This window comes from Amblyomma mixtum, chromosome 2 (genome assembly GCF_055824585.1).
Source record: "Amblyomma mixtum isolate Tamu chromosome 2, ASM5582458v1, whole genome shotgun sequence".
NCBI classification, from domain to species: Eukaryota; Metazoa; Arthropoda; class Arachnida; order Ixodida; family Ixodidae; genus Amblyomma; species Amblyomma mixtum.
In genome coordinates, this window is record NC_143013.1 from 135,642,776 (window position 1) to 135,922,213 (window position 279,438).

General features: G+C 47.8%; 5 protein-coding genes and 2 long non-coding RNA genes across 8 annotated transcripts; 5 read left to right on the plus strand and 2 right to left on the minus strand.

Moving 5' to 3' along the window:
- Nucleotides 1–1,364: 1,364 nt before the first annotated feature.
- LOC149361013 (uncharacterized) lies at nucleotides 1,365–8,774 on the plus strand. Its single transcript, XR_016288370.1, has 3 exons — nucleotides 1,365–1,713; nucleotides 6,802–6,982; nucleotides 8,650–8,774. It is a non-coding gene; the product is annotated as an uncharacterized LOC149361013 (long non-coding RNA).
- A 15,242-nt stretch (nucleotides 8,775–24,016) lies between these two features.
- On the plus strand, nucleotides 24,017–26,677 carry LOC149361014 (uncharacterized). Its single transcript, XM_089569440.1, has 2 exons — nucleotides 24,017–24,049; nucleotides 25,989–26,677. The coding sequence occupies exons 1-2, from the start codon at nucleotides 24,038–24,040 to the stop codon at nucleotides 26,463–26,465; spliced, it is 489 nt and encodes a 162-aa protein (XP_089425566.1). The 5' UTR covers nucleotides 24,017–24,037; the 3' UTR covers nucleotides 26,466–26,677.
- A 13,177-nt stretch (nucleotides 26,678–39,854) lies between these two features.
- LOC149361015 (uncharacterized) lies at nucleotides 39,855–42,568 on the plus strand. 2 transcript variants are annotated; one of them, XM_089569441.1, is made up of 3 exons: nucleotides 39,855–39,866; nucleotides 42,026–42,119; nucleotides 42,168–42,568. In XM_089569441.1, the coding sequence occupies exons 1-3, from the start codon at nucleotides 39,855–39,857 to the stop codon at nucleotides 42,566–42,568; spliced, it is 507 nt and encodes a 168-aa protein (XP_089425567.1). The 2 variants fall into 2 exon arrangements, with proteins under 2 accessions (XP_089425567.1, XP_089425568.1); XM_089569442.1 differs by having other exon boundaries at nucleotides 42,026–42,095.
- A 13,397-nt stretch (nucleotides 42,569–55,965) lies between these two features.
- On the plus strand, nucleotides 55,966–60,725 carry LOC149361016 (uncharacterized). Its single transcript, XM_089569443.1, has 2 exons — nucleotides 55,966–55,977; nucleotides 60,243–60,725. Exons 1-2 carry the CDS (start codon nucleotides 55,966–55,968, stop codon nucleotides 60,723–60,725), a joined length of 495 nt encoding a protein of 164 aa, XP_089425569.1.
- Nucleotides 60,726–95,253: 34,528 nt separating this feature from the next.
- Nucleotides 95,254–98,155, plus strand: LOC149361017 (uncharacterized). The gene is made up of 2 exons (XM_089569444.1): nucleotides 95,254–95,265; nucleotides 97,676–98,155. Exons 1-2 carry the CDS (start codon nucleotides 95,254–95,256, stop codon nucleotides 98,153–98,155), a joined length of 492 nt encoding a protein of 163 aa, XP_089425570.1.
- A 2,904-nt stretch (nucleotides 98,156–101,059) lies between these two features.
- On the minus strand, nucleotides 101,060–226,852 carry LOC149361018 (neprilysin-1-like). The gene is made up of 23 exons (XM_089567975.1): nucleotides 226,761–226,852; nucleotides 226,576–226,682; nucleotides 211,843–211,953; nucleotides 205,397–205,489; nucleotides 188,681–188,932; nucleotides 174,658–174,831; nucleotides 173,086–173,175; nucleotides 172,300–172,517; nucleotides 161,911–162,078; nucleotides 159,828–159,911; nucleotides 158,340–158,467; nucleotides 141,267–141,498; nucleotides 138,308–138,406; nucleotides 134,722–134,799; nucleotides 132,304–132,407; nucleotides 129,011–129,069; nucleotides 125,776–125,827; nucleotides 124,643–124,710; nucleotides 118,892–119,028; nucleotides 117,094–117,159; nucleotides 110,245–110,343; nucleotides 107,753–107,829; nucleotides 101,060–101,190 (listed from the first exon to the last, which is right to left on the minus strand). Exons 1-23 carry the CDS (start codon nucleotides 226,850–226,852, stop codon nucleotides 101,079–101,081), a joined length of 2,700 nt encoding a protein of 899 aa, XP_089424101.1. The 3' UTR covers nucleotides 101,060–101,078.
- A 29,522-nt stretch (nucleotides 226,853–256,374) lies between these two features.
- On the minus strand, nucleotides 256,375–260,834 carry LOC149361019 (uncharacterized). The gene is made up of 3 exons (XR_016288894.1): nucleotides 260,753–260,834; nucleotides 259,927–260,065; nucleotides 256,375–256,686 (listed from the first exon to the last, which is right to left on the minus strand). It is a non-coding gene; the product is annotated as an uncharacterized LOC149361019 (long non-coding RNA).
- Between the last annotated feature and the right edge of the window lie 18,604 nt (nucleotides 260,835–279,438).

Sequence of the window (279,438 nt, forward strand, 5' to 3'; positions counted from 1 at the left end):
ACACTTTATGCTACTCCACGTGGGAGCGCCCAATTTAAACCCTCGCACTACCCTCCTACTCGAGCGACCAGCAATGGCTGATCGCACGGGACTGAAAACCCCGCGCGAAAAGGGCCGCACCGCTTCGCGCTCTGAGTAAATTCTGTGTAACGTGTGCAGGCTTACAGCTTCGAGAACTCAAGTTGCTTCGTTCCTCAGCGACTGTACATGCGAAATTTCAGGCAAGGCAATATTAATTTTTATTCATGTTCGGCGGCCGATACTATAAAGAGAAGTATAGAGAAACAAAACAAGTAACAGCGGCCCGCTGTACTCAACTGCGGTAACAAGGGTTTTGCATGAGGAAGGTGCACAGCAGTTGGAGCACTATAAGCCCTCATTCTTGACTTGTTACATTTTTCACTAGTACTGAGCCACAGAGGAGCTTCCAGTATGAAAGCTAGGGTGAGAGCAGCCCCCACTTTAGCACCGCTAAAGCACAGGCGCAGTACCTCTTCCGCATCTTCACTTGCATCTCCTTCAACGCAAACACGGTACGAAGCTGTGGCGAGGGAAAACGTGGTGATAGCTGTATTTTCTATCTTCCCGTAATGCAATGACTAAGGAATCCTGGAATAAAGTGTTGGGTTTTAACGTAGTCATACGGAGTAGACGCACGAAAGCATGTGTTCATTCTTCGCCTTTTCTTACTGCCATCAGCGGACGTGAGGCCGAGCCGAGGACCGCGTAAGGCAGAGGCAAAAATCAATCAAGGAAGCACACAAAAAGACTACGGTAGCGCGACTGTCGGCGGGGCTCGCTCGAGCAAAGAGCGTGCAAAGGTGTCCAATGACATGATATAAACACACACAAAACAGAGGCGATGCTGCAGCGCGGCCGTGAAAGTTTCGCGCGTCACGCTAGAGCGGCGTGCGAACGCTCGTGTTCCCCAGGTACACACACGTACACTAAATCGCATGAGCCAAGCTGTGTAGAGTACGCTAAGCCACACAATATGCGAAAATAAAAGCCGAAACTAGTAGCGTTTGGCAACATCATCATCATTCCTTATTCTGCGACGCAGTTACGGGGAGCTGAGTTATAGCCTTAGAACTAGGCAGACAGTGCAGCCGTGCAGCGGCTGCGGCTTTCCTGGCCCCAGATGCGTCGCCTGTAGCTTCCCGGCATGCTGCCCGGTTTTCCAAGCTTTCGTTCGCAGCGCCGCCAGAAACAGATGGTTGTGAGTAGTCGCATTTTTTCACCTCAATCATTCCAATTTGCTGTCTTTGTAATTGAAACAAAATATTTTGTCGTTTAATGCAACAAGTTTGTGGTAAAAAGGGCTTTATCAATTCTTTTTTTTAACGCGTGTATAGTTAGGCGACATTAGCGCCATCTTTCCGTTCGCTGGCGGCGGATTGCGAGTCTCATGTTGGCCGCGCGCTACACTACCTTTTTTAGGACGCTGAAACGACTCTTTGTTGACAGGGTGCGACGGTTGTGAAGTTGTGGGTGCGTTTCTTCAGTTTGTTTGTGTTAAATGTGCGGCCTCGTTAGTGTTGTGGTAGTGTGACTGAACTCGGAAGGTGACAGATGGCTCCAGTGCTGCGGAAGACGTTCTTACGCGCACGCAGTGCTCAAAAACTACTCTGACGTACTGCACGCAACCACGCCGAGAGCGGCCGGCGCCCGATGCCCGATAGAAGAAACGGCTTGCCGTGAACGTTGACAAATGTAAGTACAGAACTCGAAAGTGACTTCTGCGATGTGTCGGGGGTATGATTGAGGGCTGCGAATGCATTTGGGTTGGTCTTCACGTCTTGTTCGCAGTGAGGTGCAAAATGCGGGCACCCCGCGATCCTTTGCAGAGAGAAGGTGTTCTGACCAGGGTGTCGAACCGGAATTTTTTCGGGTTCGGTTCAGGTTCGGGTTCACGCATTTTGGGTTCAGCTCCGGTTCAGCTCCGACTATGTACATAGTCGTGGAGGAATTTTGTGCTGACACACTCGATTTCCTAAATATTCGTTTTTCCTTAGAATACCTGTACGGCTTCTCCAGAAGGCAGATGACAAAGGTTCTGATCAGTCGACCTTACGTGTTAGGACATGCCTTCGAGCCAAGCGGATGTTTGTGCCATTATCAGTGAATTGCTACATCTGCAAGCAAGGAGGAACTATTGAACAACGAAATTATTTGTGACGCTATGTTCGATTGAGACATAGCTCACCTCATCAGTCTCTTAAAAAGGACATTGAGGTCATGCCTTAAACTATAAGATTTGTGCCAGTAATAAAGAACACCGGAATTCCATGTGAACTTTTCCTGTTAAGACTGCTTAGCGTGTGAAGAAGGCGCATGATTGATAGACACGCACAATCACCACTTTCGGCGAGGACACTGTTCAGAGAACAGTTCATTTTAGCTGAGAACGTATATGCTGCGAAAGTTCAACCTCCTGACTGATTGCCCTTTCTTGACATGTGCGCCTTCAGGAATTTTTATGTGCGGGCAGAGCAAGGGAGTGATAGTGGCATTAGGCCGTATGCCGAGGCCGCGGAATTCGATCCAGTCAAGTAAGGCAAGACGAGGTCAGGGAGGTTCCTGATATTCCATGCGGCAACAATAAAAAGAATCTTCGAAGATGGCCGAGTAGCCTAATAAGACATCAGTAAACGAAGCTTCTCTGTTGCGCCCGCCGCCACTGGCTTGATTCCCACTCAGGGTTAGAGTATTTTAGTTGGTTTCTTTACTGCGTTAGCAGCTGTCTCCTTTCTCAAAAATTCAAAAATTGCCGTAGTGCGCGCGCACGTGTGTGTGTGTGTGCGCGTGCGCGCGCGCGTGTGTGTGTGTGTGTGTGTGTGTGTGTGTGTGTGTGCGCGTGTGTGCGTGCGTGCGTGCGTGCGCGTGTGTGTGCGTGTGCGTGTGTGTGTGCGTGTGTGTGTGTGTGTGTGTGTGCGTGCGTGCGTGCGTGCGTGCGTGCGTGCGTGCGCTTAAGCATGTGTATGCACAGGCGTGCACATTTCGGTCGGCGCACATCCGGGCACTCACTGGCAATAAAATGACAGACGGTTGCAATTGTCGGTATTGCGAACTTTAAGCGCAACTCATCGCAAGCTGTACCCCGCCGCGGTGGCTCAGTGGCTACGGCACTCGGCTGCTGGCCCGAAAGACGCGGGTTCGATCCCGGCCGCGGCGGCTGAATTTCGATGAAGGCGAAATTCTAGAGGCCCGTGTGCTGTGCGATGTCAGTGCACGTTAAAGAACCCCAGGTGGTCGAAATTTCCGGAGCCCTTCACTACGGCGTCCCTCATAGCCTCAGTTGCTTTGGGACGTTAAACCCCAATAAAACCAAACCAAAATCATCGCAAGCTGCCTGGCATGTGGCGTATTATGCTGCTAGCCAATCTTGGGGTGTTCCCGTGGCATCCACCTTCTAGGTGGCGTTTAATTCGCTCTGCTACTTGGACAACCGGTCACGCCGGCTACGCCAACTATGACGCGGAACGCGGGTACGGGCGCATAAGAGCTGCGGTCTAAAATGGCCCATCTACCTGCAGGCGATCTACCTGAGGTGGAATGCTGTGAATGCTGCACGTGTGCCGTCGCAAAGCGTTCCACAAAAGAACGCGAAAACGCTAGCGAATCTTGACGCCGCGATGCAAAAAATGCAAAAACTTGTTTTTGAGTCTTCGCGGTGGTGAGCGGCGAGGTTCCAAGTTGGAAATTTTCGCTGTGACGGGCCGCTCAGTCGCCCATTCGCTTGCATGTGAACCAACGTTAAGCCTCTCGCCTCAGACAGAAACAGCCCGATGCGAAGGTCTTGCACAGCTTCCGTCCGCACCGTTTGGCTAAGTTTTTTATGTGGCACTCTCGGTAAAAGAAGACGCATTACGTTCGCTACTATTGACGAGGGTAGAGCTGGGGAACACTCTCATGGTTCGGTTGCACTACACGTAAGTGCCCCCGAAAGCTAAAAAGATTAGACAGTCGTCGCCGCAGCGCGGAAGTAGCGGACACCTTAAATTTCCTCACTGAGCGCTTTTCTTTAGACTACCTGTATAGCCTCTCCAGAAGGCAGACGACTCATGTACTTATAGGGTATTTGGTTCCTGTACTGTTGTATCGGCAGCCTTTTCTGGAGTTCCTTAACAGCGAATGTACATTTATTTCTTCTGCTGCAAAAACGTTCTTCTCTGAACTTCACACACCGACGTTGCCTGTCAATGCATTATTACTTCATGCTGAGGAGATGTTTGTGTCATGGACGGTAAATTTCCGCCTGCGCAATGCGCCAAAGACCATTGACCATTGTTTTATTCTGTGCAATGATGCTACGCTCTTCTGGGACATAATTACGGCGAATGTACACTTGATTAGTACCCGTTTTTGGCCAGTGGAGAAAAACTGTGTTGTGTCGTGTGATCTATTTATGTTTCTGTGACTGTTTAGTCTCCAGAGCCGTGTGATGGACCGCCGCCGAAAAACCGCGGTCATCGAAATCTTTGTTCCGTGAGCAGTGCGCTTTTGTGAGGGGAGTATATGTTGCCCTAGAAAAGCAGCCTTGCTGGCTCCCCTATCTAGATCCATGGGTGTGCCTCTCAGGCTTCTGATGTTTAGGGAGGTGGGGATTTGCAGGGGTATGGTGGGCTCGTATTACACAGCCTGGTGTTTTGTGGCATGGACTTACTGCGATTTTCCTTTTCGGCACTGTTTCCATGCAGTAAAGAAATAATCGTCGCCGTAGCTCAGTTGGTAGAGCACCAGTCGCAAAATTCGGAGGTCAAGGGTTCTGATCTTATTGGGGGCATGTGTTTTTTTTCAGTTTAATCAATTATCGTTAAAAATAATTACTCTTTAAGCTCCTATTGATGGACACCACAAATTACTTTTAAAAAAGTACATCCCCTATGCTCTTTGGTTTCGGTTATTGTTGGCTTCCCTCATGAGCGGCAGAGAGAGGCAGATATAAGCCGCCCGTCAGAGAATTCAAGATACAGTAGTCTGAGAACAGCGTGACGAATCTGCCTGCTAGCGATTGACATTTTTTTTTATATGAGCACAACAATTTCAATGCATCGACATAACAGAAAATCACTTCATCGCAGTAACATTTCATTTAAGTAGCACCTTTCTAGGCGTTTTTCACATCTCAGCGAACGCATGTATTTCCGCATTGCCTCTTTGTGTAATCACTTTTTTTTCCTAAGTATCGTAACGCTGCTACATTCCCACCTTTCATTGCCTATATCCGTCGCGTGCAACAAAGAATGTTCGGATTCTTTAAAAAGAAAACACATATGTATATTTCTTTGCTTTGCAATAATAGTATTATGTTTGTTCTAACGCGTCAAAGCGGCGCGGAGACTATCAGGAACGCTGTAGGGGAGGACTCCAGATTAGCGTAGACCAGCTGGGGTTACTCAGAGTGCACTCACGTTGCACAGCTCACAGGCATTTTTCTATTTCGTCGCAATCAAAATGCGACCTCGCCACCTGTATCAAACCCGCGACCTTGGCATTAGCAGCCGAGCACCACAGCCACTGAGCCATCGTGAGGGGTCTTATTCATTATCTGCTATGTGAGACAAGGAATGCCTCAGAAAGTAAATGTTGCACAACGTGATTGGGTCATTGCGCCTATGCTTCACATATTTATGGTACTTCACACAAAGAAAAAGAAAACCATTCTCACTCAGTGCCTTACGAGTTAAAGCAGTGCTAACAATTCGATTAAAGCTGTACGTAAGCATGTGAAAGGGAGATACTATAAAATCCAACATTTCACGTAAATCTGGCCTAAAATACTTTAGAATTACCAAAAGCACATTGCGGAAACGCCAATTAGCTTTTTTCCTAGCCACGAGAGTTCTTTCAGTTTTATTGTTGACATGGATGCCATTTCGACTGGATGCCATTTTCGCACTCCATAGCGCCGACAGCTTTCCCTGGGTAAATCTACGCGCTGGCATATGCCATTTGGTCTGAAAAAAAAAAAGTATGCCGTGTTGCGCAAAGTGTGCTGCTGAACCGAGTCCCGAACCGGTTCGGAGCGGTTCCTTTGAATCGTTCCGGTTCGGGTTCAGTTCCAAGATGGCGAAAAAAATTTGGGTTCGGTTCCGGTTTCGGGTTCAGGTTCGGTTCCGGTTCGACACCCTGGTTCTGACACGCTCGCTTGCCAACTATGCAACTTTTAACCCGCCGCCTCACGCTCTTTGCGTCAGCTCCTCGGCGCAGGAGTTATGTGATAGAATTTGGTTGCACGCCGAGAACTATGGGGTGCTGCTTGATTCGTTATTCCGACTGAACAGGAGCAGCGTGTGAAAAGGAGACCATAAGAACGAAAAGTGCTTGTAGCGGCGTGCGTCTTTTGATTCGGCTGCCTGAGTGTTTACTGGATAAGGAGCATTGCCCGTTCTACGTCGCAGTCACATCAAGTGCTGTGTTTCTTGATAGTTCTGGTCAACGAAACGACGATTAAAAATAGCAGAACCATTCCATTGCAGTGCAGCTGAGGTAATCGCACAATGGAAGGTTTGTTGTCATTTTATTTTTTTACGTTCACTACGTTTATGTCATTCCCCCATTTTCAGTCTGAAGCGATAAAAGTATAACGTGATTCGCGAATAATAGTTTTAAGAAAAGTATGACAAGCTTTGTAAACCATTTTTTTGCTAACTATTGGAGGCATAGGTAATTAATCATTAGCCTCCACTCATGAACACATTGGACTGAACAGCTAGAGGTTGTAATGGGATGTGGCTTCTGTGATGATGTTTATGAAAGCATGGCTCTAATGCAACCTTTCTTCAAATGCACCCGCAGTCAAGCCCTGTACAGGTGCTCCACCGGTATCATCACGCTACTTTTGCACCAGCTTTCATCTGTCATCGAGCCAATGCTACCTCAACCAGAGGCAGATGACATCAAGACCTGCTGGTTCAGCCTATCAGCCATTGACACTGGATATCAAGCATGTGCCACTTGTAAAAGGATAGGTAGACAAGTGGGTATATTTTCCTTGTCTTTTTTAGCCTGCCAAAAATCTTCTGGTCCAGGCTCCCTCTCTTTTTCGTTTTTTTTTCTTTTAAAAGACGACCAAGAGAAAGGGAAAAGATATTGCGGGCATCATGAAAGCACTCCCCTAGTCAAGTGCATTGTGTTATAGTGTGAAATGCTTTTTATAGTTTTTTCCCTCATGCCTCTCGTGCTTGGAAATCTTGACCACAGTATAGAGCAAATTAAAACAATTATCTGCTTCATGACCTTTATACAGCAGTCTAAAAGCAGCAAATAAATTTTATAGGTTTACTTCAGCAGTACCTACCTCTTACAAGGTATGGCATGTTTGAAGTGAACCAGTGATGTGATAGGCATGGCCTAACGGGCAATGCATAATTGAATATTGCCGTTCAAGTGGAGCACTCTGCTTTAGAAGCATAGGTGTTGCTAGCATCAATAATTGATACCTTACCAGGTTATCCTTGCATTACGTGAAACCCTGTAAAGCTTATATTTTAGCTGTACAGAAGAAAGGCATTTATTCGATATGTCATGAGCATTGCTGAGGTTTTCTTTCACACTCCCTTTGTCACAACTGACTGCACTGTACAGTTGAAATGCATTTGGAATTGAGTATTGGTGCATTGTTATTTTTATTCATGCCGACGTTCAGTTACTGATTGCATTACACTAGCTGAGCCTAAGTCAACAAATATTGCTGTGACCTTAACAAGACCCCTGGCTTTACTTGAACCGATGCATTTGATGTTGCCTTTCTCTCGTGCCATCAAGGTTTGTAATAAGCTGTGTAAATAACTTAATTTACTTTCTCGAGGTATTTATTGCTGCAATTAGTGACAGGTAATTTCCTAAAGAACAACCTAAGTACACATTTTTATCTTCTTTGGAACACTTGTTTGCTTGTTTCCCTTGTATTCTTAACTTAAACAGATGTGAGCAGGCCTCAGCACTGGAGGGATGTGCTGCGGGACAAATAAAAAACTACCAGTCCAGCTGCTCCCTTAGGGGCACGTTTCTGAGGCTTTTATCGCTTGTAGTTCTATGCAGCTTTACTTACAAGTATTGTATCTGACGCAGTGTGTGCCTTAATATTTTGATTCATTTGCTTTAGAGTGTGCCACTCTTGCCCTGACGAACGTGCTCACCTCTGTACTCTTTGTTCATACATTTTCCGCTAACACCTGGTATAGCTCCAAATGATACATTATCTACAGCAACATGTGCATTATATTGCAATGTCCTTGAGCCATCACTTTTGAAAACAAAAGCTGCCTGAATTTTTGTGCAGACAAATCAGAAACACAAAATTTTCATATTTGATGGCCTGCATGTTATCTTCATATGACTGGAATGGCTTTGTGGTAGCCTAATTAGGTGTAACACGTTAATGTCTGTTCCTGTGAATATCATTCAGTCTTCGAATGTGGGGGCAGAATTGAACACAACAGCATGTTATAGCTTTTTCTTGTTCAAGGACGCATTACATTTAGTTCTAGTCTTGTGACTGCTGCTTATGCTATTACTCAGCAGCCTTATCAAACTCACTCGGAGTGCTGCATTTTAGTGCACATTTAACTGATTGTTGCTTCTCCGTGTTTGATTCTATTAGAAGTTACTATAACTGTATACTTTGAATGTTTTCTTGTGCAGTTCTCTTGCTGCTCCATTCTGCCATGGAGGAGGCTACCTGTTTGTGCACACGTCTCATCACTAGGACGCTACCTCTTCCGCTGGTGATGCAGACAAGTAACGACAGGGTTAATTGGAGAGGCATGGGAGAGGCTTTTGCCCTACAGTGGGCATAGTCAGGCTGATGATGATGATGAACAACAAGCAGGCTGCCTGATATTGAGGACAAGTGTCAGGATAGTGCACCAACAAAGTCGCTTAAGCATTTCCGTGCTGATGCATTTTTATTAAAATCAGCTCATAGCTTGATATCTACATCCATGGGGACATTTAGCATATGTTTGGCATCTGTTTGACTTTTATTTCACTAGTGTTTGCAGCCTTTAATGTTGGTCTTAAGACAGTGTAAGCAATGTTTCACTGTGTGGGATTTTTTAGCTGTTTTGGAGAGATGTGTGTGTATGCATGCAGTTTTTTTCCACGGGTTTGTTATGTGGCTCATGGAACCTTCATGTTACAGAAGAAATTATTTCATTTCTGTGTTCTACAGGAAAGTGAGCAGTATTTATATGCACCAGGTGTTTCAGGGAAGAATAAGTAGTTTTCAAAAATATGGCTTTTGCTGCATAATATTACCAGTGTTAGCAGACACCAAAAATCCGGTGAGGTGTATTTAGTAAGCTGGTTAACTAACTTTTTAACTAACACATGTTTGCAACTGGTTGCAGTTAGAGACTTTTAGCCAGTTGTTCATAGTAGCCATATCAGTTTTTGGTATGTACAAAACATGATTACTTTCGCCGCTGTGGCTCGACAAAATTTGGCTGCATCGTGCGAAAATACATGCGCTTTTGAAAGCACACAGGGAAAGAAACCCCTCCAGTGCATGTAACTGCTACAAATCTCTAATGGCTACTAGATGCCTAACTCTGATAGTGAAGGAATCATATTCTTAGCAGTAAGAAACACACATACCACCAAGACACACACACACAGGACCCCCGCTAGACTTCAACTATCTTTACTGGACACTTGTACGACATAAATATGTATCACTGAGCACACACATTTGCCTCGTCATCCGCAACAGGTCTAACTACGCCCTGCCCTCTCCTGCAAGGCATACGGTTGCGCCGATAAACAATCTCTTTTTCTGCCAACGCCAGGGAGGGAGTGCTTACACACGTCACCCGCCTCTTGGATACGAAAGACTTCGACAATTTCTCTTTCTTTTTTCTCGGCTCCCAGGCCTTTCGTATTCAAGAGGCGGTGACATGTGTGTAAGCACTCCTTCCGTGGCATTGGCAGAAAAAGGGATTGTTTATCGGCACAACCCTATGCCTTGGAGGAGAGGGGAGGGCGTAGTTAGACCTGTTGCTGATGACGAGGCACCTGCGTGTGCTCAGTGATACATATTTATGTCATACAAGTGTCCACTAAAGATAGCTGAAGTCTAGTGGGTGTCCTGTGTGTGTGTGTCTTGGTGTTGTGTGTGTTCTTACCACTAAGAATATTGTCACGACCAGAGGAGCCGTGAAGGTAGACGTCGGAAAGAACCCAAGACCGGGAGCCTTCTTTTAATTATGGAGCCAGCTTCCACGACGCACAACAGAACAGCGCGCCACGAGAGCCCACCGCCGCTTCGTCGTCGTCTTCGACTCAGCGCGGAGGCCGCGCGGCGCGTTAGGCGCGTGGCATTATTCCCCCTGAGGTGAACTATACAGTGCGCGCTAGATGACATGCAGGGAGAGTCAAGTTCACACGTGGGGTAAGGGGAAAAGGTACGAAACAGCGTGAACACAGCGCTCAGTCACGCGAAAAGTAAGGCTTTAAGCGCACTACATGCACGATTTCAGGCCGTTGACGCTGAGGGCCGGAGACCACAGTTCCATGGGGGACAACTTCGTAGTTGACGCTGTTCAGGCGGCGCAGGACTCTGTACGGGCCAAAATACCTATTTAAAAGCTTTTCGCACAATCCCTTGCGGCGCACTGGTGTCCACACCCACACGTGGTCGCCCGGCTCGTAGTGCACGTCCCTGTGCCGAAGGTTATAGTGTCGGGCATCGGCGGATTGCTGGTCCTTGATGTGCAAGCGGGCCAGCTGACGGGCCTGCTCTGCTTGCTCCACGAAGTGGCCAGCTTCAGGGGGAAGCTCTGCGTCGCCGTACGGCAGCATGGCGTCGAGCATCATGCGGACCTCTCTGCCATACACGAGACGGAACGGGGTGAACTGGGTGGTTTCCTGCGTCGCGGTATTATATGCGAAGGTGACGTACGGCAAGACCTCATCCCAGGTTTTGTGTTCAACGTCGACGTACATCGAGATCATGTCCGCCAATGTTTTGTTGAGCCGTTCCGTTAGACCATTGGTTTGGGGATGATACGCTGTTGTTGGTCGATGAGCAGAATGGCTGAGCGCTAAGATGTCACGTAGGAGTCGGGCTGTAAACGCCTTGCCTCGGTCAGTAATGATGGCCGATGGGGCGCCGTGTCTAAGCACGATGTCGTGCATAAAGAAGTGGGCAACTTCGGCGGCAGTACCTCGCGCAAGGGCCTTCGTTTCAGCGTAGCGGGTCAAGTAGTCTGTGGCGACTACGATCCACTTGTGGCCGGAAGACGAGAGAGGAAATGGCCCCAGAAGGTCCATGCCGACTTTGTCGAATGGTATTTGTGGCGGCTCGATGCACTGAAGCAGTCCAGGAGGCTTGAGCGCGGGTTTTTTTCGCCGCTGGCATTGCCGGCATGTCCGGACATAATGCTTGACACTTGAAGTTAGGTTGGGCCAGTAATAGTTCTGCCGGATTCGGGATAAGGTGCGGGTAACTCCAAGGTGGCCGGAAGTCGGTTCATCATGGCAGGCAAGGAGGACTTCATCCCGCAGATCAGACGGTATGACGAGCAGGTAAGTTGTCGGACTTGAAGTAGAGTTTTTTTTATAAAGCATCCCTCTCCGCAGGCAGAACGACGATAGTCCACGAGCTAGGTGTCGTGGTATTTCAGGGCACCCACCTTCGAGATGTTCGATGAGCAGACGGAGCTCGGCGTCGGCACGCTGTCTGGAAACGAGCTCAGATGTGCTGACCGCTCCAAGGAAGCTATCATCGTCGGTGGTGTCTTGCGGAGGAGGTTCGACGGGAGCGCGTGACAAGGTATCAGCGTCGGTGTGTTTCCGGCCTGACTTGTAGGTGACGGTGAAATCGAATTCCTGCAGGCGTAATGCCCAACGTGCTAGGCGGCCGCAAGGGTCCTTTAAATTTTTCAGCCAGCACAGCGAGTGGTGGTCGGTGACGATACGAAACGGTCTGCCGTAGAGGTATGGGCGGAACTTGGCGGCGGCCCAGACTACCGCTAAACATTCTTTTTCCGTGGTAGAGTAGTTCAACTCAGCACGCGACAGTGCGCGGCTGGCGTAGGCAATTACTTTGTCGACACCGTTTTGCCGCTGAACTAGAACGGCGCCAAGACCGACGTTGCTCGCATCCGTGTGCACCTCCGTATCGGCATCTTCGTCGAAATGTGCCAGGATGGGCGGTGATTGGAGTAGGCGTCGTAACTCGTCGAAGGCAGTCTGTTGTTCGTTGCCCCAGGAAAATGACGTGTCATCACGGGTTAGGAGCGTCAGAGGGCTGGCGAGCTGGGCGAAGTTTCTAATGAAGCGGCGATAATAGGAGCACAGGCCCAGGAAACGTCGGACTGCTTTTTTGTGGGACGGGACCGGAAAGGCAGCAACGGCAGCAAGCTTCTCTGGGTCAGCGCGGATTCCGTCAGCACTAATGACGTGCCCGAGGAACTTCAATTCGGTGAACCCAAAGTGGCATTTTTCTGGTTTTAGGGAGAGGTTGGCGGATCGAACGGCTTTGAGGACAGTCCTAAGGCGATGCAGATGTTCCGTGAACGTTGCGGAAAAAATGATGACATCGTCAAGATAAACAAGACAGGTCTGCCACTTCAAACCGGTGAGAACGGTGTCCATCATTCTTTGGAACGTGGCAGGAGCACAGCAGAGCCCGAATGGGAGGACGCGAAATTCATACAGCCCGTCCGGTGTAATGAAGGCGGTTTTCTCACGGTCCCTCTCATCAACTTCTATCTGCCAATAACCACTTCTGAGGTCGACCGAAGAGAAGTACTTGGCTTGACGAAGTCGGTCGAGGGAGTCGTCGATACGCGGGAGCGGGTACACGTCTTTCTTGGTCACACTGTTCAGCTTCCTGTAGTCGACGCAGAACCGTAGTGTCCCGTCTTTCTTTTTCACGAGGACGACAGGAGACGACCACGGACTGCTTGACGGTTGGATGACGCCGTCTGTGAGCATCTCTTCGACCTGTGTTTGAATAGCATCTCGCTCACGAGGGGACACACGATAGGGCTGCTGATGGATGGGTCGGGCTCCTTCATGCGTGATAGTGCGGTGTTTAACTATCGACGTTTGGCGCACTTTGGACGACGACGTGAAACATGCACCAAACTCCCGCAAGAGGTCCTGGAGTTGCCTCTTTTCAGTGGGTGGAAGGCCAGGATTTATGTCTACGCTGGTGACCGCTTCGGCGTCAGCTCCAGGTGTGTCCTCCGCACAAGCAAAGCATTCGGCCACTTCCTGAACATGGTCGACGTAAGCGATGGCTGTGCCACGGAAGAGATGTCGATGTTCATTGCAGAAGTTGGTGACAAGGACCTCTGTACAACCGTCATGAAAGGATCCAAGGCCCCGTGCCACCGCAACGCCCTTAGTGAGTACGAGGGAGACATTAGGCTCGACAACCCGGAGTCCCCTATGTGGCTCGTCGCAGGTAACTCTCGTGAGAATGCTGGCACGTGGTGGCACCGTAACGTTATCGTCGGCGACTCGCAGGGCGGACCGAGAACCCTGGTGCGCAGGTTCTTCTGTGGCCATTGCGGTAGAAAACGTCACCAAGCGGTTCGGGAGGTCTATGATCGCACCGTGCTCGCGAAGAAAGTCGATGCCAAGGATGACATCGCGAGAACATTCGCGGAGAACGAGAAAAGTGGCAACGAATGTGCAGCCTCGAACCGTAACCCGGGCCGCACACATGCCGAGTGGTGCGACAAGATGTCCGCCTGCCGTGCGTATGTCGGGACCGTCCCAGGGTGTCGTCACTTTTTTCAGGGCCGTCGCAAGCCGTCCGCTAAGGATAGAGTAATCTGCGCCCGTATCAACCAACGCGCTGACCTCCTTTGTGTCGACGAGAACAGGGATATCCAAGGAGACCCTGCCTTCAGCACGGCCCGTCGATGCCTGTTGTGGAGGATTCAGTCGGTGCGGCGGCGGAACCTGGTCGGCGACTGGGGTAGCGCTGTCGGAGCGATTCAAGCGGCGCGTCGGGGGAAACTGTTCGGCGATGCGGCGTTCGGCGTCGGGGCGATTCAGTTGCTGCGGCGGTGGAAGCTTTGCGTCGGAACGGCGTTCGGCGGCCTCGCCTCCAAAGGCCGCCGGAGCTAGTTTTCCCGACGAGGGCTCGAGGAACCACGTTGTCCTGAGGCGAAACGGGACCCAGAGGGCGAAGACCGGCGTGGAGAGGGCGATCGCGACTCGCGGCGCGGAGGAGATGGTGAACTACGCTGGCGGGTGACATACTCGGCGATGTCTTGAGGGCGTTCTCCAGGGCGTGGACGGGGGCTGTCGACAGAAAAACCGCGTAGACCCATTTCGCGATAGGGGCACCGCCGGTAGAGATGGCCGGCCTCACCACAGTGGTAGCAGAGCGGGCGTTGATCCGGAGTGCGCCAGAGGTCAGTCTTCCGCGGTGCCTGGCGCCGATCCGCCCAGTAAGGAGTCGGCTGGGCAGAGTGCACCGTGACCAATGGTGCGGTGTAAGGCGAAGGCCCAGGAGATGGGGCCGCGCGGCGCACGACATCCGCGTACGTGACTGGCTGGACAGGAGTCGGGTACGGCGCGGGATCGTATGGGGTCGGTTGCGGCGCCGGCACAGCTGCAGCGTCTTGTGCCCTGAGTGCCTGTCGGACTTCCTCGCGGATGACGCTGGTGACGGAATCGACGCGAGGGGCAAAGGTGGCTTGAAGGTGCTGCAGCTCCTCGCGGACCACGGAACGAATGAGTTCGCGAAGGGAGTCCGCATTCGTCCTGGGTTCATGGTCGAACCGGTCCAACGTTGATAGAGTCGACGTTTGGCGCAGTTGCCGGTCGTACTGATAGGATCTTTGCTGCAGCAATTTCTCCATGTGCACGGCGTCCGCCAGGAATTCCGCGACGGTGTTGGGCGGGTTCCGCACGAGGCCGGAAGAGCTGGTCTTTGACGCCGCGCATCAGGTGCCGAAGCTTTTTTTCTTCAGGCATGGCCGGATCGGCGCGATGGCAAAGACGCTTCACATCCTCGACGTACATGGCAACACCCTCACTGGGAAGCTGAATTCGAGAGGACAGTGCACGCTCTGCGCTCTCCCGGCGGTCGCTGTTGGCGTACGTACTCAGGAGCTGACGTCGAAAGTCCGGCCACGTAGAGAAAGTAGTCTCATGGTTTTCGAACCACGTTCGTGCAGTCTTCAAGGCTGAAGTAAACGTTACGCAGCTTTGTAGCGTCGTCCCAGCAGTTAAAGGTCGCGACCCGTTCGTAGTGAGCCAACCAGTCTTCGGCATCTTCAAACAGGTCGCCGTGAAAGGGCTTAGGCGTGCGTGGAGTCTGAAGGGTGAGATAGGTGGGGCTGGCTGCAGGGACAGTCGTAGGCAGGGCTGGCAGTGGCGTCGCCATGAGTGGAGTGGTAGTTGAAGGCGCGCTCACAATAGGAAGGGCCTCGGGGGACAGGCCGCGGATCCTCCGGCTGGCACGATGGACAGGGGTGGTCACAAGAGGCGGACGCGTCGAGTCGTCCTCAGGAGTAGGGAGCATCGGCCGCACCTCCACCAGTGTCACGACCAGAGGAGCCGTGAAGGTAGACGTCGGAAAGAACCCAAGACCGGGAGCCTTCTTTTAATTATGGAGCCAGCTTCCACGACACACAACAGAACAGCGCGCCACGAGAGCCCACCGCCGCTTCGTCGTCGTCTTCGACTCAGCGCGGAGGCCGCGCGGCGCGTTAGGCGCGTGGCAATATGATTCCTTCAAGCTGTTACCAACTAGGCCAACTTAATGTTTTAACGAAGTTTCTGATAGTGAAAAGGTTCATTAATAAATATTAGCTAACCAGCTTACTACGTAAGACTCTTCACATGTTTTCTGGTGCCTGCCAACACTGGTAATACTGACATTGGTGAAAACAGCGCGAAAGAAGAAGCCCAAAGGCGAAACGAGGAAGTGACAGGAAAGAGCGCTGACTCAACACTGGCGCTACACAGGACCCTATACAAATTCCTTTCTTCTGTATGTACACCTCATTGTCAAACTCGACCACAGTAGCACTAAGGTAGAATTCCAACAAAGAAAGAAAACTCTCCATTTAAATACCCCCTGAATTTTGAAACAACAAACCTCTCTTTTCAATGCAAGACTGAACAGCTGAGAACAACTCTTTGTGTGGAATGGAATAGAAAAGGTCCTTGGCATCTACCGAAAACACACTTCCAATGCCTTTGCAGGATTGAAAGAAAGCAATAATTTCTGTCGAGTTCTTCGTACAGAAGGGATCATCAACGACAAGCGAGTTTAAATGCCTTAACAGGTATTGGCTAATAAGCCTTTGGTAAGTGTAGCGCTCACTAACAATACACCGGAACGAAACCTCCTCTTTGTGAGTCTTTGCAGTAAAAAACATGCTGAGAGTCTTTTCTTTGCACTTACTTATAGTATTTGCCAACTGCTCCAATTCCAAGTTCTTGCAGAGGGCGACAGCTCACGATTTCACTTAAAGTGAAATCGCGAGCTGTTGCCCTCTGCAAGAACTTGGAATTGGAGCGATTTCACTGTAAAGTGAAATCGCGAGCTGTCGCCCTCTGCAAGAACTTGGAATTGGAGCAGTTGGCAAATACTATAAGTAAGTGCAAAGAAAAGACTCTCAGCATGTTTTTCACTGCAAAGACTCACAAAGAGGAGGTTCCGTTCCGGTGTATTGTTAGTGAGCGCTACACTTACCAAAGGCTTATTAGCCAATACCTGTTAAGGCATTTAAACTCGCTTGTCGTTGATGATCCCTTCTGTACGAAGAACTCGACGGAAATTATTGCTTTCTTTCAATCCTGCAAAGGCATTGGAAGTGTATTTTCGGTAGATGCCAAGGACCTTTTCTATTGCATTCCACACAAAGAGTTGTTCTCAGCTGTTCAGTCTTGCATTGAAAAGAGAGGTGTGTTGTTTCAAAATTCAGGGGGTATTTCAATGGAGAGTTTTCTTTCTTTGTTGGAATTCTACCTTAGTGCTACTGTGGTCGAGTTTGACAATGAGGTGTACATACAGAAGAAAGGAATTTGTATAGGGTCCTGTGTAGCGCCAGTGTTGAGTCAGCGCTCTTTCCTGTCACTTCCTCGTTTCGCCTTCCGGCTTCTTCTTTCGCGCTGTTTTCACCAATGTCAGAATGGACCAACTAACCCAGCAAAAAGTTCTGCTGGTAATACTATGCTGAAAAAGCCATACATTCATCTCAAAATACCTGTTTTTTGAAAATTACTTAGTCTTCCCGAAAATTACTTAGTCTTCCCTGAAACACCTCGTATATATGTAAGAAAAACCTAACGGGATTTAATTGACGACGTTTTGGTTGGAGGGCCAGCCGTTTTCAAGTGTACTACAGCATTTGAAGCACACAGCTTTTGTTTCGAATGCTATACTATACTCGAAAAAGGCTGGTCCTCCAGCCGAAACATTGTGAATTAAAACCTGTTATGTTTTTCAATTTCTGTGTGTCAGTCATTGTTACTAAGAGGGAACTGAGGGGAAGTGTGCTGAAGGCAATATTCTGTTCCTCTATTGTTCTCCATAAAATATTTTGATGCATCATGCATGTGTTGTAGCGCATATGTACACTTGTGCACAATAAATGTAATAATTTGCATTTTGCTTCTATTATTCTTTAAGCACTCCAGGATAGTGTTCACAAAATGATTTTGAAGTGATAAAACTATGTTGGTAAAAGTGTTATACTCTGTAGTTAACACACACTTTTCCAAAAGTTGATGTAGGAATTATACTTTCTTCGTACTTGAGTCTTTTGAATAACGGTGGCCAATTGTCAGAAGACCGTTGATAGGGTGTTGGTAGACATTGTTGGTATGTGGTTGATAAGAAGTGTAAAGACTTTCTATGTACTTGAGTCTCTTGGATAACGGTGGCCAGTTGTCGGAAGACCGTTGATAGGGTGTTGGTAGACATTGTCGGTATGTGGTTGATAAGAAGTGTAAAGACTTTCTATATACTTGAGTCTTTTGGATAACGGCGGCCAATTGTCGGAAGACCGTTAATAGGGTGTTGGTTGACATTTTCGGTAAGGGGTCAGTAGGAAGTGTATATAAACTCGATAAGGGGATGATAGGAAGTATAAAGACTTTCTATGTACTTGACTCTTTTGGATATCGGTGGCCAATTGTCGGAAGACGGTTGATAGGTTGTTACTACAATGTACAAAAGCGTTTAAAAGACTTTCTATTCAATGTTGATAGGTTCTATTAACAATTGTCGAAAGACTTTCTAAAGAATGTTACTAAAAATTTTTGTAAGGGATTGCCGCATTTGCAACACCGGAAGGCGGACTTGCAACACCAGCACTATAACCATAGCGCCAGCAATTGTTACACTGCAGTGGCTTAAACGGAAGGGGATCGACACAGAAGAATAAGGGCCATGCTTTTATTTCTGACGGGCAGGCAGTAACCGCAAAAGTGGTAATAACCGATTCAGTTCGCACCCGCGCATGGTTCACATTCCTCACATCACATCAATATACAGCAACAGCCCGTGCCGCGGGGAGAAGTTCGAGGTTCTCAACCGGAGACAAACAAGAGTCGACACCACGGACTAGTCCGTTTGTGCAGGCCGGAAGGGAAGGAATGAAGCTGCTAACCAGAATAGACTCAAAATAAGAGCACTTTAGGAGATCCTTTACGCAGGAGATCTGGTGAACGGCACAGTATCCCGCCGCGTCCAAACTGCCTTACCTCAGAAATTTTGTCATAAAGGGAAGTAGCTGCCTGGATAGCATTTCGAACAGTCCTTGGGTTGTTCATTTTGATGGCACCATCATCATTTGGCACCAGCTACTTGAGCGTTGAAAAGCCTCCGGAGGCATCTCACGAGGCGATAGGGAAGCCTAAAAGGGGGAGCTCCCCAGGCCGGGAGACTGCGTAGACATTAACTCGGTTTAACGAACTGCGTGCGCTATCCACAGAAAAGAAAAGGCGCAAAGGCGCAGGGGGAAAGCAAAAAACGGTCCACCAACCCAATGCTTAGCCGATCCACACCCGCTTCAGGCAGGTCAGAAGAGCGCGGGCCTCCAGGGGTGCCGGTACGCCGTTGCTTGAGTTCGCATTGAAAGGACTGGCCCCTGAGGAACACTCGCTCGCAGTGATGATGATGATGATGTCCTCAGGCTTAATGTAGCGGCATAGTATCGGGGCCCAGAACCACATCGTAGCCTGTGCCATTCTGTCATAGGCTACAACAACAACATCGTTCTCTTTGCCTCACTTCGTTCTCTTCGCGTTCCACGAAGGAGCGGAGCGTGTGGTGAAGGAATATTTTTTTTTATTCGAGAAGTCTGCCATGAGGCATAAGTTGAGAAAAGGGGGAGTGGAATGTAGGTCACAGAAAGTTAAAAGAAGGAGTGTAGACCAGTTTCGGCGAGGTACTCGCATAGGCTGCTGGTGAAGTGATTGTCCATAGTCAACTTCACATAGTCCCCGTCGCGTTTCCACCACAGGCCGACCTCCCTGAGGAGCCGTTTTCTAATAGGGGCCGTCGCTGGGCAAGTCCACAACAGGTGCCGCACATCACAAATGTCCGGTGCAGCGCCGCAGTGAGGGCACCTGTCAGTTGCTGGCAGATATTTATCACCCCACCGATAACGGACAGATGGGGTCGGGGCCGCCCCTGCCCGAATCCGGCGCACTGATACCTCCTCCTGCCGAGTAAGACTACGGGGGAGAGGGTGCGAACATGGAGGAATTAGAGCGCGTGTTCGCTGGCGCAGAGCTTGTGAATCGGAGACATGGGACAGGAACGGATCTGGGGGAAGAGGGGAAGGTGGCGGGTCGTCTGATGTGTCAATGTGAGTCATAGCATCTGCTTGAATGTTATGTGGATCGTGAGCATGACCGCGAATCCAGTGTATGCGTACAGGACATGGGTATTTTGCGCAGAGTAGGTGAATTGATTGTGTAATCCGGAATGTGCATCGAACAGCCTTAAGCTGTTTAAGGGCGGGGAGGGAGTCAGTATAAATATGAACTACATTGAATGTGGTAACGTGCGGAAGGAAAGCAATGGCATTATAAATGGCCTGAAGTTCCAATGCCAGGGGGGTACATGTATCTGCGGTGTACGTCGCACGAGAGTTGAGATGCGGATGGGAGGGACTATATACAGAAGTAACTCCCCGCTCTGCAGTATGTGATGCATCGGTGTACAATATGCACCCTTCAGGCAGATGCGCGGCTGATACCGACGTGGAAACAGTGGGGCGATTGTCTGTGAGCTGACAATACGACCACGGAGGGGGCGTCTTTAAACGATGAAGTTGCAGAGACTGTTTGCGAGCTCTGTTTGACACCCGCTGGTCGATGAGTTCACTGAGAGTATTAATTTGGGCGAACTCCTGAAGCACGGGTATGGGTGTCAAACGAGGCAAAAATGTTATGGCGCGCATAGCCTCACGATTGATAGCTTCAAGGGAGTCCCACTGTCTGCGGGTGAGACGTTGAAATTGTGCCTGATATATTATCCGTGGCCGAAGGATAGAGCGCACAAGCTGGCGGGCCGTATGAGCACGTGCGCCACCAGATCGCATAGCTATGCGACGAATCAGACCTATAATAGCGTGAGCTGATTTACGTGTGGCTGTCAGCCAAGGGGTGCCAGTCCCAGAGGTATGAAGGAGGAGGCCAAGAATACGAACAGTTTCTACATGAGGAATCGGAGAACTATCTACTGTAAAGTTTAAAGGGGCAGCTTTCCGTAAGCCGGCTTTGGTACCAATGCGAATGAAACATGACTTAGTAGGCGAGAGGGTTAGACCCAGAGGTGGGAGGCGAGATGTCAAGACATCTAGAGCATGTTGGAGGGCCGACTGATGGATAGACGCATCTGGGTGACAGCACCACAAGGTTATGTCATCGGCGTACGCAAGCACACGGATAGAAGGGATGGTCTCTAGGGTTCTAACAAGAGGAATAAAAGCCACATTGAATAATGTGGGGGCGAGAACGGAGCCCTGGGGCACTCCTCTATTGGAAGTGAAGTTACGAAAGGGCTTTCCATGGACCCGTACACTGAAGGTTCGATTTGATAAAAAGGCGTGAATGGATAGGAGAAACCAGTGAGGGAGACCAAGAGTTTGAAGGGAGGCAAGAATGGCAGAGTGAAGGATGTTATCATATGCCTTTGTTATGTCTGTCGCGATCACCGTTCGAACGAGGTGACTCTGCGGAGAGTGGTGAAGCACGTCAGTAGCCAAAGTAGCAAGACCATCCTCCGTTCCAATTCGGGGACGGAAACCTATTTGGGAATCTGGGTAACAATCGTGTGATTCTAGCCACCACGACAAGCGCGCGGCGAGAATGCTTTCGTAAAGCTTGCAGATGGTAGGCGTGAGAGAAATTGGACGAAGGGCCGAGAGAGATACTGGAGGCTGACCTGACTTTGGTATTGGGACCACAATAGAATGCTTCCACTCTCCAGGCATGACACCAGAACGCCACACTTGGTTGAAAGTATCCAGTAGGGTTTTCAAAGCAGACCCATCCAAGTTACGGAATAAAGAGTTTGGTATGCCGTCGTGCCCGGGAGAAGTGGTAGTTTTAAGGCGTTCAGTGGAGGCTAGCAATTCTGCCATGGTTAAATCAGAAGTAACCTCATCGGAAGGCTCTGTAACCGATAAGACTGGAGGAGATGTAGGGGTGCAGTCATGGTATGGAAAAAACTGACGGGCCGCTTGTTGCGCAAATGTATCTTCGACCACATTCAGCGCGAGGCGAATGCTTTCAGTGTAATCTACAACCTGAGAAGGGCGCTCCATGGCGTGAAACACTCTCCAAAGATGTCGATTGCTCTGCGTAGAGGACAGGCGGGCACACCATGCAGCCCAGCGTTTCCTGCCTAGTTGCTTTGCATAACGCCGCGCCCGGGCGGTAGCTCGGTGAAGAGAGGGAAGAGCCAAGGGGTCCTCAGGGTTGCGAGAAGCATAATGATCGGCCTGGCGACGAAGAGCCCACAGATTCAGGAGGTGTATGTCCTGGTTTGGGTTCACCTTCATTTACAGTACTGGTAATAGTATGAGTTGCGAGAACATCAGAGAGGGTAGACACTGCTGAAGACGGGTTGAATGTAGATAAACGATTGTCAGCGTGTACAGAGTCCCATGATGTTTGCGTACGCTGCGGCGTACTTTCCGTAGACGCGAAGGAGTGAGGGAGATAAAAATAGGGCAGTGATCACACCCCAAGAATCTGATTCAACATCCCAACGAGGGTTACCGGGCCCTAACCACCAAGTCAAGTCAGGTGAATACGGGCCACCTCTTGGGCGGGTAGAGGTATTCGGGGGGTTTAAAAGTTGAAAGGAATTATCTAAAAAGCTGCCTTGGATGTGCGCACCCCTTGAGGAATCTGCTGGGTAACCCCACGAAGTGTGTGCGCCGTTGAAGTCTCCACCAACTAGAATAGGAACACCCGGGTTGGTACAACGAAGGAAACGTACCCATCCAAGATTGGGAGATGCGGAGCTAGGACGGCCATAAAAAGAAACTAGAATAAGAGGGGTGCGTGCTGGTTTAACAAGAAGGGCGACCTCCTCTTGACGTGTGTTGCACCACCGTGAAAGGTGCAATATCATTCTTTTCGGTTAGGCGAATAACTACTTGCTTTCGTCTCAGTATGGATTTCGAAGTGGTTTGTACACTGTTTCACAGCTTATTAAAACGGTTCATGATTTCTGTTTAGCCTTGGATGCCCGCGAATAAATTGACCTCATCTGCATAGGTTTTGATAAGGCATTCGATAAAGTCCCGCATAGTAAATTGCTTTTGAAACTTCGGAACGCAAGCTTTGATCCTAAAATTATTAGCGGGTTTGCACCCTATTTGAGTGGTCGTGCACAATTCGTCCTCATTGCTTTGCCTGGGGTTCTACAGGAGTCATTGTTGGTACCATTACTGTGTTTGATCTATATCAATCATATTCCTACTGTTGAATGCCCTGCAGTCACTGCATCGCCTGTGAGTTAAACAATGGCCGACGATTGTTTAATTCACTCCAGAAGGGCCGTTACACGTGATCAGGGTAAAATCATCCGATGCCTGCAAGTCTTATGTGCATTGAGTGGCGGATGGAAATTAATTACTCAAAATCGGTGTTTGCTCTTATTACAAGAAAATAAACTGCGGTTACCTTTGACTATAAGACTGGTGAAAACTCTTTCTCGAATGTGCGTAGCCTTAAGTGTTTAGGAATGTTTATTCAGCATGACCAGTGCTGGCGCACCCTTGTGGAGGAGGTCTGCTCTAGAGCGTATCGAAAACAGATATTTGCTGAAAAAAATGCCACATGTACTAAAGAATTTGAAGCTAATTGCGTACAAGACATTCATTTGCCCTGTTTTGGAGTATGCCTCCTTTGTTTGGAGTCCCCACCACTCCAGGTTGCCGAAATTTCCGGAGACTTTCATTGCGGCATCCCTTATAGCCTGAGTCGCTTTGTGTCGTTAAACCCCCATAAACCTAAAACAAATTGACTTAGGAGACAAACTCGAACAAATTCAGAAAACCGCAGTGCATTTTTTTTTTGTTCGCGTTATAGGAGAACCAATACTGTATCAGACACATTGAAATGTTGCGGTCTGGAACTGCTAGAAGGCGACGAGAAAAACAACGACTGAAATTTCTTTTTTCAGATAAATAGGAATGTTAATATAGCTCACTAAAGTTCTTTTACTTCATTCACAATGACTACTGTTCTCACAAAGTTGATGGTAGGCGCCACGAATATCGCTTCTCCAGTGGCGCATTCAAAGCCCTCGCGAATTTGAGCCTGGTTCGCGAACGATAAGAGCCCCAGCGTAACCACTTTCGGTGACGCAGAAATCTTCCGCGCGAGTGTCACTCTCTTCCGCCATCACAGCACAGATGTAAGATCTCCTTGTGGCGACCGAAACTGCGTCGCGTCGTCGTACGTGACATGCCTGCTTTCTTCCTCGTGCCTCCGATACTGCGCCACATCGGTTGGTATATAAGAGACGGCGCCGGGCACGTTCCTCCACACTTCAGCTGCGCACTGCTACAGCGAAGCATCTACGATGAACGCTCTGGTGAGAACTTTGGGGAACGGGACGAAAATTCGGCGAATGTTTCTTGCTGTAGTGTAGTGTTTCTAGTTTTCAGGGTAGGCAGCTTGTAAAAAGGTACCTTGTGTCTCTTCTAACAAATCAGTGCAGCAATTGTTTGCGGCGAAGCAACCTCGAGGCAGAATTTAAGCAGCTGTAACCGATGGTTTTCCCTTCTCTAAGGTCTGTCGTAATAGCTTATAAGTGTAAACTAATTTCCACTTGCTGATCGCTAAGAGTTTTGTCCAGGTGGGCAGGTTCCGGGCATTCTCTAAGGATGTGTATGTACAGAGCGGAGGCGCGGTTAGAGTGCGCCTGGCCCTCTTGCTCAGTCACCGATTTCAGGGCTCGGTACGGTGTGAGTGTCGGGATTTTTGTGCATCTTGTCGTGTAATGTATGCAGCGCCCTGCCCGCAAACCTGGAAAGTGAACAGTAGCTCGTGAGCATGATCAGGCTGCCTCTGTGCTGGTTTCAATAAAACGTTTACTGGATTTTAGGCTGCTTTTTACGATACTTTGCCGCCGAAAAGTAAGAGTCGTTTTATTACTTGACACTATGGCAGGAGACTGGGCTACATGGCGACTACAATAATGTACGTCTTCACGTGATGGACGGCCACCCATAATGTACTCACGCCCTACTTCGACTGTAAAAAGTGCAATTTCTTTACCTTCGAGTAAAAAACACGCCCCTTCCTGTTGAGGCGCAGTCTGGTCATGATGATAGCAAATTCCAGCAGGCACAACTTTCTTAACGCAAAAACAACGACAGAAAGGGTGCCGCGATGCCGCGTGCCTCTGGATTGCCCAAGGTCAAGACTCGTATATCTACGCGACGAACAGAGCCAAAAAAATGTTTCCTGTTTCAGCTGTCGTAACAACATCTTTCGGTTGCGCTTCGCGTTTAGTGCTTTGAGTTGTGCTTGAGAAAATTATTAGTTCTGCTCTTTTCAGGCAGCATTATGAACCGCTACGCCAGTTCTGGACGTGCGGGTTCAAGATAAAAGTTGTGGACTGTGCTCGAGTAAAGAAACCGAAAGCGGGTTCAAGGGTACATTTACTTTTATTTAGAAATAGAGTCGAATCAGGAAAAGTACCAATTTCATCACTGCAGTTTTCGTGCTGTTTTAAACGCTTCAAATTTTTTCCGCATCTTTTACCTAGCGCAATCCCCCCCCCCCCCCCCCCCCCCCCTACAAAATTTAAGACGAACTTTTCGACAAAAAATACGCTCATTATGCGAGTAAACGCGGTAAGACGGTGCTCTCATTATAAAGGATATAAAAGAAAAGGGAGACGGCTCTAAGCCTGTATACGAGTTCTGGTGTCTTCGTTCCCACTGCACTGTTCGCCTCCCCCCTAATATTAGGACTGTTTTTAAGAATCCCAGTCTCTCAGGAAGCGTCCTTCAAGCATGTCAGTGTTCGTGAACTCGGCCAGGGCCAGACGAATGAAATTTTCAGCATGATCGCGTAGACGATTTTGTGCTTTGCCTCTTACGCTCATTTCGTCCATGCTGACGGGTTTTGTAGCGATAGCTCTTGCTGGTTCTGCCCTTATCCAGCCGCAGGCGTGCTTCTTTATCGGCGCCAATATGCTCTTGTTCTGGCACAGCTGGGCAGCGACCCGTTAGAAGCTCCTCTGGAGAACTGCCAACTATAGCAAGGTGCGGAACGCGAGCGTTAATAACGACAAGGTCCAGAAGCCCGCATAACACGGCAAAAGCACCCAACCATTGTAACTTCGCACCTTAAGTAGCCATCAATCCCCACTTCAAGAAATATTTCCAGAGAGTTATAGGCACTCGTGAGCATCCAGGACACAACGTGCCGAATAGTTGGCGACATAAAGGAACGGAGCTCAGTCTGGTAACAGGCTCTTATTTAGCCAAGAATCATTTGCGCTCTCTCGACCTTTTCTGCAGACCACTTCTGTCGTCCTCTGCGCCGCCCTGGCCGCGGTCATGTGCGATCCTAAGGTCTTGGGATACGGTGGCTATGGCGGAGGCTATGGCGGAGGCTACGGAGGAGGCTATGGCGGGGGATACGGAGGAGGCTATGGCGGAGGATACGGCGTCGGCAGCAGTGTTGCCCTCCTGCGAGGAGGCCCCGGTCTCTACAAGGCTGTGCCCGGCCCAGTGTTCCTGGTCAAGACCATCCACCAGGTGAACAAGCTGAGCGGAGGAGGAGCCCTGGTCGCCCACTCCGGCCTGGGAGGAGGATACGGCGGCGGCTACGGAGGCGTTGGAATCGGTGGTTTCGGTGGCGGCCTTGGATACGGCGGCCTTGGATACGGTGGACTTGGATATGGTGGCCTTGGATATGGTGGCCTTGGATATGGTGGCCTCGGATACGGTGGCCTCGGATACGGTGGTCTGGGATACGGCGGCAAGAAGTATTAAGCAGTTGTGAAGTGTTTCAAAGCGCAACCGGATTCTTTTGAAGAAAGAAGACTAGTCGGCGTGAACAGAATACTTACCCGTCTGGGAAGAAACTCCAGGCCAAAGAGAAAAGGAACCTTGAGAAATGCAGCAGTACGGTACAGAGACAGCGGTACATCAAGAACGCCCTCCTTTACATCAAGAGAACAATAAAATGCTATTTATTTCAAAAGCATCACCGACTTCAGTTCTCTACCTTAGCACTGTAATGCACAGCGTGTACGCTAATATTTTGCAGCTTACGGCGAAAACGCCTGGAACAAAACGCCAGTTGAAGTGGGAAGTTGTGGTGACGCAGTAATACGTATTGCGAGCAGAAGGATCTTGCGGGATGGCGGTGGACGGAGAAATTATATATAATAATAATATATAAGATATATTATATATAATTATATATATAATTATATATAATAACTATAATTATATATATATATATAATAAATTATATATAATAAGGGAGTAATTACTTCCTTATTAAAAATCTACTCCCCCTTGGGGGTTTCCCCTAAAACATTTGTCCAACACTGTTCCCACTTCGAGTTACTGATCAATTCGCTCTCGCCCTACCATAAGCTTGCCGTCCCGGTTAGCTCAATTGGTAGAGCGACTGCTCCGGTGAAGCGGTGGTCCCGGGTTCGAACCCCGGACCAGGATGAATTTTTCTTTAACTGCGAAGTTTCTGAGAAAGCTGTTTTGAGAATAGCTTTCCTTTGTAACCGTATGGCTGCGCTCGGGTGGATGTCAATGAGTAATTACTCCCTTATTAAAAATCTACTCCACCTGGGGGCTTCCCCTAAAACATTTGGCCAGAAATGATATATAAGCGCCATCATGTAAACCAGTCGCTTGAAATACCTAAAGGCAAAAGGCACGATTGGGGTCGTGCATAGTCCGCCCTCTGGCATCAATGCCAGACTGCTGAGTCTGGAGGTAGCGTTAAAATAAGTTTCTTCTTTAGAACACTCATCCCATAAACTTTCACTTCCGACGGTGCATCTCACTTGTAGGCTACAAGGTGCATCTCGATTGTGGATGAACGATGTAAACGAAAATGCTAAAGGCCCTCTTAAGCCGCACTGCGCTGCTGTACGATTTGAATAGCACTGAACTGGCAGAAATATCATAGTATCGTTATTTAGGCCTACTCATAACCTCGTCGTTATCGTTGCAACCGCACATTGATTCAATAATTTGCAACGTTAACCGCTTGCTCGGATATCTACGCCGCAATTCCAGCAAGGCCTCGGTTTCATTAAATATGTTCCTGCATAAGGCACTTGTATGATCCAAACTAGAATATGCCGCTTCCATATGTGACCCTAACCAAGCTAATGTCATTCTCCTGAACTTGTCCAGAACGACGCGGCTCGTTTCATTCTATCCATCATCGCACTTCAAGCTTAACAAGTATGAAGAACAGTCTTTTATTACCCTGTTTTTCCCTTCGTAGAAATGTCTTTCGATTACGGGGCCGCCGCGGTGGCTGAGTGGTTGTGGCGCTCGGCTGCTGACCCAAAAAACGCGGGTTCGATCCCGGCCGCGGCGCTAGAATTTCGATGCAGGCGAATTTCTAGAGACCGTGAACTGTGCGATGTCAGTGCATGTTAAGGAACAGCAGGTGGTCAAAATTTCCAGAGCTCTTCAGTACGGTGTCCCCCATAGCTTGAGTCGCTTGGGGACGTTAGGTCCCTATAAACCAAACAATAAACCATCTTTAGGTTAGGCCTCTTTTACAAAGTATACCATCATTCAAGTGCCTGTAAATGTTGTGAATTTGTGTGTGTTTATATGCTTGTATTTTGTTTTGTCCCACCCTGCTATGATCTGTACAAGATCGCAGTATATATAAATAAATAAAAAAAAACTTTAAGAAAGCAGCTCATTCTAGAACCATCTTATCGCTGATCACCAGAAGACCAGACACCAGGTTGTGTACATTCGTTGTTACACATGCACATTCTTTTACTCATCTTTACCACATAGATACATGCGGCGACTGGAATCAAGCACACGCGTGCACGCATGGGCTAGCCAATACTGGCTCGGGTTGGATTAGCCAATAATGGCCCGTTTAAGATTAGCCAACATTGGCCTTATACGGGCTAGCAATATCGGCCCGGTATGAACCACCCAATATTGGTCCGGCATGAGCTAGTCAGAATTGGCCCGGTATGGACTAGACAATACAAAATATAGAGCATATATAGAGCGGAAACCGAAAGTTCATAGAGTGGAAACCGAAAGTTCAGTTTCCACTTCAGTTCCGGTGGTTCGACTTGGCTTCGTGGGCTTCGACTACCCTATCCCAGGTAGCACATGACAGCGGGCCAATATTGGAATACTGTTGGCAAAGCATGGCCCTAAGTAGGCCCAGGGTTCCCAATGAGTTTCCAATATGGACTGAACCACTCACTGCCGCATCCAATGATGGCCCTGGTTGTCAATCGCTTTCCCAATACTGGCTGTGCCATTCCAAAATCCTGGCTATCGTGCGCCAGGTTAGCCAGAATTTTCGCACTCTTTGCCATTGTCGGTTGTGCCATCTTAAAATCATGGATATCACGGGCCATGTTAGCCAGAGTTCCTCCACTGCTCGCCAGATTTTGCTATGCTATTTAAGAAAACTGTCTATTTTATTTATTTATTTATTCATTCAATGTACCTAGAGCGCCCTGAGAGGCATTATTGTAGAGGAGGGGGGTAAGTACATTAACAGTAAAATTCAATACAGCAAAATAGAACACAACAGAAAAAAGAAGCTACAGATAAATGCTAAGAACTTCCAATAAAGACAACAGCGTTCTGATTGCACCCGAGACGCCTTCAACAAAAATTGTCAACAGGCGCCTTCAATAAAAATCAAATAAGTTTCATTTAATAAATTTTTGGAATAAAAAAATCACTTTTTTTATTCGCTCTATGAATTCACTGCCGCAGTGCGGCAGCTGGTGTCTGCTTCATGGAGATCGCGATAAAAACGTAATAGATTAGTGTAAGTGCATTCGCTAAAGCGAAATTGTGCGCAGTTTTGGCAACGTCCAGAGACGAAGCAGTCGCCTCGTAATTTCGAATTATGCGTTGTATATTAGGCGGGTGCTTCTAAACGCACGCGGACACGTGCTAAGCGATTCCTACGCTTCCCTACGTCGTGCCCTGTGATTGCGCCTTCCCCGTGTTTTCTGATTTGCTATTTCCTTCCTTTTCTGCAAATCGTAGTGTTGGAAATTGTTGTTTTTGTCCATTTTATTCTTCTGTTGCGTAATTTGCATCGGGGCTATATAGCTCTTGCTCACGTCTTTGCATATTTACTCACAAGTTTTTTTTCTTTCGAACATCACCTTTATTGATGAAAACCATCGCAAGTAGTTACGAACCACAATTCAACATGCCTTTGTTTGTTTTTGCTTTTTTTGCGCGAAACTTCCACACCAACAAAGAATTTAAGGATTCTTCGACGACCAGCGAATAAATCGACTGACAACTGGCGTTAGACGAATTTTAACCTAGCTTGTTTGGCGCATGTACGGTACATGACACTATGAAAGAGCGGGCATTCTGCTTGGATGTTTTTTTGCTTTATATTTTTGTTATTATGTGGTAACATTTTAAGCCATCCTGAACTAACAGAAGCCACATCCTACGGGCCCGCAAAATACGCGAGTGGCGAAATCCATTTTGAAGCTCCAAGTTTTTCACTTCAAAGTTTTCAAGCTTTTGCTGCGGCTTTGCAACAATACTATGACGCTTCTGTGTTTCCAATCCACTTGTTTCTTGTAGATATTGCCTTTTGTACTGCCGGTGACCATGTGACTCATTCTTGGAATATTCCAAATCATTTTCACATGTTTTGGCCCCCTTCCCTCTCTCTCTCAAGTCCAATATCTCCCCACCTGTTCTCCCGGCCGCGCTCTTTTCCAGGTAGCGGGCTAACCCCCCATCCCGCGAAGGGCTATTTTTTATTTTTGTGTGTCACTATCTCGAAGCTGTTTTCCCTCGCGCGCAGCTACGCGCTTCGCCGTTCGTGCATCCTTCCACGATCTCCCTTTCTCCACCTTTCAGCTCGAGGACTTTTCTCGGAACCACAAAACCTGTATAAAGGAAAATGACTCTATCCCCTCCAGCCAACCGCCCCCCACCATCGTCTCCCTTGCTCGTCTTGGAAATGCGCGACGCATCACAATAAGACATCCTTGACGGCACGGCGGAGCCCAACCACGTGCACAACCAACGCGACGAAAATGCATGCACACTCGAGCTAGCATGCGAAAAGCCACACTCATATATTAGGAGAGCTCCGACGCTGTTCGTACCGCCTGCAAGATCTTATTTGTAAGTACTAAAACTCTTTTATCTTGATATACGTCTGAAAGTTAAAGTGGTTTTTGTAGTAAATGTTGCTTTGACTACACGCGCCTTTATTTTTTCGGCAGGAAAAGAGAGCGAGCCAAAAAGCACGAGGACGACTTCTGTGTACCCACTCTCATTGCGAAATGGCTTGCTTGCCGTCGTGCGCAGTGGAATTGTGGCCGAATGGTGAAAATTTAATTTTTCGTCTTTGGTGAGATGAACTCACAAAACATTCACTACTTTGGCTAACAGCGGGTTTGAACTCATATGACCTGAGGTAGGATGAATTCGGGAATATGTCCTTTACCGCTTATGTACGACGGAAATCAGAATGGCTTAATTAATGTTCCACTGCAGACCAGTTGGTAAGAATATGTGTAATACTTCCGTACTGTTTCTTTTTGCCTTCTACACTTGCAGACGCAATAGAAAATCCGCAATTTCTAGTTAAAGCTTTTGCCCAAGTTCTCTCGCAATGAAAAAGGGCATTACTCTGGACTATCAGACTAGTATTTTTGTGTGGTTTTCAAGTCGCAGTTTCGAATCCAATTATAGCATGCATGCAAGAGACTAAGGTAAAACAAAGGTGGCCTGAGTTTCTTGCGTTCAGCGTATTTCGCAAAAAATCGAAAGCGTATTTTGCGCGAAGCGTATTTTGCGTATTTTGCGAAAGCGCTCGTGTGTGCCGTGTCTCCCTTCATGTCCTTGTCTTAGTGCTCGCTGTTCCGGTGAAAATGAGTTACCAACTTGCCCAAGCATGTGTTTTAAAGAAAAAAAATGTATTTTTAACCCCATTAAAAAAACTAATCAAAAATGTTGTTTTGACGTCCATGTGGAAGAGACGCTACAACCTGTGCATATTTACTTCAATAAAAAATTAGCTCTCAATTTAGATACGAGTTATGATATTAAAACAAAATAATACATTAATATGTTTTCAATATCACATTAATTTGCTTATCTCGCATTGAATATATTTACTGGAAGTGCGACACGACGCATTAAACTAAATTAAACCATTTGGTATAATGCAAGTTTAGTAAATTAAATTCCACTTTGTGCAACTAATGTGGTGCTGGTTCTTAAGCATAAATTAAAAATTATCTTGCAAAATATGTTGCTAGTGTCTTCACGCAGATTCTGTTTCACAAAATTCGGTGTTACTTAATCATTTTTGTTTTTGTTCTGTGATGCCCATAATTCAACTTACCATGACATCATGAATCTCTTTGCAGGCTTGGCGCTTCGTGAGGCCATCGTGCAAGAGTTGGACGAGGAATCTGTTTGAATGCAGTCCATCAGCCCTCTCGCAAGTGGATTGCAACGATTACTTTGGATATGGCTGATCAGTTCACAGGAGGACAGCTCCGTTGAGCACTTTATGGATGCCTTAACCGTGCCACAGCAGCTTGCCCAGCTGCGTTGTCCAACCTGATCGGCACGCACCAAACTTGAAAATAAATTGTTTTCTCATAAATGCTGCGCTGCTTAGTTGTACACGGACAAAGAAACTGGACAAACGCTGAGGTTAAGCGCAATCTACCAACTGAAGTTTTATTCCTTGGAATAGGAAACACAGCAAACAAGGAAACAATTGGTGTTGCTGAAACTTGCTTAAGAATACTTAAGAATACATCAAGAGCTTTCGCCTCCGAAGCAAAGTGATGGAAAGAAGCCTTTCGCGGTCCTCCCTTATGTGCATGGCATTTCGCATCGACTGAAGAAGATTGGGCAGAGGTTTGATGTGAACGTTCTTTTCAGCTCCTTTAAAGTTTAAAGGCATCTGCAAAAAAGTTAACCAGGAAGGATCTGCAGTTGAGAAAAGTGCGTGCGGCGTTAAGCATGTTTCGCCCTTTGTTCCATGCTCTAAGGGGGTAGTTTATAAAATTCCCCTAGCTTGCGGGAAGTGCTACGTGGGGCAAACTGGGCGATGCCTTAATGAAAGGCTTTTGGAGCACAGGAGGAAATGTCGCTCCCTGCAGGGTGCAGAAAACTTGGCGAACCATTGCCTGAAACACGAGTGCAGCCCATATTTCCAAAACACGGTTATTTTGGCGCGGGCATCAGAAAAGAAAAAAGCGCGAGGTAATTGAGGCCTTTCGGATGGTTTCTGGCAAAGAAGGCGATTACGTTAGCGCCCCTTCCGTAGCCCTTTCCCGCAGGGAAATAGATATGTTACGGAGGGACAAAAGACTTGCATGAGGATCACCCGCGCATGTCTGGTAGATGGGTGGATGCCAATGAGTAATTATTCCCCCCTTATTATATATATATATATATATATATATATATATATATATATATATATATATATATATATATATATATATATATAAGAAGGGGTCAGAACTTTGCAATTATCTTCATTTAATACCAACAGTTTCGAACCGAGGACCGTCCTTCATCAGGGTATACACATGAATGAACAAAATTACTCATTTTCTAGGCACCGTACGAAAAAGGGAGAGGTGAAACCACTCTCTCTCCCGTTAGAGGAAAGAGACCCAAAGTCAGTATAAGACGCGAGTGCTCCAGTCCATTTAAGGGGAAGAGGGGGAGGGTTGCGAAGGCCAGGGAAGGGGAAAAACATTGACACATAAAATATAAAAATAAAGGAAGCAAAAGTAACATTGAGGAATAAAAATGGGAAGGCAACGGCAGAGGCTTGAATAACAGAGCTATAGAAAGAGATAGGGAGGGAACTAGTTGCTTCTCAGAAGGCGCCAGCAAGAATGTTTTGAGAGAAGCTCCCTTCGGTATGGGTGATGAGCCCAGGAGAGAGAATAAAAACAATACTCTAACAAGAAATGTACAAAGCAAACCCACAAAGAAAACAGAAAAACGAAACGCATAACAAAAAAGAAAGAAACAAGCGCACGCATGCCTATGTACAGTACACGACAGAACGAACCGCTCCCCAGCGGTGCAGGTGTTCAAGACCGCTGTAACGTTAGTTATGAGTAGAGACCGGATTTTAGGCAAATGCCTATTTTTTTTTCAACGCTTCGTAGGCGCACTATTTTTACATATGAGCACGAATTAGGTGTTGACAACATGTTTAATACTCTTTTTATAGTGCCTATAAATGCCTATTTTGGTGTCAGTGCCTATAAATTCCTATTTCCACGTCGGTGCCTAAAAATGCCATATTTTACAGAAAAGGGCCCTGAAATACGCTTTGGTTTTGCTTTCACATTCTGTTTGCTTTCGAATCCATTTCGGTTTTGAGTAGAACACACACGTGGCAACATTAGAGGACCTCGTCAGTTGGCTGTGGTGAACACTGCACCTACGCCGGCTGCGTACACAATACCAACCACGTCAGCCGAAAATTTCGAAGCAACCTTTTTCCTATTTTCTGCCATTTTATCGTGGCAGCTTGTTGATGACTTTGGCTTTTAAAGTGGTAGTTGACCAGATGGCACCACAAATGACAACATATTTGTTAACGTTGAAGCATCGTGTATGCCTGCAATAAATAAGTTCAAATCCTGTGGGAGCGAAAACTGAACTCATTTGTCAGATGCTTTGAATTGACAATGTTTCTATCAAATTCTAAATACATGGCCTCCTGTTAAGGTGTTCATTGTTTCTACTTTTGTACACGACAAGCGAATTGTTTATTTCGAGGTATACCAAAGTGTTTTAAAAGGGTTGGTAACCGTCCCTTTTGGTCTGCTGAAGCATGTGTATTGTACGAAAAGTTGCGTTACAGCCTTAAAAAAAACGGCTTCTAATGTTCGTACCTTGCTTAAGGTCCCAAACCATTCTTGCTGTGTTTTTCTTTTATTCTACGGCAGATATTGCGCGCTGAAGTTCGGAAGTGTGTGCACTTTTGATAAAGTTTATAGTGCCTATTTTTCTCCGTTAGGTGTCTAAAATGGAATTTTAGCCGCCTATTTATGGCGCCTAAAACGTGCTGTTTAGTGCCTAAAAATCCGGCCTCTAGTTATGAGTCAGGCCACAACATTTAGAGCTCTTTAAGACAACCCAGTGACCGGCCACGGCGGAAGCGCGGCGCCGCGGTCGAGGGAGGCAGGGCGGCCGGTCAGACGCCGTGCGGGAACCCGATCCCGCAGCCTAGTGCCGCGGCGTCCGTCCCACAGTAGGCCATTCCCTTCGTGCTTTTCGTCGCGAAGGCATTCGAGTACAAACTGGTTCTTCAAAAGGAGGGGCCGAAAGGACGGGTGAGAAAGAACCTAAAGAGTAAATACATTTAGAAAATAAAAAATAAGAATGATAATGGGGACGTGGGACCCCGGAGTGTGCAGGCTTCATGGAAGAGGAGGGATTCAAGACGTTCAAATTGTTCTAGCTGAGCTGGTAGAGCATCGGATACGAAATTCAGATACCACCGGCGGCGTGTCGTTGTTCTTTCTTCTACATTACAACTAGGGCCCGGAACTTTGGGCTTTTGCCTAAACATGCCTATAAATGCCTAAACGGGGGATTTTTGCACTTGCCTGCCTTTTTTTCATTGTTTAGGTAATACTACCTATTTAATCACACGTGTTCCCTATATATGCCTAAATCCGGCATTTCGGTCCTCGGTGCTGTTCTTCAATTTTGAGGCATCGTAAGTATGGCGAAAGGCGCGCGCCGATGTACGCACAAACGGCACGCGTCTCGGCAAACGTTTTTCTCGAATTGTAACTGGCGCAACCAAAAAAGTTATATAACCTCCTCGAGTGTAACCCTACACCCGACCAGCGCTGTCCAGCCGGGGACCGTCACCTCAACGTGATCCGTCCAGGCGGGGACCGTCGCCACAACGTGCGCAGGACTCTCACCTTCGCGCGCTCACTGCTCGCTCGTCGCTCGGTCGACTATCGACTGCCTGCCCCTCCGCAGAGAATGGTCACTTATTTGCCTGCCGCTTCTGGAACACGCGACACTGGCTTTAGCGGGCTCACAACCTTTGCTTCGTCAGCGCTCTCAATTTCATTTCGTGTTGACAAGTCTGACATGCCGAAAGAAAAGGCATCGAGAGGCGCTCGTAGCAGGCAGTGGGTTTCGCAATATGGAGGTGTTTTTTCAACTGATGGAACTGTACTTTTCTGCAAAGCGTGCGAAACATCAGTATCAAGTGAGAAGCGTTGCCATGTAGAGCAACACGTCGCTACCAACAAGCATATTGCAAACCAGAAGCGAACGAAAGAGGGGACTTCGCAGTTCCTACTGGTGGTGGCTTCCAGCGGCAGTTCGACAGCAAAGAAATCGTCATTTGCGAAAGAGTTGTGTGAAGCATTTTTGGCGGCAGATATTGTGTTGTGGAAACTGACCAACAGTGATCTTCGGAGCTTTCTGGTATAGTACACCAAGAGCATGTCGCCGAATGTGTCCGGCTCTCTTTTTCCCAAGTGGCCGCATTAGAATCTAGCGCAAAACAGGTGCTTCTTAAATCTCCGTCAAGAATTGCTTTTTTCTGTGCCGCTGCACCGAACATTCATCTGCCGCCAAAGCCTGTTTAGACTCGATGGGGAGTATGAATAAACGCAGCAGTATATTATGCATGGCACTTTGAAGTGCTCAAATCTGTCTTTTGAAGAAATCAAGGATGACGCTACGTGTGTGATCCAACCAATAGCTATGTTCGAAGAAGCGACTTTGGAAAGAGACATGACATACATCAGTGCAAACTTTTCAACGTTGACGGAAAAGATGACAAAGTTCGAAAAAGCTGGACTCTCCATAGATGAATCATTCAAGGCAGTCGAAGAAGTACAAGCAGCACTTTGGGGACTGGAACAAAAAGGCGCTACTGCTTCTACGAAGATGCAACAGTTGGTAGCAAAAACAAAATAGAGGCCTAGAAACATGTTCGCAAATCACAGACCTTATACGCGTAGACGATATGGCCAGATCACCTGAAGCCCTGAGCCCCCATGAACTCCCATGTAGAAAGAAGCTTTTCAATGTACAAAGCTACGCTTAGCGAAATCCGACAGAGCTTCAAGTTCGAAAACCTGAGACGTGCTTTATAGCGGCATGCTTTAATTGAGGACTGCGTAAGCTCCGTGCGTGACTGACAAATCTTGTACTAATAAATAAAGAGTACTATTCAAAGCGCCTTTTTTCGCTTTATAGCGCCTATTTCAGTATTTTTTAGAGCCTAGGTGCCTGCCTATTTCGCGGTTCTTTAGTGCCTAAATTTCCGGGCCCTATTTATAACAAGTGACCTCTCAGGCTTTAATAATTCAATCTTTAATTTGCAATTGAGAACATCAGAAATTAGAGAAGAAAGAAATATGCCCCTGCTCTCCTTTGTTTCGGTCATTGTCGGTTTCCTTCATATGCATGTAATGCGAGGAATACGTAGCCGTGACCGCTGTGGGTTCTCGGAAAGCTTGCTCTTTGGCCGCTTAGCAGTGTGTCAAAGATTTTCCATTTAGCAGGCTTTAGCTTCTTACATCATACAGCGTATTCATTCGACTCGAACCCCCCCCCCCCCCCCGCCCTCCCCCCGCCGCGGTGGCTCAGTGGTTACGGCTCTCGGCTGCTGACCCGAAAGACGCGGGTTTGATCCCGGTCGCGGCGGCCGAATTTCGATGAAGGCAAAATTCTAGAGGCCCGTGTACTGTGCGATATCAGTGCACGTTAAAGAACCCCAGGTTGTCGAAATTTCTGGAGCCCTTCACTACGGCGTCCCTCATAGCCTGAGTTGCTTTGGGACGCTAAACCCCCAATAACTCAATAAATCGACTCGAACCCGGCGCCCACCACGGCATTCGGAGTGCTCTGTAACTACGATGCACTTTAAGAAAGCTTGTTGTGCACTATGTTTTTTTTTTCGGCGAATGTACTAAAATTAAACATTATTCACTAACGATTATTCCGCGTTTCAGACTCGGCTCTCTCCACTTAGCCACCCAGGGCATCTGGTAGTGTATAAGGCTAGTTGATGGTGAGACGTAGCAAGGAGTGCACGACGCGATGGGCACCTGTCTCGCTCTTGCGTACTGTGTCCCTCTCTTGCGTAATTGCAAAATTTTTAGGGTTTTGTCACTGACAGTGTTATCACTTCCATGCGTTTTAGAGCTCGTCTGCATTTTGTTTGCTGCAGTCTGACAGGAAAAGCTAAACTTCTCAGGTTACTTCCCTTGGATATCCGTGTCGAGCAAAATCAGAGAACATGATTCGGCAACAGGTAGGTCATTCCATATATGTTAGCCGTTGTCCCTTGAGGCGCTATGTATTCAACTTCGTAAATTTAGACCTGGAAGGAAGGGAAGGGAAAACTTTATTTTATTCTAGTTCTTTTTCCTGCGGTTTGGGGGCATCTGCAGAGACGTTTTCTCCTTGATTCTATCCCCAGGAGTCTTTTCTGTCGAAGTCGTCCGCCTCTAATCAATGGTCGGTTGCCCTCAGTCCAGGGCTCCGCTGGCCACTGCCGCCCGTTGAGCTCGCTGTACCAGACCTTGTTGGTCTTCACAGCGGTCGCTGGACAGCAGAGTCTCCCATTTCTCCGAACTCGGGTTTTGTATTTTGGGGACCACGTCTATGTTTTGGCAGGCTCATGTGATGTGATAGAGAGAGGGTTTTTTGTCGCACCAGGGACATTTATCCGCGTATATCGTAGGGTGCATTTTGTTTAGTATATGTAGGTTTGGGAAAGAGCCTGTTTGTAATTGTCTCCAAGTGACAGCTTCCTCTCTGCTGAGAGATTTGTGCGGCGGGGGATATCGCATTCTTCTGCCTCTGTAGTTTTGTGGTATGGCCGAGTATTCCCTGGGTGCTGGCGCGAGTTCCGCGGGCTCGTCGGATGCTCGGAAAGTAATGTATCCTCGAACTATCCTGTCGGCCTCTTGGTTCCCTGCCACCCCCGTGTGCCCCGGTACCCACACAATTTTGTGTGGGATCTTGTCGTTTTGTTCTTCCTGGATTTTAATTCTGTCGCTCGCTGCGAGGATTATACGGAGCGCGTGACGATCTATACTGCAATTCATGTAATTTCGGCAGGCTGTTTGAGAGTCCGTGAGTATTGTTAGCGACCGCCCGGTTCTATAGCCCTCCGCCACCGCTAGAGCAACGGCTACTTCCTCGGACTCTGCAGCTGTGCAGCCTCGAAGAGACGCGCTGGTCATTTCGCGTAAAGACCTGGAAGTATTTTTCAGCGGGTGCTGCACGTAATAAAGGTTTCTTTGTTTCGGCAAGCTATCATACCGTAAATATGGGGCTGTGTTATGCGAACGACTGAAAGCAGTATATCAGATTGTTAAAAACGGAGCTTGGTACAAAGTCCCCCGCCATATTCATGAAGACAGACTTTTCCACTGCAAAAATATGAGCCTTTTCTTTCTGAACTTCTAAGGCCATATGTATCTTCAAAGTAGAATGTGATTCCACTGTCACTTGGGAGCTCGTCAAAGCCCGCGTTACGACGTTAATATTTCTACCCTCTGTGACGGTTTGTACAAAATTTGTGCATGCGTGTAACAAAAAAAAACCTTTGCTTTTCTGGGTTGAAAGCTGGCCAGCGCGAGGCAGGAGCATTTAATGGGTGAAATCTTTGTTTTCAGTTGAAATAACGGTCGGTGCTTAAAGGCGTAAACGTAGCCATAAGGCAACGCATGCTTCAGAACTGGCCCTTTCTATCGCTGTGTTCACTAGCAGTGCTCGGTGGAAGTTATCGGAATATGCCCGAAAGCGTCCCTAACAAAAATAGCGTTTTCCGTTCTGGGTGAAAATATAGCCCTCCTGTACTTAAAGCGTCGTGCGCGTAACACTGAGAGCCCCGAGCGTAACCCGTTTTGGACGACTGCCTGCGAATCTCGGCACGCGACATCGCCACGTTGAGGAAGAAATCTTCCGCGCGAGTCTCGCTTCTGTCCGCCGCCCCAGAGCAGATGCAAGATGTCCGGAACGGCACTGCGCCGCGCCGTTGTACGTGACCTGCACGACCTCTTCCTCCGGTACTGCACCACCTCGGCTGGTATATAAGCCACGACGCCGGGGATGCGACTCCACACTTCAGCTGCGTCCTGCTACAGAGAAGCATCCACGATGAACGCACTGGTGAGGACTTTGGGAAGCGGGAAAAAATTCGCCGAATAATTTTAAGGCGGAAGCCTTTAATGCCTCATCGTTGTAAGCAGAAGTTGTCGACAGAAATGTCACGCTTTTCAATTGGTCGGAATTGTTTGGTTTAGGTTTATTGGGGTTTAACGTCCCAAAGCGACTCAGGCTATCAGGGATGCCGTGGTGAAGGGTCCTGAAATTTCGACCACCTGGGGTTCTTTAACGTGCACTGACATCGCACAGCACACGGGCCTCTAGAATTTCGCCTTCATCGAAATTCAGCCGCCGCGGCCGGGATCGAACCCGCGTCTCTCGGGTCAGCAGCCGAGCACCGTAACCGCTGAGCCACCGCGGCGGAGCCAATTGGTCGAAATGGTCGTGACGTCACAGTGAACGAATTCCAAACGGGGCCAATTGTGCTTTGGCTAGTAACCATGCAACCAACTAAAGGTATCGTATAATGATGCTCCAAGTAAGTGGGAATGAGTGTTGTTCATTGCTTAATTAACCAATTAGCCTAATTTACGTTTCTAGTCAGACCAGATAAATAAATAAAACCGAATAGGATACTGGTCGAGTTAGGGGTCGAAGCAGGGTCTCCGGACTGCGAGACGAGCATGCTAACCACTCCGCTATGCCAGCTCGATGGTTTGGAATGAACAAAGGCGCGTCTAGTCAATACGGTGTCTTCGTTCACTGCCATCCGCCTCCCTTCGCTTACGGTGAGGTTCAGGTGTCCACCGAGATATGCGAGACTGATACATTTGCTTTCCTGAAACACCAATTTACCGACGAGCAATGGGCAGAGCCGAACGGGCGATGGCGTTCTGTGGACTCCCTGGCAGCATTGCAAGACGCTGTGCGTCCTACTCTTAGAGGCGAAGCTTATCGTCTTAACCACACATCAGTGACACGAGCAGCAACACTGCGCTTTAGGTGAACTTTAGGTGAACAAAGTGCCCTCCTGAATTTTTTCGTTGCTTCGAATGAATTTTTCACAATGCTCAGCACCGAGACACCCTGATGATGATGAACTATAGTGTTTGTTCAGGATGAGACAATCACGAGATAGCCTTGTTGCGCTTTAGAGCGAAGCTTAGGGCCCTCTCCCATCATACATGTCGGCCTATAAGGCAGAGTACTCTTTCATTACCTGTGGCTCTTCTAATGGGCATAACCCCTTCAGAGAAGTAAATTGCTACTACACACATAGTTACCTTTTCGTTTGAGAAAGCTAAAGAACATTTCGATTCTCAGCGTCATCAAAAAGAAAGAATGACTGCTTATGACAGAAATTCTTGCTCGTATACAGGGGTCTCACCAAACCGCTTGCGCTTAATTTGGCTTTTGAAAAACTCCTGCGGTAAAGAAGGAAAGGTTCTAGCAGTACCTCTTCACATGTCTACCAAATAATGATGAATTTTTGTGATACAAGGTCATCTGTGACCAAAGAGTGTCATGGCAGAAGGCATTTGGCGTCTGTTCAAGGTAGGGTCGAAGACTTATTGCACGAAAATTTTATCCCAAGGGGCCGACCACCAGGCAAGAGAAACTTTGAGCCCAATTTATCACCGGTGGGCATCCGGCGGCACTGGTGATCCATAGCTGCACCTTCCGCCTGCATCGCGGACGCTGGAAGCATTAGGCCACAGCTACGGCTATTGCTACAAAATACTCTCCATGGAGTGCGCGCTGCTCATGCCGATAGATTCCTTCGAGATCGAGTGTCCGAAATAGTTTTCAATATGAGCTTATGGACTTTGTTTTCAACATCGTTGGAACTAGTGCTCCTTAAATTCTTCCTCGTAATGATATTTTCTCTTCAACAATCCTGGCAGAGATTGTGTAAATATAGTACAAGTAGCTTTACGCACTGGCACGTACGTAAAAACTTTCTTTTGGCAGCTATTTCTCATCAAAAAAAAACATCGTAAATGAAGAGGTTAGGTAATGCTCGATTAAATTCGCAGCTTTGAATTTTTTTCTCTACATATTAGAACGGCTAATTGAAAATGCATTTCGAAGGAGTGTTTAGCAATCGCTCTCGGCGCAGTGAGAGAAATCGTGAGCGGTTAGCCGAAACAAAAAGTCAAGTACACTCTTCTCAGATTATAGGAACATGCATTGTCATTCGCCTTCTCATGGCTTTCTTGCAGACCACTGCCTTCGTGCTCTGCGCCGCCCTGGCCGCCGTTATGTGCGATCCTAAGGTCTTGGGATACGGAGGCGGCTATGGTGGCTACGGTTTCGGCTACGGCGGAGGGTATGGCGGAGGCTATGGCGGAGGCTACGGCGGAGGCTATGGTGGAGGCTACGGCGGAGGCTATGGCGGAGGCTACGGCGGAGGCTACGGCGTCGGCAGCAGTGTTGCCCTCCTGCGAGGAGGCCCCGGTCTCTACAAGGCTGTGCCCGGCCCAGTGTTCCTGGTCAAGACCATCCACCAGGTGAACAAGCTGAGCGGAGGAGGAGCCCTGGTCGCCCACTCCGGCCTGGGAGGAGGATACGGCGGCGGCTACGGAGGAGGCCTTGGGTACGGCGGAGGATTCGGTGGTTTTGGCGGTGGCCTTGGATATGGTGGTCTTGGATACGGCGGTCTTGGATATGGTGGACTTGGATACGGCGGCTTTGGATACGGTGGTCTCGGCTACGGCGGCCTGGGATACGGGGGCATCGGATATGGATACGGCAAGAAGTATTAGGTGGCTCTTCTAAGCGAGAAATTGAGGCTGCGGTGTTTTTTAAATAGGAAAGCCTAGTCGACAAAATGACAAAACACTGGGGCAAAGACCCAGTCAAGAGACTGAAGCAAGACCAAAGGATACTACCACCTCATTGGACGCAAGCGTGACCCACGTCAGTAGTGACGCTTTGTTGCGATCCCTATGGAGAATAAAAGCTTGTTTATTTTCCAACGTACAACTTTCTTTGACCCTTCTGTCCACCAATGCTAGTCACTACAACTCGCTTTGTGCTCGTTTTCGGTAACTCTAAGCGATGTTGTATATATTCGTCAAAAATATCAAGGAAAACTAAAAACACCGCCAAGCGTCTCAAAGCGCAAATGACTCGGTGCGAGAACTAATGCCTATAGAGGCTCAGATGCGCATCCTGGTACCTTCAGATGCACAATTATAGTCACGTGAATCGGCCGGCGAGACTCGGTGATACCTTCAGGCAGGTGTTGAAGCTCCCTGGGTAAAACGAGACGTGCGTTATTCGCACCGTCTAAGACTATGTGGATGCAGCGTGGTGCCAGGATTCTAACCCTGCACTTCTTGAATGTGAGGCGACGCGCTCTGGCGCCACTCCATCAGCGCAATGATTCGAGCGAGGTGCCCAGTAAGCAAAACCCTCTTTTTTCTCGTTCTTAGCAAAAGGTATTCTTATAAAATCTACCAGACGTGAAAATCATGCCCCTCGTGTATAAGGGTGCATTTCTGCTGTCTTCCCACAGATGGAGCCATCATACCAATTCGTCTGTTGAAGCACGGCGAGCATCGAGTAAGAAATCTTTCGAGGCGAAACGATTCCAAGAGGTGCGCAGCCACAGTCTTCAGTTGTTTTCACAGTGTGGCACGAGCGGAGGAGTTGCAACGACAGCGGAGTTGGCACGAGCGGAGGAAATGGACTTGAAAGCTTCAAGGGCGTCCGTAGAACTTTTTCCATAGGAGGGGAGCTGGGGTGCACCCGATGTCCGGTGATAAGGGCGGGGGTAGGTTAGCACCAAAAAGGAACTAGCGCATAAATAATATCCGTGAATCCAGGGGGGGGGGGGGGGGGGGGGGGCAACCGCTCCCCTTGCCCCCCCTTCCGGACGCCCATGAAGCTTACAACTGAGTTACAGGCCACTACTATCAAAAACATTTTCTTAAAAATCCGCGAAACCGCGATTGATAATAGCAGGCAAAAAATCAAAACAAAAGGATCATTTTGTGAATAAAAAAGCGGAAAAAGAGATATTTGATCGGAAACACTCAGCGACGACTCAAGAGGCAATGGCCCTACATCTTTTTTCACCTAGACAAGGATGATCTATCTTAAATGAGAAGTGAACGCGAACCAAGCACTTGTCAAAAAACATGGCGTTTGAAAACCTCCTCTGTTTCTTCATCGAAGAGCGACTGCGGGTGAGTTGCAGTTTGGCATTTAAGCCCAAGTAGAGTCGACCGACGGGTTAATGTAAGGGTTCTGAGGGAGCGATTAACATTCCCCTGCGTCTGCTAAGTGCCATGGCTCAAGCGGCAGCCTTCTGCGCAGGTTGGGCTCGGTATTCAGCACAATAGTTCAAGGACAATCCTCTAGCGATGAAAAAAAACGATACAAAAAAATTTCAGGACGAATATGATGCTCCCTCATGCAACACCAGCTATGCAACTTACTCCACCAATCCCTTGATAATTATCCCCAAATATTATGGCACCGCCTACTGACCATTACCCTATTTGCTCCCCCGCATCCACCCGGGACCTACAACCCCTCCTACAACCCCCCCCCCCCCCGCTACTCTTTCCCACACTCTCCTTGAATGCAGGGCAGCCCTCCCCCAAGGGGCTCGGAGCTCCTGACCACTTGAGAGGGATGGGAGATCCTACTGCGCTCGACGGACCCGGCCAGGCAGAAGATCGTCGCTGACCAGGCCGCCCACGTCATGGAACTCCATGAACTCATGAACAGATAGTGCAGTGGGATCGTGCGGAGACCGATGGACCTAGGTCTCCCAAATTCCTTGGTCATTCAAGTTATTTCTCTCGAAGTTTCAGCCCAGCCCTATTGGTGATTTGATTTTGCGACGTATTGAGGCAAATAATTTAAGGCGCCTGTAGGTATGTGCCGTTACAAAGCACTTTATTTTTCACACACTCTTTCAAGTCGCACTCCACTGCCAGTCTTTGATTGTCATGAAAATGGCTTTGTAATCGGCGAAATGCTGCCCCAATGCCTGGTTCATAAAGAGGCTGTTTATACTAGGAAGACAACACTTCAAATGGTGTGACCGATTGGAAAATATATCGGATGCAGCAGATTTCGCAGCACCGCCCTCCAACAGAGCGGAGCGCTGCGCAACTGCGAGCAGGCAGAGCGTGGGTGTTCATGCCGCCGCGAACAAACCTCCCCTCCCCTCGCAACCCTACCTCCGCATACGCAAAGGTGATGGACGACGAAAAATCAGTGCAATTCACTACGGCGCGCCGTTGCGACCGGCGTCGAAACGTCCGATCGCATCTCGTCGCCAGCGTCCAACCTGCTATACGTCAACGACGCGCGGGAAACGCAACGACGGTAAGCAGCAGCCAATGCGACCGCGGAGAGCGGCAGCGTCTTGATGACGTCGGGCGCGCTTCTCGGAGCGGAACGCCGACGTCAGGAAAACACGCCAGTATTGTTTGTTCACGCTCATAAACAGGCCTGGAATAGATAAACGTCAAAAATGCATACGGTCTGAGGAACGCTGGCTAAAACCGAGTTGCTGGTAGAAGTGATAACTGCGATGCAAGCAAATCTCATCCCATACGAGCTTTGGTGCTGTTGCTTCTTGTGTGTTTCCCTGGCGTCTGCTAGCTCCGCTGCTCAAGGAGCAGCGGAAATATAACATATCTTTGTTATGGGACGGGTCCAGAGTAAAGGGGTGACGAGTATAGTACCTTTCTTTGAGGGTTGGCTAGTTCCGAAGCGCCCTCAGCTGCGGCATCGATGCGAAAACAGACCAGGGCAGCTAAGGAGCAGCTAAGTTCGTCACCCGGCGTTCCTGCAGCAGGCATCGTTGCCGAAAGCTCGACTCTTGCGCAGGCATGCTGTCGTTGCACGAATATAGGAGCCAGTCTTTGAGGTAGCGTGGCTGCTTTTTAGCGATAGCGTGTAAAGCTCAATCGGTCGAAAAGCCATCGACGTCGTAGTAGTTGTAGTTGTCGGCACTGCGCGTGGGAAATATCCTGGGGCTTGCTAAAAATCAGAGCTCACGCACACTCAATGAATACAAAAAAAAAAACGAAAATCCATGCCTGGAATCCAATCAGGGGCTTTGGCGTTCGAGACAGGGACGCTTCAAATTCGCCACGACGGCTTTTTTTTATTTCATGTAAATAGTACCGAAAAAAAATCTAAGCATGCTTACGCCACAAAACACCAGGCCACCATACCCCCGTATGACGCCATCTTCCAAAACATCAAAAGTCTGGGAGGCACACTCGTGCATCTAGATAGGCGGCTGTTGCTGAGCAGCATATACCTCCTGAACCAAAGTGCATTGTTCACGAAACAAAGATTTCGGCTCGGCGATTCGGCGTGGCGGTGCGTCATGCGGCTCTATCCAACAACATAAATAGATCACATGGCACAACACAATTTTTCTCCACAGGCAAGAAACGGATACTGTAGGGTGTGATGTCAATGTCCTTCTTAACTGCTTGTTGCAAAATGTCAGAAAAAAATACAGCATCCATGCAGAGAACAAAACTATGGCCAATTGTCTCTGGTGTACTGGTGAATTGCCCCCTCTGCAGTGCACCGCCACGACGGCTCGACGTTGAACCATGAAGACACGTCTAGTGAATGCGAGGGTTTCTTTCTTTCACTCTCCTCCTTTATCCCTTCAATTACGGCGCGGCTCAAGTGTCCACCGAGATATACGAGACAGTTACTGTGTCATTTCCTTTCCTCAAAAACCAATTCGAAGGCGTCGCGCAGAACGGGGGATGGCGTCCCGTGGACTCCCTGGGAGCGCTGGAACACGCCGTCGCGTTCCACTCGTAATCGGATATAGTAAGGTAAATCGACGAAAAAAAAACGATTTTTTAATTGCATTACTAAAAAAAAACTTTGAGATAACTGCGGCAACCTGCACTAGAGCAATGCGAAAGCAAAACGTCCAAATACTATGATGACGTCCATGGCTGTTTGGACGTCCGTGTACTATATCGACGTCCGTGGCTAGTTTGGCTTCTAAGTGTATTTTTCGCGCTTTTTGGTGTTGATTTAATTAACCAATTATACCTCATCAATAAAATTTTTCCCACTAAAACATTTTATTATACACTATCTGTCACAACCACACTTTACCATATTTATCAACAGAGAACGACGTAATCGTGCCGTTCAAATTACGGACACTTTTTGCTGGTGCGACAGAGCCGTATAATGCTCTCGCATTAATAATACAGGCTGTGCGGTGCAACGCCGTGCAGTGACGAGGGCGCAGGAACGCTCAAAGCCATATAAAAAAGCCGTCGAAAACCGCGCCACCTGGTATTTATAAATGACGGACGGGAGAGTTTGTTTACATGTTGTTTTTCATCATTTCTTCTATGTGCATGCATTTTTGCAATATATATGACTAAATCAATTAAATGTATCGAATTTCAAGCTATGTTCCCAATTTGTAGTTCCAAATTTTAATATCAGGGCTGCCTTCGTAGCGCATTTAAACCACATAATGCAATGGCCAAAGCCCAGTAGGTGGTAGAGGACAACATTGATAACGAACACTTTATCCTTATTTATACTGGTCTCAATAATGCGCTGAATGAGAGGAGCCGGAATCTTGAGAGACAGAAGTGGGTATGCGGAGGCTTAGAGAGGTCTCTGAGAGGGTGCATGTGACCATATGCACAATCCCAGAGGTCCAGAGGCAGTTTAGCGGGATGCAAAATAAGGTCGTTGTGGCTAACTGTGTCATTAGGGTAATGAGCAGACGACTTGGATACGGCGTAATGGACGTTATCAGGGACGTGTACGAGGCCAGCATGAAACTTATACTTTTATGAAACTTATACTTTTGGAGGGGGCGTCGCCCCCTCCAAAAGACTGAAATTTTACATAGGACAACGATTCTGAGCACCTTTTCCCAATGAAAAAATTTCAAAAAATATACGTTTAAAATGTGACTGCCCCCTCCGTAAATCCACCCTTTGTAGCATGGCAACATCGCATGTGTTTCACATCCACAGATCTAGTATTGTGCCCAACAAACACAAAACCTCCTTAAAATCTCCCAAAAATGACCCATCGGGACATCTGGAATCTCCCCAGGAGGAGCTCATTTTTCCCGAACACATCTAAAAAACGTCCCCACAACTAGCAATGTCCAAAAAGTTGTGCGTCCCATGGAAAGCCCCAAAAGGTTAATGCTCGATTTCTCGGCTCTGGTTCACTAAAATTACTCCTCCTTTTTCATGCAGCCTGCAGGCATCCAAGCGCACATATGTGCCAAATTTCAGGTGCATACTTACGTTACAGGCGGTTTAATACACCTTTCCACTCGTGTGAATGCGTGCTGGCTCGGCCGTTCTGCACTTATCCGTTTACGAGAAATGTCCTACCATTTTGCACACAAAGCAAATATCAACTCAAAAAGTCACCGATTTGGCCCATATAAGAGCAAATAGCAGCGCCATACAGAAGTAATTTCAGTTTACTAGCTGTGCTCTTAGCACGAATTGCATCCTGTCGTCCATGCCGGCCACCGCACCATACACCACCACAATCAAAATGCATTCATGTTTCAGTCAAAGAAAAACAATACAGACCGAATTGAAAGTTCGTGCCGAACAAAACTTACGTTCAACGGCGCAAATCTGAATGAATACAAACAGCAGACGCAAACGTATGCACCATTTAATACACAGTGTACATAACACTACGGCGCCATGCATATAATGATGGCCACTTTTTTCTCCAGCCCTGAGAAATCTGCAATATGAAGCAAGTAAAACAGAATACAGGCTGAAAGTTGATGCACCTCAAACGAGCATTCTAAGGGCTACAAAAGCAGATATGCACACGCAAAAGCAAATGTATGTAAAGAGCAACTTCGGTGACAAAAGAAAAGGCGAGATGGGCGTACGCTGCAGACACGCAGTTTCAGGTCACGGATTTTCTTCAAGTTGAAACCCCCCTCACGCTTAGAGACTCGGAGCAAGCTTCAGCGACGTGTTATCAAACGAGAGAAAATAAATATTAGTTCTACTAGGCGAAAATAAAAAAAAAGTGCGAAAAGGGCCTGCAGTATGCTTAAATAAATAAATTAATTAATTAAATAATTAATTAAAATAAACCAACATACCTTGACGACGTTGCCTACGGAAACCCAGAGATGAAATACAAGGCTGCAACCGCTGAAACCATAAATTAAACGCAGGCTTCTGTCCTGCGCCTTCTCACAGCACAGCGAGCGCTCAAACATACGCGTTACACCCCATAATATATATGACCGTAGCTTTTCAGACTTCTAGAAGTTTAGGAGTCCCCAGTGGCTGCAGTATAAGTTTCATGGTGTTGTGCCTCATTTCAATGCTGTGTTTCATATTTAATGTGCAAAGCTGCAGCTGTACGCTCCGCTTTTCTCTACTTGGTGAAATACTAGCTTGTAATGTCATCGCATAGTAGCACACCTTACTTGTCATCGACAATACAGGCAATGAAAGTCAATCTGTTGTACGTAATGAATGCATCAAATTATTTTTCTTCAACATAACCACAGGCTCTTTTGCTGGGCTAGTTAGTGCGACATTGTGTTTAGGAAAGTAAAAACAGCATAAATTTTACACAAATCACACAGAAAGATGGACAGGACGGGCGCTGTCCGTCTTTCTGTGTGGTTTGTGTAAAATTTAGAGCTGTTTTTACTTTCCTGTGCACAATAACCACCACAGGCATCAATGAAATTCAGCGCACATGTGCATCTTCATTTCACTACGCACTTTTTACGACAAATAACACTATCACAGGACATGGGCACAATACACACATCTGAGAAAAGGCCTCCAAATTCAGTTAGAGCTTCGCCTTTTTCGCACTTCTTGACCATGACATCAGCTAGAAAAGCAGTTGCATACCTGCTACAGGAAACCGGTCTAAACATAGCGCGCGACCAAAAGCACAGAATTAGCCACGATATTGATACATGCATTCGAACAGACAGAAGTAGTGCATGCACTAGAAGAGAAAGAAGTTAGTTGGCTCTCGCTAGCGCGCTCCCACCACTGAGGGACCGCCGCAGTTTTTTCGTCTCTGCTCCGGTGTTCCATTTCGCGTTGCACGCTACAATATGAACGAATACACTTGAGCCCGGCACGTCCCAGAGGCAAATAGCTCGCTAGACACTTCAAACGTCACAAGCTGGCAAATAGCTCGCTAGACGCTTCAAACGTCACAAGCTTCAAACGGACATGTAACAAAGTCTCTGTATACTAAGAGCAAAGTGAGCGCAGCTGCTTCCTTTACAATATCGCTCTCCGCCCATGGCATGGCCCCTGCCGCTCAAACAAACGCAATCGTCGAAAAACGAAAATGACAGTTATACCGACGTCAGTGACAATCGCTGGAGCGTTGCAAGAACACGCATGGGTAGCAACGAGCTATCACTGCCGATGTAAACGGGAGCGCGAATGGCACACACACACTGCACGTACAGGACGCGAAACGTCCGCACAATGCGCCGACGACCGCTCTAGCGCACGCGTATTGAATCTGGTGAACAAACAGCGCGAATGCAGCGGCGGTCTGCCGACGGCTCCGAGCAGTGACGCAGTAAACGAAATGCCCGTGCGATCGTGGTCGCCGAGCACGTTGAAATCAATGCACACAACACCGACAGTTTTGCAGCGAATTCCACCTGAGATATGAGTGAACGGCGCCAACGTCAGCCTGTGAGCACGATCAAAAACAAACTTGAGCAGTTGAGGAAAGCACGCCTACGCCGCGCACCGCAAATGCTACGCCGCGGCCGTCTGGTATCGCCCGGCTTGTAAACAGCAACTACAACGCCGTTGCTAAGCTGGCGGAGCAAGATGGCCTCCCAATCGAGAAAAAACCACGTGATTTCCTCCACGCTTTTCTCCCAGGGTGTTGTATGGAAAAAGCCTCTGCTCTTTTTTTCCTTCCTCCAAGGGTTCAATCCACGAACGGGCTGATACTAAATTCTGTGCCTAGGTAAAGGATACGCAAGCGTCAAAAAACGCGTACGCATCCAAAAGTAAAGGTAGACATCGAAGCCTTGGCCCGTATTCTCGTTACATGAAAAACATTACCCAGAAGCAAGGTAAGACGAGAGAAGCTACGGGCCAAGCGCTAACTTTCAACTAAGTCTTTATCGCCGATCCGCAGCTTGTATACACAGACACATTGAATCTGCAAAAGGAAACAGGTACGCTGCAGTTGTCATCATTTTTTTTTGTGCGGTCTCCTTTCCTATTGCATTTATCTTTATCTATATCTCCGGATCCAAAGTAGGGTATTTCTCTCTTAGAGGCGTCCCTTATAGGGCCTGCTTATTCAGACCTGAATGTATTACGGAACGCAGTCACGTTCTCCTCGCCGATACCCTTTCTTCAAATAAGGAGGCTCGTCTGAACAGTTTCTGGATGTTTGACTCGTGATGCGAGTGACCAGAATAAATAACGGGAAATTGCAACAAACAGCGCGAAAATCACAAATACGGAAAGAAAGGGCACTACGATGGCTGGTAATGGTAAATAGTGTTAATATTGTAATTATTAATGATTTCCCTTGAAGTGAAAGAAGCTCGTTAGGAGAGCTGCCCCACATAGACAAATGAGCTAAGCTGAAAGGAGGAACAGAATTCTGATTATTTTATTCGCTATGCGTAATTGGCTCTACGACCGCCAAGGCCCCGTTATCTCCCTGACATTGGTCAGCTGGCAGTAAGGATGACAAGAAGAAAATAGAATCGAATGAACGGAACACTTACATAACGCTGGCCCTTGTCACACATCTGCCACTACGGCGCTTTGTACGCTATTGCGTACATACCTCTTGAAAATAAATAGCGGATGTCACCCACTGCAAGACAAGTTAACCAGTTTTAACAAGGTGCCCGCAGACTATTCATGAGGAAAGAAATATTCTTGGAAAGAAATGGTGAGCTACACTTGCAGGTAATGTGGGGTCACAATAGCCTGTCAACGGAATAAATTAAAAGCATGATTTTAACATATCTCCCACTAAGCAAACTTGCGGACATATGTTCCAGTCCCGTTAAACCACCAATGTGACTTTAAAGGCTTAAGCTTGATTATTACGAGTACTGGTTACTTTTATTGCGCATTCAAAGATTTTGGGCCCTTTCTGTCTTAGTTCAGAGCTTACTTGTTATTAGTAGAGTCGGTGACAGATATGCGCGTCGGGGACACGAAAGAACCGCACACGACAAAACAGCATGCGTCAAAACAGCGCACAAAAAACAGTACATCGACAAAAAAAAAAAGAAGCAGCAGAAATACAGCACAACAACAAAACAGCACAGGGGAAAACAGCACGCTGGACGAAACAGCACAGCGAAAAACAGCCGGACGACAAAGCAGCGCAGCGCAGTAAGTTGCGGCCCTGCGGGAGGGATGACCTATCCTAGCCATAACTGCAAACAGTAAAGCACAACACATACGGCAGCGACCTTTGGAGTTAGCGATTACTCGCTTCGCTGATTCAGTAAGGAACAGGGCAGGCTCATTTTTCCCGGCGCTGTTTTGACGCTGTGCTGTTTTGTGCACTGTTTGGACGCATGCTATTTTGTCGTGTGCTGTTCTTTCATGGCGCCATCCCCTAGCAAGCTGATGTGATAAGCTTCGAGAATTTCGTGCTCAACCTCGCTCTTGCCTCTACCAGGAAGACTAACATTGGAAAACAGCGGGTAGCAGCCGCAATCCGGGCAGTGGCGAGGAAGGTTTGCACCTCAGTAGGGATCAAAGAGTTGTGGCGCTCTTGCTGCCTCTCACTGAAACATAGGCCCGTTTGGTCAATTTAAAAATTTTCAAGAGTGAGCGGAAACTTGTGCACCACACCTGTTGTCGCGTAATGCAACAGTTTTCATGCTGCGTCGTACACACAGGAGGTCTAATTCTGGAACACTCAACGCGTGAAAAAGGCTTGAAAATTTGAATGGGGGAAAAAGGCGAAATTAACTTCTTTCCTCCCAGAAACTTTTTTTTTTATTTTGTGGGAAACCCTGTGCACATATGGCATCACTTCAAAATTTTTCCGTTCCGATCTTCTTGAGCTAGCCATTTTCACATCTCATCTGTTAATCTTTTGCAGCACTGTTTCTGCCACCGTGTTCAGAAGTGCTTTTGGAAAACCGGAGGCTCCCAAACGCTCGAATTGGATGTCAGAACTTGATTTTGTGCTCTGGTGGTAACTGTTTAGCAGCGCATAACGAAATCAGTTCATAGCAATCCCTCTTTTGAAGACTTTAGAGTGAGCAGGATAGCGCCTTCTTACGTCTAAGTAAAAAGCACCAGTATTAGCCACGGTCAGGAAAAGTGAGTTCTAAAAATCTAATCGAGTGGTTAGGGGGCAGTTTATGGGTGAAGCAACGAGAAGTCGAGCAAGCTTTAAAGGATCTTCAAACCTGGTCTACAACCGCATGCAGGAAGTCATCCTGGGAAAGATTTCAAATAGTAAAAAATCATCAACATACCAGAAAATTTTGCACACATGTTTGTGAAGAAGACAGCCCTGAAGAGAGCCCCAACACATATTTCTTGTATTCCGTATAAAAAGGGCGTTTATAAAATCTACAATGGTGGATGAAAGACCTTTCTAAGAAGACATCAACACAGACGCCACATGCATTGAACAGAACGGCAATCAATCAGTTAACGCACTGCAATTAACGCCGCCGCGGTGGCTCAGTGGTTATGGCGCTCGGCTGCTGGCCCCAAAGACGCGGGTCCGATCCCGGCCGCGGCGGCTAGAATTTCTTTGGAGGAGAATTTCTAGAGGCCCGTGTACTGTGCGATGTCAGTGCACGTTAAAGAACCCCAGGTGGTCGAAATTTCCGGAGCCCTTCACTACGGCGTCTCTCATAGCCTCAGTTGCTTTGGGACGTTAAACCCCATAAACCAAACCAAACCAAACTGCAATTAACAGTTTGCCATGAGGGACGCTGTAAAACAAGCCTTCAATGTCGACAGAAAACGCACCATTAGCTCCAGGGATCCGTTGCCCTGCACTTCAACTACTGCAGCTGCGCTGTAAACACAGTAGGCGTCTTCCACATTCAGGGACTGCCAATTTCGCTGCAAATACTGCCCTACTAACTTCTGCCATCCTCCGTCACAATGGCTCTCGAAGGACTACCTGTCGCGTGGGATTTTGCACAATTTTTCTCTCCGAAAAGCCACAAGCCAAGACAGATTGCCCTTTGAGAATAGCGCCCTGGTTATCTCCCAACCATTCTTGTTTCTGTGTCTTGGTTGCTGTGCTGTGCATGCTGGGCTGGTCCTGCTGTGAGACGGACATGTTTCAATAAAGCGCAGGTTTTTTCCCCTCTTGGGGTCTTGCGTATGATTTAGCTACCACTTACATTTCAATGCGCCCAAATGATCAAAGCGCCTGAAAAACAACGGCACCTTTCAGGCATTCAAGTACAACTGCCTGTTGTGTTCAACAGGCTCCCTCCTTCGTGCTGACAAAACAAAAAAGAATGACATGGCCCCTGTTGACTGCCCAGGATACAACCAGCTTAAGCTGTCAGTTTTTCCGGCTCTCTATTTTGTCTAGCAAGCGTTCTCTGCATAAAACTTGGTTTGGTTTATGGGGTTTAACGTCCCAAAGCGACTAAGGCTATGAGAGACGCCGTAGTAGAGGGATCCGGAAATTTCACCACCTGGGGTTCTTTTACGTGCACTGACATCGCACAGTACACGGGTCTCTAGAATTTTCTCCTCCAAAGAAATTCAGCCGCCGCGGCCGGGATTGAACCCGCGTCTTTCGGGTCAGCAGCCCAGCACCATAACCACTGAGCCACCGCGGCTTTTTTTTTTTTTATTGCATGGAAGAACTTCAGCAAAAAGGGGGAAAACTTCAATCAAACTGGTTCGCGTCTCAAGTTACCGGGCTGCTTAATACGAGCCCGCCATAGCCCTAACTCAATACTGCATCCCCATCAAAACGTTGCATAAAACTTACCTCGTGTTGATTATAAGCATGCAGTTGAAGAAGAGGACTTCTCTCGCCGTTATTTTTTGCTCTCTTCGTCTTTTCCAATGAGGAATCATGGTCTTCTGCCCGGCAAGATAGGTGGCGGGCTGGAGGTACGCAGTTTTTTGAACTGCATATACTTGTGCTGCGTCGAGACTAAGCTGCGATTACTCAACTGTTCTAACAGCGGCCGCTGGCAGAAGCTTCTTGGGCCGCCGCGTTAAGAGGACAGCATTTTATGAGCCTAGAGAGGCACCAGGTTCATAGCGCTCCTTATCTTGGGACACAGAGCGTGGCCCAATACCACGGAGTCAAATTGCTCCGTTACGTGTAGCAAGAGCGGAAACGCTTGCTACTCGAAATTCCACACAACAGGTAGTGACGTTCAAACGCTGCGTTTAGAACTATAAACTCTCCCCTTCGCACGATTAAAAACGTGCTACACGGGAACTATCCCCAAGAAGAGCTCCAGGCCAGCATCTCCTTTCTTTCTACGTTTAGCGTAGACGCTACGTTTGTACACGCTACGTACCGGAACAATACACCTATTAATTTGCGAAGTGCGTTGTCATTTCACCAGCGAAAAATTTGGCGCATCCCGGCCAATTCCAGGCTTGCCATATATCTGCTGGAGATCGCATCAACACCCTGGTCTAAAAAAAATTATTATTAATTTCCTTTTACGACGCAGGAAATGTTTCTAAACTGCCACTCTCGTTCCCAGCCTATTCATGACACGAAGACATGGGCACCGAAATTCATCGCACGGAGATCTCAGGATATCCTGCGAGTGAACTACCTAGTTTTGTAAGCAAAGCAATGTCCGCGTTGTTGATCTGCTGTCTTCCTTTCAGCCTCGACGCACGCGCAACACTGCTCCACGCCCAGCCGCGACGCATCTCGGCTCAAGTCACTTCCATTTGTCGCAGCGGAAACGATGGGAGACCGCCCTGCAGAGATCGGACGCCCTTTCGGGAAATAGAAGGCTGCCCAAAAACACATCGGCCCACGTAGCCGGCCGCGTCGCGTGGTCGTCGTACGTGACCCAAGCGGCCTCTTCCTCGTGTTTCCGATACTGCGCCACCTCGGCCGGTATATAAGCGACGGCACTCGCCATGTCGCTGCACACTTCAGCTGCGGACTCTACAGCGAAGCATCTACAATGAACGCTCTGGTGAGGACTTGCGCGACATCGGGTTAAATTTCACTTCTTTTTAAAAGGGTCCATAATGGTTAATGAAATACTATCGCAAAGAATTAACACAACCTGGAAAGGGAAAATATGGGTCCAGACGTAGCTCACTGAAAACCCTCTTTTACAGATTGGACTTAATATATGCTACCGTCGTCTACAGCTGGTCTAGCCGGATCACTTTTATGCTGTTCGCTGCTGTGTAGAGTATCTGCTGAGAGGTCCGGACGGCTTCAGTTGCGGTTTGCCGTTGATAGATACCCTCCTTTTAAGTTGTTCTGAAATGCAAAAACTACACCGGGCTAGCATGTACGTAAAGTGCAATGCTGCCAAAACTAAAACTATGCAGGGCGATTGGACAGCAGTGGAGCATGACCCGTCACTACGGAACGAAACGCTGAATGAACATAAGTCATGTTATTCACACTTTTCACAACGTACTTCCCTTGATTGATTGATCCTGGTCCACTTTAAACCGGTTAATAACGGAAGTAAAAGTTGAGAAACTTTCGGCCTAAGGTTTAAATTCTAAACGGCTGCATGTGCTCTTACCTTGGTGAAGGTCTTCTCGGTAGTTGGTGTTGTTACGGCTTGTTTCTTTACAGCGGAATGTGTAAGGGCAATCAGAAGCCACGGGTCTTAGGCATGAAGTCAGCTCACGCGCCAACCCACTCTCCGTCGTCTTCATCAAGAGCCCTGAGAGTAAATTAATCGTTTGTGGCTCACTGCACGCACTTAACACATCCCCGCAGTTAAAGCATATTCCCAATGCATACCATGTACGCGTGATTGAGTTCGAATGGCAGGGCTTGAGACGTGTAACGTGCACAATCTCAGAGGATGGCGTAGCGAACGAGGAATTTGGATGCAGCGGTCCGACCTCGTAAAGGGCCGTCTGTCACCGGTCGCAATGGTGGTAAGGGCCCGTGTAACTCGACAGAAGTTTTAACGCAAGTTCACATGGAGGGAGGAGAGAGCAAGAGAAAGAAGAGGCGCCCTGGAGGGAAGTGGACATCGCTGAGTCAATGGAAGTAACAGCGTTTTGGGAAGCCATGACAGGCGGAGAGCCTGGTTCGAGCCATATCCCGGACTTCGTCAGCGCGGCTAGTTCCATCCGGAGTGAAAGTACATGTGGAGTCGGCTGCAGGTAGTAAGCACTCAAAGGGCGGAAAACAGGTATGGGCCAAAAACGAGGTAGAAAGGAGAACGCTGAGGAGTACCAAAGCTACAAGAGTTGTAGGTGAAGGCGGCAAATGGTAGGCTAATATCCCAATCCTCGTGCCGGACATTATGTTCATTATTTACATCTTCAAATATTTTTTATGTATTTTGTGAACCGTCAAACTAATACTTCAGTACGAAAGTTTTAGCCGCCGTACGTGAATCGCCCCTTTCCTGCCGTCTGAATCTTCGAGCTTCATCATCATCAATCTGACAACACCCACTGAAGTGCAACGGCCTCTCCCATGCCTCTCCCGATTAACCCTGTCCTTTGCCAACTGCGGCCAACGTGTCCCGGCAAACTTCTCATCTCATCCACCCACCTAACTTTCTGCCGCCCCCTGCTGCGCATACCTTCTCTTGAAATTCACTCCGTTACCCTTTAGTACCAGCGGTTATCTCCACGAGCTTACTTATCAAGTTTCAAAAACCTCACTTTGCGAAATTTGAAGTTGTGGCTTCTTATTGAAGCCAGAAATCTTCTATGAACAACAAAGCCACTGTGCATTACTATGTCTCGCAAAGCGCAGATGACCTCGTTATACTATTCCATGCAAGACTGGTTGTATCTGAGCTGGTTGGTACATAGCTTGAGCGGCGTCAGCACGGTAATAGACACAAACATTTGAGCATTGTGCTTTGTCTTCCAGGTGTTTGTGTCTATTCCCGTGCTGACGCCGCTCAAACTATTTATTGAATACCTCCCAATGCCGCACAGGCACTTAAATGGGGAGTGGGCAAAGAATTACAAGAAATGAAAGTGCTAGTTACAGACAAGATTGTTCCTATTTCTACAATGCTAGGTATGTTTCATAAAGTTATATGCTTGCTGAAGAAATTATTGCACTGTAAATTGTTTTTGGTCACACAATGCAAGCGAAAGCTTTGCCAAAACATGCTGTTAGAAACTGATACAATTTTGGCTTGTACGATCGTTTCATTCTTGGCATGCATGCCAGGAGAAGAAATTAATGAGAGAAAGAAGACGTCTTAAATAATAGGATGTCAGCTTTGAGAGGATGACCGGTATAATACGCTAGGTAATGTGCTATTTGGATCAATTCATTTCATAATGTGGACTTGTATAGCTTGTGGTGTGAGGCTAGGCGAAAAATTATTCTCCAGAATGTTAATAACTGGAGACCAAAGTTATTTTTCATCACCATTATACTTGGTTCTCGATTATAGTTAGAATGAAGCGAAAAGAATTATTCCATACAAGTTCAAGTGATGTTATTAAACGTCAAGGTCAGGGGACAATATTGCTTTACAAGGCTACAACTCAGGGCAGATTTGTATTTCATAAATCAATAATTTGAGAGCCGACTGTGCACAAGAAAGCGACAGCCCTAATATCCAAACATCCTGTTAGCGTTGTTAACTGCATAATTCATTTTCAGCTTCCAAATTAGATAAGGCGTAACCTGAATGCCAATGTGTTAACAAGGATCGACACTTTCAAGTGCAATGTCATTTAGGCAGTATGACTTAGAGGTAGAGCATCCGCTTCGCTTGGAAGAGGGCCGAGGTTTGAATCCCGGTGCCGCGCAGTTCTCCGCCTGCTTTAAGAAAAGCTCCGCGTGTCGATTGAATTGCACGACCAGGCCTTGGGTGAGGCCTGATGTCGGTGACCAGAGCCCACAACGCATTAACTCACCAGGACAGGATTTGGCAACACTGGTATACTGGTGGCCTGGTGTACTTGTGTAGTACTTGGCCACAATCTCCTATATAAACAAATAAATTAACCCTGGGCTCTCAATCCACAGCAGCTGCGGAGCGACTGACCGAGGCGGCGGTAACATCTGTGACGCAGCGGAGGTTGCTAAGAATCTCTGGCTCCAGACAGGCTGCCATTGGAAATTGAACCTGGCAACGTTTAACGCGAAAACCTTATCCAGTGAGGCAAGCTTAGCTGTGCTGTTGGAGGAATTAGCCGGTATTAAATGGGATGTCATAGGGATTAGAGAGGTTCGCACTTTTCTTTTCCTCCTCTTCCCTTTCCCCTGCGTGGAGTAGCAGGCCAGGGCCATGTTACCACCGGCCCACCTCTCCACCTTTTCCTCATTAAAATTCCTTTCTCTAGAAGGACAGATACAGAAGGACTTATACAGTGTTAAATGGCGGCCACGTACTATGCTATCGTGGATTAGCAGAAAGACGAGAACTAGGTGCGCGATTTCTCGTCAACCAGGATATACCTGGCAACATAGAGGATTTATATAGTATTAACGAGAGGGTGGCAGCTATTGTAATTTGGATTACAGTAGGCTTAATTAGGAAGTACAAACTGAAAGTAGTACAGGTATACGCGCCTACATTTAGCTAGGATGAGTAGATCGTAGAAAGCTTCCATGACGACATGGAATCGGCAATAAGCAAAGTACAGTAAACTTTACTGATGGGTGACCCCAACGCCAAAGTAGGGAAGGAAAAGGCCGGAGACCAGGCAGTAGGCGACTATGGCATAGGCTTTAGGAATACCAGGGGGGGGGGGGGGAGTTATTAGCAGACTTCGTTGAGAGAAATAATTCACAGATCATGAATACCTTCTTCCGCAAACGAGAAATGGAAGTGCGAGGGCCTAATGGTGAAACTAAAAATGAAGCAGAGCTCATACTTTGGGCTGCAAACAGGATCCCTGAGTTGGACAGGTGCAGCAGTACTGTGGGTCAAAAAATGATGCCCAGAAAACCAAATTAATCTTTAACAGTCTCGCAAGAGAACACCAGTTTACAATTGATAGCGAGGGGCTGGAAGTGGTAAAGGAATACGTTTACTTATGGCAAGTAGTGAGCGCAGATCCGGATAACCAGAGTTTCGCAGCGAATATTCGCCCCATGGAGGTTTGCCTTAAAATTCGCCGCGCTTCTCAACCATACATAAGGAGGCAGACCATGTAGAGCGGCACACCTACTGTTATAAGTATGCTTGCGGTGTAAAAATGCCTCCAGATAAAAGAACGTTGTCTATGACGATCTGTCACCAACTGTCACTCATGGTTTCTCGTCACGTTTCTTCCATAGTCCACCGCCGTTGTCCTCTGCGCCGCTCTGGCCGCGGTCATGTGCGATCCCAAGGTCTTGGGATACGGCGGCTACGGTGGATACGGTTACGGCGGAGGGTACGGTGGAGGCTACGGAGGAGGCTATGGCGGGGGATACGGCGGAGGCTATGGCGGAGGATACGGCGTCGGCAGCAGTGTTGCCCTCCTGCGAGGAGGCCCCGGTCTCTACAAGGCTGTGCCCGGCCCAGTGTTCCTGGTCAAGACCATCCACCAGGTGAACAAGCTGAGCGGAGGAGGAGCCCTGGTCGCCCACTCTGGCCTGGGAGGAGGATACGGCGGCGGCTACGGAGGAGGCCTTGGGTACGGAGGAGGATATGGTGGTCTTGGATATGGTGGTCTTGGATACGGCGGTCTCGGCTACGGCGGCCTGGGATATGGTGGTCTTGGATATGGTGGTCTTGGCTATGGAGGCATCGGATACGGCTACGGAAAGAAGTATTAAGGTGGAATTCGGGTTGAATGTGCACAGCAGACATCATCTGAAGAACCAACACTGGTCGTGGTAGGGAATACAGCGCCAACGGGGACTCGCTGCAGAATACCACATGCAAGAGTGAGACACGGCCAAATGGCAATTTCTGTTGTTCAAAATTACAATAAAATTTTATTTATTTCCACAATGTCTAAGCGCTGCGCCGGTGGTTTCATGAATGGCAACACCGTAATGTGCATGCGGCCAGACATCTGACTTGGGCTGCTACTTCCGCTAAAGGAGCCCCAAAATTTGAGATTTTAAATTTTTTTTTCTATTTTGCAGATCATGCGCAATCACAGCCAGTTTTGTGGAAGCGACGCTCACAAAAACATTAAGCGGTGTAAAGTGTCCTGTTTGGCATCCAAAAACTGGGCGGCGTAGACGTAGCATCGAAAGAACGTTTATTCCTGCTACTTAGCAGGAAGCCAACAGGTTACATACTGAGCGCGGGGGGCCCCACGCGAGCAATGTTTTAAAGCCAGCATGGACTAGCCGATAAGAGATATCCGAGCAGTTAGCATGCACAGGCAGTACGCGATAACAACACGCGTGCTTGGTTTCGCGCGCACACAACATAAAGAGCCCCAGAAAATACTTTGTCTTATGAACGGTTAAGAGCGCTGATCCGGAAAAGTTACGCGTACATTTCAAAAGTAAAATCTTGACTCGCAGGCCAGACACTGTCTCCGACACATGGCGATTTCCCTGCTGTCGCGTCGTATAAGCTACGTTCGACTTGTTAACGAAAGAATACCGAACGAAAATTTCTTCTCGTTTACTTCGGGTTCGGCTTAGGTGCAAGATTCCGTTCTTGTTTGAAGACGTTAATATAAGCTCCGTTTGAACCATTAATAACGCCGTTGTGTAAACATTTTCCTCTACAGCCGGTTAAAGAAGTCGAGATCTTATTAGAAACAGGCAATCCTATTCCTAGAGGAAAAGTGCGCGCACGGGGTGTCCCACGTTCAATTGGCCTAAAATTTTATAGCAGAGACTTCTAATGAGATATCATAATATCAGCGTTTAGCAGAACAGCTGGTAATGCTCGTTTCCTCATTGAACGCCGCTGTTTTCACGTAATCACATGGCCACGCACCGAGCACGTCTGATGCAGTACTTCTGAGAGATTCTCAGAATTATGTCCTCTTCACTCAAGTGGCCCCTCCAACGCCTCTGCTCGGTTCCTAGAATCATGACGTCATCACCCACTTCACGACTTCTTCGACGCCTCTGATTCGTCCTCAGAATTCGCGGTATCATCCCGTCACTTATGCGGCGTCCAGACTGCTGCATTTGTTTCGAATATTCTGACGTTTTTGGTCAACACTGTCGACGTTATGAGATGCTGAAACTAAACTGAGTGTTAGAGGCCGGGTAAATAAAAATAACAGAGCTGTTCACTGGCAGCTAGCCTTCTTCATCTTCAACCTATCCACACCTGCACGCATGTATTCTACTACTTAGAGTGCACAAAACCAAGCACTCTAATTCGCCTCAAATCTTTTAATTGTGCACTGGCTTGAGCCCACTTGATTGTATGCGTAAATAAGGCGCCGAAGTACATTTCCCTTTTTATTTAAGGTTCCTGTTTTTCAATACCACTCTGTAAACAGGCTGGCTGTCGGTGAAGGACCACCTTAACTGCAGATAGGAAGCAGGTATATATCGAAAAAGGGGAGTGACGTTATAAGTCATGGTGTTCGGTTGCTGGCAGCGTGAAGTCAGAGTGACTCAACTCTACTACACATTCTGCACTTTGAAACGCCCTAGGAGTCAGCCTTTTTCCGTGAGAGAAAGGATCTGTTCGAGTCGTGAAAATTCACTACAAGTCCGTAGTATAATAAGGCGGTGGTGACAAGGTGTTGCAACTCCAATCTGCTCAATTCTGCAACAGAGTTTGAATAAGAGACTTCTGCCAGAACCGAAGTAGATCGAAAGTACATAGGGCAATAAAATGGAAAGGAGAAGTATAGGTAAAAGTAAATTGAGCGCACACCGCCACATAGAACGTCTATGAACGGACCTGAAGGGCGCTCTATTTCAAGCATGCATGCTCCCGGTTAGAGCTCTCTGTACCAAGCATACTACACTCAAAAAATGAAAAAAAAAATTGGCAGGAGATTATCATGCCGGAAATGTGAAATTTGAGAGCAGCTCTTCAGGGCTGGCTGGAGGCTTGTTACGGTGCTAGCCACACTCCGGGATCTTCCCGTGGTAGCCACCTTCCAGCTGGAGTTCCGCTTTTCAACTTGGACAGCCGGTTACGCCCACAATAGCGACGGCTACGACGACTACGACGCGGGAGCCAGGAGCGAGCGCATAAGAGCTGCGCTCTAAAAAAAAAAAACTACGAGCTAAGAGGGTAGCAAGTAAAACTTTATTCTTCAAAACATGCCACTAGTCCCTAAGTTCGCACGCGGCACGTCTCTTGCCACAAATGCGTGCCGTGAGCAAACTCAGCGGACTAACTGCTGAGAAAGAGTCTAACTGGGGGACGAACCGCAACCTAGCGGCACGCGAAAATCGCGCGAGAAGACCTCGACCGTAATTGTACTCTATTTCTCGAATCTCAGGATGTCCTTTAAAGCCAGAGTACCGCCACTGTCCGTGCCGAAGCGGACAGTGGTTTCGGGAACCAGTCAGTCAGCAAGAGGACTAGCCTCTCTCCCTTTTAAGTCCTTTTTTTCTTCTTAATGATTTCTGTGAGAAGACGCGCGTACAAATGGCCCAAGGTCATCAGCAAGACGAAGCTTGGAATTTCTAAATAACGAAAACGGTAGAGAACATGCGTGAAGGCATCGTCACTTCCAAAGCTCTCGCACGCTGGAGCGTCAGTAGTCGTGGTCAAATTTAAAAAGCCATTTGCGAAGCCGACGTCAAGCCATAGGATCGACAACAGATTCTTACTGCCGCGCGACAGGACTAGTGGCAGCGTAGAATAGGACCGGAAGTAAAATTTCGAACCAAGAGGACCGACTCAGAAACATGTATGGAAAGTGAAAGACGAACCCCCGACAATTATAGATTAGCAAATAATTTTTATTTTACATTACTCGAAATGTATTTGGAAGCGGCAGAAAGGAGCACTAACCTTAGTACTGCAACTACCCTACCCTCAACCAAAAGAAAAAAATATGAAACACCAGAAACTTGCGGGACACTTTGCGCACTCTAATAGGCGATTGCGATAGCATCACAGATCCCCGCCGTTACTACTTAGATGTTGTGGTGCGATTTTTCACGTGTTTCAAGGTTGCTCCTGAGACCTCGCACACTCGTCAGCACTCAAGCGGTCCACTTCGATCACACAGCTGAGTCAGCAGACGCGGTAACAAGGTCGTGTGACCTCTCAGTCCGATGTGCTGTTTGCCTCGTGCCGCTGCGCGTAAGTTCTGATTACGTCAAAACGTCACGGGACACCTGACGACCAATCATCTATTTAATCACCACCTGCCACGATGGACAGCTTGCTCAAAATCAGGGTGACCGGTTTCCGCCTGCCAAGGTGGGTAGACTGTGATGCGTATGGCAGACATTCCTCCTGACTGTTGTTTGTTTCGAGGCTTTAGGGCGCTCCTATTTACTTGTCTTCGTGCTACGTTCCAGTAAAGACAGTAATTGAGCATATCCAGTACGTAATGCTGGATCATGACATCCTACGGCCGTCCTCGCCACTGCAGATTCTTTGCCGCGTGGCATCTTAAACACAGTGACGATGGCGTGAAGTTTGATGTGAAACCACAACCAACATGTCGCTGCCGTACGTACAACTGGATGCAGCCGTCAAGCGATTGCAATTTCCCGTCAGCAGTTTGAAAGGGCCATTTGAATGATAGAGTTGAGTTTTTTTCTTCTCGCTGTGTTAATCGCTTTCGTAAGCCATTTATGTGTTATTTATTGCGTTAAACTTTAACGCCATGCCGGCGTGATTTACTTTGGCGGAACAGTTCGGAGAAGTGCCGGTGTCGTCTAGCAGGACCAGATATGCGCGCTCACCATCCGTGGACACAACTGCCGGGTGGTACCCTGCCAACGCCGCATTTAATCCGGTTAACCCTGGACTCAAGAAATTAGTGAACCAGACCGTGTCTTTTTTGAGGCAGGTCAAAGCGGAAAGTGTCTTCCCCTCTGCTCAAATAATGCTAGCATAGAAAACTAATGTACCATACCAAAGTTCGTCTCTGCCCAATGAAGTGCGTGTTGTGGTATACAAGCTCAGCGGCGTCGCCTTAGAAAAATAGTGGAGGGAAATCATAGCACAAGTGTGGCGAACTGGGCTTGTTGGTGAAGGTTCATGCTTGAAACAGCGCCAAAGGCGGGACATAAGAAGGAGTGAATACTACCGCTGACAGACAACTGGCGGATTTTTATTCCAGGAAGCACAGGAATGTATATATGTTCAATAAGATGAATAAAAAATACAAAAACATCACAGTTATAAGCAGGAATTGGTGCACAACGCAGCATTTTAAGTAAAATGCACGTGTCCGGCCGGGCTGCTAATAGGGTCTCAAGGGAACGACCGGAAACTACAAAAGCTGCAAAATATAACAACAGAAACAACATAACAAGGGTAAAAAGTTTCGCAACAAGAAATGTGTATGAGAGAGCTTCATGAGGCGAAATTCACCCGCTGGTAGCCAGTCCAGCCAGTCATACTTAATTTGCCTGTCTGACACCTGTACAACTGTGTCACTTCTGTGACACAGGCAGTGGCGCGCACATTGGTGAAAAGGCAAAGAAAAAAACTAAAGTGCCGTAAGCGTGCGCAATAACTGTATCAAGCCTGTGAGCGGGGTACAAGGTAAACGCACGCCAAAACGTGAGGAAATCACTAAACCCGGGGTTATGTGGTTGCATGGCAGTCCCGTGTTTTTCAACAATCCACGCTTCTTTTATGTATCGTTTTCTTCGGTTCTACGCATTTCTGTACACAATCGAAACATTTCACAAAGTGTGGCGCTCATCTATTGCAAACCCACCATAACTTTGAAAGCGCGTAGAGGCGCCGCCGGCTGCCGATCCACACTAGTTGGTTTATGGTTGGTTTATGGGGTTTAACGTCCCAAAGCGACTAAGGCTATGAGAGACGCCGTAGTGGAGGGCTCCGGAAATTTCGACCACCTGGGGTTCTTTAACGTGCACTGACATCGCACAGTACACGGGCCTCTAGAATTTCTCCTACAAAGAAATTCCAGGCGCCGCGGCCGGGATCGAACCCGCGTCTTTCAGGTCAGCAGCCGAGCACCATAACCACTGAGCCACCGCGACGGCTATCCACACTAGTGAAGCGACGGCACCGCCACCTATAGGTCGCGACGAATAGGTATGAAGCATTCGAGTACTCCAACAATTTGCTTTCTTGTGTCTGTAGTAACTTGTGCACAATCAACTTGTAAGCTCTGTTATTATTTTTCTCAAAATGCAATTTTATTATTTTCTGTGTAACGCCAAGAATAATAACATTACTCTCAGAGTAGGTTTTCTTTTGAGTACCGCAGCGGTGGCCAAGTGGTCTGAGCATCCGCCTCGCATGCGGGAGTTGCGGGGTTCGATTCCCAGTGCCGCTGGGTACCCACCGGTGATACAACGCGTACAAGATTCCTCTGGCCTGGTGCGAACAAGATGTGCTAAAAATGCATTTAAAACATAGTTATTTTATTAGTTTAATATTTATTTCGCATTTTTTGTCCCTGTACTTAAACTGCAATACGAATGCTTTCTAAGTATACTACGAATAATATTTTGAATGTTCTTTAAAATAAGTAAAAAGTACATTTTTGCAAGCCTAGAATATTTATAATCCATAAAAATATCCTAAAATTATACATTAAATACATTAGATTAAATTAGAAATACACTAAAATATATAATAAATACATTGAAAATATATTCACTTCCGCTTAAAAAACGTAACATTCTGGTTGGCTCCACAGAGTGAGACGGGTTAATGCTTCAACTGCCGAACAAATTGTCCCGGCTATAAGGACCCAATACATGAGTACGCGCGTACTCATCCATCACGAGGTGTATAACATTATAAGGTCACGCGACGCAATGGGAACGGCAGAGACACCTACACGCAACAAATGACAACAGTGACGCAGCAAACAAGAACTTCTCAAAGTGCCATACTTGGCTTGCCTTATGTATACCCACCGAGAGCGACGCACTGTCTTGCCCGGTGAGGCGTTTTTTGCGCAAAGACTGTGGGCCTTCGAATTACCGCATAAGTTCCGTATTGGTCGCGTTCGAATATGGGGGCGATCTAGAATCGAATTGCTAGTCTAAACTTGCATCAGATATAGGTCAGGAGTCGAACTATCAACCAGCAGATACACGGGCGTCTGAGGGAGCCGGTCGGCCTTGCCAGTCGCGGTCCTTTTCACTGGCATATTCGGGCCCGGAAGACCCAAGGTGCCATTGCCGGTATAATGCTATCAAGTTCTCCGCTAGTAGTGTAAATAAGTGGTGATTACCTTCTTGCTAGAAGTTACCATAAATGAAAGGACGACAGAAAAGGGAGAGTTTTCACCGTTCCCTGAAAAGTCATTTCAAGTCCTAGATTGTTCCACAGTAGCTTGAAGTGTAATGCAAATATGTTTACGCGGACTGCCCATTTGTTAGAATTTAACTATACTTTAGACGAATTAATTGCGAATTTACGAAAGTTCACTTTAAATACATTGCCAACACCAAAATGCGATTTCCCGGAACTCAATTTTGAGCATTAGATTATTCGCCGGCAGCTTCAGGTGTGCTGCAAATATGCCAATGCGGACTGCAATTTTCTAGAATTTAAGTATTCTTTGGACGAATTAATTCTGTATTTACGGAAGTACACTTCAAATACATCGAGAGCACGCAAATGCCATTTCCCAAAGCGCGATTTCGAGCACTCGACTGTTCAACGGCAGCTAGAAGTGTGCTGCCAATATGTTTAAAAGAACTGCCCGTTTGTTAGAATTGATGTTACTTTGGATGAATTAATTTCATATTTACGAAAGCACACCTTTAAAACATTCACAAGATGCTAAAACTGCATACATATTTCTTCACGTATTTGAAAACTGCTGGAAGTATGTTTTAAACGAGGGATTTCTGGCATATTTCAAGAATATATTTCAAACACCAAGCATGAAATTTCACGAACGTATTTCCTACGTATTTTTAGTGAATTCATGAATACGAAATATGTTTAACATACAATTTAAAAAGCCCACCGTATATTCCAAACGTATTAGTTTTCGTTAAGGGCGGCTTAATCAGGGCGAAATGCTTGAGAAATGGGTCTTTGACCCCACCTCGACCAATACCAAAATACCTTGTGCCATGGCGCTCTTTGGTCCCAGATGCCCTCGCGCCATAAAAATTCGCTATCAGTCAGATTTTCTCTTCGAACTTCACTGATTCACACCAGGACGTACAGGATTATTGAGATCTATTGAACCTTTTTCATGTTGTGACTTGTTACCTGAACGTCCATGCTTTTGCAATGTTTTCAGTTTTCTTGAGACAATTCCCGGCTTCACATCTCATACTCTTTATTCTAGTTCATTGCACAGCTAATAGGCAGAAGTGCGCAAATTCCAAAGCGTGACAGTGTGCATTAGATTCTGTATACAAGTTATAAATGTTAGTCTGAGAGCAAATTTTGCACTTTTTATAGGAAGGTGTTAGGATTAAAGAATATTTTACCGACGATTTATACCCGCTGATGATAATACCATGGTATGTCTAACATTTCAAAACAGTGAAATAAATTTTGTTCCATAAAATAAAAATTTTTCCTTCAAGAGTCGTGTCATAACTTAATTTAACGACCAGCGGTTATCCTGCCTTCGCATTACATGCCCTGCCCAAGTCCATTTCACCTTCTTGATTTCTACTAGAAAGCCATTAACCCGCATTTGCTCTCTCACCCACTATGCTCGTTTCTCGTACCTTAACCTTGCACAGATCATTTTTTTTTCATAGCTAGCTGATTTTTCCTCAATTTAAGTTGAACCGTTTTCGTTAGCCTTCGCGTTTCTGCCCCATGGGAAAGTTTATTATTGGTTCTATCTATTTGTCCTCTGGATAAATAATGCCCATGAGGAACTTTTAACATTACTGAAAAAATAATAAGATATGCGCTCTTGAGGGCAAACTGCCAATGACCTTTCATACTGCCCCGCAGGGCCATCTGCTACATGCAGACGATGTTAAGTTGCGACACCACGGGTTCCTGAGCATCCGCAGGGACATCCCCACAGGAGGAGGAAGCTGAGCAGTGCGTCACCATGGACCCGAGCACCCGCGCTCAGCTGTGCGAGGTATCGCCGTGTCCGGGGAAAAGGGGATCCTGGTGGTTGAGCCAATGCCGAGCGTTTGGACCTTTAAGGCCCCCCGGGGGAAGCATGCACATCACTTTGGCCCCAGCTTTCCGTTGACAGCACCTCCGACCTGACCCGATCGGGGGAAATCGGCAGTCGCCTTATCCTATCCTCCCCTCTATCTTTCACTTTCCTATGTCTTTCTTACCACTCTCTTATATCCTCCTCTCTTCTCAGTTTTTTTTTGTTTCACTTTTCATAGGCGGCTTGGGCTAGCCTTGTGTGGCCAGCTAACCTGTGTTACGCCATCATTTGTTACAGTTGCGGTGTAAAGCTGGCGAGGGCAGGCCTTGCTTGCAACTTCCTGTCCCGTCCCCATGTTGGGCTCCATGGTGGGCGGCTGCCACCGCAGCCGAATAACAATCTTTTTTTATGGGTTCCTTTTCTCCAACAAATGATCGCCCTCAGATACGAGGGCACTAACTGTGAAGGGAACCACCCCGCGTATTCTAGGTCATACCTATCCTAGAAGAAAGAGAAAGAAATAATAGCCATTAACACCAAAGAAAGCACAACATTCCAGGTAGCACAGGAAAGACTTGCGCATACCCAAGGAACATTCTTGTTCACAGTAAAAACAAGTTTCACCGATGTGGTGCGACGGGGCCGGGCACCACACCAGGCTTCGGCAGCTGCCCAGGCCACACTCAGTGAGCCTGAGGTAGGGCCATCCGGGCCCCGGGCAGACGCAGCGAAGGCTGGCATGCCAGCCTCGAAAAATGGCCCGCCGGCCTCTGGGTCGGCCGCCCGCAAGACTTCCCCCAGTCGGCAGAGGCCTACCACGTTACACCCGGGGGCTCTCCGCGGCGCTCCAGAGCCTCCAGTGAGGCGATGGACGTAACTCCGAGCTCACCTCCGCCGCAGTGGCAGAGGAGCGCTCTCGAACGAAAAAAGGGAAAAATCTCAATGACTGGCCCTAAAGAAATAGGGTCCTAAGTTTTCAAAATACATCCCAAAAAAATCATAATGGCATTCCTAATACACTGGAATTGAAGGGGATTATTTAATAACTTAAATAATATCAAAGACATCTTAGACACATTCTCACCTGTGGTCTCATGAGTGCAGGAAAGAAACTTAGGTCCTCAACACACAAAGGTACTCAAGAAACAAAGTCTTTCGCCGCGACCGAGAGAAGGCAAGCCGGCTCTCATGTGCCGTTGCCATCATAGTAAAAAATGATGTCCTAGCTCGTGAGGTTACACTAAAAATTAAATTTGAAGCTGTAGCGACTACACTGCTCACACACAACAATGACAGTGTGTTCTATATATCTTTATCCGCACTTAACAGTGACAATACATAAATTAGATCTTTTAGAGGAGCTACCAGAGCCTCATCTGGTAGTTGGCGATTTTAACGGGGTAGTGAAAAAACGAACACGCGAGGTCAGAGTATAGAAGATATTATTCTGAGCAATAATATTTGTGTGTTGAACTCCTGTAAAACCACATACTGCATCCTATCCACAGCGAAAATGAGCTGTCTAGATTTGTCTTTTACCTCTCCCTCTGTTTTTAGCGATTTTAAATAGCATGTAACTGACAATCCTTATGGCAGCGATCACTTCCTCATAATAATTAGTTTAGTATCTGCACCGCAAGCCATCCCAACACAACCATGACGTTGGAAGCTTCTTTCATCCGACTGGCAACTTTTTAGAGCAGAAGCCACATTAGAAAAGATAGTTTTCGGAAACCTTGACACCAATGAGAACAATGAAAAATTCACAAATTGTATCTTACCTGCCACACATTTAGCTATTTCCAAGTATTCTAGAATGATGGGACAAAATCACAAAGTGTGGTGGACACAAGATTGAAAGGATGCAATAAAGCGACAAAGTAAAGCCTGAGGTATCTTTTGCAGGTACCCCACACAAGCGAAGCTCATAAATTTTAAAATGGCACGAGCTAAAGCTCGGTACGTCCGTCGTAGTGCCAAGAAAGCATCATGGCAGAGTTACGTCTCTTCTATATACAGTCAAATCGCATAAAAAAAATTTAGGAGCAGGTAAGAAAATTATATGGCGACTTCTCATCATTCACAATTCCACTTTTGACGCCATCTAGTACCCAAACAAGTATAAGGGAAAAGGCAGATATATTAGGGGAGCACTTCAAAGCAGTTTCTAGTTCGTCACACTATACCCAGTCATTTCGAAAGCGCAAAAATGTAGCCGAAAAGAAAAGACTCCTAATAAGTGGCGGTACTAACCAACAATACAATAGATTAATTACCCTCCAAGAAATCAGTACAGCACTGTGTGCCAGTACAAAAACTGCTCCAGGACCCGACCAAATACACTATGAAATGCTGGAAAATCTTTCCCAGCCTTCCGTAGAGGCACTTATAAGATTCTTTAACAAAATTTGGTTATCGGGGAAACTACCCGAAGCCTGGAAAAAGCTGTTATAGTACCATTTCTTAAACATGGGAAACCTCCAACCTCTCCTAGCAGTTGTAGACCCATGGCCCGAATCAGTTGCCTCGCTAAACCCTTTGAAAGTGTCATTAATATAAGTTTAACTTTTGTCCTTCAATCCTGTAACACCCATCAGTGTGGTTTAAAAAAAAAATGTTCCACTACTGATCACTTAGTTCGTCTTGAAAATACTATCCGAGAAGCTTTTGTTCACAAACAACGCTGTCTTCCTGTAGTTTCCGATTTGGAGAAAGCATATGACACAACGTCGAGGTTGGGATTTTCAAGTCCATGCCGAGCCTGGCATCCAACGCAGAATGTTGAACTGCCTAAAAGACTTCTTATCTAACCGCTTTTTTCATGTACACCTAGGTTCAACCCTTTCGAAGAATTTCGTCGAGGAGAATGACATACCTCAGGCGTGTATTTTAAGCACCACGCTCTCTATTGTAAAAATGAACTTTCTAAGTAAAATAATCCCAGGATCCGTTAATTATTCAGTGTATGTAGATGAACTCCAGATAGTCTGCACATCCTCCAACATATCAACATGAGAAAGACGAATACAGTTAACAGTAAATAAACTGGCAACATGGGCAGACAGAAATGGCTTCCGGTTTTCACAAAAGAAAACAGTGGTCATTTTTTTCTGACTCAAACGAGTTTCACAGGACAGACCCCATCCTAACCTGAACGAAATAGAGCTACCCGTAAAAAGTGAACATAAATTCCCAGGCATAACATTTGACAGAAACCTAACTATCGTGCCTCACATAGGTGCATTAAAAAAGGAAGCCTCTCGGACCCTTAATATACATAAACTACTCTCCCTAAAAAACTGGGGTTCCGATAGGACCTGCCTTTTACAAATTTATCGCTCTATAGTGCGCTCTTCTCTGGATTATGGATGTATGGTATATGGGTCAGTGAGACCATCGTACCTGAAACGACTGGACCCAGTACATAATTTAGGTTTGAGTCTTTCCAGTGGTGCATACAGGACGTCGCCCACAAGCAGACTTTGTGTAGAAACTAATGAACCATCACTTACAGACATAAGAACAACGCTCACGTGTTCATACATTTTAAAAATCCGTTCACTGCCTAAACACACCTGCCACCAAATAGCCACAATGTACCCATCAAGAACACTTTTTAACAACAAACCGCAGTCTACTACGCCGCTCCTCTTGCGTTTTGAAGAGATATGAGAAAACCTCGACGTACTAGTCACATTACCTGGCATTGCTCCAAGACGAGATCCATTACCTCCATGGGACCGTTTTCGTTCAATCTGCGATTTCACACTCACACAGTTCCGTAAAAAAACAAACTTTACAGCAGCATATAATAAACGAATTTCTTGCAATCGTGGAAAAATACAGTACTTTCAAACCTTTTTATTACAGATGGCTCAAAAACAGATGTCTACATTGGAAGCGCAGTGGTACAAGAGAATTGGAATGAAATGGTAAGGCTTCAGCAATGTGCATCAGTCAAATATTACGCCGTCTTTGCAGCCACTCAGCAAATAGTAAACGAGAAACTCACAAACAGTATTATTTACACAAACTCCCTGAGTTTACTTACTGCTCTCCACTTAGAATTGCAATCACTTCTAAACTTGGTGACATTATAATACCACTGTAATAGCCACAGGTCAAGGACAAAACATAAAACTCTGCTGGGTACCAAGTCATAACGGAATTAAAGGCAGCAAGAGAGCAAACTTTTGCGCTGCTCAAGCTCGTGACAAGCAAATCAGGAAAGCAAATATACCGTTTAAAGATTTAATAGACTTAGTTCATCGTAACATGAGACAAAAAGGGCAGTCCGTGTGGAACAATTAAGCAAATGACAAATTACACTTAGTAAAGCCGGTTTTAGGTGAATGGAAGTCCTGCACCCACTAGGAACATTTCAAAGAAGTGAATATTTGTTGTCTTCGAATGGGGCAGACACACCTCACGCATAATTTCTTACTAACAAAACAAGACAAGCCCCAATGTGAGTTATGCGAAGGAGAACTAACAATAAACCATGTGTTATTTTCATGCAGAAAATTCGAAACACTGAGGAAGGAGCATTTCACAGTTTTTTATAATGAACACATACCATAACATCCAAGTTTGCTCTTAGGTGAACATGCTCTTGTCGACATTGCGCAGGTTTCTAAGTTTTTAAACATTGTGGGTGTTTTAAACAAATTGTAGACGCAATAAGATATGGTCAGTTTTTAAAAAACCAGATTTTTTAAACCACACCTCGGCCAATCTCTCGTCCTGAAAAGAAGGCTGAGGTCTTTACTTGAATGTTTTGAGCCTCGACGTCCTTGCCTAGCCAAGGATGGTACAGAGGTTACCCACTTTCTTTAAAGCTTTTACTGGCGGCCATTTTTTAAATATCATCCTGTTGACATCACTAGGTAGTGAAAATAATGTTTTAGGCCCTCTATACCACCGACCACTTCATTTTTATAAAATTCTGCAAAAAACTTTCCTATACCTTCTGCTTGGCGCATGATGGCCTTAGTTGCCTATGTGCCATTAAACGCAACACACACACTTTTATACTGCAGCTACGTGTAGACTGAGATCGTCGTGTTTTTTTTACGCTCACGATATCAAAGCTTGCCTGTTTCCTCATCCGTATTTCCCTGGCCGTCAGCATTTTATTGAACCGGCTTCGCGAGCGGGCATCGTCAGGTCTAGACGCTGCAAACGCTGACGTCCGCAATCACGATGACTACTTTTTGTGAACAGAGAAACTTTACCCGACCTATTTTTACAATACCTTCACGTCACATTGGGAGAGGCACTGGCATGAGTGGGCTTTAAAGCACATCCTACTCCAGAGGGAATGCCTCCGTGCATATAGGTCAGACGATCTGCGTGTATCTGCACCCCGTTAGCTGTGACACTATTGCTGCTCCACACGCGTTCACAGCTGCGGACGGCGCGATCTCAACTTACCTTTCACCTAACATCTAACAGTGCAGTGTGCCAGGGTGGTGACTGCGACTGCGACATGTATTTATCAACAACTATTCCTGTAAGAAAGCTTTTCTCCACTTCATCACCATCGAGCAGCTAACGTGTAACGTCACTTTTGTGAGCGCCAAATAGGCGACGCGATCATCACTTACATTCTGATTAACACCCGTGGCTGTAGAAGAGGCTCCCAAGAATTCAGATACGATCCTGTCAGCCAGCATATAGGCTGAAGCCCGCATGTGCTACGGGGCAGCCGCATGCAAAAGTGAAACCTCTTTCAGGCCAGCCCCAAAAGTGATACATTCACACATCTGCCGGTCTGGCCTACTTAGACATCGCTGCAAGAAACACGAACTACCGCATATGGGGAGGTTACAAGCACAAAGTTGCGCTCTGTACGAAGAACAATGAAGTGTGCGAAGATAACGCTTATTTTCCGCCCTTCTATTTAGGACGCTATTCAGCTTCAGCGGCGACAAACATTAGCCCGACACCTTTAGAGCTTCTAGATATGCGATAATATTTACGGCTATGAGCCAGCCAGCGGCCATCTCTTTGTATTTTTTCCTTTCTCATTAATCTTCAAGGCCCTCTATTTCCGAAGCATTGCAGATGAGAGTGTGATCGAGACAATAAAGTGTTACAAGCAGGAAATACGAATGCACGGCTAGGATCTGCATCCAACAGCACTATAAAGTACCCTACAGATTAATTTTAAATAGGAAATGTCAGTAACAGAAGCAAAAAAAAATATATTTAAATTTAATAACAGCACCATGACACGCAAGAAGGCCGTAACTATCAGAAAAAAAGAATAAAGAAGCACGTAACAGGACAGCAAGTTCAAATGGACTATATATAACAAATAGAAGAACGTGATGCGGCACAGCAGCGCAAAGATGAGGTATGTCAGGGTCACGAGAAATAGAAAGATGTACGATCCGATAATACTGGTGGGATGCTTTGCAATTTTTGTTTGTTTATGCTGAAAGCCGCTGGCATACCGCTTCATCACTTTGCCTGTGGCGTGACATGCGACGCGATTTATCTGGAATGTTTATTGCGCGCGCAATGCTTCTACGTCGTTCGAGATCACAGTAGGTTGTTGTTATTGCTGTTGCTTTAGTGATATGTCAACATCTTTTAGTGAGGAGTGCCAAGAGAAGAGGGTAAACTGGTTGCAAAGCTAAAGTTGGTTGATTTATTGGGGTTTAACGTCCTAAAGTGACTCAGGCTATGAGAGACGCCGTAGTGAAGGGCTCCAGAATTTTCTAGCACCTGGGGTTTTTTAACGTGCGCTGACATCGCACAGCACACTGGCCTCTAGAAAATCGCCTTCATCGAAATTCGGCCGCCACGGCCGGGATCGAACGCGCGTCTTTCGGGACAACAGCCAAGTGCCCTAACCACTGAGCAACCGCGGCGGGACCGTTGCAAGCTAAGGGATGTGTTTAGCGCAATAAGTCAAGCATCAATTAAAGAGACAATAAAAGTCTCACACAGGATCATGAAATTCAATGACACAAAAACACTGAGAGACTGAAATTTTCAGTATGTTAATACAATTAGCAAGGGAATCTCCCGGCAGCTCTTATGTAATCGTGAAGATATTCGCATATTTGATGAAATATAAAACATTTGGCCCTCGTACCGAAGGAGAGAAGCGGGTCAGACAAAGTAGGTCCCAAGATTGTAATGGGGATTTCTAGATGTGTCCTTCTCAGATGCGCGTACCTCCAGCAAGAGGGTAAGGTATACTCCATTGCTTCTACGTCCCCATGAACCGCACAAAGGTTTGTGGGACTGAAAGCGCATATTTCATTTCATTTATTTTGTGTTTTGTTGTGTTGTGTTGGGTTTAATGGCGCATAAGCAGCTAAGGCTATTATGCGCCAAGCTCAAGGTATAGGATATTTCTTTTATGCAGATTTGTGTTGTTATGTGAAAAAATGGTGTACAGGGTCTAAAGTTTCTTGTACCGAGTAATAAGAGAGAGAAGAAATTTTAGAACTATCTACAAGCAAAAGCTTTTAAGGAGGCCGGGTAACCTCATCAGCGGTCCTTGGCTGGGCAAAGAAATTGAGGTTCCCAGCCAATTAAATAAAGACCTCAGACTTCTTCTCGAGGATGAGAACAAGGCTGAAGTGTATTATATAAAAACGAAGCAGTGGATTAAAATTTACAGTTTCTCAAGAAGACCGGCTTCTTTTAAAAAGCTAAAAACACAAGACGGTTTAACAATGGCATTTTCACCTAAGAGCAACGCAGGGTGTAAAGGAATGCATTCTTTATAAAACTTGATAAAGTGTTTCTTCCTTAGTTTTCCGAGGTATGAACATGAGAGTAAAATATGGTTTATTGTGAGCTCGCCTCCACATCTTTCACAGAGTGGTTTGTCTTGTTTCGTTAGTAAGAAATTATGTGTAATGTGTGTGCGACCAATGCGGAGACAACATAAAATTATTTCCATAAACCGTTCCTGGTGCCTGCAGGTCTTCCATTACCCAAGACGGGCTTTATCAAGTGCAGCTTGTTGTTAACCTCGTTGTCCCATGAAGCTTGCCATTTCCCTCTAAGTTTATTTTGAACCAGCCTCATGCAGTCCCTATGCGGTATGTTTACTTGTTTTATCTCACGATTGCGGGCAAGTGCGGCACATGCATCAGCTCTCTCGTTTCCGCTGATTCCCACGTGACTAGGAACCCAGCAGAACTTTATTGTACGTTCTAGTGTGTGAGTTTTTATCGCATTGTGTATTATGTTTCCTATTATGGGTTCGACTGCATTCTTGGGGTTTATTGCTGTAATTACGCTGAGGGAGTCAGTGTAGATAACACTGTTCTTTATGTTTTTCTTCATTATGTGATCTACAGCTACAGCAATTGCGAAGCATTCTGCTGTGAAAATTGAAGCGCACTGGGGCAGCCTGAGTACTTTCTCCCATTTACCTTGTACTATCGAACTCCCTACATATAGTGCTGTTTTAGAACCATCCGTGTAGAAATCGGCATAATTCTTGTATTTTTCTCGTACTGCACAAAACTCTTGCTGGATGTATTCCTGTGGGGTTTGTCTTTTGTGAATGTGTGTTAGTGCAAAATCGCATACATCAGGAAACGTGTACCAAGGTGGCAACGGATCAGGCCTCCGTGCAACATCGGTAAGTGCGTCTAGTATGTTTATTTCTTGACATTTTTCCTCGAAGCGGAGCAGGAGTGGTCTGACAGCTTGAGGTTTATTGGCAAAGAGTATTCTGGATGGGCATTTAGTAACTATGGGGCAACACAGATGCTTGGGCAACGACCTTATTTTAAGTACATAAGCACAGGTAAGCATTGTTCTCCTTATGTTGAGGGGTGGCTTATTTGCTTCTACATGAAGACTATTTACAGGGGATGTTCTGTACGCCCCAGTTGTGAGGCGCAAACCAAGGTTCTGTACTGGATCTAGCTTTTTAAGGTACGATGACCTCGCAGACCCGTATACTATACATCCATAGTCTAAGGACGAGCGCACTACTGACCGATAGATGTGCAATAGGCACATCCTATCAGAACCCCAGCGTTTCCGTGACAGCACTTTAAGTATATTCAGGGAATGGGTTGCTTTCTTTTTTAGGGTGTTTATGTGCGGTAGGAACGTGAGCTTTTTGTCGAAAGTTAGACCTAAAAATTTGTGTTCTTGTTTTACTGGAAGTATGGCTCCATTTAAGCGGAGTGTGGGATCTATCTGCAGTCCTCTTTGGAGTGAGAAAAGAACGGAAACTGTTTTTTGCGGGGACAACCTAAAACCATTTCTGTCAGCCCAGATTGCTAATTTGTTTATGGTAAGCTGTATTTGTCTCTCACAAGTTGATAAGCTAGATGATGTGCACGAAATCTGGAGGTCATCGACGTAGACTGAGTACATAATTGACTGTGGAATTATTTTGGATAAAGAATTCATCTTTACTATGAACAATGTAGTACTTAAAATGCATCCCTGAGGCACACCATTCTCCTGGATGAAATTCTTCGAGAGGGTAGAACCGAGACGAACTTGGAATCAACGGTTCGACACAAAGTCGCTTAAACATTTTAGCATTCTCCCGCGGATGCCAAGCTCTGCCAAGTCACGAAGAATCCCGAACCTCCATGTTGTGTCATATGCCTTCTCCATATCGAAGAAGACAGCAAGGCAGTGTTGTCTGTGTATAAACGCCTCTCGGACCGTGTTTTCAAGGCGGACGGGATGGTCAACTGTGGAGCATGCTTTTCTAAAACCACACTGGTGGACATCAAGAAGCTCACGAGATTCTAAAATAAACATTAACCTAATATTGAGAACACTTTCAAAATATTTGGCTAGACAGCTTGCAAGAGTTATAGGCCTGTAACTGCAAGGGGAGGTTGGTGGTTTTCCTGATTTTAGGAACGGAACAATAGTTGCTTTTTTCCAAGCTTCTGGTATTTTTCCTTGCACCCATATTTTGTTAAAAAGTTGTAGCAGAACTTCTACAGAGGGTCCAGATAGATGAGACAGCATTTCATAATGAATTTTATCGGGACCTGGTGCAGTTTGTTTGCCTATAAACAGTACTCTCTGAATTTCCTGAAGTGTAATCAGATTATTGTAGGGTTCCTTTGTGCTGCCTGCCGTAGGGACCCTTTGTTTTTCGATTGTGTTTTTGTATGCTAAGAATGACTGTGTGTAGTGTGACGAACTAGAAACTGTTGAGAAATGTTGACCCATACTGTCTGCTTGTTCTTTAATGCTCGTCTGTACAGAGGGGTCTTTTAGAAGAGGAACTGTGAATGGGGAGTAGGTGCCATTTATTTTTCTAACCTGCTCCCACATTTTTTTTTATGTTACTGTGCTGTTTATGGAGGACACGTAACTTTGCCAAGAAGTTTTTTCAGCGTTACGACGTATATATCGCGCTTTAGCTTTTGCCTTTTTGAAACTTATGAGATTCTCGTGACTTCGAAAAACGCCCCATGCTTTATTTTGATGTTTTTTCGCTTTCCTACATTCTTGTGTCCACCAAGCCTTGTGGTTCTGGCGCACCATTCCTGTGGACTGGGGAATAGCTAGGCGTGCAGCATTGATGATACACTTCGTGAGAGTTTCATTTAGTTCGTCTATGCTAAGTGTGTCTGCGAAAATGCTTTGTAAACTGGCTTTTTCGCTGAATAATGCCCAGTCAGCTAAATGGAGCTTCCATCGTCGTGGTTTAGTTGGGAGGATAGCAGGTGAGGATGATAGGTTAATAAAAATTGGTAGGTGATCACTCCCATACGGATTGTCTAAACAATTCCCATTTAAAATCGTTAAAAACAGATGGTGAACTAAAAGACAAGTCTAAACAGCTCATTCTTCCAGACGTTGGGGAATAGTACGTGGCCTTTTCTGTATTTAAAAGACATATATTATTTGTGAGAATAAAATCTTCGATCATCTGACCCCTAGCGTCACAGCGTTCGCTGCCCCAAACAGGGGAGTGAGCGTTAAAATCCCCGACTACAAGATATGGTTCTGGCAGTTCATTGATGAGTTCCTGTAGGTCACGGACTGTTAATGTTATATGCGGAGGAAGATATACAGAACAGATAGTTATGGTTTTGTAGCTGACAATGCTGACGGCAACTGCCTGTAGTTTTGTTTTGAGTGTGATCTCTTGAGCAGGGACGCTACTTTGATCGACAATCGCGACGCCTCCTGAAAGTCTATTTGCCTGCTCGCGATCTCGTCTAAATGTTTTATAATGTTTCAGGATATTCATGTGTTGTGGACTAAGATTTGTTTCTTGTAGACATAAAGCTACAGGGAACATTGACGCTAAAATATCTGTTATATCATTGTAATTCTTCAACAGTCCTCTACAACTCCACTGAACTAGAAAAGCCATGTTTACGTTTGGGGTAGGAACGATAAAGGGTTTACTTATTTTCTGGGCCCGTTATGAGGGCCCTGTCCTTCTTTCGCTCAAGAGAGCTGTTCCGCCGCTGTAAAGCAGGCGGGCTGGGGGTTAGATCCATCACCTCGTCAGAGGTGCTGGAAGACCGCGGCGAAGCCGCGGGTGTGTGGGTTTCAGGCCTCCCCCGACGGGGGGAAGCCCTGCGGGATGCCGACCCATGGATCGGCGCTCCCTGCGTTGAAGATGGCAGGGCAGCCTTCGCTGTTCCTGCCTGGGGCGTGGATGGCCCTGCCCTAGGCTCGGTGAAAGTGGCCTGGACAGGTGCCGGAATGCTGCGTGGTGCACCGCCCCTGCGCACCACATCAGCGAAGTTGGATTTTGCTGTGAAAGAGAAAGTGTTCGTGAGTGCGAATCGCTTTCTTGCTTCTCGAAATGATATATTTTCCTTTGTCTTTATGGTGATTATTTCCTTCTCCTTCTTCCAGGACGGACATGCCCTGGAGTACGCAGCGTGGTCTCCTTCACAGTTAGCGCAGCGTAGAGCTGCGTCACATTCCTCAGAATGGTGGTCCTTTGACGCGCAATTCGCGCAAGTTTTGCGGCCGCGGCAACTCTGTGAGCCGTGGCCAAACCTCTGACAGTTAAAGGGATACTGAGGCGGTTTTCGAATCAGCTAACCTTCTAAGGTTTTGAAGTAGTGTCATTGCTGACCACGTCTGTGAAATTATTTTTTCGATTTTGACTAAAACAGTGGCGCAATCACCAATTAAAAACGCGATGTTTAAATTTCCCGCGCCCCGCGCGAGCGCAGGAGAGGGGAACAGCGGAGAGGGAAAGCTCGTCCATGTCGGCCAGCGTGACGTCATGTTGAGGAGCCGGGGATGCTTCGGCGCACCCGAGCGCGCTTTCAGCGCGCGTTGTTTCTCGTGCTGCATGCGTTGTTCCTCGTACTACGTGCGTTGCGACGTACAAAGCGTGTCAGCCGACCTTGAGAATCAGATTCAACAGGTCTTTCAACTACTACTAGGTCTTTCAACAGGTCTTTCAACTAGGTCAGATTCAACTACTCTGCGTTGGTGTCCACGAACAACTACGGCCGCGACTGTGTCGTCTTCCACTGTTTTCCGCAAGACCACAAGCTCGCAGCACAACCGCTCGCTGCTGTGACGAATTCAAGCCGACTAAAGCAAGCTTACTCTGCTCGAAACACTTTCGTAAGAGCGGCTACAGGCAGAGCTTGTCCTAGTGTGATCTCTGGAGATTTCTGTCGAAAAGGCGCGGCGGAACCATGACACAGTTCCATCGATTTCCTCGCGCATAAGAGGCGTGTCACCATTCCGAAGAAGCGCCTCTTTTAAAAGTAGAAACATGCTCACTTAGCCCCTGAAGAAGCCTTATAGAGGCTTAAGCATGTGTCGCTCTCCTCAGCTTAGGTGCGGCCAGACCACCTGAGACGTGCTCAGCAAGGCTCGGTTAGTGATTTTATACTCGGTTCGACGTGTCCAAGCAAGCAAGCAAGCAAGCAAGCAAGCAAGCAAGCAAGCAAGCAGAGCAAAGCACAATAAAGCAAAGCAAGCAAGCATCGAAGCTCTTCATATGCGGCATCTCGTTTAATCCTAGCTAAGGAATTAAAATGAAAGCGTTCGACCTTGATTTCGGATGCAAATTTATGAGAGAAATGAATGCCAACCGAGTTTTTGCAAAAAAACACCGCAACCTTACTCGGTTTCTTCATCAAGTTGTGGCAGCTAGCTTGGCTTTTAAACACACATATAGTTGGCAACTACTTCACTGAACCTAAACTGCAAATCTAGGAAGGGCGAACGTTCCCGAGGCAGCGATTAATATTTTCTGGCATCTGCTGAACGCGCCAGGAGTGAAGCGTATTTGTGCGCGTATTTGGCTTGGTTTCCAGCGCACCAGGATTGCGTCACTATCTTGTGGTCACATGCCTCGCAGTGCTTGGCCACTGCGCTTCGCTAATTTTGACACCAACTTTGTGCTCCTTCACCGTTCACTTGAAATACTTTCTTGCCCCAACCTGCAACGCCGGATTTACACAGTGCTTTGGGCCTTTTCTTTAGGATGACGCTCTTCCGGGCGAGCCAGGAGGCGTCCGGTGGTGGTAATTCAATTCACTTGAGTATTGTTCGCACCCCTTCCTTTCCGAGAATACGAGCCGATGTTGTGCTGGCACCTTTTACGCATGGTCTGTATCGCGTCTTTGACGCTGGCGTATGCTTGTGCTAGGCATAGAATTTTTTGCTTGTGTCTTTTTTGGTTTCAGGCGATACGTGGAATGAGCAAACTGTAGTATCCTTTTCTTCGGTGGTCAGTAAAAAAAAATAGTCGCCGTATTCGCTGTTACAACGACACGGAAAGCTGCGATCTGCCCCCAACGCAGCGCCGGATCCGCATCGGCAGCTTCTCCAGTCCTCAAAGTGACGTCACGACCTCGCTTGACCAATCACGGGCGGCGGCGCGCCGCGCGGCGTGCCCCGCGGCGCAGGCCGCATATTTCGGCTAAAAAAGGCAATTCGCGCTTGTTTTTGCCTTATTTGGATGCGATATTCCAGCATACAGTATGAAAAACTATAGGATGCCGCTGCCAGCCCGATTTTCAGAAAAAGTGCTTCAGTCTCCTTTTAAAGCACCTTCGGGGGTTAGGGATGTAGTGCCTAACATTTACTTTAAGGTATCCAACGTCGATTGTTTCAGGCAATGTGCATGTGTTCAAAGTCAGAACCAGATGTTTGGTATCTATTTCTTTGTTGTCCTTGCGGATCTTGATTCGATATACATCAATGACATTTTGCTCGGAAAGCCCTTCCAGCATTTCTTTCTCGGTAAGGTGTAGAAAATCATTTTCTCAGATGACGCCACGGACAGTATTGAGTGATCGGTGTGCAGTGATGGAGACAGGTGTGTCCCTAATAGACACTATATTACAGAGTTTGGTGGTTTGGACATTGTCTCGGAGTTCCAGCAATAAATCGCCACTGGTCATTTTGGATACTTTGTAGCCGGGGCCCAAAGCTTCTGTTAAGCATTTCGATACCATGAAGGGGGATAGAATTCTGGCCTGTTTATCTTGAACTTCACTGCGGACGACATGGAATTTGGCAAATGTTGGTTTCTTTTTGGAAAAAAGTTCTCTGCTTCGTTCCGCCCTCTCTTGAGAGAGAGATCAGGTTTTGAAAGGGGGGGAGCCATAAAAAATTGATGTTTTTCGGTCATGGTGCCAGCCACCCACCATGGAGCCCAACAAGGGGACGGGACGGGAACTTGAGAGCAAGTCCTGCCCACGCCAGCTGTACACCTTAACTATAGCCTAATATGACTCAACTCAGGGTAGTTGGTCACACACGGTTAACCCTCGCCGCCAGGAAAAAGAGGAAAAAACGAAGAAAAGAGGAGGAGACAGGAGAGTTGTAAGAAAGAGATAGGAAAGTGAAAGATAGAGGGGAGGATAGGAAAAGGCGACTGCCGATTTCCCCCGGTCGGGTCAGGCCGGAGGTGCCGTCTACAGGAAGCTGGGGCCAAAGTGGTGTGTTGCCTCCGCCGAGGGGCCTTAAAGGTCCAAACGCTCGGCATCGGCTCAACCACCAGGTTCCCCTTTTCCCCGGACACGGCGATGCCACGCACGGCTAAGCGCGGATGCTCGGGTCCGTGGTGACGCATTGTTCACCATCATCCCCCTGCGGGGATGTCCCTGCGGATGCTCGGGTTAACCCCGTGGTGTCACCACTCACCAACGTCTGCATGCTGCAGACGCCTCCCTGCGGGGATTCATTTATTTTCCTTAAAGGCCCGGTGAGGGGCATTACATAAGGAGTGGGTACAATATTCGTTGGCGGCAAGTGTTAACACGATGACAAATGAGCATGAAGATTATCAGCGAAGGTCGCGGAGCGCATGATGGCGAATCTAGTACAGCATCAGAGTCATCGCTAACACCCTCTGCCATTATTTACATGCACGAGCCATCCATGGGTACATGAGATGCTACTAGTGAGCGGTAAACAGCAATGATCGTTGCATAATGCAGATACATAGTGATAACGCCGAAAACGAGACATTGGGAAAAGGAGGAGATTATGGAGGATACAGTGGACAGGTTCACTGAGAGCTGCTTTTGCCAAGAAGTCTGCTCTATTATAATTCGGAAAAATACCACAGTGACCTGGAACCCAAATGAAGCGCACCCCTTTCACCCCTCCAGGAATGAAAGACTTTAGTGAGCGGCTCAAAAGAGCATCCCGCACGGACACAAAGGCACCAAAACAGAGAGACAGTCTGAGAGGAAGATGCTCCGGGACCCATAGGAGGCAGTTTTTGAAAGAGCAAGCCCAATAGTCATAAACTCCGCTAGAAATATTGGTGTGTAATCCGGGACATGAACCGAAGGCCTTCAGAAGAGAGACTGAGAAAATACCAACCGTTCCATTCTGGACGGTCAAGAACGCATAACTAGAGATCCCAGTGTGGTGCGGGAAATCCTGAAGGAGATCAGAAGGAAGACTAGCTAGTGGGCTAGCAGGCAGGTGAATCGCGTTGGGCGGGAAAATAAAATCAAAAGCTACATCCTTTGTGGACGCTGAGCGAACAACTCCCCTCGACGTATAAATATGATATCCACACTGATGTTTGATAAAAGGTTTTGAGTAAAAACCTCAGGGAACCACGTAGACCGAACCTTGGCCAAGGATGAGTAAGAAAGTGGGCCACGTGGGAAACAAAAATCGGTGTAGCCACATGAGGAGCAGACTAAATGGAAACAGGACTTAAGTTATGGGATACGAGCTTCCATGTACGGAACTGCGATGAACGCTTATTGAAGGAGACCTAAGCGAAGGCGCAGTGCGCGCCTTTCTAACAGCACCAACAGCTGACGCTGTTGGGGGGGAACCAGAAAACAGCATGCAGCCGGATTCCAAAATGGGTCTGACATAGGCTTTGTAAAGAAGTATAAGCGTGTTCCGGCGCATTCCAAATTTCCTATTACTTATTCGTAGGAGTCTACCAAGGGCACGGTCACCTTTCTCAACGTTCGTCTTGTTGTGTGGGAGCGCCATTCCATACTAGCGTCGTGAATGACCCTCTGGCCGCTTCTTGCCGACCCCATCCGACACATCCCAGAGACACGTGGCCCTACTCCGCCACCGCCGATAAATAACGCCCACCAAACAAGCAGCTAAGAAGGCTCGGACTTGAGCGGAAAAATAAAAGTTATCTCTCTCTCTCTCCACCTGCAGAATGTTGTTTGCCTAAGCGACATTGCAGCGAGACATATAAGGACATGTTAGTTTGAAAAATAGAACACTACTTTTGTGTGCATTTAAAACCAAATTAATTTTATCCACCCAGTCCTCGAGTGCATTGAGGTAAGCGTGGAGTGATCGATATAGGGAGTGAAAATTGTTTGCAGAGGCAAAGAATCCTATGTAGTCTGCATATAAATAGGCAAGAACATCAAGGTGAACAAGAATATCTCACACAACTATACTGAAAACGTAGCAGCACGAAAAAACGAGGACAAAATAGACACAGGTACGACAGGACATATGCTGCACTTCCAACTGAATTTTATTGCGGAAACCAAAGCTTAAGTACAGCGCTACTATCGTCCCGTGGCAATCAACCGCATTGGTCCAAAAATGCCAGTTCATTATCAAGAAGAGACAAGGAAGCTGTGCTAACACAATGCCCACCTGCTTTTCTGATGTGATATGACTCTATAATATCTCTTTCCATCCTATCCTTTCCATGCCCAAGAAACATAGTTTTGCGAAAAAAGGGTTTACACTTACAGTCCCGGCAGTGGATAGCAAGATGGCCGCTCTTCCCTTCTTTCACCAGATTTTAATGCTCCCTAGCGCTCTCATTAAAACAACGTCCAGTCTGGCCTATGTACACTCTGTTGCAAGTGAGCGGAATGCTGTACACTACCATAGTGGTGCAACGGGTGAAACCTTGTTGGTGGTTGATAGTACAAATCGGCTTTTTCTTATTAACCATCATAGGACAAACTTTTGATAGCTTGCTTGGGGCGGAGAAGAGCACGTTTAAATCGTATCTTCTTGCAATTTTCTTAAGATTATGAGACACTCTTTGAAGGTACGGAATTACTTGAGTTGCCATCCTGTCATCGTGCTTATCTGTCTCTTTGGTGCGCTTTTTCTTTTGTAGCAATGTCTCTGCAACAGCTGACAATGAATCTGAGGAAAGCCTGACATGCGCAGTCTGTCAGTTTGCAATTCAACACTTTCGAACATTTTATGTGGACATGACACCTCCAAAGTGGAATTGAGGCAGTTCATGGCTATTGCTCTTTTGAATATCTTCGAATGCGCACTACTCTACGGGAAGAGTGCCTTTTGAGACCTAGGATTGTACATCCAGCATATATGCCCATCCAATAAATGAATTCTTAGGTCACAAAACTGTATGCAGTTTTCACTAGGGAGTTCAAAGGTAAAATTTAAGCCTTTCGCTACCGTTTTCAACGACGCGAGAACATCAGTAACACCTTCGTCAATAGGTAAAAACGTGCGGCTTGTCCATTCTCACCAAATAATCGTCAACATATCTAAAAATGCGAAGATTAGTGAGTAAGCGGCGCAAGCTTTTGTCAATGCATGAAAGGAAAATGTCAGAAAGAACAGATGCCACACACGACCCAATACAGATTCCTGCTTTTTGCGTGTAAAATCGGTGGTTAAAATAAATGGCAGTTGACTCTAGATAAAATTCTAAAACGGCTAAAAAACGGTCACTGTTCACACCACCCTATTCTGAAACGGCACTTCTCCAGAATCTGCAATTGCCGATCTGACAGCGTTAAGCAGTTCATTGTGGGGTATGGAGTAGTAAACATCTTCTCCGTCAATGGAGAACCCGATGGTGGCTGGTGAAGTCATGTTGAGCCCTTGCTTCAATTCTTCTGCTGTCTTGTGAGAGCTTCTGAGAAGAAAGGGTTCTTCAATCGTCAAAGTCGTCACTTGCTTCTGGAGGTACTCTCCTATAGCTGACTGTCAGCTACCCTTTCGGACACTATAGCTCTGAACGGGAAATCAGGCTTGTGCGTTTTGCATGAGAAGAATGCTTGCAGGGTGCACATATCCGACTTCTTGACACTACTCACAAGTGAATCCAGGTGAAGATCCTGCAACAACTTGATCGCTGCAGCCTTCTGTAGTATCTTCTTAAAGTTGTTGCAGGATCAAGTTGTTGCAGGATCTTAACCTGGATTCACTTGTGAGAGTGTCAAGAAGTCGGATATGTGCACCCTGCAAGCATTCTTCTCATGCAAAACGCGCAAGCCTGATTTCCCGTTCAGAGCTATAGTGTCCGAAAAGGGTAGCTGACAGTCAGCTATAGCAAAGTACCTTCAAAGCAGCTGACGACTTTGACGATTGAAGATCCCTTTCTTGTCAGAAGCTCTCACAAGACAGCAGAAGAATTGAAGCAAGGGCTCGACATCACTTCACCAGCCACCATCGTGTTCTCCATTGACACAGAAGATCTTTACTACTCCATACCACACAATGAGCTGCTTAAGGCTGTTAGATTGGTAATTGAGGATTCTGGAGAAGCGCCGTTTCAGAATAGCGCGGGTGTGAACACTGACCATTTTTTAGCCCTTTTAGAATTTTATCTAGAGTCAACTGCCATTAATTTTTACCACCGGTTTTACACGCAAAAAGCAGGAATCTGTATTGGGTAGTGTGTGGCACCTGTTCTTTCTGACATTTTCTTTTCATGCGTTGACAAAAGCTTGCGCAGCTTACTCCCTAATCTTCGCATTTTTAGATATGTTTACGATTATTTGGTGATAATGAACAAGCCGCATGTTTTATCTATTGACGAAGCTGTTCCTGATGTTCTCGCATCGTTCAAAACGGTAGCAAAAGGCTTAAATTTTACCTTTGAACCCCCTAGTGAAAACTGTATACAGTTTCTTGACCTAAGAATTCATTTCTTGGAAGTCATCGCGGGGGCCGCAGCAACACCCTCCCAGAAAGTATTTAGAGGGTGTTAGCCGCAGCCGGCCGCTTCCCCTCCAGCACGCAATTTGCACGCCCGCCAACTCTCAACAACCTCGCGCGGAAGAGGCGCCCGTGTGCTGTGCGATGTCAGTGCACGTTAAAGAACCCCAGGTGGTCGAAATTATTCCGGAGACCTCCACTACGGCACCTCTTTCTCTCTTTCTTCTTTCACTCCTACCTTCCTCCCTTCCCTCACGGCGCGGTTCAGGTGTCCGCCGAGATATGTGAGACAGACACTGCGCCATTTCATTTACTCAAAAACCAAATTTAAGCCATAGGCCACCGACGTTCACTATGTTCATTGGCGTTGGCGTTGTCAACGTTTTACACTCCGATCATTTTAAGGAAAGTAAGTGCTCATAATGGCTCCCTGGGTCAGTGAACGCCGGGATCGTGCTTATAGGTACGTGGGGTGATGAGAGAGAGATGTGAGCTGCAGGCATTGACAAGGTTGTGACAGAACGCGGCGCTGAAGCCATAGGCCATCTACTTTGTCCTGCAATCATAAAACATTACGATCCTAACACGGATGGGCGATTCCCGCCCTGTGGGGAGACCTGTGATATCTTCCACATGGTGTGGGCATGTACTCAAAATCCCCACCTCCCCCCTTCCCTTACCCCTTCCAGAGAGGCATGGGAGATTGCCCTCCTCAACTGCTCCTCGCTTGAGTCCCAAAGGGCTCTGGTGAAACGGGCGAGAGACGGGGCCTTGTCATGCGGTGTCCCGGACTAGGGACGCCGACCATGTAGCGGTGCCACTCGGTGGCTCCAAAATTCTATTTCATCAATTAAAAGTTTTCACCACCACCACCAGCGTTCACTGTGTTCATTGGCGTTAGCGTTGTCAACGTTCTTACATTCCGGTCATTTTAAGGAAAGGAAGGTGAGCGCGCGTGGCGAGGCACGCCAGCCGTGCGTAGTGGCGTCACTTGCTCCTCGCACATGCGCAGAATGGTCGTGCAAGAGCACGCGAAACAGCTAGACTGTGGGCAATGTAGCTCTCGCAACAATATATGCGCAGATGTTTCGAATGTAATCCTCCATGTTTAAACAGAGCTAGACCGCAGCCAATTTTTCCACGATAATGCCTACGTATTGCGCCGTCACCTACATGTGAAGACCAGCAAAGTCTACGGAAAAGGCGTTTCAAAGAGAAGGGTCTTTTGCATTGCATTAGGACGATACTAGCAGACGACAGGACATCGCTACACGCAACGCGTACTTACGGAGCCTCGTCTGCTCAACTCTGTGTCGTCCCGTTGCGCTGGCGTTGCCAACACTGTGGTTTAGTGTGATGCACGTTCCGCACTCTAACCAAAGTTGTTCCATCAAAAGTGTGCGTGTGTGTGTGTGTGTGTGTGGGGGGGGGGGGGTAGGGGGTGATTATAAGAAAGAATATATGCAGACTTCCACCAAGCAGTCGACTTTGCAGTGACCGGATTATGTTTCTATCGGACCGGAGCGAGGGCGCGGCTACTATCTGGTGAGGTGATCTACGGTGTTCTGGTCAACGTGAGTGCTTCCAAAAGGTACGGTACTGATTTTTCAACGGAGGGTGTCAAGTACTCTCTCGTATTGTACTGAATTATGCCTGAATGGGCTTTTATTCGTGATGCTTGGTGCAGTCGACTTCTAACAGCGCTGTTTCTCGTCCACGATTTCCGTCGCGCTGTGCTGATCGAAAAAGGCACGCGCTGCAGCATTCGTCCTTGTCATCAGTCGCTCTCGTGCTGTGCACCATTAAATATATATGCCAATGACTAGCCCGAAAATTGTTTCACGGGCTTCTTGTAGTTGCAGCTGTACAAACATGGCTGTACTATGGAGTTAGGTTAAAAACACTTCCGATAGGTAATACACATCTTAAAGCTGTAAACATCCCCCGCGATCTATGAAACAAAACATCGGCTGCCTGCAACTCAAACCTGGAACTGGCTCTTCGAGGGGCGAGTACCAGGATTTCCGTCATTGTTAGCCTTTTCTCTGCTGCCCTAGAATTCGGTTTAAATATGACCTTAGCATCGTGTTTCCACTTGTGCCCCTTTAGCTCAGAAGGCAAGATACAGATCTAGGCACGCCTCTACCGCGGGAGGGTGAAACCTGAACGTCTATTTTCCTCGGTTTCTCTGAAATTACAGGTTTCTCCAAACGATACTTCATTTTCTCCCGTTCAGCTTGCTTATTCCTTTGATATAAGAGCAGTTATCACGCGAGAACAATGCAAAAAACTACGAACGAAAGGAAGAAAAACACGACTTTTTGCATTGACATAGACAGCAGACACCCGACTTCCGAGACAAGCCGTGCAACTTCCGGTGGCTTCACTCGCGCTCGCCTCGGCAAGAGGCAATGCGGCATCAAGCCACCTAATGGAGGTCAGCGGTATAGGAACCCCTCGCCCGGTCAAATGGCGCCGCAACTTGCCCCTCACCACACCAAACTCGGCGCGTTCCACACAGAGATCGAAGGCGCGGACATAGCTCAAGAAGGCGCTGAAAGCAAGGGTTCTATTGAAACCAGCACTTCGTAGAAGGAGAAGTATGAGAACAAAATGGGCTGCTGTAATTTAAAAAATCACTGCGCAGTATAGACGAGGGCGAAAAGACAGACACAGCGCTGTTTACGCCTTTTTGTCATTGACTTTTTTGCACTTATTTTTTTGCAGTACGTGTGACCACTGATCTCCACTAGGTGGCTGGATGCCGCATTGCCGCTTTCCGAGACGAGCGCGAGTGAAGCCACCGGAAGTTGGACGGCTTTTCCCGATAGTCGGGTGTCTGCTGTGTATTTCAATGCAAAAAGTCGCGTCTTTCGTCCTTTCGTTCTCAGTTTTTCGCGTTGTTCTCGTGTAATGTATACTGTTATATGAAAGGAACAAGCAAGCTGAACGCGAGAAATGTGACCATTGTGTGCAGAGCCCTGTAATTTCAGAGAAACCGAAGAAAAGAGGCATGCAGGTCTCGCCCTGCCGCGGCAAAGGAGTACGTGCATTAAACACTGTGTTCTTGTCTGGTTCTTGCCTTCCGAGCATGAAGGAGAAATAGTGAAATGACGATGAGGCTAGGTCATCATAAAACCGAATTTTCTTTCAGCAAAGAAAAGAAACAGCGCGAGAAGAACGACTGACGAAAAAGACGAACGCTGCAGCGCGTGTGAGCAGTGCTGTTAGAAGTGGACCCCTTTCGTTGCGTCGTCCAATCTGTCAGCCTATACCTTATTAATTCTCCTTTTCCTCTAAAGCTCCTAATCCTTCCAACAGTTCACCGCCTGTGTCTTGGCCACTCCCCCGTAGTGGGTATGTGCCATTCTACTTGAGGCCAACCAACCAACCAACTGCACGAAGCATCACGAATAAAAGCCATTCAGGCTTAACTTGCTACAGTACGAAATATTATACATGACACGCTCCGTAGAAAAAGCAGTACCACACGTTTTGGAGGCGCTAATGTGAACCAACCGAACACTGTCGACACCTCACCAGATAGTAGTCTAGCCTCGCTTTGGTTCGGTCTAAACATGGTTTGATAAAGTGGTCACAGCAAAGTCGGCTGCCTGGTGAAGGTTTCCACCTATTCTTTCTTAAATTTATCCCCATTGATAGCATAATTTGAGCTTGAGGGCGGGAACGTGCAACACAGTAAAGAGCATAGTTGGCACGGAACGACACAGAGTTGAGCAGATGTCACCCAGACTTCGCGCACTTTTAAGTGGGAAGCTCCCAGACACCCTTAGAGCGTGTGGGGGTAGCGGCCTCGGACTCAAAGGAGATGCCCTCGACTCAGCGTGGCAATCTCAGCGGAGACCAGCTACCAAGTGACAAGAGGTTTTTGGGCGTTCGGTGCCCAGCTTTCGCTGGTCGCAAGCCAGAGAATGGGTCGGAGCCAAAGGTTCACAAACAAAACAAGGTTTATATAGCAAAGAGACGATACAGAGGATTTCACAATCACTACTACAAACACTTACAAAGTGATTAACAAACGATGCAACTTGTGCAAAGTTAAATTAGAGAGAGAATACAATACAAAGGCAATATTGCACCTAAAGTGCACTAACACAAGAGAGAGAGGTAAACAGACAAAACACAATTTGTTCACCGGGCACTGCGGCAGTCCGACGACCAGAGTTCCTCGACAATGCCGTCCCGCAGACTGGCGAACGTTGCCTCGTTGGTCCGTGGCTGGCCGAGTGGTGTTTTCCCCGGGAGTCGAACGGGCGCGCTTCTCCCAAGCTTAAACGGCGGTCCGGACTGACTGATAGCGGTCAACGTCCTTCTTTATAGGCTCGCTTTCCTGTCTGTTCGTTGTACGCGCCAAAGTAGGCGCGCACATACACGCAGCATTGGCAGTGCTGTCTCCCTTTCCTCTTCTTACCGGCCGCGCGTCCCCATTGGTCAGAGGTCGGGGGTCGCATCTCGAAGTTTCGAGCGTGTTCTTGAGCGGCGCCGACGCCGACTGGCGAGGGGGACGTGTCTTAGTGCACGCAAGGCTACGCCCTTTCCCCCCCGTCAGCAGTAGAACCGACTCGCATGTTCGAGAATAATCGGCGTGGATGACTCATCCCCTCGGCACACGCTGTGGCGGTGGAGAGAGAGGCACGCGCTCGGCGGAACTTTTCCTCTCTCCCGTTGGGCTCGCGCCGGCGAGACGCCGTGTGCGCGGCGGTTTTTCTTTGTTTGTTTCTAAAATGCGCCGAATTTTGTGACAGCAGACGAGGCTCCATACTTGCTGTGTTTAGCGACGTCCTGTCCTCTGCTGGAGTCGTCCCATTGAAATGCAATGGACCCTTATTTTTGAAACGTCTTTCCCGAAGACTTTGCTGGTCTCCTCGCTCAGTTGACGGCGGAACAGATAGACGGCGAAAACACGAAACGCTAAGTAGAAAAACAAAACTGAAACTGAAAAACCGTCCTGAGGTCCGATTTCTTGCACTGCCAAAGGCTGACTTCCGGGACAAGGTCGCTTACTTTTGGTGGCTTCACTTTCGGGCGCTCGATGCGCCATCTATCCCCCTAGTGAAGATCAGTGGGTGTGACTGGCTAGATTGAAGGTTATTGTGCACTTGATGCCGCGAAGCATTATTTTCTTTGTTCAGCACTCAAAAACACACAGCTTTTCATTTTTGTACCTGCGCTACAGGTTCGGCCACCTCTTCGAGGAATTCGAACTTCTGCTGATATCCGTTGGAGTCCCACCAGCTCTTCGCCAACGAATTCAGCTTTCCACGCCGCACAGGTGCCATCTGATGTTCTAAAAGAAATTACCTACAGATGATTTTTTTCCAGCTTTTGCTTGGCCTTACCTGTATCACGTGATCAGAGCGCCAATAACAACGGAGCTCGGCGCTTCTATGGGACTTGGACACTGGCATCGAAGCATTGGACAACTACGATCTCGTATGTAGGGTGTTGATACGTTTTTCGCTCCAGCGCATACATTCAGAGAGTGCTCAGTGGAGCTGGCGATCTTTTCACAAGGAAACGTAAAACATTTAGCTACTTGGAAAAACAAGTGCTGTTTACAATTAACAAAGGATAACAAAATATCAAGCATGCCGGACTAGCGAATTGTAGTTCGAGTAAATCTGTTCTGTGGCAATTAAAGTTGCCAGGAAAATAACGCAACAGTAATAAATTACTTTTCTGTAATTGTTCATTTACTATTCTGAGGCTCTACTTGACCACTGTAATAGATTGTGTTTCAGATGGTGTAATTGTAATTCTAATCTATTACTTATTTTATCTAGCGTCTACAGGACTGGTCGAGATTCGGGACTTGGGCAGAGTCAGTACGGTGCCGAAAATACGGTGCAGTTCGCAAACGCTATAGCAGGCATGATCATAATTGGAAGAAATACGCGCATATAGCGGCGTCAATAATTTTAACTCAGTGATTCCCACCTCGCAAGATCTAATGTGTTTGGGGCAGTGTCAAATCGCGTGGGGAAGCTTCGCACTCATGGCCGGGGTTCCAAATGAGATGGCTCAGGGTTGGTGTGCCACTTGCATGGTTTTGAACACCTCTTCAATCCTGTGTGCTCAGCCGTGAGGCACAGTGCTCCGATGTTCTTGAGCTCCCATTTTCCCTTGGCAACTAGCATTTTCTGAACACCCTTTGGTGGCAGTGTTAGAAGACGTGCGGAGTTGTATGCGTTTATATCAGTGCGTTGAAACCAACTCCACGCTCAGAAAGCGATTTGGTCAGAAGGCAATTCTTGAACTGAAATTGTTACAAGTCTTTCATTTCGCCATCGTTTCAGGCCTCTGACACTGCATACGTAAAACGACTCGGTCCTTTCTGCATAACAAAGAAACGAGAGTCAGTGGATCAAAATTCACCACACGAAAACCGTGTACGGTATTCTTGGAGTGAACTGAGCCCTTGTACAAGTAAAGCAAGGCTCATCTAGCCTCAAGGGGACGCCGCAGTTTAATCGGCCGACTTCCTTCCCGCCTCGACGCACGCGCAACACTGCTCCACGCCCATCCGCGACGCATCTCGGCGCAAGTCACTTCCATCCGTCGCAGCGGAAAAGATCGGAGACCGCCCTGCAGAGATCGGACGCCCTTTCGGGAAATAGAAGGCTGCCGAAAAACACATCGGCCCACGTAGCCGGCCGCGTCGCGTGGTCGTCGTACGTGACACAGGCGGCCTCTTTCTCGTGTTTCCGATACTGCGCCACCTCGGCCGGTATATAAGCGACGGCACTCCCCATGTCGCTGCACACTTCAGCTGCGGACTCTACAGCCAAGCATCTACAATGAACGCTCTGGTGAGGACTTGCGCGGCATCGGGTTAAATTCTATTCCCTCTTAAGGTTAGCTCCTATTGACTTAAGCAAAGGTGCTGGTTAATAAAGTAAAATATTCTGGCAGGAGGGAGGTTCCCATAGAAATATGCACGTTCCGGCATAAATATCCGGGACATGGAAGCGATTACTATAAGAATTTTCTATCTAAGTGAAGGAGGGGACAGCCTTTCTCTGTAAATGAAGGAGCGAACAGACAATGGCGGATGTTTGGGTGTACCACTCACGCCAGGCAGCGAAATGCACAGTCCATCCTTCACACTTTGGCTTCGCACTTAGACTGAAAGAAAAGCGTTTTCGTGGCTTCTAAAGCCCCAGAACTGGGCGCACCTGTGCAAGCGGTATGGCTAGAGGTGTGCAGAAATGAAGGCCCTGCTTGTAAGGTTCAACTCACTTTGATCCAGAAAATCATGCTGCGCTATAATGTCCAGCAAACTAAAAACTACTACCAGGCAACGAGTGCCACTAGTTGCTTCTTACTAGAGACTAGGGCTGACACGTGCGCTGTTTTCCCGACACAACTGCTGCGTTCGTTCATTACGACAGCGTTTTGCTAAATAAATAACTGCAACATCGAGTTCTGAATCGCATGCGTCGTATGCATGCAGTAGAGCTAAAATATGAGGCTTATGGCGTCTACAAAGAACTGCCACGAAGTGCAAATTTAAAACAGTGTTATTATAGAGTGTTCTTAGTTATATCTGCCGTCAAGTCAAGCTAAAAGAGAATGGTGGCCGCATTGCACTCCGGAACAGTACCTTGATTCACATGATCAATTTGTTTTTTTCTTGATAAACACTCAAAAACTTCCGTCCTCAGCTGCATTTTTTTTTTAGAGCTGGCGACAACTAACCAGGGAAGTGTAGAGAGTCGTATCTTCTGATTTTGGAATCTCTGGGCGGGCAGTAGAAAACACTGACGCCCATTGCCTCTCAAAACGAAGCGAATAAGTTGTTTATAGACAGTCGCATCACCTTCCCCATATTTCCTTTCTTCAGCATCAGAACGTGTTCTTTTCGCGCAATATAATATTGGACAGGATGAAACGAACCATATCAGACAGAGTGCATGCACACGGTGGTTCCCTCGTGCACCGCAGACGTCGCCTCAATATGGCGTCCCGTGCTTCAATACCAGCTGCTAAGCAAAAACAGCTTGTCCACTCTGTTGCCTTGCTTCCTAGTCGAGAAACATAACAAAAGTTTCTGCCGTCATAACAAATTCTTCTATAATGTTTTTGACCCGGAACTTGTAATAACTAAATTTTTCTAACGGCGACATAAATTATTGAGTTACTAAAGAAAAGTGCTGCAAAAAAACTACAGTACTACAGAAAAATACTGCCAAACAGCAGTAAAATTTGTCGCTACGACCAGACTATAAAACTTTTCGTCGTATTTTTCATACGGTTATATTTTTTTCAACTCGGTTGTAACGGCTTCGGCCGTTCAATGTGGCTGCCACCAACCCTGAAAGGCATCATGACAAGCCTGTCAAAGAGTTTCAATGCTTCGGTATACTCTAAGCACGAATACGCTTATATGTGAGTAAAGAGAGACTAAGCGGTTCTCTAGTGCACACGCTTTTAGAAGAGGGTGTGTGCCAGAGGAGTGGTTTAATTCCCTTTTCACTCCTCTCTGTTTAGAGTGCCGTGTTGAGCGATTACCCCACTGGCTCCAAGAACGATTCAAGCTTGGCGAGCCCCTAAGCTTACTCAGTTCACTTCCCACGGCCAGTACTTTTGAACACTTTCACTCGCGTGACTCTTGATCGTCAACTTGTCGTCTGCGTCTAAACGACATCTGACGCCCCTGTAAAGTTCCTTGCCGGTTGTTCAAGAAGCGGCCTGCTGTGAACACAACTGTACTAGTTTTATCCTACTGTCATCTGCTTTTTTCGAGTAAGGTGGATTCCTTTAGCGCCAGATGCCGCATGAACCCAAGAAAGAGGTATTACGTTATGCGTACAAGTGGAATGGCGGGCTAAAAACTTCAATTTCTTTCCGTTCCTATTCCTACAGAGCCAGTGAGTGAGCACGGGCCACCATAATGGGAAACCGCTTCCAAAGCATGGCGGGTTATAGTGCAACCAGTGAAGAGTCGTCTTGTTGTTCATAGGGGCTTCGAAATATTTTGTAAGGCTGTTTCCCAGCTTTCATTAGCAAGCACACAAAAGTAAGCGCAAGTAAGTTATGACAAAACAAGTAACAGGCTTTACCCATTCTCTAGACCGCACATTATTGACACATTGTCTTTCGAAAATAAACGGTATTTTCTTTAAGTAACTGTGCCGGAGTACTAAATGTAGCTGCGGACAGCAATACACTGCACACAGATGAGCTATATCGTTTCTCCTCATAACGCATGCTGTGCAGACCACTGCTGCCGTCCTCTGCGCCGCCCTGGCCGCGGTCATGTGTGATCCTAAGGTCTTGGGATACGGAGGCTATGGCGGAGGCTACGGCGGAGGCTATGGCGGAGGCTACGGCGGAGGCTACGGCGGAGGCTACGGCGGAGGCTACGGCGGAGGCTATGGCGGAGGCTACGGCATCGGCGGAAGTGTGGCCCTCGTGCGAGGAGGTCCCGGCCTCTACAAGGCTGTGCCCGGCCCAGTGTTCCTGGTCAAGACCATCCACCAGGTGAACAAGCTGAGCGGAGGAGGGGCCCTGGTCGCCCACTCCGGCCTGGGAGGAGGATACGGCGGCGGCTACGGAGGAGGAGGCCTTGGGTACGGCGGAGGATATGGTGGTCTTGGATACGGTGGTCTCGGCTACGGTGGCCTGGGATATGGTGGACTTGGGTATGGTGGACTTGGATACGGTGGCCTCGGATATGGCTACGGCAAAAAGTACTAGGAGTGCAGCACCTCGACTGCGTGAAGAGTGCCTAGTCGGCTTAATGCAATGGGTTCTTCACGTCAATGGACACGGGACCTGAGAAGCACGGAGAAACAGGCGTGACTCATTATTTGGAGATGCAGCTGTGACTGATGTACAAAGACGCACTTGAGTTGTTTTTTTATGAAAATAAAAATATTTATGTGTGACATAAGTCTGTCTTCTAGCCTCGTCTCCAACATCATGCAAAAGCATCCGCTCCTCTGGTGACATTGAACGACTGAAGAAACGCGATTTGCACACCTACTGAATCACCAATTGCAAGAAGTTTCGCTGAACATGAAGACGCATGAAGGCATCGTTGCGAACTATTAGGTGTAGTGGTCTTTAGTTTGGGAATGCAGCAATGATAAAACCAATTTTCGAAAGCCTTCAAGTAACAGAAGTCTGAGAAATTCAGATAATGTTTTCTTAGGTTCTCATCTCTGGGAGACGGCGGCGCGCGATGAAATTTTGCCAGCTGCGGCCGCATCATTAACGTCACCTGTTATTAACGTCACTTATCTACACTCTCAGAAAAAAACCGGCCCAGGGGGGAGTAAAGACAACTTTAGTCCTAAAAAGGGCTCTTTAGTCCCTAAATTTGCACACGACACACTCCTTGCCAAAAATGCGCGCCGTGCGCAAACTCAACGGACTAACTGCCGAGAAAGAGACTAACGGGAGGCGAATCGCAGCACAGCAGCACGCGAAAATTGCGCGAGAAGACCCTGACTGCAATAGTACTCAATTTTTGAAGCGCATGGATGTCGTCTAAGGCCAGTGAGGGCACTGCCGCTGCCTGTGACGAGGCGGATACCCTTTTCCGTGAGAAATAGGCTTCGTGCCACCGAAACGGCTGGCAGCTGTGCAAGTGCATAAACAATTACTACGAACTTCAATACGTGTCAAATGTGAGTTGTAAAAGTTAGGGTTGAGCAAGTACACGTAGTTTCACACCGTTGCCGTTGTTTACGAGCTTATGTGATGCTGTGTAAGTATCGGCGACACTTAGCAGTCAATTCCCTGTCACCGCTCTCCGCCGGTAACAAAAAACGAAGTGAACCATCGCCTTCTACCTTTGTTTTCAACAGGCTGTAATGTGCAGCTGCCAATTGCAAGGAAGAAGACCACCTTATACGCAAAAAAAGAAACAAAAAGAAAACCACTGTTGTGGTTGTGAAGTACCGGCCGTAATGTATACACAGTTCAGCACTTCTTTTTTGGCCAAAACGTGATTTAGACCGTTGTGCGTGCGCATTAAAGCTTACCGCAGGTTTTTTCAAAAGCATATGACACCAAAACCACCACACTGTGATAACAATTTGAGCGGTACAGACAGACCGTGTGTGTGTTTCGCATACAAGGCTTTTATTTTCTACCGTGGACTGTCCTCGGTGGTGGCGTAGTCATATCCGCGCTCGGCTCATAATCCAAAGGTTGTCGGTTCGAATCCTGGTGTTTTCATGTATGTTTATTTCTGTTTCCTTTATCGTTGTTATATGTGTGAAGTTCTGTCGGAAACTATCCCACTATAAATGACGCTGGAAATCACGCGTCGTGTGCATTTTTTCATTAAATGTCTGCTCCCGGGGACTAACGGTTGCACCCTTTAGAAGGGGACCAACAGTTACACCCTTAGCAGTTAGTCCCGAAAAGGACGATTGCCAGTGGCAGGTCAGTTAGTCCCCAAAAAGACTAACCTCTCGCCCCCTATTCGCCCCTTTTTTCTAAGAGTGTATGAGTAATTCTGGATCAGAACTCGCACTGGAACATCCATATTCAGGCACTATGTAAAAAGTTAGGAGCAACACGCTTTCCTCTCTAAAAATGCCGTCACTACTTTGGCAAAGGCACAGTTCGAATGATTTACTTCGAAGTTTTTCAAAGCAAGTTGTCGCACTGCATTGAATCCTGGGGAAACACAAGTTCTACTTGAAGCCGCTTAAGAAAGGGGCCGTTAGATTCATGGCACAGTCTAACTACAACACGAACACTGCTCCTCATTTTAGGCAGAAGGATATACTAGCACTTAACTCACTAATTCAGTACAGGACTCTACTAACAGTACAGTCACGGGTAAAAAAGATTAGCACACATGACGGAACACGAGAGCGCCGGTATGACAACGCGTGGCGCTGCGGGTGGCGAAGAGGCAGATAACGAGAGTGTCGTGCCGTTCCCATTCTACAGTTTTAGGGGGGTTCAGCGGACTGCCACACACAGCAAAATTACTGGCTAAAAGCAGCGCTATCATCTATTGTTCCCGCGAGTTCCTTTTGAAGAAACAATCACGGGCATAAAAAAAACAGTAATAAAAAGAAGCCAGCTTTGCTCATGATAACCGACCCAAAATAAATGCCACAAGCACAGTCATGCAGGATCGGCACTTCAACGCTCGGGCGATGCACGCTTGATAAATCTTAATTCCTGCCGTCCCCCCCCCCCCCCCCCCTAGGCTGCAAACATGGAAACGGCCCGTAAGGCAGGTCTGCGTACCGCAGCGCCGCGTGGTGAGATATACGAATTCTGATCGCCAGTGATCTGTGCTAATATTTTTTGCTCGCGACTGTACATTCATGCCTTAAAAACAATTCCCGCTACACTCCTGCGATTAAACACAGTAGGAAATTATTTGCATAAATCACAACTAGCTTTCAGCTAGGCATCTAGATGTTAACGCATTCATTCTTCTGTAACGACTATTCGAAGTAAAAAATAAAATAAAAGCGTCTTTAAATGCGGTTTCTCCGTGTCCTCGAGCTTTCTACAAATGTGCCGATTGCAGAGGTAAAGCAGCAATTTTCCAAGTGGTGCTACCGACCACATCCTCTCTCCGTAGTCTAGAATACGAGGCGACCAGATGTGTTTTTTTCTTCGTGTTTTAATCCCTGGACGCAGTTCACTCGTGCCTCATCCAGACGGTGCACTTGCGGAGCGGGTTCATGGGAGTGCCGGGGGCGCAGCCGAAGATCTTGCCGAACTTGTTGAAGTTCATCAGCGCCGCGTTCACCCTGCGCACCAACAAGCGCATCATCATCAGCATCAGCCTGACTACGCCAACTGCAGGGCAAAGGCTTCTCCCATGTATCTCCAATTAACCCTGTCCTTCGCCAGTTGCGGCCACCGTATCCCTACAAACTTCTTGATCTCATCATCCCACCTGACTTTCTGCCGCCCCCTGCTACGCTTGCCTTCTCTCGAAATCCACTCCATCACCTTTAAGGGCCAGCGGTTATCTTGGCTTCGCATTACATGCCCTGCCCAAGCCCATTTCTTCCTCTTGATTTCAACTAGGATATCATTAACGCGCGTTTGTTCTCTCTATGTGGTGCTCGATAACAAGCTGCAAGATATGCAGATTGTGCTGCAAACAAGACTCGCCCAGTATTTCCAGCGAAGGTGAAGCAGAGTTTTTAAAAATAAGCTTTTTGCGCTATAAAGGCGGCTTATTGTGCCATTCAAGTTAACTAGTTCGCCAGTTAACTAATTTTTGATAATTAACTTTTTGCTATTACAGTTAGACGCGTGGTTCCGACAGGAAATTTGTAGCCGGTCGATAGTAATAAACGCATCAGTTATTAGACATTCGAAAACAAGATTACTTTCGGCACTGTGGCCCAACAAATGTTTGCTACATCGTGCCAAAATACAAGCACTTTCGAAAAGCACGAACGCAGAGAAGCCCCTTCAGTGCACGTTAATTAGTCGAAACAGCCAAATTTTGTCGAGCTACAGCGCCAAGGGTAATCGCGTTTTCGAAATTCTGAATACTGATATGTCTTTTACTAACCGCCGGCCACAAATCTAGTTGCAACCAGATGTCTAACTGTTATAGTTGAAAAGTTAATCCACCAGCGCAAGTTTTACTAAGCCGCAAACGCAATTTTCTTGCCTAAAAAAACCTATTCTTTTCCCAATCTAGTTCACCTTTACTGAAAAACCTGTACACGTCACTCAAATATAAACGCTGTCTTAATCGGGACTGCTTACAAGTCAAGCTTCTATAATTCGTGTGGTCTAAAATCTAGAGGAGTGCATCAACAGTAAACGCGGACAACTCTGCTTCGAAGATAAAAATCATTTTCAAGCGCTAATTAACTTCCAGCTCCTCTGCGCTCCTATAGTTGTAATTTTATTTTTCCTCGCAATAGAATCGGCCGCATTTATTGAACTATTTTTTATTGAAATTGCTATTCAAGCCTAATTTCCATATACCAGATGCATTGTGCATATACGCAGCTTCCTCTCTGCTGAGAGATTTGTGCGGTGGGGGATATCGCATTCTTCTGACTCTGTAGTTTTGTAGTATGGCCGAATATTCCCTGGGTGCTGGCGCAAGTTCCGCGGTCTCGTCGGATGCTCGGAAAGGAGTGTATCCTCGAGCTATCCTGTCGGCCTCTTGGTTCCCTGCCACCCCCGTGTGCTCCGGTACCCACACAATTTTGTGTGGGATCTTGTCGCTTTGTTCTTCCTGGTTTTTAATTCTGTCGCTCGCTGCGAGGAGTATACGGAACGTGTGACGACCTAAAACTTCTCTGCTCTACTAGCTGCACAAAATTAAACAAAATTGCACAAGAAGGTTCCTTGTGTTATGCACGATTCACCCCACATGGGAAGGCGGCCGAACGTTATACAAATAAAAGGGGGGGAAACTCAAGTTTGGCTAACCTCTTCCAACTGTGATAGGTGAGGTTTAAAGTCCTAAAGTTTCAAATAAACTATGAGATAGGTAGGAGTGAATTGTTCTGCATTTACAGGTATTTCTATTGCCTGGTGACTGGTTAGAAAAATTAAATGAAAAAGTGACAGATCAGGCGCTGCAAGAGCAAGGTTTGAATGCGCTAGCAAGCAGTTGATCGCACTAATGACTGCATGGCTATATTTTAAAACTACTGCAAACACCTTATGCTTTCCGCTAAAAACACTTATTTTTCTTTTTTTTAACATTTCACTTTTTGCTTAGCCATTGCCAATTTTGCTTGGTTCCTCTTTGGCGCGAGGCCCAAGCACCTGGGCGACGCGCACAGGTTTTGTTGGCGAGTGCGCAGTAGCTTTCTGTGGCGTCAACGGAGGCAGGCGTTTTGTATATGTCATCCATCTTCTGTTAGGTCATGACATTTAGCATGACGTCATGCTACTGCCGCACGGACTATGCTTGCCTCTGTCCATCAAGTAACACGGCACCCGTCGTGGCTATGAGGTTCCGCACTCGCTTCGCACGAGAAATTTCTGTGTTCGAGTCCGACCCGTAGTAGTTTTATCCTGGGATTTTTTATGTTCGTGTGACGCAGAAGAGCCACACACATGTCGCTACATCGCTCACCACGACCAGTAATGCTGGCGCATTAAAACTAATACTGAGCATGGTGGCATCTGCCACCACCCTGTTTCAAAGGGGACGCTCCTAACATACATCCATCCACACTTGAGCTTTCGCAGTTCGCTCCCAAAGAAATGCTGCCGTAGTAGCCACTGTAAACGTACTCACACAGGGTGTGCGTTAGTGCTCACATAGCTTCCCAAAGCCGACGTATAACCGCATGGGCATCCCATCAGCGGCCTGTGGCGACTGCTCTGAAAACCCGTGTTGAAGTTAAGGCAGCTGCAGCTGCATCGGAGACGTAGCATTCTTTTTTCTAGCCAAGATAACGGACTGATAAATCTCTGGAGGAAAGAGAAAGTGTTGGAGCGCCGAATACGACAAAGCAGATGGGACCGGAATATCAGGAAGCAGATTGCGGCTTTAAATGGAGAAACTGAAGAGCACGCAATCGCGCTCACGAAGCAAAATTGGCGGAACGCCTGCGATCTGATGGAGATGAATATGAGTACCGCGGGGGTGTGGCGACCCTTAGATCCGGATAGCACAAAGTCAGTGTCCAAACAACAGCTGGAAAGACTGACGCATCAGTTTGCCGGCACTAAGAGGTAACTCTTAGAGGAAGTCCGGAACAGGTACAACAATGTCGCAAACGGCAACCCCTCCAGGACTACGGAGGAGGCGAGAATTCTGAATTAGACGCCCGGACCTGTCTGGCTGAAGTCAGAACGGAGATTAATCGACTGGGGACTAAGTCAGCAGCAGGGCCGGGTAGAGTGAGCAGCAGAATACTGCGTAATTTATACGACAGATCCATCGCCAACCTCGCAACGTACATGCAGGAGTGCTGGGAGAAGAAAATGATACCGTAGGAGTGGAAACTCGCAAAACTCGTTTTCATTACCAAGTGAGGGAAAAAAGTGGGCCTCAGGCCGATATCGCTCACCTCCTGCGTGGGTAAGCTTATGGAGCAGTGTCGTTCAGACGCGGCTCAATAAGTACACAAAAGACAATGGGCTGCACCCACACACCATGATCGGCGACGTGATGCTGCAGCTCAAGGACCAAATTATAGCCAAGCAAACCCGAGACAGTAAAGTGACCGTGGGGTTGGATGTGGCAAATGCATTTGACAATGTGAGGCATGTGTCGATCTTGGCGAATCTGAACTCACTTAATCTCTGGAAGATTGGTTTATGGCGTTTTAGCGTCCCAAAGCGACTAAGGCTATGAGAGACGCCGTAGTGGAGGGCTCCGGAAATTTCGACCACCTGGGGTTCTTTTACGTGCACTGACATCGCACAGTACACGGGCCTCGAATTTCTCCTCCAAAGAAATTCAGCCGCCGCGGCCGGGATCGAACCCGCGTCTTTCGGGCCAGCAGCCGAGCACCATAGCCACTGAGCCACCGCGGCGGCTTAATCTCTGGAAGAGAGTGTGCAATTACATCAAGAACTTTTTACGAACAGGAACGCGACTTTCAAGATAGGGGAATACTCCACTGAGGACATTAAACGGGGTAAAAAGGGGACGCCGCAGGGTTCGGTATTATCACCAGTCCTCTTCAACATCGCGATATTTGAACCCCTCGAACCGTTGGCGGAAATTTATAATCTCCCCCCACATCATATACGGGGATGACATAACATTATGGATAAACAAGGGGAGTGACGGCAAGTTGGAAGCCCTCTGAAAAAAGCTGTTGACATCACTGAAGGGTACCTGACACCCACATGCATGACTTAAGTTTTCGGCCGGAAAATTGGAAGCGCTGTTCCTCATGCCCCCCGGAAAACGGCGCGTTCACTGAAAGCTCGAGGCAGACATCTACCTGTACGTAAACGGTGGAGAGGCGGAGAAATTCCCGCGGTCGAAAGTATCGGCGTCATCGGGCTAATTCAGGCGAAACAGGAGAATCATGGAACGCTTGCTACGTTAGAAGCCAGCGCAAATCAGACGTTTTGTCTCATCAGATGAATATTGAATAAGCACGCTGGGATGAAAGAGGTGAATCACCTGAGTCTCGCGCAAGCCTTGGTAATCAGTATAATAGTGTGCGTGGCACCCTACCTCAGTCGTCAAGGTGTGGAACGGAACAAGCTTGAAATTATTATCAGGGAAAGTGTCAAGGTCGCGCTCGGACTCCTCCCGAACGCGTCCACTGAGAGACTATGAAGCTTGGGGTCTCGAACACTCTCGCTGAGCTGATTGAAGCTTCTGTTGCCGCTCAGCACCAAAGACTACTCGGATGCAAAACGGGGAGGAAAATTTTAGAGACTGGGCTACAAGCCCAAGCAGTAGCATTGTGCGCTCAAGAGACATACCACGACAAATCAGAGAAAAGATTAAAATTCCTCCGCTGCCCAGAAACATGCGCCCTGCCTTTCATGAAGGGAGACGTAAAGACAGGGCAGAGGCACTACAAGCTAGATTTACAGGTCCACACGACATCCTACACACGGACGCTGCAGTGTACGAGAGCAAAGCGGCATAGGCGGCCGTGGCGGTAAGGGAAGACGGAACCCCGGTGGCATGCTGCACAGTCCGCGGCGCCGAGAGGGTAGAAGCTGAGGGAGTGCCCATAGCCTTGGCCGTCAGCCAAGGGAGAGGGGGGGGGGGAGGGGGAGGGGGGGCAAGGCGGTCATCAGCGACTCAAAAATGCTATAATAAATTACGAATCGGCGAGGGTGACGAAGACAGCCAACCGTGTATTAAACAGGGAAGGAGGACCAAGTGAACTGGTTCTGCTCCTTTGGGCAACAGCTCACCAAGGACTCGGAGGAAACGAGGAGGCTCATTCGGTCGCCCGAGGTCTCACTTACAGGTAGACCACTGGAACCTCCCAAGTCACTGAAACTATAAACAGCAGAGCTGATATGCGTGCATACCAGGAAATCACACTATACTACAGACTAAATCGACAAATTTATCTGCCAGCAGACAGAGCGCTCCATGAGAAAGAGGAGGTTATGTGGAGAAAATTATAGACGGGAATTTTTCCCAACCCAGTACTCTACAAGTGTCATCCTCAAGTCTTCAGGTCCAAGAACGAATGTTGCGACGAGGCAGCAGATTTAGTCCACGTGGTGGGGGAAATGTCCGACTACGTACGATAGCTTCCGCACTATCGAATACTGGGAGGCTTAGCTCTGCAGCCCAGACCCTAACTTCCAGCAGGACATCATCGGTGAAGCCCTTGCTGCTGCTGCGTCACAAGGGATTCCGGCCGACGGCTAAGGGCGACGGCGAAGATAGACTTCTCTCCCGGCATTCATTGACTGATGTTTCAATGGTTTCTCTCTCTCTCTCCAGCCTAAATCGCGGTGAAAGAATAAAACATTCTTCCACCGTGGCACAAATATAAAACTTCCCACCCTCCAATTCCCGCGGCCAAGTCTTGCGAGACTGAATGGCGTTCTACTCAACAAAATTGTTTCCTTCAGCAGCAAGACCTTGTCAGTGATGCGCCCTACACTCTAAACAAGAATTAGCCAATATGGGAGTAAAAAGAAACCAAGCTTTCCTCTAGCGCTCTTTCTTTTAGAGGCAGGGCATGCTGCTGAAGCCCTGGTGTAGATTTCGATCACTAAAAATATGCAATACTTACAGTCGGCAAAGAAAACAGAATTCCCTCCTTACAACATGTGAAGTTCTAGCACTTCCGCAGATTTTAACCAAGGTTTCAGCCTCCTCTATTTGGAAACCTCGACCTCCAGTGCCGCGTTCAAAAGTCTTCTACAATTCTAACTGCATCAGGGTATTATTCCTTGCGGTGGGCATATGCCTCCGTTGCCAATGGTAAGCAGTCCGTACATTTGGTGATCTACACCGGGACTTGGACAGCATACCCTGCCTCAAAAAGAGAGTCCCATATAGGCCCATTCATGTTCAGTGTCTACTGTTGGGCCCTTTGTAGTCATTGCTTTTTAAACGCCCTGCCGGTCCGTTTCAGCTGGATGACTCGCAGCTAGAAAACCTAGCGCACTCACGAGGCGCAAGGCAGGCGTGAGGACATGGCAGCTAGATGCAAATGGCTACAGGCTGGAAGCGCACTACGCCTGGTCAGAGCGGATAAAATAACGAGGCGACAACAGTACAAAGTACTGGTTGTACTGCATTCGGAGCACTTCGATCAGTTTAAATTAAGGCCTCGTAAATTGCTTGTAGAACGTGATTGACATCAAGGCATTTTAATCTCATTGTTACATTACATCGCGGACACCTCGAACTACAGCTCATAGAGATGGACTTACCGAAACCTGCCGGGGCTGACCCTGCCTTCGAGGACCATGTCGCGAAGCGCTACCTTGTCCATGTTTTCGCAAAGGCCCTGCAGATAAGAGCATGGGAAGGTGCTATGCAGAGCGGAACCCGGTAGCGAGTACAAGCGCTTTGGAGCCCCCAAATAACCGGAGGCTTGCAAACCTTATCAAAAAGTCTAAAAGACACTGAGACCAGACAATTTTTGGCTATTTGGCTGCGGCCTATGATTGGAGGCATTTTCCAGCGTTAAATAGACGGGGACAGAAAGACAAAAGACACAAACGATCGACTTCAACTACTGAGTTGTTGTTTTGTTGGGATTAATGGCGCATAAGCGGCTAAGGCTACCATGCGCCAAGCTCAGCCTACTGAGTTGAAGTCGAGCATTTGTGTCATCCGTGTCTTCCGTGCTTGTCTATTCTCCGCTGAAAAATGCCCCCAATTATGTTTTACAATGGCACCTGATAAATAGACAGCGAAGAAATTTAAATATTCGGGGTGTTAATGCCGCCATTTCGCGACTAATAAGCCCAAGACAAGCGGCGCTGAGTCAAAAAAAAAAATGTTCGCGGTCGTCTAGGGAGCTCTGGGGCGGCCTTTTCGATTTTTAGATCCTACCAATGAAAATGAAATTTGCAGTATTTTTGCCTCCTTAAATAATAGCAGAGCTTGTGAAATAGATAACATTCAAATTGCACCGATAAAATACGTAATTGACTGCATAGCTTCTATTCTCACCAATATTTACAACCTCGCCCTATCTACTGGTCTGTTTCCGAAGTTAATGCAAGTGTCAAAAGTTATCGTTGTCTACAAAAAAGGAGATAAAAGTGATATGTCTAATTATCGACCAATCTCAATATTACCGGTCTTTTCAAAAGGATTAGAGAGAATAATCTACAAACGAATAATAAATTTTTGCTTAAAGTTCAATCTTCTTTCCCCTTCCCAGCATGGCTTTATCCACGGGAAATCAACCGAAACAGCGTTATTAACGCAAAAAGAAATCATACTGGATGCAATTGAAAATCGAGAAATCTGCATCGGAGTTTTCATAGATTTTTCAAAGGCTTTCGACCGCCTCAATCATGTTGTTTTACTGCAGAAACTGGAATTATATGGCGTACGCGGGACACCCCTAAGCCTTATAAAGTCCTACCTTCAACATCGTCATCAGAAAGTCCAAATAGGGTCTCATCTATCATCATCGCAAGCAGTTTGTACCGGTGTACCGCAAGGCAGCATTTTAGGGCCTCTCCTGTTCATATTATATATAAATGATATAGTTACAATACATGATAAGCCAAAATATGTCATTTACGCAGATGACACAAGTTTATTTTTTCAAGGCACCTCAATACAGCTCCTAATTCCAATTATAAATGACGCAATGAATAGATTAAAAACCTGGAGTGAAAATAATGTACTACTTTTAAATACTGAAAAAACTAAAGCCGTACTTTTTCATGCTAGACAATCAGCAATTATTCAGAACTTCGACATAAAGCTTGGGAGCACCAACATAGAATTCAAAGACACGATTAAAACACTAGGAATACTTTTCCACAACCACATGAGCTGGAACGCTCAAGTAGATTCTGTCATCGCTCATCTGTCACGGTGTGTTGGTATTCTCGCTAAATTCCGAAACTTCCTTCCTGTTGCAATCAAGCTAAAGATATTAACGCCATTTTTTTGTCACACTTAAACTACTGTTTTTTGGTGTGGGGAACTACAACAGAAACAAATATGCATAAAATTTACATGCTGCAAAAGAAAGCTGTCCGTTACATTGCCAATGTTGACTACCATGCCCCTACTGATCAATTATTTTCACACTACCAGATTATACCAGTCCATAGCTTGTACCGATATTACTTAGCAACCAGATACAAGAAATCCCTACAATATAATAATCGAGCCTTTCTAGACTTGACCTGCCTCACTCAAACTGTACCGGCTTATACCCTGCGCAATACAGAAAAATGGTTTATTCCTTTTTGTCGCACCAACTACGGCAATCAGATGCTACGTTACAATATGCCACACTTATTAAACAAATTACAGTCCATGAATATCGATATTTCGAAAAGCAGCTTGCGCGAAATTAAAGCTGCCTTTAAATAAGCTACAAAACGTTGTTAAGTATATTCTTTTTTTTATGATGTATAAAATGTGTTGTATGTATAACTGTGTCTGTGTAAAAAGTTTTTTTCTCTAGCGTTGACCATCTTCCGATGTTTGTTGCTGTATGCCATGTAAAGGGGGGTCCGGGGGTCCCTCAAGTGATCTGCGATCACTTTTTACCCGGACCTACCCACATCTATGATGTAAAATAAACAAACTTCAAAAAAAAAAATTTCACACCAGCGGCAAGAAAGCTAGCATGGGCAACTTCGGAGCAGCCCGGGTAGATAGGCATTCCTACCCCCCACGTAAACAGAGCAGCAGTGTGGCGTGCACTGAAGTGATGCAGTCTTACCAGTGCGAAGGAGAGAAAGAAGACCTGGTTGAAGGCCGTGCCGTCGATGTGGTGGATGGTGTGCTCCTTGAGCGAGCTGGCGTGGGCCTCGCGGTACGCCTGCGGCCGAGAAGAGAAACGCGTTGGCGTTCATGCGATGGCGTCTGGGAGTTGTTCACAAAAGCGGAACGGAGTCAAAAGGAAAGAAGACAAGGGGCATTTTGTGGGCTTATAAATGTAGCCGATTTCTGTTTTGTTGTTGTGATATTAGTTATCCTTTCGCGTGTGTGAATGACCTCCGGCCACACTAACCCTTAAGGGTGCCTACGGGACCCTTAAGGGTTAGTAAATGATGACGCTTATGATTACACACCCCAAATGTTCGGCTGCGTTTTTTCGTATTTGCAACTGTGTTTTAAAGCGCTGGAATGCACGGATCATCATCTCGAGTTCGCCTAGGCACTGTAGATATATATATGGCTGAATTTTTCAAGTTCCAGTTTAAGCAAGCCAACCTTGGCTATGGCTATGGCCTGAAATATTAGTTGAGGCAACTTGAGCCATTAAAAGAATAATGTAATTGCTGCTTTGCCGTTGCAATTCAGTGTCACTCTTAAGCCAGCCTTCCCGAAGAACCGGACTCAACCAATGAAGGAACGGCTAAAATATCCTATTTTTTTGTGTGGCTCACGTTTCCTTAACTTTGACGTCATAGCCAGGGCTGGAATGCTGAAAGAGAAACCGCAACTGCGTGAGCGAAGAAATTCAGATATCAATTATCAACCTGGCGTAGGCTATTTATGGTTACTAACGTCCTTCACGTCACATTAGTGCAGGTATTGCACCCATATGGTTCAGGTGCGCAGTTGAAGGCCACGTTATATTGGCATTTCTCTCCGACACGCAATTGGTAGTGTTTTTTTGCTCGTAAGCGTGAAAATTTTGTTTCTTCCGATTTACTGCTCCGTCACTTTTGTGAAAGAACCGGTACCTAGTCAAGCTGTCTCTCACAGCTTTCAACCGTGCACCGTTCCTTTTGAGAAATAAAACTTGACATGACCCGTCCACGCTGTAGTCAGTATTAGCGGATGTGTTAGCTCGCGACGATACGAATGCGAGCGCGACCTCAGTAGGTATAAAGATCAATTACAAAGCTTGGGCTCACTCAACCACCAGACGGTTTCGTGTTTTGTCGCCACAGCTAAGAGCGCTCCAAGCCAGGCCAGCTTGGAACGTTTTCATCGTCACTTCTTGATCACTACGCTGACCCACGAACATACACTATCGCTCTCTTAGTGGCTCTCTGTTCACGTATGCACAGTATGTGGCAGAAATGATTAACCTAGCTCTCAGCGCGGAGAAAACTTGGTTTCACCACGAAGCAAAAGAACAGCTTCAGTCTCCTCTTCACACTATCTCTGCGCCTGCGCCAGAGCTTCTCGCCGAAACCTACTTTTCTACGCCTTAAGAGCAGGTTTAACCATTTCTCGTGTTGCCTCTCAGTATGACAAGCACTGCGCGTTACCGTCGATGGCTATCGCTCCTACGGGTGACCTGTATAATTGGAAGCCGTTTGATGTCCTTGAGGAATTTCATAAAGTGGCATCCGTTCGAGTATGCCTGTAGCCTTAAGGAGGACACGTTAGACGCAGCATGTCGGAATTCCCGCAGACATGAATGGCATATGCCACGTTAGAAAGACAGCGTTTGATTAGCGAGCCTAGATCGGTTTCTAATAAGGACACTTGTGCCTGGCACGAAAGGAACATTTTAGGGGAGAGTGTTGTATATGGCCATGGGTGCACCTAGCTTGAAGGGGCGAGCGTACAACCGTGAGGCCGTAAAGTCAGCTTTATTCTCTGCGTCGACAGCGCTCTGAGCACGTCAAACTTTTCCGAACAAGTCATGCGACGAGTCGTACAGAACTTATGCGTAACATGCTTGAACCGTAGTAGTGTTAATAATTCTAGCGTGAGTTTGAGTCCTTAAAAAACATGATTGCTAATGTTTAACGTCACTCATTAGTTATTAAATTGTGAATTCTAAATACTTTGTTTCGCAGTTTAGTAGCTGTCTTGTTCCAGCATTGCGTGCATGCGAGGTGAGCACTAATTTTTTTGGACCCTTTAAACCTTCATCTACGTTTTTCGTTCCCAATGGCTTTGTTTAGGCATATTTCGATTCAGGTAGCATTCTCCTCAGAAATTTTCTACAAGTGATCGATATAAACGTGCCACGTTTTCATGCGCGCAATTCAGCAAACTCGCCATTTTTCTTACCAAGGCAGCTTCATGTTAGAATCGCCAATTTCGCCGGAAGGCATTAACAGGCATTATACTATTTGAGCACAACATATCAGAGTTGCATATTACACCTGCATATGCAACTGATAATGCTTAAAAGCCGACGACGGCCTCATGTACAGAAAATAAAAGGGGGGTACTGCGCACAAAAAGACACGGACAAGAAGATAACACAACAAGCGCAGACTTTTTTTTTTCTTGTCTTCTTGTCCATGTCTTTTTGTGCGCAGTACCCCCCTTTTATTCACCATGATTCACCAACCAGCCCAACAACGTACGCTCTTAAATCATGTACAGAAGATCGCAACCGCTTTTTTTCCGCTTAGTGCCGCTGTGTTTGCTCGATCCGTTGAAAATGAGCCTGGGTCACCAAGGGCGCCTTGCGTTCTGCCATCGATACAGATCGTTGGCGTTACTTTTGACTGCATTACAAGGGAACTGTACTGCAGTAAAGCTGGCGTTGAATTCGAGTGTCGGAAGCATATGTTCTGGCTTGAATATTGCCGCCTTTTTCTCCAGGATGAGAGGGGCTCCGGTTCGCAAGTAAAAAGAAGAATCGTTAATGACGTCAATGAGGTAACGAAAGAGGCAGTGAACGTCTCACTCAGGGTGAACACCCGAACAGCACCTTGAGGCGACACTTGGAGGACAAAACTGAAGGAGAAGTAGGAGAGAGTAGCCATAGTGGAGGGCTACTCCTCAGCTATTAGCCAAGACATATACAGCAGTGAACTTGATATGAGATTGCAGTTGTTGAAATGTAGCTTTTTTTCGCCGCACTCAACGTTGCTCATAAGCTTCGTAGGAAAAGAATATCAGGCTTGTTACACATGTTTCTTAATTTCTTTAACCCTAAATACGTCAATGTATATGCATCCTCTTTTTGTAAGCATTGCATCTATGCATATATCTATCATATGCCTTACATAATAACAGGTCTATTTTCTATATTTTTGCATTTCTCTGAATATACTGGCTCTGGAAGCCCTGTAAAACGTCTCTAAGATTCAGCCAAGGCCCAGTCGGACCTCTTAGCCAGCAGAATTGAAACTGAATAGAACAATGACCCCTAATGCCATCAAATTAAGTCAGTTTGTTTCGACAGCAAATTTTTGATGAATTGCCCTCAGCACTGCGTGGAGGTTTTGGAGATAAACTGGGGTTTATAAATGATGCACATGTTTCAGCAATAGCTTTTCGCAATAATTTAATGCTGTCAGTAGTTCACGTGCAACCCTTCTGCGTCGATCACTGCTCCAGAGGCCAGGACGCTGTCAGTGAACATTTAGTCCATGCCTCTCCACTCCAGCAGCAGCTGATCGAATTTTTCTCTGCGCAGTTGGCTTTTTTTTCCTCTGACAACAAGCAAAGCCTATAGAAAGATGCTCAATTCGGTTACTGTAAACAAACCGATTTGGTCACTCCATAAAGTCCACCCTCTTCTTCGACCTATTTCTCACAAGGGCTTGAGAAGACTGCTTCGGGGTCATCGTTCTATTCAAACAGACATCCAAAGCTAAAACTCTCGAGTATTTAAGGAAACAAGCTTTTCAAGTATTCATTAATAAAACTCTTTTCTTATGGAATCTTCAGTCGAAGAGCGAAGATTCACCCCTGTCCCATTAATTTCCGCCTCTATGATTTAACGTGGCGAAGTTGATAACGATGTTCATGGCAACTGCGCTTGGCGGGACGTGTATAGCAAATCGCTTCCCTCCCACGCTTGGCAGCCCGATTCTTGCCACAGATGTGCATGTTTTGGTCTGGGCTTCTGGCTTTTACCTCACCACTTTGCACATTACGTCTCACAGTACGTGAAGCCACTGTAGAGCCTGATGCCTGAGCCGAATTTTTTGGAAATGTCGATAACAGACATTCAAGAGATTTGTTTAGGAAAAAAAATATGCATCTTACTCAGTGCCCTACCACCAGTCCTTGGTGTGACGCTAGTACCACACTTTTCCACGCCTCGTTGGGGTGTGCAAACAAGCCCGAACCTTTAAAGACCACACATGCGTCACACTGAAGTGGGAGGCTCAACTGAGTAGCGTACCCTTGGAAGATCGGCTAAAGCTTATATAACAGGTTTGTGAAGCAGCTCGGGCCACTGAAATTCTAGAATGAGGACCCTACCAATCTGGTCGTCAAGCAACTCTCAAGACCAGTTTGTGATTCAGGTTATTCTCTCTCTCGCCTCGAGAGAGCAATGCCTTTGTCCGAAATCCGCCGTTTTCACAAAGCTGCACTGTGCGTGCGCCCCTCTTGTCCTCCAGCTCCACTGGTTCAAAATAAAATGCCCCACTTCTACTGCGCATGCACAGTTAATATTAGTGATAGGCGCATGCGACAGATGCCACTTCGCAGGCGCAGCTTGCTCCTCCTGGAAGCAGATCGCGCCTGCGTCTCCCACGTGCGTTTGTTTCAACCAGTGGCAGAAGTAGAATTTTCGCCACTCCCCAGAGATCGCTACATCTTGTGAAAATGGCGGATTTGGTGCTTGTTCTGGGGCTTTCCCGGGGAAGTCAGAAATCCAAAACTACCTCTGAATTTATGTCTCTTCAAAACTTACGGAGCCGAGGACTACGCTACTGTGAAATGAAAAATACTGAGCTGGACGACACTGATTCCATCCCAGCGGCGACGGCTGCGTTTCGAAGGAGGCGGAACACAAAAGGGTACTGTGTGATGTGCAGTGTCAGTGCACGTTAAAGATACACAGCAGGTATAAACTACTATGAAGACCTTCACTAAAGCACACCCCATAGCATGAGTCGGTTCGTGACTTTAAACCACACATACCGCACTGAAAGCAAATAGTGTTCCATCCCATGGTTGTGGCTGCGGATATTTTACATTTGAATAGTCTTGGTGACGTTACGTCCACCTTGCCCTCCGCCCAACGCTTATAGAATTAGGCAGCAGTAAACGTAACGGCAGAATATGTCACTTGAGAATGGCAGCCAAGTTACAATGAAATTAGAACAAAGGGAAAATCAACGCAGTGGGAAGCGCATGTAAGCACGAAAATCAAAAACAATCCGGAGACCGACAGTTATACCCCAACGACTGCTGGAGAAAGATGAGGTAATTGTTGTATCAAAGTTTACTCAGAAAAGGTAAATAGCTGCCTTATTTTCGGGATGTTCGTGCTTTACACAAGAAAATTTTATATATATAGCACTTTGTCCACTGGTGTATAGCAGGTACGGCTTTGGAATAATTCAGGCGACTTTGACCTCTTCAAAAAGTACCAGTGTCAGCTTAAAGCAACTTTTTTGGGGGGGTTCCTCCACCAAAAAAATCTCTGCCTCTCCCGTAAACGAGAGTAGAGTAAGCATGAAATGTTTACGGGCCTAATGTCATCTCGGTGGATACCCGAACCGCACCGTACAGGAAGGGAGGAACGCCACCACCAGTTCAGCGCGATGCCTTGCCATTTGAACGCAAGGTTTTTTGAGGAAAGGAAATGGCGCAGTAATTCTCTGCCATCTCGGTGGACACCCGAACCGCACCGTAAAGGAAGGGAGGAACGCCACCACCCGTTCGGCGCGATGCCTTGCCCTTTGAACGCAGCGCTTCTCCCCCGGATCACGTATGGCAACGAAGTGTAACGTGGCATTTATGTGCTTTTTGCACGCCTTATTAGAAATCGGAAATTATAATTCCGTGCATTATCAAACCCACAGCTCCACTGATATCTTGATAAACATTGAGAAGGCACTGGCAGCAGTTATTTTTTGTCTCGTTTGGAGACCAACCGGTGCTTGCATGCCGGTCGCGTAGGAGGGCTTAGAGAGTCTCGTTAAATCTCGTTAAGTCTCGTATGGTGCCCGGATGTTCTCGTTTCAGAGACTGGATTTCAGTGCCCGGATGAGTGGATTTCAGTGCCCGGATGAGTGGATTTCAGTGCCCGGATGAGTGGATTTCAGTGCCCGGATGACGGGAATTCAGTGCCCGGATGACGGGATTTCAGTGCCCGGATGAGTGGATTTCAGTGCCCGGATGATGGCTCTAGGTCTCGGCGTGACGTCACCACACTGCCGACAACGGGGGCTAAAAGCATTTCATGCTTAAAAAAAAATGCGGTCAGTGCGCTTCGGATGGAAACCGTGTCCGCGGACTAAGCAGCGCATCGTCATAGGCAGTGACCCACCAGGCAAAGGTCCTATCTAAACAGCGCTTATTAAAATGCTTCCACAATATGTTGCACTAATCCAGGGAAGTAACAAAACTGGCATTGCTCGTCGAAGTGCATTTCCGATGGCATGCAGAGGCAAAGAAACTGTGGGACAGGCATATTTCTGTGTTTTCATATAATTTCATCATCAGCCCAGTAAATTGAAAGATTCGGCTCTCTTACAGCGCATACACGTGCCGTATTTAAATGCTTGTATCGCCCCCCCCCCCCCCCCCCCCTATATGTAATACCCTCGCACGAGGGCCCTGAGGGGTATTGTAAATAAACAAAATAAATAAAACAGCACAAGATGACTGGGACAGACGCGACTAAGACGTGGTACAGTTAAGGTGCGTCACCGTGTTCGAATGTCACGCGTGTTAGTGTTACCTCGTAGATCGGCGGGAGAACCATGTTGTCCAGGATGTTCTCCGGCAGGGTAGACATCCCGTCGAGCTATGGAAAAAGAAAGATCCTGTTAAATATACGTATTCAAGTGATTTTCTCGCCTTTGTGTCTGATTTTTTTTATGACGTTTGCCTGCAATGTAGATCCTGCAGACAGGTTGTTTTCCGGTCTTCATAGTGCCGGCACAACGCACTTTGACGAGGTATTCGGACCTTGCAATGCGTCTCCTAGTTTTAAGTAGCTATGAAATCAGAGTATGTAAACTTGTCCAGCAACGTTCGTAGATAAGACACACAAGGATATATGTGTCGCGACGAATCTCGTGTTGCGTCAATTGCCGCCAGTCATAAGGCGGGTACACTACTAATGAAGGTGCCTAATTTTCCAAACGCAAGAGTGGGACAGGACCGCAAGAGCACAGCTGTTCGCATGCCGTTCACAACTACGCAGGACTATTGCACGCCACAACACAACTTTGCGCAGCGAACATGAGAGCTTTCAACGGGCCTTCATATGCGGCCGACGTCCTACACGGCAGTCCAGAGTTGTGGCCTCTTCCATCAATTGGCTTTGAGTTTCAGCCGGTTTCAACAGTGAGCACGGAAATTTGCACCGTGATTCGGATAGTTCGCGTAGGGAATAAACGAATTATGAGAGTAGCGCTAACTCGCTCAGACGCGTGTGGCATGACTCGCGCATACACACCTACATATACATACATACATACATATTTAGTTTGTCATATTTACACATGGAAGTATGTGTGCCCACGGAAGCGCAAAACAGGGCGCTTGTGGGCTATGACCCAGCAATCATACAAAGCGCAGACTCAGTACAGACAATATAAAAGAGGGAAAAAAAACATATTTCGATAGGAACAACAATCACACGAGCACACACTGCAAAAGTAAGTAAATTACATAGATTAGGAGGATACAATTAAAAACAACAGTGCTTCATAACACATGTCAACAAGACCTTCAGAGTGTTTCGAGCGATTAAGTCAGTGTACCATTTTAAAGGTTCTAGACATAATTAGCCAGACTTTACTTGTTATTTGACCTCTTTGAGAGTCTGCAATGATAGTATTTTAGTTGGAAGCTGGTTAAAAAAGAAGGGGATGTAGAACATTCGGCACCTCTTTCCGTAGTGTGTATATATCTTGGGAAGTTTAAACGCCTCTACTTTTTTAGCATTTTAGGTTTGTTAACAGGAAGCTTAAAGTTATTAGAAAAGTAATTTATACTAATGACTACACGTGTAAAAAACTCTTAAATGAAGTACACATCAGCAGCGAGCATTCTTTCAGCACTATCTAAGGCCTCCTTGGACGTGCCACACAAAATGTTTGCAGCAATTCTGTGTAGTAATCTATCGATTTGGCTCCTTCTAGACAATGCACATGAGCCATAAAAAGTGACACCATACCTTAAAACAGACTCTCCTATAGCCTTAAACACAAGCTGACGCAACCTAACAGCAGTATTAAATTTCATTCTGTACAGATACATAGAAGTTACACGGAGTCTTTTCATGAGATGATCAACATGAGCAGACCAGGACATGTTGGCGTCGAGGTGAAAGCCTAGATATTTGACTCATTCAGACAAGGGCAGTGAAACACACTGACATCTAGGGCAGAATGTGCCGTGCACAATGACCGATTCATTTAATATGACCTTTTTGTGAGCATTTCTAAAACAAACCAGAGTCGCTTTCTGCTTATTAATGTAAATCTGGTTACCTAAAAACCAAGCGCACAATTTTGTAACATCCATACCGTGAGGTTGAGCTCCCGCACTGTGAAGTTTGCGTACTGCTCGACGAGGCAACGCATGTCGTCAGCCATGGTGCCGTTGCTGCCTCCGGGCGGCTCCTGCCACACGGCGCGATCGCGCTCCGAGTCGTACATGATGCCTGCGGTGGCACGGGGAACAGTTGAAAGCTAGCTTTTGTACCGCAGACAAGAAACACAGAAAACAGCAGAGCGACTCGCCGCGTGTGGCTGTGCGCCAACGCGGTCGTGTGAAAACTGGGTAGCTCTGCTGCAAACATCGTGCGACCACGCCCGTGCGTGTCCTGTCGGGTTTTCCAACAGACTCCTATTGTCGAACTGTCTTTATTTATTTATTTATTTATTTATTTATTTATTCACAGATACCTGCAGCGCCCGAAGGCATTATTGCAGGGGGGGGGGGGGGTGTACAACGAAATCCAGCACTATAAGTGCTATAGTCAGGTGATGAGACATTCAAACACACGGAACAGCCATAAAATACAGCAGAATCAGGCACACGCACGTACACATTAATGATAAAAAGTTAAGATTAAGTGAATCAATGAATGAGAGCACGAATAAAAGCACGAAACGCTTCAACAGATGTGCAGTTAACTACGTTTTTAGGAAGTTAGTTCCAAACTGATATGACATGCAGAAAGAAAGAGTTCTGATAAACTTTTGTTAGACATTTGATTCGGATGGAAAAATCGGATGGATAAAGGATACGTCGGTAACGCTATTCATAGTACTAAATTGCTCTATTATTGCAATAAATCTAGTTCATTGGTTTGCTTGCCGCTATTCTCCAGTGTTTACAGAATTGTTTGTCACATAGAAGTAGCCAAGGTATCATAGTTAACGGTGTGTCTCCCTTGTTTCTTGAATCAACGCCGGAAGTACCCAGTGGGTCATGTTTTAGGATCGCTCCTTTTCTTAAGCTATACTAATGATCCGACCTAAGGGCTCTGGTTCAGTAGTCAGCTGGCGTCATGGTGTGATACGGGCAAAATGTGCCTAAACGTAAAGAAGTGTTATTGTGCGATTCGCGCAAAAGCGGCAGCCTTTCCTGCCTTAGTGCCATTTTGCTGGCAACTTCGCTGACCGTGTTGATAATTCAGTATTTAGACGCGTGTTTCTCGTCCCACTGACAAACATGTAGACTAGCGAACAAGGCTGGTGTTGTATTAAATTTCTTCAAAGGAAACTTGAAAACTCCTGCATTCACCTTTAAGGAAGCGCGATATCTTAAAAATATACGGCCTACTCTTGAATATACAGAGTCTGTTCTGAAAGTAACAGAACTGGTTTTTTCTTGGGCGAACGGGAGAACGAGAGGTGGTCTGCGCGTGCAGGATCGTTGAAGGGGGATATTGGGAATGCTGGAAAAAATCAGCAGTCGGATCTCGGCCGTTGAAGAGAGCAGGTCGCTTGTACTGTGAACCCCTGTCGAAACGTCTCGTCACGCAAAATCATGGAGCGTTTACTGGATCAGCGATACACGATCAAATTTTGTGTAAATATTGGTAAAACGGGCAAAGGGACTCACGACATTATAAAGTAGGCTTACGGCGACGCTTCCATGAGTAGATCAGGTGTTTTTTGAGTGACACAAGCTGTTCCGAGTAGCTCAGGAAAGAGTGGAAGACGACGACCTCTCCGGACGCCTTTCAAACAGCAAGACCAACGAAAAGGTGTAGCGAGTAAAACATTTACTGAACAGTGATCGTAGAATGAGTATCAGAATTATTGCTGATGACTTGAGCATTCCTCAAACCCAAGTTTTTGAGATCGTGACAGAAAACTTAGCCATGAGGAAAGTGTGCGGAAAGTTGGTGCCGGGGGTGTTGTCTGAGGAGCAAAAGGCCAACCGGAAAGTGATCTGCCAGGATCTCCTTCATCATGTGAATGAGGACCCCGATTTTTTGCCCAGCACAAGGCGGCAACGCTGCCTCAGCCCACCTACAGCTCCGACTTGGCCTCGCTAGACTTTTTTCTATTCCCGAGAATAAAATCGACGCTCAGGGGAAACATCACGGATCGGTAGAGGCGGTTCAACAGGCCGTGACGAAGGAACTAAACAGCATTCCGGTACAGGCGTTCTTGGAGGCGCACGAAAACTGGAAAACTCATTGGCAGCAGCGTATAGATGCGGAAGGGTGCTACATTCAAAAATTCTAATCATTTGTACTATTCTCTTGAATACATTTTATTAAGAAAAACGAGTCCTACTACTTTCAGAACAGACCCTGTACACATAAATCTGGGTCAGACACACGCATAACATACCCAACAATTCTAGGCAAGAGCAGTTCTGAACGATAGTTTATGAAGGCAATTTTTTCGTATATTATGAATATTTCACTATAAGATGCAATATATCAGCAGAAGTACCACCCACAGGCATGCGTTTGTTTGCTATTAATGTGTTTGCTACCGTCAAAAGCGGTACCCGTAGGTTTCCTTTGCCATTCTTAACATTCGATGCAAGCGATGATAAACGAAAGACTATGCTACACATCGCAATAACAAATCATTATCTCTTCAATTTTTCAATAACAGTACCTTAGGATTTTCAAATATTAAAAATTTGTGTCCAAGATTGTTGTACATGGCATAATAAACTATACTCCGTTTCATACATAGCAGTCAACGCAGCGAAGGCTGCGGCGCCTGTTCGCGGTCCTCGTCCGCATCGTAATGCAGTGCGTCGAAAGTGAAAAGAATAATTAACTTAAAAATAAAGTAAATGTTGGTCGATATTGTAGTAAAATAATAAAAGTGTGTTATTTTGCAAAAAGATTGCTTTTTCTTTTTTGTTCTTCAAAACAGAGTGCTTTAGTTTTCTGGTTTTTTTCCGGCTCCTCCTGGATCAGGTTTTCGCAGCAAGGCCGGCCGGTGATGTCGTCTGCTTTCGTCTTTCGGTTTCTGAGTCTGCGAAAATGGCACCGCTATCTCCTACTCGCTTGTTTTCTTCGCCCACTGCGGCTTCACAAACATCTCCTGCTCGCCTATTCTCCAAGCTGATGTCTCCGAAAATTTCGAAAGACTGCAAGCAGCTGGGTGATCGTCAACGTTTACTCTAGCGTAAGGAAGCGCTTCCCGGAGAAGGCTGTGCGTGAAGTTCTCCAAACTCTGGGCGAGATGACCGGGGTGAGCCCTCGGACAGTTGCTAGGCTGAAGAAAGAAGGTCTCTCTACTGGAATAATATCACCGCAAAAACTACCTAGCAAGGAGACAATATCTAGTTCTCGCAGTGTTAAATATGACAGCTTTGCACTCAACGCCATCCGACTCCAGTTACAACGTATGTATGCCTGCTTTTCCCCTTCGAAACAAGCAAACAGCGCTGTATTTTTCAAAGTAGGTATTAGAGTTTAACAGTTTCGAGTTCCTACCTAATGAATCTTTTAAGAAAAATAAAAAAAGTAAATAAAAAGCAGCCAAGCCGGGAGTCGAACCTTGGCCACTTATAAAATGAACAGACAGGCGCGCGCTTCGTGCCACTCAGCCACGACGCGAGGCGGACGCATACATTTCGCTCGTTTTTTGCAGCGGACTACTTTCGTACCTTTGGCAGCGTTTACTGCTATGTATAAAACGGAGTATACAGCACATTCAGAGCCCTGCTTCACGTTTCGTAACTAACAATTATAATTAAGGCTTTAGTATATAGCGAACATTAAAATGCAGCTTAGATGACAGCTTCTTTGAGTAAGGAGGAACGTCATAAAATTGAAATTCTTTCACAGCTCATTCAATGGCGGCACTGATACTGACAAAGACATTGACTTTAAGGTCCCATACTATATTTCTCCCAGAACTATCACATAAAATAGTGCGAGAGCTTACCTGTCACAGCCATACATTTGTTCGTTCTTCCTACGCATTCACAATGAATGAGTGGAATACGTTGGGTGAAAATATCATCAACGCTCCTTCAACATCTCCAGCTAGCATGAGGTCTGTTATCTTTGACTCTTATTCTGTTCTGCTTAAATATCTTGCGAATGTGTACTCTACTAGCTGCATTTATTTCTAAAATGAATCTTTCTATAGCAGACAAGTAGCCAGTGGAACTTGTGCGCTTGCTGTATTCCATGTCTACTATGCTCCCTTTCGTAATGCTCAGTGAGAGGTCAAGAACTACGGTGCGTCAGTTTCTCAGAAGCAGCAAAATATCGGGGGATCTCCACAACCGCGCTGATGATCATGGTTATCGTTCCTTGTTCGGCATTTCAGGGGCATTTCAGGGCCACATCGTCAGCAGCCACTTCTCTTGCAATGTTACGAATATTCTGAAGCTCGGTTGTAGTAGGAGCAGCTTACATGAACTGCACAGGTGGAGCATATACGCGAGGAAACACCTGCATTTTGTCATCAACTCTACCCGCAATATTTGCTTCCCGCTGATAAGCACAGCTCCAGCAGAAGCCGAGAGCGCAGTCCATACCGAATTGTGAAATACGCTTCGCAAGCACTGCGCAACTTTCATGGAGCTTTCTGAGAGCTAAAGGCTGAAACGCCCGAAAAGGACATCGGGTTTACAGCGGGGCTACAATGAAAAGCATCGAGACTCGGTTAGGGTAACCTTTGCTGTCACTCGTACCCAGTCTCCGAACTGATGCATAGAGACTACCTGGTATAATGCAAGCCATATCTCTGCCAGTGAGGAACACAGTCTCCCTTCTGGGTTATTGTTTGCTCTCGCGTTTCTGGAGCTGTTTTACAAGCAATAAAAACATGTTAAGGCGGACCCTTGGGCAATCTAGCACATCATAAAAATATAATGCTGGTGGCTAATTCGCGGATAAGTGTTTGTGAAACTTAAGGAAAAACAATATTAGGTAAAGAAATTTTGAAACCGTTTTGTTGAGCTGCGTAGTTTAAAAGCTGCAGCCGCGGATGTATTTTATTACGATTAATTTACCAGGCCATTCGTTTGCCCCTGTTTTCATTTAAAGCCTCCGCCTGTGACGTCATGACTGACTCCCAGAAAGATCGTTCACCGGCTGCGGTAGTAAGGACGCGGCAAGCGAATTGTGAAGAAGTGAAAGAATGAAGCGAGAAATTTGACAATTGGTACGCTTCAGATTGGCTGAGAAACTCCAAGACGACAAGACTGGCGAAGCGCGTACTTAAAGCGGGTTTACTTGGAAGAAATCGGTTTAAATTCCAACGGACATGGCGCAATTTTGTAAGCATTGAATGATTTGTATTTGCTTTGTTACACGGCAGTGTCTTCGGCCACTAATAAAAAGACTCGTACATGTGACACGGAAGAAAAACCATTTTGCATGCAATAAATAAGTCTCGAGTATCCGCCTTCGCTCTGAAGTCACCCATGCATGTTCATGTTTAGTAGCCAATGAGGATCGCTAATTTTTTGGAAGTGCAACGGGTTATTCGGGATGAAAACCCGCAAAGAGTCGCCAATCAATTTCACTTAATGAAAATGCCTTGGCTTAAGCTCCTTTAAAACTTTAAGTGAAGACTCACAAGGGATTAGATTACAATATGAGCCCTTCAAGTACATGTACTAAGAACTCAAAGATAATGCGTTACAAAACTGCCCACCGGAGCGCATATGACAGGGTGTAAGATTCGGTCCGCACCTTACCAGCGTTTTCTTCCGTTTTGCAAAACGGGGCGCTACGCTCGAAGCGTCTATGTTTTCTGCGTCACTTTATAAAGTTGTTCGCACTGAGAGAGCTTCAAAAAGCCTTTGCACGGGTTAAGCCTTCCTTCACTCACCATTTTGAGGACAGATTTTGGCAAGCTCTCTTCCAATTCTGAACGTCACTCGGGGGTCGTCGAAAGGCCTGAGCATCGAAAAAGTGTGCCAGCAAATGCGGTCAAAAATTCGAGGCACACTTAAGCTTCGCGGTAGCGTTAATGCGTCCCGTCAACGGCCTGAGATCCTCTCTACAGATACGGACATTGTTCTTTATTTTATTTTCAGTTATTTTTAATTTACCGCAAGACACAATGCCTCCGTTTAACAAAGTCGAACGAACGCTCCTCAGTGGTTGACGGGTAGCGCTTTGAGTCCTAGCTCGACCATTCTTCTTTTCAGCGCACTTCCTTTTGCTCCTTCGCAGACAATGACGTCACGACCCAGTGGGCAATGAGGAATTGTGTAGTGGCGTCATCGCTCTTGCACTGTGCGACCGCTGTCGGGTGTTCGAATTAACTGCGCGAGGTCATGTGGTTGCGACATCAAGACCCTCTTCACAAATCTCGATTTTCTCCACACGGCTACGCCAACGCATGGCGGTTTCTCCGCTTAACTGGACCCTTGTTGTATCGCGTTAAAATTGGTTTGACACCTCTCATCGGAAAAGCTAAACTCATCAATTTACTCCCAACATACGATTTAGCAGGATACACGCACGAACTGAGCCTTCACTTTAATGCACTGCATTAGCCACCTCAAATTCAATGAGCCCAACAGTCACATATGCAAGGCATACCAGCGCGCAAAACAACTGTAAGCAACCTCATCTTAACAGAATACGTGCAACCTTAATGGGCTGTGTAAAGCTAGAGGCTATACTGTGTTTTTTTAAACTCCTAAAAGAAAGTGGTGAAAACGGTTCAGTATACTTAAAAAAAAGCACGCGAGCTTCGAGGCAGCAATTACGAAGCCGTGTTTGCGCAAGTTCGCTTCTGTGAAAGGGCTGTCGCCCAGTTCACCACCCTGCATGAATGCCTCGAACACAAGCTTCTGCTCAAATTGCAGGTTACCAGTTTCGTGAACTCCGCCGTTGTTCAAATATGTACGTGCGTGCATTCAAGCCTTAAACACGCGCAGACTGCGCGGTGGTTTTAGCCCTTGTTTCGCAGCCAGCACAGCCATGGTTCGGCAGCTGTCAGCTTCCACTCACAGCGTGTCGTCGTTGTAGAAGAACGGCTCGTGGAAGAGGCTCAGGGGCAACTCTGGGTGAATGAACAGAGAACAGAGGTCGGCACGACGCCAATGGCTAAATGTACAGCGTTAGAGCACAGGCGCTTCCATTGGAAGGAGAAACAAGGCTTTCATTTCAGACGAATTAACTCCTTTCCACTTAATCAATGACGGACGCAGAGTACGCATACACGCAGAGAAAAATGCGCTAGTAGCTCTCAGAAAACACCCCCAGGACACCCAGCGCGGGATAGACGGCGCATTACTTCGAACGTGCGGAGCCCTGCGAGCCGCAATTGGGCGCGAGCAATTTCCGCAGGAACGCTGACGCCGAGAATCGCATTACGAGGATCAAGAGAGAATGTAGAACCTCTGAAGGACGCGCAGCTGAGTGAGTTGCAAAGAGTTCCGCTGTTTAATGACAAAGAAATAATAAAGAACGCAAAGCGAAGGCGAGACACGAGCCGAGTGGATTCCCAAACCGGTGAAAGCGCTTTCGACCCGGAATAGATCGAGCACTGTCGTAACACTTTATCTTCCTACTATTTGCGCTGTGTTATGTCCATGCTATGAACAAACCAATAAGCCCTCGGCCCTCAGTCCTAAGCGGCTGCGGAGCACCTGACCAAGGCGCCGGTCAGACCTGTCATGCAGCTGAGGGGACCTAGAATCTCTGGCTCCGGATAGGCCACCACTGAAAACTGAACCTGGCAACGTTTAGAGCTAGAACCTTATCCAGCGAGGCTAGACTAGCAGTGCTGCTCGAGAAACTAGCAGGTATTAGACTAATCGAATTTTAGGGTGCCCAAGTCTGAAATGGAATGCCTAATGACTTAAAGACTAAAAGTAATTTTGTGACGTCGTTTAAGATATTTCAACTGCAGCAGTAGAAAACCTGCGTTAATTGCTGCTATTTTGTTTCCTACTATCTACAGTCTTTTGTCTGCTTACTCTTGCACAATGGTGTGTATTGGACCCTGCACTAGCCCTCTGGCTAAGCGTCCAAACAATTCTTGAGCATTTTCTGTACATTGTATGCCTAATAAAGGGGGGGAAAGAGACGTCATAGGGCTTAGTGAGGTTAGGAAGACAGATTAGGAGTATACAGTACTAACGGGCGGGCACGCAGTGTGCTATTTATGGATTAGCAGACAGACAAGAACTAGTTGTGATATTCTTCATCAACCAATCATCAATCAGCTGTAAACGTAGAGGAGTTCTTTAGTACTAACAAGGGGGGGGGGGGGGGGGCAGCTATCGTAAATAGGCTTAATAAGAGGTACAAGCTGAAGTTGGTGCTTCTACACACCACCTAACCATGATTACCAGATCGTTGAAAGCTTCTATGAAGGCATCGAATCGGCGATGAACAAACTTAAATCAGCAATTAAAGGAATAAACTTGCGCAAAAGGATTGAAGAAGAAAACGAGAGACGTGAGGACAGGACAGAGAGCAAGCTCCCAAATGGTTTTTATTTCTGAGAACTATATCAATGTGAAATCAGTTATCGTACCCTTAACAGGTAAAACACGCGCGCACTCAACTAGCAAAAAACCGCTGCCAAGCAAGGAGGAAAAACCGTCCATGTTACATCTTATCGCGCAAACCAAGCCAAAGGAAAATAACAAAACGCTGCTCCAGGACGGCTGCAGAAAAAAAGAAGCGAGGCCAAGCCTACGAACACACACACACACACACACGCACACACGCACACACACACACACACACACACACACACACACACACACACACACACACACACACACATGCGGCACTGCGCACTCGCAGGCAACTCATCACAATCACAGACACACACACACACATGCTCACACAGAGACATGCACAGGTAAAAACGTATCTAATGACAAGGCCAAGTCCTGTATAAAACCATAACAACAAAGTAGAAGAACGCAACAAAACCCGATAAAAACAGTCAAAAGGCTACACAGATGAAATGGTTCTCCTAGGCAAAAACCGAGTCAGTCGTTAAAACAAAAACATTCAGATCTAAAACAGGCAATGCGGCAAGTTACACATGTCCTTCTAAAAAGACTATTTCTTTAGATAGGAGTGTCAACGAGATTGAACAAACACATTTTTCACCGAATTTCGCTATTAGAAAGGCCTCTGTCATTTCCCTCTGCATTTTGGTCTTGGCACGTGCAAAGATAGTAGTGCCCCCGTACGCAGGTTTGCATTTGTGAAACACTGTATATGGTCATACAGGTTGCCACTCTTGTAGTTTTCCACATTCCGCCTGTGTTCAGTGATTCGGTCATTGACACATCTACCCGTCTGTCCAATGTATGTGCACCCACAAGTGGGAGGCGGGCTCTACACCACGTTGATGAAGCATTCAATGAACCTAGTTCACACAACATGAACAGCTGTCTACACCAGATTAATCGTCTCAAAAAGCAGGGCATCCCTCCACCGTCATCAACAGTGTTACAGCAAGTCTATTGCAAAAAGCAAAAAAAAAGGCAATAAAAAAAGCCTCAAGTGTGCCCAAGACAGCAGGTTCAAGCGACTTCTTATCTGCACAAAATCTCGCATAACCTGAAGAAGATTGGCCACAGGAATGACGTCAAGGTGTTCTCCGCGCCTACCGAGCTCTCAAGCATCTGCACCGTGCTAATCAAGAAACGTGGAGAATGTGAAAAGAAGCATGGAAGTAGGATAGCAACAGGACAGGGTTAATTGGAATGGTATGGGAGACGCCTTTGTTCTGCAGCGGAGGAACTCAGGCTGACAATAATAAGGTCTGGTGCCATGTCTAGGCTGCATGCGCATGGTGACCTCAGAATACAGACTAACCAGTCCCGCGATCAGCGTGGACTCGAAAATGTGATTTAAATGCGTGGCATCCTGCGTAGGGAGAGGTATTCATTCGTTGTCGGTTTGTAGCACGATGGGGAAAGTGTCACCTTCTTTCACTTTTTTTTTGTTATAAGCAGTGCTTAAGGAAGGTTCATACCGGCAGCGAGGAAGCACAAACACGCAGAGAAGGAACGCGCAAAAAACACGGACGAAAGCTGCACTCTCTCCGTGTTTTTTGCGTCTTCCTTCTCTGCGTGTTTGCGCTTCTACGCTGCCGGTATGAATCACGGATGTTACCAACTTGCCCAAAAACGTGTTTTACTTAAGAAAGGGTCGAACATATTTAAAATTCTAGTAAAATGTGCAAGTTAGAGAACTAATTCTCCGCCCTTACCAAAGATGTTCTTCGTCGCATCGTAAGTACAGGACAGGTCAAAAACGGAGCGCTTCCAGCTGCAATAAAAGAAGCCGATGCCCTTTCAGCACACACTGGCGTAGTGAACCACAGCAACGGACTGATCAGGGTGCGGTATCTTCTCAGTGGTTTGCGACTACATTCCCTGCTGTTCCGGCAACAGCGCATGTTTGAAGCTGTCGCGAAATTTTGCCTCACATTTTCAGAATTCCTTTTTCTTCGCGATTTATCATGCGTTATCACGAGCAAAAACTAGTAATAAATTGCAAAACCAGTATTGTTGAAATGTAGAGAGACGGTTCTCCCATAAGCAGCGTTCCAGGAGCAAGAGCGTGCGAGATACATCAACACCTTCGTCTTCATGCTCCATCTGACGTAACTGCTGGCAATGTATTACAGGAAGTTGAAGAGATTGTGACAGGTTTTCCTGAGCGAGGAATGTGAACTTGTTTGAATATCCCGCGATTTTAGGCGCGCTATCTGTGTTAGGGCAGAGGCTTCGGCAAGTTGCTACGTATTTAAGTACAGAAAACAGAGCACAACACACGGGAGGACAAAAAAGAAGTAACGCCCTGACTATCAAGTTTTGCCTGTAGCAAAATATATACAATTCTTAAAGGGCCTAAACAACAGCGCGTTCTTTCTTCTGTTCTATTGTAGTCAAGTGTGTTGCGCTGTGCTTTCTACCCTTCAACGTGTTATCTTCATGGAGCCCAACAATCCGTACATGTTAACATGTCCAGATCAAAAAACAGCCTCAATGTTTACAGCGTTTTATTGCTAGAATTTCGTGGTAAAAACATCTTGGAATCAATAAAAAGCTTCGTTCGCCCTTTATTAGCGCTGAACGTGAGACGTAAAGAAGCGGCAACAATGTATCGTTAGTGAAGCAAAGCGGCGCCTCGGCCGTGTTGGTAATGCATTTGACAGAAAGGATTAGCGCGGGCACACACGAAGAGGGACGAGAGGCGGCATCCGTGCCTCTTCCTTCATCGTGTGTTTCCACGTTAAGTGTTTCTGTCAAATGCGTCAGGAAAGCGGGAAGCTCTCGCTTCGACGAATGCAGTCAGGCTGCCGCGACCCTTATCCAATCCTTATTTCGCCCGTTTCGGGTTCAGACAGGTGGCCAGCCAAAACACGTTCAGTGCATGTTCACTACCATGAAAATGCCCAAAACTAGTGCGCCTCGAGACTGAGCATTTTGTTTCTTTCTTTTCATTCGCTTCGGCATAGTAAGGCTTAGAACCTTCTACCGATGCTGTTCACGTGACCATTAATGTCAATTTCTCTCCAGAATCAGAGCAAGCTAGCCAGTGTAAACATCTTAAGCAAGCAGCATCCGCACGGAAGTTGATATAAACATGCATTCATAGTGTTTGCATTTTGTTCACTTTCGTTCGCGTTATCTCTTTGCGGTGTGAAAGGTCACACAAGTTACAAACCAGCCCGACCTCGTGCGCTGCTAAGCACGCGCAGTCAAAGCTACGAGATGCAACAGCATACCTCTTAGCCCTTTGTTGGGTACCGTTTCACAGGAGCGACAGATTTCACGCATACTACGCCAGCTCTGATCTTTCTTTTTCCATATTTGGCCCTTTAAAAGCGCATGGCATGAAAAGAGGCGTCTAGTCTGACTTTGTACCAAAAAAACGCACTGAACGAAGCCGCTCGCCCGTCTTCGCACACAGACCACAAAGGTGAGCGAGGAATTGTTTTCAGCATGTCGGAAGGGCATTGTACAACAAAGGAATCTCATTTCAATCCCTTGAGAAGAGAACCAACAAGCTGCATATTGCATCTACACGACCTAATAATGTCTATAAGAGTGACGTTAGGAATACAAAAAGAAACTCTTCGGGATAGACACTTCAGTGTGGAGTTTAATAAAAAGAAAGCCAATTTTTTTTTCTCACACCACATTTTTATTCATTTCCGCACAGTAATTTATCGTCTAAGCTTAAAGCTGCTTGAACAACATGCCAAATTTTGGGCATCAAAAGGTGGCGGGGAGAAAATGCGAAGTAATTAGCAACTCCACAGTTCTTTGTACTGCTATGTCACAGGGTGCTCGCAGTTGACCCTGGCATTGCGACCGTGTCAATCCTACCATACCGCGATTATTGCAAATACACAGTTAATGGAAGGACCAAGGAATTTATAACGCGCACCGCGGGTCACGAAAGACCTCCGTTTCTGTACTTTTCCAGCGATGAGTGAAAAAGAGAGGATCAACAGCTCCTTACAGGAACCATGAAATGCTATTTACTGTGGTTAACAAAAGCGCTAGAGAGATAGGTATTCTATCATTTGCACCACGCCACAAAATTTTTCTAGTTTCAGTAAGATCGAAGATATCGGCGATTAAAAATAATGCTCCTGCTCTCCCGCTCAAGTCATAGGCGCTGACTGCACCTTCCCGCGAGAAGGCCGATATTTTAAGGCTCGCACAGTTGGCCCATTTACATCATGGGGTAGGGGCGGCTAAGAATGCACGGAGAGGTGTCGCCCTAATCGGTTGCGAGCTATTACGAGCGGGCAGTTTCTAAAAATGGTTTGGTTTATTGGGGTTTAACGTCCCAAAGCGACTGAGGCTATGAGAGACGCCGTAGTGAAGGGCTCCGGAAATTTCGACCGCCTGGGGTTCTTTAACGTGCACTGACATGGCACAGCACACGGGCCTCTAGAATTTCGCCTTCAAGAAATTCAGCCGCCGCGGCCGGGATCGAACCCGCGTCTTTCGGGTCAGCAGCCGAGCGCCGTAACCACTGAGCCACCGCGGCGGGCCGAGAAAAAAAATTATCTCGGCTTTATTGCTCCCTTGTTCGGGCTTATATTTCGCGCCCAGGCGGTATTTGGTAGCCACTTTATATTCACTGCATGTTTGCATGGGGTACTTGACTAAAAATGATCTGTAAATTATAGGGTCCACGCATATAGTTTTTACATTACATTTGCCTCTAATACTCACAAAAATACTGCATTCACTCCTATTTTTGGGCTAGTTGGTGCATACTTGAATTAGAGAAAAACTAGCGCCACACCATGCACACCGCAAGAGAAGACAAGCGCTTGTGTCTCGTCCTTGTTCTTCTCTTGTGGTGTGCATGTTTTGGCGCTAGTTTTTCTCTAGTACTGACAAAGGCAACCTCTACACACTAGTTGCACTAGGAAATAATTTCAGCTTCCCTGAGGAATGTTGCTCAATATTTTAGTCAGTGATTCGCGAATCCCGCTCGCGCAAGCGCCCACACAAAGCAGTGGACGGCCCTCACCCGACGTCGGTTCCGTTGAGCGCGGCGTCCCACAGGGCGCGGCTGACGTACGAGCGGGCCACGTAGTAGCCCTCCAGGGCGTTGCCTTCCTCCACGAAGGGAACCTGCGCCCGACGACATCACCGAAACGGGGCTCGCCCTTACAAAAAACGTTTTAGACAGTCTATAGAGTGTCTATGGACTTCTGTCTATAAAGTCTATAGACAAGTCCTAGAGACCAGTTTATAGGCAATACAAATGCCACAGACAGTCTATAGACAATCTATAGATTTATGGCCATACATCTTTAGTAGACTTTTGTCTATATACAGTCTATAGACTATGAATAGACAAAAAGCAATATCTATAGGAAGTCAATAGAGTCAACAAGAAGTCTATAGACTGTCTATAGACCATTTTTATAAGGGCGTTGCTGCGAGTGTACAACTGCGCATGCATGCTTGAAGGAATATTGCAGCACCGAAGGCAGACGCAGACGCACACTCACACGGATACAGGCACCACTTGGAACTGAAGAGGGCAGGGCCATAGTTTGGACTGTTTGGTGTAGGTTTATCACAACGGCGGAAAACGGCGCAAACTCGACTGAACACGAAAGGAGGGGGACGACAACACATAGTGCTTGTGTTGTCTTCCGCTTTCTTTCGTGTTTTGTCCATTCTGCGCTGTTTTCCACCGTTATCGCAAACTAAAGGCGCCCTTACTCATGTAGCGAGTATCAGATAGAATGCGATATAAGCGATATAAAAGCAGCTGCTGGGTTAGTTGGTTCATTCGTGATAAAGCTAAGGATTCACAGTGCTAAAGAAGGACGAACACGCAGGTAGACAATAGACAAGACCTGTGTGGTATTCCAACAGATTTATTTTTGTGACCAAACGCGAAGGAAACATTCTGCGCATGCGCCAATAATTGAATGATGAAAAAAAATGAAAACAAATAAGGGACGTAAACAGGGTTCAAAACAAATAAATGAAAAATACTGACGCAAACACCTGCCGGGTATTGCTGGAGGCATTGTCCTTCAAAAGACCAGCTCTGCTTGCGACAGTGACGCATCGGTACCCGTTTTTAGTGGCGAAAGACATCAACTAAATTAAAATTCAATAGGGACTGTATTCAGAGCATAGACCTGCTGTTTACGGGCTGCGCATAACTGGTTCAGGGCTTTTCCCCTCATTCAATTTTTGGAGCATGCGAAAAAGATATCTTCGTCGTTTGTTGACAAAAATAAATCTGTTGGAGCAGAGTGCCCGCCCTCTCTATCATATATGTAGATGCTGAGAATTACCTTTATTATCAGAAATGAACAAGTGAATAAGTTAAGTTCAAGAACGGGAGCGAAAAAAAAGTAGCTCCGCACACTTCGCTCCCAAAGCATGTGCAGCAACTTGCTTTATTGCAATCAAGAGAACAAGCAAAGCGGCGCGTCGGTAGCAAAATGTATCGAGATTTTTTTTCTTTCAAAGTACAGCAAATCACTTGAAGGACGAGCCACACAGGAAAACTCCCTCGAGCTTTTTTTCTCAGTAAAAATTGGCTCAGAAAATTGGATTTCAAAATTTTTCCCACCGTTTGACACAAGTTCATGAAGCCAAGAACGAAAAACGATATCCAGAGGGAACGTCGCGGTGAAGTGTGTGTGTGTGTGTGTGTCTGTGTGTGGTGTGGTGCGGTGTGGTGCGCGCGTGCGCGCGCGTTCGCGCGGTGTGGTGCGGTGTGCGCGCGTGCGTGCGTGTGTGTGTGTGCGTGCGTGTGCGTGCGTGCGTGCGTGCGTGCGTGCGTGCGTGCGTGAGTGAGTGAGTGAGTGAGTGAGTGAGTGAGTGAGTGAGTGAGTGAGTGAGTGAGTCAGTGAGTGAGTGAGTGAGTGAGTGAGTGAGTGAGTGAGTGAGTGAGTGAGTGAGTGAGTGAGTGAGTCAGTGAGTGAGTGAGTGAGTGAGTGAGTGGGTCAGTGAGTGAGTGAGTGAGTGAGTCAGTGAGTGAGTGAGTGAGTGAGTGAGTGAGTGAGTGAGTGAGTGAGTGAGTCAGTGAGTGAGTGAGTGAGTGAGTGAGTGAGTGAGTGAGTGAGTGAGTGAGTGAGTGAGTGAGTGAGTGAGTCAGTGAGTGAGTGAGTGAGTGAGTGAGTGAGTGAGTGAGTCAGTGAGTGAGTGAGTGAGTGAGTGAGTGAGTGAGTGAGTGAGTGAGTGAGTGAGTGAGTGAGTGAGTGAGTGAGTGAGTGAGGGAGTGAGTGAGTGAGTGAGTGAGTGAGTGAGTGAGAGAGAGAGAGAGAGAGAGGCAAAGCATGGTTTTCCTATATAAAGTTTCCGCTTTGGGGAAAGGGGTTGTAGCCGATGACCCCGAAATAAATCCTCCCCTGGTTTCGGTACCTCAAGGCCTAAACAGCTTTTCGCGCGCTGCCGCGTCGTGCCGGCTACTCACTCCATCGTAGAAGCTCATGTCAATGTTCAGCGCCTTGGATATGTTCGGCGCGAAGCTCTCGAGGTGAAGCTTCTCCAGCTGTGTGAAAGAGAACAGACACAAAAATGAGCAGAGAACTTCCTACAGGCCGGAGTGAAAGTAACAAGTTACTCTATCGTATTCCGCCGGCAAGCAGGTCAAGACATCTAGAATATTCTGGATACAGCAGCGCTGACATTGCTCCAAGAGATTCATGTAAGGGGAAGTAAAGAAAATTAAAAGTGCGAGAACTAGGCCCAGTTGGCTGTACATCATTTATGCAACGCGCTATACACTTTGCTGACGAATACGCAACAAATAACACGCCACACAAAGCGCGAACTGTCGAATGCTTATGCGTGATGATGGGTTTCGTTTGTTATACGGAAACGACACGTGCTTCGCTGTCAGAACCAGAATGTGAATTGTAATAACTGAGAATGCCAAAAGATAAAGGGATGGAAAAAGACGATAGAAACTCAAACCAAAGAAAGCAAACGCCGACAATGGAAAACATCCGCCACAGGATGGGTCCCACACCTCAAAATGCCACCCGACAGCCTCAGAAGTTCCACTTCGCTATCTGACAATGACAGTGAAACATTGCAACCGTTGCAAGGATTGTGGGCCTGTTTGATAGAACCTCAGTCATTGCTCATGCAAAAAGAAACAGAAAGAAAAATCATTGAAGCCTTAACGATTAGATCAGCAAGTTCTGAGAAATGTGTAAACAGTGTTTCACTGTCATTGTCAGATAGAGAACAAAACTGCTGACGCTGTTGCGGTGATATCTTGAGGTGTGGGACCTATCCTGTGGTGGATGTTTGCCATCGTGTGTTTGCTCTCTTCGGGTTGAGTTTCTATCGTCTTTCTCCCATCCCTTTATCTTTTGACATTCTCATTTTATACAATTCACACACTTGTTCTAACAGCGCAGCACGTGTCCTTTTCGTATATAAAAAGGAAAAGCTTCATCACAAATAAACATTTGCCTGTTCGCGCTTTGCGTGTCTGTGATTTGTTTCGTAGCCATCAGTAAAGTGTATGGCGCATTATATGTATGACAGAAAGTTAGCAACTGCTTTGTCAGATGTATAGCCTTTCGCAACAGTTGTACCGGCAGCTAAAAGTGCAACACAGAGCAACAGGGACGAAGGAATGACGGGCACCACAACGCTATCTTTTCTTCGTCCCTGCCCTAAAGTTGGGCTGTGTCGCATATTTAGAACGAGTCCGATCAGCCACGCTTGCAAGTTGTGCAGCTGTCCGCTCAGTTAACACGAATGACGAACAGCGAGGCTTAGACTTCTGCCACCGCCACGAAGCCTTAGCCGCAGGGGCGGGGTCACGCTCTCAATGCTTGCGGCGGCTGAAGACAGCTGGTGTGCAGTTACCTTACCAAGCTTACCTTATAAACGCACTCGAATCAGTCCAAAACAGAGCAGCCAGATTCATCCATTCATCGTATTCTTACGACATTAATGTATCAGCGTTGAAAGCTGAATCCGACTTATTGCCCTTATCACTTCGTCGCCGCATTGCCAGCCTTTGCTGGTTCCATAAATTTTTCCATACTTCACTAGGCCGCGCACCCTACATCGTCCCTCCAGCCCGCATATCTCATCGCACTCGTCATCCTTTCCAAGTTCCCAGACCTCGTGCCCGTACTACCACCTTTGCCGCATCATTTTTTTCCCGTACTGCCGCAGACTGGAACAACCTACCCAACGACATCGCAGACATCGTGTGCTCATCCAACTTTGCCAATAATGTTATCCGTCATGTTTCGTTGTGTTAACACTTGCTCACCAAAATGTATGTACCCACTGATATGCTCGGGAGATCGGGACCAGGGTCTTCACCACACTAGGACGAAGCAGCAGACTACGAAGGAAAGCCTTCGGGAGGAATAGCAAGCTTGAAGGTTTATTTTACGTATTTACAAAACAGCAAGTAGACCAAAGTCAGAAAATGGGGAGGATGCTCTGGCACCCCACAGATTGCTGCTTAAATGCAGTTGACATTCCCCAGGCAGCCAGCTAGGGAATCTGATCTCTGATTGAGCGTCCAATGGGCCGCTGGCGTCTTCTTAGGTTCCGCCCTCCCCACGTGATCGCGCACACCGCACAGACCCGGGCAAGGAGGAACTTGGCGTCTCTCAGTCGCGAACTGTTTGACCAGGCCCAAAGGTCATTGCTGCTGTGTGATGACCCTGATCGATGGAGACGCGAGTGCTGACCGCTAACACCGGTGACCTCTTCAGGGACAAATCAGCCGTGTCGCCCCTCCGCTTTGTCGGCTCCTCAGGGCGCACGCGGGCAATGAGTTGGCGGCGCCGTCGCCCCCGCCGTCGTCGCCACTGGGTCTCTTCCGTCGGTCCACGGGCAGTCCGGGAGCAACACCGCACTCAGCCTTCCCGGCGAAGAGAATTAGACGCCTTTGTGTACGCCGACGCCGTCGCCAGAAGCCGCCCCCAGGCCAGCTTTTCCTTGCGTCTTCTCCGAAAAACAGCAGCGCTTTCCGAAAGGTCAGCGTAGCCCGATGGCGCCAGCCCGGCTCGCCGTTCTCCGCTGGCTGGGCACCCGATCATTACACCACCCCTTATGTAATACCCCTCGTGGGTCTTTAAGGTAATGAAATGAAATGAAATTTGACTGCTTTTTCGACTCCGCCAGACCGCCGAAGAGGCAGTGCGTGCTCGTGAAGGGGGCGATGCCGGACCGCGCGAGTCCTCACCCGCGAGCGAAACGCGGAAAAGGCAGTGAAATCTAACTGCGCACCAGCTGTCATCAGCAGCCGCAAGCATTGAGAGCGTGATCTCGCCCCGGCGGCTAAGGCTTCGTGGTGATGGCGGAAGTCTAAGCAACGCTGTCCGTCATCCGTGTTAACTGTGCGGGCAGCTGTACACTTTCGCAACGGCTGTGCCAACAGCGTCATTTCACCCGTTGATGTTTGGGACCACTTTGTTTTTCGAGCACGAAACAAAAATTACCAGCAAATTCTACCTCTGCGCAAAATTTGAGCGCGAACAAGCCAGCCGATAAGCCGAGAGAATTTTCCTTTAATTTTCTCTGCTCTAATCTGCAGCCTGCAGTTTAATCCATCTTGAAAAAGCCTTCCACGTGAAATGGAGTTCAAAACAAATAAGGAGTAACTACTCATTGACATCTATCCAAGCGCTGCCATAAAGTCTTTCTCAGATTCTTCGCAACTGAAGAAAAACTGCTCGTGGCCTGGGCATCGAACCCAGGACCACGGCCTCTGCGGTTACTTAAGTCGCACCAAAAGTGTAGTAGCTAGCCAGGACAGCTAGCAGATAGAGCGAAAACGAATTGATCAACTGGAAGAAGAAACGGCGTTAGTCCACTGTGTTAGAGTGCGTCCAATGCATTTTGTTGGACAACACCCTTTTTGCTCTTTTTTTAGTTTCGCGTCACACTTGCACATCCGTATTTTGTAAGATGACAATGTGCGAGGCTTGCTTCGTATTTTATTCAGGAGAACTACGCTGCGCGCGGGTTAGTTTTCAAGCATTCACTTCAAGGGAACGTGATGTTCGCGTGGTTACCTTGTAGTTGCACACCGCGTAGTCGTCGATACGCGACTTGGCATAGTCGCTGAAGAAGCTGCTGAAGGCTGACACGACACCGGTGAACTTGGCGAAGTGCTGCGAGAACATGCAATGTTAGATGTCTGACCGTGGACGGGCTGCACGATAAAAAGAAATCCTGAGGGCACTTATGTCTGCTTAAGTCGAGGTATGCAAAAGCATGTGTTTTGAGGAAAGGAAGGGTTTTTGATAAAAGCAAAAAACGCAGTAGCTCTCAGATCTTCAATGTTCCCCTCAAAAATCGGAATTTGTGCACCTCCGCCCTTCACAGAAGTGCACAACTAAAATATCTCTCTCTCTTGAGAGTGGTCCCATACGCGAAAGTGATGAGATACGGGTACTCGGACTCTACATCCACAAACACAGGCGGTCAGACACTACATTGGCCAAACTCCGTAAGGTGGGGGACCAGGTGGGCCGCATGGTCCGCCGGGTTTCCAACAAACGCGGTGGGTTACGAAGTAAGGATGCCTTGCGGCTGGCAAACGCCTTCGTAACTAGTCGAATTCTCTATTCGACTCCTTATCTCCACCTACGGAAACAAGAGGAGGACGCCCTTGAGGTCATACTTCGCAAAATTGTTATACGTGCCCTTGACCTCCCTATCACTACTTCAAACAGCCGGCTTATGGCTCTTGGGGTGGTGAATACTTTCCGGGAGCTCCGGGAGGCGCACCTTACAAACCAGTACACGCGCTTGTCGCTAACGGAGTCGGGTCGCCGCCTTCTTGCTCGACTCCATATCCAACACACCCCTCCAATGGAAGACAGGTTTCGCATCCCGGAACTGTGGAGACGTGCCCTCCACGTGCGGCCTCTTCCAGCAAACATGTCACATGAAGACCATAATGGTCGGCGCCTGGCACGAGCGGAAGCGCTAGCCCGATATTATGGCAACAAAACAGGTGTATACTACGTGGACGCCTCCGGCCCTCACCATGGGGGATGGTACACGGCCGCGGTAGTTCACAACAGCAACACAGTTAACGGCCTAACTTTTAGAGCTCGCAGTGCAACACAAGCAGAAGAGGTCGCGATTGCTCTCGCGGCCTCACATTCCAATTCAAAATACATAATCACCGACTCGCGAGGGGCCTGTCGGAACGTCGAACAAGGCTGCACTCCCTTCCTAGCCTATCGAATATATCAAAATTGCATACGGGATACGGACCCCGCACACCGTTACCTCATATGGGCCCCTGCTCATCAGGGGTTGGTAGGAAACGAGGCAGCAGACGCAGCCGCCCGCGCGCTCTCTCACCGGGCTGTTTTCTCCTCCCCATCCGATCAGGAACCCGATTTTAATCCGGTCTATACATTCAAAGATATTACAACATATTATCAAAATTGTCATCGCCTTTACCCTAGCCCATGTAAAGGCCTGAAGAAGGCGGATGAGCGGCTCCTTCTCCGCCTTCTCACCAATACTTTGCTGTGCCCGGCAGCGCTAAAACATTTTGACCCCTCCTTTAGCGGCAGCTGCCCACACTGTAGTGCAGTGTCTTCTGACACCTATCACATGGTGTGGGCCTGCCCCTCCAACCCCGCTATTCCCCCCATCCCCAACCCAACCCGGGAGGACTGGGAGGCGACCCTGCTCGGCTGCCACGACTTACAGGCCCAACAAGCCTTAGTCGGGCGCGCCCGGGCGGCGGCAACCGCCACTGGGGTCCCATACTAGGGACCTCCACCTAGTGTTTGTAAGGATCGGTCCCTTACGGGCTGATCCAAACATACCTCCAGTTCATTCGAAATAAATGTTTTCACCACCACCACCACCAGATCTCGACATCTCGGTGGACACTTCAACCATGCCATATGTCTTAGGTCCGAACCTCTCGCGCAAGTTAGCCTCCAACTTCACATCTTAACATCTTAGTGGACACCTAAGTCGCACCTTGCGGGAAAATGTAGTCTGAGAAATCGTACAATTGAAGGTGCATACGTCCTTGGTCCGAACCCCTGTCGCAAGCGAGCCCCCAACTTGACTAAAAAGTGTAAGCTATATGCAAAGATAAATGCTATTACACCACCCATAATGCTGTGCGACGAACGGTCGCTCAGAAAATATTTGTGAATGTTTTCAGAAACGCTGCCTCCGGATTGAGGTCAACCAGTGATGACATCGCTGGGATTTCGTCTCCGCCTGCGATGTCTGTTGCCTAAACCAGCGTCGTCGCTTCGGCAGACGCGGTTTTGCGGCGTGCGTATCTCTATGATTCTTACCCTCTTCGGTCGGAACATGGCAGCGATTGTGAATCAGCTCGGGTGTGACGGCATCACTCTCTAAATTTGCTTCGGCATGTAACTTGTCTTTGGCGTGACGTCATCACCTTGACAAGTATTTCATTTTTTGGGTCTTGTCACGTGACGCACCAATTACTTCACTTAATTAATCACGCTCGTTAGTGTTGACGTCATCGTTTTTCATTCGTTGTTTTCAACTTTACTAATAAACTCATTCTTAATTGCACTCATCAGTATTTTGTTTTTAGTAATCAATGGTGCGACGACATCATTCTTCATGACGGCATGCATATAACACCATTAATTTATTACTCACTATCATTAAACTTTTACAGATTCTTTCATCTGGAGTGACGTCATGGTGCGCACAAGTTGTGCGGACAAGATCTGCGGACACAACTGAGCTATATAATGCTCGCACATTACAAATAATCTCGGCACAAAGTATCCATTATAAGCATGAATGAGAACCGAACCCTTACTCGCAAGCGCATCCAAACTCGGGCGACCTGCCACGCCTGAGGACCTCCACGAGTAAAGAGAAAAAGCGTTCCCTTTCTTCATGGTACGTTAGCAATCACCGCGGCAAGATGCGTTGGATGGAAAGCCTGGCGTGGGAGATGAGGCAGCTATTAGCAGACACGCTGCCTCGCCAGAGCGGGCGACGTACGTTCTTGAAGTTGAGCGAGTTCTTCTTGGCGTAGTGCTCGAAGTGCAGCGAGTGCATGGTGAGCGCCATGACGGCGTCCACGCTGCGCAGGCAGACGCGCCAGCGCTCGGGCAGCTCGCTGTAGCCCAGCTCCCGCTCCCACTGCAGCTTGGCCAGCGAGTGGGCACGCGTCGGCAGGAAGGCGGCCAGGGCGCACATCACCCGGTAGCCCAGGTAGTTGAGCAGCGTGTGCCTGCGCACGAAGAAGGGACTGCTTTCCCGCCGGTGCTTGCGTACAAATCCGGTAAAGGCCGATTCACACGACGCTCCGTTCGTCCGCGGCCCGCGCATTACGCGTTCATGCGTCACTACAATGAGAGGCTCGCTGTCGGCCCGCGGACTGGTCCAGCAAGGAAGCACCAAAGTGCCCCTCCCCTCGCGGGAATTAGAGGCGGCCCGCGAAGAAGCGCGCAGTAGCTCTGGCAATTGGGCTCGCAAGAGGGCCCAGGTCATTGAGGAATTGGACAAAGGACTGCACCCGCTTCCCAGGACTTCCCCCGCAATTCAATCACTCAATCGCACAGTCATGGGTCGGGAGGAAAAACTGGTTCGACCAGCCTTGCCAAACGTTTCAAAATAATCTGGCAACTGTGGTACACCCACCGCGTCGTCTGCTCTTTTGGTCCGTCGCGTCCGCTTGACGTCTTGGGATCGCAGGCCAGTTTTTAGTGGCGTATGAACACGTGATGCGCGGGCCGCGGGCGAACGGACCGTCGTGTGAATCGGCCTTAAGCAGCGCGTGGGTCCCGGTAGGCCCGGCATGCACCGAAACACGAAGCTGACTATGACCGCAGCGGTAGTTAGTTCGCTGCGACGCCGCATGGGCCGACGTGGACAGTATTGTAGGAACGAGTTCTGAGGTCCCTCACGACAGCATGATGGGCCAGCCTCCTTCGCGCTCGAAATACCTTTTTGCTGACCGCAGGGAGTTTCGCTTAAACTTCTTGCTCTGCAGCCCTTGTTCGCAGTTCTTTTAGTGCAAATTTTTCCTCATAATTAATTATGCATCCTTAACAGAAATGTAAGGACTTCAGAGGCGAAACGAACCGTGCCTGTGACGTTAGCGCTTTAGCCATAGCTTTTACTCAGCGTCCGCCAGTACCGGATGGTCGGCCGAAGTGCTGTGGGCAGCGATAATACTCAGGCGAAATCCATTAAGGTGAAACGCCAACTTAATTTGCTATGTCATTTCTTAATAATAATTTAAAACAATTAAGGTTGGGGCAGCAGATTATCTTCTTCGTTATAGCAGCACGGACAGTCGCGAGAAATGTGAGAGGCAGCAAACGTTCTGCACAAAATTGCGAATTTTCTTGTTCATCGTCCTCCTCAGCCTGAGTACGCCTACTGCAGGGCGAAGGCCTCTTCCATATCTCTCCAATTAACCCTGTCCTTTCCCACGTGCAGCCACCGTATCCACGCTAACTTCTTAATCTCATCCGTCCATCTAAATAAATTTCAGAGTGACTTTTGGATATTGTACTCCAAGAGAAAAACCAGTTAAAAAAGGGGAAAAGCTCTGCTTTTCGCACATGAATATGGAGTAACCATTAAATAAGCGCTCAAGCTTTGTCCCCCTCATATTTTTCACGACTGTACAGCACGCATCAGCATCGTCGTCCTCACCCTGGCAATGGCCACTGCAGCATACAAACCTCTCTCTGTGGTTTCTTAGTCACTGCTGTCTCTCACCAGCCGTAGCTTATAAAACTTTCTAACCTCATCCCTCAACCTCAGCCTCTACCTCCCTCTGAAATGTTCCCATTTCCTTGGCATTCACTGTGTTGCTCGAAGATAGCACAGGTTTTGTGCAGTGGGCATGGTATATGTTACAGGGCGGTTTCCGCCTATTTATTTGAACTTTAGGATACGATAAATCTATATTACTTCTTAAACCTAAGCTGCCCCCTCTACGCATCACAGCGCTACACCCATTTCCTTTCAGTGGCTGGTTCGGCTGTCCTCAGCATCATTTAGAGAATTTTTTGTTGTACGCCAGACTTTGGCCCCGTAGGACTGGAAGAGCGCATCGCATAGATACTTTGCTTCTTAGGGATGTTGATAAAATGGCGTCAGTGCAAATTTGGAGTCTGTCCAAGAAGCACATCACTCCGTAAACCAAACGAGCCTAAAAATTCTATCATCCACACCGCTAGCGCTGACGTGATGAAACTGGTGGTAAAATCGGCCTGATTTCTCTACAAGCCCGACCACACCCTTCGCAAACTCAAAATAATACACGTGTCACTCGTCTCATGAGAAATGTGTGCCAGATAAGATGAAGGCGGTAACAGTGAAGCACTCTTTGCCTCACGACTTTCGAACCTTCTAGCCGCAAACGGCGTTCACTGCTGGTGTGTCCAGGCTCGCAGCGCATTGTTTTTATTTTACTCTTTTCAATTATGCCCAATGCATTCGCGTCAGCCCGGCCGCATAGCAGACGCTCACTGAAAGCGTGGCGACCATGGCACCACGAGTGAATCAACGTATTGAAAGCCTTGACGTCTATTTTAAGAAAAATAGCATGAAAATTGGACATGTAACAGGCGAAGGCGGGCTAGTTGGTGGTTGGCAATGGAGTGCATAATGCAACCGCGCAAAACGACCAGGAACGAAGAGATGAAAGCACAGGACAAGACGCGGAACTTCAAATAAAGTTTACTACAAGGGAATGTCGCCCAGGTTCCGCGACACAATCGTCGTGAAATAAAGTACCGACCCAGCTTAGCAGATCAGGACCCCGGAGGATCAGGCACCCAACCCTGCGCAAGAAGCCCCTTCGGTCCTCTCTACATATCACCAAATTACCACATTATACAAATTCAGCCGCATGACACTGCCACCACCCCACAGTACCTTGTCACCCTTATCCAGCGCCACATGGCGGCAATTACAGACAGGCTGCTTTATTTCACCCCACCGCCTCTCATGCTTTCATCCCACCTTTCCTCCTGATTGTAACACCTGTGGCGTGCCCAAATCCACACTTTTCCATTACCTTTGGGAATGTCCTTCCCCAAAGGCAGTATCCCCCATCCCCAATCCCACTCATTCTTCCTGGGAGGCTGCTTTACGGACCGCTCAGCCCGCCGGCCAGAAATGGCTAGTGGATCGGGCTTTACGTGAAGCACTAGCCCGTGGACTCCTGGACCAGTAGGGAACCACCCTGGAAGATTTTTTTTTGTGTGTAATAAAGTTGTTTCCATCCATCCATCCAGCTTAGCAGAAAAATTTTTGAAGCGTACTGCACAAAAAAAGAAGAAAATTACCGTTGCATAAGCGCCACTTCAGTATCCTTATCCAAGAAAGAATTAAACTATCTAGATGCTAACTTGTGTCACGCGCGCCCACGTGCCTATGTAATGTGTGTTGTGTTGTGTTGGGTTTAATGGCACATAGGCATCTAAGGCCATCATGCGCCAAACACAAGGTAATAGGGAATGCTTTCTGTTTGATTTAATAATAATGTGGTGTAAAGGGCCTAAAAATTACAACTAGCTAGCAATAACAGACAAAACGAGATTTCAGAATGGCTAATGGTAAAAGCTTTAAAAAAAGGTTAGGCAACCTGAGGGGTCATCCTTGGCTGGCCAAGGATGTCGAGGATCCCAACCAATCAAATAAAAGCCTCAGCCTTCTTCTCAGGAATGAGAAAGCGGCTGAGGTGTATCATGCAATAAAGCGAGCCAGTGGTTCAGTGTTTACAGTTTTTCGAGTAAGCCTGCTTCTTTTAAAAAGTTAAAAATAGAACATATGTTAACAATGGCATTATCATGTAAGAGCAGTGCTGGATGGAAAGGAATGCATTCTTTATAAAACTGACTGAAGTACTTTTTTCTTAGTTTTTCTAGTTTAACACAAGAGACTAAAATATGGTTAACCGTAAGTTCGTCTCCGCATTCTTCTCAAACAGGTTTGTCTTGTTTGGTTAGTAGAAAGTTGTGGGTAAGGTGTGTGTGTCCAATACATAAACGACATAAAATAACTTCAAAAAAGCGTTCCTGATGAGTGCATGATTTCCATTCTCCTAATTGGTTTTATTAAGTGTAGCTGATTATTTATCTGACTATTCCATGTGCTCTGCCATTTCTTCCTTAGTCTAGTCTGAACTAGCTTCATGCAATCATTATGTGGCATGCTTATTTTCTTTATTTCCTTGTTGTGGGCCTGAGCAGCGCATGCGTTCGCTTTCTCGTTTTCATCAACTCCAGCATGGCTTGGAACCCAACATAATTTTATGCTATGCCCTTGTGTTACAATCCTTGTTATGTTATGTATGACCTTACCTAGTGATGGCATGACTGCATTTCTGGACTGTAGTGCTTTCAGTACACTGAGGGAGTCTGTGTATATTGATACATGCATTCGAAGAGACCGAAGTAATGCATGCACTAGAAGAGGAAGAAGTTAGTTGGCTCTCGCGCGCGCGCTCGGGCCACTGAGGGACTGCCGCAGTTTTGTCGTCTCAGCTCCGGTGTTCTATTTCGCGTTGCACGCTACAGTTTGGTGGAGCAGTGCTGGGTACGCTTCCCGACCTGCGTACTCTGTACAACGTCACTACGGACCTCACACCGGTTCACCAGCGACCCAGCCGCCGTCTCCGCGGAGAGTCGCCTGAATTTGGGCCCCTTCCCCCGCCAACAAGGACGACGCAGCCTCGACCGCCGAGTCCAACTGACATGGCCACTGACACCAGGACCCCGCCGCCGACCCAGCCTCTACCGTCGAGTCCAATTGCCATGGCCGCTGACACCAGGCCCCTGGCGCCGATCCTTTGCCACCCACCGCGAACACCGCCATCTTTTCACGGTGACGTGTTCGAAGACGCTGAGGACTGGCTGGAGACCTTCGAGCGGGTCGCACGCTACAACGGCTGGTGCGACGAGTGCAAGCTCAATAACGTCTACTTTGCCCTGGAAGAGTCTGCTCGGACGTGGTTTGAAAACCACGAGGCTACCCTTCCCACCTGGGAGACGTTCTGCCGGAGTCTCCTGGCTACGTTCCCCAACGCTGACCGCCGGGAGAAGGCCGAAGCTGCGCTGCACTCCCGAAATCAGCGCACGAACGAAAGCGTGCGCTTTGTGGTAGAGCATCCGCCTCGCATTCGGGAGGTGCTGGGTTCGATCCCCAGTGCCGCCGGGTACCCACCGGTTTCTTTAATGGGTACAAGATTTCCCCTGGCCTGGTGCTCGGCTCTTCTAGGGTGGAATGCTTGGGAAAAGGGCCCAAGACATGGCCCGTCTTTTCAAGCGCGCCGACCCCAACATGACAGAGGAGAAGAAGCTGCGCCATCTCATGCGTGGGGTTAAGCAGGAGCTGTTCGCGGGCCTCGTGCGCAGCCCACCGCGCACGGTGGCGGAATTTCTAACCGAGGCGACCACGATGGAGACGACGCTGCAACAACGAGCCCGCCAGTACAACCGGGACATCAACTGCATGGTGCCCGAAATCTTTTTGTCGTGTCTCGGCGGCAGTGCAGACACCCTGCGCGAAATAATTCGCTCAGTTGTCCGGGAGGAACTTCAACGGATCCATCTGCCCAAGGTTGCACCTGCGCCGCTGGCAGCGCTGACCGAAGTTGTCAGGGACGAGGTGCGACAGGCTGCGCAGGCACCTCCTGTACCCGAAGCGCCGTCCCGGTTCGATGACCGACCCACGTACGCATCTGTTGTACGTCGCACGACAAGCTACGGTCCCATTACCCCAACGCCTGGCGTGAGCAACATCGGCACATGTCACGCAAGCGTGCCTGGCTACGGTGTGACCCCGCCGACCCCCGTGAGTAACATCGCCACATATTCTGCAACCGCATCTGCTACAGCTGGGCCACGCCCTCGCAAGTCGGATTTGTGGCGTACACCGGACCGCAGGCCTCTCTGCTACCACTGTGGGGAGCCTGGTCACCTCTACCGCGCCTGTCCGTACCGCCAAGTGGGCCTTCGCGGTTTACATCCCGACGCCCCCTGCCCTCAGAACGGCGAACGACCGCATGAGATCGCGCAGCATCTCTGGGCACGCCAGAACCCTGCCTACTCTGGAAGGCGGGAGTCCCGTTCCCCTTCGCCTCTCCGTTATCGCGCTTCCAGCCCTGGCCGCCAGAGTAGCTCTGCTGGCCGTCGCTCGCCGAGTCCGCGTCGGGAAAACTAACACCGGCGACCTCTGGAGGCAAGGCCGCTGACGTCGGGACGTGTCAAGATCCTCCGTCGCGAAACACGCGAGCCGACGATACCTGGACAGAGAGAGGCAGCGACCGTATCCGATACGCTGCATCCGATTTGCGTGTAACAATTGATGGCACTGAGATTAACGCGCTGCTCGATACCGGTGCTGATTATTCTGTTATGAGCCGTGTCTTTGCTGGAGAATTTAAGAAAGTTCTGACACCGTGGACGGGGACCCCCATTCGCACCGCTGGTGGCCACCTAATTTCCCCTGTGGGCAAGTGCACGGCTAGAGTTGGGATTAGTGGTTTCACGTACGTTGGTGAATTTGTCGTACTCCCCGAGTGTTCCAGAGACTTGATTCTGGGGATCGACTTCCTGCAGTCGAACGGCGCTGTGATTGACTTTCAGGAGGCACGTGTCACGTTCTCAACCAAACAGGCTGTGGCGCGCTTTGACTCCCGCGATCCCTGCAGCAACGCCCTGCGCATTGTCGAGAACGACGTTACGGTGCCGCCGCGGTGCAGTGTTCTGGTGCTCGTGCGGAATGACCTCTTTCACGACTACGAGGGCCTAGCGGACAGCCATAGTCCACTGCTGCTTAAGCGGGGACTTGCCGTTGCAAGAGGTCTCGTCCAACTACGTGACGGCCGTACCCACGTCCTCCTGACTAACTTTGCCAACGAATATCAGCACCTGGCCAAAGGCGTGGCTATTGCCTTCCTCCACGACGTTTCTGAGGTTCCAGGTTTGTGCACCGTGGGAGGACCCACTCCGGAGTATGCTAGCCCACATCACGTTCTTCAGTCAGCCAAAATAAATCCTGCCCTGCCGTCGGTTCAGCGAGATCTTCTGTCGGACCTCTTGGCAGACTTTGCGGACTGTTTCGCTACGTGCTCGAAGGTCGGCCGAACTCCACTCGCCAAGCATCGTATCATCACTGATGAGACTACGCGACCCATCTGCCAGCGCCCATATCGTGTTTCCCCGGTGGAGAGAGAAGCCATTCAGAATCAGGTTGCCGAGATGCTTGCAGACGATGTCATTCAGCCGTCCACCAGTCCTTGGGCATCGCCTGTGGTTCTTGTCAAAAAAAAAGGACAATAAATACTCTGCGTTTCTGCGTGGACTACAGGAAACTTAACAACGTGACCAAAAAGGACGTTTACCCGCTGCCCAGGATAGATGACGCGCTCGACCGATTGCGGAACGCCAGATACTTCTCGTCATTGGATCTTAAAAGCGGGTACTGGCAAATCGAAGTGGACGAGCGAGACCGGGAGAAGACGGCTTTCGTGACGCCTGACGGCCTGTATGAGTTTAAAGTGCTCCCATTTGGTCTGTGCTCAGCACCGGCCACGTTTCAACGCATGATGGACACTGTTCTCTCCGGCTTGAAATGGCAGTCCTGCCTGGTGTACCTGGACGATGTCGTCATATTTCGACCACCTTTGACCAACATTTGGAGCGGTTGCGCATTGTGCTACAAGCGCTCAAATCCGCGCAACTCACCATCAAAGCCGAGAAATGCCATTTTGGCTTTGAGGAACTTCGCTTTCTTGGTCACGTTGTCAGCGCACAAGGCGTTCGCCCGGACCCTGACAAGACCGCTGCCGTCTCAGGTTTTCCACGCCCAACTGACAAGAAGGCCGTTCGCCGGTTTTTAGGCCTGTGCTCCTATTATAGGCGCTTTATTCAAGCTTTCTCGAAAATCGCGGAACCGCTGAACGCACTGACCCGTGACGACAGGCCCTTCCTGTGGGGGACCGACGAAGAGGCTGCATTTGTCGAGCTTCGCAGCCGTCTGCAAAGCACTCCGATACTCGGCCATTTCGACGAGCATGCTGCCACGGACATCCACACTGACGCCAGCAATGTTGGCCTTGGTACAGTACTGATCCAGTGGCAAGACGGTGCAGAACGGGTCATCAGTTATGCTAGTCGAACACTTACGCGTTCCGAGACCAATTATTCTACGACGGAGAAAGAATGTCTTGCAGTGATATGGGCCATCTGCAAGTTCCGACCGTACCTCTACGGACGACCCTCCCGTGTGGTAAGCGACCACCACTCCTTATGCTGGCTGGCGAGCCTCAAAGACCCCTCAGGACGCTTGGCTAGATGGAGCTTACGTTTGCAAGAATACGACTTAACAGTAGTTTACAAGTCTGGCCGTAAGCATCAGGATGCGGACTGTCTGTCGCGCTCGCCGATCCCACTCAATACCGAAGAAACCACCGACGATTTTCCTTTCCTGGGCTCTGTTAGTACCACCCAAATGGCGCAGCTTCAGAGGGCGGACACGGAGTTGGCGCCGCTCATTGATTACCTCGAAGACAGTGAGGCTCCCATTCCGCGTGTTTTTCTTCGAGGGCTTCACACCTTCACTTTACGGTCTGGTGTTCTCTACAAGCGGAACTTTGCCAACAGCGAAGAAGTGTTCCTACTTGTCGTACCATCACAGCTGCGGTCTGAGATCTTGAGTGCCTGTCATGATGCACCATCCGCCGGCCACCTTGGAGTCAGCCGTACACTCGCGCGGATTAGACAAAAGTATTTTTGCCCCAGGTTACTCTCATCGGTCCGGGCCTACGTCAAAACATGCCGTGAATGCCAATATCGGAAGACTCCTCCATTGAAACCGGTCGGATTTCTTCACCCCGTCGATCCACCGAAGACCCCTTTCCAACAAGTGGGCATGGACCTCCTTGGTCCATTTCCGAAGTCTTCGTCTGGAAAGCGTTGGATAGTCGTTGCGACTGACTACCTCACACGTTACGCTGAGACCACTTCTCTTGCCAAAGGCACTGCTGCTGAAGTGGCGCAGTTCTTCGTCCACAACATTGTCTTGCGTCCTGGAGCACCCGCCGTTGTTGTTACTGACCGCGGAACTGCTTTCACGGCCCGCTTAACCCAGTCCGTGATGACTCTGACGCACACGAGCCATCGACGTGCTACGACGTATCACCCACAGACAAACGGGTTTGTAGAGCGACTCAACCGCACACTAGCCGACATGCTATCAATGTACGTTGACGTCGAGCATCGAACTTGGGACACCATTCTGCCGTACGTAACGTTTGCGTACAACACCGCCCTGTAGGAAACAACCCGACTGACCCCCTTTCAGCTTGTCTTCGGTCGCCACGTGACCACTCCGTTGGATGCTAGGTTGCCCGTCGACCCTTACTGCGACTCTGACGCTGACCTCGATGTAGATACCTTCGTTCAACGTGCTGAGGAAGCGCGTCAACTGGCCCGCCTGCGAATCCACCGTCAACAGGAGACTGACGCCGCTAGGTACAACTGTGGGCGCCGTTTCGTCAGTTAGGCGCCCGGCGACCTTGTGTGGATTTGGATCCCTGTTCGTCGCCGCGGGCTCTCTGAAAAGCTTCTGCGCCGATACTTCGGCCCTTACGAAGTAGTGCGCCGCATAAGTGATGTGACTTATGCAGTTTCTCCCGCCCCGACAGCATGTTCATCGCGCCGGTCGCACCGAACTAAACTCGTACACGTTGTTCGCATGAAGCCTTACCACGACCGGCTACCTGACTGAACTACGGTCCACTGCAGCTGTGCTCTACCCTTTCGCTGACTTTTCTCTCCTAGCCGCATTGTGTCGATGCTGCAGAAGAGGGGGGAAGTGATACATGCATTCGAAGAGACCGAAGTAATGCATGCACTAGAAGAGGAGGAAGTTAGTTGGCTCACTCGCGCGCGCTCGGGCCACTGAGGGACTGCCGCAGTTTTGTCGTCTCAGCTCCGGTGTTCTATTTCGCGTTGCACGCTACAATATAATACTGTTTTCGATGTTCCTGCTTATTATTTTCTCCGTAGCAAGAAACACAGCATAACACTCGGCTGTAAAAACTGATGCACACTGAGGAAGCCTTACTATTTTTCCCAGTTCCCTTCCATTACTGCACTTCCAACATAAGCTGCAGTTTTCGATGCGTCTGTGTAGAACTCGGTGTAGCTATCATATTTTTCCTTTAGTGTAAGGAACTCTTGTATGATGTGTTCTGGTGGAGTTTTGTCTTTTGTTGAACTGTGTAAGACTTATATCCCAGACCGATGGAAAACTGTACCAAGGGGCAAATGCGTCACAACATTCTGCAACATTTGGTAGTGTTTCTGATAAGTCAAGCTCTCGGCATATCTCCTCAAACCGCATTAGCAAAGCCCTGGTTGCTTGGGGCTTATTTGTAAATATTATTCGAGAAGGGCATGTTGTGACTATTGAAAAACACACGTGTTTTGTTCGCGACCTAATTCTAAGAATGTATGAACATGTAAGTGCTTTTCTTCTATCTTCAAGTGATGGCTCATTTGCTTCAACATGAAGGCTCATTACCGGAGACGTTCGGTATGCTCCACAAGAAAGGCGGACACCAAGATTATGAACTGGATCTAATCTTTATAGATATGAAGGCCTTGCCGAGCCGTGCACTATACTCCCATAATCCAGACATGAGCGCACTACAGAACGGTAGATATGACGGAGGCATGCTCTGTCAGATCCCCAGCGTTTCCTTGAGAGTACTTTAAGAATATTCATTGCACGAGTGGCCTTTACTTTCAAGTTATTTATGTGCGGCAGAAATGTAAGTTTTTTATCAAATTTTATTCCTAAAAATTTATGTTCTTGTTTTTATGTTCTTGTTTTACCAGTAGTGTGGCTCCATTTAGATGTAAGTTCGGATCGATCTGCAAGCCTATTTTAAGCGAGAAAACAACAGCCACTGTTTTCTGTGGAGAGAACTTGAACCCATATTGTCTGCCCAGATTGCTAGCTTGTTTAATGTGAGTTGTACATGCCTCTCACACGTTGACAGGCTGGAGGACGTGCAAGCAATCTGAAGGTCGTCGACAAACACGGAATACATAATGGAGTTGGGAATTATTTTCGCTATGGGATTCATTTTCACGACAAAAAGAGTGGTACTTAGGATACAGCCCTGCGGTACCCCATTCTCCTGGACAAAGCTCTGCGAAAGGGTTGCACCTAGGCGCACCTGAAAAGACCGGTCTGACAGGAAATCCTTCAGGCTGTTCAACATCCTGCCCCGGATGCCAAGATCTGCTAAGTCGCGTAGAATGCCATATCTCCATGTGGTATGATATGCCTTCTCCATGTCAAAGAAGACTGCCAGACAGTGTTGTTGATGTATGAATGCCTCTCGAACTGTATTTTCTAAGCGGACGAGATGGTCAGTTGTCGAACATCCTTTCTTAAATCCGCACTGGTGGATGTCAAGGAGGTCGCGTGATTCAAGAATGAACATGAGCCTAACGTTGAGCACACTTTAAAATGATTTTGCTATACAACTTGTAAGAGCTATCGGCCTATAACTATTAGGGGAGGTGGGCGGCTTTCCAGGTTTTAAGAACGGTACGATAACTGCTTTTTTCCAAGCCTCCGGCATCTTTCCGGGCACCCATATCTTGTTGAAAAATTGCAGAAGTGCTCCTACAGCAGCTTCGGACAGGTAGGCAAGCATTTGATAATGTACACCATCCGGGCCAGGTGCTGTATGTTTACCGGAGGACAGTACGTTTTGGATCTCCTGAATTGTAAATATTGTATTATATGTTTCGTTTGTACTGCCAGTCGTTGGAAGTTTCTGCTTTTCAGTTGTGTTTTTGTGTTTAAGAATGACTGTGTGTAGTGTGAAGAGCTTGAAACGTCAGAGAAATGTTGTCCTAGTATATCAGCCTGTTCATCTATACTTGTTTGTGTTCCAGGGGCTGTTATAAATGGTACTGTAAAGGGAGAGAATTTGCCGTCTAATTTACGCACCTTCTCCCACATCTTTTTTGATGTAATTGAACTATTGATGGATGAAACATATCTCTGCCATGAGGCTTTCTCAGCACTGCGACGAACGTACCGAGCTTTAGCTCTCGCCTTTTTAAAATTTAAGAGGTTTTCATGTGTCGGATACCTTCGAAACTTACCCCAAGCTCTATTTTGTTGTTTTTTTTGCTTCCTTGCAGTCTTTTGTCCACCACACTTTGCGACTTTGTGACACCACTCCTGAAGACTGCGGAATAGCTAACTGTGCGGCGGTTATAATACAATTTGTGAAAAATTCGTTTATCTGCTCTATGCTTAAATTTTCTAAAACTATATTTTCTAAGGTGGCTTTTGCTCTAAAAAGTTCCCAGTCTGCTAAATGCAGCTTCCAGCGTCGCGGCTTTGTTGGGATTATTTCTGGTGAGGAAGGTAAAGTGATTAGTATAGGGAGGTGGTCACTGCCATATGGGTTGTCAATGACATCCCATTTAAAATCATTAAAACAGAAGGTGAGCTAAATGACAAATCTAAAAAGGTCATTTTCCCTGAGGTAGGGGAGCAGTAGGTGGCTTTTCCTGTATTTAAAAGACATACATTGTTTGTGAGGATAAAATCTTTGATTATTTTACCCCTAGAGTCACAGCGCTCGCTTCCCCACAAAGGGGAGTGAGCGTTAAGTCCCCAACTACTAGATACGGTTTTGGAAGTTGATTGATAAGTTCTTGTAAATCGTCGACTGTTAATGTAAAATGTGGAGGAATATATACAGAACAGATAGAAATTGTTTTATGGCTGACGACACTGACCGCGACGGCTTCAAGTTTAGTTTTGAGTTTGATTTCTCGAGCAGGAACGCCGCTTTGTACGATAATCGCGACACCTCCAGAGAGTCTATTTGCCTGCTCACGATCGCGTCTAAAAGTTATATAATGCTTCACGATGTTCATATGTTGTGGACCTAGATTGGTTTCCTGGAGACATAAGGCTACGGGTGACATTGACCCTAAAATATTTTTTATGTCATCGTAATTTCTCAATATTCCTCTACAGTTCCACTGAACTAGAAAAGCCATGTTTACGTTTTGGGGTAGTAACGGCGAGGGGTTTACTTATGTTCTGGGGCCGTTATGGTGGCCCTGCCTTTTGTCCGCTCAAGAGAGCTGTTCCGCCGCTGTAAAGCAGGCGGGCTAGGAGTTTGATCCATCACCTCGGAAGAGGTGCTGGACGACCGCGGAGATGCCGCGGGTGTGTGGGTGTCAGGCCTCCCCTGACGGGGGGGAAGTCCTGCGGGATGCTGACCCATGGGCCGGCACTCCCTGGCTTTAGTTGGCAGAGCAGCTTTCGCTGTCTCTGCCTGGGGCGTGGATGGCACTGCCACAGGCAATGTGGAAGTGGCCGCGGCAGGTGCCGGAGTGCTGTGTGGTGCTACGCCCCTGCGCACCACATCAGCGAAGTTTGGTTTCGCTGTGAAGGAGAATGTGTTGGTAAGCGCAAAACGCCTTCTGGCTTCTTTGAATGAAATGTTTTCTTTGGTCTTAATGGTGATGATTTTTTTCCTTTTTCCAGGACGGACACACCCTGGAGTACGCAGCGTGGTCGCCTTCGCAGTTTGCGCAGCGTAGTGCTGCGTCGCATTCCTCAGACTGGTGATCCTTTGAAGCGCATTTCGCGCAGGTTTTGCGGCCGCGGCAGCTCTGTGAGCCATGGCCAAACCTCTGACAGTTAAAACAGCGGCGGGGGTAGGGTATGTAGTGCATGACATTCACTTTCAAGTATCCGACATCGATTGTTTCGGGCAAGCTGCTGGTGTTAAATATGAGCACCATGTGTTTGGTGTCTATTTCCTTGTTATCTTTGCGGATTTTGATTCTGTGGACATCTATTACATTTTGTTCGGATAGTCCTTGAAGCATTTCAATTTGTGTTAGGTGGATAAAGTCATCCTCTGAGATCACGCCTTTGACTGTGCTGAGGGATCGGTGGGGAGTTACGGAGACAGAGATGTCCCCTATGGAATCGATGTTTGAGAGTTTTGAGCATTGGATGCTCTCACGCAGTTCGAGGAGTAGGTCGCCACTGCCCATTTTTGATACCTTGTAGCCAGGCCCCAAGGAATCTGTTAAGCATTTGGTAACAATGAATGGGGATATGATTCTTGCTTGCTTTTCGTCACAGTCGCTGTGGATTACATGAAATTTTGTGAATGTACGTTTCTTTTTCGAAAAAAAGTCTGCTGCCTCGTTTCGCCCTCTTTTGAGAGAGCGATCTGGTTTTGAAAGGGGGGGAGCCATAAAAAAAATGGTGGCAGCCACAAACCATGGAGTCCAACAAGGGGACGCGACAGGAACTTGAAGGCAAGTCCTGCCCACGCCAGCTGTACACCATAACTATAACCTAATATGACTCACTCAGGGTAGTTGGTCACACACGGTTAACCCTCGCCGCCAGGAAAAAGAAGAAACGAAGAAAAGAGGAGGAGACAGGAGATTTGTAAGAAAGAGATAGGAAAGTGAAAGATAGAGGGGAGGATAGGAAAAGGCGACTGCCGATTTCCCGGCTCAACCACCAGGATCCACTTTTCCCCGGACACGGCGATGCCACGCACGGCTAAGCGCGGATGCTCGGGTCCGTGGTGACGCATTGTTCACCATCATCCCCCTGCAGGGATGTCCCTGCGGATGCTCGGGTTAACCCCGTGGTGTCGCCACTCACCAACGTCTGCATGCTGCAGACGCCTCCCAACGGGGAGCCTGTGTAATGTGATGGTGCCTGCTGTCTATTAGGTGTGATTACGAATCTTGTATAAATGTGGTTTTCCTTATAGTAAACCTCAGTTGAAGTTCCGCGTTTTGTCCTGTGCTTTCATCTCTTCGTCCCTCGTCGTTTTGCGCGGTTGCAGTATGCACTCCATTGGAAATTGGACGACGGCTGTATGCCAGCAATCAATATACGAGTATAGTGCTCAAGAGGAAGCTGTCGGCGCCACGGGGCCGTCCGTCGTCAGAAAGTGCGTCGCGCGAATGAAACATGTTGACTGCGTCATTCGCCTTGAGATAAGCAACTTTGCAGCGCTCGGCACTGTTTTAAGAAGGGCTGAAATATCCGGGCACGTTGTATAGACACCCAGACCTTTGTGGCATGTTTTCTTCTCTACGATATGATGCTCAAGACACTAGTAATGAATAGGTTTGGTTTGGTTTATGGGGTTTAACGTCCCAAAGTGACTAAGGCTATGAGAGACGCCGTAGTGGAGGGCTCCGGAAATTTCGACCACCTGGGGTTCTTTAACGTGACTAGTATTGAACTTCAAGTTCGTAGGTGAATGCCACGTGATTACTAGTATTGAATAATCACGTGGCATTCGCCTACGAACTTGAAGTTATAATGGACTTTTTTGTCATGATGTTTCGGTTTCAACAGCCAGCGATGACTGTGACATCAAAGTGTGCTTAATGTTACGTAAGGCATGAAAAAAACGAAATATAATCGCTGCTTCTACATTCGTTGTCATTCCGGCTATCGAGGCAGGCTGGTTTTAGCTTTTTAGTAAATTAAAACGACGACGCAGCCATTACATCACAGTTTTTTCATGACTCGCGTGACCTATAAGCAGGCTTTGAGGTTACAGTCGTTGTTAGATAGTTGAAACCGAAACAGCACGATAAAAAAATGTAATTATAAATTAATCAGGGGAATACCACATGGTTATTTATGTGTAATAATGCCTTCCGCATCATTAAGATGAAGAAAATAGGCACTCAAAGTTAGGTGTCTATACTTCCTTAAGTGCTCGTACAATTTGAGGAATAATTGTCTGATTGACCCAGATAATGAAATGTAAATTACATCCATTAAAATGGTCAGTTAGAATTGCGAAAAACGCATTCTTACTACACATAGACGATTATAGTGCTCTATGTCCTGAGGATCGACACTGCTTTGATTTACGTGCATTCCCCTCAGAGAAGCCGAGCTGTAAGTATGCAAAAAGACGAGGCGTTTCTTGCTGAGTATGTTGCCATGCTAGAGGACTTTAAATTAGGTATTTCCTAGAGGCGGCAATTAAACAACATTTTAGTTGTAAACGACCGAAAAGCTTTTGCGATGTTGTGAACGCATGAAATTTACAAAACATTCTTTTCTTTTCTCTTTCCTTTTATTGATCCCCAACAGAGTTTTAGATGCTGAGAATGCAACTGATAATCATACGAAAATTTAAACCACTGCACGCAATCCCTTGATAAAAATGCATACAGACAAGCTTCTGGCAAACAATGTGAAAAACTACACAACCACTCTCAGAAATATGACATCGCACACACACACATGCATGTAAAAAGAAAGACGAAGTTGACACGCTGAACCACACAGAGGCATAACGAACGAAGACAAACTTCAGATGCTCGCTCCAAAAGCGCCACCATAAACCATTTTCTTTTTTTAATTAAACAGGGCTACATATTTAGACGAACATACACAAAGACATGACATGACGTGTGTGGACTACAGCTATGGAGTCGGTGCCCGTCCTCTCATGTATTTCTGTGTATTCGTCTAAATATGTATGTTCGTCTAAACGTGTTTTATTAAGCGAGAAATAAACCATTACCTGTGATTCAATTAGTGCATTGCTTTCCTCTACACAAAGCAATTCCGAAGAATGCGATCATTGGTGGAACATTCAAAACACCCCAGAATCGTTAAGCCGTTCCCACTTCACACTCATGACTGCGCAAGCGATCAAGTTTTCTCTTCGGTACCTTGTCTACAGTGTATTATAGCAGTTACGACATTGGTAAACACAGCAGTAGGTCGAATTACCCATAATTAACGAAGTTTGTTTTCGCCTTCGAAGAAAAAAAACCTTGCCGCTCGCCTCACTGGCTGCAAACTGAACGAGACAGCGGCGTCCATCTTTCGTCTCCCCTGTTGACCAGATGGCGCCACTCGCCAAAGTGCAGCGCGCGGTGCGTGTAGCAGAGGCGAGCTTGCGCAGATAGCAAAGGGGATGAAAACCACTGCGAAAAGCCTATTCCCTGCTGGAGAGGCAAGAGCTGCACGCAGAGGCGGCCGCACCTGGTGGTGGTCTCGAGTATCTTCATGAGCTTCTCGAGGAACTTTGGCGACTTGACGATGACCGTTGCGTTTCCCGTCACGGCGTGATCGTCGTCGAACAGCGCCGACAGGAAGGCCGCCCAGCTCCACTGGGTGGCAGGGACATGACGGGGGCCAACGTAAGGAGCTAGATTAAGAGCGGCTATATGCTTTTTCCTCCCAGTGGAATACTTAACTGAGCGCACGGAAAGCGGACCGAGGCTAGTTGGCAATAGCTCTTTGGAAACATAGGGCAACAAAAAAGACCCGGAGGGCACAGAAGTGGACGCCAGAGGCGCAAACTTGCAACTTTTAAGGCGAAAGCCTTCAATGACTAATCATTTTCGACATAAGGCTGTCAGCAGAAGCTTGTCAGCAGAGGTGTCACTCTTTTGACGGGTGTCATTGAGGGGCTTTAGGGTGTCAACGGAGATATGCGAGACACTTACTGCGCAATTTCCTTTTCTCAAATACAATTTTCATTTTCTTCATTACGGCCTCCTTTCTCTTCCTTCTCTCACTCCCACTTCCTCCCTTCCTGTACGGTGCGGTTCAGGTGTCCACCGAGACGACAAAGAATTCCTGCGCCATTTCTTTTCCTCAAAAAGCGTTGCGTTCAAAGGGAAAGGCATTGCGCCGAACGGATGGTGGCGTTCCGTGGACTTCCTGGCTTAGCTACAACACGCTGTAGCTTTCCACTCCTAAAGGCGAAGCTTATGTCATTATGTCAGCATTTAGTCATTAATGAGTAATTTGTCATTAATAAGTAATTTCTCAATACTTCGTAATTAGTACCTAATTATGTATGACGCCATCCAGTGGTGACGTCACCAATGCCACACAGGCACTCAAAGTGGGGCGAAAAACGCTTTCGCCTCTACGCACTTTAGACAGTCAATGTGCCCCCTGAATTTTTTTTAGAAAAGCCACCACGTCAGATATAGTTCTAATGTTATGTTTGCTTTGTGTAGGATCCTTGTACACACCCTTCACCTTTTTCTTCACTCGATCTACATTTCTATATTTTTTTTCATATTTAGCCGCGTTATTTGTTGGGTTGTGAACTTTTACGACAATCTTTAAAGAAATCGCACTTAAGTTTGAGTAGGCGGAATCTCCTTTTTTGCTCGCTTGTTCCCCCCGACATCGTTCTTTTCTTGTTTTCCACGTGCTGTTCTTTTGATAGCGTGCTTTGCGCATAATCATCGACTGTTATTGGTGATCGGCTCCTGGATATTTGCGTGGTGGCTTTTCTAAAATAAAGTTGCAAGTTGGCGCCTGTCTTGTCCACATCTGTGTCGTCCATGTTTCTCTCATCCATGTTTTCAAAGATAAGCTAAAACAAATGTGGAACATAATGCGATCGCATTCCACTCTCAAGGTCACTTTTTTTTCCATCCGCTGTATAATCCGCTTAATTTTTTTTCCATTGACCAGATTGGCCTGCCACGTCACTTAGGGAGAACTCACATTGTCAGCCGTCAGCAGTTCGTCCAGGGTGACCACTTCAAATTGCGCAGACTCCGGAAGCCAACCCGAAGTGCCGTCCATGCCCTGCACGTCATGAGGACACATGCGTATCTAAAACCAGCGCCAAGGGCCTAGGGTTTGGCACGAGGGAGCACATCCAGAGGTGCACTCCCTCCGAAAAGCACGGGAACTCCTAGATCTCCTCCCTTTCGAGTCAGTCAACAAGCGGCTGGCCTTAATTCTCCTTTCTCAAATCCAGAGTAAGAGGAAGCTCGGGTATTGCACGGAGCGCCTTCGGGCCACCCGTCTCCCTGCATCATTATCAGCCTGACTACGCCAACTGCAGGGCAAAGGCCTCTCCCCCTTCTCTCCAATTAACCCCGTCCTTCGCCAGTTGCGGCCACCATATCCCCGCATAGTTCTTAATCTCATCCGCCCACCTAACTTTCTGCCGCTACTTGCTAAGCTTGCCTTCTCTTGGAATCCACTCCGTTACCCTTAAGGACCAGCGGTTATCATGCCTTCCCATTACATTCCCTGCCCAAGCCCATTTCTGCCTCCTGATTTAGACTAGGATCTCGCTAATCCGCGTTTGATCCCTCACCCACTCCGCCCGCTTCCGATCTCTTAGCATCACACCTATCATTTTTCTACCCATAGCTAGCTGCACTGTCCTTATGATGAACCCTTTTCGTAAGCCTCCACGTTTCTGCCCCGTTGGTGAGTACCGGTAAGATACAGCTGTCGTATACTTTTCGCTTGAGGAATATTGGCAAACTGCCATTCATGATCTGAGAGAACCTGCCATATGCGCTCCACCCCATTCTTATTCTTCTAGTTATTTCCCTCTCATGATCCGGGTCAGCTGTCACTACCTGCCCTAAATAGACATATTCTCTTACTACTTCCAGCACCTCGCCACCAACCGCGAACTGCATACAAACTTTTTTGAGTGAACTGCAATGAGATATGCGCTGTTAAAATGCGGACGCATCGAAAGCGGCGAAACGGACGCATGTTAGCCACTAGTGCTATCTCGGTTAGCAAAGATAGTTGGGCGAGTTGGTACAAATTCATGGTAGACAACGGTCGATCGAAAGCAAAAAAAGAAGAAACGAGCGCTTGTTTCGTCTCGTTTCTTTCCTTCTCACTGTGTTCCGCCGCACAGTTGGCCACCATGACGCTGTCTCTTTCATGATAGTTACCTTTCAGGTAGTTACCGTCTATGCAGCAAGCGCATGCCATGGAAGCATGCGTAAAGGCAAGAGGGCGACGAAAAAGGCGAAGAGTAGCTAAAGGCAGCTTTGCAGAACCATTGTTCGCGTGTGCACTCCATTGCTACTCCTCGTTTTATGTGAAGAAGACGTCAGTGACTCACTTTCCGTTCTTTTACTGAACGTTAACACGGCAATCTGTTTGCCACAATTCCACTCATAAATGCGTCTGAATTCCTCGGTACAGGCGTCAAATAGGATTCGTAGGAGAGAACAGAGTATTATTCGACCACGAATACAGTTGCAAGCGTTGGGTTCCTCCTGTCTGGTTAATTCTTGGTTTTGTTTTGAGCCCTTGAGTGGCTCGTAAAATGCATTCTACATAGTGTATGATGACCGAGTGCATACTGTAAACGCCTGTTCCAAAGCACCCATGATACGCGTCATTCTACAGGGTGTATTTTTGTAAACTTCATAACGTGCAAATTTCCTGGGAGTAGTTGGGAAAATGTAACGCATGTTGTAGATGCTACAATGACTCATTTAATGCCTACAAAACGTGCGAGCTCATTTTCAATGCTTGATTGAAAACTTGAAAAGCAGACACAAATACCACAGAGCGCTATTTAATTCTACAAAGCATCGATTGCGACTGATGATGCAGGTTGGCTTTCATTTGGGCAAAGATATCGCTTTCGATGCATGCTGAAAGTTCTGGCAACCCTCGCTCGAATGCTGTGCAGGTATGACAAAACAGAAGAAGCGGCAGCATCAACTCTGCATTTGGCCATTTTTGTCAGCCCTCTTGTTTCCCAATAAAACGTCAGACGCTTATCCGCTCAGCCTCGATGCATTCTCAGCCCCCTCACCTCGGCCAGCTGCTGCTCCAGGTCAACAATCTCGGCGGCAAGCGACAACGAGTCGTTCCGCTCGTTGACGAAGTTCAGAGCGTCGGTGACCAGCTGCCGGTAGCCGGCCAGGTCGAACGACACGTCGAAGTACCGATGACGCGTCAGCGACAGCTCAGGCTCGTCAATCTGCACAAGTCCAGTTTGAAAAATTCGAGAGGTGCGCAGACAAATAAATCTTTCCTACGTTGACAGGATGGATTGCAGGCAGAACTGACGCTCTGTACAGCACACTGGGTTGTCTTTCCCACTAGAGAAGAGGAGCTTTGAATCGGCTCATTAGCACTTGCAGCAGGACGGCCCAGTAAACCACATAAATACAACCAGAGGAATTGTGTTAATGTTTTGACGTCGTTATCATGTCATTGGGTACAATGTGAGCTTCGCTGTAGAACGAGAGAACAGTAGTCTTTCCGCCTTTCTTGCTATGCAGCGCGAAGGTGACCGCGACAGTACTGTAGTGCCGGAGCTCCCATTTCGCTGGCTGGCCTCCCTGGAAACAAGCGCTGCGCGCTCGCCGACGCTCAAAGCAGGCCCAGACTTTCTCGGACAAGTCGCGACATGCAGCGTGACTCACCCCGACGCCGCGGCGCCGACACGGACCCTTCCTCCTCTCCTCCTCTCCGTCGGTGCGAACGCCTCCGCCGCTCGCCGGCTCTCGACCATTGGTCTAATTTGAACGGTGGCCAGTGATTGGAGGATTTGAACGGCTGGCTGCCGTAACCGTTACCAGCGGCTATAAAAACGGAGCCGCGCTGAACCCGAGCAGCAGACGGGCAGCAGAAGAGCCATCACGCCGGAGCTACGCTCGCCGCCGGGGCCGCCCTTCTTCTGTGTGCTCGCCCGTGGCGCTCTTGGCCCTTGTATCATGTAAAAGCCCTTGTACATACTGTACATAAACATCCTTTTACTCACCGTCGCCTCGACCGTTTCCTGGCTCGGACCACCAGTCCCAACAGGGGTGACAACAGTGGGATGCCCCAAAGTCCCAACAGTGGATGGCAGCTGCGGGATCGACCGGCGTCAGCTTCCTCGGCGCGGTGAGTGCCTGATGTTTTCCCCTCAATTCGCCAGACTGCTCTAGCACACGTGATTGTAGTTTAGAGTAGGGCTGTGTGTTGCACTGGAGAGAGCTTTGCAGTTTCGAGCCAAGTCGGAGCGCTTTGAAACGAAAGCTGGTGCAGAGGGAGTAAACGAGGCGTTTTGGAAAGAATTACTTGCGCGTGTCATACTAGTAGCGTTATAGTAGTGAACCGCAAGGGAATTCTAAAAGGGCAAGCTACAAGAGGCTTGTTATAGCGGGACAATCTTTAGGGCCAAGCAACCCTGAGCTACCATGTGTCACGTGTTGGCGGCTTTCCCGCCAGTCTGTACCCTGCCACCAGCAATAAAGGACGTAACATATAATTGGCGACGAGGTAAAAATGGCAACTGCGCTGGGCACGATTGGGGAATTCGTTCCAACAGAGGCGACGTCTTGGCCCTTGTATTTGGAGCGCCTCGAATTTTTCTTTCAAGCAAACGACATCGACGGTAACGAGAAGAAGCGAGCAACGCTCTGCAGCGTTTGCGGCCCAGCAACGTATGCCATCGTTCGCTCCCTTTGTTCTCCGGATGCGCCGTCGGCCGTGGCCTACGATGAGATCGTCAGGCGTCTCTCAAACCACTTCTCGCCGCGACCGTCGGTGACAGTACAGCGTTTCAAGTTTGGCACACGTCAACAGCAGCCCGGTGAGTCAATTGCCGACTACATCGCAGAATTGCGACGTCTCTCGGAACACTGCGATTTCGGTGCGTCGCTCGATGACATGTTGCGCGACCGGCTAGTGTGCGGGGTGCGAAGCGAGACCCTTCAGCGTCGGTTGCTGGCGGAGCCGGAGCTTACGTTTGCTACAGCTCGGGAGAAAGCCATTGCAATGGAATCTGCGCAGCGACAGACCGAGCAAATTCGCGGCAGTGCCGCATCGTGTGAAGTTGGCAGCGTGAGCGGGCAGCGTTTCGACCCGTGTGTTGCGAAGGTCTCTGCGCCAGTGACAGCCAAGGAGGGTACCCATAAGCAGGCTGGTTCGCCTGGGAGCACAAGCGTATGTTTCCGCTGCAAGGGTGCGCATTCGCCAAGCAGTTGCCCATTCATGAATATGCAGTGCCACTTCTGCAAGCAACGAGGGCACATAGTGAGAGCATGCAGGAGGAAGGCGGCAGCTCGCGCTTCGGCTGAACCCAACTCTCAGAACAAAAAACGGGCCAGTGGAGGCCGTCACAAGAATGCTGCGTCGGACGTTTACGACGTGTTCGTGCTGTCTGGTGAAGAGCCAGCCGTGAGAGTGGAAGTGCGCGTCAACGGAAGTCCCCTAGAGATGGAGGTGGACTCTGGTGCAGTGTGTTCAGTCATCAACGACCGGACTATGCAGAAGCTGCGAATATCGAAAAGGGCGTTGCGCCCAAGTACTCTTCATCTCCGAGCTTACAATAACAAGGAACTACGAGTGTTGGGTGAACTGACCGTGAAGGTGGAATTCAAGGGGCAGGAACATCGCCTGCGATTGGTGGTGGTTACGGGTGCTAGTATCGGACTTCTCGGTCGGGACTGGTTCAAGTCTTTGGGAATAAGTCTGAGTGGTGTTCACAGTGTGTACGAGCCGAGTCGAACTGGCAGTAGGGGAACAACAGCCTTGCTCAAGAAGTATTCTTCAGTCTTTGAGCCTGGACTTGGGACAAGTAAAGGGCCTCCTGTACGCATAGAGGTGAACCCGGCAGCTCCGCCGCGATTTCTGAAGCCACGACAAGTACCGTTTGCATTGAGACCGAAGGTGGACGAAGCACTGGACAAGTTGGTGAGCCAAGGCATTTTCCAGCCTGTGCGGCACTCGAAGTGGGCAACACCTGTCGTTCCAGTTGTCAAAAAAGATGGATCGATAAGGATCTGTGGGGACTACAAGAGCACAGTCAATCGTGTAGTGCAGTGGGAGACGTATCCCCTGCCGACACCGGAGCAGCTGTTTGCCAGGCTGGCAGGTTGCTCGAAGTTTTCAAGGCTAGACCTCGGACAGGCGTATCAACAGAAGACTGTTGATGAAGAAACAGCTGACTTGTTGACGGTTACAACACATCGGGGACTGTTCCGCGTAACCCGTCTTCAATTTGGCGTGGCAGTGGCAGTGGCTATCTTTCAGAGGTACATGGAAGAACTGTTGCATGGAATTGACGGTGTTCTTGTGTTCTTGGATGACATCTTGATCGGTGGAAAGGATGAGGTGCAGCACAATGCTCGTTTACAAGAAGTGCTCAAAAGAATTCATGAAGACGGTCTGCGACTAAAGTTTGACAAATGTCAATTTGGTGTTGAGGAAGTGTGTTACTTGGGATTCCGTGTGAACTCTGCAGGTGTGCAGCCGACAGAAGACAAGGTGCGTGCTATTCACAAGGCCCCAGAGCCGACATGCAAAAAGGAACTTCAAGCCTTTTTAGGAGCTCTGAACTTTTACAACAAGTTTCTTAAAGGAGCAGCTCATGCCTTGGAGCCACTGTACCGGCTGTTGGACAAGGGTCGCGAGTGGCGTTGGATGGAAGCTGAGGCGGAAGCATTTCGCCAGGCGAAAGATCTGCTGCAGTCATCACATGTTCTGGTGCACTATGATGTCAACAAACCCCTAGTGCTGGCCTGTGACGCATCCCCGTACGGACTGGGTGCTGTGTTGAGTCATGTGTGCGAAGATGGCAGCGAGAGACCGGTTGCATATGCGTCGAGAACTATGAGTGCGGCAGAACGGAATTATGCCCAGACAGACCGAGAAGCGCTCGCCATCGGCTTTGGCATAAAGAAGTATCATCAGTTTCTATATGGGAGACATTTCAAAATTGTGACAGACCACAAACCTCTCTTAGGACTGTTGCACCATGCCAAGCCCATTCCCCAGGTGCTATCACCACGGATGCTGCGTTGGACCCTCATGTTATCGGCTTATGACTATGAAATTGAGTATCGACCAGCGGAGAAGCTTTCCAATGCTGATGCATTCAGTCGTTTACCACTGAGAGCCAGTAGGGCAGAGGAAGAGGAGCAGCGTCTTTGGGAAGTAGGGATGCTGGAAATGGCGCCGGAAGTAGCATGGAACTCTAGGAAGGTGGCAAGATTCACGTCAAGGGATAAGCTGTTGGCTAGAGTCTGCAATTGGGTGCAGCATGGGTGGCCAGAGGGTAAGCTGCCAGAAGAGTTTGCAGCGTTTGTGAGCCGCAAGCATGAACTGTCGGTGTACCAAGGTTGTTTGCTGTGGGGCAGTCGTGTGGTCATTCCAGAGCCAGCTCGACCGTATGTCATGGACATTCTTCACACAGCTCATCCAGGAATTGTCAAGATGAAGGGGCTTGCCAGAGGAGCCGTGTGGTGGCCAGGAATCGACAGAGATGTTGAGCAGAAGGTGAGAGACTGTGCACGTTGTCAGGAATCCAGGTCTGCGCCAGCAGCTGCAAAGATTCACCCTTGGGAATTCACCAAGCGTCCTTGGACAAGACTATACATCGATTTTGCTGGGCCCTTCCAAGGCAAAGTTTTCCTCATTGTGGTGGACTCTCACTCAAAGTGGTTGGAAGTGTGCCGGATGAATTCCATGTCGACAGCTACAGTTTGTGCGAAGCTTCGTTTCCTTTTTGCTACCCATGGCATTCCAGAAACTGTTGTTTCTGATAATGGCACTGCCTTTTGTTCGGAGGAGTTCAGAGACTTCATGTGCCGGAATCAAATCCGACATGTGACCGTTGCCCCATATCACCCTTCTTCGAATGGTCAAGCAGAACGCATGGTGCGCGAAACCAAGGGAGTACTCAAGCGAATGGTTGGAGGCGATATCGACACACGTCTGGCTAGGTTTTTAATGACCCAGCATATCCTGCCTCATGCTACAACAGGCAAGAGCCCGGCCGAATTGCTAATGGGCAGGAAACTTTCAACTGTGTTAGAGCGTCTGCATCCTGACCTGCAGTCCAGTGTGCAGCAGAAACAAGAGCAGGTGATGCAGCGCCGTAGCCAGGCAGTGCGACTGTTTGATGTGGGGGATCGAGTGTTTGTGCGCAACTATCTCTATGGGCCCAAGTGGTTGCCGGGCATTGTGGATGCTGTCACAGGACCAGTGTCGTACTTGGTCGTCACCAAGGACGGTCGTCGATGGAGACGTCATGTTGACCAACTCAGAAGTCGTTCTGCCAGCTACGCATTGGACAGTTTCGCTTCTGGGATGTGTGAAGAGGAGGAACCGCTGGTTGCTTCCCCGGCAGGGTGTTCCGGGCTTGGCATTCCTTCAAGCCTAGAGGACCCTGGAAGACGGGACCAAGGAGAAAGACTGGAGGAGGCTGCAGCGCCCAGTACCGAATCTGCTTCCTGTGGTGAGGACCGTGAAGCGAGTGCTTCCCTTCAAGTCCAGCGACCACAGCGCCAACGCAGCCGCCCTGCGTATCTGAAGGACTTCGTGACGTAGGGGGGAGGAGTGTTATAGCGGGACAATCTTTAGGGCCAAGCAACCCTGAGCTACCATGTGTCACGTGTTGGCGGCTTTCCCGCCAGTCTGTACCCTGCTACCAGCAATAAAGGACGTAACAAGGCTATTGTGTGCGATGGAGAACTTCAAAGTGAAGGAACTCATCGAAATTTGTGAAGAGTTGGGCATTGATTTGGGCCCCGCAAAACGAAAGCATGCGATTCTTGAGATCATGCGGGCAGAGGAAGTAACGGCTGAGGAAGCCAATGAGGCCTTGGATGAGATCAAAGAACGCCGTGAACGCGAGGAGGCCAAAAGACGCCGTGAGTGCGAAGAGGCAGAAAAACGGCGTGCTCGCGCAAAGAAACTGATGGACCTGGAGTTTGAAGCTCACGAGATCTTTTATGAGAGAGATAGAACATTGTTCTCTCTGCGTAAGACCAACGGTCATCAGCTGAGAGACAGGCCGCAGCCCTTCGTGATCGCCGAAGATATGGCGAAATATTTGGCGGAGTTCGAGCGCGTCTGCGAGAGAAAGCGCGTTAAGCGGAATGGTTGGGCACAGAAGTTGGTAGCCCTGCTTTCCAGCGAAGCGTATGACGTTGTCAAGCGCCTGTTGGACGACGGCTTGGCGGACTACGAAGAACTGAAAAGCTTCTTACTGGCGAGATATAACGTGTCACCGCTGGACCTTCGCCAAAGGTACCTGCGAGAGAATAGCACCCCATCGTTTTACGATTTTCCGTACCAGTTTAAAGCCGACATTTTAGAGTGGCTCGAAAATGCTGAAGGGTCGGAGGATCGTGACACAGAGGTAGAGTGCGTAGCTGTAGAGCAGAGCTGCCAGTGCGGCACAGAGGAACGTAGTCCGTACGTGGCAGATGTAACCGCTGTCACAGTGGGAATTGCCCCGCATTGGCCAAATGAGAGAACTTCTCTACCATCGGATAAGGTAGTCACAGCATCGGACGATGCACTTACAGAGGTCTCGCCCCTTGAAATTGTGGCGGAGTTACCGGAAAGCGAATCTCCTAGCGTGTCGAAAGCAGGAGAAGTTGCCGAACAGGGCAGAGAGGACGTCCGTCTGGACATTAGTGAAAACACTTGCGCCGACGCAAGCGAAGTAGATGAGGACGGCACACCGTGTTGTTCAGCGCGTTCGGCAGAGATGCAGAAACCCGAAACTTACGATCAACGGAAGCAGGCGCATGGAGAGTTTGCGGACGCTGAGTTGTGCGTTAGTGTCTCTAGCGAGGAATGCAAAACGAGTCCCGTGCTTTCGCACTGCTCTGAGCTTTGCGACATTCCAGAAAGCAGCTGCAGTAGCGGGAACACCGCGACTGAGTGCACAGCCGACCCTCAACCGAAATTGGCTGAAACGCGTCAGGAGCATGACGAGAGCTGCGTGTCAGCAGTATTGTCAGTAGAAAACACTGGTTCGTCTGCGCCTGAAGAAACTAAGGTGCTGGACGACAGGGGAGAACAGAACGTTCCAGACGACATAGGGGCGGTAGACGTCAGTCCTTCCGAGAAAGATGAGGACGAATGCGCACTCAGAGACGCTGAGCAGGAAGAGCGCAGCTTTGAGGAACTTAGTGAAGGCGCCAAAGACAGGTCTGATCTAGGTAGCGCACGTGAATCGGCTGAGAATTATAGTGACATTGTCAGAGAACAGGAACCTAGGCGACGAAAGCAGCATGTGCTTCCTCAGGAGAAAATGATAGGAAAGCACGAGAAAGAAAGCTGCAACCGGAAGGAAAGGCACCGCCAGTTCAGGAGTGTGAGCTATCGCCACAAGGTGATAGCGAAACAAGAGAAACAGTGCTGCCGTCGGAAGGAGAGGAAAGGCAAGCTCAAGAGAGAGAGCTGTCACCGAAAGACGATGAAAGGCAGGCAAAAGAAAGAGTGGTGCCGCCGAAAGATGAAAGGCAGGCATAAGAAAGACGGGCGCTGCCGAAAAGAGAGAAGGGGCAAGCGCGCGGAAACGGGTTGCCACCATCGGAAGCGCCAACGTCGCCGGCAAAATGACTCTAGTAAAGTCAGTCACGTTGTTAGCCCTGAAACTAGAGTTGCAATCAGAGCTAAAGAAATGTGCGAAGCATCACTATCGCGCAAAGCGAGGTACATAAGTGTGTCGAGGCACATAGATCTTGGCAGTAATATAAACTGCAAAAAGAAATCGTACGAACATTCGCGCGGGAAAGAGTATCTTGGGAGGAAACCGAGATACAAGAGAGCGCTGCCCGTGAGGCGAAAAATTAAGGAGCGGGATAAGTGTGAATCTTGCCGCCAGCACAGAGAGAGCGAGACGCGCAAAGGCGCGTGTTCTCAGGACGGCTCTCTCCGCTGCAGTCGCGGGACAAACCGTGCTCCCACAGAAAGCGGCACGCGCGCGCAAGAAAAACGCGTGTACGGCTCAAAGAGCGAAAGATTGTGCGAGGCCGCAGTGACAGGAGCAAGAAAATTGGCAAGAAGATACCGTCTAAGCGATCGGCCAAGCAGGGTTATCGCGATGGAAAGCCGCGCGTCAGGATAACTCTATTCGGTAGGCGTGAAATCAAAAGGCCGTGTAGATGCGAACCTGAAATCGCGCGGAGAGGCAAAAGGGTGCGCGAGAAATTGAAGACTCTTGGGTCTCACTTGCCCCCACGAACAGAGAGAAAGAAAGAACGGCCCCATCGGAAGCGTTGCGCACTCGCTATGGGACGTCGCGACTGGCGCGCGAAGCGCAAAGAAAGGGACAAGTTGCCAGTCTATGAAAGCGAATCGCTCTCGTACTGTAGCTCCCGTAGAAACTGGAAAGACAAGTACAGAGAGAAAGAAAAGCGCGTATACCGCAAAAGAGGCAGAGACGTTAGCTACCACGGTAGTAGAGAGAGAGAGAGAGAAAAGCGCAGCACAGCGAAAGAGGCAGAGTCACTAGTTTCCGCTGTAGCGGGTGTCGTTTACCGTCCGTTAGAAGCGAGGAAAACGCTAACGTAGACGCACTAAGCCGTGTGTTCTAAGCAAGGCTGGCTTCGCCTCCTCGTGACCTACATTTTGTCTCTTCGCGAACAGCTGTTTTAAGTTCGCTCGTAGATCGGGGAAAAATTGATATCCTCATTTGTGGCCTCAGCTGAGTGTCTTCTGGCCGAGTGATCTCAAGAGAGCGAATTTATTTTGCATTCATTTCATTCTGTGTGTGACATGTGTTTGACACTTTGAGTTTATTACTTTAGAGGTCTTGTATCCCACATGTGTCTCTTGTAGAAGAGGGAACAAAAAGGGGACAGAAATATAGCCAGCAGAGTTTTTTGTGACATTGAAGTCTGGTGTTTTGACGGGTGACGGAGGGCACTTGCTCGTGTTGGGTGTTGCCTGTTGTCGGTCGGTTCTTGGCAACCTGCAGAACGATCAACGACCGATGCTGAGAAGCAAGCTCTTCCGAAGGACCGAGCGAAGCTGATCCAATCACCTCGGCGACAAAGATGCGGAACAGTGATCCTGTCCTGACGAGCGGGACCCGTTCTCGGGAAGGAGCCTGGAGCTACCTGCGGCTGAACACCGGACGAGAACTTGGAGGAGCCTGGCGTACGAGCGCGCCCCGCATCCGAGCCACGCGGAAGTAGCTCGTCTTCGTGGCGCATTGTCTGGCGGCGGTGGTGCTGTAGTGCCGGAGCTCCCATTTCGCTGGCTGGCCCCCCTGGAAACAAGCGCTGCGCGCTCGCCGACGCTCAAAGCAGGCCCAGACTTTCTCGGACAAGTCGCGACATGCAGCGTGACTCACCCCGACGCCGCGGCGCCGACACGGACCCTTCCTCCTCTCCTCCTCTCCGTCGGTGCGAACTCCTCCGCCGCTCGCCGGCTCTCGACCATTGGTCTAATTTGAACGGTGGCCAGTGATTGGAGGATTTGAACGGCTGGCTGCCGTAACCGTTACCAGCGGCTATAAAAACGGAGCCGCGCTGAACCCGAGCAGCAGACGGGCAGCAGAAGAGCCATCACGCCGGAGCTACGCTCGCCGCCGGGGCCGCCCTTCTTCTGTGTGCTCGCCCGTGGCGCTCTTGGCCCTTGTATCATGTAAAAGCCCTTGTACATACTGTACATAAACGTCCTTTTACTCACCGTCGCCTCGACCGTTTCCTGGCTCGGACCACCAGTCCCAACAGGGGTGACAACGGTGGGATGTCCAAGTCCCAACAGTACGCACTTGAGGAACGTCTCACTACTGGACAGTTGAGGCTGTCAGCGGGGCGTACCCATCATAGTCATGGAAATGCCTTCTTGTTTCAAACACATCTGATGCAGCTTGGCTTCGCAGTGCGGTCTTTGTAAGCAGGCTGGTCGTGTTTTTCACCAGTGTCGCTCGTGTTCATCAAGTCACCACGCAACAACGAAGTGCATATGCAGCAAAGGCCACCTCATATTTGTGTGCGACTGGAGGAAGGAGGCTTTTGAAAGAACTTTCTTCGAGTACTTGCATTACGGATAACTTCAATGTTCGCCGTGCGTTACTGCCACCGCTGTTATTGTCTCTTTTCACATAGGTCCCACAAGCTTATCATCATAGCTTTTTTTCTGGTGTCCTTTCCCTTCTGTTGGGTAGATAAAGATGACTGGCAATATACCAACTGACGGACTGTGCATGACTGACAGGCTGCAAGTGACTGACTGACGGACTGTGAATGACTGACGGACTGTGCATAACTGACAGGCTGCGAGTGACTGTGAGTGACTGACTGACGGTTTCTGACGGGCTCACTGGACTGAATGACTGACTGACTTACTGTGACTGAATGCGAGTGACTGACTAATCGATAGTCTTGCTTTGATTGATTGATTGATTGATTGATTGATTGATTGATTGATTGATTGGATTGGATTGATTGAAACCACTCACCTGCAGGGTGACTGCGCCCGTGGCGTCAGCGCTTGCGCTGACGTGGGCGAATGGGTGTATGGCCAGGTCTCGCACCATCATGCCGGTGATCTCCTCCAGGTCTGGCTCGGGCCCAGACTCCGGCGGTGGTGCACTGCCGGCGGCCAGAGGCCACCGGTCCAGGTACAGGTGCCGGAACACGTTCCGCAACGGACCGAAGCCCTTCATGTCGATGGAGTCTGCGCCAGGAGGGAGGCACTCTCTGACACAAGCAGTTGGACAGACTCGTAAAAAGGACACCGTGATGTAGAACCATAAGATTTGAGCAGACAGACGTGGAGGGTGGCCATACGTACCTGTTTGCCGACGGGATCCGTCTCGTGTCACAGCGTTCGTTTTCGACATGCGTGTAGTGCGCTCTGCACTGAACACAAATTTCACAAATTTTCAGCTCTAACTAAAAGCACATTTTCAGTTGAATCGAACTGAGCCACTCCCGTCGCTGCCTCATTCGTCCAGAATCCCACCCTTCTGTGTTGCTTTACTATGGTGTGCTCGCAACGTAGCGTGAGACATGGCGCGAGCTGCAGCTATGAGGTCCCCGACGCTTTCAAAGGCTTTTAGCCGAGAAGCGCGGGACGTCGGCTAGAGTGGCCGTGATGTTCACTCTGCTGGAGAATTTCACCCGTACTGGTTCGGTGGTCAATCTTTAAGAGTGGTCGGGCATCACCGCGAATCCGCTTTTACGAAAGTGAGCCGTTTTTCAGCTGGAAAACGCAGACAACGAAAAAAAAAGGAGAGCCTTACCCGTGTCCTCGCAGGCCTTCAATAGAGCGAATATTTTCGTCGTGGGCAGGCTTTTATTCGCCATTAGGTCCTTGTATATTCGGGCGAAATCTGCGACAGAGACAACAAGGCTACCTTATCGGCTGACACTGCTGCTACCACAAAATCACGTGCCACACGAGAGTCTTCGTCCGGAAAACCCAAAACTATGTCCAAGCGCCCTCTCAGAAAAAGGACACAGCTCCTCAACAACAAAATAAACATACGCAACCGCATGTGCGCTGAACGGTGATTTCCCACCAACAGGCCGTAAAGTGTGCCTGTGGTGGAGCTGGACCACGCAGCGTATATCATGCTGGTAAGTGCATGAGCTCCAGTATTCTTGCTGCTTTTCTTTTTTACGAAGCTGTTTGGTGCGATTGGACTGTGTTTAATTTGTGAGTAAAAAAAGCTGCAGGAACTGCTTCGACACAAGAATGTACTTTTAAAAGCAGTGAAATCGGAAACCCGCTGTCTCCACGGAAAAAAATGCCAGCTTCCGAACGACGTCTGCACCATGTCCTAATAGTCATTATCATATCGGTTGCTTGTGATCGCCATTGTTGCGTTACTACACAATGAGGATCTGATGATGGGGAAAAGAATGCAAATAGAGCCTTCACTTACATGCCGGCCTGATAAGCAGGGAAGTGTTTGCGAATGTAGCTACGACGCACGAATTGCTTGATTAGGAACTGCGGCCAGCGATGTGACAGTTAGGTGAGCAGAATCAGATTAAGGTTGATTAAAAATTCTACTCACACTGTTCTGAATTTCATCTAGCGTATTTACCTTATGTTTCTATCATCTAATTTTCATTAGGTGTGGTTAGACATTGGTGGTATGAGCAGCCCGATTACCTCATTTCTCTACCATGACCTAAAACAACGGCATCTTACAGTGGCTACGAAGCATACAAACCGCAGCGGCTGCGCAGCTTCGCTCTTATGGCCTGCGAGATGCCTATGTCCGTGATTTCGTAGCGCGACAAGCGGAAAGCACTCTCGCTGAGGACAATTTTCAGGTATATGGTTGAATGAAGACATGGGCATCAGACTGAGCTACCGTGTACAGCTTCCAAGGCCGAGGAGTGCACGAATGAAAGGGCATGATCTGCAGCACGCAAGAATTATATTCCACTCCTTTCAGCATCCCTGCAAGTGAGTTTCTAGCGCAGTTTCTTATGAGGCGGAGTGGGAGTAAGTAGTGGCCAGTATGAATGTCGCCCCGTAGGAGGGAGAAGATTGCAGTGTTGGAAATATTTTATGCGAAGAAATGTTACGGAGTCAAACTGAGCGGGCCAGATTCAGCGGAAGAAGCCGATGCACCCGCACAGGAGACACACGGGGCCGCTACAGTTCCCGAGAGTACATCTGCCCAATGACCCGGTGGACTTCTAGCTTCGAGCACTAGACCCACATACACGTAGCGCGGCCTGGGCTCTTTCATGTGTCGTAAAGACACGGTTAAAGGCGTTTACGCAGCCACCTCGGAAGTAAGCTCCTTGTGACTACGAGACGTCAGAACGAAACGCTGTGCCCGTGGCGGCCGCACCTTCTAGGAACCAGTAGACGGCGCCCTCGATCTTCTGCACGAGCAGGTCCTGCACCGCCCAGCGACGCCGGTTGGGCGGCAGCGCGTTCTGCGCCTGCCAGCTGCTGCACACGAACTCGTAGAAGTCGCTGCACGGGTCCCGCGTCGAGCTGAACAGGTGCTTCATGTACGACGCTGCGCCGCGCAGACAATTCGCATCGTTGTCATCGCTTGTGAAAGTCGGAAGCCTGAATGCAGATAATGTCAGCGCTTGTTGCTTTTAGGGCACTTTTCTTTGCCTGAAACGGTCACCAAGACGTGTGTGGTGGCTCTTTGTTACGCTCCTGCCATCTTTAGACTTCTTACATTGCAAGGGCAGGCCTTAATTTCTCAAGGTAATAGAGCGGCAAACGCTAACCGTTTCCACACTGGCTTATGGCTGCTGTAGTCCTGCAAGAAGTAAGTTCGGAACATTTCAAAAGTTTTGGTTGCGGCCTGTAACCTGCGATGCGATGACGATTTGAAGAGAGCGAACATTAGCCTATCATTTGAGCCACTATGCATCTATGCCATTATCGCATCTATGCATTACAGCCGGTCGCACACCATAAGTGTCTGATAGCATTTCTGACACATTCCTTCAGTGTACAAATGGCTGCAATATATCGAATGCTGCCTGATCGCCTGCCGTGCTAATAAGATTTGTGCAGCCTATAGGAGAGGGATATATAGCTAGAAAGTATATATGAACGTACAGCCTTTGTCAAAAGTTTAGAGCCCCGGGAGGTTTGCTTCCGAGCCCCACCCTGTTGCTCGTAATGCATCCCCAGCGTTCCAACTCGCCCTGCCCCCTCACTGGGCAGGAGTCCCACGAATGCTACATGAGCCACACTACACGGCTTAGAAGGAAAACCCCTGTGCTCTAGAAGACATCTGGAATATGCTGCGTGCTTCAATCAGCGCCCACCTTTGCGCGTTTGGCATCATTTTCGCCTTAAAAAGTAAATGCTGCAAATGTATCACTTACAACGTTTCTGAAGGAACACTTTGCTCTTTCATACCAGTTCCCCACGTTATAATTTTCCCCTGGGCCACAATTTTAATTGCAGCAGCTACGAATGCCAACGGCAACGTAATCGCATTATCGACATCTCACTGCCTGTAAATGATACATTTCAATGCGTTAAGTGGTATTGTTCGCGGAGATACGGTGGGCGCACCTGGCTAATGACAGGGTTAATTGCAGAAGCATGGGAAAGGCCATTGCTCTGCAGGGGACGCAGTAAGGCTGATAATGATGATGATGGCGGTGATATTGTTCACCTGCTAATTATCTAAAAATTCAGGCTGAACTCACCCGCACCGCTATCTCCGATTACTCTCCAGAATCCTGGGCAGAGGGAGTGACCCCGAACTGGTGCTGGTGGCCGCCTAGCTACATTACATCATTTATAGCTGCGTCTTTTAGCAACGATAATGGGGTAATCTTCCCAAGTGAGGCGGCAGCACAGGACAGCACAATAGAGAACAGCTTAGAACTGACTAGTCCTAACTGGGAAAAGGCGGAAGCGAATATTCATGAAACCACATCCGCAGGGATAGACGAAATTCCAATTAAGCTGATTAATGAACTTGGCCCAAAAAGCAAGGAAGCGCTGATAAAAGCATTGGAGACAGTCAATCATAACAAATCAGCAAATTCCGCACAGCTGGAGACAGAGTAAAATGAATTTGATTTATAAAGAGAAAGGAGATAAGATGAATATCAAATCCTACCGTCCGATTACGATAACGTCTGTTATGTACAGGCTGGCCATGCGGGCGGTGAAATTAAAAATGCAGGTGAAGAGTGGTTTATTGGCACGTTGAAGCGCCGGCAACGAAGACCCAGGTGCAAGTCGTGTAGGAACCAGCGAGGCGAGAGCCCGGCACACAAGCGGCAGTTCTCCAGCACGAGCCTTTCACGGGCGGCGCTAGCGCTTCGTCGTCGTTGGTGGCGGTGCTGAATCATCATCTTCATTCCAACTGCCCCGGCGGAAAGAGGCAGCCATCCTGGCGACTCAGGGCGAGGAGACGACGAGAGGGCTGTAGTAAGGCTTCAAGCGGCTGACATGAACGACGTCGCGACCACGGCGGCGATGGTCCAAAGAAGGTGTCACCGGTTCGATGATATAGTTCACTGGTGACGTACGCTCTAAGATGCGGTAAGGACCAATGTGCTTGGCCGAAAATTTGGACGCAGCCGGGACAGAGAGCCAGACCAATGATCCAGTGGAGAAGTGTGTAGCGGGCGTGTCTTGGTCCGACTCATGTTTCCGGAGCCCTTGACGTTCGTCGGTAAAGGAGCGAGCCAACTGGCGGCACTGCTCAGCATGGCGGGTAATGTCAGAAATGGAAGTATATTCTGAGCTGTCGGGGTTGTAGGGAAGGATTGTGTCCAGCAGACAGGAAGGCTCGCGCCCAAATAAAAGAAAGAATGGGGAAAAGCCAGTGGTTGCCTGGGATGCGGTGTTATATGCATAGGTGACGAACGGAAGGACTTGATCCCAATTAGAGCTGTCGGAGCTAATGTACATGGCGATCATGTCCCCAAGAGTACGGTTGAATCGTTCGGTGTGGCCGTTGGTTTGGGGGTGGTAAGCGGTAGTGGTACGGTGGACTGAGTGGCACGCATCGAGAAGCTCGCGAACAACTTCAGACAAGAAAACACGGCCGCGGTCACTGAGAAGTTCTCGCGGAGCGCCGTGACGCAGGACGAAGTGATGAAGAAGGAAGAAGGCGAAGTCGCGAGCAGTAGCCGCAGGTAGGGCAGCGGTCTCAGCATACCGAGTGAGGTGGTCCACGGCGACTATAATCCATCGATTCCTGGCGGTCGTGAAGGGGAGCGGCCCATATAGGTCGATGCCCACACGATCGAAAGGGCGAGCCGGGCACGGTAATGGCTGTAACGGGGCAGTCGAGGGTCGAGGTGACGACTTCCGCTGCTGACAGGCTGTGCAGGAGCGAACGTATCGACGAACAAAGTTGTACATGCCCCGCCAGTAGTACCTCTGGCGTAGCCGCTCGTAGGTTTTTAGCGATCCAGCGTGAGCGCTTTGAGGGTCGGCCTGGTAGTGCGCACAGATCTCAGACCGAAGATGGCGGGGAATCACGAGGAGCCACTTTCGGCCGTCCGGACGATAGTTGTGGCGGTACAGGAGATCGTCGCGGATGGCGAAATGGGAAGCTTGGCGACGAAGGGCCCGAGGGAAGGAGGACGTAGAGTGTGCACGAAGGGCATCCAGCAAGGAAGAAATCCATGGATCCTGGCGTTGTTGATTGGGCATGTCGATAGCAGTGAGCGCTGCGAGTGGGGAATCAGACACGAGTGAAGAGGGCGCAGGAGAGGGCAGTGGCGAGCGTGACAAGGCGTCGGCGTCGGAGTGCTTGCGGCCCGACCGGTAGACAACGGTAACATCGAATTCCTGAAGACGGAGTGCCCAGCGGCCAAGGCGTCCTGAGGGATCTTTGAGGGAGGCCAACCAACACAAGGCGTGGTGATCAGTAACGACGGTGAACGGGCGGCCATATAAGTAAGGGCGGAATTTTGTGAGAGCCCACACTACGGCCAGACACTCCTTTTCAGTCACGCTGTAGTTCGACTCTGCTTTGGTGAGAGCACGGCTGGCGTACGCAACAACGTATTCAGAAAATTCGGGCTTGCGCTGGGCCAGGACAGCACCGAGGCCAATTCCGCTTGCGTCGGTGTGCACCTCAGTAGGAGCACTTGGGTCATAATGCCGAAGAATAGGGGGTGAAGTAAGACGACGACGGAGCGCAGCAAAAGCTTCATCGCAGGCAGAGTCCCACGTAGACAGGTCGGCGGGACCATTGAGGAGTTTCGTAAGGGGCGCGACGATAGAGGCGAAATTAGGGACAAAGCGCCGAAAATAGGAGCAGAGGCCCACAAATCGGCGCACCTGTTTCGTAGAGGTCGGTTTAGGGAATTCAGCCACAGCCCGGAGTTTGTCAGGATCATGTAGGACGCCATCTTTGGATACGAGGTGGCCGAGTATTGTCAGTTGCCGGGCGCCAAAGTGACATTTCTTGAGGTTAAGCTGAAGGCCAGCACGGGTGAGGCAGCTCAATATCTGGCGCAAGCGCTGGAGATGCGTCGGAAAATCGGGCGAAAACACAACAACATCATCCAAGTAGCAGAGACAAATGTTCCACTTGAGCCCGCGCAATATATTGTCCATCATTCGTTCGAACGTGGCGGGAGCGTTACACAGACCGAATGGCATTACAGTGAATTCATATAGGCCGTCAGGGGTAACGAATGCCGTTTTAGGACGGTCGGACTCAGACATCGGGACTTGCCAATAGCCGGAACGGAGATCCAGAGAGGAGAAGAATTCGGCGCCTTGCAAGCAGTCTAGGGCATCGTCAATACGGGGTAGCGGGTAGACGTATTTGCGCGTAATTTTGTTGAGCCGGCGATAGTCCACGCAAAATCGTATCGAGCTATCCTTCTTCTTCACCAGGACCACTGGGGATGACCAAGGAGTGGCAGATGGCTGAATAATGCCGCGTTGTAACATGTCGTCCACTTGCTCAGCGATGAGGCGGCGCTCGGGAAGTGACACACGGTAGGGGCGCTGGCGGAGAGGAGTATGGGTACCGGTTTCAATGTGGTGCTCGACAGTGGTCGCACGGCCCAAAGAAGAGGACTGGTGGTCAAACGATGAGCGAAACTGGTTGAGCAGGGCAAGAAGCTGCGCGTATTGAGCTGTGTCGAGGGCGGGGTCAATAGAGCGGTCGAAAATGTCCGAAGGCAGCGGGTGATCGGGAGTAGGGCCACGTGGGGTGAGGACAGCGATGTCGGGACTCGAGGAGGTCACATCGGTGTCCAAGGAAGTGATCAAGTTAGCGGTTTCAAAATGGCCAAGGCACTCGCCACGGAGCAGGGAGAACGCAGAGAAGGAGGTGTTAGAGACGAGGATGGCGGCAGTACCGTGTTGAATGTCGATGACGGCGAAGGGAACAGAGAGGCGTCGGCGAGAAGCAAGGATTGGAGAAGGCGTGAAGAGAACGGTGGCGTCAGAAACAGAGGCGGCGCAAACAGGGACAAGCACAGCACTGTCAGGGGGAATGTGAGTGTGCTCGGCGACAACAAACTTAGCATCACGGCGAATCGAAGGCTCGTCGAAGGGCGCATCACAGAGCGTAGAAAAGACGACATGCGCACGGGCGCAGTCAATGACGGCGCTGTGGCGAGATAGAAAATCCCAGCCAAGGATGACGTCATGGGAGCTTGCACGGAGAACTAAAAATTCGACAACATATAAAACATCGGCGATGACTACGCGTGCTGTGCAAGCGGCAGACGGATGAACGGGCTCGGCGCTAGCTGTACGGAGGGAGAGTCCAGAAGATGGGGTGGTAACTTTTCGAAGCGAACGGCAGAAGTTTTCGCTAATGACAGAAACGGAGGCCCCAGTGTCCACAAGCGCAAGTGTCTTGACGCCGTCTACAAACACGTCAAGAAGATTCGGCGGTGAAAGGCGAGGACTTGAGCAGGGCGATGATAGCGCAGTTCGTGCCCCAGGAACTGCGGCTGCTAGTTTTCCGAATCGGCGGGGACGGGGCGACGCCTCATGGGCGACAAGGAGCGGCGGCGAGGGGAGGGCGAGCGGTGGGAAGCGTAGGGCGGGCGACCAAGCGCGCGGTCAGGTGAGGTCCCCTGATATGGTGGTTCGAAAGGTGGGCGAAATGTGCGATCCGTATCGCGGTAGTCCGGCAGGGGGTGGAGGAGGAGCAGGCAGAGTACATCGACATAGGCGAGCGACATGGCCTGGAAATCCGCAGGCGTAGCAGATCGATCGGTTGTCAGCCGTGCGCCAAGGATTGTAGGCAGCAGGCGCGAAACGCTGTCGTGAAACAACAGGCGCAGGAACCGCAGGAGGAACATAGGCATAGGCCTGCGGCCGCGGTGGTCTTCTGACAGCCTCGGCATACGTGAGAGGCACGGGTGCGGGCGCAGGCGGCACGCTTACTGGAGGGTCGTAGCTTAACGGGGCGGCAACTGGGGTGGGCTGGATCGGGAGTAGATCGGCCTGGGGAGCCAAAGGTGCCGGTTGCCGAAGACTAGGAAGTGCATCGGCGACCTCCTGCGTGATGGCATTCCGGATCTCAGGACTGAGGACGGGCGGTGACGGGTGTGGGTTAGATATGAGCGATAGCTGCCGGGCGACCTCTTCCCGCACGAAGTCTTTGATTGTGGCTAGCAAGTCGTGGTTGATGCCCAGGCCGGAGATGGAGTCGGCAGGCAGGGGAGGGCGACGAGCGCAAAGACGTTGCTTGCGCAACTCGTCAAAACTTTGGCATAATGTATAAACCGAGGCGACGGTGCTGGGGCTCCTCGCCAACAACATCTGAAAAGCGTCGTCGTCGATGCCTTTCAGGACGTGCTTAATCTTGTCAGCTTCGGACATAGCCGGATCAACACGCTTGCATAGGTCTACTACATCTTCAATGTAGCTCGTGAAAGTCTCGTCCTTGTGCTGAGCTGGGACACGCAGGCATTGCTCCGCGCGCAGTTTCCGCACGGCGGGACGGCCGAAAACCTCCGCAAGGGTGCTCTTGAAAACGGCCCAGGTGGGAATGTCGGCCTCGTGGTTTCGGAACCACAGGTTCGCTACGTCGCTCAGGTAGAATATAACGTTGGTCAGTTTGACGCTGTCATCCCAATTGTTATGGCGGCTCACCCGTTCGTATGATTCCAGCCAATCTTCCACATCCTGGTCGCTGTGGCCGCTGAAAACAGCGAGGTCGCGCTGCCGGACGGCACCGGAGCAGATGACGGGCTGCGGCGGGGGGCCGGGCTGTTGACTGGTCTGGGACATCGGGATGGTGCGACTGCGAAGGTCCACGGTGATGGGGAACGGTGAACGCAGCAACCTCCACCAAATGAAGAGTGGTTTATTGGCACGTTGAAGCGCCGGCAACGAAGACGCGGGTGCAAGTCGTGTAGGAACCAGACCCCGGCACACAAGCGGCAGTTCTCCAGCACGAGCCTTTAACGGGCGGCGCTAGCGCCTCGTCGTCGTTGGTGGTGGTGCTGAATCATCTTCATTCCACAGGCATGGGTAGAAGGTAATCGGATACTCGGAGAACTTCAGAAGGGGTTCAGAAGGGGTAGGCGTTTAGATGATAGCCTGTTCGTGCTTACCCAATGCATAGAAACAGCTAAGGCGGAAAACAGACCTCTGTTTTTAACCTTTCTGGACATAAGCGGTGCATACGATAACGTGAACAGGGAACTCCTGTGGAGCATATTGAAAGATTTAGGTATCGGTCATGACGTAATTGATTTTCTGCAGGAAATCTACCGAGATAATGAAGTTGAAATTACATGGGAAGGGAAAAAAAGTACCACAACTGTGGGGGTGCACAAAGGATTAAGGCAAGGTAGTCCTGTATCACCGCTCCTGTTCATGCTTTACGTGATAAATATGGAAAGAAGGCTAGAAGAAAGTAATCTAGGTTATAGTCTGTCGTACAGATTAGGCGGAAATGTAGTTGAGCAGCGACTCCCGGGTTTAATGTATGCGGACGATATTGTACTGTTAGCAGAGAGCCAGGAAGATTTACAAACTTTGGTTAATTGCTGTGGAGACGTAGGAGACGCTCTAGGATTCAGTTTTAGCGCAACTAAATCAGGTGTGATGGTTTTTAACGATACAACTGACCAGGTGCTTACAATACAAGGCCACGAAATACCCAGAGTGGCCGCATACAAATACCTCGGGATATGGCTGAACGAAGGGCAGATATACACGGAAAAGCACGAACAGGATCTTAGGGCAAAAGGACGAAGAGACGCCGGGATAATGAAACATAGGGCATTATGGGGGTACAACAAATATGAAGTACTAAGAGGTATTTGGAAAGGAATAATGGTGCCTGGACTTTCTTTCGGCAATGCGGTTCTGTGCTTAAGGGCAGAAGTTCAGTCGAGATTAGACGTAAATCAGAGAGCTGTTGGAAGATTGCCACTAGGTGCCCACGGCAAAAGCACAAACGAGGCAGTACAAGGGGATAGGGGCTGGGCATCGTTCGAAGCACGGGAAGCTAAGAGTAAAATACTATATGAAGAACGCCTGAGGAAATCGGACGATAACAGGTGGGCAGCTAAGGTACTTAGATATTTATACAGAAAGAGCGTTGACTCACAGAGGCAGAAAAGAACTAGAAAACTAACCAGTAAGTATGCAGGTCATGAGGACGGAGAAAGAAAGAGCATTAAACGACAGGTTAAAAACGCGGAAGTTAAAAATTGGATGAATTCAATGGAAAAGAAACATAGTGTAGAACTATATCAATGCTGGAAAAGGCAGATCAGGAAAGAATTTTTCTATGATAACTCAAGAGGCAGTGCCCTACTTTTTGAAGCTAGGTCAGGGTGTCTTAGAACGCGCAGCTACAAAAAGAAATTTAACGAAGAAGATGACACATGTGCAGTGTGTGGTAGATCTGTGGAAACAATTGAACACCTCATAATCAAATGTGACGGTACCCATCCGGATGTCGATGCAGGCGCAGTCACTCTTCCCGAGGCCCTAGGGTTTAAAGATAACAATGGTCATGTAAATAAATCTGCAGTGGAAGTCAGCAAAAAGCGATTGGAGGATTGGTGGCTGAAAAGCAGAGATGTGGCATAAGGTTAGAATTGTAGGAAACCGTAGGTAAAGATGGTGGCGATTTTTAATGAGAATTGCCAACACAGTAAACAAAAAAAATAAAGAAGAAAAGCTGGGCATGGTGGCAATTGCCACCACCCCGTTTCAAAGGGGGCGCTCCTATCCATCCATCTATCCATCCTAGGGCCGTAGCGGCAGCCGCATCCTATCAGACCCTGGACTTTCTATGCCTGAACTAGAGGCCCCACACGCGGAGCGCTTGTTTCCTATTTTCTATATTTTTTTTCTTGTCTGCATTTTCACAGCCCGCAAAGAACTACAGCCGCCATCATCCTCTTCGACAGCAGCGCTCTCTGAAACTTGCGGTGAGATAGATGAATTTCTGGTAACGAGATGGCGCCACACACACACGCACGCACACGCACGCACGCACGCACACACGCACGCACACACACAAGGAGGGACCTATCGACGCTGTACACATGCTCTTGCACCGATGTACCGCAGTGGACTTCGTTACAAGCACGCACGTATACACGTGATTTGTTGTACATTCAGAGAGCGTGTTTTAAATCGGAGTGTCTAGCGTTCCGTCCAGACGGAACATTTGCTGCTGCTGCAGTTCCGTCCAGACGGAATATTTACTGCAGCTAGAGTTCCGTCCATACAATAGGCAATTTTAGTTTCACGTACGTAGAAGCTTCACGTAAGTAGAGCGCTTACGGGTCACCAGTGCGCATGCGCAGAACGTGAAGTGTCGGCGTGGGTCGCACGGTCGCACGGACGTACAGGGTCCGTCAAAAGTTCCAAGGCCACAGGGTTTGCTTTTGAGCAGCATAGTCGGGCTGTTGAGATACCCTCGAAGCTCAAAATATCTGTAGAGAATAGAAGGATCGTTCTACACTCTTAGAAAAAAAGGTAGTGAAAACGTAGTAACGGCTGCTGTTACAACCTTTTTTTAACCCCTACTACCTATGTACTATGTTGCTACGACCTTGTTACTACTCGAAAGAAAATTAAGTAGTAACAAGGTAGTAACTTCTGCTGTTACTACGTTTTTTTGGCAGTTACTACACTTGTACTACCTCATTATAACGCTGGTAGTATCCATTACTACCTTGATCTGGAAATGGATGATCGGAATATGCACATGTACGTATACTAACATTCCCGGTGACATTGCTACTCAATGCCCCATGTTTTTACATAATGAAAAGGGTTTCCTAATTGGCAGCAAATCTAACAAAATTGCCAGTGCTGTTTTTTGTTTTCAATACAATATACGCAGCGCGTATGTGATCCACTCTTTAGTTTGATTTCTTAATTGCACTTTTTCACCAACCCCAAGCTATTGTGCCTGACTTGTGCTCATTTTTCCTTCTGGTTCACTACAAGATGCATAAAAACGGGCGTTCAGTTTTTGATGTCATGTTCATGCACTCCCTCCTTGTGACACATTAGAAAGTCACCACGAAGTCAGGTATTCATGTCTTTCGACAATAAAAACTCAGCAGAGACTCTTTTTCGTTAACACAGAAGATTTCGTTATGTCATTGGCCATCAGCCACTGAAAGGTCCTTCTCAACAACATTGTTGTCCCGTGCGAGAATGCAGATGCTGCTGCTACATTTACACGCAATGAAAAGAACAAGAAACAACTGTGGCTGCACATATCACGGCACATAAGTTGATCAGTTAACGTTTGGTGGCGTGGCGTAGTGGTTAGCGTGGCAGGATAGAAAGTATAGAAACAACTACAGCATATAAAGTCGAAGGTCCGCGGTTCGAATCCTGCTGAAAGCAGGGATTTTTTTCTTTTTTGTTTTTGCTGTAGTTTTTTTTTGCTCTTATTTTGCACTATTACTATCTTATATGCATACGATTCTAATGTCAAAAGTCATTAGATTATTTCTTAAGGTGTTTTCTCTCGAGAGGTAGTAAATGTTACTACCTCGCAGTTACTACGTACAGTTACTGGGAGGTAGTAAACGTTACTACCTTGCAGTTACTACGTACAGTTACTACCTAGGTAGTCATATATGTGACAGTCGTTACTACCCTAAAATGTAACCTCAACTACCTTTTTTTTTAGAGTGTATCATCTGAGAACCTCGATAGCTCTATCGGAATCTTAAGTCCCAGGATATACCGATTAAAAGCGGACCATGTGGCCTGGGAACTTTTGGCGGACCCTGTACATGAGGTTCGGATTTTTGCGCGGCGGTCTTCACGTTGCTTGCGTACGTGGCGTTGGCAAGATGGCGGCTCCCTGCCCGCCCGCTTCGCAACGATAACAGCTTCGTCGCTAATCCCTCGACGTGATATTGTGCTGTACACTGCTGTATTTGCCTTCAGTTGGTCCATTCTTGCTCTCGCATGAAGTTTTAGGTGAGAACTAGCTTTTGTTTTCCACATAGAAGTACGTTTCAGCAACTCCTAAGCCTGACGGAGAAGCGTCTGTGGTCGTCATAGCAACGAGTGTGCCAGCGGTCTCGCGAGACCACGTGAAGCTGGAAACCTCGCGGGATATCGCGAGACCCTCGGCACAGTCAGCTGGAAAAGCAATACGGTGCACGGTTTGACTCCATACGCACACGTCGTCAACATGAGTGAGACACCAGCGCGCCTTCGCTTCTCGAAAGGCAATTATTTAAATGTGCCGCGGGACGTAAAGGAATGCAATCCCTTTGAAGATAACATCCAACATACAGTTCTGTGAAATGAAATCGCTCAACGTTTGTCAGAAGAAAGGGGGAAAGTATTTAGCGCCCGCACTATGGATTAGCCTGGCTCCGCTCCAAGCAGCTCGACTAAACGAGATTAGTTTTGATTACCTGTACTAGATGGCGCGGCACAACATGCTAGCGCATTTTTTAGGCTCTATGGCAGATCTACACAGTTTGCGTCCTGTACGTGCAGCTAAAACTGTACGAAGCGACAAGAGCGTACGCTACGTAGACTGCTCACGTTTACGCGCGTGAAGGTTCTACGTACGTAAAACTAAAACTGTGTAATGTCCGTACTGTCCATACTATACAAAATGGGTGATTTCTACCCACATAAAGCATTTTTTTGCCTCTGGAATAACCAGTTGACAAATCTGGACCCAGATGTTCTCTCTACGCATGTATACGGCACCAAAATATCTGCCTGCGTACTGCGTTCAGTTACATCTTCGAAGGTATAACTTCCGTGCACGCATGCAGGATCGGGAAAATGACACTGTTGGAAGCAGAATGCAGAAACTCTTCGCGAAGTGAAGTGAAGCCCTGTCGCTGTTTGTGCTGCAAGATGACGTACCGCGAAGAAGACTAAGACGTACACAAACGGTCAACAAGCATTATGCAAACGCACTAACAAACAAAAGCCAAAACTCGTTCTATTGCCATTTCTCACTGACTGCTTGGAAAATAAAATGATGCAGCAGAATATCCTGTCACACATTAGACGGAACAGGATTACCACTTTTTAAAATAAACATGCAAAAGTATGCAAGAAAACTGGTTTCCCAATCCCTAACGCCAGCTTTAATTCCGTCTTGACATAACTCTTGTGGCAGATAATGCTGGACGGAACTGTATGGTGTCAGATACAGTTCCGTCTGGACGGAACCCCATCGCTACATACAGTTCCGTCTGGACGGAGCTTTAGCGCAAATTGTAGTTCCGTCTAGACGGAACTCTAGCCACAGCCGTTTTAAATTCAGTTTTTACCATTCCATCCGAAGCAAAACAGTCTCTGTGCAGATAAAAGAGGCGTAATTAACCGAACGCACTGAGCTAAAAAAAGTAGCGGACATATGGCCACTCCAGCGATGAAATATGGCATCTTTTCAGTGAATTCTTCGCAAAAGTAAGGCAGGGGTTCAAGGACACTCACCGAATACTCGAAATGGAGCGCATGTTAACTACCGGAAAAGATAAAACGGCATGTTGCGCTAATATACGCAGGGGTGTTTCATCATTACATTAGTCATCATCATCAGCCTGACTGTACGCACTGCAGGGCAATGGCCTCTCCCATGTCTCTCCAATTAACCCTGTCCTTTGTCAGCAGCGGCCACCCTATTGCCACAAACTTCTTGATCTCATCCGCCCACCTAACTTTCTGCCGCCCCCTGCTACGCTTGCCTTCAAGACCACTCCGTCACCCTTAAGGACCAGCGGTTATCTTGCCTTCGCATTACATGCCTGGCCCAAACCCATTTTTTCATCTTGATTTCAACCAGTATTTCATTAAGCCGCGTTGTTTCCTTTACCCATTCTGCTCTCTTCCCATCTCTTAACGTTGCACCTATCATTTTCTTTCCGTAGCTCGGTGCGCTGTCCTCAGTTTAAGTGGAACTTTTTTCGTTAGCCTCCACGATTGATGACTGCCTTTGTTACAGACTGCGTATATCGCCAGTTCAGAAGACACGCAGCCTGTCACAACGTCACAACCCTCGTCCTGCGACGATGCTTGTGAGACAGCCAGAGGCGCTGCAACGTGCTAACGGCTGCTCTCCACGGCGCAGTGAGTTCGACGACCAATAAGCGAAAGTATGGCCGTGTTACGCTCATGACACTATGCCCTCTTGTAACATTTTAGTGTGCGCTTAGACGGAAAAAAATAATCAGACCGAAAGATTTTCTATCAGTCACACAAGTGGCCTTCTACAGATCAATCAACTATCAGAATCGCCCTCTGCAAGAAGCTCCGCGGTTGGTTTTTCCCTAAACCTTGCATCCAGCTTACCACTGCACAGCATAACGGCATGAACGTAGTTAAAGGAATAAAATTGTACAAAGGGATTGAAGAAGAAAACGCAAGAGGCGTTAGGACAGGACAGAGCGCATTTTATTTCTGAGACACCACCTGCTTATATACCAAATGGAATCATTTATCACAGACATTCCACGCAATCCCATGCGCACTCAACCAGCAAAAAAACCAGCTGCCAAGCTAGGATAAACACCGCCCCTATCTCATCTATCTGGCTTGGTTTGCTCGATAAGATGAGATAGGGGCGGTGTTCATCCTTTCTTGGCAGTTGGTTTTTTTTTCTGGTTGAGTGCGCATGGGTTTGCCTGTGATAATTGATTTCACATTGGTATATAAGCAGCTGGTGTCTCAGAAATAAAAGCTAGTTGGAAGTTTGCGCTCTGTCCTGTCCTCACGCCTCTTGCGTTTTCTTCTTCAATCCCTTTGCGTAATTTTATTCCTTTAATTGCTGTTATGAACCAACTCGCCCAGGCGAAAGTGCTTAATGAACGTAGTGAACAGCATTTTGACCTAAGGTTGCGCTTGCGAAGATGTCGGTGTAACAAGGTTATAGTAATGTTCCGCGGTTCTTTTAAGCCCCTCCCCGTGTGGACGGGGCTTACTCTCGCTCTCGCAAGACTCGTCGGCGCACTGCATGGCGTGAAGGCCGGCGGGCGCCTGTCCTCCCTTGCCGTCGCCGAACGACGGCTCCGTCGGGGCCGGCTGCTGCTGGCGGAGGCGCTGGGAGCGCCGCTGCGATGGCCGCTGGACCGCGTCCGGCATGGCGGCGGCCGGGAGGCCGATCCCCGCGTACCGGCCGATCCCCGCGTACCGGCCGGGCTGCGATGCCGAGTCCCCCGGGCGAGACACCCGCCCTGCGCCACCAACGTCAGTGTTGTTCAGGGCCGGCGATACACTATACTCTCCCTTGCTCAAGAAATCCCATGCCCACGCGCATGAATATTGGCGCACACGCAGAAGACACGCAGAAAAGAAAGACCCGGGAACGCCAAACCAGTGGTTATGCCATACATCCACAAGGTGTCCCATAACCTATAAAGGGTGGACAACAAGTACGGCGTTCCGATGGTGTTCTCTGCGCCTTGTAAACTGGCCAAGATGTGCCCTAAAGTCAGCAGTAGTGGCCCTGCAACATCCGGCCGTGGAAAAAAAAAAACACGCTAAGCCCTTTGTCCGGTGTGCCACGGGTGTGGTCTATGAGATCCCCCTTTCTTGTGGCAAAGTGTACGTTGGCCAGACAGGGCGTTGTGTTGACGAACGTGCCAGGGAACATGAACGAAGTTTGCAAAACGCATCAGACTCATGCCTGAATCTACACGCCCATTGCCGTTCTTGCAAGGACCTAAACGATCATAACTGTGAGCCACGGCTTGACAAAATCAAAATTCTAACCAGGAGCAAAGATAGATTAGCTCGGGAATTATCCGAAGCATTTTTTTATCAAGGCAAGAGGTGACATGTGTGTCAGCACCACTTCTGTCTCCCTGCATGCCAGCGAATTCAAATTGCTTGAAAATAAGGGACGAAATGCGTTCTGCTCACCTTAATCTACCTTTGTTGTCATCTTTGAGAAGGAGAAAAAAAAGCGACCTCACTTTACTCTTGCCCCCTGTCCCGTTTTCTTGGACTTTCCTTCTGTGGTCAGTCGCAGATACGCATGCGCTCACGGTCGTCTATTCTTATACCTTCTACGAAAAACGTGTTCAATAAACACAGTTGTAGTCAGCGCCGGTCCTGTCATGTCCTCTGTGTATTCGTCCTAAAAGTTAGCGCTGCTTAAATTTGAACGAAAGAAAAAAGCACAGATGTAATGGTATGATTGAAACAGCGCAAGACCGAAGGCCAAAGAAGAGAGCGGAAGGAAGAAGGAAACGGACAACACAGCGCTGATCCATGGCGCTGTGTTCTCCGTTTCCTTCTTCCACAGACGTATGTCCGTGCGCATTCGCCGTGTACGGTCAATAAAAAAATACATTTGGAGCAATAACGCAAACAGGACAAGGGACCAAGAACGAGTAGACACACACAGCCATAACTTCCAACAAGTTTAAATTCCAACAACTCAGACTCTCAAAAAAAGAAATTGCTTACCTACGCTCGCAGTGAATTTGCGCATGCTTTGGGATGACACTGCAAAAATGCATGTATAAATTCTTGTGCTTTTGTTTCTAATAAAGTTGTTGGAAGTTAGCGCTGTGTGTGTCTACTCGTTCCTGGTCCTTTGTCCTGTTTGCGCTATTGCTCTGAATGTATGAACCAACAAGCCCGAATTTCAACGTTGTTGAAAAAATAGAACATCCATTTAGAAAAGAAGGTATACCGAATACTATAAGCACTTTTCAGACGCTGCGCTATTTCCTCTCTTTATTATTTTCTTACTAATTATTTCCACAATTTCAGCGATTGAATGAGTTCGTTCTTTAACTCCCTCCTTCATCCCTTCCCTCACAGCAAGGTAGAGAGGTTCAGCGAGTGAGCTGATTACTGCGGCTTTCCCTTCCTCGTAACCGCGTCTTTTGAAATGTATAAATGCCGCTCTTATGAACTCCGAAATAATTTTTTATTCGCGGTAATTAAATGCAAAAAGAAACACTCTTAAATCGCATGCTGTGTTTGTCGGGTACGACTGCACGTTACAAAACATCATTTTCTCCGCGACAAAATGCCAACAACTACAAAAACACGCCCACATTGGAATTTTTCAAAAAATTTCTGTTCGAGAAAGTGCGCCCTACTGATGAGTTCGTCGTCCACTGTCGGAAATTAGTTTCGATATATTGTTAATTTAGTGAAAAAGCACGAACTAAGAAAAGCAGAGGCAAAGTTTCAAAAGGCTGCAATATCATTTTAAAGGACACTCAAGACAACTATATGCAATAATTGTTCTCAGTAAAAACTAATTCTCTGGCTCTTCCACCCTGTGCTGTGTTCATCTGCAAAAGTGCATCTACCGCCAAGAAAATTGGATTTCAAGATCTTCCCGCCGATCGATTCGTACTCCTGACGTCTTTACCGAAAAGGACGCGTTGCAACTGTTTCGAAATGAATGGTGTAGTAGCGTAGCCTCGAGGATCCGAGTCAAAAATCGGTGTTGACACATGTACTTTACTTGCGATGTCGGCCAGCGGTGGCGACATCTGCATTTCCTTTTGTGTGTGTGGGGGGGGGGGGGGGGGGGTGTTTGATAGCTTATAAAATCTGTTTTCTCTGAGAGTGGTGTCTATTGATTAGAATGTGGTACCGTGTCGATATGGGCCGACTTTTTCTTTTCAACAACTTTTTTCAAGTTTCAAAAATCCTTTATTTGCTTTAAAATTAGCTTTACAGCGACACGTATAGTATAATGACAATTGGCAAGATATTCACGTTTGAAAATTAGAAGATTTTGCTGTGCGTAGCTGCTGATTCCTAATGTGCAGTATTTTAATTTCAAGAATTGCCTATGATAACGTGCGCCGTTCAACACAATTCTCGCTTCCAAGATTTTTGCAGGCCAAACTTTCCTTTTGTTTTCTTCCCCAGCACACAGCAGACTAGTCTATGCTAGCCTATTGACCTATAGTGTTGGCACTTTGATTTCGAAGAATAAGTACTATTGTTCGCTTGAGTTGTCCATTAAAGAGAATATAGTGCATGTTGAGCTCAACATGGTATGTTGAGCTTTCAGTTTCGTCGCATACGCGTGGAAAGAAACTTCCTACAGGCGAGCCCTGCAGCCTATATACCTACAGGTGCGAAGTATAATCCGCACTATGGCACATGTCACGCTCGGAGAAATCATGGCTTCGTCATTGACGTCCTCCGCGCTTGCCGCAGTCTCTACTTTTTAACGCGCTAGCGTTAGAGTCCACATCAAAACCCCGCTGAGGTGCGTTGTCAAGAAATTCCCTGACTGGTCGAGACCGCCATGACGTCACGGATGTGACTTGATCACAAAGGACCAACCACAGAGCGCCATCCATTAGTGGCAAATTCAAACCACCAAATGCAAAGCGGCTTACAAAGGATTATAGGATAGCATTAAAGGACCAATCACACAGCGCCACCCACTAAAGGCAAATTCAAACCACCAAATGCAAAGCGGATAACGAAGGATTATGGGAAAGCATTAAAGGACCAACCACAGAGTGCCATCCACTAGATGCAAATTAAAAGCACCAAATGCAAAGCGGATTACGAAGGATTATGGGATAGCGTTAAAGGACCAACCACAGAGCACCATCCACTAGAGGCAAATTCCAACCACCAAATGCAAAGCGGATTAAGAAGCATTATGGGAAAGCGTTAAAGGACCAACCACAGAGCGCCATCCACTACAGGCAAATTCAAACCACCAAATGCACAGCCGATTACGAAGGATTATGGGATAGCGTCAGAGTTCCCGTTCACAAGAAAAGCAGGCGTCGACCGTGTCACGAAAAAGCGCCAATGGGGGAGGGAGTAGTGACGTAGAAAGAAAAGCAGTTTAGCATAAAAGGGAAGGGGTGGTCAAACGGAATCGAGCAGCTGTCCTTTTGAGTCGCGAGCCTGGCACGCTTCCTCCAAAGCACTAAGGAGCGTTCGACACGACGCTATCGCATCGTACTCTTAAGGGTACGTTAAGCGTCACCCAAATTTCTGCTTTTAAACTCAGCGGTTGTGACGACCATTGTGATCATTATCATCGCAATTCCTGTTATTTCTGCAGCAAGGCAAATCGCACTTGCACTGCTCTCCGCGGCCAACCCATCCAGGCAAGTGTAACATCATCGTTAGTCCCGGCTCTGCCACCCCCGGCTGCGCTTTTTCCTCAGTCTCCCGGAGACCATCCTCACAACCCAACAGTTCACCCGTTTTATGTAGGGGTTGGATTTTTCGATTTTTATTCCGAATGTTTATATGAAATACAATTTTCGGGTATTTTTATTAATGATAATTTCCGTGGAATGATAAACAGTTCATTTCGGTGATATATTGGCACCCCAGTACGCTGTAAATTCACGTACAATTTATCTTGGCTTGTCTGTTAGCAAGAGCAGTCTATGTACAAGTAATTAGCGGACAACTTGCCGTGCTTAGTGGATAGGCTCCTTTAAAAAAAGTAGCATGCAGCGAGGAAGCAAATGAACAGGCCGTTAATCCATAAGCACAAAGCGTACTTTTAAAAGTACAGGTAATTTTTTTTTATGATTTCAAAACAAAACACTGAAAAACCATTAGCACACAGCGTACTTTGTACAAGTAAATTTTTTATGATTTCAAAACAAAATATTGAATTTTTCTTTTCAACTAGGTCATTCTTTTGTCACCAGGAGATCGGCCGACGCCACTTAACTAAGAAGGCGCGTTTCCTCTTCCCAGGACGTCATCTTTCCATGGTGAAAATTCACGATCTTTCTTTCCCAAGAACTGCACCGGTAGTCGCTGCCTTATAAATTTCTCGAGGTCACGTTTATAAACGTATTACGCTAGTTCCAAGTATAGAGCAGCACGAAAGACGAAAGTAAACAACAGATGCTTTGAATGACCCGCACCTTTGGCTGTTTTGCCGCTATGATGAGTTATATGCTGCTGTACTTTCTATAGTTCGTTTCGTCTTTCTGTGTGCACAACGGTGCTTATTTATTCTAGCTCATAGATCTTATGGTTCATTGCAATTCATTGGAAGAAAACCACTTTGCCTGCTCACCGAGGCCTCAGAGGCCGCTGTATTTCAAATTGAAATTCAAATTCAAATTCTTTATTTCTGCCTAGTAAAGATACAGACAGCGGAGGCGCAGAAAAAGCTGAGAGACAGCTTGACTAAGCCGCAGCCCCCTTTCGCTTGGCAGCAGCTTCACAGCAAGGCTTTTAATACAAAAGGCAGTTGCAAAGCGTGATAACAAGTATACAATAATGAGCAGGTACAAGATAAAAAGAAAGAACATTATACAATATTAACACAATATTCACATAGGGTAGACACAGGTAATGGCAGCAAAGAAAAAAAAGAGAAAGAAAAAAAAGCACAAGACAAAAAATCCTACATGCTAGCATACAAAGCACGCAAAGACCTGTTTGACGAACTGAAAAGGTCAAAATTATTATATATATACGCGTTTAGCAGGGACGGAAGAGTGTCGCTAGCTATCCTGAATATGACGATGGTGTGATTTTAATTCGTTATAAGAAAATTTTTGTTAAAAGAACTGGATGTCCTGCAGAGCAGACGGTTACTGTTATGCATTTCACACCTACTGTGGAAAGTCCTTCAGTTCGGAAAAGGAACTTTTGTGAGCACACGTTTTCTTGTTGTTGCCCGAGTTGATTTCAGTGCTTAGTGACCAGTGTTGGGTTTGGGATGCCCCCCCCCCCCCCCCCCCCTCTTGCCTGGGTAGATTAAGGCAGCGGACCCTGACCGGCGAAGGCCAAAGATGCGGCGGGGGCTGGCAAAGACGGCAGCAGCGGCAGAAGCAGCGGCGAAGGTCAAAGAGGGGTGCTGTAGCGCCTGTGATGCCTCCCCTCCTGCCTAAGTGGATTAAGGCAGCGAACTTCCAGGACCGTGGGACCATGGTGGCAGCGGCGAAGGTCAAAGACCGCCGAAGGCCGAAGATGCGGCGACGATGGCGGCGTTCCGTGGCCGAGTCGACCCTCGGGTCAACGAACAGAGTGGTGGTGTGCTGAGTGAAAGACAGCAGTGTTTGATTACTGAGCCTCTACCCTCTCCCATCAAGCGAGCTGCGGGAGAGCCCCACGGCCCAGCGCCGCCCTGCCGTGGCCGGTATCAACAGTATCCACAACGGTCCGTCTGATTGGACACGCCATTCTTCGAACTATTTCCCCAGACAGGGATCTGGGGAATCCGTGCGCTTTTTAACGGGCTGTTGTTTTGGGGACTGCAGAGCACTCCTGTTGACTCCTGAAGAAGTTCCCGTTCACTGAGAGTCTCTCTCAGTTACCCTTTTTGTAAATAATGTAAATATTCCTGCATAAACTTCTTCCTTCCTTGCTTCTCTTCGTAACCCCGTCTCCCGCCTTCCTCGTCCCTTCTCCGGCCCGACCACGCTCACCCGATCCTATTAACTGGTTGCCAGCGGTGAGATGGAACCTACGTCCGAAGAATTGAATTGCTCGAGATTCCCCAAGTCAACTCACCGGCTCCAACGGACCCCGGCAGCTACGTGATTGACTGCATCAGCTACGCTTCCGAAGACCGAGAGATGGACGCGTCAGGTCACCGGCTCCAACGGACCCCGGCAGCTACGGGACTGACGGCGCCAGCTGTATCTCGGCAGGGTGAGTGCCCGATGTTTGCCATTCGTTTCGCCAGACCGCACTAGCACAGGCAGATGTTAGTAGTGGGATTTTGGATTTCTGGGGAATGAAAATTTGGCAGTTTTGTGTTTTGTTCGCCTCAAGCTGAGGGTTGTGTTTTAGCGGGGATTAGCGGCACGAAGTGCGTTCCGCGATGGAGAAGTTCAAGGTAGAGGAACTCCTTGAAATTTTGGAAGAACTGGGCATATCAGTAGGCCCCGCTAAAACGAGAGAGGTGATTTTGGATGTGATACGGGCGGAGGAGGTGACAGTCGAAGAGGCAGACGAGGCGTGGGAGACGATTGTAGAGCGAAAATCGGAGCGAGAAACGCGAGGGCTTCTCCAGGAGAGAGAGAAGCGAGAGGAGCAGGAAAAGCGAAAACTCCGCGAGGAGAAAGAGCAGAGAGAACTGCTTCAGCAGCAGGAACGGCGAAGGCTCCGAGAGGAGAAAGAAAGAGAATGGCAGGAGCAGTGTCGTAGAAGACGCGCTGAGCTCGACGAACTGCGTAAACGAGAGCAGCAGGAGCTAGTGCGTAAGACTCAGTTTCTCAGATGGCGAAGGGCTCGAGATCGTCTGAGGAGTTACCGCAGAGGCGAGAGCTTCAGAGCTTTCCTCGAAAACTTTGAGCGAATTTGTAGGGAGGAAGAGCTGGACCAGGGCGACTGGTCGATGATGTTGGTGGCCATCCTCCCTGGTGACGTCGGCGGTGTATTAGCGCGCCTGTCCGACGAGGAGATCGACAGTTATGCAATAGCGAAAAGGGCCCTATTTCGCTTCTTCGGCATAAAGGTAGAAGGCGACTCCAAAGGTCGAAATGATGGCAGCGGGCAGCGCTCCCATCAGTGCGATAGCGACCAGCCAACGAACCCCGCTTGGTCAGCTACGCACAAAATAGTTGCTCAGAAGAGCAGTGACAGGGCAGGGCCAAGCCCAGAAATAACTGCCAGTTCCGCAGAAACAGGGACCGAAAGTATAGGTCTAAAGGCAGACAAAAAGAGTAACAACGCCGCCAGTTATAGCAAAAGCACCAAGAGTGTTTTGGTAGCAACTGCAGACAGTCAGGAAGAGAGTGACATGGCTGGTTCTAGCCCTGAGACAGTTGCCGCTATGGCAAATGAGGCGGAGGTTCGGCGGAAGAAATACGGTACTGAGCTTGTATGCCGCCGCACTGAAAGACAGCTTTCCGGGAAAGAGCGCCACGGAGAGTTACCAGATATCAACGTTCAAGCGCCAAGTAAGAGCGCCGCGTTAGATATAAAGAGCGATGCCAGTCAGATTGTCGCTGGAGTCCAGAATGTTGATGACGCCGCCCCAAAACGCCAAATTCAGGACAGAGAGCTCTTGTGCTCAGAGGAAACAGCAGAGGTCACGGGAGCGAGCGGTTGTGCAGGTGAGCCGTCGCCTGGCACTGTGAGAGAGGCACAAGTGGCTTTGCTGCGAGAGAAAGATGGCGAAACCGATGAGCCTCTGAAAATTAATGGCTCGACTAAGGCGAGGGCCGGCAGCTTAGCACCTGTTGGCCACGCGAGAACTTTCGAAAGGCAGCGAAAGTCAACAGGCGAGGTTTCCGGGAAACGGCTACGCGTGAAGGCAGCTAATCCGAACACTTCTGCGAGAAGGCAAAAAGCGCGGGTCAAGCTTCCACATTTGAGCACCCCGCGTAATTTCTCAAAATTACCAGCGCGGCGCTCAAGAGTTCGCAGGCCCTGCAGAAAAACCCGGCCGACTAATCATGCCCAGTCTGGAGGTGAACCACCTGCTCCATTGAGAGACCGCAAAAGGGATAAGGCATGTGACGCGGGCGGCGTGCTAGAGAGAAGGGTGCACGGTCGCCGCACAAAAGAACGCCACAGAGGACCCGCGGGTCGGAGGGGGACGCAGCATGCAGGGAACCGAGAGAGGGGGAAGCGCCGCTCTAGCACAGGCGGAACTAATCAGCCCCACAGGTTTTTGGAAACCTTAACTGGTAGCCCGGCCGTCCGACCGCGACCACCCAGGGCGCGTCTGAAGAATAGGGACCAGGGGATCCCTTGAATCGCAAGACACTTTTCAGTCTTATTACCTTTCGAATTTACTGTTTGCTGTTCCTTGTATCCATCTATTCAACTGTACAAAGAAAGGTCGAGGCAAACCAAGTTTTAGGTTTTATGCTCAAGCGGAATTTTGCATTCTTTTGTTACTTTCATTGTAGTGATGTAACTTTGACGCTTGTATCTTTGTAACCTTTCTAATGCGCAGTTCTTTGTAGCGCGAAAGATTTCATTTGTGAGGTTTGGTCGCATCCGCGATTATCTTGTGTCGATATTTGTTCTTTGACGGCATCACTTAGTCGAGATTTGATGCGAATTGCCGTGCAGCAGGCACTTGTATATAGGTTTAGCTGCGCTGCGAATTGTGAGAGTGCCCGCTGAGGCACGAAGGTACAGCGAAGTAACTCATGGGCGAATGTGGCGCAGTCCCTCGCGTGGGTGCTGCGAGATTACTTCGAGCTGTAATTTTGTTGGGTCGGTTTCGTGGTTTGACACGTCAGCTTAAACTGCTCCGATTATTGCGTGCTAGTGTCCGCTGACACTCAAGCACGAGCGAGGCCACTTTTGGCCATCATAGCTTAGGTAGCTGGCGTGAGCTCCCAGAGATGCTCAAATTTTCTGCCGCATTGACTTTTGCACAACGTTATTACTTCGGCAGTGTTTGTTGTGCGGTTCTGCAAGTAGGGTTACCTACAATATTTGTTACACGCTAGTGTCCGCTGACGTAGAGGCGCGAGCGAAGCCTCTCCTGGACATTGTAGCATACGTAGCTCGTGTGAGCTCCTAGAGGCGCTACTTTGTGTGGCCGTATGAAGTTGTGCAGTATGCCACTTCTGCAGGTTTGTTGTGCAAGTTTCACACATTTACGTCGTGTCTGCTGCGATGCAGAATGCAAGGAAGACGACATGGGCAATTGTCGTAGTTAAGGATAGGAAGTAGCTTGGGGCAAAATTAAAGCCTCTGTCTCACCTCTCGGTTGATTACCCCCCTGCCCGGGTAATATCTGAGAATAGTTTCCACCTTTCCGACCGATTGCAGACCAATTCTTATTTTCCCTCTGTTTCTTGAAGTGTCATGCATGATGAAGTGTCATGCATGATGACACAACACATGATGACAACACAGAGGTCTGAACACCTGAACCGTGCATTGGCTACGCACTTCGTGTTCGTTGAGGAAAATTTTGTTTCATTTAAGATTTTACTTAGAGGGATGGCTAGGCATAAGCAGTTTTGCTTTGGTTTTGGTCTGGCGGGGCGAGCGGGCAACAGACGGCACTTGCTTTTGCTGTGTGTGGCTTGGCGTTTATGGTTCCGTTTGACTCGCCTTCCAGAGAAATTCCGAGAGCTGGACATCGACAGCCGATGAAGAGAGGCCTGGAGAAGTGCGGAACGAGAGCCCCCTCTCGCACGTCCTGTCAGCCGAGCTGCGTAGGAGCGGCTCATCTTTCGGGCGCATTGTCTGGTGGCGGGGGTGCTGTCGGGTTTGGGATGCCCCCCCCCCCTCTTGCCTGGGTAGATTAAGGCAGCGGAGCCTGACCGGCGAAGGCCAAAGATGCGGCGGGGGCTGGCAAAGACGGCAGCAGCGGCAGAAGCAGCGGCAGAAGCAGCGGCGAAGGTCAAAGACCGCCGAAGGCCGAAGATGCGGCGACGGTGGCGGCGTTCCGTGGCCGAGTCGACCCTCGGGTCAACGAACAGAGTGGTGGTGTGCTGAGTGAAAGACAGCAGTGTTTAATTACTGAGCCTCTACCCTCTCCCATCAACCGAGCTGCGGGAGAGCCCCACGGCCCAGCGCCGCCCTGCCGTGGGCGGTATCAACAGTATCCACAACGGTCCGTCTGATTGGACACGCCATTCTTCGAACTATTTCCCCAGACAGGGATCTGGGGAATCCGTGCGCTTTTTAACGGGTTGTTGTTTTGGGGACTGCAGAGCACTCCTGTTGACTCCTGAAGAAGTTCCCGTTCACTGAGAGTCTCTCTCAGTTACCCTTTTTGTAAATAATGTAAATATTCCTGCATAAACTTCTTCCTTCCTTGCTTCTCTTCGTAACCCCGTCTCCCGCCTTCCTCGTCCCTTCTCCGGCCCGAGCACGCTCACCCGATCCTAATACCAGTTAGTATGTTTTGGCAATTTTTTTTTTACCAGTCAAGGCATTCTGATAAAGCTCCGCCGGGAGGAATTTCGTGCTACAGGAACCGTTCGCCAAAACGGTTTAGGAAGTGTCCACTCGGCCAGAAGAATACAACGGAATAGAAGCAGTCAGGAAAAATTGATTCTTGCGTCAATAGTGTAGGTTACGTGCTTTTATTGTAGCCTGATGACCCCAGTGTTGTCAGTATGGCCTGCAACTATAATAGCATTGAGTCTACATGTTCTGTAAAGCGGTGGTTGTCTAGAGCGCACGACAAACAGGACTTTTGTAAGCCAAAACTCCTCTCCTTTTACAACAGTGGTATGGCAGGTGTAGACCTTTTGGATCAAGTCCTCAAATGCTACTACATCGGCATCAGGGACAAAAAGTCGGAGTGGCTGTTTACACGAAAGCTCCACTTTGCAATTGTGAACGCCTGAACAATCTACCAAATTGCTAGATACGAGCCTGCTCGCTATTTTTGCTTTTGTAAGAACGTTGCCCGTCATTACCTACGCCTTGACATGAAGCAACCAGAGGTTCGCCGACGCTCTGGCTCAACCGTGTATGGTGCTTCTTTGAAAAGGGGAAAGCTTCCCGGGCACATTAGAATAACTGCGGTGCCAGTATAGAAAGAAAAGATTCATGAGGGCCTGCAAGAAGTGTTATACCACCCTGCGTAAAAATCACGGACACACTGGCAAAATTCACGCCACCAAGTGGAGTGGAGCGCGGTAGCCACATTTGCAATAGGGAAGACCCAGCGTACTATAAAATGTACACCTGTGCAACGTCGAAAGGAATGGAGCAGTCGTAACGAAATTTAAGCTGTCTGTTTTTCTCTATAAGAGAGCATTATGTGCTAAGAATGAAGAAAATTCCTCAGTTAGATTTTTCTTGGGACCTAATGGGTTAAAACAAAACCACAATAGAAGTTTATTTTTGTAAACAAGTTGCGCGAAACCCTGAACCCGCCCTCCCAGGCAAAAAGAAAAATCAAGATAAGCAGCAAAAAAGCAGCACATATACCTGGTGCTTCAGCGAAGGTGAACCAGAATTTTTTAAGCAGGCTTATTGAGGTACGAAGGCGGCTGTTGCAGCACAATAATACATGCTTCGGCGGACATTAAAAAACGGGTGAATATATATAGCAAATTAGCCTCTTAAGAAACTTTTGGTAATTAACGTTTTAACTGTCACAGTTAGGCAACCAGTTGCAATTGGAGATTTGTAGCCGGTCGTTAATAATATCCATATAAATTTTTAAGCATTTCGAAAACCCGATGACACTTGGTGCAGTGGCCCAACAAGTTTTGCTAACACCATGCCCAAACACATGCGCTTTCGCAAAGCATTGAGGCAAAACAACCCCTGCAGTGCATGTAACTAGTAGAAATAGCCAAATTTTGACCAGCCACAGCGCCGAGAGTAATCACGTTTTCGAGATTCTAAAAACTGGGATGCCTGTTTGTAACCACCGGCTGTAAATCTCTAATCGCAACCTGTAGCCTAACAGCTATAGTTAAAAAGTTAATTATCAGAAATTAACTATGCAGCTAACTAATTAGCATTATTTACCCGTTCTGCAATGTCCACCAGCGCAGGTAGTAATGTGCCTCAGAAGTCGATTCATACCTGAAAAAGCCTATTTCCAAAAATTTTGGTTCGCCTTCGCTGAAACATCTGGTATAAACTTGCTTCCCAGGCAAGTGAAACAAGGCCTGTCTTCTCGACGGCCTAGCCTTATCTGGCTGTGGGGATAAACAGAAGTGTATTAAATCCTCGCGAAACATTGCGCAGTCCTTCAGTCACGGAACGCGCTCTGAAAGTACCAGACACTTCTCGCGAGCAATGCTTAGGTTCGGAAAGGAGAAGCGACCGCAGCCGAAATACAGACCGAGACAGCAGGCCTCCTATCGTGTTGTGCGCATGATATTAGTGCCGCTGACCCACAAGAAGCAGCGAGAACATCAATTTTTTTGCGTAAGCAATACTGAGCCAGGTTTCGAGCCGTCGCGTGGCTCCCGGCGGCGGCCACGTTGACCTTAATTAAGCCGCAGAGAGGTCAAACAGATTGAGCGCCGTTGCCATAGCAACCGTTGCAGCCGCGCTCCACCAGGCGGCAGGACCGTCGCTGCGCCGCCGTCGCACGCCTAGTCGCGCGCTCTCGACGCATGCGTCGGAATGTGGGGAGAGGAGAGAGGAAGTGGGAGGAAGACGGGGAATAAATACGCGCGTTCGCCTCGGGCTAAACAGTTGCTGCTTGCTTACGCAACTTGCCCGGTTTAACCAGAGCTAAACCTCAGCTAATTTTTTCATGACGCTTGGGCATTGTTTAGGGTTGACAGTGGCTTGTCACGGTTACAAACGTCGACAGCGTCCTAACATGCCATGCGTAAACTCCGCCACCAAGTAACGCCTCTGCTAGGTAATGGCGACCTTTAAGCAGAAGGCCCTACGCTGCTCTAGACGAACTTTGACGAGCAAGACCAGTCTCTCAGTCTGCACCAAAAGTTTGTCTCAAATAGAGGAGGAATTCCGCAAAGCGTGCTCCTGCATGACTCAATTCAACGATTCCATTGGTTCCCCGCGCTCCTGGCTACCGACACTTAGTTCTTTGATGTGACAAATTGTAGCCCGTGCTCTATAGCCAGCTAGCAGTGGCGTATATCTGATGGATACTGGCCTTATTTGGTTAAAACCGAATTTAACGAAATGAATTCGGCGTACGCATATCGGTTATTGTTGTTGTTGTTTAAACCGGGAAATCGGACTCCTATAGTTATATGTTCCTGGTATGATAAGTATCTCTACACTACATTTCTCTGTGTTTTTCAGCTAATATATTTGCTCAACTTTCTTGTTTAATCCACGTTACTTTGTTTAGTTTGTGAACGTTGCCCTTATCAATTACCTTTGTACAGCCCGCTGCGCTGGCTTCAGTTACAGTTAGTCTTTTACAAAACTTGTGCAGTGGAGCCGAACTTTGATGCTAACGAAAAGAAATGGAAATGATTCGGGAGAGCTTTCTTATAAGGTAACGCTTTATAGTGGCTTGATTCCATCCGCGGAGCTACAACAAGCATAGAAATAGCAAAAACCCCGCCGCGGAGGCTTTGTGGCTACAACGTTCGCGAGCTGAGTTCAAGGCCGTGGGTCCAGATCTGGGCCGCGGTGGTCGCATTTAAGTGGAAGCGAAATGCAGAAGCGTCCGTGTGCACTGCGATGACGGTGCGCATTTAAAGGGACCATGCAAAGAATTAAAAGCCGCTTGTAAATGTTAGAAGTGATGCTCAGAAGCATTGCCACCAAGTATGACTCTTCGGAACTGAGCCGGCAATTTATTATGAATTTTTAAAAATCGTGTTTTTTTACATTCGCGGGCCGTTTGGTGTCTTCGTAGGGGGCCATTTTGGAACCAAAATCGGGAAAACAGACGTCACTAGTCCCAAGACGTCGGCAGGCCACCACACGCTGTCATTCGCTCGAGCCGCGGCAGCTACGACGTCACGGGCACACTTCCGGTAGCGGTGAAAATCGTCTGCTCGACCGCCGCGCGCCCTCCTCGGGCAAGCGCGATCCAGGCCATTGCCTTCGCGCATATGTTTTCAATTTACCTCTGCCGCCTCTTTCTGTCGCGAGTTCGGGAGCCAAGAAAGCGCAGAGACCGGAGAGACGCTGCCGACGCACGCTGCTCCTCGGGAGTGGGATAACCGGAAGTCGTAAACCAAACATCAGCGAATGGCGTATTCATTGGCGGTGCCCAGTCGCGGAGCTGTTTTCTTTATTTTTTTATGGTGCCCCGGGCATACGAGTTGAGGGGGGAGAGGAGGAGCGTGATTTTTAATCGTCTATAAATTCGTTGTTATTGATGCTAGCTCAAAAATTCTTGCGCTGAGGTGACGAGTGATGGATTGCCTATCTTTACGTAATCTCAATAAATTTATTTCATAGTCCCTTTAAGAATTAAATGCGGTCAAAATAAATATACTGTGGTGTCTCCGATAGCTAGTGAGCAGCTTTTGAAAGTTAAACACCATATACTTCACCATGCATTTCCAAGCAGCAGGAAAACGCAAGGGAAGACGGCAGGAAAGAGCATCGCCTGGATATTGCTACATGTGGCATGCAGAACCGGTTCCTCTGCAAGATCAGTATGCCGATGAGTACCTGGCGTATTTCAAAATCAAGTGTCGGCATATACCGGCTGCGGCAGCTGTAAGTTCTTAAATGTCGCATTAGTCAAGTGACCGAAACTCGAAAGATGTTTTTTTTTTATTTTGTTGATGAGAGCGACACGTTCTGAAACCGATTCTCACAGGCACAGTTCTGGGCAACCGGTTTGTGGGCGAGCGATAAATGTTCGCTCTGAAGTTGGAAGGGTGCATACAGACGTCATGTCGTCATACCTCTACTTTCTAGCTAAACTTTCAGCCCAAATTTTGCCACGTTTTGTCGTAGCTACCTTTTTAAAAATTGTGCTCTGTTTGTCGTCGCCGGCAAGCAGCTTTTTCGCTTTCTGCTTTGCGTCTCCTGTGCGTTGGCTAGACGTGGCTAGACTTCTCACGAAGGATAGCGATTACGCGCTGTGGGCTATGCGTCGTCACAGACTATATGACGAGTAACATTGTCTAAATAAAGCACGACCCGTAGCCACAGCTGTTCTGAGATCGACAACCGCTACCGTGATCGCGTGCTCGCGTGCTGCTATCGCCGCCGTTTCGTTTGTGCTAGGTGTGAAGCCCAGTTCCCCATAATAAGCACTTTTCTTCGAAATCCTGACTCGTCGCCAAGCATTTATAAGAGCGGCCTCCGCCTGGACCACTATTTTTTAAGACCGCTGCGGAACAAATAACAAACCATATTCGCTGCAGACACCTTTACCAGGCGCTGAGCCCTCACGTGCTTTCTTTGTTACATAACCAGTGAGCGGCATCTAAAGGCCATTTATGTCTATACCATCGTTTTCTTATATTCACTCCGCGTCCAAACAGACCTAACAGCCAACTGATGTTTCTTACCATATCCTTCCGACCACGGGTAAGAGCTGAGACATCTGCTAATTCTATATCCATGACTATCGCTGTACGCACAGTGAATCTAGCTTTTTTTCAACCACTGCGCATATCAAGACCAAAGGGCGTAGCATTCGTAGCGTAGCATGACTTGGTTGATGTGAAGTATACATGAAAGTTCTCGAGAGCTAAACTGACACGAGCCATCAAAACACCATGCGCCTTTACGCGAAGATAAGGTCTGCGGTTAGAAACTGTCCTAAATTTTGTTTCTAACAAAGCGCACACCGGTTTAGTGCGCCACGAGTGCGCTAAGCATAGGCCCATAAACTCCGACGCCTGCATCTCGCTATGCTAAAGGATGTTTGTGCCAGCTGCATTACAAAATTTCTTCGAACAGTCTATAAACTGTCCACAGATTTTTGTCTACAAAATCCTATAGAGTAGTGTATAGGCAATACAAATCCTATAAACAGTCAATAGACAATCTGCAGACTTACTGCCATACACTTTCAGTAGACATTTGTCCATAGACAATCTATCGAGTATGAATAAACAAAGCCACTGCGATGGCTCAGTGGTTATGGCGTTCGGCTGCTGAACCGAAAGATGCGGGTTCGATCCCGGCCGCGGCGGTCGCATTTCGATGGAGGCGAAATTCTAGAGGCCCGTGTACTGTGCGATGTCAGTGCACGTCAAAGAACCCCAGGTAGTCGAAATTTACAGAGCTCTTCATTATGGCGTCCCTCATTGCTTGAGTCGTTTTGGGATGTCACATCCCCAAACTATAAACCTAAGATTAGATAAAACGAAATATCTATAGAAAGAAAATAGAATCAATAAGAATTTTATAGACATTATACTGACCTTTGGTGGGCTCCGCATCGGCGTCGTCTTTCCGGCTGCTGCTGCTGCTCCAGGAGTTCTGCTTCTGAAGGCTCAGGTACTGGACGCGAGCGTCTGCGTGGCAGAGGGGCAGTCAGTGGTCGCTGTTAGTTATGAGAGCCTCTTACGAAAGCAGTGCTGGCCGGCTCATTGAGCGACGCCTGCTGTGTTGCAGGAGGTCTGTGCTCCTTGACGCTACATACCCAGCAATTCTACACAAAAGTATTTTTGAACAGGAAAGAATTCATGAACGCAATTTTTTCATATATTGCAAGATTTTATTAAAACAATAAAGATATCCCCAGATTTCCCATCTACAGGCTTCCATTTTTTACTATTAACGCTTTTCTTATCGTTCTGGCTATCGTTATGGTTTTGCTATCGTTTTGGCTCGCGGGTGCAAGCGATGGAAAAAAATTTAAAGAAGAATTTTGCTATACGTTGGAAGAATGAACCACTACCTTCAATATTTCCATAGCAGTACATTAAAATTTTCCAACATTCAAAATTTTTGTCCGGCAATGTTGGACATGAATAAGAGGATGTTTAACCAAGCAAGTTACGTAGGGCACAAGAGAATATTTACAAATCATACGCCGCCACTGTGCTTCAAGGGCACGAGATAAGTTAATGAAAATGAACTTTTGAATCAGCACTCGTCGTCGCATCGCTAGCCTTTGCTTGCTTCACTCGGTATTTCATAGTTCACTCAATCCTCCCCCATACATAACACCACCTTCCGCATACCCCACCGCACCGCACAACCATTTCATATTGCTCAACCACGTACTATAACCGGTACGTTTGCTGATTCATGTTTATTGCGTAAGCAATACATACGCCAGGTTTCAGCCTTTCGCGCAGGGGCGGCGCGAGGCATGGTTGACCTTTAGAGCGACCTCAGATGGGCCCCCATTTCAAGCCGTCGGGTAAGGGCAGCGCGAGGCACGCGCGCAACAGATGAAGCGTCGTTGCCATGGCAACAAGAACGGCCGTCGCTGGGCTCCCACTTCAAGCCGTCGGGTTAGGGCGGCGCGAGGCGCGGCGCATTACAGCTGTAGCCGCGCCGCTGCCGAGGGGAGGCGCTGCCCTCGCCGCGCTCTCGCCAGCTGCGGAGTGTGGAGAGGAGGCTGGAGAACGGGGGGGGGGGGGTATAAAATGCGTTCGCTCGCTTGTATCTGTTCTCGCTTCGGCGAGCGCGGCTTCGGCCGCTTATCAGTTTTTTGAGCCGCGTCCGTACCGGCGGACGCAGTTGATGATGATGATGATGTCCTCGGGCTGAATGGCACATACCCACGGCGGGGGATTGGCCAGGGTGCATAGCGGATACAAACGCACTCATGTACAGGGAATGGAGTATAATTAAATCTAAAATTTGGGACGCAGTTGATGCTGCGACGCGCGTCTTTTCTTTCCTTTTCTCTTTCCTCTGATGTTTTGACTCTCCTCTATCTGCACGAGGCAGCGGTGGTGGCTTGGCTCGAGCCAGTAGCAGGCCCGTGCAATTTCCTTTTCATCCTTCTCTCAGTCACAACAACAACAACAACAAGCCGGCTTCGTCGTCAGTGATGCCAACCCTAGAGATTTATCCCTAGATCTAGGGGTTTTTTCTTTGCTTTAGGAACCTAGCGTCTTTTTTGTGAAATCTAAGGATTTTGAGAGGCCGTAGAATTGCTATTCTAAGCGGCTTAATGACATGTGTATCTGATTATTTTGCGCTTGGAACAGAAAAAAACTATGACAAATGCTAATGAAAAGAAGAAGTTGAATTTTAACTTGTAGTGCCTGGATCAACGCGCTACGTTTACGCTCACCGCTTAACTTTACCAAAAAGTGCCACAATAATTCGCATTCTCCACGTATGCTAGACCACTTCATTTAAACGTGCTGTTCAACCAAAAAACATATTCCAAGTTGTAAGGAATCACGTCCTGATTTTGTAATTACCAATCCTACGTCTGTACCATTGCTGTATAACTATAACAAGATTACATTTTTGGTTATGTCAATTTCTCGTGATGTTAATCCTTAGTAACTCCAAAACTATTTGACGGTCTTTGATTGCGACTATGATTAATAAATAACTGTGAGGTGAGATAAGCCATTTCACTGCTTCTGAATGTTCTCTATGAGGCGAGAAGGAGTCTTTTATGAATTTAAACATTTTCGTCTTTCTGTGTGCCTCTTAAAACAATCCTTAAAACAACCCTTAATGGTGTCTGAATAAAATACTTTCATGTGTTGCCAGGGCTTAGCGGAAAATGCCAGCTCTGTCAACTTGGGATCAACTGCATTTATGTTTCAAAGAGCTGCATAGGTTCTTTGCGCGTAATGATAAGCCAGCTGAAGGAGCAGCTCAAAAGCCGTTGCGGTGAAACGGGAGTCGTCTGCTGGAAGTTCATTTTAGATAGAGGGGGAGTCTGCAGAGCGTCGTTGCTCACTATCTTCCTCTCCAGTGACCCTCTGAAAAAACTGGCGCCATCTGTGGGCCTTCTATGTAAGGTAAAACTACAAAAAAAAACAAAGAAAAACAGCTCCAATTGCGGCTAACACGCTTTTGTTTATCTCTGACAAAATGTATAACCAATGGACGAAACAGTGAACTGCGCTCAGACTTTGTTAAAGCTGAAATGGTCGCATTAACAATTAAACAATTAAAGGCTAGGGATTTTTCTTCAATCTAGGGAGAAAACGTTCACCTGAGTTGGCATCACAGTTCGTCGTCATGCCGCCTGATAAACAGAAAGGGAGGCGACGTCGGCTTGACGAAGCCAGGAAACGACAACGGGCTTCGGAGACAGACGAAGAACGCGAACAGCGCCTTGTTAAGCGGCGCGCTCAAGACGCTGCTAGACGGGCGCACCGCTCCTCTATCGAAACCGAATCGTCTACAAACGGTGAAGATCCCGAATGGAACGCTATGGATGCTTACGCAACCTACTAGGTTTAACCAAAGCTAAACCCCAGCAAATTTATTTTCAGCCAGCGTCTGTTTCGGCGGACGCGGTTGTTGCTGCGACGCGCGTCTTTTCTTTTTTTCTCTTTCCTCTGATCTTTTAACTCTCCTCTATCTGCACGTGGCAGCTGTGGTGGCTCGGCTGGAGCCAGTTGGCAGGCCCGTGCACTTTCCTTTTCGTTCTTCTCTCAGTCGCAACAACAACTTCGGCCGCGGTAGGTGGTGACGAAGCGCGGCTACGGCCGCTTATCTGTTTTTTCAGCCAGCGTCCGCTACGGCGGACGCGGTTGTTGCTGCGACGCGCGTCTTTTCTCTTCTCTCGCTCCTTCCTCTGATCTTTTAACTCTCCTCTATCTGCTCGTGGCAGCTGTGGTGGCTCGGCTCGAGCCAGTTGGCAGGCCCGTGCACTTTCCTTTTCGTTCTTCTCTCAGTCGCAACAACAACAACTTCGGCCGCGGTAGGTGGTGACGAAGCGCGGCTACGGCCGCTTATCTGTTTTTTCAGCCAGCGTCCGCTACGGCGGACGCGGTTGTTGCTGCGACGCGCGTCTTTTCTCTTCTTTCACTCCTTCATCTGATCTTTTAACTCTCCTCTATCTGCTCGTGGCAGCTGTGGTGGCTCGGCTCGAGCCAGTTGGCAGGCCCGTGCACTTTCCTTTTCGTTCTTCTCTCAGTCGCAACAACAACTACTTCGGCCGCGGTAGGTGGTGACGAAGCGCGGCTACGGCCGCTTATCTGTTTTTTCAGCCAGCGTCCGCTACGGCGGACGCGGTTGTTGCTGCGACGCGCGTCTTTTCTCTTCTCTCGCTCCTTCCTCTGATCTTTTAACTCTCCTCTATCTGCTCGTGGCAGCTGTGGTGGCTCGGCTCGAGCCAGTTGGCAGGCCCGTGCACTTTCCTTTTCGTTCTTCTCTCAGTCGCAACAACAACAACTTCGGCCGCGGTAGGTGGTGACGAAGCGCGGCTACGGCCGCTTATCTGTTTTTTCAGCCAGCGTCCGCTACGGCGGACGCGGTTGTTGCTGCGACGCGCGTCTTTTCTCTTCTTTCACTCCTTCATCTGATCTTTTAACTCTCCTCTATCTGCTCGTGGCAGCTGTGGTGGCTCGGCTCGAGCCAGTTGGCAGGCCCGTGCACTTTCCTTTTCGTTCTTCTCTCAGTCGCAACAACAACTACTTCGGCCGCGGTAGGTGGTGACGAAGCGCGGCTACGGCCGCTTATCTGTTTTTTCAGCCAGCGTCCGCTACGGCGGACGCGGTTGTTGCTGCGACGCGCGTCTTTTCTCTTCTTTCACTCCTTCATCTGATCTTTTAACTCTCCTCTATCTGCTCGTGGCAGCTGTGGTGGCTCGGCTCGAGCCAGTTGGCAGGCCCGTGCACTTTCCTTTTCGTTCTTCTCTCAGTCGCAACAACAACTACTTCGGCCGCGGTAGGTGGTGACGAAGCGCGGCTAGGGCCGCTTATCTGTTTTTTCAGCCAGCGTCCGCTACGGCGGACGCGGTTGTTGCTGCGACGCGCGTCTTTTCTCTTCTTTCACTCCTTCCTCTTATCTTTTAACTCTCCTCTATCTGCTCGTGGAAGCTGTGGTGGCTCGGCTCGAGCCAGTTGGCAGGCCCGTGCACTTTCCTTTTCGGTTTTCTCTCAGTCGCAACAACAACAACTTCGGCCGCGGTAAGTGGTGACGAAGCGCGGCTACGGCCGCTTATGTTTTTTCAGCCAGCGTCCGCTACGGCGGACGTGGTTGTTGCTGCGACGCGCGTCTTTTCTCTTCTTTCACTCCTTCCTCTTATCTTTTAACTCTCCTCTATCTGCACGAGGCAGCGGTGGTGGCTCGGCTCGAGCCAGTAGGCAGGCCCGTGCAATTTCCTTTTCATCCTTCTCTCAGTAGCAACAACAACAACTCAGTCGGCTTATCTGTTTTTTTCAGCCAGCGTCCGCTTCGGCGGACGCGCTTGTTGCTCCGACGACGTCTCTTCTTTTCTTTTCTTTTCTTTTTCTCTTTCCTCTGACCTTTTAACTCTCCTCTATCTCCACGAGGCAGCGATCTTGGCTCGGCTACCTCCCTCCAGCTACCTCCTTCCACGTCACGTAAGCTACCTCGAGGCGCGCCGTCACTGCCACGTCTTCTGGCTCGGAGACTAACCAGCCGATGCTGCGATTCAGGGAAATATTAACACATTATAGCGACAACCACCGCCTTTTCCCGGCCCCTGCAAAAGGGCTCAGTAAGACGGAGGAGCGAACTTTAAGGCGCCTGCAGACAGGTACTCTACTCTGTCCTGCAATAATAAAACATTACGATCCTAACACGGATGGGCGATGCCCACACTGTGGGGAGACCTGTGATATCTTCCACATGGTGTGGGCATGTACTCAAAATCCCCACCTCCCCCCTTCCCCTACCCCTTCCAGAGAGGCATGGGAGATTGCCCTCCTCAACTGCTCCTCGCTTGAGTCCCAAAGGGCTCTGGTGATACGGGCGAGAGACGGGGCCTCGTCGTGCGGTGTCCCGGACTAGGGACGCCGACCATGTAGCGGGGCCACTCTGTGGCTCCCAAACTCTTTTTTTACAATATAAAAGTTTTCACCACCACCACCCTCTTGAAGACTTTAAAGTCATCATTCGTCCTCGCAGGGGCCTCAATCTGCGTGCCTGGGGCGATAACGCTCTTCCCAGAGCAATCACCTCAAGCCTTCGTTTGACTTACTCCGATACCGCAGAGGACCGCCTTCGGGTGAATTTCGTTCACAACACCCTCACCTTTAGCACCCCGAACCGGGACCACGCCATCACTTACACGAAGCAACAAGATATCATCCTGGGTCCGACAAGCTACCCAGTTGCCACCTATTTGGCCCCGCCAGGCGCATACGTCCGAGGTATCATTCCCCACCAATACGTGGATGAGACCCAAGAGGAAATCATGGAGTACTTGATACCCCAGAATCCAGAACACTGCATTCTCTACGCCCGCCGTTTAGGCAAGACGCAAACTATTGTCATCACTTTCGCAGGGACAAAGGTCCCCCGCCAAGTCTCCTACGCAGGCAGTGCTGTGCGCTGCTACATCATCAAGAACAGAGTGGAAGCCTGCCTTAACTGACGCAAAACGGGACACCGAGAGGACGTTTGCCCGTCTCCCAAGCTCTCCAAGCGTCCTCACTGCGTAGCTCGCGACCCTGACGAGGCCCATGAATGCACCCCTACTAGTGTAGTTTCTTCTGGTCCTCACCAGACTGGTTCCTCCAAGTGTAAACGCCGCTACAAAATGCCTGCTGCCGTACTGAAACGCCAGCTACAAGCTGACTCAGACAGTGCCTCCACCTCCCGTCGTTCCCGATCCCGGACCCGTCGCCAAGGGTCTGGAAACACCTCGGCAAAAATGGATTCTAACCGCTCCTCTTCCTCTTACCGGCGCTCCAGCCGGAATCGCTCCCGGTCCTTCCCACCCCTGGACTCCAAGTTGTCTCCTTACCGAGAGCCCTCCACGGAAAACCAGGTGAGCTGGGCAGCTGCGGCTTCTCACTCTCAGCAATCTCAGTCTCGTGATTCAGAGCTGCAAGCCCTGCGCGACGAGATAACAGCCCTTAAAGCTAGCAGTCATAAACTCCAACAAGAAAACGCTTCTTTAAAATGTCCACCCTTTGCACCCGATCCACCACCTCAAACAAATGCCACTCTACCACTTCAACCTGTTCCTACCATCTCACCTCAGGCGTCCCCATCTACTCCCCCGCGATCCAAAGATACTACCCCTAGTCCTCCCTCTAAGCGGAAAGCTACCTCCAGCTCAGAACGCTACGTTAATTTTGCCGACCTCGAGGAATTTGAGGATCGCCTAGAGGAAAAATTAAAGGCTAAAATTGATGCTAAGCTCGAAGCGAAATTTGCTAAGTTTTCCCAACAAATCCAACAGCAAATGCTCCAGTTCCAACAACAAATGCAGCAGCAAATCTAACAACAACTTAACGCCCTCATGCAACATATCCAAACACGCGTCACAGGCCTTGAAGCTAGGGGAGACGCAACGGCCGCCCTCCACACGACGAGCGTTAAACCTTACGGTCGCTTGCCGCACGCTCCCACCCCCAAACCCATCTTAGCTTCACCCACACTTCACCTTGGCGCCCCGCCGCCTACTTGATGTGTGGCAATGGAACTGCAGGGGGTTTCGCCGCAAGCGAGGCAACCTGCAGCAGTATGTCTAAAATTCCGACATCCCCCCGGATATCATCGTATTTCAGGAAACTCATGGCCCAGTGAAACTACCTGGCTATAAACCATACTCCCCCCTAGATGTCACCACTCCCGACACCGCTATTTTGGTTCAACGCAACCTGACGGCCGTCCAACACTCCTTAGACGACGTTGGCGTAGACTGCGTCTTGCTCGAACTCCTCCCTCGTAAAAGGGGCGACCAAAGCCTCTTCATTCTTAACCTTTATAGCTCTCCAAAAGACAGAAGACGCGACTTCAGAACCCTTCTTTCCCGGGTCAACAGGCTCGCGCACCATTCCGGTCTCCTCAATATAGGAGATTTCAATACCCACCACCCCGCTTGGGGTTACCGCACCGCCAACCGAAAGGGTAACACTCTGTGGTTGCGAGCACAGGAACCGGGCTTCACCCTTGTTACTGACCCTCACACCCACCCGCGTAGGAAACAGCGCGTCTGTTGACACTTCACCTGATCAGACATTCTGCAAAAAAGTACGGTTCGATCAGTGGCTCAAAACTGGGAATACTCTTGGCAGCGACCACTATCTCCTCGCGACCACCATCAGCATGTCTCCGTTCCGCCGGAGAGGTCGCCCGACCCTAATCACGGATTGGGACCAGTTTCGTTCCCTACCTGCTCAGAACGCGCCTACCCGGATTAATAACCTGGACGAGTGGATCTCCAAACTGCAGGCAGATGTCTCTGCTACTACTCAAGAATCACCTATCATGGCTGATCATCCAATACAGACAGCCGTCTCCTCCACCTGTGGCAGGCCCGCGAAAGCCTGCAAGACCGTTGGAAAAAACAGCGCCACAATATAACGCTTCGGCGTAGAGTAGCTCAGATAGACAAACAGATTGAGGCGCACACTGTCGCACTGACTACCCAGCAATGGGGTCAGATTTGTGACAACATGCGCGGACAGCTCAGGCTAACTCGCACCTGGCACCTTCTCCGATACCTTTTAGACCCAGACGGTTGCAAAACATTGCAACGAGACAGCATAGTCAAGCTGTCTATGACAGCTTTTTCTGCAGCTCCTCTGTCACTTTTTTGAGGCAGAAATAAAAATGATTGATTGATTTCAAGTCAAGTGGGCTTAACGGAGCTCCCGAAATGTGTTCACCATGCCAGGAGGCGCTTGTTGGAGGTGGTCACGGGGAGGCCTAGAGCCCACTTAATTTTGCGGAGGATGACTTCGAGTGAATCCTCGTCTTGCTTCCGCAGGTGGAGGTATGGAGTCGAATATAGAATTCGACTGGTTGCAAATGCATGCGCCAGCCGCAAGGCGTCCTTACATCGTAACCCCCCGCGCTTGTTAGAAACCCGGCGGACCAAGCGGCCCACCTGGTCCCCCACCTGACGGAGTTTGGCCAATGTTGTTTCTGACCGTCTGTCTTCATGTATAAAGAGCCCCAGTACCAGGACTTCGTTATTTTCAGGGATTGGACCTGTCTCGAGACAATGCTAAGCGGCGCGCTCAAGACGCTGCTAGACGGGCGCACCGCGCCTCTATCAAAACCGAATCGTCTACAGCCGGTGATGATCACGAATGGAACGCTATGTATGCTTGCGCAACCTACCAGGTTTAACCAAAGCTAAACCCCAGTTATTTATTTTTTCCGAACAACTATCAACTGGAACGGCCTTCATCACGTCGCCGCTGCCATCACCTGCTCATCGACGTTTGCGACGACCGTGACTTCCCATGTTGAAAACTAATAATCATCAGCTACGATATGTCACCCCACACCTTATGTAATACCCCGAAAGAGGTCTTCTGGCAATAAAACTAAACGAAACTAAATGTATTTTCAGGTTAGCGTAATACTCCCACAGGCTGGAACCATAAGGGCAGACAGGGGCAAAACGCGTCACAAATTAGCTAATCGTCGCAATTATTTTTTATTCATGGATATCAAAAACAAATGCCGAATTATTCCCTACCGTCCTGAGCCCACGATCACTAAATATGAAAAGTTGAACTGAATAGAAACACAGACAAATTTAATGAAACAGAACTTAAAAATGTCGCAATTTGCCCCACGTGCGGCCTGCTGTTAAAATAGTTCTCTCTTAATTACCCGAGGCGCGAAAACATTTAAGTTTGCATGCGATCGCCCCAATAAAGAATTATCTTGCCTAAATACCTACGGTAATCTGGGATGCCAGTTTGGCTGAGCTGAGCAGTTTTGAAAAATGTGGCCTACAGAATTTGGCGCCTTTTCGACTGATTACTCATTCATCATGGCCAACTTCGAACTTTTTTTCCTGTCCTTAAGTGCAGCCAATCTGGAAAACTGAAAAGCCACTTGTAATGGACATGTTTGGAAACAGATGACGGAAATATGGAAATAATTTGATTGCCAGTTTAGAAGTTAGGGGTCGCTAAGTAAAAAATTGTCGCATTTTGCACCACTTTCCGCTACAGTCATATGTAATACCTTTGTCTACTTATTAGCTCTGAACAGACACTGAGGACAAATACATTCAATTCTTGTTAATGAAAATGATTTTTCTCATTGTTTTAACGTGCTTTAATGCGTGCGACTGCCATAAAGACAACTTGTTAGATTTGCACGCCAGTGTTTATATTTCTTGCAGCACAATGAAATACTCCACTTTCCCTAACTGCAGACAGCAGAATGGTTCTGCATCCCACCCTTACGTGAACAGTGACACCACACCACACGTACCCCCCTTGCGGTACGTGGGTATACTGGGTGATTCTTTTTATGACTTCATCGCCATCGTTATCAGCCCAACTACGTCCACTGTAAAACAAAGCCATCTGCCATCTCTCCAAATATGTCCTATGCCAGCCGCGGCAATTTCATCCCCGCAAACTTCCAAATCTCATCCACCCACCTGATTTTCTGCCGCTCCAGCTGCACTTGCCCTCTCTTTGGATCCACTTCCTTACCTTAAGTGATCATTGGCTATCTTGCTTTCGCATTGCTTGTCCTGCCCATCTCTTGTTCTTGATTTCGACAAGAATGCCATTAACTCGCCCTTGTTCCCTGACCCACTCTTAGCAGCTTTTTCTCAGCTCGTGCCTCGTTCGAGCGAAAGCTGAGAAAAATCAGGGAATTTACTGATGAATATGTCAGGATATATTGCACCTGGGCAAGTCCTGTAAGTTGAGTTTGTGTCAGACGGATACACCTTCGAGAGTGCTGTTAAAACATGCATTATAAATTAAATATTTAGAAAACGGATCAACAAATTTCGGCAACTTAGTCCACGACCGCTGTCTCTTTATATTGTGTCCATCGAGCCCCACACAGTTTCCGTTAAGGGGGCATCCATGTTACCACCAGCGTTATTTTACCGCAATTGCGTTAAGGCGCCCGGTGTACAGAAAAGTCGTCGTCGTCGTTATTGCGAGCGAAAAAACTGGCGCGGGCTTAGCTTTTGTTAAGCCTGGTAGGTTGCGAAAGCAAGAGCGCAGCGCCTCCAACTGAAGGAACGCAGTGCGCCGCGTCTACAGGTCACGCGTGGCTACCGGCCGCCGCTGCGCGAAGACTCAAAGCGTCTTCGGTAATTTTTTTTATATTTTGTTTTCGATGTTGTTGCGACTGAGAGAAAGAAAACATAATCTACAGCTGGCATGACGCCACAGCGGCAGTAGCGCCACAGGTGCACGGCGTGGAGTAACTGCAGCCGGGCTATCTGAAGGAGCGAGTTGGTCGCCCATATTCACTCCGCTAAAGGTCAAACGTAACTGCGGCCGGGTCACGCGAAGGCTTGAACGTGCGAGTAGTATTGCTTTCGCAATAAAATTCCCGGACAGGCAACCTAGGTGTGCCACCTAGGTCACGTGACTTGTGGCATCATACAACCTATCCACCACATTGATAGCAAACAAACCACACTGGCAAGTGGCAGTTAAATTATTGATTGATCTCGAGCAGTTGCCCAGGAAGAGCAACCTGGGTCACACAAGCATCAACGATGGCAGCAACTGCCATCGTAGGGCCATCGTTTAACCTCGGCGCCACAGCGCCAGGAGTGGTATGAGGACTCCCCGCGGGACCTATGAATATAAAGTCGACAATGACGAATTCCGCATACACGGGCGGTAGGTAACCAACTGAAGCTATCGCGTCATGCTCTTAAGGCGGAAATAAGTACTCCCTCCATTTTTGTAGCGAGAGCTACATTGGCCGTATTCCCGACGTTTCGCTGTGGCCGGTGGCCACACCGTGAGCTGAACCGTTGCCTATCAACCGCCGCAACTGGCAGCACCGCTCGTTGCGCCATCTGGCATGACGTCAGAGGAGGAGCCAGTGAAACCGCGTTGCATCGTATATATAGAAGGGACGGCTCGGTGGGATTCGTCGGCAAGGAAAGTGAGTCGGAGAGACTGAAAGAAGCCAGCCTTCGTCGACTGGCCCCCTGGGACTGTGGACACCTTAGTCGCGCTTTTAAGCTACGTGGCGGTAGTGACAGATGTGCGCTGCAATTGGCATTGACAACGGTGTGGCAGAAACGCGGCACTGAAGCCATAGGCCGTCGGCGTTCATTATGTTCATTGCGTTGGCGTTGACAACGTTTTAGGCGCATAACGGGCTCCCTTGGTCAGTGGACGCCTCAATAGCGCTTTGAGGTACGTGGGATGGTGAGAGAAAGAGAGATGTGAGCTGCATGCGTTAGCGCTGACAACACGCGGCACTGCAGCAGTATAGCCGCAGCGTTCTTTCGGAGAGCATCTTGCGATCAACCGTCAACTTCCACCTGCCAGGGTGGCAGGGTGGGTGCGCTGCCTATCCAGTGTCCGGAACGCACTCAACGTTACAGACGCCAAGCCGCGTATAGTTTCCCGGTACGCCATAGCTTTCGCTATCTAACCAGGTTCAAGAGTAGTTGAACCGCAGCTAATTTTTTTTTTCTAAAGATCTTTAAAGATAACCCGGTAACAGCATAGTAAGCTATCATTTCCAAGACAGCGATAGCACAATTATATGAGAGTTCGCACTTTTCATCCTGTGTGGGATCACGTGTATGCACGACTTCTTTATCCATTTCATTTCCGCCAGACACGCTGCTGAGCGGATGTTCCATTCAGCAAATGCTCACTTTTTCTGGGTGTTTTCAGTAAAATATAGGGCCGATAGTCAGACACAACTTAAGTCTGCAGTGAAGCTCCGCGCACAGAAATTCTCCACGACAAAAAAGTAGTTTGCTGCTCAAACGTTTCTTCTTATCACGAGAAGCTTATCACGAGAAAAAGATTATGAGCTCTAGAATTTCGATGCGTGGATTGTTTGATATAGTCAAACATTAAAAAATGGCTGAGGCTTAACTTGGTTAAGCCTGGAGAATGCGAAGCATCATCGTGTCGCGTAATTTGAAGGCGCACAACCACAGCGACGGCGCGAGGTGGGCCCCCGTTTCTCCACTGTCGTGACGTCATCGTGTCACGTGGTGTGACGTAATGTATCACGTGATTTGGAGGCGCACAACCACAGCGACGGCGCGAGGTGGGCCCCCGTTTCTCCACTGTCGTGACGTCATCGTGTCACGTGGTGTGACGTCATGTATCACGTGATTTGGAGGCGCACAACCCCAGCGACGGCGCGAGGTGGGCCCCCGTTTCTCTACTGTCGTGACGTCATCGTGTCACGTGGTGTGACGTCATGTATCACGTGATTTGGAGGCGCATAACCACGGTGAAGGGCTGAAGTGGTAGCTAAAGTAGTATGCTTCGCATAAAAGCTGATTTCGTTTTCTGTTGCGATTGTTCAGCGGAGTAATACAGGACGCCGCGGACCGCGGCCCAAATGTTAGCAACTGCTGTTTCTTTTTTTTAGTTGTATCCTACTATAGACGGAAAACTGAATCTTCGCGAGCTTTCAGAGAATTTTTGCAGCCAAAAACAAATACAACTCTTGGGTAAGGTGCAAAGCCGCCTAGGCACGCAGAAAACAAAGGCAGAGAACGACGCAGTTGATGTCAATGCGGAAATCGTTTCCGTACTGCCGCCTTGAACCTCCTCAAAGAGAGCGGAGAAAAATATTTCACGCTATGGCCGAGACAGCGATCAGTGCAGAGCTTTACGGTGCCGTGGCCTTACCGATAGCGTTTTCGCACAATCGTTGCTCACTTTTTCAATAAGGTACTGCTGTTAATGGAAGATATTAATGTAAGATATTCGTTGCACGTTAACTGAAAACGACAAAGCGCTGGGTGAAATAAAAAACAGGCTAGCGAAGATTGAAGATGATTGCGCAACATTTGCCGCAATAAAAACCGATATCAGCGATGTTCGGGAACTTGCGGAGCACAATGCCGGTGAAATATCAAACATCATGTCTAAGCTAGTGGATTATGAAGACAGGGCGCGCCGCTAGAATTTATTATTTTTTGGATCAAAAGACACTAACCCTGAAACATGGGCTGAATCTGAAAACTTGATCACGAAGGTATGTAAAGAAAAACTAGATATAACAATCAGCCCCACAGACATTGAAAGAGCTCACAGACTAAGAAAATTTGATGCCAACAAAAACAGACCAATCATTGTTAACTTTGCTGACTACAAAACAAAAGAGAAAATTCTTTCCTCTGCTAGCAAACTAAAGAACAGTTCCTACAGTATTTCGGAAGATTACTCGAAAACTACCCTCTCTGCCAGGAAACAGCTACTTGCATTTGGTAAATCACAAAGTGAAAAATACAAACTCCGCTACAATAAGTTAATCATCGGCAGCACTACCTACGTTTATGACCGTATTTCAAATGAAGTTGTTCCCCGCACCCCATAGCTACTACGTAATCCTCCCGAAAAGCCTAAGCTCCGCCCTTTGTCCATTCTTTACATTAATATTCGCAGCCTTGTACCGAAGTTAGATTCCCTCGAAAGTCTTATACGCACTACGGAGATCAACATGTCCTTTCAGTGCGTTAAATAAATGAAATGAAATGAAACGTGATTGTACTAACCGAAACATGGCTAAATTCAACAGTAGGGAACTCCGAAATAACTTCCATGTTCCCTGATTTCAATATCTTTAGACGCGACAGAATTAATAGGCGAGGAGGAGGTGTACTAATAGGTGTTCATCATTCATATCCTTGTTCCGAGATTAAACTTGATTCCCCTCTCGAACTCCTTTTCATTAAGTGTCATGCCTCGTTCCCTCCTGTTATCGTTGGTGTCTGCTATCGACCCCCTGACCTAACTGACTCACTTACACGAAGCACTCCGCGTGATAACTACGTCCTATCAGCACATTATGGTGCCTTCAATTTTCCTGACATTGCCTGGTCCGATCTTCCCACCATTACATCAAAAAATAACATTGTAAGTGACTTTGTTAACACGTGCCTAACCTTTGGCTTGTCTCAAGTCGTATCTGAACCTACTAGGCAAACTGACCATTCCTCCAACATTCTCGATCTCATTCTCACTTCCCAACCTGATGAAGTTTCTACGCCACTTCATTTACCCGGACTTAGTGACCACTCCATTATACTAAGCACATTTTCATTCCAAGTCCCAAGCCTGAAGAAAACCAAAAAAAAAAAACACTTACATTATACGACAAAGGTAACTACGCTGCCATGAACACAGAACTAGCCGATTTTGGGGCGTGGTTCGTCCATGATTTTTCAAGCCGGTCAGTAGAAACTAACCGGTCTGTTTTCATACACAAAATGCATCAGCCGCCGCGTGTGGCTCAGTGGTTATGGTGCTCGGCTGCTGACCCGAAAGACGCGGGTTCGATCCCGGCCGCGGCGGTTGAATTTCTTTGGAGGAGAAATTCTAGAGGCCCGTGTACTGTGCGATGTCAGTGCACGTTAAAGAACCACAGGTGGTCGAAATTTCCGCAGCCCTCCACTGCGGCGTCTCTCATAGCCTTAGTCGCTTTGGGACGTTAAGCCCCATAAACCAACCATAACCATAACAAAATGCATCAACTAATAGATAAGCACATCCCTACTATCACGATCACAGAAAAATCATCGTCACCGTGGTTTAACAACGATCTGAAGCGCCTTAATAACAAGAAGAAAAGGCTTTTCCGTACAGCCAGACGTGTGAACACTCAGTGCTCATGGAAAAAGTACCATTGTGCTGAAAAAAACATTCCAATCTCTGGTAAACCGAACTAAACTTCCTTTTTTCATCAGTATTACCTTCTATGCTTCGCACTAATCCTAACAAGTTTTGGAAATCCATTAATCCTTCACGCAGCACACCTATTACTTTACATGATGAGGACCATAATCTCATTCCGGAACATGATGTCTGTCGCGTTCTAAATTCTTTTTTCTGTTCAGTTTTTACTAACGAACCGGACGGCGAATTACCGCACTTCCCTGTCTTCGATCATCTAGCTATGCCAGACATTTTGTTCGAAAGCAATGGTATTAGGAAACTAATTGAATCATTGAAAGTGTCATCGTCATCTGGCATTGATGGCTTGAACTCTAAAGTGCTAAAATATACTAAAAAAGTGGTTAGTGTCATCTTTTTCAGCAGTCATCATCAGGCGTGCTTCCGCAAGACTGGAAAATCGGTAAGATCGTTCCAGTCCCCAAGAAAGGTTCATCGTTTTCATATAAAAACTACCGCCCTATTTTTCTTACGAGCATCTGTTCAAAATTAATGGAAGATGTTATTTACTCTAACATAGTTAAATTTTTAGTATCGGTCAAGTTTTTTCATCCTAACCAACACGGCTTCCTAAAAGAACTTTCCTCTGACACCGAACTAGCCCTTTTTATTAATGATCTTAGTTCTCTGACACGCTCTTCCTTGACTTTGAAAAAGCTTTGGATAAGGTACCCCACAAAAGATTACTACTAAAACTTTCACGTCTTAACCTTAGCCAATTGGTGTTAAAATGGCTAAAAAATTTTTTGACCAACACAGACCAATTTGTCTACGCTAACAAATCATCGTCACCTCTTTCCCCCGTTACTTCAGGTGTACCACAAGGCACAGTGCTTGGACCCTTGCTTTTTCTAATATTAACGATCTTCCCTCTAACGTCAACTCGAACATCCGATTATTTGCCGACGATTGTGTAATCTACCGCCCTATTACCAGCAGAACTGACTCTGACACCCTCCAAACTGATCTAACCCAAATCGAAACTTGGGGCAAGCATTCGCTAACGTCCCTTAATATTACTTAAACATGTACGATTTCTTTTCATCGCAGGCAATCCCATATTCCCTCAAAATATGTTCGTTTCGGTTCTGAAGTATCATCTGTTCTTTCCTGTAAGTATCTTGGCATCATCTTAACTCATGGTCTTCGCATATCACGAACATCGCTAACGACGCTAACCGCACCCTTGGCTTCCTACGTCGAAATCTTCGTTTTGCTACCCCTTCTATCAAATTATTAGCTCATAAAACATTCGTCCGACCTAAACTAGAATTCGCATCAGCAGTATGGGATCCTCATCAATCTAACCTTTCTATAATCCTTGAAAAAGTTCAAAACCGCGCTATCCGTTTTATTTATTGTGACTACTCTTACTATACTAGCGTGTCCTCTTTAAAATCCAGAGCATCCTTGCCTAACCTTGAAACTAGAACAAAAATATCTCGACTATGCCTATTTCACATGTTCCATCATTCACCTTTAGGATCATCTATCATATCAACAGCTCATCGTCCTTCTAGCCGCAACAACCACATCAAGACCGTATACCCACCCGCTGCAAGAACTACATCTCATTTCTGTTCTTTTTTTGTCATATCATCTCGGGACTGGAACGATCTGCCGCCGGAAGCCGTACTCATCGTCAACTGCATCGACTTCAAGAAAAAGATTGTGGTCATCCTTATGTAATCAGTAATCTTTATGTGTCCTGTAATCTTTATGTATCCTGTAATTTTTATGTACTCTGTAATCTTTATATAATCTGCATGTAATCTGCCCATCCCTCATGTAAGCCCCACAACCGGGGCCTTTGAGGTAATAAATAAATAAATAAATATCGCTGAGGGCTCAGATACATAGGTTGTCTGCTACGCGGTAATAGGATGAAAAAAAGGCCGTTAAGTACATCACGGAGATTCTCTCCAATTCTCCTACATATCCACTGTCTTTAGGGGAATCCCCCAATAATGGAGTAATTGCTCACTGGCATCCTCCCAAGCGCAGCCATATACGGCTACGAAGAAAAACGGTGCAGTTCTTGCGGGCACGTCATATTTAAAGAAAATTCGACCTGGTCTGAGGTTCGAACCCTGCATCACGGCCTGTTCTGGGAAGTCGCACCAACCCGCTAAGCTACTACACTGCTAGTGAGTAATCTCTCGCTTATTTCAAACCTACTCGGGGGATTCCCCTCAGCGCATTCGACTAACACCGTTTCCAATTCCAGATATTCACCAATATGGCCCCACGCAGTCATCTGCTGGTTATCTTAGCTGGCTTCCTAAGAGTGACTTCATCAGGCTAGCAGTCGTCTCGGGTTCGATCCCTGGATCAAGGGTTAATTTTGCAACTATTAAGTTTCTGCGAAAGATGTACTGCTTTCTTGTGTAGTGATGCATGTGGCTACCCTTGGACGGATGCTGATGAATAATTAATCTCTCATTTTTCCTATGCGTTTAATATTTGCACCCGTCTCTCAGGCGGGCGCAAGTACAGCTGTATCCGGTGAGGAAATCCTCACGGTGCCTCGGCGTCAGGAAAGTGCGATAGGCTGCTCCAGTCAACTTAATCAAGTGTGCGTGGTTAAGATCCTTCGCTGGGTGACCTCTACGATATTCCACCCTGAACGTATTAATTTTGTTTTCAGTTCCCAAAGTCAGGATGGCGACTTATACAAATAACCGACCAAGTTGGGAGCAAATACAGTGCGGATGCTGAACTGACAACACCCTGTGTTGTAGATGTCACGTACAGTGGTGAGCAGCCTTGTCTAGAGCGCTCGGGCGGTGCACTTCCTTGCAAACAAATCCAGATTTTGTGGCAGCCTCTAGGGTCCAGCTGCAATGCTTGCACGGAAGTAGCGCCAGATAGCCTCGTAAACAAAGCAGGCACGAAAACTTTGCCCTGTAATGACGGGCTGCTCTCTAATTTCAGTTTCTAATTCTAATTTCACGAGATACGAGTGCATGGTGTTGTCGTTTACGGGGTTGTTCTCTTTTATTCCGCTAAGAACCGCATTTTTATTGGAAAAGCTTCAAACTGGAACCTTAACTTTATCTTTTAAAGGGCCACTGACCAGGGTCCGGACATTTTTGAAAAACAAGCCCACTGTATAGATGAGGCATCGAAGATAACCTCTGCAAAATACTAGAGCCATGCGCGCCCCGAAAAGCTGCAAAAATTCAAATCAAAGCCCGTTCGTTCTTTCCTTCAACAAAAACGTCCCCGCCCCACTACTCTGAACCCCCTTGACGTCATGGGGGTAACTTTCGCTAAAGGCACTCCATTGGTGCATCGTTCTGACAGACGGGAGAAGGTTGGGCGTAGCCTTGGGGTCGCGTCGTCTGCACAACGCTTTCCGCAGCGCCTTCTGTTTTGCCACATGCGTACAAACCCGCATGAAGGAACAACAACAACAGCAAAAAACTGCGGATGGAGCTTACGGCGACAGCCTTGAACCCCAGCCATTAAAAGTAAAAAATAGTAAAACTGGGTGAGTTGGTGAGCATCTTGCTTACACCTTGACTCCGATGAATGACATGTGCTTTGGAGCGGAGAAAAGACACACAGAGAACACAAACACGCATGGAGCAAACGGGCGGTTGCCGGGTCCGCGCTTCGCCGTGTGTTTCGAGCACAACCGACTTCAGCCCCTCCGCTCGTGAAACGGTGGGGAGGCCTAAAAAAATGAAAATGTGGCTCGCTAACTGGGAATGACAAAATATGAAAGGATGCGCTTGCTTACAAGTCTAGCGGCGAAACACCGCGAGGAGACCCAAAGAGCAAAACAGAGAGGGTGTTAGGAAACCCGCAGCGCCCCCCCCCCTTCCGCTCTAATAGACCCAGTAGCAAAAACCAAGAAAAGAATTTCATTGAAGGCGGGGCTATGACGTAGACATGTGACGCACTCCACAGACACCACGCCTCCGGCTAACATCGGAGAACGAAGGGGTGGTTTTGCCTTGCCGAGCCTACTCGACGAGGAGTGGGATAGAAAAATCTCGAGGAGGGAACGGAAGGAGAGGAGGCTCGCTCCGAGAGGGGTAGAGAGTGTTTTCGACCAGAGGGTGGTCAGAGGCCCTTTAACAAGCAGTCCTCCTTGAAATCAGTGATGGAGTCGGAGAAAACGTTGGAATTACATTGTGTGTCCGCAATGCTATGGCATTAGAGGCTGTTCATGCCTTCACAAGTTTTGTACCAGCCGTACAAAGTCTTTTCGGATCCCTACACTGCTCACAGCCCGATATCTGTTCGGGTCATTTAGCTGGCGCTTAGAGGTTTCTTTCTCCGCAGGGCCAAATGCAAGCTCTCCAGACTGCTGTAGAGAAAAAGTGAACAAGACAGGGATTTTCATGCTGAAGCGAAGGAATTTCCGATTACCGCATAGATCATCACGGCGTTTCAGGTGTCTGACAAGAATGCGGTCGTTTTTGCGGCCAGAGCCCGTTTTCCTCCTTTCTATACACTTTAAAGACCCAGTATCTCTGTTCTACCAACAACTGAGACTTTAAGGAGGCATACTTTAAGGAGCGTAAATTAGCGCGGAGAAAAGGCACCGTCTTACGGTGTTGACGAGAACGGAAAGTTGAGCTTGTAGGTTGCAGTATTGAAATGTGGCTATTGTAGGAGACACGGACATGGTGTCTGGTGTCCAGTTTTGTTGCTCTTGTTCTTGTCTTTTGATCTACCCTAATATCAGTATTCTTTTATGGTGTGTGGTAGAGGAGAAATTCTAGAGGCCCGTGTACTGTGCGATGTCAGTGCACGTTAAAGAACCCCAGGTGGTCGAAATTTCCGGAGCCCTCCACTACGGCGTCTCTCATAGCCTTAGTCGCTTTGGGACGTTAAACCCCATAAACCAAACCAAACCTTTTCGTATGCCGTTTAACAGCGGTCGCTTGACTATCTTGTGTAAGTGTACTAAACATGTGTCCTGTATATAGTAGGATGAAGCTTATAAAAACCGGAGTTGTTAACCCTGCTCCACGGTCAGCGACGTCCTATATTGGTCCGCTGACCAACCAGCACTGTAAATGAAATAAGGTTGTTATGTCTGACGATATTAAAGAAGCCAGGCATCAGAATTCTAAAGCTTATAATTTTTTTTCTCGTGGCTAGCTTCTTGTTTAGGTAACAAGAAACGTTTTCACAACGCATTACTTTTCCATCATGGACGAGTTCTGCTCGGCGTTCCTGAATGTGGGCGGAGCTTCACTGCAGACTTAATTTATGTCCGGCTATAGCGCTGCAGTAGAACGAGGCTATGTGGTGCTCGAGTAGGTTCCTAAAGCATCTAGCAATGCACGCTGACGTGCTAGTCGATGCATTCATTACGGAACCCATCTGTCACCGAAACCAAGGAGCACATGATTTTTTTAATTTGTGGTGTTCATCAATGGGGCATTAATTTGGTAATCATTTAAAGATAATTGATTAAAAAGCCGTAAAAACAACCACATGCCGCCGGTGGGATCCGAATCTACGGCCTCCAAATTTCACGTATGGTGATCTACCAACTGAGCTACGGCGGCGGCTGTCCAGTCTTCTGCTTTCGGGGATATTTGTGCGTAGTGTAACGGAATAGTGGGTGTGTTCTGCAGCGCCACCGTCGTTCATAGCGGCGGACGTAGTGCGTCCTGCATTACTGCGAGTGCCACGTAGGAACGTCATCAAACGTTGAGGCCGGAAGCGCAAGAAGGACAGCACACTAGGAAGCGGGGCAAGATGCGCGTGCCTCCCCTCCCCTCCTAGTGTGCTGTGTGTTTTCTTTCTTTTTGCGTCGTCTTTGTATGAATTCCCAAGGCACGCGAACCGCGGAAGAGGCAGGCGAGACTACGCCAGGACGCAGCTGCCAAATGCGGTACCTTCAGAGAGGGCGATCATGACGGCCGGGAAAGCCATGATGACCAGGACAAAGGCGACGCCACCTGCGAGGGCTATCCAGCGCATTGCACTGTAGTGGGTTTGGCTGCTGCGAGAGAGGGGGAGAGAGAGATCGAGGGTGGATGTCAGGAGATGGCACGGCACCCAAGCGCCGGGCAGTCCCCACCTTGGAGCGGCAGGCAGAGCAGCCTGCATGTTTCCAAAGCCTGCGGCTGGCACGGGACCCTCGGCGTTGACAGCCGCTCGTCGCGTCGCCATCTGCTGCGCATAGGTGTCAGAGTCGTGCGTATGAGCCCAACGCGGCACATTTGCGTCTAATTTCGTCGTCAGTGGCGACATTTGGAGCTCAAGAGTCCAGAGCCGTAACGATACTTTCAATTTGTGTTAATGAGGGTGAGAATACATTCAAAGCATACGACGTGAGTGAAAACATAAGGACAAAACAATTTTGCAACGGAAAGATGCATCCTGCTATTGTTCACTCAGGCTTTGTAACTATTGAGCCGCCTATAGGGGGCTCAGTGGTTATGGTGCTCGGCTGCTGACCCAAAAGACGCAGCTTGGATACCGGCAGCGGTGGTCGAATTTCGATGGAGGCAAAATTCTAGAGGCCCGTGTACTGTGCGATGTCAGTGCACGCTAAAGAACCCCAGGTGTTCGAAATATCCGGAACCTTCCATTACGGCGTCCGTCATAGTCTGAGTCGCTTAACCCTAAACACCTAAACCAAAACACAAGTCGAATTTGCTAGCAGCTATAGACATCACGCTGTAATTAGAGATTTGTAGCTGATCATTAGTATTTCCATATCGGTCTTGAGAACATCAAAAAGTGTATTATTTCCTACGCTATGGCTGTGCACATTGGCTCGTCAGAATGAAACCCCGCTGCAGGGGAGCACGCACGGAAACGTCCACCAGATCACGGCACTCGGCTGTGCATTTATCCGCTGCGGCCTGCGCACGAAATCGCGTTTTAGAATTTTCCAAAATTATGTTTTTTGGACGCCGCTGTTGTTGGTTGCAATGGCGGCACTATTTCGTCGGCGTAAAGATACAGGTACGAAGCTTAGACACAGACTCGTGTGCAGAGGTAAGGACTGTTTCTTATACAGATACGACGTAGAGACACAGACAACTTCCACGACGTTTTCCGCCCCTACAAACAGTTCGGCGTTTGGGGCTAAACACATAGCCACTCTATAGGGACGCCAGAAAAGGTTAAATGTGCCACGCATTGTTTCAAGCGCGCACTTTTGCTGCGACTGCAAAAGTGGCAGGTACATTCAGCAAATTGTTCTCGATACCCCTGACCATAATTCACGAATTAAACTCCAAGACCACACCGCTTCAGGGGCGAAGGAGTGACGCGCGAGAATTCTAGCTTCTTCCCCGCACACCATCCCCTCACCGAGAGCGCCGGACGAGCAAGCGCCAATAGCAGGGGATGATAGCACGGGCAGCTACAAAATCTGCGCTGCAGGTTGACTGAAGGATAAGTCGCGCCCAGGAGCACTATGCCGAGCGCGGTGCGGGAAGGCAGCGGAAGCAACCACTCTTCGGCGCCTATCTCTTGCCGCTTCTGCGCCATTTCCTTGCAGACGCTGGCGGCGTCGGCGGCGACTGGGAGGCTTACCGGTTCTCGGGAGCTCGGTGAAAGGATGGCCCTGCCTAGGAAGCGCCCGTTCTTCTTCTACGTCTTCGGCACCTTACGCTCGCGGCTCGTGCTGCGTGACGTTGCTGTCGTACTGTTTCTTTTTCACTGCTTTAGCGCCGCTTTGTGGCAGTGAATGTTGCTGTTTCCTGTGCCGTCGATGTCCACCCAGCCTCCACTGCCATTGTTGTTGTTTCCTTAGAGACATGGCACATACCCACAACGCGGGATATGCCAGGGTTCAGTGAGGAGAGCCAAATATCTTCCCTGAATTTCTTATGTATTTCCTTACCTTTTGTGCTTTCTTTCTGTGATCGCAGTTTTTTCTTGCACCTCGTACTTCTGACAGTCACTTCATATGAAAAAGTGTGCTTTTGAAAATGAACGTTTCAAGAGTAGATACATGTATAGCCTGTGTAGCTGCATTGTCACATTCCTTGTTTACTCTGCATGTCTTAAATTTATTTTTATTTTTAAATCATTTTCTTGAATTCTTGAACCTCTTTTGAGTGTCACAAACTGCGACTTTGCTGACGCTACCGCTGCTGTTGGTAATGGGAGCGCGGTTCCCGTCAAGCCGACGATTTTGTTGGCTTTTTTGCCGCGCTGCCAGCACCATGAAGTGCTGCTCAATAAATAAATTGAATTGAAATTTAACTCAGTTACCTTTCCAAAAAATAACTGGCCTATTACTCTCCCATTCATGGGCACCTCAAAAAAAATCAAAAAGAAACATCCCTAATGCATCTCGGTTTCGATAACTGTTGTCTTTCCAGTACATGTAACTTGTCGAAATATCCAAAATCCCAGCGCCCAGGGTAACTCATATTCGAAACTCTAAAAACTGATACGGACATTACTTACGGAGGGCTACAGGCCTCTCAATAATTAAGGAGCTAACAGCGATAGTTAAAAGGTTAACTATTTCACGGGCATTTCTTTGTTTTTTGTTCGTTTCTTGTTCGTTTCGATGTATATCATTAATTATCTTGTGTGTTCCGCGTGTCACTATCTCAGTTCCCGTACGCTATGCGCAGATGCAACCTTTGCTGCAACATGTCTTTTTTCAATAAACTTCAGTTGCTAGTTACCGCTCGTCCTGTCCTCTTCTCGATCTTCAGTCCTGTCAAGTTTGCGGTTCTCCCTCCTCCCCAACATGTCTGACCAACTGGCCCAAAACTTCCCCTTGTTGAATATTAAATATCAGTTAACTAACCTGCTAGTTAGCATGTCTAGCTAACACTATTCAACATCAGTTAACCAACCTGCAAGTTAGCACAACAATAACTGATGGGCACGTTGGTCTGACAGGATTTCTTGTGAAACAGCGCAACGGCACAAGGCCAGAGGACAAGAAAGAACGATACACAGCGCAGACTAACAACAGAATGTTTATTCAGTAAGCCATGCTTATAAAGGCGCCAGCGACACTGAAAAACAGAAAAATACAAAGAACCGTGACAGGTATCCCTCCGACCAGGCACGTATTTGATAACACGTACAAGGCTAACACGTGTGCAAAAATTCATGCTCTTTCTGCAAGATAGCGACAGAAGGGGTGATTACACACCTCTGACCCAGCTTCAAGATCTCAGACGCTTCGATAACCTCTCTAGTAAGCTGATCTTTGTGTCTATCAACAATCCTGCTTTTGTCATACAGAGGCTGGCACGAACAATCACGACAGTGAACACCGATGTGGCGGGCAGCATTCTTGACATCATTTTCGTGCTCCCTCAGCCTATCGTTCAAACAACGACCAGTTTGTCCAACATAGGAACCACCACAACTCAAAGGGATCGAATAAACCAGATTCTCTACGCACTTCACAAATTTAACCTCATGCTTTTTTGTGCAGACGGGTTCACCTTCATTTGACTTTTTGGGGCCATTTACACGCGCGCACAAACTTCTCAATTTCCCAGGAGCTGAAAACACAACATCTACTCGGGCCCTCTTACCTATTCGTTTCAAATTATGCGAGACAAAATGAATGTAGGGTATGACAGACACATTTATTCTTCTGGTACTGTGGTCGAAAGCGGCAGAAAGTTTCAACTTTTTCAACATCCGCTCCGCTACAGCTGCTAAGACGTTGAGGTGGTATCCTGCAGTAACGAGTCTCTGAACCTGATAATAAAAACTATTGGCAGTCCTGTGGGTGCAAGATTTCTTCATGGCGTTACTGAAGCAAGACGCTATCATGCCCCTTTTTACGAGCTTCGAATGAGAGGAACTGTACGGAAGCAACGGCTTTTTGCTCCTAGGTTCAAAAGACGAGCACATATGTGCAACAGTGAAGTACAGGGTCAAGTCAAGAAATTTCATGCAGTCATCAACAGGTGGTTCGTGTGTCACTTAAAGAGGCGCGAGGACTTCCGAAAAAACTGAAAGAATGGCATTAACTTCTTGATCAAAATTCACCGCATCAGATTTTATCAGAATCAGATAGTCATCTACAAAACGGAAAACTTTTTCATCATTTGAGCCAATGAGACGATTTTCAAGGGTCCTGTCAAGCATGGCTAAGTAAAAATCGCTGAGCAATGGAGTAATGCGCGCTCCTATGCATATCCCTTTCTTTTGAATAAAAAATACGGCCATCAATTCAGCGTAAGTGGACTCAAGGTATGTTTGTAAGAGGGTCAAGAAGTTTTGTACGGAGATGCCGGAAGCATTCTGAAAAGCGACAGCTCCGTACCTGTCAATTACTTCATTCATGCACTTTAGCAGTTCGTCATGTGGAATAGAATAATACAAGTCTTTGACGTCAATTGAGAAGCCACGCAACCGTTTGTCCTGGTTATTCTTCAAAAAGTCAATTACATCGTCCGATTTTATCACCTGATAAGGGTCGTCAATGGTTAAGAGAGCTAAGCTCTTTTGTAAAAACTTCCCCAGACACTTTTGCCACGCGCCATTCTCCGAAATAATCACACGTAAAGGCATACCTAATTTATGAGTTTTTGCAGTAAAAAACATGCTCAGGCTCAGTTTTTTGCACTTATCTATCTGTCAGTTACTTTCGGAATCATTATTTGGTTTTGTTAACCGCGGACAAGGAAGGGGGTTTGCAGTGTTCCCCAGGGATTGTTGTAATCAAAAAGCGGGCGATGCGGTTCACTCGGTTTTCAATGAGCGCGGTACTGCCTACCTTGTAAAAGCCAAAACGAAGGCTACAAAATTGTGCAAGAGGCTCAATTTAGAAGCCCTGTGTTCCTCGATAGATAAGTGCAAAAAACTGAACCTCAGCATGTTTTTTACTGCAAAAACTCATAAATTAGGTATGCCTTTACGTGTAATTATTTCGAAGAATGGCGCGTGGCAAAAGTGTCTGGGGAAGTTTTTACAAAAGAGCTTAGCTCTCTTAACCATTGACGACCCTTATCAGGTGAAAAAATCGGACGATATAATTGACTTTTTGAAGAATAACCAGGACAAACGGTTGCGTGCCTTCTCAATTGACGTCAAAGACTTGTATTATTCTATCCCACATGACGAACTGCTAAAGTGCATGAATGAAGTAATTGACAGGTACGGACCTGTTGCTTTTCAGAATGCTTCCGGCATCTCCGTACAAAACTGCCTGGCCCGCTTACAAACATACCTTGAGTCCTCGTACGCTGAATTTGATGGCCGTATTTTTATTCAAAAGAAAGGGACATGCATAGGAGCGTACATTGCTCCATTGCTCAGCGATTTTTACTTAGCCATGCTTGACAGGACCCTTGAAAATCGTCTCATTGGCTCAAATGCTGAAAAAGTTTTCCGTTTTGTAGATGACTACCTAATTCTGATAAAATCTCATGCGGTGAATTTTGATCAAGAAGTTAATGCAATTCTTTCAGTTTTTCCTGAAGTCCTCGCGCCTCTTAAGTGACACACGAACTACCTGTTGATGACTGCATGAAATTTCTTGACTTGACCCTGTACTTCACTGTTGCACATATGTGCTCGTCTTTTGAACCTAGGAGCAAAAAGCCGTTGCTTCCGTACAGTTCCTCTCATTCGAAACTCGTAAAAAGGGGCATTATAGCGTCTTGCTTCAGTAACGCCATGAAGAAATCTTGCACCCACAGGACTGCCAATAGTTTTTATTATCAGGTTCAGAGGCTCGTTACTGCAGGATACCCCCTCAACGTCTTAGCAGCAGTAGCGGAGGGGATGTTGAAAAAGTTGAAACTTTCTGCCGCTTTCGACCACAGTACCAGAAGAATAAATGTGTCTGTCATACCCTACATTCATGTTGTCTCGCATAATTTGAAAAGAATAGGTAAGAGGGCCCGAGTAGATGTTGTGTTTTCAGCTCCTGTGAAATTGAGAAGTTTGTGCGCGCGTGTAAATGGCAGCCAAAAGTCAAATGAAGGTGAACCCGTCTGCACAAAAAAGCATGAGGTTAAATTTGTGAAGTGCGTAGAGAATCTGGTTCATTCGATCCCTTTGAGTTGTGGTGGTTCCTATGTTGGACAAACTGGTCGTTGTTTGAACGATAGGCTGAGGGAGCACAAAAATGATGTCAAGAATGCTGCCCGCCACATCGGTGTTCACTGTCGTGACTGTTCGTGCCAGCCTCTGTATGACAAAAGCAGGATTGTTGATAGACGCAAAGATCAGCTGACTAGAGAAGTTATCGAAGCGTCTGAGATCTTGAAGCTGGGTCGAAGGTGTGTAAGCACCCATCTGTCGCTATCTTGCACAAAGAACATGAATTTTTGCACACGTGTTAGCCTTGTGTTATCAAATACGTGCCTCGTCGGAGGGAGATCTGACACGGTTCTGAGTATTTTTCTGTTTTTCAGTGTCTCTGGCGCCTTTATAAGCATGGCTTACTGAATAAACATTCTGTTGTTGGTCAGCGCTGTGTATCGTCCTTTCTTGTCCTCTGGCCTTGTGCCGTTAGGCTGTTTCACAAGAAATCTAGTTAGCACGTCTTAGCTGCATTCTGATGTATTACGCAGCTGAATATTGTCACGTAGTGGTGACTGCAGTCCGGCGAACAGGAAAACAACGAGGATGTCTTCGAAACGGAACTCTTTATTTGGGCTGACTTGCGCCCTGAATCACTCGGCGGCGGCGTAGCAACAAGCGTGCTCGGCGGTCGTCGAACAGAATGCCCGCCGCTGTCGGCCGGGCTCTTTTTAAAGCTGATAGCGAACTTTCGAGATAAAGCGGCGTGTCGGCAGCCTTGAAGCATGAACAAACAAACACTACAAACGAACGCTACAAACATTAGCGGCATTACTCCCCTCTCAAAGAAGCATCGACTATACTAAATATATCGACTATACTAAATATACTAAATATATATACTAAATAAATATATACTAAGAAATATCGACTATAGAAGCATCGACATCGACAGAATACGGCTATAAACAATGAAAAACGCATTGCGCAAAAATAAACGCCGAATGTGGAAACACGGCCTCCTTTAGTGTGCATGATAGGGCTGCAGGCGTGCGACATGGACTACTTCTGGTCGTACGCGGTGTCGCTGGGATGCAGTCATTTGGTTAGGGACGACTTCATACTCAAATTCACCTAGCCGACGAAGAACCTTGTACGGGCCGAAATAGCGTCGCAAAAGATTTTCACTCAATCCTCGGCGGCGAATGGGCGTCCAAACCCAGACTCGGTCTCCTGGCTTGTATTCCGCGTAGCGTCTGGCGTCGGTCCGCTGCTGGTCTTTGATCTTTATTCGGGAAAGCCTTCGAGCTTCTTCTGCGCGTTGAAGGTAGGCGGCGACGTCGACGTTGTCTTCCTCGGTAACGTTCGGCAGCATGGCGTCTAGCGCGGTCATGGCGTCTCTGCCGTGGACGAGCCTAAAAGGCGTCATCTGGGTGGTCTCCTGCACTGCGGTGTTGCAGGCGAAGACTACGTAAGGCTGTAATGAAGGATGGCTTGCGTCAGTTCCGCCGTGAATGTTGTTGCTCTGTCAGTGATGAGCACATCGAGGGCGCCGTGTGGCAGAATAATGTTCTGGACGAAAAATTTGGCACTTCTGCTGCTGGTTATGGTTTTAAGGTTTATGGGGTTTAACATACCAAAGCGACTCAGGCTATGAGAGACGCCGTAGTGAAGGGCTCCGGAAATTTCGACCACCTGGGGTTCTTTAACGTGCACTGACATCGCACAGTACACGGGCCACTAGAATTTCTCCTCCAAAGAAATCCAACCGCCGCGGCTGGGATCGAACCCGCGTCTTTCGGGTCAGCAGCCGAGCACCATAACCACTGAGCCACCGCGGCGGCCTGCTGAAGAACCGTTCGGTAGGGCTTTTGCCGCGGCGTAGTGGGTCAGGTAGTCGGTCGCTATAATGATCCACTTATTTCCAGACCTTCATTTCGAAAAAGGGCCAAGCAAGTCCATGCCGATCTGCTGAAAGGGCCTTGAGGGGGGTTCAATGGTGTTCAGAAATCCTGCTGGTCGGGTTGGTGGGGTCTTTCGTAGCTGACAATGTCGGCAGATTTCACATAATGTGCGACATCGGCAGACAGTCGGGGCCAGTAATACTTGTCTTGAATGCGGCGGAGGGTGCGAGAAAACCCGAGATGTCCAGCTGTCGGCTCGTCGTGAGAGGCCTGAAGAACTTCTCCGCGCAGACTTGCAGGTACAACAAGGAGGTACGCTGTCTGGTTCGCTGCAAAGTTCTTCTTCACGAGGACATCGTTCTGTAAGCAGAACGAAGACAATCCTCGCTTGTTAAGAGGCGGGGGGTGAAGAAACCTTGCCTTCCAAGTATTCGGTGAGGCACTTTATGTCGGGGTCCGCGCGTTGCTCTTGTACAAAACAGCTGGAGCTGATGGGTCATAGGAAGGCGTCCTCATCGTCGTCCGGCGGTGGTGCATCTACAGGGGCTCGTGACAGGCAGTCGGAGTCAGAGTGCTTGCGTCCGAACTTGTAAACGACGGTGACCTCAAACTCCTGGAGGCGCAGGCTCCATCCAGCGAGGCGGCCGGAGGGGTCTTTCAAACTGCCAAGCCAGCGCAGCACGTAGTGATCGCTGACCACCTTGAACGGTCGTCCGTACAGGTAGGGGCGGAATTTTGACGTAGCCAAGATGATTGCAAGGCACTCCCTCTCGGTTGTCAAATAATTAGCTTCGGCTTTGGACAGGGAACGACTAGCGTACGCGATGACCTTCTCCCCTCCGTCAGTTTTCTGAACGAGGACAGCGCCTAGGCCAACACTACTTACGTCAGTATGAATTTCAGTCTCGGCATTTTCATCAAAGTGCGCGAGGATCGGCGGAGACTGTAAACGACGCTGAAGTTCCTTGAAGGCTTCCACTTGGGACCATTCAGCCTGAGGACATCATCATCATCACTTGCGGCGCTTCCCATTTAAATGGCACGTCTGCCTTTGTCAGGTGGCTCAGTGGCTCGGCGATGCACAAAAAGGTCTTGACAAATTGTCGGCAATACGCGCACAGTCCCAGGAATCGGCGCACAGCTTTCTTATCGGCCGGTGGCGGAAACATTGCGATAGCAGTGGTTTTCTGCGGGTCGGGGGGTGCTACCTCCTTGCTAACGATGTGGCCTAGAAAGAGAAGCTCTTCATAGGCAAAGTGGAACTTCTCTTCATTCAACGTTAGGCCGGGCGATTTGATTGCGTCTAGTACTATTCGAATCCTTTTCAGGTGCTCCGCAAAGTTCGAGGCGAAAAGAACGACATCATCTAAATATACCAGACAAATCTGCCACTTCAGGCCTGCCAGCACTGTATCCATTACTCGCTGAAATGTCGCTGGTGCGGAACAGAGACCAAACGGCACCACCTTGAACTCGAAGAGGCCATCTGAAGTGATGAATGCGGTCTTCTCGCGATCTCTTTCATCGACCTCAATTTGCCAGCAGCCGGTCTTGAGGTCCATCGATGAGAAATACTTAGCGTTGCAGAGCCGGTCCAGTGTGTCGTCGATGCGAGGGACGGGGTAGACGTCCTTCTTTGTGATGTTTTTCAAGCGGCGGTAATCAACGCAGAGTCGCAGTGTGCCGTCTTTCTTTCTCACTAGAACAATCACTGCGGCCCAGGGGCTCTTTGAAGCTTGGATGACGTCGTCGCGAAGCATTTTTTCCACTTGGTCCCGGATGGCTTGTCGTTCTCGCGGCGACACTCGGTAGGGGCTTTGGCGGAGTGGTCGGGCGTGCTGGTCGGTTATAACGCGATGCTTGGCAATCGGCGTTTGTCGGACCTTCGGCGATGACGAAAAGCACTCGCTGTAGCTTCAAAGGGGATTGCGGATCTGGTCTTGTCTGTTCCGGGGCAGGGCTGGGTTTATGTCGAAAGAGGGCGAGTTCTCTTGGTCAGGCGAATCTTCTTTGGATGAGTCGGAGAGGGCGAAGAAGTCTCTTACGTAGGATATTTCGTCCAGGAATGCAATCGTCATTCCGGTATTCTTCGCTGAAGATAGTAAACAGTACATCGGCTTGTCCTTTGCAGAAGTGTGCGATGCCTCTTGCGATGCCGATTCCTTGGTCGACAAGCAACTGCATGTTCCCCTCGATAATGGCTTCAGTGTTATTCGCTTCTTTGAAGCCTACGGTGACGATGGCGCTTGAGCGGGGTCAGTCCTTCACACATAGTCCTCCAGGACACTAAGCGCAATGTGATATTCCGGAGTTCTCATCGGTGGGATGGCCTCGTTCGTGGAAAGTGCGATCATCTTGGATCGCAGGTCGATGATCGCCTGATGCTCATTAAGGAAATCCATGCCCAAGATCACTTCGGGGGGTGGTGAAAACTTTTATTTTAGGAAAAAGAGTTTGTGAGCCACAGAGTGGCCCCGCTACATGGTCGGCGTCCCTAGTCCGGGACACCGCACGACGAGGCCCCGTCTCTCGCCCGTTTCACCAGAGCCCTTTGGGACTCAAGCGAGGAGCAGTTGAGGAGGGCAGTCTCCCATGCCTCTCTGGAAGGGGTAGGGGAAGGGGGGGTGGGGATTTTGAGTACATGCCCACACCATGTGGAAGATATCACAGGTCTCCCCACAGTGTGGGCATCGCCCATCCGTGTTAGGATCGTAATGTTTTATTATTGCAGGACAGAGTAGAGTACCTGTCTGCAGGCGCCTTAAAGTTCGCTCCTCCGTCTTACTCAGCGCTTTTGCAGGGGCCGGGAAAAGGCGGTGGTTGTCGCTATAATGTGTTAATATTTCCCTGAATCGCTGCAGCGGCTGGTTAGTCTCCGAGCCAGAAGAGCTGGGATGAGGAGCCCGGTGAGTAAGCGCTCGGGCAGCCGCGTCAGCGGCCTCATTACCTCGTAAGCCCTGGTGGCCAGAAGCCCAAATGATTCGTTTGGGTGTTGGATCAGTGGCAGTCCGTCGTAGAATACAAGCAGCTAAGGGGGAGATCTCCCCTGCCAAGTAATGTTCACATGCTTTTCGGGAGTCCGTGATGATTATTCTCGAATTGGCGTGGGCGGCAGCAAGCGCTATCGCTACTTCCTCGGCCGGCATTGAATTCGGGGCTCGAAAGGAGAGTCCATCAACGTGCATTTCCTGGTGAACGACAGCGGCCGAGTAAAATCCCGTGGGCGATGGCCCTGCTACGTCAACATAATATACACCGGGTCGGGAGCCGTGTTGTCTCTCAAGAGCCCGAGCCGTGCCATATCTCCGCACTACTAAGCAAGACGAGGCGCGAATAGACGCCATCATCCGCAAGGCAACTAAGCGAGCCATGGATCTCCCGGTGGCTACCTCTAATGCCAAACTCAAGGCATTGGGGGTGCTAAACTCCTACCAGGAGCTGCGGGAGGCCCACCTCGTGAACCAATACACGCGGCTCACGCAGACGGCTCCTGGGCGCCGCCTGCTAAACCGCTTACACATCCAACACGACTGCACTCCAGAGGAGGCGGAGCGTATCCCAGTACTATGGCGCCATATGCTCTGGGTCTCCCCGCTCCCCCGTAACATGGACACCGACATGCATGAAAACAGACGACAAGCGCGGGCTCGGGCTCTAGGTCGCGGGATAGGTATGTCCCTTGAGAGTCACTCGCGCTGTGCATCGTCCTGGTGGCGTAATGAGGTGGCCCCCTGCGGTGCGAATTTGTGGGCCGTCCCAAGCGGTCGTTACTTTCCTCAGCTGCGCAGCGAATGGTCCATTCATCACCGCATAATCGGCTCCTGTGTCGACTAGAGCGGTAACTTTTCGGCCGTCGATAAAGACTTCTAAGTCGGATGTCCTGGTCTTCGGCGTCGGGTCACGGCTTCGTCGGATATGTGAATTGTGGGTGGGGCGTGTGGTCGAAGCTTTTCCTGATGACGGCGTCGTTTTGAAGGCGGTTCGCGTCGTGGTCGAGGTTGTCGTGGTATGCGGGGTCGGCGTAGTGGGTGCGACGTCTTTATACGGCGTGGTCGCTGGAGGATCTTCGTCGTTTCCTCGGCAAGCAACCTGACCTCCACAGGTTGCTTTGTTTAGTTTCCCCTACGTGGGCTAGGGGACCTTCCTCGGACAGCCGCGGCATAGCTGCGGCCCGGTGATGCAAAACGTGCGGTGAACGGCGAGCGGGAAAGACGGCTTGACGACACGTACTCCCCTCTGTGCAGGTAGTCGTCGATTTCCTGTGGCCGCTGGCCAGGGAATGGTCGTGGGGCGTCGATGGCGAAACCACGCAGGCCGATGCGTCTGTACGAGCAGTGGCGAAGTATATGACCGGCTTCGCCGCAATGGGAGCACAGCGGGCGGTTGTTGGAAGTCCTCCAGGCGTCGCACTTGCTGGGGCTTGGCGTCGTTCGTAGGCTGGGCGGGCGGGGGTAGGGGGACGGCGTTCGGGAACAGCTGGTTCACGTCGAAGAGGCGGACTTCGGCTCTCGCGTTGGGGCTGAGGACTGCGTAGTGCAGTGGCGTACGTTAAGGCTGGAGCTTGAGCTGGAGGCGAAGATGACGGGGTGCCAAGCGCATGTTGCACTTCTTCGCGTACGATTTCCTCAAGGGTCGCTACTTGAGGCTGGTTGGAAGATGGTAGCAGGCGATGCAGCTCTTTCCGTACAATTTCGCGGATAACATCCCGCAGGTTGCCTCCGAATGCTGTGCCATCCGAGAGGGCAGTCGAGGTCACTTGGGGCTGTAGAGGAAAATGACGGGCTCGTGCTTCCAAGGTTCTCTCAATGGCGGCTGCTTCACTGGTGAATTCCGCAACCGTCTTCGGTGGGTTGCGGGTCAGACCGCCGAAAAGTGCCTCTTTAGCACCACGCATCAAAAGCCCCACATTCTTCTCGTCCGTCATGTCAGGATAGACTCGCCGAAAAAGGCGCTTCATATCTTCTACGTATGCGGTCACTGACTCGTTCGGGTGTTGGATGCGTAACTGTAGAAGCAGCTGAGCTATTTCTTTCCTGATGCTGCTCGTGAAGGCCTTCAGGAACTCCCGTTTGAGTAATTCCCACGTCGCTAAAGAGTCTTCGTGGTTTTCGAACCAAATTCTCGCTGGTCCTTCCAAGGCGAAGAAAACATAGCTAATTTTAGTCTGGTCGTCCGAACTGTTGAACACGGCGACACGCTCAAACTGTTTCCAGCCATTCCTCGGGATCCTCGCCCGGTGAAGCTTTGAACGTGGGCGGTAGTCGGGGCTGGTGCAAAATAATGGGGGCTGGTGTCGTAGCCATGGCTGAAGTCGAAATTGAGGGGTCCTTCTTCGCTCGCGTGTGGTCCGGTAGCAGTCCGAATTCTGGTGGACACCTCTAGAGACGACGACTGCTTCGCCCTTCGCCTGCGGGGGGATGGGGGGTGGGGGGGGCGGGCTTCTGCGGCTTTCGCTTATCTTCTTCGAGACGGCTCGGGCTTCTCTGACGGCTCCCAGGGGATGAAGGCGACAGGGACATCCGTTAGCACCTGTCGCGAATCGGGTGGACGCGTCCCCAACTGCTGAAGGGGAACGCTTTCGCGTGCAGGTTCGAAGAAAGAAAAGAAACGAATCAAACAAAACAAAACGAAGCCGTGTTTATATTTTAAAGGAAAGGAGCCAATAAAAGATAAGAAAACATCAAGGAAAACACACACTAGAAACGCGTACAACACTAGAGACAAAAAGGTGAGAGTTCACAGGATACAAAGCGTCCAGTTGGAGCCTTGCAGGTGACACAGACGCGGTTTTGGTGAGTTGCGATGCGTCGCTGGCGTTGCGTCCAGGGAGGCGGTGGTAGAGAGCCAGGAGAGGAGGAACGGAGATGACACGGGAGGCGCTGACGAACTCTTGCCAGTCGCCCCCAAGAACTGGGCAGCTGCAGCAGGAGAACTGCAGCCGGGTCCTGCCGACGGCGTTCCGCAAACACCGTAGGCTTGTGCAGCCTATCCAAGCAAGCCTTGACAGCAAAATGGCAATTGCAGTAGGCCTGCGTCGTAGATTCAAGGGAAATTGACGGCAGCACAGACCCGAAGTCTGACGGCTGCCACCTCCACACTTGAATGAGGCTTAATGATCTTGAGTCGATGATTCAAGGGAAGTCATTGGCAGCTCGAACCCAACGTCCGACTGCTGCCACTTCCACGCTTGAACCACTAGACTTGTTGTGCGGTGTCTTCCTTTACACCTCGGTTTCCTGACACGTAGCCTTACGCTCCTCGTGCCTGCCTCACGCACACCACTCGCACGCGCACACGCGCAACGCGGGCTGGCACGTACGGCGCTCCGATGTCCGACCCACCACTGCCGCGTTCCAAAAGTCCCTCGACAGTGTGGTGTGCACATCACAGCACCTCCACCACATGTCACGTAGTGGTGACTGCAGTCCGGCGAACAGGAAAACAACGAGGATGTCTTCGAAACGGAACTCTTTATTTGGGCTGACTTGCGCCCGCAAAGAACTGAATCACTCGGCGGCGGCGTAGCAACAAGCGTGCTCGGCGGCCGTTGAACAGAATGCCCACCGCTGTCGGCCGTGCTCTTTTTAAAGCTGATAGCGAACATTCGAGATAAAGCTTGGGAAGTTATTAGAACATTCTGGCGCAAAGTAGAATCGGCTCGGTCTGGATGCGATCAATCGAGATAAATCTAGGTGCGTCTTGCGTCACAAACGAAGCGATAAAGCGGCGTGTCGGCAGCCTTGAAGCATGAACAAACAAACACTACTTACGAACGCTACAAAGATTCGCGGCAATATGCTATGCTGAAAAAAGCTCTCTTCTAACTCAAAGAGCCTATCTTTAAACATTGTGGAAAGTCCTAGGCCACCGTGTCCTAGGCGAAACACCCTGTATATATTTATATGTACACGCACAGTGGCACGTTGCCCACTACCCCATGGGCAGGGGGACAGCCTGCAACAAATGTCAAATTGGTTTATGGTTTGTGAGCTTTTAACGTCCCAAAGCGACTCAGGCTATGAGGGACGCCGTAGTGAATGACTTCGGAAGTTTCGACCACCTGGGGTTCGTTAATGACATTTCGTTGTACATAGGCACCTAAAATTTCGCCTCCATCGAAATTCAGCCGCAGAGTCCGGGCTAGAACCCGCGTCTTTCATGCAGAAGCCGATCGTCATATCCACTGAGCCACCACGGTGGCTTTTTTTCTTCTTTCATGGTATTTATTTACATGGTTTTGTAAGAACCTAGGTTGGCGCAACGTAGCACAAACATGATAGTAAACATATTAGAACTAAAAGGCCGGTAAGGATACACAGCGCATCAGCAGAGGAAACCAATCCGGTAAAAAAGTCCAATTCTTTGTAAATGTCCTTTACCTGCAGCAGCCTTCGGCTAAAATGAGAGCCACCGCGGCGGCTCAGTGGTTTTTGCGACAATGCGGGTAGTAGTGCTAACGCGCCAAAGACGGGGTGCACTGTTTTCTCTTTTTTCCCTTTGCAACTGCCGATGAGGTCAGCCAAGTCGCTCCCTGCTTCAGGGCTCGGACTGCTGTCCAGTACTCCCGCAATCTTCCATTCAGGCACCAGCCTGTCTCGTCAATGTAGCACTTGCTGCAAGATGGCAAAATTGAATAAACCACCTGGACGTTAAGTAGGAAAAACATGTACCGTCTTTTTTTTCCCGCAGGCTTCAATTTTTGACGCAGACCATGCGGAACACGTTCCTCGAATTTTGCGGCGCCGACTGGACGACAGGGGTGCGGCCCTTTGTCAACACCTGCTTAAGGCTATGGGGCAAAGCACGCAACAGCTAACTGTAAACACCATAAAGGTACAAGATACTGCCAGTCTTCGTGTTGTACCGCCAGCTTCGTGCTGTAGTGAGCACTAAATTCTTGAAACTCATTTGCGAATAAATATTAACTTTAGACAACGGGTGTGCAGAGATTCAGAGTTTCAAAAACGAATTGATTGCTGTAACACACATACACTGCGTACCCTTTATTTTTCCCTTATTAACAGTCATTTAACATACTGTGTAGAATCATGGGGATTCACAAGCAACACTTACCTTGATCCTATCCGGCGATTGCAAAAACGGGCTATACGAATTGTAACACAAAACAAGTATACCTAGCCAAGGAAACCACCTTTCCGGTTATTAAATATCCATCTTTTTGACCTTTTGCGAACTTTAAAGATAGCGGTGTGTGTAAACAACATAGTAAAATATAATCAACCTTTCAAAGCCTCCCTGTTTCGCTCTTTTTCTCGACTTACAAGAAACCTCACACATAGTAACTTTAATCTGCCACCGAATAATAACGTCTACAGCGAAAGATTGGTGCATTTTTCAGGAGCCAAGGTTTGGAATGCTTTACCCCCAAAATAAAAAAGTCCCATGAAACAAATAAAACATTAAGAACACACTTTATGAGCCTTATTTGACCTATGTGAGTCGTTTTCGGGTTTTGCTTGTTGTACCGTGTTGTTCATGAATGATTTTTATTCACTCTGCTGTAAAATGCACATTATTTTATTTTCTCCTTATTGTATGGTGTATTTTGGTCTTTTGCCGGGATTTTGTGCTTTTCATTTTACACAAGTGCTGTGTCATTACAATCATGTATTTTGTTTCAAAACCCCACGCTAGCCTCTTGCTATGGATTCAGTGAGTGTTTTGATCATTTGTATGGCAAGAGTAGGAATAAATTGAAGTGAAAAAAATGACAAAATGAAACGTTAAGAGACTGGAAGCAGGCAGAGTGGTTGAGGGAACAAACGCGAGTTAATGACATCCCAGTCGAAATAAAGAAGAAATGGGCTTGGGCAGGGCATGTAATGGGAAGGCAAGATAAGTAGTCCTTAAGGGTAACGGAGTGGATTCCAAGAGAAGGCAAGCGTAGCAGGGGGCGGGCAGAAAGTTAGGTGGGCGGATGAGATTGAGAAGTTTGCGGGGATAAGGTGGACGCAGATGGCAAAGGAGAGGATCAGTTGGGGAGACATGGGAGAAGCCTTCGCCTTGCAGTGGACGTAGTCAGGCTGATGATGATTATGATGATCCACTTTCCAAGATACACCCGCTCCTCCACATCTGTTTCTTGTGTGGTGGTAAGCTCACGCTATTACACAATTCGTGGAGTTGCGTGAGCAAACCGTGCCACCTGACAACATCACAGGCATCGTATGAGCAGTTGGAGGAACCCTAACCAGCAGTGGTCTGGAGGACAAACGTCAGACCATCCGTAGGGTCCAGAGATCAGCTCAAGTCACCGAATCCCTGAACCAAGCAGTCCGCCCACCTGACTCGTCCAACATTTTGTAATCCAACAAAGTTTTATCTCTCTCTCCTGTCACTGCATTCAGTCCACCTCAGTCTCTGAGTCTCACGTGCTACGCCGCGCCTATTCGTCGGAAAGTCACCGCCGTGTCCCTGTGTCGAAACTGGATTACCGTTCACGTCAAGCAGAGCGTCTTTCTGCCACAATCACAGTGACATCGTCTCCGACGGCCCATGTCTCTCAGAGCGGCGACCAATGGCGGTGGAGAAATTCAAAAGAAATGAAGCGCTAAAAAATGCAGGCCCTAGTAGGTCCATGCCCCTAATCACCTCCAAAATGTGACCTTCTGATGCAGTATCTGGCGCCACTACTTTCCAGTGGTATTCGCTTCATGCCTGAAGAAGAGCTAGCTCTAAAATTCTCACAATACGGAGCTTGTACAGGCGCGGACGTGTGTGAATGGAGCTCGCTCTTCCGTTCTAATTGCAGTCATGCATTGCTATCGGGCGTGAAGAAATATTATTTATTCATGCGACAGCACACTAGCGTCCACTACCATCTCCACATACCACAGTTGCCAATTTCAATCAGGAAACACCTGGAAATTATTCGAAGACAGAAGTGTGTTCCGTTTACTTTTGTCCGCACCTGTATGAGGAATGAAACAGTGAACGCATTTTTCTTTCTACTCGCCACTGTAGTCAATACGGCACTGTTCACGTAAGATGCGTACCGTTGGAGGGAAGCAAAGGGTGCACTGACAATAATCAAGTTCCCGAAGACACGCCCTTTTCTGCCTGAAAGGTGGGCACAGTGGAGTCCAGATGGTTGCAGAGTTCCATAAAAGATGATGGACACCATGCGACTTCTGCTGACTCCTCTCGCAAGAGGCCTTTTGACCTTCAGTTCCGCGGCCCCTCTGTGGCAGTGTACATTGCTTGTTTGGATGTTTCGCGCCCACGAGTTCGTCTTCTCAGCTTCAAAGCGTACTGCGCATGTCTGCTTGGAAAGGCAACAAAAACCAAAATGGGTAGGGGGCGGGAGGTTGATGACGTCGCCGGCAGCAAAAGCCCCGCCCCCGTGGTGGAGAGGTGAGGGGGCATTAGAGTCTTATGCACCCCGTCGCTTTGTTTCTCTTCGCAGGCGGCGATCCAGGCTGGCTCCTTGTGTCGGCCGAGCAAAAGCTTCCTCATCCCCCGGGGTGGTAGGCGCTTCCGCGACAGGCTCGCCCCAGCGCCCAAAGGTGTTACGTTTTATGCGACGTGGGCACACTGCACACCTCAATAGGGGTGGAATTCTCTGTCGTGTGAATGCCCTCACTGCAACCTTGAGAGGATTCCAATTATCCCCCATGTGTACGCCCTTCTGCACCCTTGAGAGGGTTGGAATTACCCCTCTTGTGAATGGCCACACTTCAGCCCAGACAGGGTTGTAATTATCCCAAATGTGAATGCCCCAGTGCAACCTCGAGAGGGTTGGAATGATCCCTCATGCGAATGCCCACACTGCACCTTCGAGAGGGGTGGAATTCTCCATCGTGTGAATGCCCACACTGTGACCTTGAGAGGGTTGGAATTATCCCTCGCGTGAATGCCCTCACTGCGACCTTGAGAGGGTTGGAATTATCCCAAATGTGAATGCCCCGCTGCAACCTTGAGAGGGTTGGAATGATCCCTCGTGCGAATGCCCACACTGCACCTTCAAGAGGGGCGGATTTCTCCCTCGTCTGAATGCCCGAGGGGCAAGCTAGGGCGTACAGCGCTGCGTCCACTCACGATCGCAATCGTGGTGGGTGGTTCTGGCAGCCTCGTACACTCGGTGATTTCCTGCGGTGCCGCTGCATACTGGTAGCTATTGGTAAACAATATTGGGCTGGGTATGTAATGCGAAGGCAAGATAACCGCTGGTCCTTAGCGGTAACACAGTGAACTCCAAGGCCTCTGTGCGTTCATCGAGCAGGCGAGCTTGACTTTCCGCTTGCTCTTCGCCAGGTAGTGCACGCGTGACACGAACGCTCCGTGGGTGCTACCTCGGACGGTATATACGCGGCCGGGCGCCCCACCCCGGCCGCTTGTGCAGTGTGCCGCGCGCGCGATTAGTCCGAGACAGGACGCTACGTGCGCGCGGCTATGTAAATAGAGTTTACTTCTTTTCATTTCATTTTTCATTTATTTTACCCTCAAGGCCCGAGGGCATTGAAGAGGGAAGTGGTTGTATACATGGGTTTAGTACAAGGCGTTTGATTTCTAATTATACAGTGATAGCTAAGGCGGAACAAAAACGCTGATGGTCGATGATGGAGGCTGTACTTCCGGGAAGGTGGTTCCAGTCCTTTGCTGTTCGTGGAAGGAAAGACTCAGCTGCGGATTTTGTTTTAAAGAAAGGAATGCCGATTTTATGCGCATGATCAACTCGTGATGAAACATATGACGGAGGAAGTATAAGATCGCGGTGCAGTCTGGGGTTATGATACATTATTTTATGAATTAAGCAAAGGCGAGCGTGCTTTCGACGGCTAGCGAGAGATGGTAACTGTAATGTATTCTTTATAGAGGTTACGCTAGCGGTACGGTTATAGTTCTGAAGCATGAAACGTGCCGAATTATTCTGAATTATTTCGAGGGAACTGATCAGGCTTTCCGTGAAGGGATCCCAAATGGACGCAGCATATTCCAACTTACTACGAACGACAGATTTATAGAGGAGAAGTTTCAAGGAAGTGGGGGCAGAGAAAAAGTTACGGCGAAGGTAGCCGAGGGCACGGTTGGCGTTGTTAATTATTGAATTGATGTGAAAAGACCAAGTTAGATCACTTGTTATGTGAACGCCTAAATAACGGTATGAAGACACTTGTTCTAGTTCGATGTTATCTAGATGATAAGAGGTGGGGTGTGTAGAAATGCGTGATGCACGTAGTACTTTACATTTGGTTTTGTTAAGTTCCACTGACCACTTTTTACACCACTCAAGAATTCCATTAATGTCTTTTTGCAAAAGAAGAGTGTCGTTAGAGTCGTTAATTTCACGAAATATTACGCAGTCGTCTGCAAATAAATGAATGTGGGAGGTAACAGAAATAGGAAGGTCATTAAAGGACAGCTGCAGCACTTTTTTGTGAATTTCGCGATAGTCAAGGATTCAAATCTATATAGGTTGTAGGTAAGGCATGCCAAGTGTTTTCGCACTAGCATTTAAAATAGTGACGTAATCGACGATTGAATTTTGCGCTTCTCCTCAATGCTGCGGAGTAGTGCAGGGAAACTCAGCGTGACGTCACGGAAGGTATGATTTCAAATTACCGCTGTCGTCAGCCACACCCTGCCCTGACTCGTTAGACGCTGCCAAACAACTCTCGACAGGGTTCGCCTTCGGTGGCGTTGTCTTTTTTCCTTCAAAGCAGGCGTTTGTGTGTTGGAAATGTACCGATACCTTCGATGACGTCATCATGCGCCCCCCCACTTGGCGTTGCGCGCTGCAGAGAAGCTTGAATGGCGTCCGGATTTTAATCGGCGATTACTTCACTATTTCAAGTGCTAGTCCAAAAAGACTTCGCATGCTTTACCTGCAGGTTTCACACATTCGACCCTCTTAAGCTCGTTGATTTCTAAAACCTATGCAGTTTCCCTTTAATATATATCAGGAACAAAAGGGGCCCAAGGACGGACCCCTGTGGGACCCCCGAATGCACGGAAGTGAATGGAGAACAAATGTTATTAGCCATTACAAACTGTGTTCTATTACAAAGGAAATATTCTAACCATGCTAAAACATTTGGGAGAAGATTTAGCTTGCTAAGTTTAAAAAGTAGTAGTTTGTGACTAACCTTTTCGAAAGCCTTGGCGAAATCTAGAAAGATACAGTCCGCGCATGAACGACGATCCAGAATAGTGTGAAGTTTGTGCGTGAAGGTAAGTAACTGCGTCTCGCACGAGAATGATTTGCGAAAGCCGTGTTGAGCGTCAGTGAAGAAGGAGTTAGATTCGAGAAAGGTAACTAAGTTAGTGTATAGAATGTGCTCAAAAATTTTGCATGGTATGCTGGTTAGTGATATTGGGCGGTAATTAAGAGGGGAATTACTACTACCTGACTTGTGCAACGGAACCACCTTCCCGATCGTCCAGTCCGCTGGAAGCACTGACGTCTCAAGTGACGTCTCAAGTAAGTGATTGTGCGCAGTGGCCGCTCGCGCGCACTTATTTTCGGACAATGCTTGGACATTAGCGCGCGAGCGGCGCGAACTTGATTATTTTTCTATTTTGTAAATTATGTACAAAGCTCTCCCCTGTCCTTTCTTGCTGTCGCTCCCCTCTATACTTCTCCTCACTATCCTCTCCCTTTCCCTTTCATTTCCGCCGGCTGCAGCTCGGGTGCTTAAGATATTAGATAGCAATTGCCGCGGCCGGCAACACTCTTTTGCTTCGCTTTATTATTTTTAAAGAAACCACTTCCACCACCACCACTCAAGGCAAGCGTAGTAGGGTGGCAGAAAATTAGGTGAGAGGATGAGATCAAGAAGTTTGCGGAGGTACGGTGGCCGCAGCTGGCAAAGGACCGGGTTAATTGTGAGGACATGGGAGAGGCCCATTGCCCTGCAGTGGGCGTAATCAGGGTGGTGGTGGTGATCGTTTCCGTTGCTGATGGCATGGCGATGTAGCTCTCGTATTTCCGAGACCTTGTTCATGTCATCCACGGAGAAGAGTAACCTGTTATACATGAAGGGCTTCTTTTGAGTCAATGAAGAAAGACCACTGCCCGGAGGCATGTGAGAGCGCGTTTTTGGTGTACTAAGTGTAGCGGCGCTAGCTTTGACTCTAGTCAATAGTAAGAAATTATCCTGTGTCTAGCACGTTTCTCGTAGCCGCTAATGAGCGTCTGCTCGTGTAGCTGCGGGAGACCCCTCGCGCGTGTGCTGATCGATGTTTCGCGCACATGGCTCAGATTTTTCGCGACCGCTCCTTTCTGGCAGTAGTTCCGGAGTGATTCGCCATACTTCTACGTTCGTCCGACATGAATACACCTTGCTCGGCCATCGGCTGCTAAGGGCCCTTGTACGATAGTTTTTTGTTGCGCGTTCCGCCCAGCAGGCGGATGGCCGACCGCCCGACCGGACAATAGGCATCCGCCCCGTCCGGCGGGAGGAGGAAAAGTTGGTCAACTTCAACTTTCGGGCGGACGAGCGGATCCGTCCAGCGACCGGATTGCAGCGAGTGGCTGCTTTTTACGTGACGTCTAAGCCAGTGACTGCTGAGGCGTCGAGCTCGGTATGTTAGCCCTTAAGAATTGCGTGAGTGAGATACCTGGATGGAGCACATAGGACTGCAAGCGCAGACGCTCGCCGGAAGTAGGCAAGCGGAGCGTCAACTCTTGACGTATTCATCGGCGAGGCACAGTCCCAACTAGTTTTCTTTATTTTTGCCTGTAAATTAAGTGTAAGCTGGTTTTGAGGGATGGAAAACGCATTTACTGCCACATTTCTCGGTGGACACCTCAACCGCGCCGTGGAGAAAGAGACGGATGGAGTAAAAGAGGAGAGAGAGACTAGTTGTTAAACCAGTAGCCAAGAACATGCTGCCAGGCAGACATGCGCCCGCAGGACAAAAAGGGCGCAGGCCCTTGAGAAACAGTACGAGAACGAACCACAAGCAGTGTGCTTGGGCGCAGCTCAACACATCAAAGGCGGAACATACGTGGCATATGTATGGTCACTCCAAACTCAGCCCTCCTTAACGCCACAACCTTTCCCGCTAGCTCTATACGCGAGGCAGAGGAAGTAGCTATCGCGCTGGCCATCGCGGATCCCCGCACTAAAACTATTCTAAGCGACTCTAAGAGCGCCATTCAAACTTTCGCCAAAAACTCGGTAAGCGCGCTCGCAGTGCGAATTCTGCGCACCCAACTCTCGATCACAACATCAATCTCGTATGGGTTAATTCCAGAAACGAGGGGGTCGACCGTCTAGCCCGAGGTTTAACCAACCGGGGGACGCGAGACCTCTCGGGAACGGACGCCCACGCCGAGGCGCCTCGCTCGTACGCGGAGGTTACAGACTTTTATCGCGAGCAAAAATGCACGTATCCCGCCCCTCACCCCGACCTGGACAGGGCGCAAGCCACGACACTCAGGCGCCTACAAACAAAGGCAATTCTTAGCCCCTACCGATTATGTCTAATCACAAACGGTGAATATGACCCTGCATGGCAGCACTTGGTGACGGGACGCACGCCACCCAAGACCATATTTTATGGGAATGCGCTAGCAAACCCCCTCCGACGACACTCTTGCCAGCTCCCTCAGCGGAGGAATGGGACGGGCTCTTGGTAAGTTAGTAAAAAAAAAAAAAAACAACTGGCCCTCATCCCGTGAGCTCAAGAGGTCGCCCCCGACTGGAGGCCACCCTGGACCCAGCCCCAACTAATCCCTTCCATTTTGTGGCGATGAAGTTGTAACCATCAGCACCTCGAGCCCCTTTGAAACAGGATGGCAGCAGTGCCACCTTGACGCGTTCAAATCACCCGCGCTAACGACAGGTCACGTGGATCTACGACGCACCTTTCCGTTCTGCCGACAGGCGACGCCACCGCTGCACTTCTAGCATATCTCTCGAAGTGCTCAAATACGTAGAATGCGGCCGAATGTTTAGGCACCGCTGGTGCACGTGTTTGGTCGTTGCCGGTCGCTGTATTGCGGCTCAATGTTGACTACAGTTCCGTGGAAACGTGGTGCACTCCATTCATAGTTACATCGTGCCGTGTGCTCCCTTGGTTGTAGGTTGATGCGTTAGGCGCTGTACGTGGGATCGACGTCGCTGCAAAGTGTCACTCGCTTCGAAGGCTTGGAGCTTCACCGGATGTTGTCGGGTCCACAAGTGCCTGCTGAACCCGACTGTTCTATGCCGCCGCTGCACAGATTGTGTGAGTGACAGCAAATCGCTGTACTGCGAGCATGGCTTGTTGCTTTCTGCGGTTGTTGTAAATTTGTCTCTGTGTCGTGTTTTATGTGCTGGGCTCCAATTCGTCACTGATGACCTACAAGCTGACACTCTTAGCTTTGTTGAAGCTCCTTTGTTGAGTGGCTATAAGCACGGAGCAGTACGCTGGCGCTCATAAAGTTTATCAAAATATTTAGAAATTCTGCTCGCTTAGCAGAACCGCAACTACAACGGCGCGGTTCTTACTGTAGTGAGCAAAATGGTAATGGATGGAGCCTTTTTAGCCAACCGCTTAACATCCAGTGGACATTTATTAATTATCTGACGCACGATATTTGACGTTCACATGTTGTCTATAGAAGTTAATATTATGTTCACATAAGATCCATACAATGTCAACTTTGTCCCGAGTGGACATCTATAGAAAACCCGCAGCGTGTCCACACGCAGTATTGATGCAATATTCAGTGACATTCTGTGCACATTTAGGCAACATTTTTTTTGGTGCTGGGAGCTACATTATAGCACTACACAACCTTATAATAAGGCAGTAATTACTCGTTAATGTCCACCTAAGTGCAACTATACAACTACAAAGGACAGCTATACAGCTTTCACGGCAACTTTTTTTTCACCTATGATGCTGCTGTCAAATGGAATTTATCCTCGATGCTGCACTTGGGTGGACATTAATGAGAAACTACTACCTTATTGCAAACATACCTAATTTTCGGGGATCTCCCCTAAACATATATAGAGAATACTATATCAGTTTTATATGGCCGCAATACTTTGTAGCCACCAAAAAAACCAAGATTGTTTCTGTGTGTACTCAAATTTATTTACAAGTTTACATGCTTTGAAAAGGTGTTAATGTGGAGACTTTGGCAACATGGTACATCATATTTAAGAAGGAAAAACGGCGCAGAAGACGGGACAACAAATAACACGACGACACAGCGCGCTGACTAGCAACTCGATTTTATTCCACCAGAAGTGAAACATATACAGCTGGGAAAGGTATGGAAAACAACTAAACACAAGGCATTTTGTATAACCCAGATAGAGAAAGTACAATTATTTGAGGTGCTTTGCTTAGGTCGGAACAGCGTAATTCTTTTTCAAGCAGTTTTACAGATGGCTTGCTGATACGGCCATGGGTTCTGGTGATTGATAGCGCTTCAAAATTTCCATTGTTTTCTTAGCTTTGTATCTCTTGAATGATGCTTGTGCAGTCCAGGAAAGGTACGCAGTTTTTTGAGGGACAGTTCTAGCAATGTATGATTATATTGCTGCCTGTTTTATGCAATACGGCGTGCTCACTTAGTGTGGTGTTCAGCGGCCCATTTACATTTCACCACATGATAGTGGCGTATCCTTCACCACACCACACTGACAGTCAGTATAACGTTCTTGATGGTTTGTGTCACATGGGGGGCATAATTGTTCGTCATTGTTGACATGCCAGCACACAGCACTTAACTTGGTGTGCGGGTGTGTCAACAATGACGAACCATTACGCACCATCATGAACTGACTGTCAGTGCGGTGTGGTGTATGATGCACCACTATCTTGTGGCGAAATGTATGTCAGGCAAACAAGCCACTGTCTGAACATCACACTAAGCGAGCACGCCATGTTGCATAAAACAGGCAGCAATATAAACATACGCTGCAAGAACTGCCGCTCAAAAACTGCATACCTTTTCTGGACTGCACGAGCATCATTAAGAAATACAAAACAAAGAAAGCAGCGAAAATCTTTGAGGCGCTACCACTCGGCAGAGAGGCCAGAGCTGCGTCAGCAAGCCATCCACAAAGCCGCAGGAAAAAGAAATATGCTATTTTTCATTCATTTTGACCTGCGCAAAGCACCTACAACAACTGCACTTTCTTTATCTGGCTTGTCTAAAATGCCTAGTGTTTTGTTGTTTTTCATGCCTTTCCCAGCTGTATATGTTTCGCTTCTGGCGGAATAAAATCGAGTTGCTAGTCAGTGCGTTGTGTCGCCGTGCTCTTTCTCATCCCGTGTTCTGCGCCGTTTCTCTGTCTCGAATTCTTCAAAGGGTGGTTAAGCTTCATCCAGCGGGGCCTGTGCACTGGAGGTCTGTAAATACAGCAATGCATATACATATAGTGTCAAACAGTAGTGATGTCACAATTAACACAAATGTCACAAATACGGAAAAAGTTAAAATGGGTCCCTATGAAGTAAACCATGTTCATCAATGTAATCACGGCTTCGAAAAAGTAACCCAGCAGCGGCAATGCAGGCAAGCACCTTGCAGTTGAAATAATGACTGTCAGTATAGCTCAAGATATTCATATCCAAACATGGCAACTTGTGAAAACTGATAGCTGCTGCATGCTACACGTAACATTTTGTATGAGCGATGGCGAAAACAGTGTGCGCACACTGTGTTAAAAGTGGCCATTTTCCAAGCAAAGTGGGCAGCGCACTGCACAGGGATATGAGCTTTGGCAATACGAGGTCAAATGCAAATGTGTGTCCTGTTAGTCTTTACTGTCTGCATAAAACTTGACCTTGAAACATGCAGCTTACCTCCTGCTTCCTGACACGCCTCTCCTCCTTAAGCTTCAAGCGGCATGAAGCCTGCTGAAGCCACTTTTTAATGTTAGCTTCGATTTCGCACACTGTAGTTGCAAACAGCTTGATGGACTTCACGGCATCTGTAATGAATTAACGGTCAATATTGCAGCTCATCTGTCTTCTCTCGTTTCATTAACACCATGTGACAATAGCGAGTATTAAAAAACATCGTCATAACTGTAAGGTACAGGTGCCGGTTTAGTACTGTCTAAATACAAAAAATTGCAAAACAGGTACAGTTTTACCAACAGTAAGAAGAACCTAAATTACTAAATGCACTAAATATGAAATAAAGTTTGCTCCTTTATGAGCATTGAAGTTAATTTGATCTAAAGTACATTACCAGTACAGGGTAACTTCATTTGAATGAAGTCGAAGCCCCATGATTGCTTTCTGATATCCATTATTTGTGATATAACCCATGTTGTTATGAGGTTATGAGGCCACTACCAACGTGAATCTGTCAAACCTTTGCTGAACTACATACCCATTATCACTGGTGTCAGATTCAAGTCACGGAATTTCCGCTTCCCCTTGTTTCCGATCCATCTGAAGTGTTGGGCAACTGAATCGGTCATCAAATATGCCAATATCCTCTTCGTGGCATCTTTAGCAGTGCTACCCCCTAGGGTCTCAAACTCGTGAAGCTGAAAAAAAAAACAGTAAAGGGGTATTTGTTCTTCATGTCAAGAATTTAACTTCTGAAAAAATGGCAAGTTCATCAAGAAACTGCAGCTGGTGAAATCTGAGTGAGTCAACAATTGTTGTGGCACTCTGCATGCAACTTCAAAGCAAAAGTATATTTGTACCACCCATAGCTGATACCCAACATCAAACATGCAAGGAAGAATAGATGCCGGCTGTGAGGTGTATGAGCCTGTATTACTATTTTCATACATCAAAGCACTGAAGCACATTTCGATCTTACAATGCAGTCAGCAGAGCCAGCGTTCAAGTATTAATGACATCTAATCATTGTCATTACCATGACTATGCCCACTGTGACAAAGGCCTCTCCCATATTTCTCCAATTTTAACCCAGTCCAATTAAGTGTGGCCTCGTTACCCTAGTTAGCTTTTTAACCTCATTTCCCATCTAACTTTCTGCTCTCCCCTGCTACTCTTACCTTCTCTTGGAATCCATTCTGTTACTCCCAATGAGTATTGGTTGCCCTGCCTTCTCATTACATGCCCTGCCCAAGCCCACTTCTTGATTTCAACTAGGATGTCACAAACACCCGTTTGTTCCCTGAACCATTCTGCTCTCTACCTGTCTCTTAGCATTGCACCTATCCTTTTTTTTTCCATGGCTTGCTGCATTGTCCACAATTTAAGTTGGACCCTTTTCGTTAGCCTCCACGTTTCTGCCCCATAAGTGAGGACCAATAAGATACAGCTATTGTACACTCTCCTCTTGAGGCATAATGATAAGTTGACGTCCATAATGTGAGAGTATATTCCGAATGCCGTTCCACCCCATTCTTATTCTTGTTACTTCACTCTCGTGGTCTGTATTCTGTATCTGCGGTCACTACCTGCCCTAGGTCGACATATTTTCTTACTACTTCGGCCGCCTCGCTACCTACGGAAACTTCTGTTCCCTTCCGAGACTGTTGAACATTGCTTTAGCTTTCTGGATATTGATTTTTAGATCCACCGTCGTGCTTTGGCTGTCTAGGTCATTGATCATTCTCTGCAGCTCGTCCCCCTCAGTTGTTTTCAGTTAACAAATCTTTCATTTCAATGTGAAGAATGGGGTCTTGCCAGTTGCTCTTTGACTGCCTTGGAGTCACAATCAAATTTCAAGAAGTGCTCCAAATCATCGAACGCTTCTGTCACCAATGCAGGCATTGGGTTACTGTTCTCAGGATGGTGTCCTGCGGACAGCTTGTCTACCTGATCACAAAGTTGCTCCATCATAAGCCTTAGTACTTGCAGGTTGCGCAGTACCTGTCTCTGAAATTCTAGAAGTGGAGATAAGAGAGCATAGGACATGAGGCTTCTATGGAATCAGTAAAATATGATTACATAAGAACAACAAAATAATGCTGACTGAAAAATTTTCATCACAAAGGCATTGCGTGAAACGTACCTCCTTGCGGGATGGTGTCAGGCACTTGTGGGCATGCTGCAGAGTACAAAAAGGATTAGACACTAGGCCTTTTTCATAAAAACAATGAAGCTAGTTCAAACTAACCTGTTCTGCCAGCATTGCTTACAGTTGCATTGCACTGACTGGCATCTGAAAGCAAAATTTCACGAGTGTCAGCCAAGTTCACTCATACTTTCAATACCACAAAAAGTAAATACCATGTGCAATGTCTTTTGCAAATGTGTTGACATGAGGCTGTGATGTTTCAGTTTCAGTTTACTTCCCACAACAAGTACAGGGCATGTACGAGGTGTGGCGAGAGTGACGGCATAAAAGCTGCGTCAAGGGCAGCTTGACTGGCCCCGTCTCCCCGAACAACATGGCAGCAAGCACGACAGTTCGGAAGTACAGTAAATACATATGATGGGAAGAATAACAAGGAACAAATGGAAAAAATATACGAACAAGATAAATGCAAAAACAGTGAATGAGTGCATGAGTTAAAAAATACAATCAAATCTTACAGTACAGGTTAGTTAATAATGTCAAATAATTTTTTCTTGGTTAGAACCCGCAGCTGCTCTTCCGTTAGCTTATATTTGTTAAGTGTACTAGGCAGCCTGTTTCGAAGCATCTGGAGACCGTAGTTAGTATGTGATCGCGGAACGTGCCAATGTTCATGGTGGTGGGTGGAGCGAGATGATATGTTAATATGCAAGTTTGCAACGGCTCGTAATGTTGTTATATTTTTATGGATTTCAGATTTCAAAGGTGCCAGCAACTGGCGCTCATAAAGCGTGGAAATTTTAGTAATCTTGTATTTAAGGAATAGGTCGGAAGTGTGGGCATTATTTGTGCCACCGGAAACAAAATTAAAAAGTGTCCTTCATTATAAAGTATTAATCACCATTATTGTGGCAGGCCTATACGTGCCAATGGCATTTGACATGCCTCGGCCCAGCAAACTAGATCTCACTGACCTGATGTGCGTGATGCCGGAAATTCTGGCGGCACCGTGGGGTATATCTCACTTAGAGCAGGTGCTGCCTTTTTCAACTTCTTCCGTTTTGGTGGACTTGGCTCATCTGAGTCTGACTCTGCCAAACACCGCTTTGGTTTATGTATGTTCCGCCTCCTGTTCTCCTTATCACTCGAAGCCAAATCTGATGTGAACTGTGCTCTGTCGAGCCGTCTTCTTGCCGCTTCGTATGCTGCTAAATACCGAAAAAAAAAACAAATCTGACATACCCATACAAAAATAATGACGTTTTTGCAATGTACAGACCCCAGCTAGTGAACTAGCACTCTGACTTATTATAAACACCGAATTGAGATTCAATGAGGTTAAACTTTAAAGTAAATTACTGAGCAGATATTGCAACAAAACAAAATTTCATTCGTACCTACACATAGCTAAGTCGCAACTCATTTACAAGCTTTCCCTTCCTTAAACATAGAAATGTTCCCGTCTTGAATAAAAAATGCAAGTGTGCGATGCTCATGGCGACCACACACTATTCCCTGCATGCAAAGTTAAGGGCCAATGGGTCGTCTCTGCAAAGTTAGGGGCCAATGTGTCTGCCATTTTGTTGAATCCTGTAATGAAAAATTCCAACCTTTTAACGGCACTTGGCAGCCGTGCATGGAGTTGCGGGCTCATTTCTTGGCCGCGGCGACAGCATTTCGATGGAAGCGAAATGCAAAAATGCCCGCGTGCTGTGTAAAGTCGCGCACGTTAAAGATCAATAACACCGGTCGAAATTAACACAACACTATCGGTCCAGGCTCAAACGTGACTTGAGACTTTACAACACAGGAGACAGCTCTAAAATGAATTTCACAAGCTTCAGCCGGTGTCAAGATCGCAACTTATTTAGACAGAAGCAACCAGCAAACATGTTTATGCCCGCGTGTGTTGCCCAGGCTGCATCTGGTTTAGCTGAAGATTTAATAAGCTTAGTTATCCGCTCCGTTTTTTCCCCCGGGCCAGGAACACATGCCGTCGTCAATCCAGGAAGACGGCACAGCTTCAACTTCTTCCGAGCTCAAAAGTTCTATGATGGCAAACATCTTAAAAATAAACAAACAATCAATACATTTTTGCATGTCACATATGAGAGGAACATGATAGCTTAATATATACTGCCTAAAGTGGGCCCTAGCGGGAGGGGCTAGAAGAATACAGCATTGTGAATATGAATTCATCGCGCGAAACATACGTGAGCTTAACACAATGAGACATGTTCAACTCTTTCAAGAAAACATACATAAATGAAAAACACGACTATGAGGTAGACACCAACGATTTGTCAATAGAGTCAATAGACATGATGACATCAGAAGGCAGCCTGTTCCATTCCTCAGTTGTATGTGGGTAAAAGAAATATTTATAGGCATTAATTTTAGCTTGACATGGAGTTAAAGAATGTGCATGATGATGTCTTGTGGGACGAGTTGTAAGCGGCGCAAGGTTAAGTTCGGGACTGATGGCAAATTTGTTGTTTTTCAGTAGAAATAGAAAGGATATGTGGACATCCTCTGAATGTTCATGGTTGGCTGGGAATAAGCAGGATGAGCATGATGTACAAGGGAAAGGGGCACAAAGCTGACATAAGCAACTACGGTCCTATAACAGGGACATCAACGGTTTACAGGTTATTGAGTGGAGAGTGAGGGGAATTACAACACGGGTTCTGGGAACAAAGGTTAGAGGACAGTCTGTTCTCATTGACTCAGTGTATCGAAATGGCAGAAGAGGAACACTAGCACCCATGGGCAGCATTGCTGGATATCAAGGGGACCTATCACAGCGTAATACCACAGGATTTGTGGGACATACTCGACTCATTAGATGTGGAAGATGGAGTAAATTTTTGAAGGATAGAAATAAAAGTAACAGGGTGCTTATAAAATGGGGGAAAAAAATGTATTACAGCGGTGGCTTAGGCAAGGCTGACTTCTGTCACCTTTGTTATCCATGTTGTACCCACCAGTACTAGAGACCAAAGTAGAAAGGAGCTGACTCTGCTTCAAACATTTTTTTCAAACGAGGGGAATGGGTTGAACAGTCATTACCAGGACTGAGGTAGATTTGCAGGGGTTGATGGACATCAGCGGTATTGAGGGAGATAGATTAGGTATTAAGTGTAGTAAGAAAAGATCGGTAGTTATGATTTTGAATGATAATGAGGGCAGTGGGCATAGGGATACAGGAGGTCATATGCAGGTAGTGGATAAATACAATTACCTTTAGGTGGGGATAAATAATGGTGCTGAGCATCTGGTGGGACATGAAAAATATGTAATAACTAAGGTAGCGGGAATGGAGCTATTATGAAAAAATAGGGCACTGTGGAATTGATAACAGAGATTTGAAAAGGAGTGATGGTTCCTAGTGTTAATTTTGGGCGGTGCTGTCATGTGCTTGACATCACAGGTCGGAGCAAGGTTAGAAATTAGGCAGTGTGGGGTAGGTAGCCTTGCTTTGGGAGCACTTTGAAAAACACCAAATCAGGGGGTGCAAGGTTGTTTGGGATGGCCATCATTTGAGGGCAGGGAAGCCAGCATCAAGATGAAACTTGATGAGCGATTGAGAAAAATGTGGGAACAACAGTGGGCTAGGAAAGCTTTCAGTCACTTGTATATGAGGAATGTCAACACAAAATGGAAAAAGTGAACTAGAAAATTGCCAAACAAATACTTGGATAGCAGTGGAAAGGTGAACGAGGAATTATCGGTTCAGAAAGCGGCTTTCAGCCTCACAACGGTGCTGCCCATTGCATTTCCCAAAAGGGCCTTTCTTTTACGTCTCTTATTTATTCCACTTGTGGGGACGTGGCTCAGAAAAAATTTTGTTAATATGCGTGCCCGGTGACTGAAAATTTCACATTTGAGAGATTTGCACCACTCCTTTTTAAGCCTGTTGTCAGTTTTTGCGCATGAATTTTTGAAGTCGTGTATTTGAAATATAAGGATCGTTTTGTGCTCATATTTGTTGTTAGTGTAGACATGGGAAGGCACAGAAAAATATGTTTTTGCTCACTATGATGGCATTTATGTAGCGAGAAAAAGTGTCCCATGTATAGAATTTGTGAAATTTTTGAGTTATTTCTCTTTAGAATGTCTCTTTGATGGGACTGCAATGGTTGTGTCGCGAAGTATGAAGGAGACGACCTAGCTATAATTTTCCAAGAACCAATCTCATTCTGGCGCCTCACACCTGCCTGCCTTCTTCGTCTTCATTCATTAAGGCTCGTGGCTGCAAGGAAGGGGCTGTGACGGTTGTTTTGAATCCCATTTGCAACTATAAATTGCAATAAAAATAGTGCAACTGCGCATCTGGAAACGAGTTTTTCATCCGTAAGCTTTTTGTGGATGGGAGCGTTAACTTGTGCTGACTGACCAAGCATCTGTTCACTTCAGCATATAGTAGATTTAAACATAGCTGAACCTACCACATCGCCATCTTGACACACGCCTGGCAGTTCCATTGGCAAAGCTGCTCCATCGCATGATCCACGCTGCAGTGCGAGGGGTCTGTCGCTGTCTGCGGAGAGCTTGCTGCTGGCCGAGCAGCAGATGTGACCCAGCTGCCTATGTTTAAGTATAAAAATAATCGAACACAATAAAAATTTTGTGAATAAATTTAGTTACTCAGCAACCAAAGTGTGAGCACTAAGTTCAGGTTTGAAAATAGCCAGATAAAGCAGAGCCGTATTCTGCTAAAGCTAGCAGCAGTCGGAATGCAATGTTATTTCATAACTTTAATCTGTACCAGGGCCACCTTTAATTTTGCTTCAATATTTGTTTTAAGTCAGCACAGGCAGGAAATTTTTGGTTAGGTTTTTTTTGTTAGAACAGTGCATCATATGAACTGGTTATTATGTACCATTTGCCTGCAACTGCTAAATAATTTATGGCAGAATTTATTTCCTCATGCTGCGTTGGTTTGTCTAAAGAGCTTATCAATGCCCGTGAAATCTGCTTCGCGATTTTAATTCACAGCAAAAACCAGATCAGCCTGTCTGATGACCCAAAATGTGAACGAATCAAGAAGCAGCAATGCGTGAGGTGTAATGCATTTAGTAACGCGTTACACATCATTACAAAGGAATGCAACTAAAATTTGGTGCCGGCACTTTTTTTAGCAATAATGATAGAAAGATCTGGACTTGCAAGTTACTAATTTTTATGCAGTCTCACGATCATATGTACACATAATCTATAAATCACAGTGTTAGCTGCCCCCTTTGAGATTAATGCTAAATGTTTGTCACATACCTTCACTGCTGCCGAGCCTGGCTAAAACAGTTTCCTGTAGGCCCATATTTAGCGTGCGAAGCTGCAGTATTTCCTCTTCCTGCTTCTGCATCTTGCATTTTAGATTGCTTATGGTCTCGTGTCTTTTTCTCAGCTCTTCTTTCAATGCGGTGATGTGATTGGTTTCTGTGAGGCCAGCTTCAAATCTGCTTTCCTTGCCTGCATGTTGGCTTTTGGTGCTTCCTAAGCTTCCTTTTCTTGGCCTCCAAAATATTCAAGAGATCCTGCCTTGGCCCTTCCTTTTTTCTCCGCGGGGGCTGATGTGCAGGAAAAAGTTATTTTAGACGACATTTCTCAACTCCTAAAGACACTGTGGGTCACAGGCACTTTACAGAACCCATGAAATAAGTACTTACCTCTTGGGGCACATGTCCACGAGTCTGTTAACCCGCACTCTCCTGTGGCTGATCTTTGAGGTTACATCTTCTTTCGATTCTGAAAAACATTTCAGGCAAGGACAAAAAGGGATTACGCACATAAAAATTACAATGTTGCTGAAGGAGCTCATCATGGTAATCTGTTAAAAAGCAACCGCTCGGAACATGTTTCCTCATAAACCTATTTTTCGCTGCACCAGTTCGGCCTAGCTCTGAGCCATAAAGGTATCGTGAACATAGAATAAAAAGTAAAGCAAAATAAGCCGTGTCTATCGTCTGATCAACTTTGAACAAATGCACCTCTCATTAGGTCGTCAAGGAGGAACTGTGGAATGAAGTTAGAGCATGCGCGCGGTTTTACTACCTGTCCTGCAAAAAGCAAGCAGCTCACGAACCATACGAGGTACTCCAAACCTGACAACCTATATTCATTAAATGTGATGTAAACTATTTTGATTAAATGATGTAAACTATTTTGATTAAACTTATCCACAGTTAGCTTCTGCCTGCAATTGTTTAATTTATTTCGAGCTGAATAAAGCAATGTCAGCATGTGTGTGCTGACATGCATGGCTATTCCTACGACTAACAAAACATAGAAAGCACCATCCAAACATCAAGGTTTAACAAGCAATTACTGCAAATTAACTTAGCAAACACTTACCACCCAGAATTGAAACACGAGCGCGGTAGTATTCAGCGCTGCCGTCATCCGCAGTCTATTTGCAGGCGTAGAAAGCCCGCGAAGAGAAGTCCTTTTCATGCCATGGGTCAAGATCTTCGATGTCACGTGTAGCAACAATTGCACCCTTCTTGTCATCCTCGTAACGCACATAAGCTTGAGTTATCATGCTCTCTCTCAGGTAGAAGCAAACTTTCCTAGATTCGTTTTGCCTGTTGCTGACAGCACGTCGGCGGGAAGCGCAAAAATATTCACGTGCAGTCGACAGCGTTGTGACATCGATAATAATAAAAGCATGATCAGCATGGGTGGCCATGCGCACGAGATAACGATGTCTTGGCCACGTGTTTTACACCGCAGTTTCTCACTTACAATAATAAAAATTTTAAACCTGCGCAATAAAAATTGTGTCACAAGTTGTAAATCAGTAATTAAGCATAAAATATTACACATGGCATTTAAGCCCGTTGATTTTTTTGACTGCGATGTGATGGCATTCCGTGTTATTTTCACAAACTGGTCCATGAAAGGCTTGCTATGTCTTCTTCTTGTCCTCGCGAGCTTTGTATCTACTGCAAGTCACACACTGATTGCAGATAACATCACGGTCCAAGCACAGTCTGTTGAAATCACCATTTGTACACCTTTGTCTTCTGCCATGCTCTGTCGAACATGACAGCCAAATCGGGACGTTCAGTTTGTTCTGCTGTGATAGCCAACTGCAGATTTGCAGCAGTGGCTTTTGTAGTGGCTGTGTGTACCTTTTTGGTGGTGCTTCAGCTTCAGGATGCCGAGGATAGAACGAAATTGCAGTAGCTGTTTGTGCCCAGTTCCGACTACACGTTAAGCAACTGCACCGTTCACATTCACTGCGAAGCTGCTACTTCCATTGTGCCTGTGTCATCCGCCTTCGGCTTTCGTATGGCCATCTACGATGCCTAGAGGAATGTGCTGACGGAAGCACCCATGTGGGATGTGCACCATTCATTGTGGCAGTGCAGTTGAAGGAAGGATGCCAGATCTTTGCTTTTACTCTTCGATGATGAGGATAATTTTTATTCCAAGCATGAGTACATATTTGAGAGGGAGGGCAAAATGCATCATAAGCCCAACGGGGCCCATTGTTCTTGATGCACTTGGCACAGCAACATAATGTATACGTAGAGTGTTATAACATGTACATTCTCGCACATATGAATATTGCAATTGCAAATTATCATATAGAGGTTAAGATGAATAAAATAAAAAGGGTCATATCCATTAGTGACAAAGAACAGCTGCAAAAATTCGTACATTTATGAGGATTCTGTAAACAGCATTTTTATTATTTTTTTGTATTTATGGGTCAGATCAGTTATTCACATACTTGAATTTAGAGGAACAGTTGCCTGGCACAGTGTAGTCTGAAGACCATAATTTGTTATTATTCTGGGTGCCCTGGTAAAAGAGTTTCTGAGCTTGTATATTTGTTGTTGTTCAGCGTGCATCTTTCTTTCTTTCTTTCTTTCTTTCTTTCTTTCTTTCTTTCTTTCTTTCTTTCTTTCTTTCTTTCTTTCTTTCTTTCTTTCTTTCTTTCCTTTCCTTCTTTCTTTCTTTCTTTCTTTCTTTCTTTCTTTCCTTCTTTCTTTCTTCCTTTCTTTCTTTCATCCTTTCTTTCTTTCTTTCTTCCTTTCTTTCTTTCTCTCTCTCTTTCTTCCTTTCTTTCTTACTTTCCTTCTTTCTTTCTTTCTTTCTTTCTTTCTTTCTTTCTTTCTTTCTTTCCTTCTTTCTTTCTTCCTTTCTTTCTTTCATCCTTTCTTTCTTCCTTTCTTTCTTTCTCTCTCTCTTTCTTCCTTTCTTTCTTTCTCTCTCTCTTTCTTCCTTTCTTTCTTACTTTCCTTCTTTCTTTCTTTCTTTCTTTCTTTCTTTCTTTCTTTCTTTCTTTCTTTCTTTCTTTCTTTCATCCTTTCTTTCTTCCTTTCTTTCTTTCTCTCTCTCTTTCTTCCTTTCTTTCTTACTTTCCTTCTTTCTTTCTTACTTTCTTTCTTTCTTTCTTTTATTGATGTCCATTTTGTACATCTTGTACAGTATGCATGAAGCTTGGATCTTCCATGCATTCGGTACACCACTTCATTTACGTCAATCATTGGCCGAGGTCACGTGATTACACAATCATTGGGGCATCTCTTTTTCTCTCGACATGCTCATCTTCTTGGATGCCCTAATCAACTTCTCGGTGGTGCCAATAGTGCCCTAACAATCTACACTTGACATGCCTGCTTCGACGCAGTGAGGGTCAGCGTCAATCGGAAATGTGGCATGAACAGCCAGCACTGCCTCTCACAACACCACCAGTTCAAAGTTCAAGCAGCCAGCCAGCTTCACCTATTAGTCCAATGTGATTTAGAGGAATCCCGTTAGGTGGAGTAAATTTGCAATAAGGGAGCAATTGCTCATTACCATTTTCCCAAAATGGAGCCACGTGGCTGCGAAGGAAAGCTATACAGCTTTCGCACAAGTTTCCCAGTTGAAGAAAAATTCGTCGTGGCCCAACTGAGGGCCACCGCCCATCCAGGGCAGTCTGGTTGGAATCCTGTACAAGGATGAATTTGTCAGATGTCAGGTCATGTCGATAGCTAAAAAGCCTGACATAATGGCTCTCAACATTCATCTTAGAAGAAATAAAGATTTTGCCCTTACTTGCCGCTTGTAAGGGAGACTTACCATTTTTTTTTTTCATGAATATAACTCACAGTTTTTAAAACTTTTAGATTCAGACTATTTACAAGGGATTGCAGTATAACCTGAGAAAATTTCTGCGTAATCAGTGAGATTGTTTTAAAAAAATGTACGTCAGGGTGGTGGAAATAAAAAACTAATTGTTTGCACATACACTACAATAATTCTAAGTGCACCAGAAGGATGCAAGCAATTTTTGGCTTCCTTGTTATCTTCGCCGAAGCCTTTCTTCAAGTTTCTCCTTCTACCACGTTCCTTGCTTTCTGAGGAGCTTGGGAACTCTGCCCTTTCAGCTCGCTACTTATCAAAGTGATTGAGACCATGTTCGCAGATTACATCTGGTGTGATGCCATGTGTATTCAAAACAGCACTTCGTGCTTCATCACCACTATTTCAGTAAGCCACAGTGTCGCAGCTGGCAATTTTTCAATGTGCAAGTCCCAACAAATGTTGTTTTTGGACAGTGGCACTAGATCATCTGATTGCTGTTCTGAGTCCTGCCGTGGAGGCGCTTGCTTAGAAGGCCTGGCAGTGATAAAGCCTGTTCTAGAACAGCAGTTGGCTGTCCGCTTTTAGCCGAACATGCCTCAGCACTACCTGACACTTCTGGGAGCCAGCTTAACATCCTGACGCTCCGTAGTTGATGGGCTTAAGGATTTTGGTGACAGTGGTTGGAGCAGCTTTAACAGGTCGTTCTTCTCAGCCTCACATACAGCACAAAAAGCTCTGACTGATGCCGTCAGAATAAGGTGGCTTTTGGTCATTGCTTCTGTGGTCGGAGGAATGTATGAACTGTCCACTGTTTCTCTGGTTTAGCCAGTTCCAAGTGCACATCAGAAGGTGCACAGGGTTCAGAAAAAAAATAGCTACAAAAAAATGCTGGACGAGACGAACCTACTGGGCACGTTTAGCAAGCTAAGGAATTCAAATGCTCTAAAAATTTAATTCCTTAGCTGAATCACGGGGGCAGCATCTGCCTAAACATTTAACAGTACTGGCTTTAGAGGCACAAGCAAAAATATGGCTTTTGGCTTTTCGATTTACAGTACTGTTGTGTGAAACAACAGCTAGTACCCTAATCTTTTAAAGTCAGCACTGTGAAGCACTGTTACAAAAACAAAAATTGCTAATCACAGCTCACATATGCTTTCTATATTAATCATAGAAAAAGCCACATTTGAAATGACTAGGCATGTTTTTTTTTGTCACGTTCCATTTTGGAACATTGGCATTGCCGATTACAAAATGGTGATGTCGTTTAAACAACTTTTGCATTCTGCGCTGTGTGAATTCCTTCTTGTTGTCTGAAGACAACCTTACAGTTGCCTGCAATGTCTTCCCAAATTCTAGACACTAAATAATAGCGAATACCACTATGTTGGAATAATTTTTTCTGTGCTTGTATGAGCTGTATTGATGACAGCCCTCCAGAAGCCATGGTAGGCAGGAAAGAATTTCTTGAGCAGTTGCTTTTACAGCGTAGCTATGATACACACATCCCACAACGACCCATGTGTAGCTTTGTTCCACAGTCACGTGATCACCCCTGCACCTGCCTCGCGCAGCCGTAGTTGTGTTCTGGTGGGTGGGTGCGGGTGTGATCACACGCTGCTGACATCCCACCTCTTCCTTGGTACAATCTTTGCCTTCATCGAGTGGGACACGTGGTTGTGAGACTCCCCAAACGCTTTGAATCTCTCCAGATGCCGCATGTAGTCGGGAGGTGAGAGCCCGGAGGTGAGCGATGGGCCCAACCCAGATAACCACATACAGCCTTCAGATGTCTCAAATACAGCACTTGCTGGAAGTCACGAAAATTTTCTTTCCCTCTCTCTCTGACGTTGATGTTGTCCTGATGTTGATGTGGAGTCGTAGAGGGTGGGTCTCGTGAGTGACCCTGGGGACGTACTTCGCTACTGGTGAGATCAGACAGGTGTGCAGGTCTTCGGATGATAAGGCACTTGGAAGGCTTCCATCAAGAAATTATTTAATACTAATATATACACAACTGATTTACATGTGCCGAAAAGATTTCGGCCTCTCCGCTTCAACTAAAAGTAAAACCTCAAAACTTCCACGACTCCGGACTACCGCTGGCCACCACACGGCCAACCCGTCCGGCCGCCGCTCAAGTAACTCCTGTCTCCAACTCTACGCTCTCGGCCCCTGGACCACCACCGGCCACACACGACCGATCTGTCCGGCTGCCACACACCCAACCTCGGCGCTCTCCTTCGCGCGCACCCATCTCGTCACATTCGCGCCAAGACCTCCATCCTCAGCCAATAGGCAATCCTCCCGCCAAAACTTACTCTTTAGCCAATAGATGACTTTCCCACCATCATTTTAGACGAAAGATGTCACAATGCAAAGGACAAGTACACAATATAAAACACACGCCTCGCTGTAAGCTGCCCTGGCTAACTAGAAGCTATTACAAAAAGAAGAAACAAACACATTTTAAAACACACGCTCCACTGTTAGCCGCTCTGGCCAGCTAGCAGGAACGAAAACAAGCACAGCGCCAGTCCACCCCAGCCGTCCTGTCGTCGTCTCGTATTTCGAACCGACTTCCGAGAAGAAACCATTCCCCACTCGCTGGGGCCGAGAAGCACGGCACTCGCACGCGACGCCGTTTTCAGTCCTTCCCCTTTTTTCTGCGCATTCCCCTGCTCCCCTTCGGCGGCACTCCTCACACTTTAACACGACGCACGCTAGTTGCGGCGTGACACCTCCCCCTTCTTCCCTCGACCTTTTTTTTTTCTTTTTCGCCAGTTCAGAACAAAGCAGGCTTCCCCTTTAGGCTGCCTCAAGCCTCCGCCCCTCTCTCTAGTGCGAGAATGCACTAAATCTTCCCCCCGAGATACACTCCGAGATACACTCCGAAAAAGAATACAGGCATGCAAGTACATGAAAGCAAGGCACACTTCTACACACTACACCATACGCCACAAGATTACATGTTTCAAGTGAAGGTTAATGATACAAAAAGCAGGCATGCAAATAAAAAGGAAAGCAACCATAACAACAGTCCACCAAGGCGAGCCTCGAACATCGCTGCTCTCATGCTCCGTGCTCGGGTTCCTCCTGCTTGACCAGTTCATTGTAGTCATTCACTGTCACCAAGCAGTCAATTTCACTCGCCAACTCCTCTGTCCCTGTGCGCAAGATGGCAACGCGTGAGCCCCCCCGATCGACTCTCAGCGGCACATACGCGAGCTCAGCCTCAATCTGGTGCCCGAAGGCTCCCTTCAGTGCTACTTTGCCTCGTGGATGTACCCTTTCCTGCGGCAGCAGTGACCTCCTGACCACTGAGATGTCCGCTCCGAATCCAGTCGCGCCAAAATGACTGATTCGCGCGAACAGAAAGAAATATCGCCCACCTTATGTGTCTCCACCCACCAAGTGCTCGCTTTTGGCTCCTGATCCTGGCACAGAATTTCACCGATATGAGTGTTCACCTCTATCACTGCGGCGGTAATTCTCCTTGCCTCTGTCTCTGGGCACTCCCTGTCCGTATGCCCTAAACGGCCACAGCGGTAACAGAGAGGCGACGCAGTGTTCTCACCCCTATCCTGCTTCTATTCCTTGCCGGCAGAGTGCCCCTCCGTAGCAATGTTACGAGCACCTATATCTCTGTTTCCGCTCCTTACTTCTGCTTCACGACACTCCCTAGCCAGGCGACCTGAACGGCCACAACGGTAACACTGCCGTGCCGTCGTATGTGCTTTAAATGGCGCATACTTCACCTCCCTCTGTTCTTCCCTGTGAAGTGGCAACGTCCCAGCCACCTCCTCGCTTCTACATCCTTCACCACAGGCCGTATTCATGCGTGGAACGCCAGCCCCCAATGATTTCCCTTCTGATAGATCAGCTGTGCCTTGTCTGCGTAATTTCTCTATCTCGAATTCAATTTTGGCCCTCCCTAACCTCATCTTTTCAATTTCCAATCTCATTTGCATAATGGCTCCAGGTTGGCCGCTTTCCGTGCTTGGCTCGCTCATTCCCCCAGTCGTGCTACTATCCATCTCTGGCCACAGTAGTTTACTCTTTCCCCTCGTAAGCATGAAGCACAAAGTTGAGAGCAGCGGTGTTCACTCACCGTTTTTCTTTCGCCGCCTTCTCTTCAAAGGTCGTCAATCAAACCAAGTTCCAGACTTCTCTCACAATGAACTTCATGCTGACACGCCACAAGTCCTGTTACGCAACGCCGCCTCACTCTCAGACCCCTTCAATTTAAGTCCGTCCTCCTTTCCTCTGTTGGTGTCCACGATTCCTGTTCCCACCTACACTGGTGTCGAAGCTGCGATGACTGTTGCAGATCCGTCTGCTGTCTCTTGTGCCATCGTTCTTCTTACTTGATGTCCGGTTTTCCACTCCTCTTCGCCACCCAAGGGCAAACGTTCCTTGTGAGCTCACCATCTTGACGTCTTCTCAACCTGAGTTGCCTCTGTCTTCCTCGTTCCCGTCGTAAAGCAGCGGTCCCTTGTCTTGAATCCTGTCGACTGTGCCAGTCACGAAAATTTTCTTTCCCTCTCTCTCTGACGTTGATGTTGTGCTGATGTTGATGTGGAGTCGTAGAGGGCAGGTCTCGTGAGTGACCCTGGGGACGTACTTCGCTACTGGTGAGATGAGACAGGTGTGCAGGTCTTCGGATGATAAGGCACTTGGAAGGCTTCCATCAAGAAATTATTTAATACTAATATATACACAACTCATTTACATATGCCGAAAATATTTCGGCCTCTCCACTTCAACTAAAAGTAAAACCTCAAAACTTCCACTACTCCGGACCACCGCCGGCCGCCGCTCAAGTAACTCCCGTCTCCAACTATACGCTCTCGGCCCCGGGACCACCACCGGCCACACACGACCGATCTGTCCGGCTGCCACACACCGAACCTCCGGCGCTCTCCTTCGCGCGCACCCATCTCGTCACATTCGTGCCAAAACCTCCATCCTCAGCCAATAGACAATCCTCCCACCAAAACTTACTTTTTAGCCAATGGATGACTTTCCCGCCATTGTTTTAGACGAAAGATGTCACAATGCAAAGGACAAGTACACAATATAAAACACACGCCTCGCTGTAAGCCGCCCTGGCTAACTAGAAGCTATTACAACAAGAAGAAACAAACACAATTTAAAACACATGCTCCACTGTTAGCCACTCTGGCCAGCTAGCAGGAACGAAAATAAGCACAGCGCCAGTCCACCCCAGGCGTCCTGTCGTCGTCTCGTATTTCGAACGGACTTCCGAGAAGAAACCATTCCCCACTCGCTGGGGCCGAGAAGCACGACACTCACACGCGACGCCGTTTTGAGTCCTTCCCCTTTTGTCTGCGCATTTCCCTGCTCCCCTTCGGCGGCACTCCTCACACTAACACGACGCACGCTAGTTGCGGCGTGACACGGGACATTGTGTATATCCAGTAGATCTCCAAATATGTCTGCATAGCATTGAGGGGGTATCCTCTGGATTATCAGAAATGCATCCGTACCTCTAAAATAGTGTGTTGTACAGATGTTACAGCTGGACATTTGTCGCATATAATGGATGTGCACATAGGGCAGTTAGACGGCTGTAGTGCTTCCTATGCATTGCAACAGAAGCCTTATTGGCAGTATATAGCACATGGTATTTACCTGAAGCCTGTGTATAAACTGTATTTAGGCTAGCTAATACGGATAGCATGTAGGTTGACTGACAATCACTGTAGTAAAAGTAAACTATGTGATTTGAATGATGTGCAATAGTTAGGATGGCAATCCTCTAGTCTAGCTAAGGTGAAGAAAAAACCAACAGATTTTCATTCTAGGTCAAGCTTTCCAGAAACTTTGCAGCCACGTAATATTGGCATCAATATCTTTATTATGTAGAAAAATGTCTTACAACAGCGTATAACACATTTTAACAGTAAGCAGCAAAACACACAAAGAAAACCCAAATGGAAAGGGATTGTCTTTACTGTTTATAAAATGAGCATATGAAATACACCTAATACACTACAGAAGAATGAAACACCAATATGGTCACTCAAGTCAGCACAATAGCTGTGCCTGTTGTGCTTGGTAGGGGAGTATATGGAGCATAGGCCTCAGCAAAACCACTACTAAAACATGCTAACAGTGGCTGCTCTTGCTACCACAACTAAGACACATAGCACTGTAATAAAAAAGGCATACTCGAAAAGAATACAAAAAGCAAGCGGAATGCTACTTGAGTTCACTGTGAAATGTACTACATACAGCCACAGCAAAAGACTGAATTGAACGATGAGTACTTAGATCTGCTGTCGATTAAAAACAAGTCATAATAATGACACAAAAGAATGAAACTGTGTTCCTATAGTCGTGAAACGCCATCTGTGGATCGCTATTGCTTTCATGTGCTTTCTTTAGAAGCATCTTCACAGTCTTAACTGCGGATTCTGCCATGCCATTTGATCTTGGATAGCCTGGGCTCGATGTGACGTGCTCGAAGTTCCATTCTGTTGCAAACCTGCTGAATGCTTCGCTGGAGAACTGTGGGCCATTATCTGTGACCAGAAGAACTCTTGGGATGCCATGTCTTGCAAAATGGGCTCTCAGTTTTCTGACGACATGAGCAGAAGTTAGGGAGTCGAATTGGTCGGCTTCCCAGAAGTTGCTGTAATAGTCCACTGTCACCAGCAGGTGTTTTCCTCTGTACTCCAGAATGTCACATCCAACACGCTCCCAAGGAAAACTTGGCTCTGGATGGGGCTTCAGTGTCTCCCTCTGTTGCGCTGGGGCATGCTTCTGGCACACATAGCATGCTGATGTGGTCTCTTATCTCAGCGTTCATGCTTGGCCAAAAGATGCTGTCACGTGCATGCCACAGAGTGCTCTCGATGCCCATGTGTGAAGCATGCAGCTTCTCTTTCATCTCACGACGTAGTGTCCTTGGAATGACCAGTCTTTGTCCCTTGAATATTATGCCGTCTTCCACAACGAGCTCGTCTCGGAACCGAAAGTACATTCGGATTTCTGCTGATACACTGTGTTTCTCTTGCGGCCATCCAGACAGGATCAACGTCTTTAGCTTCTGAAGGTTGTCATCTTATATGGTGGCTTGTCATATCTTCTCTGCGGTCTCTTTCCGGACAGGAAGGTTGTTGATCACATTGATGTCTTTGAGCTGTTGTTCACTACAGCGGTCGTATGGGAAAAATGCACGCGACATCGTGTCAGCCAGAAGCAGCTCCTTCCCAGGGCGATACTGTATGTCAATGTTGTATCGTTGAGTCTGCAGAATCATTCCTTGAAATCTTCTTGGCACATGGTCTAATCGCTTCTTGATGATTGCTTGCAGTGGCGTGTGATCTGTGACAACAGTAGTCAGTCTGCCAAATGTGTATTGGTGAAACTTGTTGAGTGAAAAGACTATGCCAAGCATTTCCTTCTCTATTTGCGCATACCGCACTTCAGTGGGTGTGAGAGCTCTGCTTGCGAATGATATTGGCTTACCGTCTTGAAGAAGTGCAGCTCCAAGTCCATGTTCACTGGCATCATAGTAGGCCAGTACTGGTGCCTTCACTACCAAGTCTTTTGTCTGTTGAAACGCTTTGACCTCTCTACTAGTCCATGTCCACGGAGCTTCCCTGAGCACCAACTTTCTGAGTGGTTGTGTGACATGGGAGATCTTTGGGAGAAAGTGTGCCAGGTAGTTGACCATTCCACAGAAGTGTTGGACACCATGAACGTCAGTCGGTGGTGGCATCTCTTGAATGGCTCTGACCTTTTCAGGGTCGACGCGTAGCCCTTCTCTTGTCAGAACATGACCCAGAAACGTCATGCTTGAGCAATGAAGTTCAGTCTTCTCTTGGTTGAGGCGCACGCCCATCTGCTGACATCTCTGTAGCAGGTTCTCAAGTTTCTTGTCATGGTCACGGCGAGCTTCCTGGTCAGTCTCTCCTACTCCAAACGCCAAAATGTCATCTGCAACGCACAGTACACTGTCTAGCCCATCAAGTGCTGACTAATTTTCTTTGGAAAATTTTTTTTCTTTGGAAAACAAAAGCGACAAGGAAACTTCAGTGCTGTGCCCAAAATAAATAATATACCCTAAACTTCTAGCATGCTGAAAATTTAGTTCCCTGAAACTAGGTGTGTGGATCCTGTACTAATTACAAATGAACAGGGTCCACGGGCATGCTTGGACTAACTATAATGCAGCATCAACGCTAACTTATACACTTTTAGAAATGAACAATGGTGCCTGTTTCCTCATGCGATCTTTCTGTCCTGCTTCCTTGTTCAGTTTCTGAATGCCAAATTAATAGTAAAAATTCAGAACACACCACCACTGGTTTTAAATTTTCTAAAATGTCCATTCACCAGACATCACAAACACGAAATGCAAAACATAATTTTTACATATATGCGGCTCTACAGTAAAAAGAAGGTGGGCAAGATTAGATTCTCGTCAGCATAAAACGAACAAGCCAATCCAAAAGGAGCCTTAATCTGCTATAGCAGACACAAACAGCTATCCTCTCCTCCACCCTGCCCCTTGTTCATTTCATGCCTTATCTCTGGACATCACTATAAAATAAAACAGGCAAAATATCTCACACCAGTTCACAAGCCAGCTATTTTGTAATGGCAGTTTGGCTGGAGTGAGTAAACAAGTTTTCCACATGGTTATCTGCCACATACGCACTCCAACTCACAAAATAGTGCAGTAGACTACATAGAAGTTGTGCTTCGAAATCAACTCAGTCATGGCATAAAACCTTTTTTTTGTTTTCAATTTGCCCGCTTAAATGGAACTGTATTTCAGTTGGGACAGACACTGCAATAATCTAATAAGCTGAATGGCTTGCCTTGTGGACTGTTGCAACACCTGTAGGCAGTCATATGCTTGCACCTAAACAGGATGTTCCTGCAGGTTAAATTTTTAGTTACAAGAGTAAAATATGTGAAAAATTAGGGTGACGGCTAAGCTTCACCTTAAAAGTAGACAAGATTGTGTCCACACTAGTAGACGCTACGAGCGCCATCACAAGTGCTCCCCAAGTGACTGACTAGTACTAACTGTTTACAACATTGAGGTACTGGAAATGATCCAGCGAAAGTCTGTTAGATTCATCTTTAATTCTACTGACTCTCCAACCACTTATATGGCACAAAACAACATACAGACATTGTAAACACAAAGAAAAATTCAACAATTGAAATTTCTTTCTTTACTCAAAAATAACAAACTCTCCCTGAGCCCTGATTTATTTCTTAAACCGATCACAACGTGACTAACACAGCATCGTCACACGGAATCACTAACACCGTACAGCGCTAGAATCAATGCTTTTAAATACTCATTTTTTCCTCACACAATAACTCAATGGAATGAACTCCCCCTGAGGTTGTAAACAGCATCGATGCCATTAACAAAATTGCTTATTGATTATTGCTGATTTGTTTTTCCATGTTCTATTACTCATATGTTTGTTTTGGGCTGTGTAATGTGTGTAATGGGCTGTGCTGTTTGTAATGGGCTGTGCTTTTTGGGGCGCTGTACGTGTTGATGAATAAGCTAGAGCTTCTTCTAGTTTTTGGAAGGAGCTCTATCAAGTGGCAGTCTATATTTTCTTGTTCGATTGGGTGATCTGTAGCGGTGTAGGCTCTATGGACAAGGGTGGCTGTCCGCGGGGTGGTGGATGTGTTTGGTAGGTGAGGGGTATATTTGAGGAGTTTTGCAGGGGTTTTCGTCTCCTGCAACGCGATTACCGCTGGGATCTCCGCGACGGAGAGTGATTGTATGTAGAGCTGCAGGTTGCTGCGTTTAGAGCGGTAACCTCTGCAGTTCCACTGCCACACTCTAAGTTCCTTGCGTGTTGCTTCCATCATGAACTAGCCTAGCGGGGGTGATTGGGTTGAATGTGGGTTGGGTGGAGGAGGGTTTGTCTAGGCTGCTTTGATGGTGAGCAATGATAGCATCTTGTGCACTCATCTTTTGCTCGAGCGCTGCCAGGCGGCTATTGACTGTTGCTGCCCAAGTTTTTGTTTCCTTGGTCATGTTTTCTATCTTTTGTTCGAGGATATTAATAGCCCTAAAGATTGTCTCGAGAGACATTGTGCTATCGGCTGTGGTAGAGGTCGGTTCCTTAGCCTTGCGTTTCACAGGGGAGGCATTGTGTGGAGGAGCCTGGTGTGCTGGCTACTGGTGTAGGAGTAGGTGTATCTTTGTGGATATCCATCTTTTCTGGGGTGGTTGATTTTTGCATGAGTAGTTGAAGCTATTTGCTAAGGTTCTCGATTTGTTGGCTTTGTTGCTGGATTTGCTTGTTCTGTTTTTCTAGCTGTGTCTTTAGCTGGTTATTCTCCCGGACCAAGGAGGGAGATCGCGGGCCCCAGCTCACCTGTTTTTCGGACGCTTGGCCTCCGCTGCCCAGGGGTGGGAAGGACGGTGATCTGTTCCTTGTTCCTTTCAGTGGAGTAGAGTTGTTCCTCGTTCCAGACTTGGATCTGGAGCGGGAGTTGGCGCGGCCTGTCGAGTTTGACCGCTGCCGGGTTCGTGACTGTCTGTGGGTCGACGACTGCTCCCCCTCCGTTTGTTTGGTAGAGTTGGCGGTGGTGCCTGGTTTCTTGTTGCCCGGGCGGTTGAAGCGAACGATGCATTCTTTTGAAGCCGTAAAGTGCGATCCGTTGCACAGGATGCATTTGGCGTCGCACGTGGGTGGCTCGGCTGGTGGATGATTCTCCCCACATCTGTGGCAGAGATTTTGGCGAGGATCCGTACACATGTCGCTCCGAATTCCGGGCTTCCGACAGTTGAAGCATGCTTCGGCTTTCGCCAAGAAAGGGTAGCAGTTGTAGATTGCTCCATAGAATTTGAGTTGCCCGGGGACCTTCTTGGTGTTCATGAAAGTGACAAGGATTGACTTCGTCTTGCCCAGTTGCCTCGCGTCGGAAATGGTGTAGGAATCACTCTTGTTGTAGGTTTGGAGGTCGTGGACGATCTCTTCTGCCTGCTGGTCATAGATGGCGTTGTCGGTTTGGGCTATGTAAGCTTTCACCGGGTACGTCGTGTCCCTGACAAGTAGGGAGGTGATCTGCACGTAGCACGCCACGCGCTCTTCTGAAGGCGTACTCACGGTGAACGAGTTGTTGCAGGTATTTATACGGATGATGTCCTGTTGACGTACAGCTTCCATGGGGAGTTTCAATATGGTGCACAGAAGGGAGAGCAGGAAGGCCCCGTTGTGTTGGCGAAGGTCTAGGCATCCGTTGGGTCGGAATATAACTTTCAGGTCTAGGGTAGGCAATTTCGATAGCGGAGCCTGGCGCTTGAGTTTAGGTAGAGTGGGTGAAGACGACTTGCCTTTTTGGGGCTGGGCCGGTGTGGCGAGGCCGGCCGGTGGCGAAGAGTTGGGTAGCGAGGCCGTGGCAGAGACAGCTTGCTTGGACAAGAACGAAGCTGGGTGCGCTAGCTTGCGGGCCATAAATGCCCGGGTCCATCTCGGATCGGTAGCAGACTCTTGGGGCGGGATGTCTTCCCCTTCAACTTGGTAAGCCATGCTGCTGCAGGCACGCTCAACGTCGAGAGAGGCCATGGCGGTGCACAAATCGGGTGGTTAGGCCTGTGCTAGGCCAAGGCATTCCGTGGTCGAGCTATGCCTGGCACGAGGCCAAGCGAGGCGTCCGCCCCGCGTTCGGACCAATACTGGAAAATTTCACGCAAAATTTGGGCTCGAAAGTCCCGAGACGTGGATGAAAACGATGGGGAACAACTTTACGAACCGATTGCAGCAGCTTTCAGGTCATGGGTCCTTGAAAAACCGCCTGATGGCTCTCAGCACACAACGTGTACAAGACTCCGGTGTGGAGCCATCTTTTTGACAAAATTGCGTATCTGCATGAACACAAACCAGGATCACAAAACCATGCCACTTGGAGTATGATAAAGCTAATGAACAGCAGTTTTTTTTACCAGAGCTTACTTGTATGACATCATTGAACTGGTTACTCAGAACTTCACTGCTTTCAGGCACAATTTCTTTAGGCATCCGGCTGCAGAATCCCATGACCAACTCGCCATGCTGCTTTTGCACTGTTCGGAGGACCGCCATGTGCATCAGGACTTAATACTGGAAATCTAAATAGACAAGCGACAAAAACACAATGGCAACTAATACAGAATATGAAATAAAATTTGGCAAAATTGAAATGACGGTGTTCAGATGTATACTACTGCAGAGTGCTACAAACTGCAGACCAACAGAAGGAGCTACCCAAAATTTTATGTGGCAAAGACAAGGATCCTGGCACCTGTACACATTGACAATAATTAAGCCATACATGCATCTGATAAATGTAAAAGAGAAAGCACAAGGCAAATGCTGCCATATAAAGAGTAGTGCCAAATATGAGGCTATTCATCTTCCATAGCAAATATATGTTGAAAGTGTACCATTCACATAAAATAGTACGCTTTGGGCAATGCGATTTAGCCAATAATGTTTTAATACTTAAATTCCATTACCACTAAAAACACCACACCCTTCAAGTTTGTGCAGTTTCTAAACAGCCCCACGAAACAACATATTGTACAAAAAACTTGCATGTTGCATCTACTCCTGGTTCTAACCATCACTCTCTCCCTTTAGAACTGTTTTTAGCGGCTTTTGAATAGTTTTGCCGTTTTTTCTTGCATTTCACTCGTACAGTTTCGGATGCTTGCCATTGTTGTGCTCCATGGTTCTCTACATTGTTTTGTTCACACCCACCCCTGCAGTAGCCCAGTAGGGCTACAGTATGTATTGTGAGCACGAATGCATTTATTTTAGCCGTTGAACTACAGTTGCAAACAAAGGGCTCGAAAAGCGGTTGGCGGCGTCTCCGCTCGCGGCCGAAGGCTCTCTTCCCGCCCCGGCTCTCGCCGGAGGAACGCGCGGAGCCAGTCAGGGTTGCCGGGCTACTTCTGAGTTCGGCTGTTCTAGGCGGCGAGTGGCTTGCATCTCACAGTATAAATAAATAAAATAAATAAATCAGCCCCAAAGTAGCCCTCGTAACTCGAAATGCTCCATGCCTTAGTCTCTGTTTGTATCCATATGTGTATGCAGCAGATATGCTGAGATAAACCATCTAGAAGAAAAAATAGTCCCAGGAATGCTCGTCATATTATTATTACATTATGCATTAATCAGCTATGGCAACAAATGTCGTGGCATGTTGCCTTCAAAAAGCATTGATAAGCAAGTTACCCTCTGGAGACAGTAGCTTCTTAGTGCGCCTTCTGTACCGTTCTTCATTCTGGTCACCTGAAGCTTGTTCTGTAGGTGAGAATACAATCATTGCATCAATGGAAGCTGCATTGTCACATATTTTAATCATGCATGCTGCACAGTAAAGCAGAATGTGACAAAAACAAGATTCCATGCTTCGGCTCTACATAAAATCTTTTCAAAGATATTGTGAGCTCACTGCTGTGCCCCTTGTAAGAATTATAATTGTGTGTGGAACCACATCTCACTAGCACTGAAAAATTCTTTTCTCTGATACGCAGTCATGAGAAACGCTGCGACTTTAGTGAAATTTAATGAATACAGAATGATTTCTGGGGCTACAAGCAACCACTTACGTGTTTCTCCTTTAGAAAAATTCATATCTTGCTGCACGTCCATGCTGTAATCATCAGCAACTGTAAATTAAAAAATTCATTCCAATAAACCACAGAAAACACTTATCTTTAAGTGATGAAACCATAGGAAAGCTATATTGACTGCATGCACAGTGTCATTGTTTAACCTAAATCCCTTTCCCCATTAACACAATGTGAAGTTCCTATCGTGCATTTGGCTCTATTAGTCTAACCCCGCTGCAAAGTTAGAAAAATGTTCTACCTATGTCCTGGATTGGTTTGGTGTATGGGGTTTAACGTCCTAAAGCGACTAAGGCCATGAGGGATGTCGTATTGAGGGGCTCTGGAAATTTCGACCACCTGGGGTTCTTTAACATACACTGATATCGCACAATACACGGGCCTCTAAAATTTCTCCTCCAAAGAAATTCTAGCCGCCGCGGCCCGGATCGAACCCGCATCTTTTGGGTCAGCAGCCGAGCGTCATAACCACTGAGCCACCGGCGGTGGCTTCTCTTCCTATGTCCTGCTGCACTGCAATGACATAGTTAATAATCTGCAAGATACCTAATTCCACATAAGCACAGAAATGTATTACATGTAAAGTAGTCACTTCCATTCAGTCGGTGGATCGGACATTTTTAGGGTTTTCTCGGCCAGACATGGCAGAAACCTTGCCAAATGATTCACCATTCCCAAGATCCTCTGGACTCCGGCAACGTCTTTTGGCGGAGGAAGTGACTTGACTGCCTCGACTTTTTTTAGGGTCGGGACGGATACCTCGGCGGTTTATGACTCATCCCAGGAAGGTCACCTCATTAACACTAAAAACACATTTTGTGCGGATGAGGGTGAATCCCGATGAAGCGAGTTGCTTTAGCGTCGCGTCCAGGTTCTTGTCATGCTTTGCTTGGTCGCGGCCAAAAACTAGAATATCGTCCATGAGATTGGCTACTCCAGTCACTCCACTGAGAGTTTTCAGACATGCGTTTTTGAAAGTATTCCGGCGCTGACGTGATACCGAAGGGAAGTCTGATGAAACAGAACCGCCCTATCGGCGTGATAAAAGTAGTCAGCTCTTGGCATGCCGGAGAAAGAGGAATTTGGTGAAATCCCGAGTTGGCATCAAGTCGAGAAGATGCTGTCGCCTCACCTAGCAGTGCGAGTGACTGTTCCACTGACGGAAGAGGAAACCTTTCTCTGAGGATTGATGAATTGAGGCGAGTGAAATCCACGCAGATTCGGACTCCTCCTGACGGCTTCACAA

Bases quoted from the DNA above. Each gene is read 5' to 3' on its own strand.
- LOC149361018 (XM_089567975.1), bottom strand. From the start codon at position 226,852: ATGGCGACGCGACGAGCGGCTGTCAACGCCGAGGGTCCCGTGCCAGCC. The intron at 110,344-117,093 runs GTAACACTAACA...TCTCGGCCGCAG, and splicing joins TTCTCCCGCCGATCTACGAG to GCGTACCGCGAGGCCCACGC. The intron at 101,191-107,752 runs GTAAGTCCATCT...GTTGGTGCGCAG, and splicing joins GTCAGCCCCGGCAGGTTTCG to GGTGAACGCGGCGCTGATGA.
- LOC149361015 (XM_089569441.1), top strand. The intron at 42,120-42,167 runs GCTACGGCGGAG...GCTACGGCGGAG, and splicing joins CTATGGTGGCTACGGTTTCG to GCTATGGTGGAGGCTACGGC.